Source organism: Aythya marila (genome assembly GCF_965140915.1).
Source record: "Aythya marila genome assembly, chromosome: 11".
NCBI lineage: Eukaryota > Metazoa > Chordata > Aves > Anseriformes > Anatidae > Aythya > Aythya marila.
Window position 1 is genome coordinate 11,261,946 of NC_139052.1, and position 243,793 is coordinate 11,505,738.

Sequence of the window (243,793 nt, forward strand, 5' to 3'; positions counted from 1 at the left end):
CGAGAGACTACGGGCAGTGGGGCCCAGGGTAGGAGGAGGGGCACTGATACCGGTGGGATTGGTAACACAGGGTAGGGAGGAAGGCAAGAACTTGGAAGATTGGAATAAAAGTCAGAGTAGAGGTCCCACTGAGATTTGAACTCAGATCGCTGGATTCAGAGTCCAGAGTGCTCACCATTACACCATGGGACCTCCTGGACATGTGCTGTGGCCCTGCCCTGAGCAAGGGATGGGGCATAGCACGAGGTTCAACAAAACAAAGAGCTGCCACGATGACACAACACACAACACACCTTCCTATGCGTTGCACAACGTGCAATGCCTTCTTCCTCTCATGGCACTCAGGTGTCCTCTCTCCTCACATCCTAACTCTTTCCACTGGAAACACAGCAGGCAAAACCTGCCCTCTCCCATGCCTGCCAGTCATTCCCCACGCTTGGTGCACTGCCACGGCTATATGGACTTCCCTGACCTCATTCCACAGCAACTAGCATAAACAGGTGTGCAACAGAAAGGTGGAACGTCTTAGACAAACGGAGTACGACTCTCCATCCTGGTGATCACAGGATGGACGTGAGGTTGGAGCCCTCCTACTGAAGGGAATTGATCACACAACTCCAGGCTGGTGTGCAACCGAAGCATTTATTGAGTATACATTCTTACATTTATACCCTTAGCATCTTTACACATGCTGCTTATGCTACCAGGTAAGCTCGCTCTTTGGTGGCTATAGTAGTGTTCACGCGACTATCACGCTCTTATTCTGCTCGTTGATTTATTGTCATGAGGACCTCTCGTGCTGGTTGTTTTCTCAACTCATCAATTGTTACTTCTTCTTCGACCTTGTGCTACTTGTCTTGTACCTTATCTTGCATTTTTCTGCTAGCTACTTTATTTCTGTGTCTAAGAGATTCCACAGGCTTCAAAAATGAGCTCCCATATCCTACCGCTGACACGTACACATGGCTTCTGCTCTTTGCTGTAATCTTGTGGAAGGGAAAGGACAGGGACAGGTTGGGGATCTGGATTCAAAGGAATGTGCCTGGAAAGGTGGCAGAGTAGTGTCTCCAGAGAGCAGAGTGTGTACCTCACTTCCTTCTTCCCAGGAACTTTGTGGCATCCACTTCCAGTTATATTCAGAAGGTCTCCAAAATGACCGAGGCTCTGTATAGTATGGCAGTGGCTCTGCACGCAGCCTGGGGACACAGGGATGCCGAGATGTGCAGTCCTGGCTACGGTTGTGCAAAAGAGCATTTCAAAGCCAACCTCAGAGGAAAGAACGCTGTGCTCCGAACACTGGCGTTGTACACACCAGCATACCCTCTGAAGCTGAGGAAACCCCACCTTAGATCATCCAGCACCACGGAGATACCAAATATAGAGGAGGACGAAGAGAGCAAATACACTCGAGTTGGTGTGACTTCAGAACACCCGGGCAGGCCTATGAGTCTTTGAAGCATAAAGGACAGCCATCCACCTGCTGCAGCACCAAACTGCTTCAGCAGTTCTCAGCACCCTTGTCATGGGGGTGCTCGTCCCTGGGAGAGAAACCACGCAGCACCATGCTCTGGGGAGGCGGTCAGAGGGGTTGGAGTGGCTCACATCCAAAGGTCCTTTCAAGTCTAGGTCTCACAAGTCATATGAGCCATGGACCAGCCGCACAAAGGTAATTCCTTGGAAGTCAGCAGCTCAAGAATGTGCAAAAGCACCCGTTGTTTCAGGAATGGTACAACGACCCTTGGAAATGCCTTTGGTGAAGAAAGAAGCACTTTGGGTGGAATGGGGTAGGAGCTCTCCTGTTCCCGGCATGACTGAGGTCAGAACACCGAGTCCACTCTGTCTGCAGCTTGGTGACTCATGTTTGCCTGCAGTTCTGGGATTTTCCCAGCTCTTCCTCATCAGGATGACTGCCAGGTGCGCTGGGAGGCTGATTTGCCCTCATGCCATGAGCCTGTCCTCAAAAGCAGCCCAGCCAGACCTCTGGCCAATGGGATGAAGCTGCTGAGCAGCACACGGACATTTGATTGTGGGTCACCTTTAGGGAAGAACGTGGGCATTGCTTTGATCACACTGCTTCAAAACCAAAACTAAACACAACAACAACCAAGAACATACCCCAGAAGACAAAACAAGCAAATGCTGTACGGAAGCAAAGAGAGAGAAAACAATTATACACTACTTCCCATCGGGAAGTTATGTTGGGCCACATCTTGGGAAGCGGGGTCTCAAAATGCATAGTGGTCGCGTGGGTGGACAGATGTGTTCCTAATGAGAGCACCGCCTTCTCCTTTCCTGCGCAGCTTTTCTTGCCGAGTCTGATATCATATGGTAGGGAATATCCCTTTGGTCACTTCAGATTGGCTGTTCTGCCAAGGCCGCCTCCCCAGCTCTTGCCGACCCCCTGCCTACTGGCCTTAGGGTGGATTGGAGAGAGTTCTGATGGCATGGAAGCACTGCTCAGCAGTAGACAAAACACTGGTGCCATATCAGTGCTGTTCTAGCTACAAGTGCAGAACACAATGCTATATGGGCTGCTGTGGGGAAAGTTAACTCCTGCACAGCCAGACACCTTACACACACACATCTCTAGCTCATCTTGTTTATTCCCCATCCTGCGTGCATCAGTATTTTGGTCCTCTAAAAGAAGCACCCCATCCTTTCTGGAAAGGATATGTGCAATTTCTTCATAATGCTGCCTTGTAGGCACTTCCTTGCCTATTTGCAAGTGCTCAAAGTGCCTTAAGCCCCAGCTGGGTGATTTTCCTGTCCCTCCCTCTCACATCCTGATCCCTTCCTGTCTCATCACATGGGCAAAGAGAGAAGCAATGCTCACAAGCTGCCACAAGGAAATTGCCAGCTGTCCTTTGGAGAAAACAGGTCACAGTGGGCATGGTGGAGCCCTGGAAGAGCTACCAAGAGCCTGCGACCTGAGGGGGATGCAGTGTTCAGATGGCAACCAGATAAGGCCCAGAACCCCCTGAGATAAATGGGATATTTGGCCAGCTGAGGCCGGAACTTCAGCCCAAAGGATCTCCAGAGGGTCCTTCAGACCCTGAGTACTCTGGCGTGCACTGTATCAGATGGGCCCCAGACCAGCCACACAAAGGGAATGCCTTGGGAGGCAGCAGCACAAGAATGCGTAAAAGCACCTGGTGTTTCAGGAAGGGTACAGAGCCCCTTGGAAACTCCCTTGGTAAGGAAAGCAGCACGTAGGTAGGAGTGAAGCTAAGAGCTCTGCTATTCCTGGCACGCCTAAGGCCGAAAAGCCATGTCCACTGCTGTCCACAGCTGGGTGACTCATGTTTGCCTGCAGCTCAGGGATTTTCCCAGCTCTTCCACATCGGGATGACTGTCAGGTGTGCTGGGAGGCAGATCCCCACTCACTTTATACGTGGAAATGCATGGAAGGGGCTGCTCCATCCCTGGCCCCGAACAAAGACAATTCCAGTTTAGGCTCCTTGCTGCAAGCCTCGCCTCAAAAGCAGGCCAGGCAGACCTCTGGCCAGTGGGACAAATGTGTTGAGGAAATCAGGTCAATTGGAGAGTGCGTCAGCTTCGGGGAAGGACGCGGGCATCTCTTGCATCGCGTTCCTATGCCTTGACCTGCTGCATTTCTGTGAAGGCACAGAGAAAGGTCTCACTGCTTCAGAGAGATGACTTGAGAGAGAACTGCATTGGCCTCAGGTGTACCCTTCCTCCCTTTGACTCTGCTTTCATTGAACTTTGTGTTTGGGCTCTGTCAGAGCATGACAAGTGTCAACAATGACCTTGATGTCCTCTCCTCTGCCTTCAGGAGACATCCCCTAGTTCAGAACACTCCATCCTTGCTGAAACATCTTAGAAACATGGCCCATGTCTCCTCCACGTGTGCTGTCTTGATCATCTACCTAAGCTTACTCAATGGTCTCCTGCCTATCTGTGATAAACCACAGGGAGAAATGTCTCACAGAATTAGCTCGAATCTCGGCACTGAATGCCCTTGTGTGGTGACTTCTCCTGTCCTCTGTGGCTGGGTATCACCGTGACTGGTGGCCATGCTCACCACAAAGTGGATGATACTCCAAAGGACATTTGTATGACGGAAACACACAATCCCACACAGGCAGCCTAAGACCTCTGTCACAATTGGTCTTAGGAGCCTGGGACACAGATATATCATTTCAGTGTTAGGTGGTATGAGGCAGGAACAAAAGCTGGCAGATGAAAGAAGCAAGCTCTTAACCACCACCAAGGCCTCTGAAGGAAGCAACTATGAGGTGTTTTGATGCTTCATGAGCAAGGAATGTTTCTGTTCCCGTGGGGCTCTGGGATGCAGCATAAAAGACCATGCTGCTGCAGGCTCTGCATCCACTTCTCTTCTCTCTCCCTTTCCTTGAGGAACGAGGTAAGCCTGCGCTCGCTCCAGCTCTCCCTGAGGGCCCCATTGCTGTCACGCTGGCGACTCCGTTTGGTACTTGGGCTGCCTCAGATTGGCACTGCAATACAGATGGTTCGGGCCTGTGACTTCTTTCCCTTTTGAAGGGGTGGATTTGGAGAGCTGGGGACTGTGGGGACCTCTCTAGCAGGGTTAGATTGATGGGGCTCAGCTGCAGGGATGTCTCTCTGCAAGAATTAAGTGCCTGAAAAGAGAGGGACCCTTACCAAATAGCCCGGTGCTTCCTGCCCAATCTTCAGTGCAGCCACTTCTGTTTTGGAGATGACAAAGGCTGACCTTGGGGTGTGTATCCCCTCCCTGCTACTCTGTGTTTCAGCTTCGCCTCCCTCGACGAGAGATGTCTTGCTGCAGACCCTGTGTCCCATCGTCCTGCGGTGCCTCTGGCCCAACCCCACTTGCCAGCAGCTGCAGTGAGCCATGTGTCGCCCGGTGCGCTGACTCGACGGTTGCCATCCAGCCCTCCCCGGTCGTGGTGACTCTGCCGGGCCCCATCCTCACCTCCTTCCCTCAGAGCACCGCCGTGGGATCCTCTCTGTCAGCTGCTGTTGGCAGCTCCCTCAGCACTGGGGGGGTTCCCATCTCTTCTGGGGGCTCCCTTGGTCTGGGGGGGTCAGGGCTGTGTCTGCCTTCCCCACTCTGCCGCTTCAACTGCTGAAGCGCGTGGATCATCCCATTTGGGACAGACATCCCTGAGATGGATGGGCCGTTCTCTCTGCCTCCCTGAACCCTGCAAACGATCTTCTTGGTCTCTGTACTGCTCCACTGCATTTTCTCGTTCTCATTAAAGACCTTGTGCAGCACAGCTGGAGACGTGTGGTGGTCTGTTCTCTTCCTGCCTCCATTAGCTCCTCACTCCTCGAGGAAAGCATTGCACAGTAACCCTCTACTACTGATCTGAGAGTGGTCAAAGATGGCAATGTACCGTTCTTGGATGTTGTGAAGTCTCTGGAGATGACCAAGTTGCCACTGGCCATGGGTTTCGAGAGTCTCCTCTACCCGAGCACGTGACAGGTTTCCATAAGCGAGAGACTACGGGCAGTGGGGCCCAGGGTAGGAGGAGGGGCACTGATACCGGTGGGATTGGTAACACAGGGTAGGGAGGAAGGCAAGAACTTGGAAGATTGGAATAAAAGTCAGAGTAGAGGTCCCACTGAGATTTGAACTCAGATCGCTGGATTCAGAGTCCAGAGTGCTCACCATTACACCATGGGACCTCCTGGATGTGTGCTGTGGCCCTGCCCTGAGCAAGGGATGGGGCATAGCACGAGGTTCAACAAAACAAAGAGCTGCCACGATGACACAACACACAACACACCTTCCTATGCGTTGCACAACGTGCAATGCCTTCTTCCTCTCATGGCACTCAGGTGCCCTCTCTCCTCACATCCTAACTCTTTCCACTGGAAACACAGCAGGCAAAACCTGCCCTCTCCCATGCCTGCCAGTCATTCCCCACGCTTGGTGCACTGCCACGGCTATATGGACTTCCCTGACCTCATTCCACAGCAACTAGCATAAACAGGTGTGCAACAGAAAGGTGGAACGTCTTAGACAAACGGAGTACGACTCTCCATCCTGGTGATCACAGGATGGACGTGAGGTTGGAGCCCTCCTACTGAAGGGAATTGATCACACAACTCCAGGCTGGTGTGCAACCGAAGCATTTATTGAGTATACATTCTTACATTTATACCCTTAGCATCTTTACACATGCTGCTTATGCTACCAGGTAAGCTCGCTCTTTGGTGGCTATAGTAGTGTTCACGCGACTATCACGCTCTTATTCTGCTCGTTGATTTATTGTCATGAGGACCTCTCGTGCTGGTTGTTTTCTCAACTCATCAATTGTTACTTCTTCTTCGACCTTGTGCTACTTGTCTTGTACCTTATCTTGCATTTTTCTGCTAGCTACTTTATTTCTGTGTCTAAGAGATTCCACAGGCTTCAAAAATGAGCTCCCATATCCTACCGCTGACACGTACACATGGCTTCTGCTCTTTGCTGTAATCTTGTGGAAGGGAAAGGACAGGGACAGGTTGGGGATCTGGATTCAAAGGAATGTGCCTGGAAAGGTGGCAGAGTAGTGTCTCCAGAGAGCAGAGTGTGTACCTCACTTCCTTCTTCCCAGGAACTTTGTGGCATCCACTTCCAGTTATATTCAGAAGGTCTCCAAAATGACCGAGGCTCTGTATAGTATGGCAGTGGCTCTGCACGCAGCCTGGGGACACAGGGATGCCGAGATGTGCAGTCCTGGCTACGGTTGTGCAAAAGAGCATTTCAAAGCCAACCTCAGAGGAAAGAACGCTGTGCTCCGAACACTGGCGTTGTACACACCAGCATACCCTCTGAAGCTGAGGAAACCCCACCTTAGATCATCCAGCACCACGGAGATACCAAATATAGAGGAGGACGAAGAGAGCAAATACACTCGAGTTGGTGTGACTTCAGAACACCCGGGCAGGCCTATGAGTCTTTGAAGCATAAAGGACAGCCATCCACCTGCTGCAGCACCAAACTGCTTCAGCAGTTCTCAGCACCCTCGTCATGGGGCTGCTCGTCCCTGGGAGAGAAACCACGCAGCACCATGCTCTGGGGAGGCGGTCAGAGGGGTTGGAGTGGCTCACATCCAAAGGTCCTTTCAAGTCTAGGTCTCACAAGTCATATGAGCCATGGACCAGCCGCACAAAGGTAATTCCTTGGAAGTCAGCAGCTCAAGAATGTGCAAAAGCACCCGTTGTTTCAGGAATGGTACAACGACCCTTGGAAATGCCTTTGGTGAAGAAAGAAGCACTTTGGGTGGAATGGGGTAGGAGCTCTCCTGTTCCCGGCATGACTGAGGTCAGAACACCGAGTCCACTCTGTCTGCAGCTTGGTGACTCATGTTTGCCTGCAGTTCTGGGATTTTCCCAGCTCTTCCTCATCAGGATGACTGCCAGGTGCGCTGGGAGGCTGATTTGCCCTCATGCCATGAGCCTGTCCTCAAAAGCAGCCCAGCCAGACCTCTGGCCAATGGGATGAAGCTGCTGAGCAGCACACGGACATTTGATTGTGGGTCACCTTTAGGGAAGAACGTGGGCATTGCTTTGATCACACTGCTTCAAAACCAAAACTAAACACAACAACAACCAAGAACATACCCCAGAAGACAAAACAAGCAAATGCTGTACGGAAGCAAAGAGAGAGAAAACAATTATACACTACTTCCCATCGGGAAGTTATGTTGGGCCACATCTTGGGAAGCGGGGTCTCAAAATGCATAGTGGTCGCGTGGGTGGACAGATGTGTTCCTAATGAGAGCACCGCCTTCTCCTTTCCTGCGCAGCTTTTCTTGCCGAGTCTGATATCATATGGTAGGGAATATCCCTTTGGTCACTTCAGATTGGCTGTTCTGCCAAGGCCGCCTCCCCAGCTCTTGCCGACCCCCTGCCTACTGGCCTTAGGGTGGATTGGAGAGAGTTCTGATGGCATGGAAGCACTGCTCAGCAGTAGACAAAACACTGGTGCCATATCAGTGCTGTTCTAGCTACAAGTGCAGAACACAATGCTATATGGGCTGCTGTGGGGAAAGTTAACTCCTGCACAGCCAGACACCTTACACACACACATCTCTAGCTCATCTTGTTTATTCCCCATCCTGCGTGCATCAGTATTTTGGTCCTCTAAAAGAAGCACCCCATCCTTTCTGGAAAGGATATGTGCAATTTCTTCATAATGCTGCCTTGTAGGCACTTCCTTGCCTATTTGCAAGTGCTCAAAGTGCCTTAAGCCCCAGCTGGGTGATTTTCCTGTCCCTCCCTCTCACATCCTGATCCCTTCCTGTCTCATCACATGGGCAAAGAGAGAAGCAATGCTCACAAGCTGCCACAAGGAAATTGCCAGCTGTCCTTTGGAGAAAACAGGTCACAGTGGGCATGGTGGAGCCCTGGAAGAGCTACCAAGAGCCTGCGACCTGAGGGGGATGCAGTGTTCAGATGGCAACCAGATAAGGCCCAGAACCCCCTGAGATAAATGGGATATTTGGCCAGCTGAGGCCGGAACTTCAGCCCAAAGGATCTCCAGAGGGTCCTTCAGACCCTGAGTACTCTGGCGTGCACTGTATCAGATGGGCCCCAGACCAGCCACACAAAGGGAATGCCTTGGGAGGCAGCAGCACAAGAATGCGTAAAAGCACCTGGTGTTTCAGGAAGGGTACAGAGCCCCTTGGAAACTCCCTTGGTAAGGAAAGCAGCACGTAGGTAGGAGTGAAGCTAAGAGCTCTGCTATTCCTGGCACGCCTAAGGCCGAAAAGCCATGTCCACTGCTGTCCACAGCTGGGTGACTCATGTTTGCCTGCAGCTCAGGGATTTTCCCAGCTCTTCCACATCGGGATGACTGTCAGGTGTGCTGGGAGGCAGATCCCCACTCACTTTATACGTGGAAATGCATGGAAGGGGCTGCTCCATCCCTGGCCCCGAACAAAGACAATTCCAGTTTAGGCTCCTTGCTGCAAGCCTCGCCTCAAAAGCAGGCCAGGCAGACCTCTGGCCAGTGGGACAAATGTGTTGAGGAAATCAGGTCAATTGGAGAGTGCGTCAGCTTCGGGGAAGGACGCGGGCATCTCTTGCATCGCGTTCCTATGCCTTGACCTGCTGCATTTCTGTGAAGGCACAGAGAAAGGTCTCACTGCTTCAGAGAGATGACTTGAGAGAGAACTGCATTGGCCTCAGGTGTACCCTTCCTCCCTTTGACTCTGCTTTCATTGAACTTTGTGTTTGGGCTCTGTCAGAGCATGACAAGTGTCAACAATGACCTTGATGTCCTCTCCTCTGCCTTCAGGAGACATCCCCTAGTTCAGAACACTCCATCCTTGCTGAAACATCTTAGAAACATGGCCCATGTCTCCTCCACGTGTGCTGTCTTGATCATCTACCTAAGCTTACTCAATGGTCTCCTGCCTATCTGTGATAAACCACAGGGAGAAATGTCTCACAGAATTAGCTCGAATCTCGGCACTGAATGCCCTTGTGTGGTGACTTCTCCTGTCCTCTGTGGCTGGGTATCACCGTGACTGGTGGCCATGCTCACCACAAAGTGGATGATACTCCAAAGGACATTTGTATGACGGAAACACACAATCCCACACAGGCAGCCTAAGACCTCTGTCACAATTGGTCTTAGGAGCCTGGGACACAGATATATCATTTCAGTGTTAGGTGGTATGAGGCAGGAACAAAAGCTGGCAGATGAAAGAAGCAAGCTCTTAACCACCACCAAGGCCTCTGAAGGAAGCAACTATGAGGTGTTTTGATGCTTCATGAGCAAGGAATGTTTCTGTTCCCGTGGGGCTCTGGGATGCAGCATAAAAGACCATGCTGCTGCAGGCTCTGCATCCACTTCTCTTCTCTCTCCCTTTCCTTGAGGAACGAGGTAAGCCTGCGCTCGCTCCAGCTCTCCCTGAGGGCCCCATTGCTGTCACGCTGGCGACTCCGTTTGGTACTTGGGCTGCCTCAGATTGGCACTGCAATACAGATGGTTCGGGCCTGTGACTTCTTTCCCTTTTGAAGGGGTGGATTTGGAGAGCTGGGGACTGTGGGGACCTCTCTAGCAGGGTTAGATTGATGGGGCTCAGCTGCAGGGATGTCCCTCTGCAAGAATTAAGTGCCTGAAAAGAGAGGGACCCTTACCAAATAGCCCGGTGCTTCCTGCCCAATCTTCAGTGCAGCCACTTCTGTTTTGGAGATGACAAAGGCTGACCTTGGGGTGTGTATCCCCTCCCTGCTACTCTGTGTTTCAGCTTCGCCTCCCTCGACGAGAGATGTCTTGCTGCAGACCCTGTGTCCCATCGTCCTGCGGTGCCTCTGGCCCAACCCCACTTGCCAGCAGCTGCAGTGAGCCATGTGTCGCCCGGTGCGCTGACTCGACGGTTGCCATCCAGCCCTCCCCGGTCGTGGTGACTCTGCCGGGCCCCATCCTCACCTCCTTCCCTCAGAGCACCGCCGTGGGATCCTCTCTGTCAGCTGCTGTTGGCAGCTCCCTCAGCACTGGGGGGGTTCCCATCTCTTCTGGGGGCTCCCTTGGTCTGGGGGGGTCAGGGCTGTGTCTGCCTTCCCCACTCTGCCGCTTCAACTGCTGAAGCGCGTGGATCATCCCATTTGGGACAGACATCCCTGAGATGGATGGGCCGTTCTCTCTGCCTCCCTGAACCCTGCAAACGATCTTCTTGGTCTCTGTACTGCTCCACTGCATTTTCTCGTTCTCATTAAAGACCTTGTGCAGCACAGCTGGAGACGTGTGGTGGTCTGTTCTCTTCCTGCCTCCATTAGCTCCTCACTCCTCAAGGAAAGCATTGCACAGTAACCCTCTACTACTGATCTGAGAGTGGTCAAAGATGGCAATGTACCGTTCTTGGATGTTGTGAAGTCTCTGGAGATGACCAAGTTGCCACTGGCCATGGGTTTCGAGAGTCTCCTCTACCCGAGCACGTGACAGGTTTCCATAAGCGAGAGACTACGGGCAGTGGGGCCCAGGGTAGGAGGAGGGGCACTGATACCGGTGGGATTGGTAACACAGGGTAGGGAGGAAGGCAAGAACTTGGAAGATTGGAATAAAAGTCAGAGTAGAGGTCCCACTGAGATTTGAACTCAGATCGCTGGATTCAGAGTCCAGAGTGCTCACCATTACACCATGGGACCTCCTGGATGTGTGCTGTGGCCCTGCCCTGAGCAAGGGATGGGGCATAGCACGAGGTTCAACAAAACAAAGAGCTGCCACGATGACACAACACACAACACACCTTCCTATGCGTTGCACAACGTGCAATGCCTTCTTCCTCTCATGGCACTCAGGTGCCCTCTCTCCTCACATCCTAACTCTTTCCACTGGAAACACAGCAGGCAAAACCTGCCCTCTCCCATGCCTGCCAGTCATTCCCCACGCTTGGTGCACTGCCACGGCTATATGGACTTCCCTGACCTCATTCCACAGCAACTAGCATAAACAGGTGTGCAACAGAAAGGTGGAACGTCTTAGACAAACGGAGTACGACTCTCCATCCTGGTGATCACAGGATGGACGTGAGGTTGGAGCCCTCCTACTGAAGGGAATTGATCACACAACTCCAGGCTGGTGTGCAACCGAAGCATTTATTGAGTATACATTCTTACATTTATACCCTTAGCATCTTTACACATGCTGCTTATGCTACCAGGTAAGCTCGCTCTTTGGTGGCTATAGTAGTGTTCACGCGACTATCACGCTCTTATTCTGCTCGTTGATTTATTGTCATGAGGACCTCTCGTGCTGGTTGTTTTCTCAACTCATCAATTGTTACTTCTTCTTCGACCTTGTGCTACTTGTCTTGTACCTTATCTTGCATTTTTCTGCTAGCTACTTTATTTCTGTGTCTAAGAGATTCCACAGGCTTCAAAAATGAGCTCCCATATCCTACCGCTGACACGTACACATGGCTTCTGCTCTTTGCTGTAATCTTGTGGAAGGGAAAGGACAGGGACAGGTTGGGGATCTGGATTCAAAGGAATGTGCCTGGAAAGGTGGCAGAGTAGTGTCTCCAGAGAGCAGAGTGTGTACCTCACTTCCTTCTTCCCAGGAACTTTGTGGCATCCACTTCCAGTTATATTCAGAAGGTCTCCAAAATGACCGAGGCTCTGTATAGTATGGCAGTGGCTCTGCACGCAGCCTGGGGACACAGGGATGCCGAGATGTGCAGTCCTGGCTACGGTTGTGCAAAAGAGCATTTCAAAGCCAACCTCAGAGGAAAGAACGCTGTGCTCCGAACACTGGCGTTGTACACACCAGCATACCCTCTGAAGCTGAGGAAACCCCACCTTAGATCATCCAGCACCACGGAGATACCAAATATAGAGGAGGACGAAGAGAGCAAATACACTCGAGTTGGTGTGACTTCAGAACACCCGGGCAGGCCTATGAGTCTTTGAGGCATAAAGGACAGCCATCCACCTGCTGCAGCACCAAACTGCTTCAGCAGTTCTCAGCACCCTCGTCATGGGGGTGCTCGTCCCTGGGAGAGAAACCACGCAGCACCATGCTCTGGGGAGGCGGTCAGAGGGGTTGGAGTGGCTCACATCCAAAGGTCCTTTCAAGTCTAGGTCTCACAAGTCATATGAGCCATGGACCAGCCGCACAAAGGTAATTCCTTGGAAGTCAGCAGCTCAAGAATGTGCAAAAGCACCCGTTGTTTCAGGAATGGTACAACGACCCTTGGAAATGCCTTTGGTGAAGAAAGAAGCACTTTGGGTGGAATGGGGTAGGAGCTCTCCTGTTCCCGGCATGACTGAGGTCAGAACACCGAGTCCACTCTGTCTGCAGCTTGGTGACTCATGTTTGCCTGCAGTTCTGGGATTTTCCCAGCTCTTCCTCATCAGGATGACTGCCAGGTGCGCTGGGAGGCTGATTTGCCCTCATGCCATGAGCCTGTCCTCAAAAGCAGCCCAGCCAGACCTCTGGCCAATGGGATGAAGCTGCTGAGCAGCACACGGACATTTGATTGTGGGTCACCTTTAGGGAAGAACGTGGGCATTGCTTTGATCACACTGCTTCAAAACCAAAACTAAACACAACAACAACCAAGAACATACCCCAGAAGACAAAACAAGCAAATGCTGTACGGAAGCAAAGAGAGAGAAAACAATTATACACTACTTCCCATCGGGAAGTTATGTTGGGCCACATCTTGGGAAGCGGGGTCTCAAAATGCATAGTGGTCGCGTGGGTGGACAGATGTGTTCCTAATGAGAGCACCGCCTTCTCCTTTCCTGCGCAGCTTTTCTTGCCGAGTCTGATATCATATGGTAGGGAATATCCCTTTGGTCACTTCAGATTGGCTGTTCTGCCAAGGCCGCCTCCCCAGCTCTTGCCGACCCCCTGCCTACTGGCCTTAGGGTGGATTGGAGAGAGTTCTGATGGCATGGAAGCACTGCTCAGCAGTAGACAAAACACTGGTGCCATATCAGTGCTGTTCTAGCTACAAGTGCAGAACACAATGCTATATGGGCTGCTGTGGGGAAAGTTAACTCCTGCACAGCCAGACACCTTACACACACACATCTCTAGCTCATCTTGTTTATTCCCCATCCTGCGTGCATCAGTATTTTGGTCCTCTAAAAGAAGCACCCCATCCTTTCTGGAAAGGATATGTGCAATTTCTTCATAATGCTGCCTTGTAGGCACTTCCTTGCCTATTTGCAAGTGCTCAAAGTGCCTTAAGCCCCAGCTGGGTGATTTTCCTGTCCCTCCCTCTCACATCCTGATCCCTTCCTGTCTCATCACATGGGCAAAGAGAGAAGCAATGCTCACAAGCTGCCACAAGGAAATTGCCAGCTGTCCTTTGGAGAAAACAGGTCACAGTGGGCATGGTGGAGCCCTGGAAGAGCTACCAAGAGCCTGCGACCTGAGGGGGATGCAGTGTTCAGATGGCAACCAGATAAGGCCCAGAACCCCCTGAGATAAATGGGATATTTGGCCAGCTGAGGCCGGAACTTCAGCCCAAAGGATCTCCAGAGGGTCCTTCAGACCCTGAGTACTCTGGCGTGCACTGTATCAGATGGGCCCCAGACCAGCCACACAAAGGGAATGCCTTGGGAGGCAGCAGCACAAGAATGCGTAAAAGCACCTGGTGTTTCAGGAAGGGTACAGAGCCCCTTGGAAACTCCCTTGGTAAGGAAAGCAGCACGTAGGTAGGAGTGAAGCTAAGAGCTCTGCTATTCCTGGCACGCCTAAGGCCGAAAAGCCATGTCCACTGCTGTCCACAGCTGGGTGACTCATGTTTGCCTGCAGCTCAGGGATTTTCCCAGCTCTTCCACATCGGGATGACTGTCAGGTGTGCTGGGAGGCAGATCCCCACTCACTTTATACGTGGAAATGCATGGAAGGGGCTGCTCCATCCCTGGCCCCGAACAAAGACAATTCCAGTTTAGGCTCCTTGCTGCAAGCCTCGCCTCAAAAGCAGGCCAGGCAGACCTCTGGCCAGTGGGACAAATGTGTTGAGGAAATCAGGTCAATTGGAGAGTGCGTCAGCTTCGGGGAAGGACGCGGGCATCTCTTGCATCGCGTTCCTATGCCTTGACCTGCTGCATTTCTGTGAAGGCACAGAGAAAGGTCTCACTGCTTCAGAGAGATGACTTGAGAGAGAACTGCATTGGCCTCAGGTGTACCCTTCCTCCCTTTGACTCTGCTTTCATTGAACTTTGTGTTTGGGCTCTGTCAGAGCATGACAAGTGTCAACAATGACCTTGATGTCCTCTCCTCTGCCTTCAGGAGACATCCCCTAGTTCAGAACACTCCATCCTTGCTGAAACATCTTAGAAACATGGCCCATGTCTCCTCCACGTGTGCTGTCTTGATCATCTACCTGAGCTTACTCAATGGTCTCCTGCCTATCTGTGATAAACCACAGGGAGAAATGTCTCACAGAATTAGCTCGAATCTCGGCACTGAATGCCCTTGTGTGGTGACTTCTCCTGTCCTCTGTGGCTGGGTATCACCGTGACTAGTGGCCATGCTCACCACAAAGTGGATGATACTCCAAAGGACATTTGTATGACGGAAACACACAATCCCACACAGGCAGCCTAAGACCTCTGTCACAATTGGTCTTAGGAGCCTGGGACACAGATATATCATTTCAGTGTTAGGTGGTATGAGGCAGGAACAAAAGCTGGCAGATGAAAGAAGCAAGCTCTTAACCACCACCAAGGCCTCTGAAGGAAGCAACTATGAGGTGTTTTGATGCTTCATGAGCAAGGAATGTTTCTGTTCCCGTGGGGCTCTGGGATGCAGCATAAAAGACCATGCTGCTGCAGGCTCTGCATCCACTTCTCTTCTCTCTCCCTTTCCTTGAGGAACGAGGTAAGCCTGCGCTCGCTCCAGCTCTCCCTGAGGGCCCCATTGCTGTCACGCTGGCGACTCCGTTTGGTACTTGGGCTGCCTCAGATTGGCACTGCAATACAGATGGTTCGGGCCTGTGACTTCTTTCCCTTTTGAAGGGGTGGATTTGGAGAGCTGGGGACTGTGGGGACCTCTCTAGCAGGGTTAGATTGATGGGGCTCAGCTGCAGGGATGTCTCTCTGCAAGAATTAAGTGCCTGAAAAGAGAGGGACCCTTACCAAATAGCCCGGTGCTTCCTGCCCAATCTTCAGTGCAGCCACTTCTGTTTTGGAGATGACAAAGGCTGACCTTGGGGTGTGTATCCCCTCCCTGCTACTCTGTGTTTCAGCTTCGCCTCCCTCGACGAGAGATGTCTTGCTGCAGACCCTGTGTCCCATCCCCCTGCGGTGCCTCTGGCCCAACCCCACTTGCCAGCAGCTGCAGTGAGCCGTGTATCGCCCGGTGCGCTGACTCGACGGTGTTCATTGAGGCCTCCCCGGTCGTGGTGACCCTGCCAGGCCCCATCCTCTCCTCCTTCCCTCAGAGCACCGCCGTGGGATCCTCTCTGTCAGCTGCTGTTGGCAGCTCCCTCAGCACTGGGGGGGTTCCCATCTCTTCTGGGGGCTCCCTTGGTCTGGGGGGGTCAGGGCTGTGTCTGCCTTCCCCACTCTGCCGCTTCAACTGCTGAAGCGCGTGGATCATCCCATTTGGGACAGACATCCCTGAGATGGATGGGCCGTTCTCTCTGCCTCCCTGAACCCTGCAAACGATCTTCTTGGTCTCTGTACTGCTCCACTGCATTTTCTCGTTCTCATTAAAGACCTTGTGCAGCACAGCTGGAGACGTGTGGTGGTCTGTTCTCTTCCTGCCTCCATTAGCTCCTCACTCCTCAAGGAAAGCATTGCACAGTAACCCTCTACTACTGATCTGAGAGTGGTCAAAGATGGCAATGTACCGTTCTTGGATGTTGTGAAGTCTCTGGAGATGACCAAGTTGCCACTGGCCATGGGTTTCGAGAGTCTCCTCTACCCGAGCACGTGACAGGTTTCCATAAGCAAGAGACTGCGGGCAGTGGGGCCCAGGGTAGGAGGAGGGGCACTGATACCGGTGGGATTGGTAACACAGGGTAGGGAGGAAGGCAAGAACTTGGAAGATTGGAATAAAAGTCAGAGTAGAGGTCCCACTGAGATTTGAACTCAGATCGCTGGATTCAGAGTCCAGAGTGCTCACCATTACACCATGGGACCTCCTGGACATGTGCTGTGGCCCTGCCCTGAGCAAGGGATGGGGCATAGCACGAGGTTCAACAAAACAAAGAGCTGCCACGATGACACAACACACAACACACCTTCCTATGCGTTGCACAACGTGCAATGCCTTCTTCCTCTCATGGCACTCAGGTGCCCTCTCTCCTCACATCCTAACTCTTTCCACTGGAAACACAGCAGGCAAAACCTGCCCTCTCCCATGCCTGCCAGTCATTCCCCACGCTTGGTGCACTGCCACAGCTATATGGACTTCCCTGACCTCATTCCACAGCAACTAGCATAAACAGGTGCACAACAGAAAGATGGGAACTCTTAGAGAAATGGAGCACGAGCCATTCTGTCAATTTCAGTAAACATAGTTTCAGGAAAGCAGGAGTGCTGGCTGCAGGAAAAGAATGCCCACCATGGCTGTGAAGGCAATATACCATCTGGAATAGGGATAGTTCCACTACGATGTAACTGAAGGTAGAACAAACCTAAAGGAGCAGCTATCTATGCACTGAATTGGTTCTAGATTTCATCTGTCATCTTAGTTTTTTCCCTCTGGAAAGGTCCCAGTAGCAAGAGTAGGAATGCAGTAAAGGCAATATGTGAATAAATGCATGAAGTGAAAAAACAAGTGATCTGCTACTACAGACACAACTGATTTCTACAGTGTAATGGTATTGTGGAAACGGGATGCCTGCTCCTTTAAAGGGTATCAGTTGTAGGACCTGTTCAGTTCAAAAAGGGGTAATAAAATAAAAAAAAGGAAGCAGAAATAAATAAGAACATACAGACACAAATCTGGACAACAAATGATATCAGTGATAAGAATCAATGACAAGAACAAACATTGTAGGTCATGCTAATTCATAAAGATTTGTGGAAATGTAGAAATGCTACTTTCAGTGAGATGGTGTGATTGAGGACCTTGTCAAATGCAATATGAAGGAAAAGAGGGAAACGATAAATAAATTATACAGAGAAACAAACTTGAGAGGCAAACATTGCCTGCGGAAGTCTGTGTGACTGTGTCAATATTCTTTGAGATAAGCGGTTAGCTTTGCTACCAGTTACACTTGCAAACAGGAAAGCAACAGCTGTGTTCCTTGCCCTAAGTAGAGACCCCACATCCCAAGGGCACCAGACTGAGCTCCAGAAGCCGGGCTGGAAGGAGTCTTGGGTCCAAAGCTGTGGGAGGTGAAGGCTGCTCTTACCATCTTTTAACATATAGGACAGATTGTTTCCTTATAGCTCCATTTTAAAAAGTGCATTTATTTGGAATGTATAGCTTAAAGGTAGTTACAATGATTGTGAAACTTTAATTTTCCCTAACATTCTGCCCAAAGCTGTTTTCATATCATTATTTTTCAGGCTGTAGATTATGGGATTTAACATGGGAGTTAAAATGCTGTACTGGATGGAAAACAGTTGATCTAGAATGAGTGAAGAACTTGAGCTGGATTTTGTGTACTGGAACAGAGCAGTTGTGTATAGCAAAACCACTATGATGAGGTGGGAGCTGCAAGTGGAGAATGCTTTCTGCCTTCCCTTTGAAGACTGTATCTTCAGGACAGTAGAGATGATATAGATATAGGAGGTGAGGGTGAGCAGGAAGGAGCTTGACCCAAAGATCACCGCAGAAGACAAAAGAACAACTTTATTGAGGGTGGTTCTACAGCATGCTGCAGAGAGGAGAGGAGGCAACTCACAGCTGAAATGCTTAATTTCTGTGTAGTTGCAGAATTGTACATTTAACATTGGCAGTGTGTTTATAATGGAATGTAAGAATCCCATTGCCCATGCACTCCCCACCAGCTGGTTACAGAAAAGTTTGTTCATAGCCTCTTGGTAGTGCAGCGGGTTACAGACAGCAACAAATCGGTCATATGCCATTGCTGAGAGCATGAAAATTTCACTACCAGCTGAAAGAAGGATAAGGGACATCTGTGTAAGACAGGCACCGAATCCAATGCTTTTCTGCTTCGCTAGGAAATTCACCAGCATCTTAGGAACAGTGGTGGTGGCATAACAGATGTCTATGAAGGCTAAGTGAAAAAGGAAGAAGTACATAGGGCAGTGAAGGTGGGAATCAGTACTTATTACAATCATGATCAACATATTTCCAAAAAGAGTAATAAAATAAATAACAGAAAAGACAAAGAAGAAGAGGCTTTGAAGATGTGGGTCACTTGTAAGTCCCGATAGAACAAACTCACTTGCACTTGTTTGGTTTGCCATTCACAGTATGTGGCCTGTAAGAGCAGAAATAAATAATGACGTCAGCAAGCGGAATCAGGATTAAAGTTACACTAATTGACACTCAGGTAATAAAGAAAGGAAAAGAGACAACTCAGTGCAGTTTTGAGTGTTAGCAGCAGTGGGTGGGGTGCAGTCAGTTTCAGTCCTAGCTGAGAAATTTCCAACAGAGGTATGCAGACAGGTTTTGATGTAAGCTGTCCTGCCCACTGAGTCCAACAGGAATTTCCTGCTCAGAGTGCCTTTCAGATTCCACACAAGGGGAAGGCCTTAACAGCTAAACCTGGGAAAGAGGACATCCTTACAATGCACTCACTTCCTTACAGTATGTTTTCCTCTTGACAAACAGGTTTAAATCCCAGATTTGCCCAAGACCAAACACAGCAGCAATACCAGTTGCACCAGTCTGTTCTGCACAACTCATGACCTTAACTTTGAACTAGAGACTTTATGCAAGGTTGTTTCACTTCTTAGTTCTTTTTCACAGAATCACAGAATCATCTAGGTTGGAAGAGACCTCCAAGATCACCTAGTCCAACCTCTGACCTAACACTAACAAGTCCTCCACTAAACCACATCACTAAGCTCTAAATCTTTGGTAACTTGTAGAGTTCAGACTCAAGTTCTTAGAACCAAGTATCCTCATCCATTTTGCATCTTTAACATCTGAATAAGCAGAACTACTCTATGACTGAGTTCCCACTTCTTCCACCTCGGTCCTTTCCTTTAGTTTGTCTCTCTAAAGAGACAGATGGATTACTCCTGAGTTCAGGCAGAATTAAGCCGTACTTTTGGCACTCAGGGATATTATATCAAAGTGTGAGCTTTATCCCAGTGCTATCATGACACTTTGACATTTTGACATTTTCTGGAATGCCTGACAGTGTTTTTTTTAAACAAACATTGCTGTGTTGTAGAACATGTTATATACCATGAAGCTCTTTGAGCTCAAAGAGCTTCACAGTATGTCAAATTAAAACCATATTTTGCTCAACCATTCCTATTTTGAAAGCTAACATGAAAAAAAAAAAAAAAAAAAAACAAACAGAATGGTACAGTGAGAGAGAGTTAGGTCAGCAGAGTAAAATTGATTTTGCAATTTGATATCAATGGTCTATACCCTTTCAGTCTTCTGCAACATTGACAATACTAGTCAACACTTGCAGACTGTCATTTGAAACCCATTAGGAGAAATTTTGTAGTGTTATTCACTTGGGTTATATTGGATGCAATAGCGTTACTTTTACGTTTATATTATCTCCACATCTATGTAAGACTTGAACAAAAATCATAGTACCATGATAATTTATCTTTTTCTTTGTGAATTTTAAAAGAATACTGCAGTTTAGTTGTAGCAGACAGTAGGTAAGAAAGTGGACACTAGCACCTTTAATAGCAAATTAATTCTACCTGTCTCACATATACATTCTGAGTCACTCCTGGAATGGGAAGGCTGATTTCTTTGGCTACACAAAGAGTCTAAATGCTGAACATGAACAGATGACAAATAGAAAATTGATTCCATATCTACCTTCAAATTTTAGCAAAAGTTTCTGATTTTTTTTCTTTAACTATATTTTTAATAGATTGACGCTGTTATTCAATACAAAAGGCAATAAAACCAGTCCATTAAATCTAAAGAATCTAAAAATCTAAAAAAAACTATCCATAAACAAATAAAAACCTCTTAAGAATGAATATAAACTGCTGTTTTTTTATTCATTTTTCACTGGTGGCAATAACAGTAGTGGAATGCCGAGCTGCTTTGAATCACAAGCATGGTGTGCATCCTCATTCAAAACTTCTGCAAAGTTAAACTGAAAAGAGCTTTGCTAAGTGTACAGAGCCATATCAGGCTTACATTGGATTTTTTTTATATATATATATTTTTTTAACATACACATGCAGAGACATGATTATGTGTTGTTTTGTCCTTCCCAGAAGCCTTCACTGACTCATAGTACTGGGAAAAAAAGAAAAAATTGCACCTTTACTGAATTATTTCTTTTAGGATTTATGTACACACCAAAGGAATAACTTATTTTCTTAGGATTTCTTTACCTGTTTCAAATTCTTGTATCCTCTCCCTGTAAAGTATATTAAAATGTATAGAATGTCTAGGTTAGTACAAAATACCATAATGGAATAATAATAAAATTATGTCCATACGTGTATATTCCTAAATCCATAGAAAAGAGAAAAATAACAGTGAACTGACCTACCTCTGATATTAAAATCATGAACAAATTAAAACTGAGTAAACAGATTGACAAAGACACACACAACTGGGGAGATTGAACTAAAGAGTATACATTAAACTGATACAGTTCCTTCCTCTTTACTACTTTTTGTATTAATGAAACTGTTAGACAGAAATTATAAGTTAATGTTTCCAAAAAGACAACATAAAAAAAATCTTGAAGTTCTCTCTCTTGTCTCTGATCTACTTATCTAGTCTTCAACCTCCCTGTCAATCTCTGTGTCTTTAAGTCTAACATTGTACTTAAAAACATGCAATACAGTTTACCGCAGGAAAATAAATGCTTCTCCTGGCTCCTGGTTATGTACTGTGGAAGAATCTGTTACACACTTCTTCTTTTATAGCTCCTCTCTTTTCATATGCCTGACTCTGAATTCTTAGCCTTACTTTGGGAAGCCTAAATATTTCCTGACTTCCGCAGGGAAGATTATCTCTAGTGTATGAAACTGTTAATATTTCAGGCCAGGAGCTAATGAGTTTTTTTCAAGACAGGAAAAATAATAACAACAGGCTATTAGTTAGTTTCTTATATTCCCAGTGTTGCATATTATAATGCCTTTCATCAGACATTCTGTTTTGAAGACTGCTGTGATGTCTGTATGATAACAGAAAAATTAATTTACTGATACTGGAAACACAAACTGCCTAGTAAGTAATTCTGAGACCAAGAGAAATCATCATATGTTGGATGTTTTGGCTGAAACAAAAAAAGTCAATTAAAAGCAGTGATAATTAAGATTACAAGCATCCCTCCCAAATAATCTGAAACTACACATTGTACATCCTTTTATTGATGATCTCTTGTACGGTGGACTCTCATAATCTTTGATGCCTACAACACAAACAGCTGAGACAGCTACTTAAGGCCCCCGTATCTTAATGTCCATATACAGTTCATATAGAAATATGTAATCATATATAGTGATTGCTCATCTTTATGTCAGGTGTTTACCTGAGAGTGAAGTGAACCATGTCCTGGTAATTCATTTTTACTTTGTATTTGTAAGAACTAAAGAAGTTGCTTAGGTATTAGTGCCCATAATCTGGATATCTAAGTATGAACATCCCATCTGAAAGAAATACTATATCTCAGCAGTAAAAAAGAGGTGACATAGCTTTTCTTTTCTTTTTTTTTTTTTTTTTCTAAAAATCCTCTTTTTGCTTTATATAAGAAGACTTTTAGCCTGTGCTTGACTTTCTGTAATTGTGTATATTTTGCTTTGAGTGCCCTAGAAAAGAGTTATTGATTTCTATCCCCTTTTAGCACCTTTGCAACTGTGGTCTGAGAGTCGTTCATGAGTCTACCACAATTTATGCAACTGAGATAACATGTTTGTGGTGGAATGACTTTCAGGACAAGTGGTGTTTTTCATTAGTCTCTGTTTCCTATTAAGTATGATGCAAGGAAGAATTATAACATCCCATGCATGAGAATAAAAGTTTGCATTATTGGAACCTCGGATAGAAAGGGAAAGGGAAAGGGAAAGGGAAAGGGAAAGGGAAAGGGAAAGGGAAAGGGAAAGGGAAAGGGAAAGGAAAAGGAAAAGGAAAAGGAAAAGGAAAAGGAAAAGGAAAAGGAAAAGGAAAAGGAAAAGGAAAAGGAAAAGGAAAAGGAAGAAAAAAAAGACATGGCAATGAGCACCTATTCAGCCATGCTTTCCTCCAAAATTTCCTGGTTTTGTGGAGAACCTGTGATACTACTACTGCACGACAAATAAATCAAGAAGATTCTCCATATATCTTTTCTCTTTATTGTCAATTTTAACTTTTCACAAAGCTTTCATTAATCTCTATTTTAAAATAATGTACTGTAATTAAAACTTCTTAACTAAACAGAAGAATTCTTTATTCCTAAATCTGAAATCAAATACTTAAATATTAATTCATTGAATTCTGAATTACTTCTAGGTAGATGGGTAGATGAATATTCATGTATGTAGGTGGGTAGACATAAAAAGGAAATGGCAGATGATTTTTTTTCCTTTAGTGTGTTTAAAATCTCTCTTATACAACACTATCTCCCCCTGAATCTACTTCATTCATGCAGGCACACACAAATTTCCCACCCCTAGAAGCCCCCAAACTCTACAGTCTCTTTGGCAGCTGGGCCTCCAGCAGTCATTGTCTCCCATAGTCTGACACTTAGATGTGCACACACATAAAGGCATGCTTGTTAACCTATGAAGATCTTTTTGGATAAGTTATCACACTTAAAAAAGTCACTTAAGTAATAAAATAATAATAAAAAAAAAATAACAAAACAAAACAGAACACTTTTGTGCTATCTAAGACCTATGGAACCAACCTTTATTTTGTTTCCCATCTCAAGCCAAGCCAGACTTCTGTCCCTGTATTTTGGAATTGCCTGCTTCTGTGCTCTGAATTAAAAATGACCAGCGCTGATGAACCCCATCATGGTGTAGATTGCCTTTCTGGGCAATAAACAGAAGTGTCTGTCTCCAGGTCAGTTTCCTTTATATAAACCTCCAGCTATATGTCTTCCCCCAAAAGGCTTGGAAAGCTACGGTCTTCACCTCTGCCTTCTGTATGAGGCTCAGCTCTGTATTGTAATGCGTGGGCTGATCAGCTGGGAAAGTATCAGCCCCTAAATATGAGCATTCAAGTCCTTGTTCAGGAGAAAGCTTAGCTGATTCTTGGCCATGCAATACATTTGCAGACTTGAGAAAAGAAGTGCAATACCAAATACCATGCATGCACCAAACACTATCCAGTAGGATAGCTTGAAAAACTGGTTCTCCAAAAACAGGATTAACATTAGAGGATGAAGGGCTATCGATCACTGGATTTTTTTATTCTAGGAATTACCTGGAAAAGGTAATGGGAGGCAATACCAAACAATGTGGCCTTCACATCTGCCCTGGAAAATGATTCACTCCTGCCTTCCTTGGCCTACTAGCAAAGCCTATGTTTCTGTAGTCTCTTCTCAGGCACACAACAGTCTATCATGCCCTCAGCTGGAAGGAGCCATGCACACTTGGGAAGCTGTTGAAATGCTTGCTTTTGAAGGCTACTGAGTAGACCACAGACTCTGGAAACAGGACACTGCAACTAAAGATGGACTCAGAGGATATGGAGAGCCAAGGAGCTAGGCAGTGCTATACTATGCCTTTGTGAATGTGGTGGCTTATGCCTGAAGCAGAAAATGTCTTCCTTTCCCTTCTCCCCCTATGGAAAATTGCCTGAGGTGACTTACAAATTAAACTTATATTCACATCTTAAAGAAAAAGTACAACACTGAAGAAGCTTCCAGAGTGAAGTGTAGCTGCTCTACACAGAAGTTTTCTAGGCCTCCAACCTCAGATGTTGATCACACTGGGGGAACTTGTGTAACTCTAAGAGGAACATTATAGAGTGTGGAGCGGAGTGGAGACAACACAGCCAGGCTCTATGATAAGAACTTGATTGTTCTTGCTGTAGAATATTGTCAGGCTTGTTAGCGTTGAAATACCCAGTGACTGTAAATCAAGAGAGGATTGCTGAGACTGGGTTTGAGCAGGAATGTGATTTAATTAACATGCACGAATTTGTATTGATTAACATGCATATCTTGTTCATCTGGCCAAAGTATAGGATGGTTGTTGGAGATTTGCAATTGAACAATGGGCCTGGGAACATTCAACTGTTGACTGCCCCTCTTCGGAAATGGCCATCCAGACTATTCCTTATGCACAGACATGTACATCTAATCCATGTATCTAATTCAGATACAAGGATGTAGTGAGGGACTGTAACAAAGGCTGAATGAAGATGAAGTACATGTTTTCAGCTGATATGAGTGCATCTCCTTCTCTTACTGCACATACCTTCACTGGGCTGCTGAGTTAATAAGCAGGTTTTCAACTGACATGGAGTTAATTTTCTTATGCATGAGGTATCTTTCAAATTATTGAAAGTGGAGAAAAGAGGGTGCATCTGAGGCACAGCTTATTTCATCTGTCTCAGATATTGATTGTTGATTATAGTCTTACTCCTAATAGCTAGTAGTAGAGTCAATGTATGTTTTCTGTTCCTTGTTTTACTGCTGCATGCACCCCTTATTTTATCAGTGCATGAATGCTGAATCTCTTCATGGATCCCTTCTGGCATGTTCCCAAATTAAACTCAAATATATTTTAAAGGTGTCATAATTCCAGGGATATCCTGATTAACAAGGGTAGGACCATACCCTGTCTTTCCCATCTTGGTTTAGTCTTCTAGTATTACATATCAAAGCCCTATACCTTTATTCCACTTTTTTTCCTATCTAAACAGTAAGCATGGGGTGATACATTACAAGCTATGAATTTGAGTATGCACTCAAAGCATCACTGCTTGGAGCAGATCTCAAGTACAATGTAAAGAAAAGAACATAAGTTAGATTAGCTTCATCCTAATATTGTATCATATAACACTATATGCTTACAGTCACACCAATTCCAGTCCCAATACCTGGCTTGGGAACACACACTTCTTCCACTGCAGTGGCTTGGAGTAGGGAACTCCATTTGCTCCAGCAGCTGGCATTGAGACCCCCACTTGCTCCAGTAGATGGCACCAAAGGTCAAGGGTGCCTACACCACTGGGCTGACTCCAGTTGAGGCCAGCCAGTTCACTCATACCAATTCCCCCAGCAGCTGTCACTCTGGGCTCAAAGTCTGTAGGACCCTTTCAGATCCAGAGAGCTCTGCCCCCTCCAATTCCTGATGATAGGACCCCTACTCGCTCCTGTACCTGGCCCCAATTCCACTTCCACACACATAGGTCCCACCAGTGACTGTTTCTGAGACCCCTGCATTCATTCCAATAGCTAGCACCACAGGCTGGAGTGCCCTTTCCCAACCTGACTGCAGTATCTGACACTGAGGTTCACTCACCCATATCCAGGTCTTGGCAGTAGCTGGTTCTTAATCCTCACAGCTCATGTACATTTTGGAGAAAAAGTGCAAATATACAGAGAGATAACTAAGAAAAGATTTAGTGAGAGGAAGATGGAAGGTGATAGACAGACTGTGGTGATCAGGTGCAGTGCTTGGCCAGACAAGTATACTACAGACCCCATTTTACATACAACCAGCTCTTTTATATCCATTTGTTTTTACCTATCCAACCTTTTGTTCTCATGATCCTCCCTGGAAATGGCACCTGTAGCTTCTTAGCTCACCAATTAGTGACTGAGGGGTCTTTGTCTTATGATTGTCTTCCATCTTAGAAGTTATCTATCAGATAATCATTCTGGAATAAATATTCCTACACTGTCACATGCTCTCATAAATCAGGGTGACTGACCAGACTTGATTCCCATCATTGCCTCCCCTTCTTCTTCTCCCTTGTTGCCCTGGAAAAAAAGGCCCTTGACCAAATACCCTTAAAGAAGCAGACTCTCTTGTTCTACATATCCTTACACAAACAACTCCAGTGCTCTCAGCTGTTCCATGGTGTTCTTGTCTTCTTCATGAGCTTCATTGTTCTTCTCTGCATGCATTCCAGCAAATCAATGTCTTCCTTGTAGTGGATCTGCACCCATCTCTGTCCATCCTGCTCAGATTCTGAGGGACTGTTCCATGTATGGGAGCACTGATCATGTTTTCATGGCCAAAGAACAAGCATCCATTTCTGGAAAGCTAGGGGAATGGTCTGTGGCAAGTGGAAGTTTAGGGGTTGCAGGGTCAGTCTACAAAGCATCACTGAAATACTGGGGTCTGGTGGGGAGTGAAACTGGTCTGGGGCAAGCAAAGCTCTATGTGGAGAAGCTGGCTACCATCTCTGTGAGGCTGGACTGCTGGGGGCCTGCAGGTTAGGCTAGAGGTGTAGCAGGAAAACTGAGTCTGAGGGCTCTGTTTGAGGCTGAGGAGCATAGGGGAAGAGGGTAGTCCCACAGCTGGGATAGCAATGATGTGTAGGCCAGATGGATACCAGCTGTGTGGGTGTAGGAGATATGGGACAGGAGTCACAGTGATTGTAGTTGAAGAGGACTATCATTGGGCCATACTGTGACAGGGAGGTCTGTCCCTTTCACAGACCCTTGGCTACTTTTTCCTGCAGCAGCAGGGCAAGCAGGAAGAGACCTTTGCTCAGACACCTTTACTGTGCTGCCTTTGCACTCTCCAGGATCCTGGAAGTGCAGAGGCAATCTCCTCTTCATGCTCCATGCTGATCAGAAAGAAACCTCAGGCAGGCAAGGGCTGCAAAGGTTGAAAATCCTTGCTCCTTTCTTTGGCAGGATACCTCACAGGGGTTGCTTCATGAAAGCATTTTTTCCTTCCTTTCTTTGCCTGTAACCATGCTCTGTTTTTCTGCTCTAATCAGCTCCTCCCCGGAGGGCCATTAGGATTTCCCATAACAGCTCTATTTCTAATAGCCTCAGAAGGCCCCATTAAAACTTCAGGAAACTTTACTCCTGTGTTTGACCTTCTCACAGTAATTTTTTCACAAAGTCTTTGTAAAGTAAGGACGCTATAAGCTTACTCTTACTTCTGACTCTGCAAGTAGTCAGAAGGTGTCTAATAGGAGAAATCATCTTTGAGGAAGATTTTTGCTAGACTTTGCAATTTTCAATGAAAAAAAAATGTAACAAGGCTTCTCTTGTTTCTCATATTTAAGACTAACAAAGTTAAATTAATTCACTTCAAAAACTTTTCATCTTTCAGTATTTGTGGTCAAACATCTTGTGGACAGTCTCTGGTTACTTTTTTTCATTAGTAGCTCTTGTAACATCTTCCTTCTCACCAACTCTTCCCACAGCAGAAGTAAAACTGCATTGCAACTTCTGTGTTAGCTTCAATGTCCTCTGCTGCTTTTCTTGTAAAATTGGCTGAACATGCAATCAGCATGATTGATCTTTGCAGTTGCCAGAACTTATATAATTTAGAAAATGTTTAGGATTTTATAGTGTTTTGAAGATGACTTTTCAGTTATTTTCACATGACTGGAAAATGTACCAACATGGCAAACACTGGTCACATAGCTACAGATTGACAAATGATGACAAAGTGCACAGACAGATAGATGTGGGTACATTAAGATGAGCAGAAAGATGATTAGCAATTAAAGTTAATGACAACAGTCTTTGTCAATGTTTGTTCAAGAATTAAAATAAATATTTACATATATTGTGGTTGGAAAAAATATTGGTAAGTAGACAAGAAAACAAATGCATATATTATTTTACAAAAGGAAAATCTGACAGAAGTACACTTATTTGATTAAAACATTATGAATATCTCAATGCGATACTGAGACAAAGAAGTCATCAAGTACATCAGCCTCACCTCTTACCACTGTGTTTTCCCCCACATCCAATAAAAGATTGAAATTCTCCTTAGTCCTCCTTTCCTTTTTTATGTCTTTATAAACACATTTTTAATTGTCTTTAACAGCAATAAACAGATTGAACTCCAGTTTGGCTTTTTCCCTTCTAATTTTCTCCCTGCACAGCCTCACAACATCTTTGTATTCTGCCTGAGTGGCCCACCCCTTCTTCCAAAGATCCTAAACCCTCTTTTTTTTTTCTTGAACTCTAGCCAAATCTGTCTGAAAATAATGAAATGACTGCTCTAACATCTACTTTATTTGCATTTTTTGTAGTAGTACTATGATTCTGAGTCTCTACGCAAAATAAAATTGTATGGAAAATCATGGAATAATGTAGTTGAGAAGGGATCTCTTGTACAGGCACTGAAACAGACTGTTCACTCTCTGCCCTTGAGCATGTCAACACTTGATAAGAAACACTCCAGAACAACCTGGTCTGACTTCATAGCTGACTACTTTGGACAAAAGGTTGGGCTAGAGACTGCCCAAGATCTCTGCCTATCTGAATTATCCTATGAACCTACAATTTGTTAATTTCTGTGTCAGACCAGAGTAGTTAATCATTCAGGTGTTGCAGATAGGTGGCTGACAAACAGAAAAGAATGCAAAGAAAATTAGTTCCATAGTTTTGAATTGGAGAATGAAAGCATCTACTTGCTTGCATACTTTTGAGAGCTTTTGTGAAAACCTCCATTAAAGCAACATTAAATTAAATTAAATTTAATTTAAACATTAAAACATTAATTAAAACATTAAACATTAAAACATTAAATGCAAGCTCCTTTTTTATCCCGTTCCCTGTCTACCAGCCCCAGATGGATATCTTGATCATCTGAAGACATCTTAGACAGGAACTAAATTGAAATCCTAGTTAGTATCATCAGTCTTTATAGAGTGCCATTCATCTTATCTGAAGTGTATACCTGGGAAGAAAATTAACTGCCTAAAAACAGGCATTTATTGTCATTGTGAATGTCCTACAGTGCTCTCAATGGCCTCCACCCGTAACTTCAAAAAGGGGTAGTCTCTGACTGATCTAGTGTTGAATCTGCTAACCAAAAGATTTATTCTGCAGCATCTAATAAGTCACGAAGTTATTACTAATGGTTTCTCTTTATGCACCTGAGTTGCTATCCTCAGTTAAGTGTGATTCATCCTGACTTGATTAGGTTAATGCTCATAACTTCAGTAAGTTGAAGTCAAGCAAGGTTACTCTCACTGCTGTTTGTATTGAATATCTTGTGGCTATGGTGATAGTCTTGCTATCAAGACTCTTGTGCAATTCTGTCCTTGGCACCTAAGAACTCAATGGAGTGTTTGCTGTAGTGCCTTTCTTTAGCAGAACCATGGTAGTTGTATCTTTTAGGTTGTTCTGACTCTTTGCAATCCCTATCTCTAAGTACTAAGGACTTCTATGATTCTATGACTTCTAAACTTGTGGGTTCTCACACAGGTGTCCACATGCCAGGTAGATACCTAAGCTTTCATTTCTGTAAGTAGAGTTTCGGGGGACAAATCAAATGCATAAATATATGGGTCCAAGAATTTAACAGTCCATAGGTCATTCAGTGGAATAAAGCAGCTACTGTAGAAAGATGGCTTCTCCTATGGCTTCCGTGACATGACTCATAATCTCCTGCAGATGCCTTAAGTAGTCCGCACCTACTAATATAAGAGTATAATTTGATGTCTCATCACCTGAAATGTTCCTTCAAGGAGAAAGGAACGGAATAGTATCCTTCAGTTAAATCATATTAACTACTCATAGCATTAAATTATTGTAAAGCAACAAAAGAAAATGTACTTTTCAGATACCTTTTCCTCATAACAGGCGATTACACTGTTTCTATTTATGTCAAGATATTTGTTTCACATACCACACATGAAACACAGAAAAACTGCAGTGGCATTTATTCTGAATCAATAGACACACCAAAAATGACCAAGAGAAAAATGAGCTAGCATCTACAGGCAATGAAAAACATAAATAATACAGAAATTTTAACCTTTATTAACACATATGAAATTTGTGCTTTAGTGCCTGTGCAGTAACAAGAACATAAAATGCAATTCAAATAGTAATTATAAAATTAATAAAAAGTAAATTAAATGCTGGGTAAATACAGAGGGAGAAAGGAAAAAGAAAAAGAGGAAAGTAAAGCATGAGAATATGCCAGGAGTTATTTTGGTTAACAGTAATAACTGGCTTGAATTATTCTTTATAAAAAAAAGCAGAAACTGTTACTGTAATGTGTTATTGAGATAATAACCTGCACTGTAATCAGAATATAACAAAGAACCTGGATAACAAGAGTCAGAGTTGAACTCTCCCCATCTTACAAAGCACGAGGACGATGGTGTCTGATGACTATTTTTTCCAATGCCTCCTTGAATCCTTTGTTTCTCAAGCCATAGATGACTGGATTCAGAAGGGGTGTCACCACTGTGTAGAGCACAGATACAGCCTTGCTGAGCTCTGAGGATAGGCGGTAGGTGGGACGGACGTACATGGAAATCATTGTACCATAGTATATAGTCACAACCATGAGGTGTGAGCTACAGGTGGAGAAAGTCATTCTTTTTCCAGAAGTAGAGGGGATCTTTAGGATACTGAGGATTATAAGTAGGTATGAGAAAAGAATCAACAGAAAGCAGCTGGAAAGGACGAGGAGAGAGAGGATGAAGATGACAGCTTCTGTTACAGTGGTGTCTGAGCATGAGAGCTTCAACAGTGGAGAGATATCACAGAAGAAATGATCAATGAGGTTGCAACTGCAGAAGTGCAATCTGGAGACCATCAGACAGGGGAGAAAACCAGTGAAGACACCAGTGATCCAGGAGCCCACAGCCAGACGAGTATAAGACTCAGCAGTCATAGTCACAATATAGTGCAGGGGTTCACAGACTGCAAGGTATCGGTCATATGCCATTGCTGCCAAGAGGTAGCACTCAGTGGCTCCCAGGGTAATGAAGTAGAAAAGCTGTGCCATGCACCCTGAGAAAGAGATGCTCTTCCTCTCTGCCAGTAGATTGGCCAGCATCTTGGGTACAATTGTGCTGGTGTAACAGACCTCTAGGAAAGAGAGGTTCTTGAGAAATTTGTACATGGGTAAATGAAGTCGTGGCTCCAGTGTCACTACTGAAATAATAATGAAGTTTCCTAAAATGGTGAGAATATAAATAACCAAGAACACTATGAATAGTAGGATCTGGTACTGTGGGTTGCCACCGAAACCCAGTAGCCTGAATTCCAGTACTGCTGTGTCATTTACCATCTTTTGGAAAAAGACAGGATTTGTCTGTTAAGAAAGTAATCAATATCAGAATGTGATAATTTTAAGTAGTGAAGGTGTTCTTTTTAAAGATTGTGTTTCTCAAATAAATATTTTGGAGCAGCATCAAAGTCACTACTGATCTGACCTTCCATTCTACCTCCTTTCCTTACATCCTGCTCTCTATTTGTCCCAAGACAGATTTTTTAACATGTATTTCATGAACTTCACATAGACAGATACAGAATGAATTGCAAATGGTCATGTAGACAGCCACTCTTCACACTTTCACATAAGGATATGTATCTTTTCATAAGGATATGTGTAAAAAATTGCATAAGTAGATATAATAGGTATCATTCATACTAATGCATGCTAAAAAACAATACATAAACTTACACATATGAACTCAGACAGCAAAGATCTACTATTCACTGACAGAATTAATATGCACAATCAACAGTACTTATTGCACTCATGATTACTTTTTTTTAAATAATGATTTCAAACTACTCATATACATGGTCCTGTTCAAACACATCAAGATAATACATAACACTTTCAAAATGCTTTGCTATGGCAGGATACAAACTTCCACACAGATTCAACAGCAGTCATATAATTTCTTGTTAAATACTGTGCATAAAGATAAAATTCCTGCCTCATGAATGGAATTCATAGTGAATAAACTATTATTACAAGTTGATTAGGCACAATGCAATTCATAAGAATAATCTCATTTTTCCATACACATAATAAAGCAGATTCATATAGTATTTATCTACTCACTTACGTATGAACCACTACACATAATATTGAGTATGTGCTTCAGACCTTTTCCAAACTACAAACACATTAGGTACTGATGAGGTTTCAGTCTGTGCTCAGGTCCTTAGATTGGATACGTCCTTTACTCTGTAGTTAGAGCTTTATTAACAATCTCCTACATTGACTACAACATCTCATTAGATAGAAACCCTTCTAGATTCAACTACCTTTTGGTCAGTCTTGACTTTTATGAAGACAGGCTGACACAGACAAAGGTGGAACTGTACCAAACATTGATTTCAGTCTTTACTAAGCATCTCTAGGGAGTAATGCCATGGGTGGAGACACTCCGTAGAACACCCTAGCTACTACTGCAAGGCTGATGACACATCTACAGCCTGTCAGTAAGAGGAAAAATCCCTTTGAAAAAACTGCATCCAGAATTCACCAGAAACACTACAGACATTTCAGCTAACCAAACCATGCTTTCTGAAAAAAAGCTCAAATGTAGCAGCTCAGTAACTGTAAAATGAAATTCTATTGTTAAAAAGAAAATCATTTTGAAGTACATTAAAATAACTGAAGATTTTGCTCTGGGACATTTTCGCAGCACATTTCATCCAAGTTGTGTCTTTCTACTGCATCTTCTGAGTGACACTTTGGGAAAGCTCTCTAGGCAAAACGTACGTTTTGCTGCTTGTTGATCACTTACGGGCTTTCAAGGCTCATCTTCATAATTTCTGATTGTCTTCAAAATGTTAAAGGGGAAAACTAACTAAATAAATAAATAAGAAACAAAAAAGACTTTTTGCTACTTATTTCCTATTTATGTTTTTTGTTTGTTTGTTTGTTTGTTTTTCTTCAGTCAGAAGGTATCTGGAACGCGTAAAGCATCAAAACATATTTTCTTAGTTCTTCAAACATTTTTTCATTTTTTTGAAAATGGCAAGCTTACTGAGGAGGAAAACTTTAAAGAGACTTTTCTCTTGAGTTCTTCATTCCCAAGTTAACAGTACAAAAGAGATTCATTGGAAGGCTGCAATGAGGTTGTACTGGGTCTGGCTGGGCTGTTAACTTTCCCTGCAGCAACCCATACAGTGCTGTGCTCTGCACTTGTAGCCAGAACAGCAGTGGTATCACACCAGTGTTGTGTCTGCTGCTGAACAGTGCTGGCACAGCATCAGGACTCTCTCTAACTCTCCCAGGGGGTGGGCAAAAAAGTGAGAAAAGAAACATCACCAGGGCAGCTGACCTAAACCAACCAAAAGGATATTCCATACTGCATGGTGTCACACTCAGCAATAAAAGGTGGGAAGGGAGAAGGAGTGGAGTGGCTCTCATTATGAAGACGTCTGTCCTCCCAAACAACCACTACGCATATTGAGGCCCTGCTCCCCAGGATATAGCCAAACATTGCTTTTTGATGGGAAGTAGGAAATAATTATTTTCCTCTCTCTCTCTGCTTCCACACGGCCTTTGTTTGTTTTTTTCTTTCTTCCTAAATTCCCCTTATCTCAGCCCCTGGGTCTTTTTTTTCTTTCCAGCATACTTTCTACTTTCTTCTCCCCCTCTGCTTCTGAGGAAGGGGAGTGAGAGAGCAGTTGTGGTGGAGTTTAGCTGCCCAGCAGGGTATAACCACTATGATCACCTCACAGAGACAGGACATACCCCTTTTCCCAGGACCATCCCCAAAACTGTCCTGCAGTTCCTCCTTTTTCTTAGGGAATTTCTGGCTTGTGTAGGCTGGAGAAAAAAGAGAGGAAAGCAAGCAAATTGGTATTTGTCACTGAGCTCTAATGTTTGGTACCTATGGTACGCAGCAATTTCTGAAGCTCTTGCAAAGAAGCTAGTGCAAATGTTGAGCTGAATCCCCTCTGTAGGCACCTTTACAGGCTAGGACAAAGGGACAAAGTCTTACTCTTCACAGGTTCAATGGAAATTTCCTGCTCATCGATAGTATTTCCTCATCTCACATAACATTTTACCTACAATCTGTGTTCCTGATGGGTGGGAGGAGGAGGGGTATATCTGTTGTGTTGCATCCTCATGTCCATCCTTACATTGCCAGAGAAGAATTTTCTTTTTTGGCAAATCCATGCCAACATAGAGAAGCTTGTAAGGAATTTTCCCTTTGGCAGTCCTGCCTGCCACTCTTAAAAACAACATCTCTGGGCAGATGCTTCATCTTTCAGTCCCAAACCCTGTCAGTGTGCAGCTGTCCCACAGAAGTAAGAAGGATCACTGCTCACCCTTGTAAGAAAGAGCCATGAGGCGAAGATGTCTATAGGATGAGGTACATAACACCTGCAGCATGCAAAGATCCTACTGCAATCAGAGCAGAGTTGCTGGAGGCTCTACTGCTAGCTCAGGGATTCTGAAGTGTAGCTCTCTGTTTTAGCAGGGCCTTTGCCACATGGCCCTGTCTGGTCCTGGAGCTACTTCACTAGCAGAAGAATGTTAAAGAGCTGCTGAGGACAGCACCATGCTTGGGGAGGGAAGGGGACACAAATGCTTGGCACTACCTACAGGGAAATTAGCTCTTGCTCAGAAGCCAGAGAGGAAAGGAGGCAATACAGTAGAAACTGGGTGCTGTGAAAACAATCTAGCCTGATCTGTTTGGGTGGCTGAATCACTGAATACTGCACAAGTGTAGTATGTCTTGCTTGACTAGAAAAGAAAGGAGACTGCTTCAAGGGACACTTATAGCCTGTGTGGCTTCACTTGTGCTTCTGTTACTTGTGATGCCTAGGAAACACAAACATGACTGCTATTTTTCTCCAGATTTGTGTGTGTGCTTCTGGGACTCAACCACAGATATGTAGGACCTAGAAAAATCATAGAAAAGTCACATCTTCTGGATATGACTGCATGTGTGAACGACTGAACCTAACAAGATTGATTAAACAGATTTTGCCTTGCTGCTTTGGAGCCAACAGTACCTCAGTTGTGTACCCTTTCCCTTCAGGAAGTGGTTAATGTGCTTTTCGGTTAATGTGCTTTTCAAAACAAGGGGGAACTTTTCTTGCAAAGTGTGATTTAGTCATTCATTTTAACCACAGGATCCTGCTTCAAGCAGGCAGCAGCTTGAAGCTTATGAGACAAAAGTTAACTGGGACATGTGTGTGCAGTGTTTTTTTGTTGTTGTTGTTTGTTTGTGTGTGTGTGTTTTGACTGCTAACCAAACTTCTAGGTTATCTGTCAAACCAGCCCACAGTATTTCCTGTTGGCCCCTTCCCAGTACTGGTAAGTGGGAAGTCAGTATCCTGTTTTCTCACCTTCTGAGATCTGTACCTTCATTCCTTATTCTCATATTTACTATTTTTCTTTTTGTTACAATCAAAAATTTTGAGCCTGACTAATTTAAAAGGGCATGAATAATTAAAATTCATTTAAAAGCAAAGCCAAATTTCTTAGCCTTGCTGAAGTCTTTTAAATGTGTCAGACAGTCTTTCTCTTACCCTGTGGAAAACCCAAGAAAAACAGTTTTAATCGAAGGGAAATATATCATGTGGTAGGTGATTTCCTAGTTCTCAGTGGTGACTGGATATGACAGTTGAATTTTATCAATTTTTACTGAATTATCATAAGTAAGGACACTGTGCAAATCTTACAATACTTCAGCATAATAAAATTTTATTTTGATCTTCATTAAGAAACCTAAAATGTTGGCTCCATATACCTGACAAAGAGAAAAAAGTTTCTAGAGGAACAAAGAAAAACCTACTATATATCTGTCTAACATGAGTTCCTTCAGGTCCAGTGAAACTATGTTCACCTACACTAGAAAACTAGCACTAATAAAAGCATCTAAAAATTAAAACCATACTATGCTTCCTCTCTGCCTGGGATCCCTAAGCAGTATGGCATTACTTTTGTAGACAGTAATGTAATACAAATAGAGATGTTATTTTTAAAGCATAGTAAGTATGAAGCTCAGTTTTAAGCTTTGAAAACTATCTAAGCAACTTGGTACTTCAACACAGTGGATAGAGGAGTAGGAAATCTAAGTATTCCTGCTTAGCAGTAGGTTGAAGACAATTTCTGATATGAATCAAACATAACAAAAAATTGTTGTAACAATTAATGAAATTTAGCAAGACAAGAGTTCAACAATATTAACTGCTTAAGAAAGCTTTCTGATGATGTTAACTGAAGAGCACCTTGATGAAGTGATGGGACTCAAAGTTCTGCAGGAACTGGGAAGGGATATTGCTTCTTTGGTTCCTTAGATGTTTATTGGCAGCAAAGTTGAGCCACAGTGTTTAAATTACACTGTTACATTTTCTCCCTCTCTTCTTCAGCCCATTGCTGGCTCACTTAGTACCTGAAAGCAGTGTTTGTTTAATGAAGTTGTGCCTAGTTTCTGTGAAATCAGAATAAACTGGATAATCATTTTGGTCATTTTGTGTACTTGATCTTCAGAATTCTCCCACCTACTTTTTCCTTCCCCTTTTTCAAATTTGTTGTATTTGGGGATTCTCCCTTTGTAGTCCTCACATGTCTGGACTTCTCTCCAGACTTTCTCCACTCGAAGCTGCCAGCAGAAGATTTTTTATATAACCTGAGGTGATCTGGTCTAGCCTGGAGCAAAAACAAATTGCGGATGAGCAACCAATGAGTTAGTCACTGGAAACATTGACTCATTCTGTGGAAAACAGAAGAGCTGAGATGGTGTCACTCCTTGTGGGGTTACAGGAGGTTATAAACCCAAATTGTCTGCACTCCCTACACTTCCCTCCTATGTTCCCAGGGACTGAATTATTTATTTCCTACCTCAAAGATGAATAGCTTGATAGTCATGAGTGTACCGAAGGCAATGCTTTTAGCCAGCAAGACTCTCAAACACAAAACCACCATGAAGACCATATTCATTTTTTCCATTTTGACATCTGTTTTCAAAAGAAGAAAAAGATGGAAGAGATTTTGGCATGCACACATCATGGATGAGGGAAGGAGAAACAGAGGGGAAGATGGCAGAGAAATTCATCAAGTTCAGGGACGAGAGGAAGAAATGCCTGCCCAGTGAGAATTTACTTCCTATTACTGGTTTATCCCAGGGAAAATTCTCAGCTATTTAACCTGTTAACCCAAAATAGCAGCTTATTCCTCAATAAATATTTCCAATTCTGACATTTTTACACTAGAGAAAGTAATTTGTCATGTCTTTATACAGAATCCACAATCAGTGAAGCCTATTGTTTAATAAGTATCTACAATTCAGACATTTCTGTACCAAAGATAATACATTTTCATGTATTTTTACTGATTCACCAATAAAGTACATAAACTATACTAATGCTTTAGACAACTAACCTTTTGTAGAGGCATCTGTAATGTTGCAAACTTTCACTGTCACCAGTTCTTCAGCTTTCTCTTCTGTTGAATGATTGAGACACACTATAAACTGTATCTAAACTACATAAAATGAGAATTAAAGAAAGAACACCTATGCCCCTTTCCCCAGCAGTAGATAAGCATTATTGGAATATCAGATGGCAGGCAGACATTAATTCTGGTATTAATTTGAAGAGAAAGAATATCTTTCTACATGTGATTGCAGAAAAGTCCACCAAGATTGTTGAGGATTTTTCTATACTTTTTGAAATGCACTTTACCATAAAAAAATAATAATAATAAAAATAATAAAAAAAAAAAAAAAAAAAAACAGAAGTTTTGGGTAAAAAACATATTTTCCATTTCTTTTTGTTTTCGTAAGTTATTTCAAGCTTTCTGCTATCAGACATGTATACTCATGTGCCTTGAACGATTTTGCATCAGATAAAGGAAGACTCAGAAACATAAAGAGTTTTGGTTTTGGTTTGTTGTTGTTGTTTGGTTGTCCATGTCCCCCCTCCATCCCTCCTTCCCCCCCCTTTTTTTTTTAAAGAAGAAAATTCCAGTGCTTAAATGGTTGAATTAAGATCATCTACACCATGTACTTTTGAATATCTCACTTCCACATGTCTACGCACCTAAATATCTTTCTGACCGTACTTGTTCCTGTTAGATGCTCAAAGACTAAGAAAGTATCTTGGAAGAGGCATGTCCCAGAATCAGTCTGTGCTTGTACCACAAACATTGTACCTGGCAGGATTGTGCTGGCTGCAGTCTCATTCCTCTTGTGCACAGCCTTGCAGGTCCCCTCTGCATCTGGTTTTACTCCAATTACCTTCCATGTACTGTACATCCCCTCCAATGTGATAAGAGGTGCCTTCAGATCATATACAATGTGACCCTCAGGCCCATCAAGACTGATGTTCTTAGGGTAGAATGTCCTTGCCAAACAAGCTATATTCAATTTGCTGCCATATTGTTTGGGTACCTTTGATTTAAGTGCAATGACTTCTGGTGTAGAATATTCTTGTCTGTCTGAAAAAGAAGCATAACTTTAGAATAACTTTATTTCTGCATACTTTCTTGACAGCTAAATCACCTGCAATTCAAACATAGTCCACTCATGTTTGTCCCCTGACACCTAAGTGTCTTCTTCCTTCTCTTTTCCAAAGAGCAGATAAAATACAGAAAGGGAGCATAGTGGGATTTTAATGGAAGGTTTTAATCCCTTGGGGTCTTAAACTTGTTTTTATTAAAACTCATACCTATATGTGAATTAATTTAAATTAGGCACTTTGAAAAGAGGGAGTTCTTAAGAATACAACACAAATGATCGTATTCATTAATAATTCATAATAATTTACATCCTAAAAAGAACATTTATTTCAAGGGCAGTCATATATGTTTCTAACATGATACATGATAAAAGATCCTTTTTTAATTGTGCAAAAATCCTTTACTTGATGAGGTTAAAAAGCTTAACCATAAAATATACATGTAAGTGAGAGGACTCTGATACTCCACTCTACAGTACTGTTCCAATAAATGGCATTGGGTAGGATTACCTGCAGATACAAAATAATGTTGCTAAAACAGAAAATGATGTTAAATTTTTATTTACAAATGTTCAGGTCCAACAAGAGTTTCTTTCCAGATTCTGTTATTTCAACATTTCCATAATATTTCTTTGAAGAACCTGAGTCAGGCATAGAAATGTCTCTAAAATTAACAAGTGAATAGTGTTACATGAGCTCTGGAGTGATTTCCAAGTTATGAGACCGTTTCACTACATAATGCTGAGCCATCCTAAGGAATAAAACTAGGGCAACTAACAGAGGCTTTCAGTGCCATTCTGCATATCCCATTTACTCTGTCTTATCTCTGCTTATTCCTTCTGAAAGAAACAAGTCTCCTGTAGATCCTTAAGGCATCTTTGTACTAAGCATTTATGCTTTCGCTGAAACCTACCTGTCATTACTGTGACAAACTAGGAGAAAAAGAAGAGATCTCTGGAATGCTCATCCCCAGTTAAACGGTTATCCAGGATTTCCTGGTACGTTCATGTGTGTTGCCTGTCCTGGAAGTTCAGCTGCTGGGACTTGGAGCTGACTCTCTCTCATATCCTCGCATGGGAGCTGGTTTAAGATGAGGTTATAAGCGTTTTGTCTGCACCTATGTTATAGCTCCTTCAGCATCACAGCCTGTGCCTGGCCGTGGCAATCTCTCATGAGAACTCCCCAAGAGTACTGTGTTCAGCTCTGGGATCCCCAACATAATAATGACATAAACCTGTTGGAGCGAGTCCAGAGGTGGCTGCAAGGATGATCAGAGGGCTGGAACACCTCTCCTATGAAGACAGGCTGAGAGAGTTTGAGTTGAGGATTGGGGGAGACTTTATTGCTACACATTCCCACACAAAAGCTGGGGAAGGTAGACCATCCTTATAAAGATCACCTTTATGAGAGTGACATTTCTAAATATGAAGTGCTTTCTCACATTTCAAACAGTTGCTTGCTAAATCCTATATGCCATGATTTTCCCCAGGATTTTTCTTCTGAAACCCTTTATGTCTCCATTTTCCTTTCCATGCATCTTAGTGTTACACAAACGAAAGAAAAGAACTAACTTTACATCATACTAAAGCTGGGCCAAAATACCATCTCCTGTAGGTATAATCAATACAGTGTTAAATTTAGTAGTGCAGCTACTGGGGGGAAAAGGGTCGGGGAGAGGTAGTATTGAGGATATGTGGAGTAATGCTGATGCACACAGCTAGGAAAATAACTTTTTTGGTCTAGAAAAGTTTTGTTAACTAAATTGAGGACTTGAGCGCCTGGTTGGTGTATACATGTTCAAGAGATCCCTAGCAACAGAAAATTCTCATTCAACTGCAACATCATAAAACCCACCCCAACTCAGATTTATTCCACTTTGTCCACCCCACCTCAAACTTACATGTACAAAATATATTAGTAGTAATACAAACAGAACTTACTTGGTTCAACTGAGAAAGCAATCCCACTTCCAAATACAAGCTTGTCTGTTTCCACAGTGTTTCTGCATAGTCAGAAAACAGAAATGATTTCCTCACTACATATTAAAGGTGTATAAACTCAAAGAACAAAATGACAGGGGTTAGTCCAAAGGATCTGTGAATGAAATGCTATGAAAGCTCTCCAGAGAAACTTTTCTTTCCAAAACTGGGGGGAAAAATATTTTTGTAGTAGAGAGATTTCAAACAACGTGATGCAGGCCAAAGCTTTTAAAACTCTTTCCTCTTCTCTGTTGTTAACTCAATAAGCAATATACTTGCAGAATAAATAGTCACAGGAATACTGCAGTTTGCTCCTTCAGCACACTCCTTTCTTTCTTTCTTTCTTTCTTCCTTGAAATGTTCTTGAAATTTTCTTCTTGCAGTCTCAGGTTTTTGTATGAGGCCTTAGAGTGTTTGTGCCATTGTGCTACTCCAAGTTCTCAACACAGTGATATACTTAGTTACAAAAAGTGCCTCTTCCTTCCTTTTTACTTCACAGTGTATTCAGATGAGACAGGTATACCGATATACCATACAAAGAAATCACATAGACTTGTGAATAAGAATCCGATCATGGGTCAAAAGTGGAGATTTAAACCTACCTGGGATATATAGAATTGCAACATGGCTCTGAGAACACTTAGATTTTTGCCTAATGAAAAAACAAAAGTTGTGTGAGTGTGATTCTACAGAAATTAGCAAAACTCTTCAGAGTTGCAGAAGTGTTCTGCTTTTGTTTGTTTCTTTGTTTTTTCACTTTGGATTTTTTTTTAATTTTACTTTTTTTATATATATATATTTTTTTTTCCCAGGAAGAAGAGGAAAGTGCTCACTCTGGTCTTTTAGAGCTGTTACCTTTCTGGATGGCCCAGGGGTAAGGGTAATTCAGTACCTCAGGAAATCATGCTTTTGCCAACTGTTCTTTATTAGGTAGAGTTATATTGTACAACAGAGGCATTATTAAATAGGGATTTTGCTGTGGATGGTGCAAGTTGGATTGATCAAATGTTGCATGATGGTCAAATTCTGCACTCTTAGCATGAACAGCATCTAAAGATTTGTGTCAAGCATAACGTCCAGGGAAAAATAAAATTCACGTGAATACATTTGTTATGCATATGTGTGGCAAGATGTTCCCTTCCTCTGTTATGGCATGGGAGAATAAAAGAATAGAACACTTATATAACATACTTACATAACCAATTCACATTAAAAAAAAAAAAAATCTGTGATTTATCCGTTGGTGGTCTTTAACAATATTGATAGAGTATTTACAGGTGATACACAACAACTGTGTTGACTCACTCAGTTGCTCCTGAATGGACTAGACAATGCCCTTCTTGGGTATACGGACAAACCATTCACCAGATAATAGTATACTATCCACAGAGCATAAACCTTCTAGAAACACACCTGACACTCTTGCATCAGCTTGTTGGTCACAGCTGAAGGTCACAACCCTGTAAGAGTAGTTGGCTGGTCTTGTTGGTTGATCAAGGAGTGTTGCCTGGTGAAGATGTTTGTGAAAGACAATATGAGATGTTGACAATCAAATGCATGGCTTCACCAAGGGAAAATCATGCCTGACCAATCTGGTGGCCTTCTATGATGGAGTGACTATATCAATTGACAAAGGAAGACTGACTGGTGTCATCTACCTGGACTTCAGTAAGGTTTTTGACATGGTCCCACATGACATTCTGATTTCTAAATTGGAGAGATATGCATCTGATGGGTGGACCAGTCGGTGGATAAGGAATTGGCTTGATGGATGCACCCAGAGAGTAGTGGCCATTGGCTCTATGTCCAGGTAGAGGCTGGTGCTTTTCAATATCTTCATCAATGACATAGATGATGGGATTGAGTACACCTTCAGCAAGTTTGCAGATGACACCAAGCTGAATGGTGCAGTTTATACTACAGAAGGAAGGGATGCCATCCAAAGGGACTTGGATAAGCTGGAGAAGTGGGCTGAATGAGGTTCTATAAGTCCAAGTGCAGGGTGCTGCACCTGGGTCAGGGCAATCCCAGGCATATGTACAGACTGGGAGAAGAACCTATTGAAACCAGCCTTGAAGAGAGGGATTTGGGGCTTCTGGTAGATCAGAAGCTCAACATGAGGCCAGCAGTGTTTGCTTGCAGCCCAGAAGGCAGCTGTATCCTGGGCTGCATCAAGAGAAGCATGGCCAGCAGGTCAAGTGAGGTGATTGTCCCCCTTGGCTCTGCCCTTCTGAGGCCCCACTTGGAGTACTGCATCCAGGTCTGGGGCCCCCAGTACAAGAAAGCTGTGGACCTGTTAGAATGGGTCCAGAGGAGGGCCAAAGATGATCAAAGATGATCAGAGGGCTGGAGCACCTCTGCTACGAAGAAAGGCTGAAAGAGCTGGGGATGTTCAGCCTGGAGAAGAGGAGGCTCTGGGGAGGCCTCATTGGAGCATTTCAATACTTAAAGGGTTCTTATATAAAGGATGAAGAGGGACTCTTTACTCGTGTAGATAATGATAGAGGGGAGGAGGGTGGGGAGGGTGTTAAACTGAAAGAGAGGAGAAAGATTGGATGTTAGGAAGAAGTTTTTACTCAGAGGGTGGTGAGGCACTGAAACAGGTTGCCCAGAGAAGTTGTGGATGGCCCATCCCTGGAGGTGTTCAAAACCAGGCTGGATGGGGCCCTGGCAAACCTGATCTAGTGTGTGGCATCCCTGCCTATGGCAGGGGGGTTGAAACTAGATGATCTTTAAGGTTACTTCCAACCCAAGCCATTCTATGATTCTATGATTCTGTGATTCTGTGATTCTGTGATTCTATGACAACTTTCCTTATTGTTGCTCATCCATAGGTAACATTAGTGCCTTGACTATATGGTAAGTAGCTTCTCCATTTCAGTTTGCTTAACCTTATGCTTAGCTTGCTTGCATTCTGCTCAGGCTTAATTAATCAGTATGGGTACTTATATCAAACTTAGTCTGTGGTCTGTTGCCATGTTATCACTCAATATCCGAAAGACCCTGATTATCCTGTCACATTTTTGGCATGGTCAGTCCTGTCCCAAAATGGTGTTCTTTGCCCAGTGTGCAAGGAGCTGATTAGCACTCAGAATCAAGACATTTGCTTATTTCATGTCTGCATAGAGATGAATGCCAGGTAGTAACTCCACGAAGCTCGCATGCCAGCCTTACTGAGAACAGTTAATTATTTTATATATTACAAAATGCAAGATCATCACTTCCTCGGGTTCAATGATAGCATTCACTTACATGATTGGTCTTTTAACTTCTTGCTTTCGTTTAAAGATACAGTACATTACTTTTCTACTACGCATGCTTAGAGGGTAAGGGGTTTCTAGTGGTAGGGGGCTTCCCTAGCCTACAGCTGGCTACTTTACTATGTTAATGGGATAAGCTTCACCTAAAGTTTAAATGATTAATTCTTTCTACTTTCTTATCTACTTCTTGCTGTCACTGTTCAAGGTTGATAAATCCATTTGGGTTCCCACTATAACAGACTTATGTGAGTGAACTCCCACTCAACGGTTATGTTGACCTCCCCTTCTGCACGTGTTGACCTTCCTTCCTGCATCAGTTTGTGACACGGGAAGTTGCATCTTAAGATACACAATGGAAGCTTATAATGAATACACACTGATTTTTGATGGTTGGTAAAGGACCAGCTATCTTTACTGACAGAGGGTCAGAGCTGAGTGCACATGAAAACTCTTTTTGAGAAATATGGGTTTCTAGCCAATCCTTGACTGTTTCCCCTTGTTCCATTTTGGGGTGTATTTTAAAGAATTGGATTAAATTTGCTGGGGAACCAATGACCAAAGTAAGATGAAAAGGTATTGTAATCACTTCTGACCACACTATAAAATGAAGGATGGTGAGGTTTGGAACAAAAATGGATACTTGAATGTAATATATACTGCAATTAATGCAGTTTAAAAGGACAAAGAATACTTGTGACAGAAAGAAAAGAAATGATTTCCAGAATTTCAGTACCAAAAAACAAGAGACAGTTCAGAGGTTTCTTGTGAATGGCTGGGTTCTGCTGCATTTGGATTCCAAATTTTGGATTTATTCATAAACCATTATATGATGTTATCAAAGGGTCAGAAGAACTACTGGAATTGACTCCAGAGTACCAGAAAAGTTTTGATGAGATAAGAAGAAAATTAATGGAAGCTCTGGTCTTAGCCTTTCCAGATATGACTAAGCCCTTCCAATTGTATGTATATTGTGAGAAAAATCTCAATAATTTTCTTAGACAAGATCTTCTGTGAAGCTATTTTATTCGCAATTGCAATGGCAGGTGTCCAGCAAGCAGGAGCACACAGTGAAAGTATACCATGACCTTGTATTCCCTATTACTCAACAGCTGATTTCTCCCCTGTTTCCTCATTAGCTGAGTACTATAGGTTCACAAGCTAGTCGACGCCTTTCTATACCATACTATTCTATACTATACCATACTATTTTTTACCATACCATTCTATACTATTTTATTTGACCAACCATTATTTTATCCTTTTCCTTTTCTTCTTTCTTCTCTCCTAAATAGAGGGCTCATGATTTTTGGTTTTACTGATTTTGCACTGCTTCTCCTGTTTTTCTTAGCTATCCTCCTTATTTTGGGACAGTGGGACCTTCCTCTTCCTAATATACTTCCTGCTGCTATGCTACTGTCATGCCTGCACAATCGCTTTTCAATATGCAAGGCTAGTGGCATTTTCCACTGTAAAAACACCTTCTATTGCAAAAACACAACTTTGTTTCTCACAATATTAAAGGTAACATTGGGCCTTAAAAGTGATAACCCAAATGCTCAGGATCTTGAAAAGACCAGTGGCTTTCTTCTCAAAGCAACTTGATGAAATAAGTAAAGAGTGGCCTGCATGCTTATGGTCTGTAGAAGCAGCTGCTTTATTAATCCAGAAGACTTGGAATCTTCCCTTGAGACAACCTATAACTGCAATGGTCCTTCATGAACTTCTGACAATTATAAATGATAAATGACATTACTGGGTTTCTCTGAGTTAATTGGCCAAATATCAAGCTATTCTGATATAGTAAGAAGAAGAGACTCTGGGTATGGTATCTACATTGAACCTGTTGCCAATAACTAAGCAAGAGCCATTACAGCATCACTGCCTGGCTACTGTTGCATAAGTCTATACCAGCAGACCAGACTTAAAGGATGAATCATTAAAAGATGAAGATTTACAGTTACATACAAATGGCAGCAGTTTCATGCATGAGAGAGAGAGGAAAGCTGGATATGAGGCAGTAACCCTCGAGGAAGAAATAGGAACTAAACCATTACCTTGGAATACCTCAGCACAAAAGGCCAAGATTATTGTGTTGATTATAGCTCTTGAAATAGAGAAAGATCTGAAAGTTAACATATACGAAGTCTAAGTATATTTTTGGAGTCATACACGCCCATGTAGCCATGTGGAAAGAACAAGAATTACTGAATTCACATGGAAACAGTATAAAATATGGACAAGAAATATTTAAATTGTTGCTTGTGCTTTTAGAACAAAAGGAATTAGCAGTAAATCAATACATAGCCAATAAAAAAAGGACAAGGAGAAGTGACTCAAGGAAACAGAAAAGCCAATTTGGCAGTCAAAAAGATGCCTTACAGGAACATGTGGTTGAGGCCCTGATAAAAGGCAGAGAAATTAATATGCCAAATTTGCTGTGTAAGTAATCCCAAATACAAAGAAGACAAGAAGACTACCTGCACATGAAGTGAAATGAAGGATAATCCCTGGGGAACACTGGCAAAAAGATTTCTCTGCACTGCTGATATGTGGGCATTATAAATACCTACCTGTTTTAGCAGATACCTTTTCAGAGTGACTGGAAGCTTTCCCTTGCCACACCAATTGTCTGGAGAAGTTGTAAAAGCTCTTTGAAAATAAGTAATTCATAGATTTGGAATCCCTGAAGGGTTATCCTCAGATAATGGTCCTTATTTCGTTTCAGAAATAGTCCAAAAGCTATCAAAGTTTCTTCGATTCAGATGGGACCCCTTGGAGGCCCCAGTCTAATGGAAAGGTCAAAAGGATTAATCAAACCCTCAAAAGGCAGCTTTCAATGTTATGTCAAGAAACTCTTCTTAAATGGATAGATGTTCTGCCAATTGCTCTGATAAGAAATAGAATCTCCCATCAGGTAAGAGAAGGAATAAGTCCTTTCAAAATATTATAAGGAAAACCTTACCCTGTCAGTAGGACAGAATACCAGATTGATGGCATGTATATCAGGGATTATGAATTATGATTATGGATTATGATTACCTGGTGTATCTCTCATGGGTACTGCCTTCTTTACACAGGTATCTCAACCAGAGAGATCCACTTCCCTTGGATGTCCTAGCACACAGCTTATTCTATGATTCTAAGGTGGGAGACAGTGATCAGAAAACCTGGTCAGTTGTACTACTTGATAAAGAAAGAAATGCAGTATGAGAATGTTGATTCAATCAGGGTTGTCTGAATTAAGATCTGTTGATCAGGATGATAAGAAATAAAGAAAGGGGAACTGTAAGCAAAATGCTGAGACACAGACTTAACAAAGCAAAAATGAAGACAATAGCAAGGAACAAAACTCCCAGTCACAGTGGTTGAGTAGCTAGCAAGCTACAGGCATAATTTCCAAGAAGATCAACCTGAATTTTGGACCTGTGAACCAGAAAGAGGCTGGACTGGGAAGATGCAGAAACTGCAGACCTCTAAAAACCCATGTAGGTGTGCAGGGGGAAGGAGCTGCAAGAGGAACAAAGAGGGATAGGTAGAAAAGGATAGAAAAATCATGTCTAAAGTGAGGCCAGTCACTGTGCTTGTCTGACTGAGCCCTGCAGCTGAACACCACAGTCTGTTCTTTCTTCTCATCTTTTCTCTTGAAATCATCTCTTAACTCACTCTCTGTTTGTTCATACTGTCTCTCCTCTGTGTCTGTGCACTTCAAGACAGGCCTGGCATCCTGGCAGGGTTGATGGGCATACATTCCAGCCATGCTGGCACTTGAGGGATCCTGGCAGAAGTGCTGGACAGACATGGTTTTAAAGGACCCAAAAGGAACATCAAGCCCCGCTCCCGGGTTTTCTCTCTAATGGCTACAAAAGAGACACAAGGAGTAACTTAAATATAACCTTCTGAACTGTGGCAGGTAAAACCCCACCTGCTGACCAAGATCAGACAATTAGATGTTCAAAATCAAATTATCCTGAGCCCAACACTCATATTTGAGTGCAAGAAAAACTAGCATAGTATATAGTGATTGTCCCACAGCTTGCATCATGATCAGTATCAAATCTGTTCTCTGAGGTTGTGAGGAAGTGGAATATTATACACCTGCAGGCTCTTCAGGAAGTCAGTTTGTGTTGTGTAGTTCAGTCTCTTTCAACTACTGTGATACCTAGCCCACACAGTAATGAATAGTCATACAAAAACGTTTCTGATTTCATTTCAGTACCAGGTGACACACCTTCTTTGATGTCTTTTGAATGCTGCAGTTTGTCTTCCTCTCTGTTCTTTTACTGATGGAAAATCAAACCAAGTTCCTATGTGCCATATCTAGTTGAGTATTGAATATGGAGATTCTACAGCCTCTTTGGGCAACTTGTTCCAATGCTTAGTTACCTTCCAAGTGAAAAAGCTCTTCATTATGTTTAAGAGGAATTTCCTGTATTTTATTTTCTGCCCATTTCTTCTTGTCATGTCACTAAGTACCACTCAGAAAAGCCTGGCTCCATCCTTTTTACTCCCATGGGTACATTGCTGGCTCATTTTCACCAGAGTCCCTCACGATCCCCAGGTTGTTCTGCCAAGTTACCAATAAGACATTTTTAGACATTTTGTGAAGAAAAAAACTGTACTCTAGTTCAATTTCTACTATGGTGCCTGTCTAATTGGTGTATGAGGAGAAAAGGAGTGGGGGCTGATTTACTGTATTTACTGTGGCTACTTGTTGGATTCCCTAGAATCATGAAATTACCCTTCAGACATTTCAAATAAAACTTTCCTTGTGAAGAATGGGAAGAAAATGGTTTTGTACCCAACTCTCAAAACTCCAATAACATTTCAGTCTTCTCACTTTTTTTTTCTTTTTTTTTTTTTTTCTTTTGTCCTGCTCTTTCCATCAGTCATTATGTTTTGTTTTGTTTTGTTTTGTTTTTTTCTAAAGAAATTTTAATTTTTCATATAGAAACATGCAGCTTTGTCTGCAGCTGTTGCAGGGAGAGCTGGTCCTTAGAAGGATCTGCAGAGCTGATGACTTGGCTTTGAAAGGATGAAACATTACATTGGACTCTTGAGAAAGGATAGAGCAAAGCTAGGTTTTAGGTATTTCCCAGAGTGTGTTGGATCCAACTCCAAGCTCAGCTGCTATCAGTGACGGGTATGCCAGGGATGTTGTAGGTGACTGACTCTAAGATCTATTCTATTCCATATCTTTCTCTGCACATAAGAAAGCATATCTGGAAATGAGAGAGGCTTAACTGAGTAGGTGGTATATGGGTGGAGAGCTAGATCAATCAGAAGTTGAGTGTTGGGTGTTAACCCTGGCACATGCCAGCTAAGTACCAAAGTGCTGACTTGTGTTAATCCTGTAGTGGGATAGGGGAGACCACTGGAAGTGAGAAAACGCATGGATTGAGATAAAGACTTGAGGGAAAGCAAAAGCTACACATGCAAACAGAACGAAATAGGAATACATTCATTGTTTTCCACTGGAAAAGATTTTTAGCTATTTCTAGGAAAGCAGGGCTTCATCATGCATAGTGGCAACTTGGGAAGACAAATGCCATAACTCCAAACATTTCCCACTCCTCCTTCTTTCCCCACAGCTTTTATTGTTGAGCATGACATCATGTGGTATGGAATATCATTTTGGTCAGCTGGGGACTGTTGTTCTGGATGTGTCCCTTCCCAACTTCTTGTGCACCCCCACCCTATTTGCTGGTTTGTCAGTGAGGGTTTCTCATTTTTCAAACTGTGTCTCCCTCTTCCAGAAGTCACAAATCAGAAGCTTCCCAGATTCATATTTTTGCCTGGTCCAAGAAAGGGATTAAAAGACTGAATTCAACCTTGCAGTCCTTTTTTTGTTTGTTTGTTTGTTTGTTTTTTGTTGTTTGATTCTTTTTTTTTTCTTTTTTTCTTTTTGTTTCTTTTCTAACCCAGTAGTTACTGAATGTTTTTGCAGAATGGTTTAGGAAGTGGCGTCAGTAGATGCCAATGACAAACAACACTGGTTTCTACATATTGGTTTCTACATATTGGTTCTACACACTGGTTTCTTCAGGTACAGCAGTTTCATTTGGGAAGGGCAAGACATTGCCCATGTCTCAGTGCAGTGCAGGAGATAGATTCATTCCTCACCAGTGGGTAGATTCACTCTCAGTTATGGATTCTGGCATATTGTCAAACCACAGCTGTGTAAGACATGCAAGTAGCTTCTTTATTGCTGAGTAATATTTTCTTTAATATCTTGCTCTACTATTCTCTGTTAGAGTTCCATAAATCCAACACATAAAAGTACCTTAATTCATTTCAACCACAAGAATACAGCATCTTACTAAAATGCACTCTTTTGGCTCACTTTTCCAGACAAAATGGATCAGTTATTTACGTAACAGCATTGACATGATACAATCCTCTCTATGTCAGTGTGAGTGGCACAGAAAGTTGTAGACCATGATGAGGTCCCCCCTCAGCCTCCTCTTCTCCAGGCTGAACAGGTCCAGTGCCCTCAGCCGCTCCAGATATGTCTTCCCCTCTAGTCCCTTCACCATCTTCGTCACCCTCCTCTGGACACTCTCCAACAGTTTTACATCCTTTTTGTACTGTGGTTCTGGTGAGTAGGAGGTATCCAGAAAACATTCCCTCCCTGGAAAAAGACATCATCATCTCTGTCAGGGATGGAGCATCTGGAATGACATGCGACATCTTTGAGGATTAGAGGGAAGTCCAATCCTCCTATAGTGGCCATCATGCAGAGGTAGTGAGAGAGCCCTGGGCACTACCACCTCTGACCATCTGTCTTCCTGTAGAAAGGGAGAATAGACACAACTAGATATAATTTGAGCGTATGCGCTTCTATGTCAGAAGTACCTCTCATGCTCTTGCATTTCCCTCTTTACCAGACATCAGTGCACAAAGAAACACCATTATGACTTACCTGGACTGAGTGCCAACACAGCTAAGAAATCTTTCTGTATGGCTAGCAGTGCTGGTGCCCCAATGCTGGCAGAGGCCACCCACAGCACACTGGAGGAAGGTCTATCAAGAAGGATTGGGCAGTTCTGGGATGTGCTTCTGCTTGAGATTGTAAATACTCTGCAGCAGACAACAGCTGCTCAGGCCCAATCTCCAGATCCAGCATATAGAAAAGCAAACATCCACCTTTGCTGTTCCCAGAGCTATAAGGGTACCCAGCCTCTCCAACAAGGGTGCAATCCCCCTTTAGGAGATAGACAGGCAGCTTGGGGCAGATCTGTGCTGCACGCAGAAGGAGCCAAGTGCCATCTTGCAGCCCCAAAAGGCTTCACAGCAGCCCTGATATGGAGAGCTGAGGGTGCCCTGCTCCTTTTACTCTCTTGGGATTAAAGGAGCACCAGGGTAGATGTGGAGAAGAGGCAGTGATAGTAGCTTGTGGAGAAGTCTGTGAATTAGATGAAAGTCTATGTTGTGTGAAAGGTTTGGGGATTGAGCTGCCCATGGGACTTATTCATACATGAAATTTTGTTTCTGACTTCTGTTATAAATGTCAAACTTCTCTGCAAATTCAGTTGCCATGGATAGGTTGGGAGATCCAACATCTTTTAGTCCTAATCTTCACTGTTATTTCAGAGAACATGTACAAGCAACTGTAACTTTGAGGAAGGGCTCTGTCACCACAGTAGTCCTCCCACTTTTTGTGCTGCCTCTGCCTCCATTGATTTTATGGTGTGCTGTCTGGCACAGAAGTAGGTGGCTGTGTCTATGGCTGTAAGGGCATGCAGCTGCAGGGAAACCTTTTTTTTGGCTTTATCTGCAGAGATGGTGGCTCGGCTTTTGAAAGGTGGGGCATAGCCTGTGTTATTCCCAAAAGGATAGACCCACGCTAGAAATTGCAGTTCCCCTGTTGGAGCCAGACGGACGTAATTCCAGTCATAGAGAGGGCTATCCAAAGGTGCTCCTATTATAGTGCAGGTGAGTGGGAGTGATCCGAAGACTTTCCCTTCCTTGGGACCAGATGCCACCATTTTTATGTTGGAAAGGGTACCTGGAAAGACAGAGGGCAGGTATGAAGTTTGAGCTTTTGTGAGAAAGGTCATGGGTTCAGTAGTCAGTCCCAAGGCTGCAGGGTGCACAAAAATAGAGTCCTTTAGCTCTAGGAGTTATCCCTGGAAGCAGTGGTTTGCTCAGACACCACAGAACCATATTTCTTTGTACCACCCAAAGGACTTCTGAGGCAGGAGACCCACCAGAGTCTAGATAACTGCTGGTAAACATGACATATCACTAAATATGAATCCAGAGTCTTGAAAGAAGGAGCACATGGAGTCCCCAGCCCCTCTCAGTCCCACTGCTGCCTTCACCAGCTGCACCTGAGCACAGGGAACAGGATGGGTATGGATACATGGGGAGTTGGTTTGCCAGTTGCACATGATCCCCACAGGAGCAAGAAACATGGGGCTCTTGCTGTGTCCCCAGAAAATAGCCTGCCCCTGTAAAATTCTAAAGCTGCTCAAAATGGGATTCTACAAGGCTCCTTGGAGCAGTTATTGGTTGGATGCAGTGGATGGAGCCTGTGGCCCCTCTGGCCTCATGACATACCCCTAGCAGCACTGAGAACACCATCTCTGGAGATGGTCCCCACCTTGCATAGATAGAAGTGGGCTGAACACCACATGTTCATCGTTTGTCTCATCTTTTTGTGCTCATCTGCACCTTTTGTGGGTCCAGGGTCCAGCTATACCCTGAAATGCTGCAGGAGTGTAAGTCAGACCTGGGAACCTCCCAGGCCCTGCTAGGCTCTTTCAGCCCTGGCTTGGTACCCTTGCTGTCTCCATGGGCTTGAAGTCCCCGGTATGAGGAGAAGTGGGATTCCACAGAGAAGGAATGCATGGGGCAGGCATTACAGTTGGGCATGGAAATACCTGGGCATAGAAATGGCCTTGTGTTCCTGGGATCCTTCTTGGGACCCGCCTTTACCTCCTAGAGTTGCTGCAAAGAGGAGACACAACAGCATTACAGCCATTCTCCTTCTGCTCCTTCTTCTTCAGCCTGAGCTAAGCCCAGAGCCAGCCTGCCTCTCCCATACCTCAACATGAGAAGACAGTATGGGGCTGGGCAATGCTCTGGGCATCTGAAGAGAGTGGTCAGGGTACCACGGGAGTGCAGAGCCCAGATTTTCCTAAGTCAGGAAGAGTCAGCTTGGGCCCCAGCCCTTCCAGCCCTGGAGCTGGTGGACAGCTCTCCTATGCCATGAGGTGAAGTACAGAGGAACTGCAGAATTATGCCAGATCATCCTCCTTAGGTCCTTCAACATCTACACATCCTACAGAAGGGCAGGAAAGGGCAAAGAGTAGTTCTGAAATGCTACAAGTCCTGGGCAGAGGATCCACCCTGGTGAGGAGAGAGCACAAAACCCATGCCCTTGTCCTTGACCCAGGAAAAGTGGGGCTCTCACCTTCAGTGGCTGCAGCAAAGGTGATGACCAGCAGCCAGAGGAACATTGCAGGCTTCTCCAGAGGAATTTGCAGGGTGAGGTAGAGAGTTCAGGCCTTCCTCACTTTGGGTCAGCAGAGAAAAGCCCTGTCCTTTCAGCACTGAAGGCTGATTTCCTTCCAACTCTAGACAGATTTCTGACCAACCCCTTTGCAGCTGCAGGTACTTTGAGCACTGGGGAGTTGGATACCTCAGTCACTGCTGTCATGGGTGGGGAGAGCAAGTCACATTTCCTTTTGAGTACTGCTCAGCCTGCACAGGAAACCCAGGGACCTCGGTTGTCTCACCAGGGCCTCTCATAACCATTTCCCTGAACCCTTTTCTGTGTGGGTTGTTGCTCTGCAGATAGCTGGGGGCAGGGTGAGGGGGTAGATATTCGTGATAATGTGGAGAATGCTCTCTCTGGGAGTGAGATGGGGTCAAATCCTCCTTCCTCCAACCTGTTGCACCATCCCTCACCAAAGCCCATGGCTATCAGGTCTGGGAGGGAGAAGGAGGATTTTCACCTCTGGCTCCTCAACATCTGTATCACTGTGAGCTATGCCCAAAACAAAGAAATAGAGTAGGCAGTCCTGTTCTTGCATTGTGAAGACCAGGATCCCTTCCTGGAAGAATAATTTGCCCTGTGGTGGTTTTACCCTGCTGGGCAGCCAAATTCCACCACAACCACTCTCTCACTCCCCATCCTCAAAAGAAGAAAGTATGCTGCAAAGAAAAAAAAAAAAAAGTCTCATGGGTTGAGATGAGGATAATTGAATTAAAGGGAAAAGGAAGAGGGAAAAACAACAACAACCAAGCAAAAGCCATGTGGAAGCATAGGAGAAGAAAAATAAATTATCTACTTCCCATCAACGAGTGATATTTGGCCGCACCCTCGGAAGCAGGGCCTCAATACACATAGTGGTTGTTTGGGAGGACAGATGTCTTCATAATGAGAATGTGTGTGTGGCCCCCTTCCCACCACACCCCCTTTTTCCCCTTCCCCCCCTTTTATTGCTATTGAAGCATAAACAAAACTAAACAACTTCTACTTCATGTGAAATTTAGTTGTCTGTAGGAAAAACTACTGCATTTAACTTTTTTTCTAAACAAATTATTCAAGTGTGTTTTGGGGTTATGTGAGATAATCTGTGTGAGGGCAGCATAACAAACTATTAGTGAATACTGATGATAAATATTGTATGGAGGTTGATATCCATCTCTCTGAGTTTAATTACTTGCAGCACTCAGTGTGAATTCCCATTCAAAGGAACACACACCTGGTTTAGACTGGCAAAAAAGCTTTAAACTGTTTGGTCAAATAGTCTAACAAACTATTGTGCTGTGTCTGTTATTTTTAAGTAGTAATGTAAATGGCACGCTTTGAAGTAAGACGAAGGGTAGGCTGTGTGAAACTTTCTACAAAGCATGTATGGTAGGGCATCAGAGGGGTGGTTTTCTTCAGTTTTAGATGATTTACACGTTGTATACATGCCTAGACTCATAACTTTCTGAAGTCCTAATTTCCCACTGCTAATATTCATCTTTTTCTGTGAAAGACCTACTGTAACAAGTGGTCATTCAACATGAAGTCAACTGCAATGATGTTTTGGAGCAAGAACAAATTCCTTAAAGTAGTCTGAAGCAACACTGAAATGCTGTTACTGAAGTAGTAATAGATTAAAACTTTCCGCAGATGTATTTTCTTTAAGTTGATTTTGTCTTGTCTTAATTGCCAGTGGATTGTTGACCTGTGCTGTGGTTTATGTGTATTTCTAAAAGAAATGTAAAGAATTTCTGCAGTCCATTTTTGGAGCAGAATGTACATAAATACTGTTTAATTTTTTTTTATTATTATTTTGTAACGTAACTTCAAAACTAGAATCTAGGAATTTGAACTATTCTTATTAAAGTATAATATGGAATTAGATGCCTCCATGAAGTATACTAATCTGAATTAATTTCCTTTAATATTTCTTGTTTTCTGTTGCCTCATGTAGTATCCAATTTAGTGTTTCAAGCTGTAGTCTCTTGTTTTCTGTTTGTTTGTTTGTTTGTTTGTTTTCTTCTGTAGTTTGCTTGTTTGTTCTTTGAAGTTTTTTGTTTGTTTGTTTTCAAAAAAAAATCATGTCCACTGTTACTGAAAATGAGAATTCTAAGCACAGAAATTGATGCTTTTGCAATTGCATGTTACAGCATTTCTTTGGAATTCCTGAGCAAATGAAGCTTGCAGTGTTTGATTCCTCAGGCAAATACATGTGAAAATATAGTTGGTAGTTTTACCTTAAAATTGTAGAAAGTTCTGTTCTTGTATGAATAAAAAACTTTTAGATAGAGATTTTATTAAAATTAAATGGGGGAAAACAAATTGGGGAAAGTTTGAGCAGCTTATATAACATCTTTATTAATTCAATGAACTCTTAATTATGCCAGTTAAAACTATGATTTGTTATCTCCATTAGATACTAGTCTTTCAAATGATACTATTATGTTTTAATGCATAAAAAGTAAATGTTGGATTAATATAACTACAGTGTACTGGCATCTAATGCATTTACAGCTAAATTGAGTAATCTTATTGTTGTATGCATTTAGTCTTGTTTGGCTTTAGTAAAAACTGATTTATCAATTAGATAAACGTAGTGTTGGACACTTTCGTATTGATTTTTTTTTTTTTTTTTTTTAATCCAGGTGAAGAAGTATAGCTAAACGTATTGCTTAGAGAAACAGATAAAATCAGAGGTCTAAAACAATCTCATTGTACTGTTTCATACTTGGTATACGACTTACTTTTGAGTTATCAAGTCACTGTGGTGGAATTAATACTTGTATGTGCAGTATTGCTTTGAATTTCTGCTTTCCGAGTGGATTAATACGTGGATTATCAGTGCTGATTGGGGAATCTTGGTTTCCTGGGCTTCTCTCATTAGTATTGTTAACCTGGATACTTAATTCGGGTACCCCCTCCCATCACCGTTCAGGTTCACATTAGATAATTTTTTAATTCAGTGAAATCTGGCTTTTTCGCTGGCAGTGGTAACTCTGCCACGTTCATAAGACATATGCTTCCTTGTGGAAAATGGCAACAGAATACTTGATCTGTTTTTAGGCTGTGTGATAAGAGCATAAATAATATGAAGGTTGTTCCTCTAACTGTGCTGTTCGGATTCCTTCACGTCAGTTCCCTCGTTGATTTATCACCAACTGTGCTTTGGTAGATGCCTTCTGCCACCTGCTGTTTGCTTTGCAGCACCGCTCTTCCCCCTTTATTTTAATTTTGAGCTTGGCTTTCCAGCGCCCTGACCTGCAGGAGTAAGCATTTTTAAAATTCCATTAAATCCAAGTAGTCTAATTGTAATTTAATAAACTTCGTCCTGCTGGGAATGCTGTGCCCGCACCCCAACGTTCAGTTAAACCGCCCTCAAATTTAAACGGCCATTTCAGGCCGTTACTACCAGCCCCTGCGGCCCCTGGGTGGTGCTCGTGCACCACACGCCTCCCCCTCCCCCCTCCGCCCGCGCGCCCCTCGGGAGCGCGCGGCGCGGGGAGCCTCGCGCCCATTGGGCGGGGAGCGCCCGGCTCGCGCCCGATAGGGCCGCGGCTCGGCCGCTCGGCGGCGCTCATTGGAGGGGAGGCGGCCGCGCCTGGGGCTGCACCAACGCGCCCTGAAGGCGGGGGGGGGACAAGGAAATCCAGGGGGTGCTGCGCCACGGCCCCCCTCAGGCGCTGCGGTGGTTCGGCCCGCGGGGTGCCCTGCCGCTGCCTGTGCCCGGCCCTGCGCGTAATTACGGGCCTGCAATTAGCTGATGAGGGGCCTGCAATTAGCTGATGAGGGGCTGTCCCCGCGCAGCTCCGCGCCTCTAGAGCAGCGTTGTAACTGCGCGGCTCCGAGGGCCTTCCAAAGGGTTCTGGTGTGCTTGGTTGAAATCTTCACCTGTGGTGGAGCGAGGTGACTTGGAGGCACCTCGAGTTTCACACCATGCTCAAAGCTAATTAAACTAATTGTTATCTACAAGTTCCACTGTCTTTTTTTTTATTATTATTTCCATACCTTGCCATTCAGATGCATACCCATACAGCCATTTCAGGATTTTAGCACCATATCAGTAAAACAAGCAAAGCCAGCATAACACACACATTCCAGGCACAGAGCAGGGGGATCTCAGAGAGGCCAACATCCCTCAGAAAGGGATCTCATGACCAGACCTTGAGTCTGTAGGACAACTGTGGAGAACAGATATGTTTAGTCTGTTATTAAGCTGATGGTGCTCATCTCCTGTCAATGGAAAGGGGAGATCCTTTTGTTTTCATTCAGGAGAATGTTCTACACTTCCTATAGAATTAGTATAAGTAAAACACAGGGCTATTTTCAATACTTTTTAATGCATAGCAATGGTGGGACAAATTGCATGTTACACTCAGTAAAATATATCTAAATGTTCATAAAGCTCTGGGGTGCTTACACGCCACGGAGCGTGGCTGTGTATGCTGGCCATCGTATTCAACATCTGTGTCTGCGCGTGCTAGCTGTTTCCCTGGCCCTTTGTCTCTCTCTTCTTGATGCTGCTGCTGCTATGGGGAAAAACAGAGAGAAAGAACAACAGGATATTGTCCGGTTCTGGTCTGTGTGCCAACAGTGACAAAACGTTGTTTTCTCCTCGGTTTTGGGATTCTTGTTGGCTTTTATTAGTCTTGGGCGAGCCTGAGCACATTAAGATGTTTTTTAAATTCTTCCAGTTACTGTGGAAACCTTGAGTCTCCGGGAGGAAGGTGGTGTCCCGTGCCCTTGTGCAGACATTTCTGTTTGGGAGGATGACACCCTGACTCATGCAGAGGAAAAGAAGAGCCCCGTTGCAGAACACAACAGGAAGACGTTCAGCACTGCTCTTTGCCAGGATGACACCTGCAGGGCTGCCGCAGGAGTGGAAGTGAGCCACAGGCTGGATGGGTAGCGCTGAGAAAACTGCATTGCTGTACAAATCTCACGCCAAACCAGAGCACCATTTTGGCTTCCATTCTCCTTTTCTGACACCTGTAGGTAAGCATGAAGTGCACTGCCAGATAGACTTCTGCAGCAAGTTACCGAGCAAAGGAATCATCCTGGGGTGCGGATTCACACCACAGTGGTCTTGTTTAGCTGTCAGGATTATAATCAAGGAATATCAACTGCAAATGTGCTAGGGTTGCTGAGGCAGGAACTGGCTGCTTGCCAGTGCTTGAATGAGGAGGTGGCACCCGGCAGGACGCCTGGAGCTGTGGGTGACACACAGGTACGTGCTGCTGAGGCTGAAGGCTGTGGGGTACAGCAGGAGGAGAGCAGGTGTATGGCCACTATTTTGGGATGGGGATGTTCCTATGTCTAATTTGACTCTGGTAAACTCATTTGACCCCCCAGTAAGTCTGCTTTTGAAATAGGTTATTAGGGTACAGTGACACACTTTGTGATTTTTTAGAAAATCTTAGCTTTGATAATCTCCTTAACATGCACTAAACCCAAATAGTCTGCAGCTTCTGTGAAGTGTGGGCAAAAGCTTTGGTTTCTGCGTGTTCTTGCAGTTGTGGGGACCACTGTCCCTGCTTTGCTGCACCCATACAAGACACCAGTGGTGATAAAGGCCTTTGTGAGAGGATGAAGCAGGGTGAAAAATGATCATTTAGCCAGCTAATGAGTTGTATTAAAACCACACAGGATATAACGGAGGTTTTAATTTCTTCAATAATGCATCATATAGACCACCTAAAGCTAGGAAGCAAATGTCACAAACGCTTTGAAAGATAAATGGCAGAAATTTAAAAAATCTGCTTCAAGTGTGAGAAGTGACAAAGTGAAATAGAACTACAAAGGTGAAAGATATTAATGTGCTAATTACATAATTGTGGGACTACATAAGAAATGCCTGCAATAGGGGGAGTTTATGCAGTTTGTGAGGACTTCAGTATTGATTTAGAAAGACTGAATTTATGGTGTTGCAACTTCTGTTAAGCTGTAAGCTTTTTAAAGAGCTTCTTAATAAATTGACCTGTTATTACATTGTTTGAATGCTGTAGGATGTGAAAATATTGATGTGATGCCTGGGCTTGATTCGAAGGGGGATGTATCTTAAAAATAAAAATAAACAAGTCACTGACACTACACTATTGGGTTTTATCATAGCTTTAGGACTTGTATAGTCCATGAGTTTCCTGTTTATGATTCTGATTTGGGATTGCTGTGTTCATCGTTCTACGTGTTCTGGGAAGTTCTGGGCTCTGTCTGATGAACTGGTTCTGTTGCTGATTTAAAAAAAAAAAAAAAAAAAAAAAAAGCTTTCCTTTTTTTTCTGGTTTAATGGCTTTTTGGTGTTGTAGAGTTCTCTTTACTTTGAACTTCTCTGTGTCTGTGAAGAGCAACTATGTAAGATGTAAGAATACTTTTATTTTGCAAATATTTGTGAAGCTTAATCATTCAGTCTGTTGTGCTTCTAAGCTGTTCTTTCTGGAAATACTAAATAGTTGAGAAGCTTTGGCCAGCTCTAGTTACAACAGGGTTATTGACTGTTAAACAAGACTAAGTTTAATTCTTGTGTTGCTTTAATTACACTTCTGTAAAGACGCTAGAATATATTCTACTTTCTATCTGGGAATAAATGTGCATGCTTGTTCATGCTGTTTTCTGATGTGAACCTAGTGATTTTTAAATTGATACTGCTACTCGATGGAGGTATGTCTAAAACAGTTCTCTTACAGACTTGTTTCAGCTTGTTGAAATGTCTGTTGCTCAATAACTGTTACAAAACTTTAGATATTTTAGTATAAATTAAATAATTTCTTTCTAGGTATACTCATCAGATGCTTTCTGTGATCTTTATCTGTGAATCTGCTCAAGCAATTCCTTCCTAAACTCACTTTAGGAACCGCATCTTGGTCCTTGTACCGCTTTAACTCCCAGAGAAATTATTAAATAACAAGACCGTATAACCTACTGAAAACATAAAATGACTGAATTCCTGGTTTGTTTTAACTGGTGCAATGGTGAACAACCCCAGCCGGTAGGTAGATGCACAAATCCCATCTTTTATCATATTTGTAATTTTATCTTTTGGTTATAATGTGAAACGCTTTTACTATCATGTTGTTTTATTAAATTGGATTAATAGAAAAGCTAAGAATGGATATGGTTATGCTGTGTTTAAGCTTTATATGTTGTTTGTCAGAAACTTTGCCAGTATGATTGTTTGCAGTTCTCAGACCCTATATGTAGGGGATTGACTTTTTCCAAAATTCAAGAAAGCTTTTGCTAAAAATCAAGTAGCAGTAATAAAGGTGCGTTTGACCCTCTCATAGTGTGACGAGTGTAAAGCTTCAGCCTGGTTGCCACAAGGAGTCACTGGGGGGTCAGAACTGCCTGTTTTTCTTTGTTTGCCGCTCCTTGTTTCTGTCTGAAAGCTGCCCCATATTTTCTGAGTAGAAACATAAGATATCTTTCTTTTTATAGAAGAGGCGTCGGAGACTGGACCGGAACATGATAGGAGAACCAATGAACTTCGTCCACAATGCGCATGTTGGGACAAGAGAGATGAGTAGTGACTTTTCATCAGTAAGTGTGTGCTCCTGGATAAGCAGCAATCTCAGCTCAGTATCCTGTAGAGCCAGTAGATACTAAAATACTAGATAATATCATGGAAGGACAAAATATCTGTCTTTGTGTTCACCCTACACCCCTTTCACCCCTCCCCTTCCCCCCCCCCCCCCCCGAAATGCCCCTCAGTTTGTAAGTATAAGATACTGTAGAAGATACGTTCCACAGGATGATCTGACTTCCCCAGTGTCTCTGTGTGTGAAGTGAACCCTTTGGGGTAATGATTCTGTGGAAGCACTTGATACTAGGTCCAGATTTCACATCACCCAAAATCAAAGTTGTGCCATGTTGAGAGATGTAAGAACAGCTGGATGTTGGACAGTAATACCCATTTCGTGCACTGACTTAACACAGAACTTCTAGGTAGTTTTTCTAGTTTTTTTTGTTTGTTTGTTTGTTTGTTTTTTTAGTTACTATTTCTCCCCACTGCTACTGGGACCTAGCACTGTCTGCTTCTTCAAATTTATGCTTTTAGAAATTGTTCTGACAACCAGACTTTGTAAGATGAATGTTCTAATTCTAACTCAGTCTACCCCTTCTTCTTCTAGACTGCATCAATTCAGGACCACATGAAGTCTAAAGGTGGTTACACAAATGGCACTTCAGCAACTGCTGAGCTATAGGAAATTGAAAGAAGTCTGACATTTGCCCTGTCTTAAGAAGATCTCCTGGACTGTGATTTCATATTCTCTAAAGCCTCTTTATCATGAAGTAGAGAGAGTACTTGAATTATAATAGGTCAGTGCGAGCTTTTGCGTTCTTTGCACAATAGCTTCTGAAGGAGTTACTGGAAATTATCCTTAAAAACAGTCTGTCATGGTAGCAACAGTAATTTGTCACTGGATGACTTCCTGGCTGTATTCCAAAAACCTCAAAGTCGTCTTGTAGGATGGGACTGGAAGTTGGCATGAATTGTCTGGGGTTTTGTTATCTCTCTGTCTCTTCCCCTCAAGAAACAAGACTAATTTTTAATTGGAAGATAACATATTTGTACTTCCTATGTGGGCTAAATTGAATATCTAAGTAGGGTCTTGTAGCCTATAACATAACTTCTGACCTAATTTTTGGATGACTTACAATTTAAGGCATTAATTTACTGAGTTATGCTTTAGTATTTTTCTCCATGACTTTCAATAGCAAACCAACTCTAATGTGATGTAACTAGCTGAGTCTGCAAAACCCAGTGAAACTTCTGCCTTGCTGTGATAACGCTGTTGTAGCTTAAAAGGCAGGTTTTGCAGACCTACCCACTTAGAGAAAAACAACCATTTCTCTCAGTTACTGGCCTGCCTCCCCTCTATATGTGCACTAGTATAACTGACAGGTATTATTAATACAACAAAACTAATATCAGGTATCAGTTAATTTGAAGTGGTGCTACAGTATGCTCACAACTTTACGCTAATTTTGCATGAATACTATTGAATTTTAAGCTAAATACATTTAAGAGCTCCCTGTATTACCTATCTGTAACAATAACTGCACGGAACTGGAAGGGGTATCTCTTGCTTCTGTCTCTTTAATTTCGAAACTATTTTCTTAGATGAACTGAAGTCTTTCTTATATATGATTTTAAATGATATGGGTTAAATAAAGTATAATTTAAATGATAGTCAGGAGAATATTAAATGGAAACTGTCTTTTAGAGTTCCAGTGCTTTATAAATATGGATATTTAGCCATACGCAACCTACAGTTTATCTCTTATATCACTTAATAGAAAAACTAATAAGAACTGACAAAACTGCTTAAATAGAGATTTTCCTTTTATCACATCACTGACAACTGTTCTAACTTAAAATTATGAATGACTGTCAGTGCAGAAACTTGTGAAGTTTGCTGTTGTGGGATTAACTAAACACAACTTTTTAAATTACTGCCAAATCAGCACCAGTTATACCGAAAGTCAGTGCACCTCTCCCTTTCTTGCTCTAGGCATAAGATCATCCATTAAACTTTTTTCATGAAAAACAAGAAACCAAAAGATTTGCCAGCTAGATTTTTGGAAGGCAGATTTTTAACTTCAATGATTATGTTTGTGGCTTATGATACTTTTTTAAACTGGCTTTGCTTAAGTCTTAGGCTGCCTATTCTGAGTATATTAGGTAACTTAAAACGCGAAAGGTAGGTTTCTGTATGCATTATAAAAAGAAATATTTTCCCCATGCTTCCTTCCCATATTTCATCTTTAAGGGCCAAAGAGGAAGAGAATGCTACTTTCTGTAGTAGTCAACAGCTGATCATTGCATTCAGCAACCACATAAAAGAGTAAAAGAGAACTCTAATGCCCCACATCTTTCTAGGTCCTTGCTTTTGAATTAAATACATGCCATATTTTAATACCTTTTAAAATTAGCACATTAACTGTAAACTTAGCTTTTTAAACACTTTCATATTTTTGTCTTCTAACTTCAGACTTATTCCAGCAAGCTAGTTAGGATGCAGAGTTCAAAGAAGTTAAATCCTGTATACTGTTGAGGAAGCATAAAGTGGCCAAATTATTCTTTAAAAATACATTCTAATTCATCTGCTATTAAACTGAATTCATGTATTCATTAGTCCATACCTGCCAAGAAAAAATAAACATAGGACAGCTGTGATGAAGAAAATGGGTTATATTTTTCTTAACACTACAAGAAAACAAGCTAGAGAGTTAGTATTTCCTGAAGACTCATTCAGTATATTTAAGAACAGAGTGGTGTATGCATGACTACAAATAAAGAAGTTGGGGATCATGATAGTTCTTCTTGCTATAAATAAATCAACAGAGATAATTTTGTTATTCAGCTTTTTTGTAGAAAAAACCTACTCCTGATTCTGTAAACCAAACAGCATTACCTAGCGTCAAAGTGATATTCATCAGACTACACAGTATTATCTAGGACTACATTAAAATTAACGAAGTAGTCATATTATTTAAAAAAAAAAAAAAAAGAAATAAAAACATGTTTAGCTATTGCATTAAGTGCCACTACTTTTTAAATGTAAACAAGCATAAAAGAATGTCTCAGGTATTTTCTTTGTATAATTAGAAGCCTTATTTAGCTCTAGTCTGTCATGTAACTCAATATAAACCTATCTAGGTTATAATAAATCTGTTGAACAAGGCACTTGCACTCTTTTCATATTGTCAAAATCTTGATATTTTTCTCTGCACTGAAGATGTGTTGGTCTGGTGGACGAATCAGCATGGTTTGAAACCTTATTGTGCAAAATCACATTTCTCCACTAGAGAGCACAATTTTCCATCAAGCCTCTGTCAACTGCTCTATACAGGCTGTTCGGTGTGGGGTTGGTTTTTTGTTGTTGGGGTTTTTTGTTTATTTTATTCCAGTCAAGTTGAAAACAGAAAATGACACCAAAGGGTCAAACCTCTTAATCTACCTTGTAGGCTGTGACAACCTTACACCAACAACCCAATGTGGCAGTGAAATGTTACTGCTGTGACTTGATGGAATTTTTATGGTCTCTCTTCATAGTCAGAAATAAAGTAGCTTACAAGGGGTATAGGATTGTCTTCTGTATGTAGTCTGCCAGAGTCTCATCACTCTGTTTGCCTTTTTTACGTGTTTTTTTTTTTTTTTTTTTTAAGGTAAAGGGGCAGGGAGGAAGTAGGTCTTATTTAAAACATTGTCTTACCTTGTGATGTCCCTGCTAGGCTTTACTGACTGTACCATACTTTTGCTTAAACCTGTAGTCAGTATTGAGAAAAGGTATTTCGATTTTTCACAACCTAATATGTCCTTTAATCTCCTGGAATGGCTTTGTAAAGAATGTGGTGTCATGCTATGTTCTGAGTTATCCTGTAATATGGCAACCTGTGACTCAGGCATGTAGGGCTAGTTCTTTGTATGGTCTCGCCACTGTGGACTATCACCTGCTTCTGTAACTTCCACTCTGTGTAGACAGTAATTGTCTGAGATTAATAAATACTTCTAACCTTATTGTACCAGCAAGAATAAGCATGATTTAATAGTGCTAAATTCCATGGAGGAATGGTTATGAAATTTATTACAAGTTACTAAATATGGTAATTAATGTTGGAGGAAGAAATCAAAGCTGCCATTTAGAGATGATTGTTTGGCTGCTCTTGATCACCTTTGGATGTACTTTGCTATCATCACTGTGACAGTGCCATAAAAACTTAGCAGGGGCAGATAAGAATGCTCGTCTGCCTCTCATAATGCTGCGGGGAGAGAGGAGATAAATAAGGGGATGAAAACAGTGCCATGTTACAGGGATGTTAAAAAGATCTCCTCTGGTGAGTGGGTTTCTGCAAGGCTTTCAGGTAGTTTGTGGTTCTGCAAATGTGGTTAGTCCAGAATCTCATGTAGATTTTTTATTTAATGTACTGTCAAATCATCCAGATAAATTTAGGCAATTGGGGAATATGAGGTAGAAACTACATCTTCCTTCCTAGTTTTTCTTGGCATTTTCTTTTCCCAAGAGAGCACTCTTCAGTGGGACTAGTTAAAAAAGAGTAGTGGCAGTGCTCTGATTTGCACGGCTTACTGAATTATGATTCTGGTTTGAGTCCTGAAAGTAGACCTTCAATTCTAAAATCCATACGACAGATAAATCACATGCCACAGGTTTAATACTGAAGGTGTGGAGTCCTGAAATGAGAATTGATCTGGTTCATTACATTGCAGGTTAGCTGCTTCTGCTGCAGGCAGAAAATTAAGAGTAACCATAAATATAACAATGCTTTTAGAAAAGCAAGGCTGCTTGGAATGAATAATTTATATACATATGCGCACACATTTTTAAAAAAGGGGAGACTTTGCATTTTAACTCCCTACAATTGTAACTCCACCCTTAACTCTATACCTTTCTCTTTTAATACATGGGCTAGCTCAGCAGATTTTAGACGCAAAGTAGCAGTTAATTATTGAAATTCAAAATTGTAGATACTTTCCTCTGTACCTCAAGTCTCTGTGCACCTAAGGAGATGGTCTGCATGGTTGGTACTTGTGCTTCTGCAGGCAAACTACCGTGATTAGTCTGGCACACAAGGCCCAGGCTGCTTATGTCAGTGGTTTTCCTGTCATTATTCACATGTTTACAGTGTATATGTAAGAATACATATTTCCTAGTACTGTACAGAGCATGGCTTCTCTAGGGACTGGCCTGTTGGAGAGCTGTTTCTTCAACAGAGCCTTAAGGTATGGAGTAACTTTGACTTACTAGCACACGCAGCTCTAAGCCAATGTTACTACGTGAAATAATAAAATCTTTATTTCTAAATTCTTTATACTCTGGAGAAGGTAGTCAGAGAGGCTAACGGGTCTGTTGAGAGCTACAGAAAAGTTAGATATGCAAGGGAAGCAGATATGAAAGCCACAGATGCTGTGGTATTTGTTTATAAGGAAGAAGCAGGGGAGTAGAACATGTGCAAGTTAATGTTTGTTTCCCGTAATACACAGGACAGCTTTCTTAACATCAAAATATTGGTAAGGTGTGCATAATCGGTATATGGAGGAAATTGGGCACTTAAAAGCATGACTAAGCTGGGACTTTATACCCTTCCACTTGCACTGCCAAATGGATGTTGGTATCCTCTTCCTGCAGAGGCTTACAAAGCTGTATTCAGCACGTAGGGAGAACCCCAAAATGCTAGTGTTGCTTTCAGCATCTGCATGCTGATGATGGCATGTGTAGGTTTGGAAGGTGGCTTTTTCTTCTGATGAATGTGAGACTGAAGATGTTCTGAATGCTGAATCCTGCTGCACCCAATACCATTTCCTCTAAGCCAATTTAAAGTCGGTACAAATATTGGTGCTAAAGGGAATTTGACTTCAGCCCACAGTACTGCCCAAACTTCAGGAAAATTAACTAGATCCAGCTGACGCTCAGTTTCCAGGCATTGGGAGAGAGTGGATAGGTCAGAGCTGAACAATGATGAAGACTTCCTCCTGCTGGACTCACTGTGGGCTGGGGTTCCAGGAGTTGACCACAGCGACAAGAGCTTTCCATTAAGGCCTTTTCTCCTGATGCTATGCAAAGAAAAGAAGCATTAAAGAAACCAGTGAAAGCGCTTCTGAGCATGCAGGGGCATTACAAGGACGCACTCTTGTGCCAAAAGAGCCTGCAACTCGAGGCACTTGATCCAGACCTAGGACTTCTGCAAGCACAGCTGTGGCAGGGTATGCTTTGGACTCCATATCACCTAAACTCAGTCCTAATTAGCTTATCAAGCCTTGCAGTCTGGCTACTGAACACTTTGTTCTGTGTCTGTACATCCTGTAGCATGACCAAATTAAAAAATTATATGCATATGTAAATAAATACTATCCAAAAATGTAGTTCAAATTGGAGGAAGTTCTCTTAACCCAGTTTTAATCCTGTTTAAGAGAGAGTTGTCAAGATGGACAAGAACACCAACTTTGAGCTCCAGGTGATCAGTTGAGATCATTACAGTAAATCATTTGTGAAATCAGGGCCACAAAGTTGTACTGAAACTACTCAGTGAGCCTTCTTTTATGTTTTAAAACAAACTAAGTCTGAAGAAGATACTCTTTATAACACATTTTAAGTTTCCTCAGATACTTCCATATAAATCCAAGCTGGGCAAAACCAAAGTTATTACTAAGGGCCGACCCTTATTCAGGAAAAGTATTAAAGCTAAGTGTTCATTTTCTCAGATTTTGAAAAATTCAAATGGTACGATACTGGAATATTTAATTGCATATATAATACGTGGTTTAATATATATGTATATAGAGAGACCTTGCATCTTAAGTAATACAGGAGGAAATAATCCATTCTTTTAAACTGAAATTAGTATGATTGGTCTGGCTTACTGAAGGTTAAAAACTGGACTCAAATCTACATTTAAACTACTGAGACAGAATTTGGTGTGCTTTTAAAGATGACATTGGCCTGTACAAGCGGATGACTGACTAATTTCAGATTCTTCATCAAAGAACTAGAGAAAGTGTTTGATTATAGGAATTTTTAATAGTGTATTTACATGCATCTGATCTTGCTGGTGCTTAAGAAAGATGCATACCTTTTACATAACTTGAGCAGAGTCTAAAGGTAAATAGAGACTATAACGATAACCAGTAATTAACCTTCTCACAGTGAGCTCTCTGAAACTAAGGATTTGTAGATCAGGCCAAACAATCATACTTTCTCCAGATAGAAAGCCAATTTAAAAAGTTAATATCTATAAGCTTAAAAGCCCAGCCTTAACATGTGCTAAAGCTGCATACTAATAGTGGAAGGAGCATGTTTTTAACTGCAGTTATCCATGTTTACCCTTGCAGTCTCTACTATCAGGAAGTGTTAAAACCTGACTCAATACTTTTGAGGGCATGATACAAGTTTGAAAACATAATTCAAAAATAAGGTTACAGTCATTTATTAATGCATGCTAATGTGACCTTGCCACAAAATGGCATGTGAGGAAAGCTTTCACTAGTTTCTCTTAATTCCTTTAAACATTACCTTTGAAAACACATTTGAATCGGCTATTCTCTCTGCTGCATAATGTCCAGCAAACTAAGGCACCTCTTTATTGCTTATATTAACATTACCTGATGTTCAGATAAGGCTGGTAGGACATGGGGAGAAGTTTCTAGGCATGTGTTCACATGAATAAATAATTCTTAAATGCCAGCCTTACTATTTTTTTGGATCATTTTCTTGCCAGGAGATAGTCCCATCAGGCTGTTGCGTTATGTCCTCATTTTTGCCATGTGGGTATGCATCTCTGAGCTGGCATATTTCAGAAAAAATCTTCCTCATGGCATTCTTTAATCAAGAGGTTTCACAGTGAAGGAGACGAGTATAGGACAGAGTAAAATTTGCTCTGGTTAAGTCTGTCACTTGCTTTATTCTGTGCTACTACTTTACCTTCTAATAAATTTTCCTATAAATATATTTACATCCAGCATATGGGTTACTGTTCTATCTAAGTTCTCAGAACTAACACAACATATTTAAAATCCTTTCTTACTTTTGAAGCTTGTGTATTAATTAACTCCAAATCCCTTCATTACTGATTTTTGTATGAAATAACTGTTTAGCATGAAGAGTCTAGTCTCTTAATTACAATCTTAGCTCTTTAAAAATCATGCAATATATTTTCTCTTATATAACTAATGCTGATAGCTACCCTTCCAAATCTGCCTACCTAACAAGGCAACTATTTTCTGTGTATAGTATTTCATGCAAAATTAACAGATAGTAATTCAAAGTGAAGCTAACAGAAGAACAGATTGAACTGGATAAAGAGATACAGGAAAAGGAACAGAAAAGACAGGTTGTTTGAAATAAGTTAATTTAAAAGTTGAAAGGTGGATAAATATTGAAAAACAAAACAAAATAAATAAAAGTAGCACTTAATGCAATGGGAGAGACAGGAGAACGGCACTGGAATGGAAAATTTTGGGATGTTTCCTTATGAGTCAAATAAGTTGTGTTTGTAAGTGTGCACATATGCTGGAAAACAGGCAGGGGGAAGGAGATGATAATTCCATGATGCCTTCAAAAAGGATTTCGGAATTCCAAGCAATTTCTTCTCTGTGCTAATGATCACTTAGCTTCAGTTTCTATTTTCTCACTAGTGTGCTCAAAGCCTGCTTTAAACGTGTCTGTTCCTAACACTTTGAAATGCTTTAGTAATGCCTGAGTCATTACAGATTTTATTTCATGTTGATGCTTTGGTTAGGGAAGGGATTTTTCTGAGAGAGCCATTTCTCTTCTTTTCTCTGATGTAAATAATTATGGTAGTAGAGGAAGGATGCAATTTTTGGTGTAGACTTTTAGTATCTTAACTTAATTATAAGTAAAGCTATATTGTTTATTCTTCCCTCTCCCCTACCTGCAAAATAAGGAATTTCATGTTGAAAACCGGGGGAGGGGGAATAAATAAATAAATAAATCTTTTAGGCCTTGAAGTCCTTCTCAGCCTTTGAAACTCTTTATAACTTAATTATCTTTTGCCTGTGACTAAAAATAACAAAAATAAATAAAATCTAGTTTTTCTTATAGTGCAGAAATCTGACACTAGATCATTTGTTTTCGGTTGCACACTAAAGCTAACAGTAAAAATTAGGGAGTACTTAAGTTGTCAATAAAGATTACATAAGAAGTTTTTATGGATGTCCTGAATGTGAGCTGCCCAGGTCCTGAACTAGCATTAGGGTTTTTGACTGCACATATTTCTAACCTGCACAGTCCCTCTGGACTGTAGGGAATGTGTTTAATGTGAGAGAGATGTTTATGAAGCATCTTTATACATCTATCAAGGCAGGGAGAACAAACCAAACATACTGGAAATATGATTTCCAATTACTTACAGGAAATTGCTCTCCCAAAAAATGGTCTTTACTCAGCCTATTTATTTTCAGCCGCAGACAGAATATTTTCAGCTGCTGTGGTTTCCTGGGGAACACAAGGAGATGGATTTGTATCTGGTAGGGTGTCCTGATACTACCAGGAATCTGATCTTGTGAGCAGCTACATACTTGCAATTCAAATTAAGCACCTATTCCATGGCCTAAACACATCATCATACACATACCCTTAGCTCTTTACAGGATTTATTCAAGTAATCTGTATTCATCTGTATCAATCTCTTATCCAGATCTACTTAGATTTGGAAGAAGAGGCAGCAGACAGTGTAACATGTCATGGTTACTCTGACAACAGTACTGATATAGAAATACACAGATGGACAATGTACTAGCTGTCCTTTAAATACCAATTCTGTATGGAATATGAATTGTTAGCTGTGTCATGGTGTACCATTATCTTGCACTGTATAAGCACATGGAAATATTAGTCAGACTTTTGCAGCTTAGCAAATCTACAAGATGTACAAGTCTGTTTGTTTGTTGATACGTGAATGAATTGCAAATTGTCACTGGAAAAAAAAAAACAAAAAACAAAAAACAAAAAAAAAAAAAAAAAAAAAAAAAAAAACCACTTTACCTGTTACTGTCAGAGTAACTGTATCAATCAAAATACTGTTTATTTGTTTGTTTGTTTTTTACAGGTATGTAAATGTTATTCTGATGTTTACACCAACAGAACAGCTTACTGAAAATTAGCCGTAATGTGGTGGGAAGTGTTCCCTGGAGATGCTTTATGTGGCACTGTCCTTAAATTCACACAGAGGGAAATATATATGTGCAAAACTTCCTTCTCCAGTAGTTAAAACTAATAACCAGTGTTAGTTTGTGACTAACTCAAGAAAAATGGCTTACTCTCTTGAGGCTTTCCCTTACTACTGATGGATTGTAGCTCACCACTCCTCTTAGAGGCTTTGCCTCTTATTTTTCATTTCTCCCATGTCCTTTCTCTCATGGCCACATCTTCTCCTTTCTCCAATAATCTTTCTTATCTTTGTTCTGCTTTCTTGTGTGTGCTGGGCTCAAGACAGGCCCGGGCCCTTTGGGTAGGGGTGGGAGGGGGCTGCCCAACCAGTTCTTAAAAGCCCTCAGTGAAAGACATTGCACAACTTCCTTAGCTGGTAAATCACTGAGCTGCTTCAGCGTGCCTCCTTCCTGCGAATCACGCTGGTTCCTACATCTAGTGCATCACAGTCCTTCTAGCAGTCATGGCCTGGAAAACACTTTTTAGGGCAAAAGGTGCCATTCCCTCACCCATTTGTCATGGGTCATGCTTTGCAGCCCACCCTCCCCCTCGCACTGCTCTCCCATGGCTCTGTGTCTGTGCCCGCTCATGCCAAAAGACTGAAGGGAGGCGACACACGTTTGTCTCTGGAGACTTGGGGCAAGCCCGACCGTCTCCTTCAGATTATGATGGCCGCGGTAGGTAACCAAAGCCCAACACCTCGGAGCCGCTAGGCAGAAACCAGCTGCTGCGTGCCCTGAGGAGAGCAGAGCACCCAACCACGACCCAAAACGGGGGCGGGCAGCGCCGGCTCCTCACCACAGCCCCCTCCGAGCCCTCCCGGGCTGAGCGAGCCCGCGGGCAGCCGGGGACCTCCAGCGGCAGCGCCGCCCCGAGGCCGGGGCCAGCCGGCCTCACAGAGGGGCCGCGGCGTTCGGGCCGGCGGCTGCAGCCCCCAGCGGCCGCGGGGGACAGAAGAGGAAGTGAAGCCGCTCCGGGAGCCGGTGGCGCTGCGAGGCCCCGGCAGCGGCCGAGGAAGATGAGGGCTGCCGGGCTGCTGTGCGCCGCGCTGTGGGGCCTGCTGCTGCCGCCGGTAAGGGGCTGCGCCGGGCCGGGAGAGCTAGGGGAAGGCGGCGGGGCCGGGCCGGGCGCTGCCAACCGCCCCTTCCTCCGCACGGTGCTGAGGGGGCGGCCTCCGGCCCCGGCCCCGCAGCGCTGCGGGGCCGCTTTGGGTCGGGCCAAGGCGGTTGCAGCCCTCCCGAGCTGCCTGCCTGCGGCCGGGCCCTGCCCGGGTCGGCGCCCCGCCGCTCCCCTGCCCCGGCCCGGCCCAGTGAGGAGCGCTCCCTGGGCTCCCATTTTGGCAGGGGGGGTCTGAGTCAGGCTGTGGATGGCTGGGGGAGAGCTTGTGGTGTGCCTGTGTTCTGGTTTTGTGTTTGTTCGGCCGTCCTGCGGGACGGTTTGGTCGCTTTACGGGGCGCCCTGGCAGCCTTTCCCCCACATCCTGACGTGCGGTGCGCCGGGAGCCTGGTAGCTGCCCTGCTGCCTGCCTTCCCCTTCTGGCAGGGGAAATGGGGAAGTGAAAGCCTTCATAATCTGTTGAAGCCATGTATATAAAGGGTATGCCACCATTAAGTACTGCTCCACTCAGGTGTCTGTTTTCTTTGTTTCTTGTTTTTTTAACATAATTTGTGCTTGTTTTGATAAGGCAGGATCCAGAGTACTTCCCTGTGTAGGCAGTCACAGCTTGATATTCACAACAGCAGGCATGGAGCACAATGGTTGTGTGTGTGTGTGTTGTTGTTGTTGTTATTTTTTTGTTTTTTTGTTTTGTTTTTAAATCACCTTAAGAATGGCATTGGGCGAAGTAGCTTGTGTCCATCCTTGCAAAGTGCTCCCTTGGTCTTTGTGAGCCCTGTGCAGCTCTCATCAGCTGTATTAGGGTTTTCTCAGCAGTGCCATTACTCTCTGATCCTAACTCAATGGTTTGTTGCTGCTGACAGAGGAAAGGACTTTGCCTGCCTGCCTGTAAAACTCCAGGCCCTGTGTCCTGCCTTTTTTGCTCTACAAACGCTTCACTGGGCCGGTTCTGGCAGTGGTGAGCACTTAGGTCAGCTCCTTGAGCCTCAAGAGCAGTACCCTAAGAGTGACAAGGTGAGGAGATAGCGCTGATGTGCAGGGAAGGAGCGCTGCTGTCTGAGCACAGGCACTGGTTCCCCGGTCACAATGTCCCCAGGGAAGGAGTGTTTGTGTCACAGTGCCAATAGCAGAACTGCAAGATGCTGCTTGTGCTGTTCATGCTTCGTTTTTTCTACCTTTCTACATTTCTCTGAAGTTCATGTTGTTACTTGCTACATACAAAATACTTTGTTCCTGTTCTGCACATTTGAGTTTCTTGTGTCTTATCTAGATGCTAAACGTGATGGGTGTTGTAAATACAGGCTTGGCTTGATCACTCTGTCCCCTGGTTCCCGTAACTTCAGGTGTTCTACATGATGGGGTTACCACTACACCTGTAAGTGGAACAGTCAGCCCAAGCTTATACCCCTACTGTGACTGGGGAATGTATTAGGAATAATAAGGATTAAGAGACACTATAAGATTTTATTATTTTTTTTTCTGTGAAAGATGAGGAGTTACACAAGAACAGTTTAAAGGTGGTAAAGAAAGGAGGGAAATGAGAGAACCACTTGTCAAAAACAGGATGAAATCTGTTTGAAGGTGAAGGGCCATTGAGAATTGTCTGAACTTGAAAGTGAAAGTTGATGATATACCTTTACAGACAGCTGTTATGCCTTTATTTCAGGTGCAAACATTTTTATGCTGCAACAAGTCAGCCTATGGACAGGCCCTGTATCCCATCTAGTAGCCCTTATCCATTGTGAAACAAAGAAACTGTAGTAATTGTAAAACACTAAAAGTTCAGTAGGATGCAATATGACTTCAATAGGGATGTTCCAAATGAGGTGTAGCGTGTCATGTTTATCTCCCTGCCTGTGGCAGGGGGGTTGGAACTAGATGATCTTTAAGGCCCTTTCCAACCTGAGCCATTCTATTATTATTATTATTATTATTAACTTCTAAACACTCTTTAGAGCAGCACCAGGGTAAACATCATGCTCTGGTATTCCCTCCCCCATCTTGTGAGCAAGAATTGTATTCTTCAATTCATCCCTAGAGCAGGGAAGCTTGCCAAACAAAACATGCGTATCAAATAAGCAAGTAATCACTTCTTTTAGACAGACTTGTGCTTGTGTGGCATTAACACTTGATTTTCTGGAGCACAGAAAATTCTTATTTTCCTTTGTGGAACAGAAAGAGCTTTCAATGGGTGGAAATGTCTGAGAGGTTTTGCACCTGTTAGAAGATTTTTGCTTTTAATTTGCCATTGGTTTATACTTTCTGATGAGCACATTTGAGAGGAAAGCTCGATTAATTTTGTACTGGTCATAAATTATGGAACAATTTATTTTAGCTGACATCTGAATAACTGTTGTATGTTAAACAGTTAATGTGCTCAGGCCCTCTGACACAGTTCTCCCAGCAGATGTTCACGCACTGTGGCAAATATAATGGATTCCTCTGAAGAAGGTTTCTTGCTATTCAAACCAGGCAGGCATAAACCTCAGAAACAATATCATCACATGTTTTTCTTTTCTTAGTAGGTCTCACTTGCTGTAGAATACTGATATGTTAGCCTGAGCAGAAATACTTCTGTAGCATTCATTGATTAGCATCGTGCATCTGCCAAATATTTGGGATTTACCCCCCTAGCCATGCCTACTTTTAGCTTAGTATCTCAGTATTCTTTCAGACAAACCTGAAGTCTACAACAGGATTATTTTTTTTCTTTTTTTAATATATTGATACTTCCTGATGTTAAGGTCAGTCTTTCTCAAGAAAAAACAGTCAAAATGAGATCATCCAGCATTTTTCTTAGGGTGATGCTTGTTTGAGATACAAATGATGCTTATTGGTTTTCACTACTCTGCAGCTGTAACTACATCTAATCCTCAATCAGTTTGTTGATCCACATAGAAACCTGGCCTTTATTAATATATTAACACTAGGATAACTCATGTAATATACATTACTTTCATGTACTTACATATATAGTATACAAGTAGTACAGTGTTAGTGTATGTTAGTCACTAAAATTAACAGAGGTTTTAAAATGTATATGTATTTTATAGTAAATACTAGAAATTATGTTACATGAGGGACTTTGAGAGTAATCTAATGAGATTACTCTCAATGAGAGACCAGGATTTCTTTAGACAAATTCTTTTTAAAGTACAGTAATTAGTCTCTGTGCTTAAAATTGTTTGATTAGAAACTATTCTAGGTATTGCCATGTAATACCTTTACTAGTAGGGGATATTCTAAATTCTGCAAACAGGCAAGGACTTTAATCCATTTTTCTATATCCTGTTTTAATGCCTTTCTATGTAAAATCATACACTTCTCTTGGAAAGGATAGGGTTCTGAATCTGACTAGCTCCTCACTAGTTTTCCATCCTGCTCCCCAGCTACCTCTCTATCATGAAACTATATTGTACAAGTAAGTTAAATGTATGTATATCATCTCTAAAAGCTCTTTCTCTTTCCTAACAGCTTTTTAGGAGAAGACCTGTATACTCATGGTCTAAACTTTGTTTAATTTGGAACACCTTGGTTTATTTCAGATAAATGCAGATGAGGGAATCCTGCACGCTTCTGGAAATGGTGTACCTCCAGTAACAAAGGATTACTGCATAGTTTACAATTCTAATTGGATCTCTCTTCCAGACAGTCTGAACAATGCTGTAAGTAAAGAGTCGTATTTTCTAAGAGAACTACAACACGAGATAAGTGTGGGTCGGCTATAACTGGTCTTCACTTTTTTGGGTGTTAAATTGGTACTATACTGAATACTATTGCATCCTCCACCCACAGAAATGAAAGATCTCTGTGTACTAGTAGAAAGAGATCCATATAGTGAACGTTTCTGTACTGTAAAAAGTAAGTTTTTAAAGTTTATAAAGATGCTATTCTGTCTGTGCTTAAAACCAGATCTAAATATGATGTGTTTTTTTTTTCCTTTGGGTGTCAACAGTATATCCAAGTTTTAGATTTGAGAGTAAAATTCTTCTTTATTTGTTTATAAAAACACATAAAAACACAAAAACACCTAAAAATGTTGTAAACTTGTGAAAGATTTCTTTTATCAGTTTGTCAGTTTGCTCTCCCATTTAACTGTCTTGTAACTTTTCTTATGTGGTGAAAGAGGAGATATTTCAGATGATCTTGGGTGTGAGGCAGAAACAAATCTTTTCTTTAGGCATTCTTCCTATAAACAGGAAATACTTAATGTTTGGAAGTGATCAAGACAGCAGTATTTTTCTCATTTCTCCTCCTTCCCTTCTGTCATTCATTAGCAGGTTTACTCAATGCAAAACGGAATAATTTGTCAGTCCAAACATCTTTGCTGTTTTACTTTGGCCACTGGGATGTCATGCCTAACTAAAGAAAACTGACAAGTTTAAAATCATTGTCAATCTTGAACTGAAACTTTTTTTTTTTAAAGTAATACATTTTTAAGTTTGCCAACTGTTTCTGAACAGGTATTACACTTCAAAATTCTGGTTACATTATATCAGTTAGTGGTGGGTTGCTTTGTTTGTTTGTTGTTCCCCTGAAAAATCTGGAAATAACTTGAACTATATGCTGGATTCTCCAGAACTATAGGCAGTGATTTTTTCTACGTAGCCAGAGTTGTATGTTTGAATTACAACTGCTGGGAAACTGTACTTAGAACAGCCAGGTATTTTGGCTATATGATGTTCTAAACATCCTTCGGTATTGTCGGCTGTAGAAACTGCTGCCCTGATTTTATATTTCTGAATCCATTATTCCTTTCTGTTGTGCCTCTTCCTGGCAAACCTCCAATTAGGGATAGTCTTACAGATAAGTTTGCATTATCAGATTTGCTTCTTTGATGCTTTCTGCTCCTCTTCTCTTTGCAGACTTTTAGGACTCTGGAAAACCTGACTTCTACAGTACTCTGCAATTCTTCTGAAGTTCCTTCTGGCTTAATGAAGGACAAAGCAGTTGTAGTGATGAGAGGAAACTGCACTTTTCTGGAGAAAGCAAGAATTGCTCAAAGATCAGGTGCTAAAATGCTGTTGATTGCCAGTAAAGCTAGGCTGGTAAGTTACAAACTATGATTTTCTTTTGTAGTAAAATAATATCCTATCTATTTGGTCCAAGTCATTGCTGTGCAGAGATAGCTCAGAAGTCCCAGAAGCAGGGGACTACAGGAATGTGTGGGATTCCAGCATGAGGTAACCTTCCCCACCGAGCACAGTGCTAGTGCTGCTGCCCTTCAAGGGACCAAAGGGGTCATTCTGAATTAGCTCTGTGCAATGCTGTGTTGCATTATCTAAAAGTATCCACAGCTGAACTTCTATCAAGCATTATTCTATAATGCTTGTCATTGTCATCCCATAATTTCAGCAAACTCTGAACTCCTCATCTTCTTAGATAATATTTTGTTTTAAACACATGACAAACGTAAACTATTTCATCCGAAGCTGGAAATAAAGAAGGTATGGAGATGCTACAGATACTTCTGCTTTTGTTGTTTTCCGTTACAGCTGCAAAATATAAATACAAATATTTGCAATTTCAGAATTTGTGTGATTATCGTGAGGTTGTTTCCTATGCTTCTAAAACAAGTTTAAAAAACAAGTTTTGTTTATTCTTTATAATACTATAAAAGCACGGGACCTTAATGAATCCAGATGTGATGGTAACATCACCTGTTTTGACCAAAGTACATCTGTCTTCATTAATCCCTAGGAAAAGGAGATGAACTAGCTCAATTTTTCTTCCTACAAATTCACTGAAATTTAAAGGACAATCTGCACCTGTTTGGGCTCAATACACTCACCACTAATACTTTCTGTTTTAGGCTCCTCCTTCAGATAACAAGACTGATTTTGAAAATGTGACTCTACCAGTTGCTCTTATAAGATACAATGACATTGTGGATATGCAGCTGGTAAGTAATACAATTTCAGCATGTTATGGTTTGTATAGACTTAGGTTTTTGATGAAATAAATAAAAATTAATATCAAACATGAATGTCTTCCTGATTTGGATGGGCATAGATAAAGATTCACAGAAGGGGATGGGTATTAAATCATGGAAAGACTTCCTTCTTCAAGTCAATTTAAGAGAATATTTAATTAGAACACTAAGAATGGGACACAATAATGGTTGGAGGGTAATCTTAGAAATCTTCATCCTAAACAAGATAAGCACCCTTCCAGTAGACTTGTATAAAATTGCAGGTGCTTGGCAAATGTCAAGAACTATAGGCTGAGAGGGCTATTCCTTTTGCACAGAAACTAGAACAGCTGAACTTGTATCAAGCAGCATGATATTTTGCAAGCAAGCAGTACCTTATAAGGTTGGATCTTGAGGATATTGTATTTTTGTTGTCTTTATAAGATCATAGGCTCTGTTTCTATAGCATGACAGCATCTGTTATACACAGGTTAGGTGGTATAGTTTGGTTTTCTGCTGATGAGTTCATGACGAGATGCCAAGTTTATGTCTTTAAAATCTGGCAGTTGTGGTATCTCCTACACTTGCAGGGGGGTTTTGTTGTGGTTTGTTTTTTCTTCTTTTAGTTTCTTTTCCTTGATGCCTAATATTAGGATACAGAATGTTGCAGAAAGTTTTAAAGAAAACTGTTTTCTTGGGTGTGGAATTTTTGTTGGTGGTGGTTTGCTTTCTGTTGTTTTGTTTGTGTATTTAGTGTTAAATAGCTTTGCTAGGCAGGAGTTGCACTGCACATGTTTTCCTATGAATAGCAGAGGCTAGCAGTAACCTGTGTAGTTTTAGCTCCTTGGATTGAATTTGCAAGCTTGTTTCACCATTTCTGCTCTTAACCTTCAGAGCTGCCGTGGGAAGTTGGCTTAGGTAAGTATGTGAACTGAAAGTGTCCCGAGATATCTGGGACTTTGGTTGTTTTCTCCTTTTTTATTTTTCCATTAAAGTTTGGTTCTTATAGAGCATTGATGTGACTTGAAGGATTGTGGTAACACTCCTCAGTCTGCCATAATCACTGAAGAATACTGAGTTTCGGTTTAGGTTGTCCTCTTTCTTGAAACTTAATCATTCAAGGAAGCAAGCATTGTGTGTTTAGCTGAGTGATTTTTATACGTGCCCTGCTAACCTGGGGGGCAATTAGGGCAAGGTTAGATCCCTGATTTGTTCTAAAACTTCTCTGCATCACTTGATTGGCTAGTGTGGTTTAGAGTGGTATCACACGGAATCGCTTCTGTGCAGCTACAATAATTCAACAAATAACTTCGCTAGTATACAAGTATGCCAGGTGATGTCTCATGCTGCTGTTGAATTGAGGGGGAAAATAATTTTTGTCTTAAAGAAACTGTCTTCATAAAAGTAGTAAGAAACAAAGCCTTGCCTACAAGTGATCCTTTCCTAGTTCTGATGTATTTTTTGCCGTGGTTTTGTCATGTCACTGGCAGTAGCTGTTAGGAATGATATGTACTGCTTAAAAGCTGGCAACCGTAGTATTCTTCCTAGTACAGCTGCATATTACATTTTAATGCTCTTTATGGCTTCCAATTCTCTCTTTTTAATTAGAAGAGAGAGACAGCACAGTCTGAGGGGAGCCAGTTGGTGTAAGCATTCTTTTTACTGTTTCTTAGAATGTTTGAATTGGGTTTATGAGGAATCTTGTCAGTTTTAGAGGCCTTCAAGGAAGTGAGCTGCTCTCTTGCTGAGCTGTTACCTGATGGGCTGTATTTGGTTGTAGTGCTCTCTGTGGTAGCAGCTGAGATTTCAGAAGATTTCAGAAGTTTTCAGTGAAGAGCAGAACAAAATGAAATAACTGTTCTCCATTCTAATGTGAATTTTGCTTTATTAAATTCATGAAATTTAAAGGAAAAACTGGGATTAGATGTATTGGAGTTGAGTATGAAAAATATATAAGCCATTATTTTTTTTCCTTTTGTCTTCCACCTACAGGGTACTCTGATTTGTTTGTTTGTTTTGCCTTTATCTAATGTTATATATCACTTCATACAGTAGTAGTGTTTTACCAACACTTAAATTTTCTTTCATGTTTTCTAAAAATGTGATTATCTGAACTGCCATAACTTGAGGCAAATGAATGATTGACTTCTTTAGGCTGCAGTAAGGTTAATTCTGTAATTAGATAATTCAGATGCTGAAATGAATCTGCTGTCTTCACATATGGCCCATGTATTCCACTACACTACTCAGCTTCCTATTCAGTCTCACCACTGCCAATTTGATCTTCCTGTAGCCAAACTTGCCCGACGTGTTCATCTCTTCTTTTTTTATCCCACATCCCACTGTTAACAAATCTGTTCTACCACATCTCTGAAGTGTGTTTTCACTGCAGTGTTGCTTTAGGTGCCTTGACTTCAACAACAGCTAACCTTCCTCACTTTCTGTCAAATTGTCACCCTTTCTTTGTTTAAATCTCACCTTTCAGTCGCATCGAAGCATTTAAGTTACATGAAATTGCTTTCTTTTATTTTTGAATCCATCTCAAGTTGTGTTTGTGAAAAATTATTTTTGAATCTTTCTGTCACCATGAGTTTTTACTGTGTCCTGTCTGAAGCATCTTGTCTTTATCTGCGCTGTGAGTTTTGTGGCCTCAATAGCTAGAGGCAGACCTCTACTCATATCTCAGTGGACCTGTGAGTCTTTATTTCAAGGTAATTGACTCCAGATATGCCCTCCTGCAGAACCTAAGTCTTTGGTAGCACATGGTAAATTTGCGGGATAAAAAGCATTTGGATTAGGGGTAGGTACAACTTCTCAGAAGCATTGAAAGATTGCAAAGAAGTACCGTTTTGCCTTGTGGTATCCATATTTACCACAGCAGTAGTAATAAAGCTGCTTTCTAACCTGGTTATCTGGGAAGGTGGCATGGTAGACACTGCATCTTTACAATGACCAAGAAAAGAATATGGGATATGTTATGCAGTAAGTTGAAAATGTCCTTGTTACCATTGTGTAGGGTTAAGAGCAGGAAATCGTATTGTGTGCCTTGTTGGAAATTAAGCAGTATAATTTCGTTCTTGTCTTTATGAAGTAATTTGTATGTTCTTTTTCAGACTCTCGGAAATGACATTAATGTGACTCTATATTCACCGCCTTTGCCGGAGTTTGATTGCAGTATGGTTGTCATCTTCCTAATTGCTGTGTTCACTGTGGCACTAGGAGGCTACTGGAGTGGAGTAGCAGAACTGTAAGTCTGCACGACAGAACTGCGTATATTATGTGGACTACAAGTTTTGTGAAATCTCTAGTTATGATTAGTAAGACATGATTTATTTTTTTTTTTAGGTGATTGAGGTGCAATTAGATGCTTAAGCTTCTTGATCATCTATGTAACCTTTAAAAAATAACAAAACTGTTGTGACCTAAACTGCTTAGGGTTTTCCACTTAAAATCATGAGTCTTTGATAACAGTATTTCTGGATGAGAAGAGTCTGAAGACAGGTTTGACAGGCATGCAAGAAAACATAACATAATGTATACTTCCCTTTCTACTTTCCTGGTGTCTTCCTCTGCTCTATCTCTCAGTAGGTCTTCAGGGAACCCTAAGCAATAGGTTGTAAAAGTTCCTGAGTGATAATGCAGCTCTTGGCAGGATGAGTGAGAGTTAATGTTGTGACATCGGAATATTCCATTATCCGTGAAAAAATACGCATTTTAGTGACACCTTTAAAATCCAGTGATCTAGGAGGTACAACTGTAAACGTTGTCTGCACTGGGGACCTGTACAAGTGCCTTGTTCCAGCTGGCTGAGCACCACCCAAGAGGATGTCTCCATGCCACAGCCCTGTCACTGGCAGCACTGGGGAGCACAGCTTGGTTGTGTCTGGGTGGCTCCAGCCAAAGTCCACCTAGGCTTATCTGCCTCAGCTGTGTGTGTTATCTGGCAGCAGAGCTGGGGCAGTAGCAGCTCTGGGACTAGGCAGGGGAAATGAGACATAAGGGTGTGTGTGGTATAGCTTGTGGCAAATGCAAGGAAACAAGCTGGTAAGAGAGGTCTCTGCACAGTGTTGGGAGAGTGTGCAGCTTTGTTTAGTGAAGTGAAGCACACTGGGTTCACAGAACTGGTTTTACTTTGGGGTTGAACTGGTTGTAGCTGGTCTTTCAGAGCATGGTATTATCCTGTAGCATTTCTTGGATGTCTGTGCACACGCAATGTGCCAGTCAGTGTACTTTACAACAGAGAACAGGAGATTTAGGTAGTAGTGCTTTGTTCCCCACAACAGCAGGGAGTGGATTGTATGTGATAACTGCGCCTTCCTCTTTCCCACTAGTTGTTATGCAAATATTAAGTGATTTTTTTTTTTTATTTTAAGATTAAAGAAATAGAAGGGGGGATTCTTTTTTTAAAGGCTAGATGTGATTATGCTTCTTTTTTACCCTACAGTGCTTCAGGGTGTGGCTGCACTGAATGCTAAAATAACAAAATGTGATGCTGTTTCCCATATTGGGGAAAAAAGTCCTAATGTAATTACATTAAATCTGTTAGAAGTGTACTTTCATAAGTCTAGGGTGAGTTTTTTTTTAAGCTGCTTATTCAAAGCATGTTCTCTGAGAAGGTGATTCATCTAACAAAGTGTCTTGCTCCTATGGGCTTTTTTCTTTTGAAGGTAGTTGTTTCAGTGCTGAATTCAGCATTTTGTAGGTAGGCCCTGGGGTTTGTCAGGAACACGCTATCTGATGGGCAAGTTTCACTAGCACCTTTACTTAAAGAGTAGTAGGGCTGTCTGCTCAAAGAACAGAGTAAAACATAACAATTTGGCTCCTGATTTGGATGGTGTGGTATAAATACGGAGTATGTAAGCACAGAAATCTTACTTCCGGTGAACATGCAAAATGTCTCGTTTAACACACACACACACGTTCATTTACTCTGTAATTATGGGGTATAAAGGTAAAAGAATTAGTCATTAGCTAGTTTCATTCTGCTAACATGAGGTGTTTTTGCAGATGCTCAGTGTTATATAATTGAGGTTTTAAACACATGGATTTTAATTTTTCACAGAGATTGACTACATTTAGCCCAAGATACTTTGTAGTCAGAGGTGATGCGCTAACAAAGCTGAGTACGTGCATCCTGAAAAGAGGTTAAGAGTTTTTATATTGGACAGCTTTTCTTCACGCCGATCAGGATTTTGATTGGGAATTCTCATTAAAGTTGGCAATCCCAGTATTGTTGGAAAGGAGGGCAGTTAAGAATCTTGTGATCTATGCTAAGCTAGAAGTGCACATCTCCATCAAAAAAAATGGAGAGAAACTCAAACAAAAAGCATACCATTTTTTCTGAAAAGCTTGAATTCTGATAATAATAAGATTTAGACCTAAATGCCGTCAGTCAAAATGATTTGTAATAAAAAATTGTGTTTGTAGTAAAAGCTTTCCATAATCTCTCATCTGAAGTAAGTGTCATTTTCTTAATACAGTGAGAATTTGAAAGCAACAGTAAGTCCTGGGGAGAGAGAAACAAGACGGAAAAAGGAAGAAAATGTTACTTTCACTCCTCTAACTGTTATCTTGTTTGTCGTCATCTGTTGTGTAATGCTGGTCTTACTTTATTTCTTCTACAAGTGGCTAGGTAAGAAGGAAAGGATAATCTCCTTTGTCTTTTTTTTCTGCATAATTTTAAGTGTCTAAGTCTGAAAAGCTAGATTTCTAAACTAAAATTAATGTAACTTTGTTAATTGTACTGTACATCTATGAGTAGAGGGTTGAAAAGATGTAGCTGCTAATTAAAAAAGAACGAAGAAGCTTTCTTCTACTGCCTTAGAGTCTGCCTGGATGGTGCTTATTCTGAGTGAAGTAATGTGGAGGAGAGGTGACTGGTGACTGCCAACAAAAAATCAAAACCCACAAACAAAAGTAAATGATATATGTTGATGTTTTTAGGAGGATGACAATGACACTTTAATAGTCTTTAGAGTAAAAGATTTTTGGGGGTATCGCAACATTGACCTTGAGTTTGTGGTTGCAGTGCCCTAATTGAAGTATCAAGCTAAATGGCATTCATTCCCGTAATGGAATAAACTGAGGCATACTAGCAATAAGGCAATTTCTTGAATGATGCAATTCCAGTAAAACTTAGTTTCCAAACTGTTGACTTTTTTTTCCTCCTGCCCTCAAATTATGCAACCAGAAAGCATGTACTGTTTTAAATCACACTTTTTAGTGTGAACAATGTGTCTTTCATTCTGAAAGCTTCCTGAATTCACTGTTTCCAATAATTTGTTACCAGGTTACCATCCTTCTTCTGCAGAAGAAACTTCACCACGCTGACTTCTGATTTTGTTTATATTTGGTTAACTTGATTCTATGGTCATTGGTACCTTGGCTAAACATGTCACAAAAAAAAAAAAAGACTGATGAATCTTTTAATTTTATTAAAAGGTTTAGCTTAAAAACTTCCTGTTTACTCCTAGTTTCAGGTGAATTTTTGGAAGAAGTGATGAAAAAGGTCTCTTAAAGGAGAAAGGGAGAGGGGACTGGAGTGAAGAATGAGGCCTCTTAAAGGAGGGGAAATGAAAAGGATAAGTTAGTTGGGGACAGGAAGAAATGTGAAGGGTTCAAAGCAAATATGTAACAGATTTTTGTGAAGAAGCCTTAGTGTCTGCACTTTGAAGCAGACACAAGCCGTTTCCATGGTATGGTAAGCTGTCCTATGGGAAAATTCTGCGTATAATTACATGTAAAACCAAACAACGATAAAACCCCACTGTGTTGTTGTGATCACGATAGTGTGTGAACGTGAGTCCTAACATCAATACCTGGAGACAACATCGAGTAGTCAGTAAAGCTAGAAAAATTCACTTGCTGCCAGCTTCTCTGTGTAGACTAAATCCCAGGTCTTTATAGGTTTCTAGGGTTCCTTGCATATTTTATGTCTAAACTTAAATAACAACTTAAGGTTTGGGCTGTTTTCTTGTTTTTATTTTGTTGTTGCTGGTATGATGCCTTTCTGGCGCTGGAATGAATTCTGAGCAGGTCTGTGTTAACATAAAACTCAAAATCTGAAGGTACTACTCATATTAAACCAGAGGGTGTGGAGGAAAAGCAAATAGTTTTTAAAAAAAATCCAGACACTCCCTCAGGTTTTCTTGCTTTTATTGGTTCTGTTGCTATCTTGGGTTCACTTACAAAAGTGCTCAGCCTTTTATAACTTTACAGATGGAAAAGTATTAAAAGGGTATGATCTTTAAAGAAATCACAATGGCATAGTGCTTTAACACCTTGCAGTACTACAACAGAACTATCTTGAATGTACAAACCAGAATTTCCACAAGTACGGATAAACTTTTGTTACAAATATACCATAATCATGGTCTTTAAAGCAGAACACCACTACTGACACAATTGTGCATTTTTTGTTGCTGTACTAGAGGTGCTAAGTGCATTTGCTTAAAGCAGTAAATTTAAATTTACTTCACCACCTGTAGCTTAATTCTGTAACTGAAGCACCAGAGGGGGTGTTACCAGCAAAAAGCTGCTGCTTTGCTCCCCTGCAGTGGTGTGGGGGAGAGCATCAGAAGGGCAAAAGAGAGTAAACTCATGGGTTGAGATGGGGACACTTTAGTAGGTAAAGTAAAAGCTGTGTACACAAGCAAAGCAAAATGAGGAATTGGAACAACGCTTCCCATCAGAAGGGCAAGTATTTGGCTACTTACAGAAAAGCAGGGCTTCATCATGTATAATGGTTATTTGGAAAGACAGACAACATTACTCCAAATGTCCTGGGGACTTTCTGTACACCCTCAGCGTATTTGCAGGTTTGCAGCGGTGTGTTATCAATGCTGCCTTGGTCACCAATCCAAAACATAGCACTGTAGGAGATGCTATGGAGAAAATTAACTCTATGCCAGCCAAAACCAGTACGCCTGTCTTGCCTATTTTTCAGTAAATTCCCTATAGATGTTAGAGTCAATTTCTAGCCAGACCTTTGTTACAATAAAACAAAAACAAAAAAAAACATGTAAAAAACTGTTTTTATTGTCCACCTGTATTTCAGGGTGCTTAGAATAGGCAGTATACCCTAAGTTGGAACACAGTGTATGAAGTCTCTTCCCAAGGAGGTGGTTCCTAGCTAATCAGAAATTTTGGAAGGTGTATAGTATCTTAAAATGCTATTTAAATCATCAGTCAGAGCTAGAGATTGCTGAAATTTTTATACATTAGCAGACAAGATGACTACAGATATAAATTTGAAGTGAGGAGTAAGTATTATCAGTAATTGAGAAAGCTGGCAGTTGTAAAAGAGCACTTCAGTTTTAAACATAAACAAAGAAAAGTATGTGAAGGCAGTATCAGACCACTTTTCCCCTTAAATAAAGGAAAAAAGAGTGCTTTTTTTAAAAAATAAAAATATTAAAAATTCAGGTCTTGAAGAGAACTCTTTTCATGGAAGAGACATTTCAGAATCTAGCACTATGCGGTGATCTGTAACTGGGGTCTCCAATGACAGTGTACCAAGTAGCACTATAGCTGTAAACAGTTTAAATCATATGTACATCCTTGTGTTTGATACCTGTTTGCTGTATTTGCTCCCATTGTATTTTGTCACTGATTCCTACCACCCATTCTTTTTATCTAGTATATGTTATAATATCAGTCTTCTGCTTGGCATCTGCAACGAGCCTGTACAACTGTCTTGCTGCACTAATCGGAGAAATACCATTTGGACAGTGCAGGTATTGGACACCTTTCAATTCTTACAAGGTTTCTTTTGTTGTTTTTTTTTTTCTTGTTGCTACTAGAGGTGGTGTGAAAACATGAGTGTAGTTTGATAAAGTCTGCAGTTGGAAGAATAATGCCACCCACTTGAGCGCTGATGAAACAAAGGGGCGGGAGAGGGGGGTCTCTGGATGAGAACACTTTGTCAGCTTAAGGACCTGTGACAGCACAGGCAGGTATTTTGGCTGTTTTAAGCTTTCTTTTTAATTTAATTATTTTTCTTTTAGAATTACGTGTTGCAACAAAAATATTGAAGTGAGGCTTATCTTTCTCGCTGCATTCTGCATAGCAGCAGCTGTTGTTTGGGCAGTGTTTCGAAATGAAGATAGGTAAGTGGTGCATTCTAACTTGAAAGGGTAATATGAATAAATGTCCTCAAAAACCCTTCTCATCTCATAACACTTTCTGGCACATGGCGTCCTTCTAAACTACGATGCCTATTTAAAAAAAAAAAAGTCATAAGTATTTATGAAGCTTAATAAGTATGGGAGTAATAGAGAACAAAGCTATACAAATGAACTGTGTGGCAATTTGGAGTTGCAAAAAATTTTGAAGATGAGGAAGAACTAGCTTGATTGCTAATGATCACCATAGTGGAAAAAAGTGCAGAAATGGTAATATAAGCATGAGACCCTAAATAAATATTATAGTAGAATCCTAAGAAGCATCATGAGCCACACAGTAAGCAGGGCTTCCAGTCAACAACATGTGTTGAGCAAGTGAGCAGTCATACAAGGGAATGGCAAGACCCTGCTGTAGCCTCTGCTGTACTCATTTTCTCTGAGCCACACTGACAAAGAACAGTTACCAATTTATGATCAGAGGCTAGTGAAAATTGTTGATCTTGAAACTAGTGTTTTTGTGGTATTGGTAGCAATACTTTAAAAAAATAAATAAATAAATAAAAGGAAAAGAAAAACACCTTGTTTTCAGTTCCCTTTTGCAATTTTGCTACCTACAGAAAAATCTAAAAAAATCATTATACTTAAATACCAGCAGTAAGTTGGACAACGTGTGAAAGTGTGTTCTTATATTTAGGTGGGCTTGGATTTTGCAAGATATTTTGGGAGTTGCTTTCTGCCTAAACTTCATCAAAACACTGAAAATGCCCAACTTTAAGGTACTGTAAATTGCATATTTTAAAGTATTTTAATGCCACATGTATAAGTTTAGCATCAAGAAGTAAGTTTTTAATGCTCAAGAAGTATTGGAAAACAATAAATTTGCACAAATTTTAATTATAATAGTTATTTTAAAAAATATTCTAATGTTATGCTGGAGTAGAAACCTTGGTGTAGTGTGGGTTTTTTGTTTGTGGTTTTTTTTTTTTTTTCCTTCTGATTCTTTCTTTATTTTTTAATGTGGTGATACAGTAAGGGTACCAAAATGTAATTATGCAGTCTTTGAAAACCCGTGGTATTTTTTTCTCTCTCCTTTCCAGTCCTGTGTGATACTACTAGGCCTTCTCCTTCTCTACGATGTGTTTTTTGTCTTCATAACACCATTTATCACGAAGGTATGTCCATGAATTTCTCTTGAAAATCAAAATGATTGTGGCAGCATTTTTGTCAGATGACTGGTTTTTTCAGTATTCTCGATGCAGAAATGCTGTCTTCCTTTTCTTTTTTCCTGTTCAAGGCAGCAGTGGTTTAAATTTCTGCCTTGCAAGGACCATAGATCATAATGCTTGCATAGGTATGATAAATTTTGTTAAATGAACAATTCTCCAGCAGTCTTGTGGCCAGAAATATCCTGTCCCCATTTGTGTGACAGGGTGATGACTAGCAGTGACTGTTCCCCAGTTTTCTTCCTCCTTTTGCTTTCGACATCCTTTTATGGAACACTCTCTAGTACTTTCTTGCAGTGCTGATTTGCAGTGTAGTATGAACTATATGCAAACATACTTTCTTCTATTTGGAAGCAGAAAGGTCACGTCAGAAAAAGCTAACACAATTTTATCTAAACACCCAGCTACACCTGGTGGGTTTGTGTTGGTTTTTTGTTTGTTTGTTTTTGTGTATGTGTGTTTTGTTTTTGTTAATCATTTTAGACTGGACTACGTGTTTTAAATGTAAAACAATACTGTATAACACTATTATATTAATGTATTCCTTTTGACATTTGTGATTTTTCCAATCCTGAATTGTAAGATGAGGTGCAAGAAGTTTTTTGTAAATGTAGTATGAATGTTTTGATATATTAAACCACTAACTTTAGAAAAATAAACTGAATTTCAGAATGGGGCAAGTATAATGGTTGAAGTTGCAGCTGGTCCCTTTGGAAACAGCGAAAAGGTATGAATAGCTGTTTTAATATGTGTAACATACCAATACTGACATTTTGTAGCTAATTCATAGCGTGCTTTTCAGCATAACTTTCTCACAAAATATAGCCAGCTTTTGCTATTTTCTTTTAAGTATTAAATACCTGTTGACTTGGGTTTGATCCTAGAATGATGGAAACTTGGTGGAAGTCCCTACTGAACGCTCAGCTCCCCATGAGAAAGTAAGGATTGTATTTCAGATACTGGATTTTTAAATCATTCCCTCTGAAAAGATTATTCTTTTGGGGAAAACCTGACTATCCAAATTTCTCTTCAGGGCCTGGATATCAATACTGTATAGTTAGGATAATAATCCAGACTTGCTATTCTCATTGTATGGTTAAAAATAACTTAAGACAACATGTGGCGTGTACATATTATTTGTAAATCTGAAATTCTAATTTACATATTGCCTTAAGCTTTATCCACTCTCTGTGATGGTTTCTGGTTTTTACTTTAGGTCCTACCTATTTCGAAGTCATGAGTTATGATAAATTAATGATATTTAAACTGTTTATTCATTAAAAAAATATCCAAAGTACCAGGATGCTTTATATTAGATTTATGTGGGCTTGTGAAATACTGTTTTACAGTTACCTGTGGTTATTAGAGTGCCTAGACTTGAATACTCTGCAGCGACATTGTGTGACATGCCATTTTCTTTGTTGGGTTTTGGAGACATTATTGTCCCAGGTGAGCAGATGTCTTTGGCAATTGTAATTTAGGATTAAATATTTATTGGTTTTGATTCTCAACTGACTTATGAGAGGGATTATTCTGCAAAGCATTTTCTAAATCAAATACAGCAGTTTGTATTGATTTGTTAGTGTGGAATACAAGAAAAGCCAGAGTATAAGAAAGGTTGGTGTGCTACAGTCTACTTAAATAATGAATGTTGTTTTGCTTTTCTTTAGTGTTGTGTTTTGTGAAAATACAAGTCCCACAGATAAATCCAGTTGTCGGTGTTAATGAAATCTTATTAAAATCTCACCGAAAGCAAGTATTTTGTGACTCATAGCATTATTGCGTCATAAACTATGAAATTAGAGGTGAGGTCATGGAAAATGTTTTGTCAAATTTTTCTACCTTAGAAAAGCTGAATTTTGCCATAGCTGAATAGCTGAGTGTTGGGCAAATTACTTAAGTGCAAAGCTCCGTCTCGTGACAAGACTGCTCTTCCTTTTATTGTGATCTGTACTGAGGCAAAATTACTGACTGTTACGAGTGAGCATTAAAATCCTATTGAAGATAAGTATTAAAAATAGGTGTTACTCTTCTGTATTAGTGCCTTCAAAATTAAAAGTAGCACAAAATTCTTAGCTTGCTTAAAACAAACAAACAGAACCTTCTAATACCACCCTTTTTAGCATATTTGCATTGTGGTTTTGATTTTCAGTACTTAATGCAGGATTTCTGAAACTGGTTCTTGGCTTTACAGAAAAGAATTGAGAAGAAGATAATGCACAGTAATGGGAAGTCTTAGTATAATTTCTTCTTATGCTGCTTTGATTTGGAAGACTGGGTAGAAAAGAATTCATGGCTACATGTTTCATTAAACCATTCTTTTTCTTTGTTCAAGGGCTTCTGGTTGCCTATTGTCGAAGATTTGATGTTCAAACAAGTTCTTCTTCTGTATACTACATTTCCTGTACAATAGGTAAATCATGATTTTTCAGCTATTTTAATCTTCATCCCATTTTTTTTTTTTAATGGCAGAACTAGATAGCTTTCTCCAGGTAAATGTTCAGTGTCGTCAAGAATCTCTTTATAATCTTCTTAATGTGCCTGCTCATACTTCAAGTGAGTGTTCTTCATGATAGTTAGTTGCTTTGAGAAAGCTTGCAAAAATACATAGCAACCTATTGTCCCTCCTTACTGCAATTAGATCAGCAAGGTACATACTAATTAAAGAAAAGTTTTTTTCGCTTACTACAATAGTTATTTCATTTAAAAATATACTTGCTCTTGATCGTGTTTTATAGCTTATGCCGTTGGTATGGTGCTGACTTTCATTGTTCTGGCATTAATGAAGATGGGACAACCTGCCCTTCTCTACCTTGTACCATGTACACTCATTACTAGCTCTCTTGTTGCTTGGAGACGCAAAGAGATGAAGAAGTTTTGGAAAGGAAGCAGTTACCAGGTAGGTTGGATGTCCTGAATATTTTATTGTTAGTAATTACTTTCTGTATTTGTTTCTGTAAGTACTTGGTAATACAAGCACTCCATTTTTTCCTCTAGTTTTAATGTTGATTAGTCTCAGAAAGAATAATCAGAAAGTCGTGACTCTTAGAAAATCTTAGCCTAGTAGTTGACGTGACAAAATGAAGCTTAAGGCCTGAAATATCTGGTTCAGTAATCATGGAAGAAGGTAATTTATTCAGTTGTTTTTTTCTTTCTTTTAAATGTATTTTGTGTGTGTTTTAACAGTGCTTATCTATCATCTTATGTGGTATATAATATCTGAATTGCAGATGTGATTTCAATCCGCAATAGTAGTCCTGTGTTAAGAGTCAGTTCAAAAGTTAGTGATGGACTAGAATTTTAGAGACTAGTTTCTGTGCATCGTTGGTGTCTTACATTGTCAGGATGATATGGAGCATTCAGCAAAAAGATTTTGTGTGCTTATGTAACTGTATCCCAGCATGCACATACACACCATGTTCAGGTATACTGCAGTTCACCTTTGGTCATCTCTAGCACTACCCAGAGGAGCAGTAGTACTTAAAATCCCGCCAGCCATCTGCCTCCACCTGTTGAGATGAGTACTTTCCTCCTGATCTTGCCATAGCTGTGGTAACTGTATGAGTTAGCCCCTGAGAGCTGGCATTTATTGTAAGATAGTCAAACTTCAACATTACTCTATATTTATTATTAGAGACCTGAAGTCCTTAATAGTTAGTTCAGAAATTATCTCCTGTATCTCTCTGTGTTGAACTCGGCTCAGAGAATGGATAGGGTTTGTTGTCAAAGTTGATGGTGAAAAGGAGCAGCTTTTGCTTTTGTTCAACTTCTGGATTGCAAAGCTGAGGCAAACAGTGGAAGCCAGGTGGTGGTAATTTCTGTAAATGTAAAACTGCAGTTCTGCAATTCCTAACGCATTACAAATTAAGCATTGCCTTTTGTTGGTGTAACTGATATTCTGCACCTGCATAAGCTGAAGTCTAAGTCTCAAATTGCTTTGGAGAAGATCTTTAACTAATACCTTGTTTCTTTGTCAACAAAAAGAAGTCTTCTCCTTTCATAGAAGCAAATAGATGTGTTTCTCTGTAGGTCAGAATTATTCTGGTTTACCATGCATTTGTATATAAATCAATGATTGCTATTCTGAAATAAATTGTTACATGTCAAAGTTCAGTAACTCTGGGACTGTTGGAGAAATAAGCTTCACTATTTATTTTCCTCACGAGTTCTGAGTAAGATTGGCCTAAGTAAACCTGGCAAATCTCATAAGCAACAAAAATTTCTTGCACTTCTCATAGTAAAACTCATACTTGGAAGAATTATGTTGCCATAGTAGTTATTTCATGTCCTTTCAACTGGTTTCTTGAAGGATTAAAACTGTTCTGAATTTGAGCTTGTTTTGAGGTCAGATGATCACATTCCTGGCACAATTTATTATGTTGATTTCCACCCCCTCTACACCACCTCTGAGTTAGACTTGTCTGTGATTGGACACCTTAGTAAAACTCCTGTTTTTCTATAAGTTACACAAAAACTTTCTGATGAGCTCTTTTTTTTGTTTTCTTTTCTTGAGAATGTTACTCTCAAGAAATTGCACTCTCAAAATGCTGTAGTGTTGGTCTTTTCTCATGTTGTCCTCCCAGTGTCAGGCTGCATTTCAAACTGCCCTTATTGACATGAACAAAAAAAAGCAACACAACCCTGATGTCCAAATCTTCAGGTTGCCACACTCATTCTGAGGAGAAAAATTATAGAAAGGCAACAGAAGACTAACTTTTGCTAACTTTTGCCTGCTGAAGCAACGGTAATTTGTACTGGACTAGACATTCTCCATTGACAAGGGGTGACCAGACTTCTGTAGAAATTTGCTTCATCATGGGAACAGAGAAACCTTGCAGGTTAGGGCAAAACATCCCTAAGATAGGGGTACAGCAGGATATGCAAGGTATCAGATGACTAAACTTCATATTCACTGCTATTTGCTTGTAATTCATTAGTTAGCTTTCTTTATTTGCGTTTTCTGATTTTTTTTTTTTCTTTTTTATATGATTTTAATAATGGAATGAATTTTATTTAGGTGTTGGACTCCACCAGGACGCCTTTGCTACAAGGTGTGATTATAGCCTTCTTTTAATGCAATTTTAATAATTTTTTTTGCTCTTTCCCCTCTGCTGCTGCTTTTCATTCTTCTTTTTGTCTGTTTTCTTTTTCATTTTTCTGAGTAATTCATAAGAAAAAGGTAGCAGTGAAGACAAGCTGTGAAAGTAAACCTGCAGTTACCCTTAGTTGTCTTTTCCTGTCAAGAAATTATGGAAAACTTAATATAAGGTACCTATGGAGCCATGATTCGTAAGATTGAATGTAGGCTTTGTTTTCTTTTTTACTCTATAGTTTCCCAAATCCCTTGGAGTATCTTCAGCTACTTAGAATTGATGGTAGTTGTGCTTTTGTTAACTACATGGAAGTTCCCCTGCTAATTTTTCTGTGCCACTGCATTGATATGAAAACCTGCTTAGAGCTAAACAACAATTTTATTGTCCTCTGTCTGTTATAATGTTAAGCATTTTAATTAATCTTTATTAGCTACCTCTGTAGTCTATGATCTTACTGCTCAACAGTACAATTTATCCCTTACTGTATGTAGTTCTTGCAGTGGGGTAAGGAGCAAGGATTCAGACCAGCTTTTGTGGTCTTGCTGCTGTACGGCTTCTAGACAGCAGTGAGAAAGCAAGAAAGAACCTTAATAGGCTATAGCTCATGACTGCTAACACTGATACAATACATATTTTTCACTGTCTACTGTCTCATGCACAGCATGTAGAGAGCAATACAGTCTTTTAAATTTAAACTTCTTGCAGAATTTAAGTATTGATATATAACTTGAATTACAGTCAGCAGGCTAGATTTTCAAATGTATTTATAAAGCGTAAGCTGTCTGCTGTATGCACTGAAGAAAATTTGAGGTAGTGAATTCTGGCTGACTGTATCTTAAATTCTGGATTAAAAACTACTTTTCTCTTTAGCTTCTTTCTTCTCTTCTAATAAAGAGTATTTTAAATCTAATTAGAAAGTCTTTAGTAATTAAGAAATTATAGATACAAACACAGGAGGAGGCTAGCAAGTGGGAAGAGTAGAATGCAAATTAAAATCAGATGGCCAGACTGTATTTTTATAACTTAAGTCTTCTGTCCTTCTGTGTGCACTCAAATTCTTGCATAGGATTACTAAAATCAATTTTCAAGTTTCTACTTTATATATTTATACATATATAAATATATTTACTCCCTAAGATAGTTCTGAGATCCCATAATTCTTATTTGAGAGCATTTCTCTTATTGCATAATGATAGTCTTAAATTCTAGTCCTGCCATGTGTGTGTTTTTGTTGGTTTTTTTTTTTTTTTTTTTTATGAAGTAGTCTTGAATTGTAAAGAGTCCCTGCATAAGAAAATATCTTAACAACGGACTGAAAGAAAGGGATTTCTTACGAGAAGAACGTACCTACTTCCCTACCACCAAGTGGGCAGTATTGCTGCTGTGAAGTGTATAGTAAAGATTTTTTTAGGTTTTCTAGACAGCTTATACTCCTCAAATATGTCTGCATTATATACTAATGCTTGTTACTTACTTCCCAGTTATCAACTTAGAAAAAAACAGTATTTTAAAAATCTCAGTACAGTCTATGAAATCACTTCGGTAATGTCATGAAAAATCCTGCAGAGTAGTAGAACTTTGAAGTCTTCTAGATGTACAAATTGTGTTGCAGCTTTTTTAGAATTTGTCATTTGGAAGTGTTTAGGTATTTATTACCTGTTCTCAAAATAATAAATCAACGTATTTGTCATTGGCATGTTAGGCAGTAAGCACCTGCTATTTAGTACTGTAAGTTTAAACCATGTTTTTGAGATACTTGCACATTAATCAAAGTTAGAAAGTTTTAAGAATTATGTGAGTGTAACACCATCAGAGTCGATCTTGTTTTCAAATGTGTACATAGGTATTATTCTTTTATAGGTAGAAGTTGGGATTACCATTTCTAGTTTGGCTGTGTGCGTGTGTAGCATTTATGTTTTTTTAATAGTTCACCATGTTAGGATCTACTTTAGTTCCAGAGTTTTTTATCTGTCTTGACACTACCTACCATACCAAATAAATAAATAAATAAATAATGTTAGGAATTCAGATGTGGGGAAAAAAGCTGATGAATTTCTTCCACTTAAAAAATGCTTGTCAGCTCTCCACAATGTTCTGTCTGATTCCTTTGGCTCTTCCAAGGCTTGAGATGACAATTTTGTCCAGGATTTTAGCACTGTGCCTTAATCTTGATGCTCATTGTCATAAAGATACCTGCCTCTTCTGCAGAGATTTTGAGAACATGGTTGTCCTGAGAGAACCTACAAGTGGGATACTCTTATGGAAGAAGCTACTTAAGGCAGGTCTACATGTTTAGAAAGGTATCTGTTGTCCCTGACTTGAAGTTGTGGGCTATTCTTGTGAAGACAAGAATGTATTTCTTCATATATAGTGAAGAGATAAGAAATAGCAGGTCTATTTTGGTCTAAAGACCTTTTTCTTTTTTTTTTTTTTTATCTTGTGAAATTTATGTGTATCAAAAAGCCCCAAACACCTTTAGAATCAAAATGGCTAGTAGAACATAAACTGAACTTAAATATCTAATACATCAGACTTCAAAATTTAAATACATGCGATATCTTCAGTTTAAGCACATTTTGTGCTATTTACCTAGTTGCAGGATTAAGAGAAGAATGCTTGACTTTGGGATACAGTCAATTGTTGCAAATAGTATCAACTCTTTCTTCTGGAAGCATTCCATCTATTTAATAGGGAAATATTTTACAATAACACTTACCAAAAGTACCCTCTCTCTATGCCAGCTGTTGGATGATCCTCCTCTAGGATAAAGGAAGCCATATATTACTTGGTGTGATTTTGTACTGCTAGTGCTGGGTGGTTTTGTTTGTTTATTTGTTTGCCTAATTTGTTGTGTTTTGCTTTTCCTGGAAACAGATAATTGAATCCTCATTCAAAACAACTGTTTAGTTTCTGTAACTGTAGGGAGTGTTTTGCTTTGGTTGACTTTTGATGTGGGTTTTTGGTCATAGTTCAGAGGCAAGATTCTAGGTATACTGAAGTGAATGTAAGACTGTCATTGGCAGAAGAGTTTGATATTGCCGGGCTGACTGTGTGTTACAGTTGAGTTCTTGGGTGTATCAGCAAATGCATGCCTAAATTGTTCTTGATTCTGACAACATGAAGGTAGTCGTGTGAACAAACGTCTCCTGGTTTTAGTCTGATCTATACTGTGCCCACAAGGATCTCCTAAGCCTTTCTTCAAGTCCCAATGACTTGTTTTGGCCTTCATCTGAGCTTACTGTATGGCATGCTGGTGCATCCAGATTTGGAAATATCTTGTTTAAGTAAACCTAATTTTAAAAAGGTACGTTTGTATACCTTGTGATGACTCGGTTGTGCCGGTGTAAAAGAGGATATGGCACGGATGGGTCACACCTAGAAAAGGAGGGTAAGGTTTCTACCTTTTGATACTAAAAGTGTTATGCCCTTGGCCTAATAACCCTGCCACACTGAACATCAGAGCTCCTTGACGTGTTCTGTTTTCAGCATTGGTTTTACTACTTTCATATCTTCTGTTTTTCACATATCTGTTTTTCAGCTGTTAAAACTATCCAAAACTGCCCAATCCTTGGCCTCTTGCTAATTATGAAGTCCTTGAACTGGTCAATCTTAGTTTGTCATGCTAACCAATACATGTGCTTACCTCTGATTCTTTTCAATGTTTTGTCCTAGGGATGAAACCAGAGCCTTCACTGTTGTCTCACAATACAGCAATGGATAGGGAAACAAGCTTCTGTTTAGTCAGGGAAAGTACAAAATTGTCCAGTGAAATATATTTGTAATACAGCTAGCTCTTACTGTCATAAAAAGAGAAAGATAGTCTTTTCTATTCAAGCCATTGCTTGCTAACTGTAAATGTTAAGTAGGATCTTAGGCTCTCTTTCCAGTTTTTCCAAACTACCTTTGAAAAACTTGCTTAACCCCATATTTTTTTCCCTCCACATTCAATAATCGAGACACTTTTGATACGTAAGTTTAATTTCTTGAAGAGGACTCGAATCCTTGGATGGCAAGTGCTTTTGTAGTCAAAAGCGTTAACTAAGAGCTTTTTGATTAACTAAAAGCTATTTGGCTTGAATACTTTTCTGATTTATAGAGGACTTCCTATCTGTATGCTGCTAAAATGCACTGTAATACATGTTTAATTGTATTTCTCTTAGCTAACAAATACTTTGTACCAATGGGGGGAAAAAAGCAATATTTCTATATAAAGAACTGTCCTTTTTATTTTTTTTTACATTTAGATGATGGAACATCTGGATTACCCAGGAAATGAAGAAGGCACAGCATCAGCCAGTGAACAGCCTGGAGGACAATAGCAGTTAGGATTCTGGCTTAAAATAGTATTCAAATTTCCTACAGATGAATTACAGTAAACTTGGTGAAGATTTACAATAAGAGTATTTCACACTCTGTGTAAAAGGTTTTTTTACTCCACCTATATTTTTATGAAAAATATTGTTATTAACATAAAAGTAATCAAAATAGATTTGCATTTTTACAGCCAAACCATAGCTAGTAAAACCGTGCCTTATTTTGATTTAAATAAAAGGTATTTTCTATGCAATTTTCCAAACGTGCTTCTATACAGTATATTTTTATAAAAAAAAAAAAAAAATCTTGCCCGTATCACTTTGCATGAAATATTTTCTTAGTTTTGATTAAGGCTAGTCAAATTTCATTTAAAAAATAATAATAAAAGCAGTACTCTTCACAGGATTTCTATCCAGATCTTGAATGCGAAGACTAACAGTAATGTAACTACAGCAACTACAGAATGAAACTATAATTCCATTACTATACATAATGGAATAAACTGTTTGTATGCTAATCTGTGTAGATTGTAAGCCATAAAATAGATAGCAGGTCAAATTTTAATTTGTGGTTGTGGGGTTTTTTTTTGTTTGTTTTTTGTTTGTTTGTTTGTTTTTCTTTGTAGTTTCACTGTCTTATGCCTTAATCATGAAAATTGTTAAACTTTGATGCAAGTCTTTGGATTATATGCATTGCCAACCATTAGAAAAACTAAAAGTGTGTGGTGGAGGTACTTACACAGTGGCCCTGGAAACTTAGATGCAGCTCCTGGAGTAGTTGGCAAAGATGGTGTGAAAGGCAAGAGGTTGTTTTTGCTCAACAAGTGTGATTTAAATCTTGGGGGTGGGGGAGGAAGACCAAAAATTTTTAAGTTTGGACTAGTTCTTCTCATACTTGTTTGGACTTGGTCTATATACATATACGTGGTCTTCATTTGGCTTTGCCTTCATTCATAGGGATGAGGGATGAAAGGACAGATTTTTCTAGCTTTTGCATCTATACCATACTTTTTTTTTTTTTCGAAACTGTTTTTGAAACTTCTTTGTGATTGATAGACAAATAACGGGTTTGAATAGTGCTAGTATTGCCTGTGTTAGTTAAGGCCAGTGCCTGTGTTTAACTTGATTAATTACAATTTGTTTTAGCTTTTAAATACTCTAAAGACTTGGAAAAGGAAAATTAGTTTAAATCATTAATTTGCATTTAGAAGAGTTTGAGTTTGTGTGCTTGTTTGATGCTTTTTTCATTTTTGGGGGGGGAACTGCAAATTGAGGGGTATTAGGCATAGGAAATTTGTAAAGCTGTATTGCTAACACTTTACACCAAAGAAAATTGGAGAAGGCAACAACAGGAAACCACTGAGTTCACTTAATCATCAGGTAGTCATTAAAACATTTTTCTTATCTTTGGAGTGGATGTCGTTCTTATAGTCAGTGCAAGTCAAAGAACGCTGGAGAAAACCAAATAAGTGTAAGCTGAGCAATGGCAATGCAGCCTTTCCTGCAGTGCCTCACGCAAGTGCCTCGCTGTTGGTCTGAAGGTCACCTCTAGACACGATTGGTTAAGGGCATGTCGGCTCAGGAAAACTTACACAGATGAAATCTAGTTTAGCTAGATTTGCTTTGAAAGTATGCTAATTAAGACAATTGTAAAACTATATTGGCAGTTAACAAAGGCTTACTGCAAATTTACTGCTTTACATAACTTATATCAAGTTTCAACCTTTTTGTTCTCAAGAGTCCTGATGTAGATAAACTTACGGACTGAGTATCAGTTGTTGCTATTCGCACAGATTTACCGTGGTACCAGTTGATACGGGTAAGATAACCACCTTGTTTATAGCTCTGCAACTTCTCTAAGAAAACAAATTGTAAACAATTTTTGTATGTTAGTAGGTGCCCATCATGACTTTCTTGATCTAAGCTTGAACTGACAGCTTCAGAATACAATGATTTTGTGCATTGTCTTCAATTTTTATTTATCTGAGGCAGCCAGGCTGACTGGCACTTAATAACAAATTACAGTATACCTCAGTGTTTTGATAGCAGACTGAAAGCTTCTGCTCTGATGTGTTGTCGTGCTCTTTGACAAGCCCAATATCTGCCAAAGTTAAATGGTTGTGAAGAAGTGGATGAAAATTCCTGAATGACGTAACATCATAATGTGTTCAAAGTCCTGGAATACTCAGAGCTCTCAGAAGCTTCACAAACCTACATAATGACTCCTTTTTCTTTGAAATCTTCTGTGTACAGGATTTATTAAATTTTTACCTATAATTGTGAGTGGTATTGATGATGGACTAGTATAAATAAAGAAAACCTTTGGCAACATAAGTGTATTCAGCAGTTGGCTGTGGAAACTGTTGTGTTCTGTGCCTAATTATGCTCTATGCCTGATAATGCCTGAGGTTTCACACGTGCTGCAGTTTAATCGGATGTAAACTAACTATTTCTCTTTCAAATGTTTAGGTGCTTTGTTTACAAAAAGTAAGAATGGCATTTAAAATTTTACATAAATAACAGGTTAGTAGTGACTACTGAAATGAGATTTTTATAAGCTCAGTAGAATTGATTGCAACACTTCTAGCAGTTTTGAATGTTTTTTTAATATTAAACTTGTTTGTACTAAACACTATGTTAAAATCGTTTTTAGTTATATGAAAATCTTACTACTTTTCATTGTATGTTTACTGACAACAACCCACTTTCTCATGACTCTTAATTTATCACTTTAAGAATGTTATTAATAAATGTTACTTGTGTTTAAAAAAAAAGAAAAGCTGAGCGATTGCTTTGAGTCATCTTATTGTGAATGTTCTTGGGAAAACAATAACAATCCGTAATTGCAAATTTCTTGATGGTAACAAGGTTATTTGCACTGAGCCTAGGAAACAATTCTGGAAAAGTATTGTTCAACTAAATGTATTTAGCCTGAGATGGGAAGGGGGAAAAAAAAAAAAAAAAAAAGCTTAGGTCTTGAAAACTGGGCTGGGTTGGAAATGTGGGCAGAGGAAGAAAATAAAATCACTAAACAGGAATGAATATATTTGATATGTCATCTTTGAGGCATTCTTAGAATCCTGTGATACTGTTTGTATTAAAAGTTGGACACATTTTTAACTATTCTAGCCTCTTCTGTTCATATACTGGAGCCTCCAGTAGCACTGAGTCACACTAATTGAGTACTTAAATGGGAAAGAAAACTCCTATATACTGTCCCTCTTTAAAGAGAAGATAGTTACCTTGTGATACTTTAATTTGGCATTGGAAGCTGTCTTGCATAACTTGTTCAGAAAATCTCTCTTCCCACTCAATCAAGTCTGCAGGTGGAGGAGAAACCTAGCTGTTATGTTGGAGTCATGATTAACAGCATCTTAACTTGCCCTTCTATAACTTTTTTTTTCTATTGGAGCTTGGACTGTGAAATAACTGAAGTGATCACTGAGTTAGGCTGAGAGAAAACAAAGACTTCTTACAGTTTGTTAGTAATTTTAGAATAACTCATGAGCACAGATGCTGTCAGTCAAGGATAAGAGTGAATGTTAGAGTAGTTTTTATAGTTGATTTTTTTTGTTTGTTTACAATAAAGTGAATATATAGGTAAATATGTGAACAGCTCTTCTGTTTAAGAGGTTAGCCACACCATAGAGTACTCAGGGAAACAGCTTCTAACTCTAATTGGTCTTCCTATTGCAAAGTTCAGTCTCAGCTGCTGTATGAAGTCTTGTACTTGCATACGTTGTGTATGTGCTGGCTCAAACTCTAATAGAGTTACAAAGCCAAATTAGATAGGAAGTGAATTTAAACTATATTGAGGTATCTTTGACTAGAATTTCACCAATTGCATGTCAGTCAAGCCATAGTTGACTATTTTTTAATTTGAATTGCAGCATGATTGGATCTTGCTGCTCAACCTTGGTAAGCCCTACCTGTTCCATAAGTATTCTGCTTGCCAGTAGAGTATATAGATTACATTTATGTGTGGGAATATACTGATTGTTTTGTTTTGTTTTTTTAAAACTTATCACATGGAAACTATTGGCAAGCCCTGCTGCACAATGACCTATCCAAATGTTTGACTCTTTGACTTTGAGAATAGGAACAAACTACTAAAACTAACCTTCATAAGCTCGTATATATTTTTCCTTAGATTTACGTGGTTCTTTTTTAAAAATTAGAGTAGCTAGGGATAACAGATGTAAATGCAATTAACAAGTTGTTTTTTGCACTGACTATCTCCAGTGCATTCTGCTGTTATGGTTGGTGCATTTGACGCTTCTGTAAAACTGCACATCCCATGGGCTTGAAAATTGTGAGGAGAAGGAAGAAATTATCTTCTAAGGAAGTGAGTTACCATTGCTAGATAACAGGTGCTTGCCTCCTTAGATGCATTCAGTCTTATTTCCCCGTTTGTCAGCAGTTTAATTCATGCTGTTTGAAGTGTAAACTCTATCTGACGAACACTAATTGTATTTTGCTTTGTGGGAGACCAAGTCAGGCCTCTAAACTAACAATTCTCAATGAAGTCAGTTTGTTCCCCAAAGTACAGATTACTGAGATTATTAAGATTATCTTAAATTTTGTGTACCTGAAAATATTCCATCCAGCAGTACGTATTGGGAGCCAAAGAGCTGGCAAGCAGCTTTGGAGGAAAAGACCCTGGGGTCCTTCCAGATACCCCGCTGACAATGTGTGGTGGTTTTACTGTGCTAGGCGAAGTGTCCTTGTGGCAAAGAAGGCCATCAGCATCCTGGGCTGCACTGACACAGCACAGCCAACTGGCCAAGGAAGGTAGTCCCTGGTCCTTCCCCTCTGCTTAACGCTGGTGAGACCACATCCACAGTGCTGGGCTGGACTCCCCAGTACGGAGACACGGACATAGTGGAGTGGGTTCAGTTAAGGGCTCGGAGCACCCCTCAGGTGAGAGCTGGAATTGTTCAGCCTGGAGAACAGAAGGCTCAGGTGGGCCTTATCAGTGTTTATAGTACCACGGGTGTGTGGAGCCAAACTGCAAAGAAAACAGAGCTTTTTTTTTCCCCTGTGAGGTTGGTCAAACACTGGAACAGTTGCCCAAACTGTGGAGTCTGTCCTTGGGTATATTCAAAACCCAGCTCGACACAGGCCTGGCAGCCTGCTCGGAGAAGGCAGGTGGATTAGGCAATCTGTAGAGGAGAGGGGTCTTCCAGTTCTCACTGTTCAGTGATTCAGCGATTATTAAGATACTTTTTCTGCTCATTTTCCAACCCAAATAATCTGTAACATTTTTTTTTCCGTCATTAAAAAAGTCAAATTTTATCACCACAACTTGGATTTGATTTTTGAACTGGAATTATTTAATTATTTTAAATTGTTGGATTTAAGTATATTTAAAAGTTGCCTTGGGATTTGTAATGCTTTCAGAAGCTAAAACACTACCTTTTATTTTCAAATAGTATAACATGTTTATTTTACTGTGTGAATGGTTTACCTTTTTGTTTTTTATTGAGGAAAGAGGGAGGAGACCAACGCAGACTGGTATCCCTTTTGTCAGGAGTGATTGATCAAAGTTCAAGGTTTTGCATTCTTGACAGAGGTTGATGATGGAGACTCAGGTATCTCTGGAATTCCTTTTATTTATAAAGAATGTGCAAGATCCTGTTTCCCTGAACACAGAGGGCATCAAATAGCTGAGAAGTCTTTTACTTGCAGCTGAAAGACCTTTTAATCAAGACTGTATGTAGATCAAAGAGCTTCCTTTCAGTTTTTTCTTAGGAGTGTGCTCACAGGTATTCTGCTGTCAGGCTTTATGTTCCCTCCCCTTGCTCACGCATATGCTCTCCTCCTTTCTTTCCTCTTCGTTTTTATTCAGGGCTATATCAGCACATTTTTGAAGTGTTTTTGCAGGTTACTTTTTGTCTTGGACAATAATGTGTGCCTCTGCTCTAATATGAAATTTAGTGTTTATGAGGAAGCTTAACCTTTTGGACTCTGTTAAAACAAATGCAGCACTCATACCCAGCAGCTTAATCCATCCTGGAACATTAATTTAAAACGATAGCTTCCTTCCGTTCATCCTTATCTGTGTTATTGTCCCCACTGACTTCTGGGGTTGCACTAATGTTGGTGCAGTAGCTTTGTTTAGATTTGAAAAACAAAAAATTAATTTTTTTTACAGGTTTGTCACTAGCTGAAATGTGCTCTTGCTGGCTCAATGACTTCTGCAGAAAGGTTACAGAATATATCAACTTCTATATTGTACATGCTCAGGAATACAAGGAAATACATTAAATATTGTATTTATTGTATTTCCTTAAATATTCAGTAGTATCTCAAATTAAATTTTGAGCTTAGTTATGAATGTATTTCTAGCAAGGCTACAAGAAAACTGAAATCATTTTAATTAATGTTACAAGTAGGTATTTCTCTGGTAGCTGATTTTAGAAATAAATTTTAGCAGTAAATTTAAACTATAGCAACAATGGGAAAAAAAAAAAAAAAAGCAAATGCATGCCTGTTTGTACTTTCCTCCTCTAAGAAATGGAATGACAAGCATTGCAGAATGATGGTGTAAGCTCTGGGCCCTGGAAAAGTGTGTTCAGCAACTCTACACACAGCAGTTTGCCATTGGCACCTCGAAGAGGGTCACTGTCAAATAAGAGTTCAAAGTTGGAAGACTAAAGGCAGTCTTGTATCTCACCTAAAACTTTACCTTTTGATTATGAGGTAGCTGTCCCTAGATTTCAAAGAACGCTAAGAAACAGTGCTCCGTAGGGATACCTGTGAACTTGTAAACATCTTCAATTTCTAAAATTCAATGAGCAGTTGGTTTGTCTGGCCATCTGTTTCTGCAAAAACAGTTGTTTAGACTTATATTATGCCGTCATTGTGTACTGCTGCTGCCCAACCTCACAGAGAAGCAGCACCTCTGGCTGCGGCTGCTGCTGCTTTCCCCTGCTGGGTTGGGCAGCACAAGCATGGAAGGAGCTGCTGCACTTTTGCTTCTTGCTCAGCTGGAGCATCTCTACACAAAGACTATCTCACTGCATATCCTCCATGCTCCATCTCAGCTGCTAACAAGTTAAAACTCAAGATAAGAATTTGAGAGCCAGAAGATTGTATCAGAAACGATTTTTCATGGAGAAGCTTTGCAAATCCGATAGAAGTTATGGAGGGGGGAGGGAGTTTACAAGGAGCAAAACTGACATAAACTTGCTTCAGTTATTTTTTTAAAGGTTAGGCACTGATAAAAATCTTTCAAAGGGTCAGCCATTGTGGTGCAATTGTCCCCATACTGTTCCTGGCAGCTACTGATTTTACACATGTAAATAGAGATGTTTGGAGGCACACCCTTGGCAGTTCTGTGCAAGACTTCAGCCTGTGTTGGTTAAACTCCGAGTGTATTTGAAGCGGTAAGTAATATATCCATAAATACAGGGTATGCCTGTATTGTACTTGGGATGATGGGTTGGGTAATGTATCTTTCTTTACACTTCTGGAACGTGTATACGGAAGAATCACTTGCTCAGAACTGCAATATGTACTCAACCTTAATTAGCTAATCAGTGTGAATATGTCTTCCTATTAATATGGAATATCTTTAATGCAGATTTCTAAACTGGATAACCCACACCCTCATTTGCCTAATTTGGATGTGACAAGCCATGAAGCTGAAGTTGAGTTACTGGTTCTGCACTCTGAGCTTGGAGTGGTAGGTCATGGGGCCCTCTGCATTGCCATCAGAAAAACCACTCTGCAATCCTTTCCTAGTGTTGGCGATACTTTGCCAGTCCCAGAAAAAATGGGGAGGCACTGTAAAACTAAATAGCCTCACATAGCTTTGCTTGCATCTGCATTGCAAAGTAAATGGCTGACTTTGAAAGTGAAATAATGCTCTGGAGTTAACACACTAGATATGTGGAAAACACCCTCATGCTTTTGTGATGGGTGATCTCTTAAAATGTAAGAGAACTGCACAGGTGGCCTTTGGGTGATACCCTGTCAGAGCTCTTTACTGTCTAAAGACATGCTATCTCCGTGCTCCTTATAATTACTCCCTTTGCACAGAAAGATCTCAACACTGTTTTGCCATTTTTTAATACATGAGCAGTTCTGTTACTGTGACTTAAATCATACATAAATTGCTTGTGAAATTGGAACCTAAATCAGTTACAGGGGATAATTTGTTTTTTGATTTTGTAAAAAGTTAATTTTGCATACTAATTTTTTTCCAGATGCGTCTTGAAATTTCAGTAGATTTTTATGACCTGTTTCTTGAATGTTTGCAGCTAAAGTACTTGTTCCTTTGAGGAAATACATATCTTCTCAGATGTAAAAGCTTACACGTTGTTCAAACTCATTACTTTTAAAACAGGATTTTAGGATCTTTGGTATACTGCAAAAAGATTAATGAAACTATGGAACCTCCTGAGAAGATGTTGTGTAACTCTTGAGTATAACACACACCAACAAAGTGATTACAATTTCTAAACAGTTTTAAGACTGTGCAGTTACATGCTTTTAGAGTTTTATCTTCTCTGTCTTCAACAGAAACAATGTTCTTTCTGTTAGGTTATATTTCCGAAGTCGTATGATTAATAATGATAACTTACTTCTCATTCATCCCATTTTGAATCCCCAAGAAGTTCGACGTTTGCAATGTTATTTGGTGAATTATCTGAGATGTATTGGGCAAAATGTTTTCACAAAAACATCAGTAACTCTGGTACTAGAAAACTCCTTCACAGATAACAGGGAGGACTTGCAGATCCCATTATTCTGGGTCATCATACACTTTTTTTTTTGCCTTACTTGACAATCTTTAATGTTGATAAAGGAAGTGTCTTCATGCTCACAGAAGAAGAACGGTCAGAATATAAACTGGTGTGTTGTCACCTTAGCTATACGTAGACAGTTGGTTTACCTAGATGTATGAGAAGCAGACAAACCTGGGGGGGAAAGACTAAATATGGGTTTGGGGAGATTCACCGTTCTTAAAGAAAAGTGGAACAATAATACTGCTTTTCTGCCATAGGTGACTTCAGTATGGGGGGAATAATGTTTCTGCACAGAATCTGTTTGACCATGAGTAGGATATTAACTAGATCTCCTTATCAGTTGGCATTTACATCTGATTTAACTATATGAATCCCAGTGCATATTTAAAAGAGCAGCTGCAGAGTAGTAGGTTGCATCTCTGGGAAACCTTATGAGTCAAAAAAAAAAAATCAAAACCAATTTCTTTTATTTCATGGTTACTCATAGCATTCCTCTCTGTGAGAAAAGAAGTATTTTAATCTTTTTCTTTCTGTGCACAACTCAGTTCATCTACCTGAGGGTGAAAGAGCTTTCAAACAGCTTCTTCTGGCTACTGGATATTGCAATATTGAGATAAGGGTTTCCTTAAAGAAATTTTCTTATCCTTTAGCGCTTATTGCAGTGAGATCAAGTTACAGCTGGTTTAATGCAAATTTTACTAGTTCTGGTGATGATTACTTAACAGATAATTGCCGAACGTAAAGTGTCAGTGACAGATTAATACTTTGCTTAGAGGTATACAAAGTAGATACAGGAACCACATAGCAAAACCACAGTTTTGTTTAGACCAGTTATATGCTATTTTAGATAACAGAAGATAGTTTCAGGTTAAATGTCTTTGAATATGATTAATTTGAAATAATGCTTCATTGTTGCCTTCTAATTCATAGCTGTCAACTCTTCATTTGGAAGAGGATATTAGGGGGATTCTAGGCTGACTATTAGTGTGGTTGGAAGGTAACACTTAGGATCACAAGTATATATCAAATATTTAGCCTATTGCTTAGCCCTCTGAGGTTGAGGTTCAGTGATGAAAACAAGACTGAACATCTGAATGTGCCATAATTCACTCCTCCCGGATGACTAACGCTGCTAGCTTAGGGTCAAATCACGTCATGTTCAGTATGATTGAACAACGTAATACAAGGATGTAAGGTGACTTCCTTATGCCATGTGCCATCAGTTCCAGGTCACAGAGATTTATTTCACTGTAGTGCTATGTCCTGCCCCCCTTCACAACGTTCTTTCTGAAGGCTGACACTCTTTGCCAGACAGTGAGGCAGAGAGGATGTTGATGACTCATTTTCCCTTTTTCTTCATGAACTGTTCCAGTGAAACAATGTGCTGTCTCTCCATCTGAGCTTATCACAAGCAGTTTAACTCTCAAACAATTTTATGTCAATCTCTTTTCAGTTTTGCAGGATCAACAGGAAAAAAAGGCATGGAAAATTCCTCACTTCAAGCATGTTCTCCTAAAACAACAGCTTGTACAAGAGAAGTCTCACATTGTGTCTAGGCTGGCCTCCAGATACTTTTTCTGAATTTCCTTGCTCCTTCTAGCTCTTGAATTTACAAATATTAAACCTAGAGGCCAATGTGATAACCATGGAAAGCAAGTCAGTATAGTCCAGTATGTCTGTAGGGAGGACCTAGTCATTAAAGAACTTGCTCATAAATTGCATTTGAGTTACAAAGAGGTTTAAATTAATTAGGAAAAAAGAGGAAGGGAAGAAGCAGGATTGTGGCAGATTATCAGAAGAGCTTCACAGTGTTAGCTGAAGAACTCATAAGTCCCCCATTTGCTTTCCTTTGGAAAGTTTTTGAACCACCTCCAGCAAATCTTGCTGGGCTTTCACTGCTGCTCCTGTTGCAGCTTGGTAAGGAGGACAAGCACTGGCACATGGGAATCTGGGTGGGAACAAGTGGCTGCAGATCAGCAGGCTTTGGATTTCTTCTCCAGTAAGAGTAAATTTAACCTGTTTTTGTGAAAATTTGTATTCAGAACTAAGTTAAGTGTCCTGAATTTTCCTATTCCAGGAAAATTAAGAGTACTAGGAGCCTAATCTTCATACCTGTGTAAGATACCACGAATTCTTCTGAAGTTAACTAAAAGCAAGCATTAGGAACTCCCCTGCAGCAACACCGTAAGGTGGAGCTGAATGCCTCTGGTTGTGAGGGTTTTCTCAAATTTGCACCTATTGTTTGCAGCAAATGGGTTCTGCTGATGGAATTTACTGCCAGACTTACCCTGTTAAATGGCTGATAATGCAAGGATGTTTAATTTCTTTATATCTTCAGTTTAGATTAATTTCATTATTATATATTAAAACTTGTATTTCATAGTATTTGGTTCATATCAGGTTAAATTTTGTTATTCAGTTTCATGTGTGTATGTGTAAAAAGTTTGGCACGGTTGCTCCATTGTTGTTGATGTTGAATTGCATTGATAGGAATGTACCTGTATGGGTGCATCCATCAAACAGACCACAAGTAAAGCTGACAACAGCTGCCATCTAGCTTCCAGTTCTGCTGCTTTTGTTAATGCTTGGTTTGATTTAGGTCGTCCTCCTCTAATCATTTGAGCTGGTCTAGTAAATCTGCAGGGTGCTGAAGCTGAGACTCTCAGCGACAGTTTCTGTCACGCTGAGGCTGACTGGTTTTGGGCTGTGAGCGTGGGCAGAGCTTGGTGACCCGTGACGACAACCGATGGCTCAGGTGTGAGCGCAGGCTTGCACTTCTATCCCCTTAACCAAATGCTATGCAGAGTTAATGCCGACTTTTTGCCAGCAAGAGGAGATGAGGAAGGCCAGATTCAGCATAAAATCACCACAGCAGGGGCAAGTAAGTTCTGACACTGAAAATCCAAGTGCCATGGTACTTTAAACAAATTTGTGCCTTCTGCTTGAGCGTGTATGAAATGAACTCTTAGGTGAGGCTACAGTATTGCAGAAATGGTGTCAGGACCTTTGACCCAGGTTTAAGTGTGAAAGAAAACAGCATTAAATAACTATGTCCTAAATAAAGTAAATGGTGGTGAAAGGTGGTATCAGACATGATTTCAGAAGAGAGATTTGTGGTGAAAGATCAATGATGAAATGGCTCTGGGGAATTATTGTAGATTTTTTTTTTTTTCAGTAACCTGGGCTGGGCCCGGCGCAGCCTGCCTCTTCCCGCCAAAAGGCGCCCTCCTCAGCCTGAGTCACAAGAGGCGTTGAAGTTTAAAAGACAGATTCTAACGCGGGCAGGTTTGCATTTATTTATTTATTTATTTTAAAATAAAATAAAAAAAAAAAAGGCTTAAAAAGGTGCCTGGCTTTCTGGAGCAGCACTCCTCCTCCCTTGGAAGCGCGCCTCCGGTCAGCCTGGTTGGTTCCTAACGTGGCGCTGGCGATGCCTCGCGAGCGGCCCCCGCCGCCGTTCCGGCCTCCCCTTACCCTCAGCACACCGGGGAGGCCCGGGCGCCCCCACCAGTCCCGTCCCGTCCCGTCCCGCCCCGAGGGCGGCCGTGAGCAGGGGCAGCGCCCCGGCGGCCCCCTCCTCCCGGGGGCGGTGCGCGCTGACGCGGCAGCGCCGCGGCTCTCCGCCGGCCGAGTCGCACAATTATGAGAAAGAGCCGCCGGGCCAAGGCCGCCGCCAGCGCTGGGTCCCGGTGCGGAGCCGAGGCAGCGCCGTCCCCCTCGCCCCCCTCTCCCCTCCGGCTCGGGAGCGTCGTCCTCGCCCGGCTCCTCTCCGCTCAGCCCCCCGCAGCCGCCGAGCTCAGCCCCGATAGATGGAGACAGGCCCCGCCACCGCCGACGCCGAACCACGAGCGGGAGCCGCCCGGCGCGAGGGGAGCCAGAGTCGGCGCCGAGACCCAGCCCGGCCCTGAGGAGAATGGTGAGGGTCCTGCCCCGGCCCCGGCCCCAGCTCCCCCGGCCCCTCGCTGGGCCGGCACCTCCCGGCCTCGCCCTCCCTCGGGGTCCCCCGTTCGCCGGGCCGAGGCTCCCTCCGCCGCCTCCGGGGCTCCTCGTGAGGTGCCCGCGGGGCGAGGCAGCGCCGCCCTGCTGCTGCCCTCAGCCCGGCCCGGCCTCCCCCCCTCGCCCCTTTTCCTCCACACAGCCGGCACCGCGGCTGCCCTTTCCGCTGGGACACCGCCTTTCGTTCCTCCCCTCAGCGTTGTCTCGACCCTTCACGGCGTTTTTAGCGAAGGGAATCTGTATAGCAGACCTGCCACTTCTCTGGGGGTGCAGCCATTCCTCCGTTTCAGTCTTCCCGAGCATTTAATTTTTAAAATTTCTCCCCGTTGTCGTGTACGGCGGGGAGTGTAAACCCTTACAAAGAAGCATATGAACCTTTGCAAAGGAAACGGTTTTAATTCCAGCTCTTTTCCTGTTTGCTAATCGGTTCTTTGTCCCTATAAGTTTATTTCTTAATCGAAAGATTAATTCTTTACAGACTTTAGAGTGAACCAATGCGCTTTCAAATCATTTTGAGAATCTCAGCATGGAGTGTGAAGCCCTGGATTTCTGCAGGCTGCTCCAACTTCTAGTCAGGCGCTTTATTTAGCTTTACATAAAGTGATGTTTTATTTTGCAGTGTATTGTTCAAAACCACATGGATTCACACCTATGAATCATTTTTTTATTACATTTGTCAACTGTACAGAAATGTGTTTTTTTGGTTTTTTTTTTTTTTTCTTTCTAGAATCTGCAGATCCAAAACTCTTAGGAAGAAGCTGAAAGAGCAGCCTTCCATTTTTACTTGGAACAGTACTTGGTGTCTTCCACTTGATTGGTACTTGCTCTTCTCAGCAGAGGGATTTTTTATTTTTGAGTTTGGTTCTGCTGTTGTGTTAGTGCTCATGACCTAGAAATGTTCAAATCTGTCATAACAGATACCGCGTGGTATTTTGTAATTACTCTTTATTCAGCTCAGGCACACGACCTGTTGTAGAACATTCTATGCAAGTCCATTTTACTAAATTTCCCTGCTGCTCCATGACATTTCACAGTTTTTAAGAACTGCTGGATAGTGTCCAACATTAAATCAGGATTTTTTCTAAAGAGAGGGTTGTTCAGTGTGGCAGTTCTGAGAGTTCAGTCTTTTTTTTTTTTTTTTTTTTAATGCGTGTGGTGATAAGTGTCTGCTAGATCATCCTTCATACCTTCTGGTATGATGCCATTCTTGACTTTGCTATTTAAAGTGGGGGAAAAACCATTTGCACATGTGAAACGGTTTAGGCTGTTCTTGGACAATTTCTACCTAAGTTTCCTGGTATTTTACTTCGATTTTTGTTTGTGTTCTTGGAAGGGTAATTTTCACTTGCCATACAAATAGAAGCATCTGAAGGTACATCGAAATGAAACCTTACTTTTAACAGTTATCACTTATTTTTACATATATTCTGTCAGGTCATCCTCCAAGTTATCTGTTGGATGGAGGTACTCTATTGTATCTTAACCTTCTGTTCCTTTTCATGTCCCTCAATGATTTTTGTAGCTATTGTCTTGCTGCCTTCACCTTTCTGTGTTATCATGTCAGCCCTGCTTTCTCTGCTGCGCTGATGATAGACTTCAGCATCCAAACTCCTCTCCTTTTTTCATGGTTATCTTCACCGTTTGCTGTGCCTCCCTTTCCTGGAAGTTTTGCTTTGAGCCTAGAACTTTTCCTGCTTCTCTTTTATGTCCCTCCATGAGATCCGTTTCTATTAATGGTTTGCTTCTTGTGGACAGTCATGGCAGTGGAGTATTTTCTAAACAAACCAATGTTATTTTGAATTTACATAACTTAGGCTGGGTTTGACCATATTGGTTTGCCAATTTTACACCTGTAATGATGTAAATAAATCTGGAAGACGACTCGTCAAAAGGTTTGTGTGAAGGGAAGGGAGATGCTTTTATGGTCTACAACTTCTGTGCTTGACAGAATTTTGCATAGTAAGTTGATTTTTTTTTCCCCAGAAAGACCCTGATTAGCCTAATTAGGAGCTTAATACCTAGTTATACTAGCAGTGACACTTCGAAACTTCTGATAATGTCAGCATCTTGTCAAAACAAGCCCAAAGTTCCAGACTTTAAAGGCTTGGGGTTGGATTTTGAAATTGTGGCTTGGCTCTTAAAAATCAAGAGAATGAAATTATATACTTAACCTGAAAAATGTATCTTCAACTTCTTTTTTTAACAAGACATTTATTTCCTTTGGAATCTCTTTTCTTTTAACTGTGTCTACTTTGGCTGTGATAGTGTGTGCCATATTAATTTGCTGAAAGAGGTAACATAAGTTCTATTTTTTGTTCCACTTCTTGAAAGGCAACCAGGCAGTAAAATAACGTGTACATTTTCCAGAATTGTTACCTTTGAGGTCATGTTTCTTGTTTCTAATCTGAATAATTCGTTCTCAAGGAGACTGAGTAGGTGAACTGCTTGACATTTTAAATAATTGATTTCCAAACCTCTCTTAAAAAGGTTCAATTTCTGTCATCTGATGAGTCAGTCCTTGATTGTCTCATTTGGTTTATTAGAAACCACTTTAGCCTTCTTGCATTTTTTCCCCCTAAGCAGTCAAAATATTCAGCATTGTGTAAACTTCACAAATACTGATGCCAGGAGTTTTTAAACCATCAAGTAAAAGAGCTACTTGGTGCGTTTTTGCCTCGCTGGTTGAAATCCCAGCTGGCTTTTCAACAAATAGATTATTGAATAATCTCCTGCCACGTGTGTATTTGGATAAGACAGGTTTATGGTCAGTAAAGATAACGTTGCTTCTTACCTCCGATGCTGTCAAGTAGTGGTGGCCCTTGACAAACGGATTTGTATGCTCCACAATTAGCCCAGAAACTAGTGGGTGGGACTGCCTGACCTGTGCACAAACTCTAAAGGAGTTTGTTACTTTCTTCACATTCCCTGGCCCCACATTCTTTCTCCTCCATTGTATGCTCTGCGATCTTGTTACTCTGCTTTTTCCTGGTCAGTTGCTTTTGCAGTCTTTAAAGGAGCATGATTTCTATGCAGAATTTAGCAATTGGATTGTGCTGTTCATTTGTGCTTAGGAGAGATCTCTGGACTTGTTCAATTGATTTAGGGTTAGGGAAAGAAGGGGAAAAATTACTTGCTGAGCTTCATCCTCCAGCTAACATAACAGATTACATTAAGGTGGATTTTTTGTTTCTTCTTTTGCTAAACCAGTTGGAGAGCAGAGGAATAGAAATAGCAGCTCTTTATTACAGGATTCTGAAGATTCTTTTCTACTGACATTCAAATTTCAAACACTGGCAGAGAAAACGCTCTTGGTGTTTTGTCTTGAAGTTGTTTCTTCATTTAAGGTTGTCTCTGTTTGGAAGCAACTATAGTACCATTGATCTTGTAATATCGCTTTTTTCTGAATTTGTGTGTTTAAGTAAAGGCATGCTTTTTTAATAGCTTGACTGATCATCAGAAAGTAATAACGAAGTCAGAGTAAATGTTAGTCTCTTGATTAAAGGTCATTTTCCCTTTTCCCCTCTAATGAAAGTTAAAAGGGAAGAGTTCACTTGGCTTAATCCTATCTTTTTTGCTCAGGTAATTAGAGTGTGCAGGTAATGGCGTCATGTTAATATGTCATGATCCAACCTATCTTGACATTGATCTATCTAATTCTTGGATTCTGTTATTTTTATTACACTAAGCTCAGCTTTTCTTTCACTTAAATTGTAGATGTATTTGTATTTAAAACAATACGAAGTTTACCTGACAAAAGAGCAAAAAAAAAAAAGTAATTCCCCCCATACCTGTGTATCAGCCATCCTGGCTCCCTGATGTGGCTCACCATGGGATTAGGTGGGAATCGGAGCTGTGGTGCGGGACAAGAGGCAGGCTGCAACCTCCTGGTAGCTCCTCCTGGAACTTCAAACCTCTCATCTCTCTGGATGGGGCCACAGGCCTGGCAGTGGCGGTTCGGAGACTGAACTTCATCCCAGCTGTTGCACTGATTGAGGGTAGCCTGTTTGTTTGTTTGACGAATGGTAGGGTTATGGGTTTGGTTTGTTTGTTTCCCAGCCTTCTTTACACCTATATTTTGACTAATGTGTAAAGTGGATGCAAGCTGTTTGAAGCAGGGGTGCAAGCTACTTTCTTTAATTAGCAGCTTTGCTGGAGCCACGGTGCTGCTCGAATTTTTGTTTGTTTTCCCCAGCTGCTCTAATTCATGCACAGCAGTAGGAGATGCAGGTTGTCTAATAGCTGTTAGGCAAGCAGAGGAAATTTCTTGCCTCTCTGTTCTTTCCAAGGAGAGGGCAGTGCACGCCTGATGGGATAATGAAAAAGAGAATCAAGACAGAAACTGATCAGTAAGCACTGTTCAGTTACCTGTAACAGTATCCTTTTCTTGCTTCCCAAGACATGGGGGGAAAAAGTGTTTTAAATGTATGGGAGATCCAGGTAGAACGCTAGCTGTGTTGCTGACTGTGGTGCTGATATTTCCAAAAAGCTGTCATATTCAAGGACTAGAATACTTAAATGTGAAAAGTGCTTTGACAACATATGATATGAGGACGTTGCAGGAAAAGTCTGTAAGACAAATGAAGTCGTTGATTGCTGAGGAGAATGGAAAGTATGGTAACAACCAGATAGCACGTTAGAACTGATTGCACCTATAAACCAAGTTAGGCATTTTCCCCCTTACCTAGAAGAAAATTCAGATGTTGCTGAGGTGGTGGGTTTGGATTAAACCTTAATTCTGGGATTTTTTTTTTTTTTTTCCAAAACAAATACTGAAATAATGCACATCATTTCCTTAAAAATTGTTTCAGTAAAGTCAGATCAAAGTTACGGGTTATTTAACATTATTAACAGTATTTATTTTGTTCAAATGCACATAATATGTTTTGCAAAGAGTGATTTGGCAATTGACTAATATATACAAAGAGTACGGGTAGATGTATGCATGTACTTTGTCTACGTCTGAAAATTACACTTGTGAATTTTATCAATGTCTAGACTCACTGCTAACACGTATAATAGCAACTCAGGACTTCACACTTTGAAGCAAACTATAAAAGTAACAGACCTAGAAAAGATATGCTCAGTGGCATGTTTGGTTTAGAGGGGAAATATGGAATCGTTTTTGAAGCTCTTCCTCAAGAGCCATTTCTTATCTCTAAGCCAGCACTACTGCTTGTCTTCTTTTGAAGTTGTCTCCCTTCTTTTGAGAGTGACATTTGAACCCGATGTAAAACATGCTCAGATGTGGGATTAACAGTTCTAAAATGTATTCTTAACAGTTCTTGGATGTATTTTCTGAAAGATCTGAACTCAGTTAAAACATGCTGGCCAACTAAACAAGAATTGACTATTCTGAACGCTGAACTTTGGAAATGACAAAGGAGCTCCCAGCTACCCTGCAGCTGCTGAGTGACATTGAAGCTCCTTTTAATCTCTTCCAACAGCTGGATGAGTTCCCAGATATGTGACTTTGATGCATCCTCCATCATATGGGTTACCTCCTCTTTTCTTGCTTTCTTACTTTTCTTCCTCCCTAAAGGAAAAACACCTTGCACCCGAGCTTGTCTTGCAGCAGGGGTGACTGGGGTCCTGATGGCAGCTGGCAGGGCCTTGGGGCTGCGGGTCCCAGAGCTCCGAAGTCATCGTTAACCCGGCGCTGGTGCCGCAGGCTGCAGAAGCCCTGGGTTGCAGAAACCCCTTGATGTGGCTGGCACTCGTGGATGTGAGTGTGTGTGTAAGGCAGGGGAGGCCCCTCTCTGGATTTGACATCTTTGGAGTTGTTTCAAGGTCTTCGGCAGCCTGGGCAGTGGTACTACAATATACATACTCCCTTGTGCACCAGTACATTCCTGATTGAGAATACTTTCTCAGTTACAGCTATAAATTAATTTAATCTAATTCTGTCTTTCACCATAACATAACTCTGTAAGCTTCAAGGCTTGGGAAAGTGTGGGTTACAGCTTAGTCAGTCGTAACACAATGGCTGTTGCAATTGGATACTAGCCTTTGTTTCATGCATCGTTCCCACTTCTCTCTCTGTAGACAGGTGCTTATTTTCTTAATCTTATCTACTTGATTCTTGTCACCTTTGCTAAGAACAGAAACAGTGTTTTCACTTCATAGTCCACTGTGTTGGATGTCCATGTTTGACAGTTCTTAATCCTAGTATCTGCTGAATTTTCCTCCTCCTAATCTTAATACTGCAAAAATGCTAACCAATTTTTATGAAATGCAGACATGACAGACTAAATTTTTAACATTTAAACTTATCCCTTCTGTAAATGAGTTTTTAGTTGATCTGTTTTATTTCAGAAGCTTCAGATGCTTTATTTCAGAAGCACTTAACTGCCTAAGAATTTATAGACTCAGGGCACCTTTAGAAGTAGTATAAGTTAACAGTCCAGGTCTTTCCATGATTACTCACTTCATTGACAGTTTATTTCCCAAGGCTGACTTAGAGTACCCGAGGTGTGGACGTGTGTTACAGGGTAATAACTTCAGATACGAGCAAAGTTGATGGTCAGGACCATAACATCTTTAATAGCCACTCCCAGATCTGTCAAAAGTCATCTGAAAGGTGTGGTTGTAGCCCAGTATAACCCCATCTAAGCCTAGGCTGTCACCCTTGCACCCCTCCCTTTGTGCTTCACTCCGCTCAGTTGCTCAGCTGTTTCAAGGATCTGAATGAATAAAAATGTAATCTAATCACTTCCTTTTTTTTTTCTTCCTTTGAGGATTAATTGTTTTGCTGGTCATTTCCCTGAATCGGCTCTCCACGTGACTGCATAAATGTTAGTGTTGGTATGAGACAGTTGGATCGTGTTCAGAGTCTTAGAAAAATGGGACGTGACACCCCAAACTTGACATCAGCTGTGAATTTGCTGTGGAAGCTTGCTCTGAGATGTTTGAGAGTTGATCTGTGCCATCATATTAGTAAGTGTCCGATTAGTCAGTGTGTCACTTACTCTTCATGAGTGTTTTCTAAATGTTACAGCCTTGTGTGCTGCCATGGATGGAGCTGTGCCATCACGAGTCAGGTTCTGTAGCCTCTTCAAAATACAAACCAAATTGCACTGCAGACCTTGTCTAATTGTACTGTAGGCATGTGGTAGCTATGCTGGCATAGTTATGTATCTACATTCTGGTTTAGAGAGGACGTTTTTCTTTACCTTGCTTTTTGAACGCATTCTACCAAATATGAGTAAAGTAACCTTTTTTCACAGATCCACTGTGCTGTAGTTTTTCTTTGTGAACTGAGCCCCCATCGAGATGGGTATGACTCCTCCTCCCCCTCCCATCAAGTTTATTCTATTGGCAAATGATCCACTGCTGGTAACCTGTCTCATAAAACAAAATATTTCTAGATTTTTTTTTTCTTCATGATCTTAACATGCTATTTACTTGTTTTTCTTAGGGCTATTCCCATTCCTGTTTAACTTTCTGAAAAAGTTGAACCAATTCATTTGGGGTAGGAGAGAGCGGAGCTGCATTCTGCTGTGTTCGATAAAGCTCAGCACGGCAGCCGTGTGACCAAGTTCAAAGGCGGTCATGTTGATGTACCGCGTAATTAAAACTGCATGTCTAATTAGCTTTGTGTAGTAAGCTCAATCCAGTATAGTAGTTTGTGGCTAGAGCCGGTCTGAAAATGCTCAGCTTCCTTTCAAAGCCTGTCCCAGTGGCTGCTGTGATCATGCAAATGCGTAGTTGGGCATAACTTCAATCACCTGAGTAGGTTGTTATGTGCTTAAGTGAGACATGATTGGAGCCTAAAAATACCAGTTGTGTAATTGCAGAACTGTTAATCAACTTTCTCTTCAATTATAAAAATTAGTTAATCTACAAAAGAGGATGCAGTTAACGAGGTTTTAAATTACAGAGTATTGCCAGTTTGTCGTTGGTTCCCTGACTGCAGTGCTGTCCAAATGGTAGCTTCCACAGCAAATTTAAAAAAAAAAAAAAAAAAACAACATGTAACTGAAAGCACTGGAAACCTTTCTGGCTGGGGGTGAGTCTCAGACAAAAAGCTTGTGATTTATTTTGGAGGAATTCCTGCTCATAGTAGTAATCTCATGCTAGGGAAGGAGTAAATCACTGATACCAAAGCTGACAAATATCCTAGACAACTTTCAAGGAACTTAGACTTGTCTGGTGTTGTGATGCCTCTGGATGGATGTTCAACGAGTTGGAAGAGGTTTGTTCCCAATTTCACAAGCTGTAGTTTACTGGCTTCTTAACTGTGCTGCTGACAATGTTTGTGGGGTTACGCTGTGCACTAGTCCATGTGGCAGCCCTTCTGGCACGTACCTTGGCCTGTGTGAGAGGCACTAAGCAAAGTTGTGCAGCCTGGGATGGACATTAACCTCCTAAACTGGCCTTGCAGCCAGAGGCATTGAAAAGTGAAGTATCCCCTAACTAACCTTTGTCCTTTTAATTTGTTCCAACTTCAGAAATGCTTTTGATGAGGATTTATGCCTTTGCTTCATTGAGCAATTTGCCTGACTTTTTCTTTCTTTTATGAAACTCTTATGCAGAAAAATCCTTTGGAGTTTTCAAGCCATAGGAAAAACAGTTTGTCTGCATGCAGTTTTCTTCATCATTTCTACCTCTGTGTGTAGAACCTGGGGACTCTTCACTGCGAAATTCTTTGTAATTGTTTCAGATGCACTAATAGAACGATGTGGTGTTGTTAGGTTGGTTATATAGGGAAATAGGACAGAAAACACTAATCATTCTTGTCCCAGTTTCGGCCCCAAGCTAGTGTTACAGGTGACTGTTCTGCTGCTAACAAACGAGTTGTTGTTTGGATGCGTCAGTGTGGTTGTGCTTGCTGTTGTGTGGACTATGAGAAGTGTTTGGTGTGAATATAGTCATAGCACCTTGCTGGACTACACGATACAAACAGCTGGGCTTCCTTCCTGGTGTAGGAAATATACAAGACAACTTGTGCCTTCAAGAAAAATCCTGTTTTCATTTGTAGAAAAATGTTTTTGGATCACATTCAGACAGGCAATCTGCAGGAGGATACAGGTAGACTTTGAAGAGAGGGGGAGGATTATTCACAGAAGCTGATGAGGCACTGAGTCTCCCTGGGCTTGCTGAGCTGAGACTGAGGGGGATTCAGAGCAGCTCTTTGCTTCTTTTTGCAGAGAGAACCTACAAAAATTAACATTGCTAAGTTAAAGTTAGTCTTTTTGACTATTCTCCTGGGTGTCATTACTGGATTTTTCACAGTTTTTCTGACACATATAAAGAGCTTGTATGTAGGACAAGAAAAATCTTTTGTGATTAATTAATGTATTAGTTAGTTGGGTTTTAATTATACAATGAGTTAAGAAAAGAAAGTCTTCAGTGCCAGATCAGAATGAAAGCTATTCTCAAACGCGGGATATCTGCTCACCTAACGCGTGACCTTAGGCAATACGTTCTTGCTTTGTTGGCAGCTCTCCAAGAAGTAAACACCATCTTAGCTACCTTTCCTTCCTGAACATCAGCATGCCGTTGCTTAAAAAGAAAGCCTTTTTGAATGACAGGTTTGTGATCTTTTCTTGGATGCCTCGAGTACGTGTGCTTTGGGGGATTATTTTGTTTTATCTTGACAGTACGCTTAGATCAGCTCGTGCTGTTTGCTAGCCCAGTAGTTTACTGCTGCCAAAGGGGCTGTCCTAATTCCCTTGTTCCCACCCTGATCATGGCTATGTGGTCCTTTCCCCTGCTTTAGTTTTTGCATCTGAATCATTTCATTCTGATGTCAAAGCTACTCGCTGTTTTCCTGGAAATAACATTGCTGGTTTAGGAGACAAATCAGTTCTCCGAAGGACCAGTATGTGACTGCTGGTGTGAGGGGCAGTGGCACGTGTCTGGGGAAAGGGTGGGAGAGCAGAGTGGTGACTTGCTCTGCTTGTCCTCTCTGACCGAGCCTTTGCTGTATAATTTTAGGAATTGCATCTGTTAAAACAAAGATTTTTTCCTATGTATCTTGGTTTTGCTGTTGCCAGGACTTCCACTTACTTACTCTTGCTTCTGTTTTTCTAGAATTCTGGTCTGCCTTCACTCCTTTCCCTCAGTCAGCCAGCAAGGAGCTCAGTGTAGTATGTGACAGCATAGGTATGGCTTTGTGCCACGTGCCCCTCAACATTGGTGAGTTTTACTGGAAGCCAGTATGTTGGAAAAAAAAGAAACTAAACAGAAAACATTTATGAAGTGGAAGTGGTATTCTGATCTTTTCCATATCACTTATTTTCCTTCCCCCTACCACCTGAAAAAAAAAAAAAAAAAAAAGGCTACTTGCTTTTCAGAATATACTCTAAAAATCATATTTGTAATTTGTGTGTGATTATTTAGATTTGCAATGCTTAACATAGTTACGTTGCAGGTAGCTTGGTTCTTTGGGTAGCCTGCTCTTCTGCATCAACATTTGGTGGGAGAGCTGGAAAAACTGTAGTTTCTTCCATCTGCTCAAGTAGAGGATAACTTTATCGCTGTGCCTCTAACAAAAAACAAGTGAGAGGGTTAAGATGGTAAACTACATCCTGGGGAGCTACCTGCACTGCTTCAGTGTCCCTTCAGTTAGTGAGCAGTCATTTGGAATGGATGTCTGTCTACATTCCAAATTCTTCTTGGGATGCATTTAGTTTTCCCTACTGGAGGAAAAAAGTTTTTTTGTCCCCACAGGTGATTCTGCTTTTTAGTTGACACAGTCTAACTTGGTGAATCAGCATTTCAAGTCCATACAAGTGCTCAATTAGAGTTTTGTATTTTTGGGTTGAGTGCTCGGCTTGGGGACTCAGGCTTGCTGAGGCAGCCCGGTAAGAGCAGGATTAGAGAGAAACTTTTTGCATTAGAGCTGACCAGAGCTAGATTAAGCCTGTGCTTAAGAACTACAAAAAAGCACAGATATCCTAATTACTACTGCAATGTGCATGTGAAGGGTTGTGTGATTGGAAGTGGTGTAGTGGTTTTGGTAATTTTTGCAGTGAAATGGAGCACTTCAGCAGCCTGAGTATTGACTTGAAGATAAGATGAATGATTTTAAGCTCTCACACAGTACATTGCATTGTGTAGGTTTTACAGCTCCAGCTATGATTTTTAAAATAAGTACCCAGGGAGAAGGATGTAAAACTGTAGTTGAGACTTTTAAAACCCGCTAGTAATAAAATGGCTGAATGCTAATGGGAGAGTTGGTTTAAAAGAGTATTTCAGCAGTCAGCATCAGGTTGTGATGGAGAGCTTGATTTTCATGTAAGACTTCCTTTGTGAGAAGTCAACAAAATAAGACTGGGTAGCTCAAACAACTGATTGTTCCTCTCAGAAGCAGAGGGTGGAAATTTTTGAAGTTCCTAAATGAGCATTATGTATTATTTCAGGCAGTAACTAGCTGCTTTAACATTTGCCTAAATAAACCCCGTTAAATTTTTTTTTGTTTGCACTTTTCTAGAATAAACAGAAACTACCCACATAGTTTTAGTGGGGAACTTTATCTTCTGATAAGGATTTCGGCCCGTGGATGTCTCTAGAATGCTGTCACGCTGCTTAGGCCCAGAGATGAGGGCTGCAGTCAGTGCGCACTCTTGAGCAATTGCCCGCTTATCTAGCTCTGTTATGATAGTGCTTTGTCCTGACAGGCAATGAAAGCGTAACTGAACCTGTAGCTCTTTGTTAATGAGCTGAATTTAAGAATAGTGAAATTTTCATAATTCTATAGTAGGTGAGCTATTCTGTGGCAAATTCTTGTTTTCTTTCTCCCCAGTCAATCTACTTTCTCCGTTCTATTTTAATCTCTAACAACTCTGTTTGCCATAGAGAGTTGACTGAAATGGTTGCTTCCCCTAGTGTAGCTAGCAAATTTTGGCATATTTTGCATGCACACATGTACAGGCAGGTACAATATAGAGAACAGGGGTAAAGACAATTTACCCTGTCACACCTGCGTGGTCCTATCCATGAGTAATGCATCTGTTCCACTTCCCAAGAAAGCAAAGTGGTTCAGAGATTGTATGACTAATTCCTGTCTCCCTCAGACATCATGTTGAATGCTACCATTTTAATACTAAGCTAGTATTAATGATTTTTCTGCTCTGAGATGACTTGTGTAACTTCTATAAAGTGCCTTTTAAATAGTACTTGCCAGTAAAGCAAACAAAATTCCTGATCTATTTCAGGTGGTTCTTTGCATTCTTGCTGATAGGCCTCCTTCCTAATGCTGGTAGTTTTCATTATGAACATAAATTGGTTCTCCTTCTTAACTCTGTCTAAAGGCAAGTTATGTTAAATTTCATCATCCCTAGCAGTGATCTGATGCTGTCACCTATTTTGCATGTAGGCTAATGTGTTATTTTGCTCTTCCCTCTCACCTATGCTACTCAGAGAAATAATGATCTGTAGTAATTTAAAGTATAAGGCTTCCTGTTCTCCTGTTCTGTGTGTTTTTTTTTTTGTTTGTTTTTTTTTTAAGGAATTCAGAGGGTTGTCCGAGGCCAGCTATGTCAACCATCCCTTAGTGATAAGATGTTTCCATTGCTCTAGTGAGTTAATAATAGCCTACATAGGTCAGCAGGCACCAAAATCCATACTGTGATGACAGAGAAGTACCTTTCTTCATATGACATTAAAAATATGTCAGATATGTCAATGGAACAGGCTAAGAAGTTGTAGAGCAAGACCAACAACATGTACAATTCCAGTTTGCTTTCGTAGCTCTTACATGCTTTAGCATAAAATGCATTAATCAGACGTTCATGTACTTCATGAACCAGAAAGGGAGGACCTCCTTTGAATCTGCAGCTCAAATAAAGTTGAAATGTATCTTTGCATTAGGTGAGGTGAACTCACAGCCTGTATGCTGTCTATGAATAGCGGCAGCCAGAGCTGAGCTTTTTTTTTTTTTTTTTCATCTGGGAGCAATTAAGAAGAAAATTGAAGGTAGGATTAATTATTTGGCTGGTGGCAGGAACCTTTTCCTAGCACTGTATTTCCTGAGGTGACCACTGTTCACTCCTTTTTCAAGTCTGTGATTTGTACTCCCCGCGTGATGGGGAAGGAACTGGAAATCGCTCGGGGAGGACAGCCAACAGATCCAGGCTGTGCTGATTGTTTTACCTGTGATAACTTGCTCTAAGCCTTATTCCTGGAAAAAAAAAAAAAAAAAAAAAAAAAGAGTTCATAGGATTGCCTGTTCATACATCCTGTGTGACATATGCGAGGTAAGTAAGCCCAGCACTTGCCAGAAAGGTGAAGTATGAACTGAGCTAAGCAGTAAATCTCATGCAGTAAATTTGGTGAGCCAGGATACGCAAGGATCTCAGCAGACATGCCCAGTATTGCCCACTGGGCCCTGCAGGAAGAATGGCCATCCTTGATGAAATGAGTTGACCCACTTGGCATCACTTCTTTGCCATGTTGTGAAGTAGGCTGACTTAACTTTACCTTCCTACTGGTCTTATTTAAGAGTGTGTGTAGGCTTGCAATCTGCAAGCAGTAAGATAGATTAGAACAGCAATAAGCTTCAGATAAATCTGTGCTGAGAGAAGTGAAGACGATGCAAAGTATGCCATTTTATCGCTGTAGGTGAGGAAGGAAAAGTAGGCTGTGTCTTTAAAAATGTAAGACATTTGGGGTTGGTTTATATTAGTGACTGGAAATCCTTAAAAATAGGTTTTGAAGAAGGTATGTACTTTGACTCTGTGTATTTTGGAATCTCTCATTTGAACAAAGTGAAGTGACTATTAAAGTTAAAAATGCTGGGTGAAAAGCTGTATCTATATTTCAGTGTGGTTATTACCACGTGCTCTCTTTCTATCCTTCTGTTTCAAGACTCTCATCAGAAATGAAGGTTTTAAATTTTGGGGAGTGAAGAATTCCTTTTATCTCCTTTGAAAACTCAGTGGGCTAATTCCTGGTTTGTTGCTTCTACATCATAGCTTTGATATAAACTTTTGATTTTTTTTGTGGAATACATTGAAATGTGTTTGGTCTGGAAGTCTATAGAAAACCAATTTTAGATTCTTCAGTAGAGCTGATTTTTTTTTCTTGATATTTCATTAGTATTGAGGATTCAAAATGTAAACTACATTGAAATCAATTTACTTACTCTGGTTTACAACAGCGAAACTGTTTTACCTTCTTCTGTTTTCTTAACAAAATTCCAAATTTCTGTTGATTAAAGCTGGGACACAAAAAGCAATATAGAGCATCTGCCCCTTCCCTCTTCTCCTCCCACGTATAGGATACTTTGGTTTGCATTTGCTCTGAGTTGCCCATTGCAAGATCTCTTCTGCAGGTAGAAAATATCTTCCCCCCATAATGTGGATAAAATGAATCAAGTCTGAACTTCGTAAAAATGTCCCAAGAATACAAGATCTGTGGGTTTTATTCTGGTGTATCAGGATTAAAAATAAGAGCTTCAGAGTGTTAAGTTCTGTGTATGAACTTATGGTTGCCTGACTTGAATGAGTCTACCAAGTATAACCAACTCTATTTTATGCTGTGTGATTTGCTTGGTGGAGAAACTCCCACAGGAGCTGCCCATTCTCTAAATAGTACATCGGAATCATTTTCATCAAGTTTGAGGGAGTGCTGAAAAAATCCCTTTTGACAAAGTATTCTTTGCATCCAAAACTGCAGACGGATTTGGTGAGTTAAGTGGTGACCGTGTTACGTCAGAGAAGAACTTGGCAAAACAATAGCCACTCTGTTAGAGACCTGGATTGCTGTGAAAACTGTTCAGAGCAAATCTCCTGAACTGTTTAATAAAGAATAGGATTGTTGAAGATCTGTTTTCAGCACTAAGGGAGCCATTGATACGAAGATTCCTATCTGTGCTTGCTGGCTCAGTTGAGGTCTGTTTCTGAATGTGCTGTGCAGTAGGATCGGCAGATGATGTTCTTTGAGTGCCCTTTTTCCTCCTTGCTTCCTCAACTTTTTTTTTTTCTTAAGTAAAAATATTGTGTGTTTTTGTTTTTACTGTTGAGCACAGTATTTTCTAGTGATATCTTCACTGGAGAAACATTTCAACCTAGAAAACTAGAGGTGTTCAGTTTCTTAGGAGTGGAGTTCAGCCAGGTGAACTGTTCTGCTCAGAACAGGATCTTCAGCACAGCCGAGACACTGTGTGCGCGATGGGATCTGTCTGTGTCTGGGCCATTCAGGTTTGCTGGCAGAAGGTGTCCCAGCATGTGTGTGTGTGAGGAAGATAAATAACTTTTTCTTGTAGATGAGGCTAGTAGTTGTTTCAAAGTGATAATAAAATAACCCTGGACTGCAGGTAAAATGCCCTTGCAAAAAAAAAAAAAAAAAATCATTTCTACAGTATTAAACAACAGTTTTAGGTTAATACATTATCCTTCATTGTTCAGGGTGACATTTTGTATTTCATTTTCCATGGGGATATACCAAAGCACTCTGTATAAATATGACTGGCATTATGACGCTCTTTAGGTGTATTATTTTTCTGGTACTGCACATATCCCCCAGTTACTAGAACAATTGGTAAGACTTAGTGATATTCTAATAATTGATTCAACAAATTTTGAAGCATTTTTGCATGCATTGCATATTCTGTGGAGAGGCAGTGCTGTTATTCTTCAGCAGTCTTTATATATAGTTTTTAATGCTAGCTCACTAAATGTTTTGTATTCTTCCCCCCTCCTTTAAAAAAGGCAAAACAAAGCAAACAGTAATTACAGAGGTATATAATTTTAAATTGAAAGGAAAGCAAGTGAATTAAATGTCTGGTTTGCTGGAGCCAAGAGTTTAAAATGAATGCTAGCAAATACATGGCATCAAGTTGCCTATCTTTTTTCTTTTCTCCTCTCATCTGCTTACACACTTAATGTTAGCTAAAGGAGTTCTGAAGACTGCAGGCGGTTAAACGTTTCCTTGAGGAAATGAGTTGTACTCTCTTAGGATTTTTCAATACAAAACGTTAGATATTTTCTTTGGGATATGTATGCATAACTGCCTTTCCGATATCTCCACCCCATATGCGGGCTTTGTTCCTGGCTTATCCTGGACTGCGCGTTTTCAGTATTGTTCAGTTAACCTGTGGTGAGAACAAGTCCAGTGCTCTTCTCACTGCTGTAAGGGCTGGAAGCCCTTGCTGGAAATCTTTGCAGTGAGATCAAGCACAGATTTTGTTTGCATCACTTCTTCCCACAAGAAGTTTTATGAATTCTAAACTATTTGATATGCATTAACTTATTTTGATACCATGTTTGTCCTAGTTGCTTGGCTTTCTTTGTTTTTATTCAGCCATGGAGCACAAAAGTGGTAAGACAAAGGTTTGTATGGATTTTCTGCCTTTAAGCTGTAGCTACAGGAGCTGAGTGCTCTAGTAGGTGTTAGCTGGGCAGGGATCACAGCTCAGTCCCATGACACACCACGCTTGACCAACGGAGTGGGTTTCTTAGATAAGAGATTCTCTTGTAAATCATACAGTGTGTGTGCAGTGTAAGTAGTTACATAAAAAGTAGCAACTTATTTGTGGATGTTTCCTTGAATAGACAAGCTAAGGGATGTTCTTGAGTACAAAATGTCTTTATGCAGATGTTTTAAAATTTATTTTCTTGGTTGTAAGAGGCCTAGACTGATAGGACTGCTCTATGGTAGCACTAGCATGAGTATTCATGCTGCAGAGGCTTTCCGTTGTATTTTCTTGTTTTCAGGCTTGCTGAGACTTTCCATTATTGTTCCTTGCCCAAATAGAAAACTCAACCTTTTGGAAAATTGGAGACAGTAAGGAAAGTCTTTTATTTTTAAATAAAGGAAAAATAAAATTGGGAGATCTTTTCCTTTAAAAACTATTGCATTTATTGAACTCTAACATGGTATAAGCAAAGATTTGAAAGTTGGAATACGAGATGCCATAGAAGTGGATGTAACTTCTCAATTTGAAAACAAGGTTTATGCAATCAGTAGATGAAATCTGTATTATCAACCGTCCACAAAAGTAATAGTCTGTAACACGACTTCTGTTTTAAATCCAGGTCAGCTGTTTTGCTTTATTTAAAAAAAAAAAAAAAAAAAAGTAGTCAGCAGCACTTCTAGGTTGGTATGTAGTATTGCAGATTCAACAGTATTTAACAAGTATTACAGATTTAACAAGTATTCTATAATTTAGGATCCTTCAACAGTATGAAATGCTATAAATGAGGAGAAAGAATAAGTTGGAATCCTTCTGTATGTCAACAAGTTTGTGATTGTCAGCCATACTAGTACATTTAGGTCTGTCAAATTTGTGTTTGTTGAATCATGCAAGTTTTTTTTAAGATCTGTATAGATCTTTTGTGTTCGTCAGGAAAATAATTCAGGCCAAAGTTGTTGGATAAACTTGGAGAATTTCAGAATAGCTTGATAAGGCATTGCAGTATGTGGTGGTTTTTTTTTTTTTGAGACCTGATCTCATGCTGTACTTTGCTTCTTTTCATTTGTAACCTGTTATATAAAAACAAACATAAACTTAGTTAACTTTGTGTTAAATGTTTCATTCTACAAAGAGACTTACTAGAAGTATCCATCACGAATTTCACTAAAGATAACATAAAGAGTTCCACAAATCTTAGGCAGGGATACTTAAATTATTTATATTATTGATACTTTGGAGTGCTAATGCTATTGTTGAAGCAAAAATAACTAATGCCTAAGAAGGTCCTGGGAAAATTTCTACCTGCTTTGAAAGGCTGTGGGGTTATTTTGGCATTCAGATCCTTCCAGAAGTTGGAAGTCCAGTAGTCAGGTATGTTCTCTGTAGTTAGTAGTTCAGCAAATACTTGTATGCATTTTGTTTCAAATGTCAATTATAATTGTTTCAGCACTTACGAAACTTTTGAAAGGACTTATTTATTGGAAGTAGTTTAAAGTACTTCCTTTAACCATGACCCCAGGGTTAATATATCTCTTCTAGCTTACTGAATCAGATCCGTGTGTTCTGTTTGTTGAAGTTCTTTCAGAAATATGGAAATACACTGTGAATTTTGTCTAGTGAGAAATCAGTGCAACCAGAGTTAAGGTACTTTGCTTCTCCCTCTACAGCTAAAATGTCATCAGGCACTTCAGGGCCAAGAATGGGTAGTTTCTGTGGTATATCTTCCAAAAAGTGAAAGACAAGTTTTGTTTCTTGTGCAGATGAGATCCTGCCAACATTGATTGCTACAAGTCTTAATCGGGTAAAACTTCAAAGGTAACTTTTATCTGTAGGAAAAGATAGTGAAGGTTGTTCTGGGGTAATACTAATTGTATTAACATTTTTCTTGCAAGACTTAAATTTTGTTAAGTTGGAGAGGTTTTAAAGGCATGGGAGAGAATATGGAAAGCTAAGTTGTTTTTTCGAGATGCAAGGTTAAAAGTAGAGAAAGTGAAGAGATGAAAAGCAATGCATTGGTTTATACCACTTAGACTTTCTGCTAATACCTGACCTTTACGTTTTGAGGGGGTGTGGGGGTTATAGTTCCCTACAAACTAGTTTATACATTGTTTTTTTTTTGTTTGTTTGTTTGATTTTTTTTTTTTTTTTGAACAGCAGTGCTACAAAGCTCCCTGTATGAGAGCTGACCCATGTTGCCTGTAGCCATCATGAAGGTCCCCCTTCTAAAACACACTGGCAAAACAGACTAACATCACTGTGATTAACAGAAGTTGTCCAGTTGCTATAAGCAGAGGTTAAAAGGTGTGGTTGTGTTCCGTAGAGAGAATTAAAAAGCTTTAATAAGAGCGAGGATTTTTTTATAATAGATTAATTCTATGTAGTTTTTTCTTACCATTGACTACAGACTTGATCTCTTATTTTAACTTAATCTTTAGCTGACAAATTAGTTGCAGTAATTACCCTTAAGAATTACTTCCTTATCTTAGCGGTGTCCTCACATCATCTTCCTTCTCCTTTTGGTCATTACAGGAGTGTTAGCTAATAGTTGATAGTACATTCCCTGTAAATAAAGTGCGTCAGTTCTCCCAGGTTTTTTCATGTGATCTTCACCCGTCTATGGGAAATCTCTCTCGATTTCTCTGTTCTTTTTGTTTTTTCCTCTGCCTGCCCTGCCCCTTGGCTGAAAACAAGACTCTGTAATTAGCAGGTTCTGTATAAAATCTCTTGTGATAAGTATTAATTAGAGTACAGGAGTGCTTCTGGAGAAGATCTAGTTTTACCAGATGAAAAGTTCCAAGTATGTTTTAATAATATAGATCCTCCTTTGTGCAAGTAGTATAGATGTACCTGTGCTTTACTGAGGACACTTTCACTGCTGAAGAGTAAACAGAAATCCTTAGAGTGAAACTACGTACTTTAAGATCAAAAAAAAATAATCAGTATTTCTCTTAAAATTTTGAGAACTGGTGTTGTGTTACGAATTAGTGTTCCTTGTCCTCAGCTTTGATCATTACTTATTAATAATAATATTGCGTGGAGCAATTGACATAATTACATGTGGTTTATATACCTCAGATTTCAATAACTAGCTTCTTATGCCTGTGAAAGCTTGCTTCAAGGTGTGGTTTTAGCCCGCATTTGGCATTAAATTGCTCTTCTCTATATTCTGGAGGATCTGCAGAGCTCCTATTCAAGTTTAAACTATTGCAGCGTTAAAATAATGTCCGTACAAAGACCTCAGTTTTAAGAAATGCAGTACAGAAATACTTACTCATAAACAGTGGGAACTCTTGACAAAGCAGAAAGCAACTTCCAGAACTGGGATTCATATCACAAAGTCCAAGGTGAGAGCTTAATAATGTTTAAAAATACTGAGAGAAGAAAGATAAAAACCCTAGGCGTTCCTAATACGCATTTATTTTTCCATATAAAATAGATATACTTATAAATTTATATATATCAAATCTACTTTTATAACACTGCTAATCTTCTGATAAAAAACAGAGAAGAGCTAAAGCTGTTTTGAGCCCAGCTGCATGTAAGGCCACAGGTGTCTTGGACTGCTAAGAGTCACTCCCTTCAATCTTTATCTCCTCCTACAAAGACGTAAGAAATTTAAGAAGAAAGGAAAAAAAGAAAAGCTGCTTAAGTATGGAATCTTTTTTAACACCATGATTGCATGTAATATTTAATGTTCTGCAGTTCTGCATCTTCCCTGCTAGGCCTTTTTTTTTTTTTTTCCTACATCACGACAGCATCCTTTTCTCTGTATAGGAAAAGAAGGTAGGACAGTAGCAAATGATAGCCATGGTTACTTATCCCAGATGTCTAAAATATTAATTTAAATGTAAAATATATGGTGTGGATTCTCATTCTGTTGGGTGCAAATCCTCTTCCCACCTGTGATTTTTCCCTAGGGATTATACTTCTCCTGTTCTTCTCCCCTTCCTCTTTCTCTCTTGAGAAGTGTCAGTACCCCTGCACCTTTCCATCCTTGGAAGAGGCTGGTGGCCCTCGCAGTGTGAAGGCAGAAGTTGGAGCAGGAGCTTGTTGCTGTCTCAACAGATTCATTGTCAAAGTTCGCTAAACAAAATATTGGAGGGAAACGATAATGAGTAATGTGGGAAAGATCTGCTGAGTCTGGGAAAGGTTTTGAAAGAGGGTAGACGGTTGAGGAACAATTTTCCAGGGGCCTATTTTAAAATTAGCTGCTACGGTCCTACTTGCAATAATTCCTCTGTTATCTTAAATTGATCTTGAAATGGCAGTGAGTGGAAAAACAGTACATCTTTACTGAATCCTGTGCTACAACAGAAGAAAAAAATAAAACATTGATTTCTTCATACCACAGAACTCTCATACCTTTGAATAACATACGCTAGTCTTTTTTTCCCTCCTCATTATAGAATAGTTCAGGTATGAAATTTCTCAAAGCTTTCTGAAGGTAAAATGTAAGTGTAAAACAGGTGTCAGCAATGAAGAAACCTTAATATAATCTTAATAAGATTTTAAAGTAATATTGCATAAGGTGAAGATTGGCATTCCAGAGCTGCTTCTTGTTTTTAGTTGATAAAAATCCATCCGAGTTCCTTTCCCAGTGAATTGCTGAAACCTGACGTAGGCATAGAGCATTACGGATAATGTTTAGTGTGTAATCTTGAGGTTATCGTGTAAGATAGTGTTACGTGGTTGTTTAAACAAATGAAATCAGGTCCACCTATTAGAATAGGTAAGCATTTGAGGAAGTGTGTATTGTTCATTTCATGGTTGAAACATGTTTCAAGTTTAAGCTGAAAATACTCAACAACAAGAAAAAAACTCCTCACACCCTAATACCTATTTTTTTAGAAAGTATTTTTCAGTGTAAAGTTTTATTATTTGTATTTTATAATACTGTTTTTTTTTTTTTTTTTTTTCTCCAGTCCCAGAAATCCTGGATAGAAAATACTTTCACCAAGAGGGAGTGTGTGTATATTATACCAAGTTCAAAAGACCCCCACAGGTAAACTAGAAATGCTGCAAGAAAGCTGTTACTGTAAGACTGTGTAATAGATATTTGGACTAACTACTCGATTTGTATAAAGTACTGTTTTTAGTTCAGTCTTTTTTTTGTCTGGGCATTGTCACTCTTTCTTTAGCTTGGTTTTTTTTTTTCTTGAACCTATTTGGCATTGCAGAAATCTCCAATAGATGTTCCCCTGTTCTCTTTACTTAGCAGTCCTTCTAGTGATGTCTGTGGTGTGTCTACAGCGTGGATTTTTTTTTTTTTTTTGTGGCAAATTTTTGGAAAGTCACAGTCTCAGAGAGATACTTTACTTGAATTTAAAGAACTGTGTGAATATATGGTAAAGTGGAAAAATAGACCTGTCAGTGAAGTAAGAAGAGATTAAGTATTTGTAGAAAGTAGAATAAAGAAAATGAGAATCATGATGTTACTTGCAAAACAGAGGTTGGAGAAAGCATCAATTCCAGGGAAGGTAAACAAAACAATAGGTCAGTTATCAAAAGATTCCATGTCATTTCTAATCATTTTTCATTCTGTAAGATCTGTAAGGAATAAAATGAGATTGAAAAATGGGGGAATATGTTTTTAGAGGGGAAACTGAGACTAGATGAAGGATACTTTGTATATCTCGTGTGCTGTTTTACCTTCTACTAAGTCCCAAATGTGGAAGGAATCAAGTTAGGGATAGCTCTAACATTAGATACGTAAGCATTTACTTTCACAAAGTGCCATAGGGATAATTTAAGAGTTCCTACAATGCTTGAAACTTGATAGGCAAGGTCATGGCATCTGTGTCATACATCAAAGTAAAATAGAATCTAAATTGGTATTTTAAGGCAATTATGTCTAACCAAAATGATAACTGATGCCCTAGTAGATTTCAGATCAGCTTTCTTTAGCTTCATATATTTGAGATCTGTTTAAAAACCTTCTTCCGAGCTTTGGAAAACTTCCATTTCAGTCTTTTCCATGAAAAGAAGTTATAAATCACTTGGTTTTTTTAGGAGTAAGGTATTATTTTACCTCTAAGAATTTGTTTTTAGGCAGAAAAAGAACAAAGGAAAAGCATTACAATTTTTCAGTTATTGTAAATAATTCACCACATTCCTTGAAACCATGTGACATGAGAAGCTTTTAGAATTTATAGCCATGATTATAGCACATGGAAAATTTACAAATGCAAACAAAGTAATTAGGAAGCTGTTAAAATTCCCAAAGCATTTCCCAAGGAACAAAATGATCTTCAACAGTTGCCCTTTTGGGTTAACCTATTGGAGTATGTAAGGGACTTTACAACTTTCCCATCGGACGGTGTCCTTCAGTTTAGACAAATTGCTTGCTGTTCATGAGCTGTGCATAAAAGAATCAAATGCAGACTGTATAAAACATGTAATTTTATGCTGTTGCATACCAGCTCTTACTGTGGTTTTGTGGCAAATACTTATGAAAATTACAGAAAACAGTGATAGAAATTTTTATCTGCTATGCTATCTTTAGTTATTAATAAAATTATTAGCAGGAAAACAAAATATTGATACCCTGTCGGTTGATGCATATACAGCAGTCACGTAAAATAGAGAAGTTACCATGATGAAAATATTCACTTTTGCAGCATTTTCCATTTACTGTAGTGCAGTAATCTTTCTGTAATCATGTGAAGTGGTAGGAGGGTTTTTGTTTTTTTTTTTTTTTAATTTTCCCATTTTTTGTTTGGTTTCCCCTCCCCCTCCCCCCCCCCCCCCCCCCCTTAACATTTAAGCTGAAGTTTACTCATATAGTTAAATATTTCTTATAGATGCCTTCCAGGATGTCAGATTTGTCAGCAACTTGTCAGGTAAGAGTTCTTTTAATTACAATATTTATTAATACTCTTTTTCCATTCAATAATCACTTTCATAATAATGTTTTTTAAAATTCTTGATCGGTATTACAGATGACAAGTCAGTGAAAGGTTAGATATAAAACAAATATAACTAACGAGTGGAGAACCGTCTGCATTACGTAGATCATCGGTTTATAGAAGTTATATAAATTACTTGGCTAAAGTAATCAATTTTTAATTTTTAATTTTAATTTAATTTTTATTTTTAAAGTAATCAGTTTTTAGTGTCCTGACTAATTCTAAGGTTAGAATATATATATATTTAGAATCTTTGCTTTTGAAAGTTAACTGGTATCTGTTCTAGGTAAAAGATGTGTTCTCTCATTTTCTAATGAAGTATTTATTCAAGTATTCTAAATTATATGTTTGGGTGCAGATGCTGTTGCGGCCGCTTGGTCAGACAACATGCTTGCTTTACCGCAAGTCTTGCTATGAAATACTCTGATGTGAAGCTAGGTGAAAACTATAATCAGGAAATAGAAGAATGGTCAGTGGAAAAACATACAGAACAGACCTCTACTGATGCTTATGGTGTCATCAACTTTCAAGGTGGCTCTCATTCTTACAGGGCTAAGGTATGTATGATGCTTACTTCTAAACTAGGACTTCTTACTTTAAACATGTTGATACAGATGGTGGATCCTTCATTTAGTTTTTGAAATTTAAGCCTGAAGGATGAAATTGTGATGACACTTGCATTGTGACAAACCAGTGCCCTCTATTATCATAGTTATTTTATTGTGGTCTGAATTGTGTCTATTTTCCTTTTTTTAATTTCTTTTTCATAACAAAAATTGTTTATATCTATCAGAACTAGTTGCATTCATGTACGGTTTACCTTTGTATTGCAAATGGTGATAAGAATTCCTAATCCCTTCGGCAGAACATTCCATTAAGAATTCAGTGTTATTGTTTCAGACATTGTTAAAATACAGCTTACTCATCAGTGCTGCTGCTTACTCATTACTGTTAAATTTTTATAGGAACTGTTGAATAACACCTGCTATCTTAGCCTTCTATTCTTAATTCTCAAACTCTGAAAAATCATTTGCAATTATGGACGGATGCAGAATATGCTTTTTTAGCAGATCTGTTCAAAATGATTAAAGCATAATCAGACCAATCAGAACAACCAAGTTTTTCGGGGGAGCGGCTGGTTAAAAACAAGTATGCCTGTAAATTGAAACTCTGGAATAGAACACTTAATTCACTAATGCACGTGCACTGGAAAGGCTGGAGAACTGGAAATTCTGATGTAGGCTCCACAACCATTTTGTGAAGGGTTTCTAGTTGTGGTAGAAATTGCTTAATGGTCACGTGGTTTTAGCTTGCAATGAGTTTTGATTCAGTGTAGTTTCTATTGCCAAAATTAAGCGCTTTAATGATGAAGCTGATCCCCCAAGGACAGCCTGGTGCTCTAGATTAGATCATCTCTGCCATGTTTTAGGAAAAGTAATTGCATTTTCCATAGCCAGGAATCGGAGAGAATATCCTGAAATACATCCTGTGGGTGTTTTTTTTTTTTTTTTTTTTTTTTTTTTTTTTTTATCCCCTCATTGATTCTGTGATTATTTCTTTTAAGAATCTTTTATTTCTCTTCTTGTGTCTGCAGTATGTGCGGTTGTCATATGACACTAAGCCTGAAGCTATTCTGCAACTTATGCTTAAAGAATGGCAGATGGAGTTGCCAAAGCTTGTTATATCTGTACATGGGGGCATGCAGAAATTTGAACTTCACCCACGCATCAAACAGTTACTTGGCAAGGGTCTTATTAAAGCTGCAGTAACAACAGGAGCCTGGATTATAACTGGAGGAGTGAACACAGGTAAAGTACCAATGAATGTGCATAATTAACTAGATTATAGTTTATCAAAGCCAAAAGATTTAATGAATAAATAACTGCATCTTAAAGTAAATGTTGTTTGGTCAAATGAAATTAAAACAATTCATTTTGAACATGTGTAGTTGGAAGTGCATTGCTGTGTTGTCCTGCAAGGAGAAAAAACATGAAGGTGGTGGTGTTGACTTGGGTCTGTTCGTTTCAGTTTTTGAACCTGCAAGAAGGAAAACTTGATGCAATTAACATAAGCACAGTATTGTACTGGAGACTCTTTAGTTCTCACTAGGCTAATATTTGTTTTGTCAAATTACTAGTACACAGTACTTTGTCCCATTCTGATAGTTGTAGTATGGGTCCCTGCCAGAGCTCAAGACGCATTTGGACAGCACTCTCAGACATACGGTTTGATTTTTGGGTGGTCCTGTGTGGAGCCAGGAGTTGGACTTGATGATCCTTATGGGTCCCTTCCAACTCACGTTATTCTGTGTAAAATAAGTTCCCAGATCTTTACAGGCCCAATTAGCTAATGAAACTGTGGTATTTCTTAATAAGATGTGGTATTCAGTATATCTTTTTTGTGCACAAACAGGTGTTGCAAAACATGTTGGTGATGCTCTAAGAGAACATGCTTCCAGATCATCTCGAAAGATTTGCACTATTGGGATTGCTCCATGGGGAGTGATTGAAAACAGAAATGACCTTGTTGGAAGAGATGTAAGGATAAATAATCTAACTGAAATAATAATTTACCTACTTTATTTTGACAAATCTGCTCAAGCATGTTTTTTCACTTGCTTTACATCACTGAAGTATTTGCTTTACCATAAAGATGCATTGACATATGTGACTTATGCAAGATCATTAGCGTAAACACGTTGCAAAATGCAAATGCACTAGACACTGCTTGCATACTGTGTCTAGAAAAATATTTAAGTTTCACAGAGATGAATTTGAATTTCTACGAGTCAAATACATTCTTGTGTGCTTATACTTAGGTGGTTGCTCCATATCAAACCTTGTTAAACCCATTGAGTAAACTAAATGTCCTAAATAATCTCCATTCCCATTTCATTCTGGTGGATGATGGAACAGTTGGGAAGTATGGAGCGGAAGTTAAATTGCGGAGAGAACTGGAAAAAACTATTAATTTGCAACGGATACATGCAAGTAAGTAATTCTGGGCTGAGTTACTATGCTTTAATGAATAAGGTACTTGCATCAGACTTTTAAATAAGAAAACACAAAAATCAATCTTTTGTATATGTTTCAAGTGTGAATGATTGTTTTGCAAATTCCACCTGAAGCTTTGGTCAGAGCTGAAAAAGAAGACAGTGCAGATGGCTGATGACAAAATAGTTGTGCTGTAGCTGTGGCTAGCCATTGTGTCTTAATTTCTTTTTTTTTTTTTTTTTTTTTTTTTAAGCATGGGAATGACTTTGAAACTAATATATTTTTGCACACTTACATGTATGTCAGCACTACTGTAATGTCTACCTTGGTTATATGAATGCAAATAAAAGTGACAACTTAGTTAACATTTGTGTGTGGATATACATGTATAACAATCTCTGTTAGTATATCTCTCCTGCAGCTCTGGCACTGAAACTTCTTTTGCTAGACCTGATAAAGTACTTTGTTTTATGCCTACATATCCATTGATACTGACAATGGTGAAAACATATGACTTAATCAAAAAGTTTTAAAAAAATAATTTATTTACAACTTTACAGGAATTGGACAAGGTGTGCCTGTGGTGGCACTTGTATTCGAAGGTGGGCCCAACGTCATACTTACAGTTTTAGACTTCCTACAAGAAAGTCCTCCTGTGCCAGTGGTAGTATGTGAAGGAACAGGTAGAGCTGCAGACATATTGGCATATGTTCACAAGCAAACGGAGGAGGGAGGGTAAGTTCTAGTACTGCTAGCCAAACTGTCAGTTATATGTAGATGGGTCTGAGAGTATTCCTTTAATGAATTGGGCCAAGAGTTTTATCTATGGAAAGATGAAAGCTTAAAGCAGAGAGAGTAATCTTGCATGTGATGCAGCTTTCCAGGTCGGCTGCAATAGCTTTGGCTGAAGACCAAGACCTCTTTTCTAGTTCTAGGCTCCTTGCATACCTTGTACAAGTTGCTCCAAATTCTTGAAAATATGCTTGCTTTAGCATGCTTATATAAGGATGGGAAAGGTGTATGTGCCTATATACTAAACTAGGAGAAATGTGTAACTTAACCATGATAATTTTGTTACACCAGTGTGACTAGAAGACCTAGCTCTCTGTTTAAATGCTTTGTATTTTTTAATCCAGATTTTAAGTAACTAAGCCACAGTACCTTAAATTACAAGTGTGACTGTTTTGAAGTGTACACAATAAACTTTTGCTCACAAGAAGTCAGAGCTGACCCGGCCTTCCAGAAATATAAGAATAACCCATAGAATAGTATGTTACCAAACTGCTTGAAAATATCACTCAACTACAATGAAATGGAATTTATGCAGTTAGCTGTTGCTTAGTAGCAACTTTTCTGAAAATGGATTAGAAGGAGTTCATATACTATTCCTTCTGAAGAGTCTTTAAACTTTTAACACACTTGTGTTTAGCGTAGAAAACATTTATATGTTTTTAGTGTAGCGTCAACTGATAAAAAGGATGTGCTTGTGTTCCACAACACTTAGTGTCTTCTAGTTGGTTGTCAGACTTGCATTAATCCTTAAATGTAGTTGGATCTCAGTCTCAGGGACTGCCTCAGAACCAGGAGCATAGAGATCAAATGTAGCATTGAACCAAAGCTTTGTCCATAGCGAGCAAAATCACAAGCCTACCAGTCCTATTCAGAGGGGTGAGTGTGTAGTGTTTTGTGTCAAAATATTTTAGTTGAGATTATTTCAGAAGTGGCTATGCAAAGGAAAGGGAGAGGGGTTGAGTTACTTTTAGGAGGTCATATTAGAAAGTTGTAGGTTAAGCAACCTATGCTTCTTTCTAAAGGTTGTCCAAAGTTTTGCCACTGAAACAATAAGAAGCTTGAAAGTGTTAAGTGTAACATCATTCTTACTATTCGTGTATAGCAATGTGTTTTCATGTTTATTTTCAATTTCAGAAATGTTCCTGAGGGTGCTGAGCCTGAAATCATTTCTACTATTAAAAAGACATTTAACTTTGGTCAAAGTGAAGCGGTTCATCTGTTTCAGACACTGCTGGAATGCATGAAAAAAAAAGAACTTGTAAGTAGATCTTGCTATAGAAAATTTTTATGTAGGGTATGTGCATATGTGTTGTGTACAATCAAGTGTCATTCAAAATTGTTCCTGGACATAGTGCATCTTACCAACTGTAGAAGATAATCTGTGGGTACTTTATCTCATCACCAAGGGAGACTACAGTCTTACATTATTTCTGGTAATTTCAGGTTTGTTGTTGCTTCCAAGTCTGCTTGCTTTCATCTGACAGGATTCTGTTTTGTTCATAGTGTCTACCTATTTTATATGTGGGTTGTTTTCATTTCTTGTTTTGATTTTTGAGAGCCTCTGGATTTTTTTTTTTTGTCTTTTAATTATTACTGTACTGATGAAGTACCTATATAATTGGATGCTTAAAGCAAAAACACTTAATAGAGCTTTATGTATGGGCTATATTCAGATACTGATGTCTCATTTGGAAATCATATTGTACTGTTCTAAGATTTAAAATTGTCATATTCAGCTAAACACATTTGCTGACAGATTAATCTTGTAATACAGATTGAACTGGAGAAGTACATAGAATGCTATGTGATGTTTATAACCAATAGGGAATTGTAATCATAGTGGAAAAAGAAGTTAAGATTGGTTGAAGAGTGTAAAGGGTTATCCTTTTTCTCATCAAAGATTGCTTTGTGTGATCCCTAGTTAGGGAAACACTGCAGAGTGTACACTAGAGATAAGTTTTCTTAGAGTATAGACTTAAATTGCACAGAAGATAAAGTGACTGTTAAATGTATTTAAATTCCTGACATAAATGTCTGGAGCTAATCACCTTTGCCTGAAAATAAATTATAAGCTTATTTTCCCTATTTTATTGTTTTGAACAGATTACTGTTTTTCATATTGGGTCAGATGAACATCAGGACATTGATGTTGCAATACTTACAGCATTGTTAAAAGGTGAGACTTAAGTGCATTTGGAACCCCCAGCTATTGTGTAGTGATTATATGATGGATTACTTATAAAAATCTGTAGAAATATTTAAGTTTCAAGAAAATAATTATGCGCTATATTTTCTCATCTTATACTACCCTAATCTATGTTATAACTGATGAAATGTACCATACAATGTTGAGGTGGATTACATGATTTTGCAGGATAAACAACTGCTTATTATATTGTAATTATTTTTTTCTCATTGTTTTTGCTTAAGGCACAAATGCATCTGCATTTGACCAGCTTGTTCTTACACTTGCGTGGGATAGAGTTGACATTGCCAAAAATCATGTTTTTGTTTATGGGCAACAATGGCTGGTATGTATATGGCCTAGATTAAGCAGAATGGTATTTTCTAAGAGAAAAAACTCAACTTACTGTAAAGAAATAATGTTTTTTATAGAGACAGACTGTAGAATACTGACACATTTATTTTTAGGACAGTAATTTTTGTATACTTTGTAGTTGTAGAGCTGTTTTATTATTGTGTAATTGAAGAAGGTGCAACAATTGTAGAAATGTTAGGCATTCTGAATAACTAGGGGAGAAGAGACACTGCAAAAAGTGAAAGCTGAATTGATGCTAGTGAGATGCAATAACAGTTCTGAGTATTTGTCTATTGAAGCAAATTGTGGTTTCAAATGTTTGATGTCTTCATGTGTTTGATCCAATAGCAATATATGAAAACATCTTAACTATGCTAAACCAAATGTGTATTTAGTCCAGAATACTACTTCTGAGTGTGTCAGTAAGAGATGTCTGTGGAAGAGTGTAAGATCAGAGAAAATACTTGATTAAGTTGTTATAATATTCCCTCATCATGTAATTGTGTGAAGCTCAGGGGATTTTCTGAACCAAAGGTAGCCGTGGTATTTGTAGATATGTAAGGTTTCTCTGTTCCAGCCCTGTGAATGAATGAGGTTGATTTGTAAACCAAGTACACTTAATTCTGTGATACTCCATTTTACTGGTTCTCTCTAGGCTCTACCTTGTACTTACTTGTTGCAGGTTGGCTCTCTGGAACAGGCTATGTTAGATGCCCTTGTGATGGATAGAGTTGCATTTGTGAAACTTCTAATTGAAAATGGAGTAAGCATGCACAAATTTCTTACAATTCCGAGGCTGGAAGAACTTTATAACACAGTAAGTGAATGGTTGCTTACTCTTTCTTTCTTTCTTTCTTTCTTTCTTTCTTTCTTTCTTTCTTTCTTTCTTTCTTTCTTTCTTTCTTTCTTTCTTTCTTTCTTTCTTTCTTTCTTTCTTTCTTTCTTTCTTTCTTTCTTTCTTTCTTTCTTTTTTTGTTTAATGTCAACATGTCAAAATATTCTGCTTATACTGTAATATTCTCATGTTTTCATTGCACTCTGATTTCTCATTCTAATTTTTTCCTTCCCTTCTTTTTATAAAGAAACAAGGCCCAACTAACCCAACACTCTTCCATCTTGTTCGGGATGTCAAACAGGTATGCTGTAAATGTAAAAATCTACTGAAGTAGCAACATCAGTCTTTTTATGATTTCTTATGTTTGATTGTCAATTTAATCTTGAATTTATTAATTTGGTTTTACTGAAGCAGTAAACTACATCTGCAGTTACTCTGTTGTTTCCAATATTTGCAATTGTGTGCTTAATAGTACCTTATTGCCGCAAAGATATTTGTTAAACCTGATAAGTGATGTATTTTTTTCATATTAGCTCTGACTGTTTAGCTTTTTGAGAGTTTGAGAGATGATCAAAGGCAAAAAACAATGTGATGACAACTGCCTCCTCTCCCCCTGCCCATGCCCCGCTTTCCCCTTCCTCCCTCTGACAAACATCTAACCTACTGGGGGAGATAATATAGAAGATGAACTATAACCTGGTATTTTTTGAAACTCATAAATAACCATGTAGATGCATTGTGTTCCTTTTAAATCATGAACAGCTTAATTTGTTTTAATTTGTTTTTATTTAGAGTTGTACGTGTAAAAACATTCTAAGCAAATTTAAATTAAGATTATAATTTGCAAAACTGAAAATGTCTTTTATATTCTTAGGGAAATCTTCCTCCAGGATATAAAATCAACCTGATTGATGTGGGGCTGGTTATTGAATACTTGATGGGAGGAACCTATAGATGCACCTACACAAGAAAACGCTTTAGAGCTATATACAATAGTCTCAGTGGGAACAATCGGGTATGTAGCAGTTGGATAATGGAACATGCGAATTTCTATGTTAACAATTAAAATAAAATTGGAGCCATAGTGTTTTGTTCTTTTTGTCAAGGGATTGATTCTTTTAAAGGCAGTGTTACAGCCTAGGAGGGCAACTGGTAGCTGTTTGAGATTGATCACAAACAATTTCTTGTTCTTCCTTACTCTAGCATATCCAAATTTCTTCTGTTACTGTCTCCTCATAGAGGGGAAGAATGGGTATTAAGCATACGGATTCACTGGGTCTTGGGATGCAGATACTGTAGCTTCTTGGTCGTCATTGCTTTACTATTTTGTGACTTTATTTAATTTAAAGAAAAATTAATCCTTCTTAAATATCAGTGAAAACTCTTAATCGTTACCATTGTATAAATTCATCACTGTTTCAGTGGCAAAGTAACTGTTTAATTGCTTAACTAAGTATCCAGCTGTAAACAGCTGATTATACAGTAGTTAGTAAGTGGGTGTAAAGAAAGCTAGCCAAACCTCTTTCTATTATTCTTGTCAGAGATCTGGGCGAAATACTTCAAATACTACTCCTCAGATGTGTAAAAGCCATGAGTCTTTTGGTAACAGAGCAGACAAGAGAGAAAAAATGCGACATAATCACTTCATCAAAACAGCGCAGCCATACAAACCAAAGGTACAGATGTTTGAGGGGAGAGTGGTGGTGGGTTTTATTTTAAGCAGTTAAGAGTGGAGAACCTGGTTAACTCCGTGTCCAAGTGCAGCTGAAGTGAGTAGCAGCAGTTTTACTGACTTCAGTAAAGCTGGGATTTCATCTTTTTGTACTTGTTTATAAACCATCTATCACACTTGTGGGATTCTGTGAAGAATGTTCATCTCAACATTAGTCTTCCAGATAATTTCTGATGGTTAGTGAGTAAAAAGCTTATCTTTGGTACAGTTCTACCAATGTGGGAACAGGAGGGGAAATCTGCATGATTTTTTAGATGAAGCAAGATGTGGCTGTGTTACTTTAAGGAATTTCTGTGAGTTTCATCATATTGTAGGTATATTAATTACTGCATTTCTTATGATCTGTAAATCAAAGTAATTAATTCTATCTGTTACTAGAAATGAATTGTGCTTAACTGAAGTTTTTGAACAAAAATTCCAGCTGCTTTTGAAATATTCAGAAATCCATTTTTGTTTGTAGAAATACATATCAGTTGACATTAGATCACCCAGCATTTTGCTTCAAATTATGTAATGATTAACTTTAGAAATTAAAATGTAACTTTCTGATTTTATTTTTAAAGATTGACACTGGTGCAGAAGAGGGAAAAAAGAAAAGAACCAAAGATGAAATAGTAGACATAGATGATCCTGAAACACGACGTTTTCCATATCCTCTCAACGAGCTGTTACTTTGGGCAGTGTTAATGAAGAGGCAGAAGATGGCCCTTTTCTTCTGGCAGCATGGGGAGGAGTCCATGGCAAAAGCCTTAGTTGCTTGCAAAGTGTATCGTTCGATGGCATATGAGGCAAAACAAAGTGACCTTGTTGATGATACTTCAGAAGAACTGAAACAGTATTCCAAGTAAATTATATTTATATCATTAAAGATCTGTTCTTGAAATTTCCAATAAAAATAGCAGGCTATAGTATCAACAGGCGAAGATTATTGCATTAGCAGGCTCAACGAAAGTTCATTTTTGAAGAAAGGATTTGATGGCACTCTAGTAAAAGTTGTGTATTAAACGTTGCTCACTTTGAGAGCTGTTACAAATCTTGACTTGTAGTTAAATCAAAATGTCTCTGAATGTATCAGTTGAAACCATCTGACTTTCTTGCATTATGCTTTAATAGCTGTTTGTAGTATGCATATGTTTTTAACAGAAGTCCCAGTTTCACATCTTGTATTTGCAAGTTGCTATATAATAGAAATGTATCTACCAGAAGTGACAGGCAATAGTCGATTCAAGTTGTGTTACTGGGAACTTGTTTGGACAAGAAAATTTGACTTAAACTTTATGGATACTAAGTTATGTTTGTTTTGATACTTTTTTTTCCTTTTTTCTAGTGAGTTTGGTCAGCTGGCAGTTGAACTGTTAGAACAGTCCTTCCGACAAGATGAAACTATGGCAATGAAGTTACTAACTTATGAGCTTAAAAACTGGAGCAACTCAACTTGTCTGAAGCTAGCAGTGTCATCAAGACTTCGTCCATTTGTAGCTCATACTTGTACGCAAATGTTGTTGTCAGATATGTGGATGGGAAGGCTGAATATGAGGAAGAATTCATGGTACAAAGTAAGCTTTGTCGCAGTTTATTATTGGTATAAAAAGGATCAATGGAATGTATTTCTAATTGGAAGGGAAAGTACGTGTTTAAATAATATTAGTATAAAGCTTTCATCGCTATAGCTTGTGTTAATAAACCCTGTAAAACTGTCTCCTATAACATAATCAAAACTGGAATTATTTATTGTTAACTCTTCTTTTGACACTCTATTATCTTTTCAAATAAGGTACAGAAATATAGAAGGCAAAAACCAGGCAAGTAGCCTTTCATCAGAGGCTTAAAGAGATCATGTGAATACTAATCCACTACTAAAAATATAGTGGTTAAAAAAAAATTAACAGACAGAAAACACACTTGTAAGAATATTGTTTCATGCATTTTGGCTTTTTACAGGCAATACATGAAACTTGATGTAGAAAAGCTTTGTATATATTCTATTTTGGAGGAAGAAGCTGAGCAAAAGGAGGGCACAGAATGAAACAAGGGTAGGCAAATCGGGAATAGGTTTTCTGATGGTGCCCTTTGGTACAAATCAATTGAACCAACATGGGAGTTGCATATTTCTTTGAAACAGTGTACCAGAAACTTACTGCTGCTAGGAATATAGTGAAAGACCACTTCCCTACAAAATATCTACAAGCATTGCTTAACTTGTGACCTACTAAAATCCTCTTTGATAACTGATTAACCGTTTTCCTGCTTGCTCTGTAACAAGCTAATGACAAAAAATAGCTTTTATTTATTCCCTTCATCCGTATTTTAGCTTTCATTTTTCTACCATGATTTGAAAAAAAGACCCACTCATATGCTTCTAAAATATGCCTCGATAGTACGCAGTTACAGGGTTTCTGGGAATGGATTAAAGAAAAGAGTGTAAACAGAATCTGTCTGTATCTTTGGGCTCAGAGTTCATTCTTTCTTGTGGTTTTTAGTTCTGGAATTTGTTGGTTCCTCCCCTTTCCTATATCTTTTAAGTAAAGGAAAGCTCTATATATTGTCATCTTAGCCTTCTAAGTGTGTATATAAGTAATAATAGCTAATTATTTCCTACATTTTTTCCTCACTAACAGGCAAGGGAAATATGGGTAATATATTTTCAGGGAATATTTTATGTATTCGTATGTTCTGATATTTTGTAGCTGTGAACAAATTTAACTAAATCTTCATTTTTTCTAGGTGATACTGAGTATTTTGCTCCCTCCTGCTATACTTCTGTTGGAATATAAGACCAAGGCTGAAATGTCGCATATTCCTCAATCTCAAGATGCACATCAAATGGCAATGGATGACAGTGAAAACAACTTCCAGGCTGCAGCAGATGAAATACCTATGGTAATGGGGTGGCAGCGATTAAAGACCAGTATTTCTAATTTAAAATCAATAATTACATTTTAAAAGTAAAGTAAGAGCTAAAGTGGATCTCCAAAAACATGCAGTTCTGTAAGTAAAGTTAACAGTCCTTTCATTTTAGGAGGTGTTTAAAGAAGTAAGGATCTTGGACAGTACTTCAGAGAAGCATGATATGGAGACTCCAGCAAAACCTAAAAGACTTCCAATTACACAGAAGTTTTATGCATTTTATCATGCACCAATTGTGAAGTTTTGGTTTAATACGGTGAGTTTTCTTTTATGTAGTATGTTTTTTTATTTGGAAATGCAGTGCAGATCTTTGGGTTCTTTTTCTAACACACGTCTCTGCGACTTGCATCAAAGCTTAAGCACTCTTTAAAAAAACAAGAAAAAAAACATGCTCTACTAAGCTGGAAATGAAAAGTACTTGATTCTGAAAGAAAAGCATGTGCAGTGCTCAGTGCTTTTTTTCTTTTTAACGTTCATGATGTTGGTTTTGAAAAATACCTATTTTCTAGTCTAAGACTAATTGGTGTGAAAATATTTATTCTGATCTGAGTAGTTAATTTCATCAGTTTTTCAGTAGTTAATTAGTAGTTAATTTCATCAGTAATTAATTCCATCAGCAGGAATTCTGCCATCATTTACTAGGTTAAGAAGTGTTCATGCACAATATTGTTTAAATTATTGCAATAGAAACTCAAAAATTAGTGTTCTAAGAAAATTTTTGAATCCCCTTTATAAATATTAACCTGTCTGCTTAAAGGGGTAAAAGATAGTACTGCTATCCTATATGAAGGTTTTATCATATATCACGTGGAAAAAAAAATAAAATACATCTATAAGGAACCTTTTTGTAATTATATAGAATTATGTATTACATAGAACCCTTCTGTGTGTGTGTGTGTGTGTGTGTATATATATATATATATATATATATATATATATATATATAAAATTTCCATTGCTCTTTTTAGCTGGCATACTTAGGATTCCTCATGCTTTACACATTTGTGGTTCTTGTAAAAATGGAAGAATTACCGTCTGTTCAAGAGTGGATTGTTATTGCTTACATTTTCACATCAGCAATTGAGAAAATTCGTGAGGTATGTCTCTAACAGTCTGAGTTTTGTTTTTTTTTTTTTTTTTTCGTTTTTTTGGTTTTTTTTTTTAGTTACAACAGTATGCTTTAAACTGTGTTTATAATAAACAAGACAGCCTAAGAAACTTTGAACATTGAAACATTTTGAACATTTGAGCACATGATGCTACCACAAACATAATGTAGCTGATCAGCAAGAGTTTTTTGAGTAGTTCTGTAAGAATTTTTAAATGGGAGAGAAAAGCCAGTTCACTAACTGGGTACTGCAGGTCCAACTGAAACAGAAATAAAGACTAATTTTTATTATAGTAACTTCCTAGAGAAGAAGGTGGGGAAAAAAAGCAATCAAACTGAAAACAATTCCTTCACAACTTGTTCAGGAAGAAGGAAATATCATTTCTTTGTCATAGTCGTGAAGCAGGCGTAGTTAAACACTACTTTTTGGGTTCCTCTGTGCAAAACAGTTACCCATTTAAATACTTTTTTTTTTTTTTTTTTTGCAAGTGTAAGAATTTTACTGATTCATATGTTTCAGTGTTATTTTATGTGGAGTAAACATGAGCAGACCTGAATATTTTATTTTTGTTATTGCAGATTTTTATGTCAGAGGCTGGGAAGATTAATCAGAAGATTAAAGTGTGGTTCAGTGATTACTTCAATATCAGTGACACAGTTGCTATTGTCACTTTCTTCATTGGGTTTGCATTAAGATTTGGAGCAAAGGGGAATTTTGGTGAAAATACTTACAGAGAAAATTATGTTTTTGTTGCTGGAAGAATAACGTACTGTCTCAATATAATTTTTTGGTATGTGCGATTACTGGATTTTTTAGCTGTAAACCAGCAGGCTGGCCCTTATGTTATGATGATTGGGAAAATGGTAAGTACTATTTTTTATTTTTCTTTCAGTTGAAATACCTTTGTTTTGCTGTATCTATTTATAATTTCTCAAAGCTTTATTTAGTAAAAGGTTGCTTATCCTGTGCTGGTGTGTCAGCAACTTTGTGCAGAAGTAGCTAGCTGGAATATAACTTAATGTGTTTCAAAACAAGCACTGAGTAGAAGTGTTCTTTATTATGGAGCTTTCTCTGTTACATCTGTAAAAAGATGGAAGATCTTCCTTCTGTGCTGTGTTAAATGTGTGAGACTTGAAGGAATATGATAATGCCTTTTGGGTTTGAGATTTATTTATAGTCCTGAGGTTTTCTTGCCTTTGTGCTAGCTACTGCAAGGTTTTCACTTTTAGCAAGATTTTCACTTTTACAAGTAAGATAAGGTACTTATAGTGAGCTGTGCTAAATGTTTCTAGGTAGCTTTCTACAATTGTTCTTAAAATTGTGTGCTGAGAGTACACTCCCCACAGGCTGCCTTCTCATATGCTTTGTTTTGTGCATGCTCTTGTACACTCCAGCTTCCCCTGCATGACAATGTGGCCTTCAAATTTTATTTCCTTCAACCTGGTAGAATGTTTTTTGACACGTAATATGGTATCCAGTGTCGAGGTGTACTCCAACTGTGTTCAAAAGTAGTCATGCAGTGCAGTTGTGTTCTGTAAAAAGGAGGGCATCAAGTTGCTTACATTTCTCACTTTGATTTCTTGCCATTAGAATAAATTGTTTTTCACACTATTCAGTCCTTGGAACACTACATCTGTACTTTGTACAGCTATTCAGTGAATTTGGGAAGGAATGTTTCTCTATCAGCTGCTACTCTTCCACGTAACGGGTATTTCAGTTAAAAAGAAACTACCTTTTGGCCTAGAGTAGCAAACATTCTGTAAGAAAGGAGAGGGAAAAAATAGAATTTTTTAAAATGGTTTGTTATTTGACTACATCTTCTGACTGAAGTACAAGGGTCTTGGACTCTTCTGCTGATATAACATAAAGAATTCATCAAGCTTATGCTGTCCCTGTAAAAGCATTTGAAGTTGTGAAACCATAATTATAACCTTGTGAGTTAACTGACCTTTTTTGTGTTTGTAGGTGGCCAACATGTTTTACATTGTGGTGATTATGGCACTTGTACTGCTTAGCTTTGGTGTTCCCAGGAAGGCTATATTGTACCCTAATGAGGCACCGTCTTGGACTCTAGCAAGAGATATTGTGTTTCATCCATACTGGATGATTTTTGGTGAGGTGTATGCCTATGAAATTGATGGTAAGACACTACAATTTTTGAAGCAAGTAAGGAGAAGGCTTATTCTCATGAGATCTTTTTAAGGTCTTACAAAGTTTTCATTTTATGAAACGAAATATCCAGAATTATTCATTCCATTCACTAGATTTTTTTGTGACTTGTAGATATATAACTTCTTGATTTGACTGTTCCATTATCCTTTATTAAGAATGAATGGCTTAGAGTTAAAACTCTCCTTAATTGGGGGTTTTCTTCAAGCTCTTCTTAGCAATACTTCAGATTTTTTCCACACAGATATCATGCCTTTTTTTTTCTGTGGAGGTAGTATACTTTCTTTTTTATTTTAATCCAGTAATGTGATTATACGTTAATATAAACTGAAATCTTTGTCTCTTATATCTTTCTACCATATTCCTGCATGTTACTTGGTGGTTGTACACTCTTTGAGTGATCTTTTTTCTTGTCTATATCTGCTCTGAGTTCTAAAATTTGCTTTACATATTTTGTTTTTTTTCTTCCTTCCCGCCCCCCCCCCAACACAGTATGTGCAAATAATTCTGAGTCACAAGTTGCTCATCTCTGTGGGCCAGGAACGTGGTTGACCCCATTTCTTCAAGCTGTCTACCTCTTTGTACAGTACATAATTATGGTTAATCTCCTTATTGCATTTTTCAAGTAAGTATATGAACAATTGCTAATTTTTGCTACTCCTTTAAGTTTTTATATTTCACCTTAGTAAGAGGAAAAGATAAGAATATCTGATAACAGTTCAAAGCAATCCTATTTGGTGGAAGCATTTTCAGGTTCAAAGGCTGGTCTTCCTCACTGCAAACCCCCTGACAAGGAAGGGAAATTTGTGATGTGTCTGGTATATGTCAAATCCGTGAGGCTGAAGGACCCAGATTTCTAAAGAGAATTTGAATGCCTTTTGTAACTTCTTTTCTTTGTAATAAAACGAACAAGGTTGTTTCTGGATCTTGACTGTTATATTGACTGTTCCTAAATTCATTTAAGGATCTCTTCAGTTGAGTTCAATTGTAGAGTAATTTAAGTCCATAAGGAGTTCTCTGCAAGTGTTTTATATACGGGAATAAACGGCTCACTAATACTGGGGAATGGTAGACTAGAGAATTAGTGTGGTCTGATTTAAAAGTAATAATAATAGTTTAAAAAATGGGTTTATTTGGAAATACTTTTTTGACAAATTTGAAATGTCTTTCATGTCTGAGGAAAGGTACTGAAATAATAGCAGATGAGAGAATGATTTAATCCTCTCCCTGCTTTAGGGCATAGCCTTTTCTTGAATGTTTCCAACTTACACTGTTATTTATACAGTAAAAGACAAGTATGTGATTTTTTTTTAACACATAATAAACACAAACAACAGCAACAGAAGAAAAAAATAACTTGATGTGTTTAATTCTTTTTTTCTTCCTTTTCAGCAATGTATATTTACAGGTAAAGGCGATTTCAAACATTGTGTGGAAGTATCAACGCTATCATTTCATTATGGCCTATCATGAAAAACCTGTTCTGCCTCCACCACTCATTATTCTTAGCCACATGGCTTCCCTGTTCTGTTGTATATGTAAAAGAAGAAAGACAGACAAGACTTCAGATGGGCCAAGTATGAACAGTTATTATCCAAAAAATTATTATACTTTTTTGATATGATTAAAGCAAACTGTCAGGAAAATGCAAACTTCTTGGTTTTAATGTGTGTTCTCAACAAAGTTGAAGTTGGACTTGATGATCCTGGTGGGTCCCTTCTAACTGGGGATATTCTGTGATTTTAAGTAGGTCTTAATTTTTTGTATCCTCAATATTGAATAATCCTCTCATCCTGTTCGAAGTTCCCATGTTTTTTACAAAGGATGTAATATAATGCACAGCCCCTGGAAAATCCCCGGTTAGACTAAGTTATATAAAATCAAACAGAACGCTACAAAATTAGATTTTCCGTTAGTGTTTATGAACGATTTTTTTTTTCCTGGAAAACTAGTCTTATTTGAAACCCTTTGAAAATTTAAAAATAAAAATAAAAAATGTTTCACAGATGATGAGAAATACAGCTGAGGAATCTAGCCTCTGTCTAGATGTAGTGTATGGGGGTGTGTAGTGTGTAGTATCTTGATTTTTATTTTAGGCAAAGTCTTTGACATTTAACTTTTTTTTTTGTTTGCGAGGAGAGAAAAGGTCCTAGATGGCACTGTTTTTTTATTTTTGTATATGTTTTAATTTTAACACCCTTTGTATGTTTGTTGCTATAAATTTCTAGTGCCTGAAAAACTTTACTACACATGCATCTTCTGAACTGTTTAATCTCTTTTTAGAACTCTTCCTAACAGAAGAAGATCAAAAGAAACTTCATGATTTTGAAGAACTGTGTGTTGAGATGTATTTCAATGAAAAAGATGATAAATTTCATTCTGGAAGCGAGGAGAGGATTCGAGTCACATTTGAACGGTAAAATTTTTACAAGTAAATTTTTTACAAATAAAACTTCTGAATAGAGAAGCTTAAAACTTCTGTGTTTTTTTTAATTGCTTTAAGGGGGCAAAATACAGTTCAAGAAAATACTCAATAATCATGAAATTTTAGAGTTCTTTTTCCTTAAGTGGGCAAAAAGAATTGCAAAGATGTTTTGTTTGCATATAGAAAATAGTATCTTTCATAGCTACTTTGTAATTTGATTTTTTTTCCTTAGGGTGGAGCAAATGTGCATTCAGATAAAGGAAGTTGGTGATCGTGTCAACTACATAAAACGGTCACTACAGTCTTTAGATTCACAGATTGGCCACCTACAGGATCTCTCTGCTCTAACTGTGGATACTTTGAAAACACTGACTGCACAGAAAGCTTCAGAAGCTAGCAAGGTTCATAATGAAATTACGCGGGAATTGAGTATTTCAAAACACTTGGCACAAAACCTCATTGATGATGGCTCTCTAAGATCATCTGTGTGGAAAAAGCACAGCATTGGAAACGTCTTTGGTTCTTTTCCACAAGGAGGCCTTGAAAATAATAATGCTTTACTCTGTAACATTTCTATACGTGATGACAAAGAAGTCCAACATAAGACTATTGGTCAGGAGTTAGCTCTAGTTCCTCGAAAAGAAGAAATAAACTTTCAAGAGGCAGGTTCCTCAGGCAGTGCCTTATTTTCCAATGTTGTTCCTCCTCCAGAACTTCGCCAACGAATACAGGCTGCAGAGATCTCAAAATCCATTAGTAGAAGTAAAAAATTAGGCAATTCATCCAACAGCATGCCACATGTAACATCCCCAACAGCTAAGTTTTTTGTTAGCACTCCATCTCGTCCCAGTTGCAAAAGTCAGCTGGATTCTTCAGCAAAGCATGAAGAGACTGTTTGCTCTAAGGCTACAGAAGGAGATAATAATGTAGAATTTGGTGCATTTGTGGGTAAGTATAACAAAGTAGATTCTGAATGTCCTGAAGTCATAATTAGCTGCTCTTATCCTCTTGCTTCTGGCTCTGCTTGCCTTGCTTTCACCCAACCTTGTGTTGAAAATGGAGGATACATTAATTGTGGTTTTATTCATGATGAGAGTGACACTAATGATAACTACAGCTGCAGAGTTGACAAATGTGATCACCAGTCCTCTGTCAACTTATCGAAGAACAAACCCCAAATGAAGTTGTCTTTGTCAACTGGCGACTTGACGTCAACAGTCAACTGTGGCGGCTCACATGGAAAATTGAATATTAAAGATGAACTTTGCAAAAGTCAGCATGTCCATGCAATGGAACTCCAAAACCAAGATTTATGTTCTAACATCCTTATGGGACTACTTCATAAACTGTGGACCAAATCTAAACCACAAGGTTTGACTTATCAAGAATTGTATGGTATTTTGGGTGTATTCCGGTTGCAGGTGACTTTATTCTACCATTTTGCTCTGCTTTTTTTGCTTTTAACATCTCTAATTTCCCTATGTTGCCTGAATTTATTTATTTTTACTCAAAAATTATCATTTCTTTATAATTCTGTCACATAGACAATATTTTTCTGAAAAACAGTAGCCAGTTGTTGAGTATAGCAGTTCTATGCAATTAGCAGCTCTACAACTTGGTATGGACATCGTAGATAAACTTTTTGCAACTCATTATGAAGCTCTTATCTTTTCATTTTGTACATTTAAAAATATTGTCTATTTCTTGACGTAATTACAGAAGACTTCTTAGGCTGATGGAATCCTGGACAAATATCTTTGTGGTATCTGTATCAAACTGAGGGATCCTCCTATACTGTGTTTCTGAACACTGTTATAATTGGGATCTTCCACTGTTGCCTATGTACTTCTTAGCAGTCCTTTTGGCAGCTTCCAAAATCCTTAAATTAAATAACAGCATTATGCCTTCCCTCAAGTTTTGCTTAACCGTAAAAAGTTGCATGCTTTCGGTTACAGTTACCTACCTATTTGAATGGTAAAACAGTGGCAGATTCATTGCAAAATACAGGTGTGGGTTTACTAACCGATCTCTGTGAAATAGATAACGCTTTAAATAGTTTTAGTGTATAGTAGATCACAATCTGGAGTTGACAGGTTGCCTGCAGAAGCGTTGTCTTGCCCCAGTTCAGGGATGCCTCAGTGTTTTTCAAAGGTTTGTTGAGAATGTAAAGATTTGAATCTTTAGACAAGAGTTTATTGCTGTGAAACTTGGAGTTTTAAGAAGATACCTATATACACTATTTATATATTTATGTGTAGAAAGAGTATCTACACGCTTGTGTACACTAGTTACTTGTTTATAATGTTCTCATGATATTAAAAAAAAAAAAAGACATCCCCCTTTTTCTTTTGATTCAGAAAGCCAGACTAAACAGAAATAATGGACTCAGTGATTGTATAACTCTAGCTAATCTGTGAATGTTCTTTACCACTAATAACTTTGAATACTAACTATACTTATTTTACCGGAGTGAAATTTTGAGTGTGTGGTCGTCTGACATCTAGCATTTAGAACATACTCTTCATTCTTACTGTCTGGGTTGTACAAAACTTCAGATGAAGGGCAGCTTTCCATTGCCAATCCCAGTAGGTTTTAATTCATTACAAACCCACATGCTTGGGAGGATGAAGAGTATATTCTAAAAGCTACCTCAGAAAACTCTGCTTTTCCTTCATTTGTTATGCTCACTTAAAAATACTATAATTCAGACTATCTAGTTCCTTTCTTGTGGGAAGCATACACTTAACATTTTAAAATGTTAATTTCACATTTTGAATTGTGGTAGCCCACACAATGCGGGAAAAGCAATAGTTTCATATTAATATTTTGTTACACCAATTTTATTGTGTTTGGAAAGTCTTCTCTGGTGCAGTCAGGCACACAGAATTTAGATGGTTTGTAACCCTTTGTTCTTATGATAAAACTATTGGCATGGTCAGAACATGTCAGTCTACCTTTGATTTTGAATACTCTTTTTCAATTCACTGTGTCAAAGGTCACAGAGACAGCATGGAGTTGCAGCGGTTTAAAGAAGCAGCAAGCAAAATTAAAGAAAGAAGTGCTGATATTGAGGTAATGTGTTTTTCAGAAAGTCATTCCATGATTAATGAGGACAGTGGTTTTTGGTGGTTGTGGATTTTTTCAATTGTAACTTCACCATATGTCTTGAAAAAGTCTAACAGCAAATAAAATCAAAGAACTTCCAAAATGCAGTCTGGAGGGAATGCAACTCTTCTGATTAGCAGTGGAGTGAAAACTTGTGCAACCTTAACTGCACATCAAGTACTCTTGTTTCATAATGTGATATTAATGAAATATTAAAGAAGACCTGAGGTTATGAAAGCTGAAATGAATATAACTGTAAATTAAAATTAAGATAAAATTATATATCCCACAGTTAAATAAGAATCATTTGACACTTGTAAATTTCAAGATTGGTGTTTCGGAAGATTTAAGTGATTTACAGTGATATTATATAGACCAAGATCATAGTGTATATGATTGAAAGTGACTGCAGTTGTTTGATGTGCTTCCAAGAAGAAAAGGCCTTTCTACTAAACTTTGCCAATTAAAATGATGTATAATTTCAGTTTTCATAAAAGAATATTACAAATAACTACTGGGAAGTTATTAATTATGACATAGCTGTCCTCTAAGTGTTATACAAATATAAATAAATAAATATATATGTATATATACATATATAAAAGATTCCATTTGCAGTTACCCCTCACTGGGGGGAGAATCTGACTTGTGAATTGCATGATGACCATTTGCAATGTCAAAACCTGCTGCGTTGTTACTAGTGCGCCTTCTGATAAGTATCATGTGTGACCAAAAAGCTTTGTGTGTGTGTATTCCAGTGCTACTTTTAATAATGTTTACAATTTGCCTTTTTTTTTTTTTTTTTTTTTTTTTCCTAATAGGAGCAACAGGAAGACTTCAAAAAAGCTATATTGGAGGGAATAGAGACAACCAGACTTCAAGTAAGTGCAGAAGCTTTCCATTTTATTCTAGAAAGACCATTTTCACCAGATGGTAGAATTTATTCTTTACAGTGAAGATAAGAAACTGTTTTCATAGATCACTATTTGCAGGGGAAAGATATAATGAACCCTTGTTTGTTTTTTTTTTAAATAATTAAAGAACACACTTTGGGAAGTTTGCCAGTTGTACAAGGGGTAGTTGTAGTCTATTCTTCCACAAAAAAAATGACAGAATTTGCCTTCAAATGTCTTCACAAAGTATAACATTAAAGTTACGATATCCAAACACAGTACATACAGAGTGATAAAATTTATAAAGACACAGAAGGGTGGAGGGGGATGTATGTACCTTCTGGCAGCCAAGCATTGTTATCTTGGCTTAGCATTCTCTGGTACACTTAAATGAAGTATTTCTGTCTAGGGATGTAAAGAAATAGTCTTTCTCATAGGTATCCAAACACCAATAGTATATGTATACACTCACACACTTGGTACACATACATACACACACCTGTACACATACCTGTGGGTGTGTGCATTTGAAGGGTGAAAAAGGCTGGAAACAACTTCCTAACTGGGGTAAGTCTTGAAATGAAAGCAAAGCATACCATTCTAAGTTCAAGTTGTTTTTTGTTCTACAGAATCTTGAATTTTAAAATTTAATTCAGGTAACCATTGGAATTATTAGGCTGATCGTGAGGAGTGTTCTGGTTCCATTGCAGTGTACATGAAGTTGCAGTTTGGGATGAAGTTGTCTTTCTGTATGTTTGCAAAATAAACATCTTGTTGTCTGAAGCTGACCATTTCAGTAGATACTCAAAGTATGTAATTATTACTAAGGAATGTGTCAGTGGGGAAATTCACTTCATAAACTGCAGGTATTTGTGGCAACACTTAGATTTTATTTTTAGTTTCAATGACTTTTTCAAAATGAAGTTTCTGCCTGAGCCAAGTTCTTAAATGAGAATTGATAGTTAATGAAGATACATGACAAAACAGCTGAACATGGTACTTGTAGAGATCTAGCATAATGTATATATCATATATCTTATTGTAACATTCTCTTTAAAATATTTTTTCCAAATAGATCAGTAGTCTTAATAAGCGACTGAAAATGTCAGAGCTGATACTTAACTGTAAAAAGTGTTTTAGCTGAATTAGCACTTGACATAAGCATTTATTTGCAGCAATGTATTTGAGGTACATCCACAAGTTTAAAAAACATATATTTCTAATGTAGCACTAAAAAAGTAGTAGTTGAGAACAATGATAATGATGATGTGTGTACTACTTTTGTAGGGTCTTCAAACTGACTGTGGTCTAAGACAGTCTAGTTCTTGCTGTGGGTTTACTGACCCTTTGGCAGTCCATTCAGAACAATGTAAGTATGTCATTGATTCAGATGGCCTAATTGTCTCTCTCGATTTTGTTGACAATGCATATTCCAAGAGGGTGCAAGGAAAACAGAAAAAGTTAAACCATCTTGAAATGTTTTCATGATTGGTGCTATTTGAATTGGCTCTCATGTTTCATTGTGATTCTTCTGGTCATGCCAACTAAATTCTGTTACATCTGTTTGCAACAGCAAATAGCTAAATAGCTAGATCATAAAAAGGTAAGTGATCCAGTTAGAACTGTGCTGGAAACTTGTAATAGTAGATAATTGTGGATCAGGCCTTTTTTTTTTTTTTATGTAGGAGACGAATTGAGCTGTCTAGTTGCTCACTCTGTTAGAAAATAGGTAACAAAGACATATGCCATTCTTTGTCCAGTTATGAATCTTTTTCATTTGTAGTGTACAACAAGAGTAGAAGAGCATCATGTGAAGATACTCAGCAAGTAGATTCTAAAGCAGCCTTGTTGACGGTTTGTATCCTTCTCTCTTTGTTGTTGTCAAGTAGAACTAGAAAGTGAACAAATAAAGGTGAAGAAAGACTGCATGAAGAATAATACTGATTTGTAGTCCTATTCATTCAAGGAGGCAACAGGAGGGGACCTGTTCTGACTGAGGGAAGAAGCTATACATATTATCTACTACATATTGTGCATGTTCTCACTATGAAAACATACACTGCTTCCTGTTTATGTAAAACAAGACTATTTGTTTAAGAACAAAAATGCTTATACGATCTATAAAACAAAGAACATAGACTTCTCTGTTCTTTTAATTTTATTTACCAATCCTCGGTTGTATTTGAGTCTTCCCGTTCGACTGCAGTTCAGTACAGTTTAGTGAAATCTTTCCAATAAGCAGTCTATACTGCAAGATCTTAAAACACGTAACTTCCCTGCCCCCCAAATTAAATATGCTATGTTCTTCTTACAAAATTGAAGCCTTTTTTTTTTCTTTCCCTTTGATTTAAAGGATTGGTTGCAAGGTAGACCTTCAAATAGCAATCAAATGTAAGTAAGCTTTCTAGTAATGGAGAAATTCCGTTTTATATTTTGATTTTTCGGTTGTTGTCTTTGGCTGCAGTGTTACTCAGCTGTGTTTAATGAAAAAACAAGGTTTAAGGACTTTTCTAATAAATAACTGAATGTGTTCACTGGAATGCTATGATGGGTTATATTTAAGTTAATTGAGTCACATATCAGAGGGCAGAACATGCTCTTACATGAAAATGTCTGTGTTGACACTTACTAATGAGCTAACTTCCTGGCAAAGGTCTTTACCCGACCTTCCAAATTGTAAACCTTCTCTGAAATTGTGCAGTCATTGCTCTTGTTAACAATTATCCCCTGAGTTAACTGTTAAAAGCATTACCTTATTAATCTGATAACAGAAGGGTAAGCTGTTGTGAACGCACTTTAATTAAGCACCTCTGTGGGAACGAGCTCTTGTGATGCAAACTTTACATAATGTTGTGCGTGACTTGGTGGTATTTAAAGTATAGCTCTAAAACCAGGAGATTACTTAACAGCCTTCCATTACCATTTTGTAATTAAGCAGCAGTTCTGCCCTTGAAAAATAAGATAAAAGCAGTACTGTGAGGTTAACAAGGTGACCTAGGATGATGTGTCAAAATCAGTAATTATAAAAACAAGTTTTTAAGAAGCAATAATAGTTGGTTTTGTGACATTTCACAGGCCATCTGAAGAAGATGCATTGAATGGTAAGTTTTTTGTTTCTGCTATAAACAAGCTGGGAGCTTTTTCATACAAGCAATTGTTTGGGTCATGTATGAGAATGCTGATAATTTGGAACTTAATGGAGAGGTAGCACTACGATTACTGTTTTAACAGCCTGCCTTCAAGTACTACAATTTCTTCTGAAGTACTGAAGATCTAAGCGAGATCCTAAATTTTCTGCATAGCAAATCTTTTTCAAGCCCTAGTCACTTGGGAAGTGGTCTTTGCACGTGGTTATTTTGATACACAATACTTGTAGCAGGCAGTGTCTCATTATTTCTGATCTCTCTCAGGCATCGCTTCTCCTTTCAAGCCTATCATGGATATCAATTACTATTATTCAGGTCAGTGCCTCTTATAACTATAGTTCATATCTCTAATGACACTTTTTAGAACCTTAAAATCTAATAATTGCTGTAATTTTTCTCTAGCTGTAGAAAGAAATAACTTGATGAGGTTATCACAGAGCATTCCCTTCACTCCTGTGCCTCCAAGAGGTAAAGACTGTAATTCTTGTTGGTGAGTGGAGGGGGAGGGTCAGAGTTCAAAGGGCTTGTTTAATATGGTCTTTTGGGGAAGAAAACAAAAGAAATCCCTGTACAAATTTCTTCTAATAGAAAATGATAAAGACAAATTTCAAGCTTGCTTGTAACTAGTGAACTAAAATAGTTCTCTATTAGTTCACTCTTGCAATACTCAAAAATTGAAATGTCTGACACCTTTTCTAGGGCAGCTCACTTGATTATGAAATTAAGATTAATTGTAGTTGTCCTCAGAATGGTGTTGATAGTATTGCACTAACAATTTTTGTAGCAAACTATTCTGCAAATATTCCTTTAAGTTAGGACTTGTTTTGACTCATTTAAAGTGCATGTAAGCATTTATTCAGTGTTCTTAATGCTGTTTGAATGGTGTCATTAATAGCTCTAATCAAGACGACAAAAACACTGTACTACTGTGCTGCTATATGAACGAAAAGAGGGGTCTTCCTACTGCTAGTTTCATTTTTTTACTGATTCAGAATGTGAGGGGCAACTTCATATGTGTTGAGATCTAAGAAACTGGAGATATTCAGTGCTTTAGTTTGAAAATTAAAAGTGGTAATTGCTTTTTGTATTGTAATATAGGTGAACCAGTCACAGTGTATCGCCTTGAAGAAAGTTCTCCCAACATCTTGAACAACAGCATGTCTTCCTGGTCACAACTAGGACTCTGTGCTAAAATTGAATTTTTAAGTAAAGAGGAGATGGGAGGAGGTTTACGCCGAGCTCTTAAAGTAGTATGCACATGGTCAGAATATGATATCCTCAAATCAGGTCATCTTTATATCATCAAGTCTTTTCTTCCTGAAGTTGTGAATACTTGGTCAAGCATTTATAAAGAGGATACTGTGTTACACTTGTGCTTGAGAGTAAGTTTTATTCTTGTCAATTATTAAGCATAGACAGGCGTTATTTTTTCCCACCTGAAAAATAGCATGTCTGTGGTGTGTGTGTGTGTATATATATTACAAAAGAAAAAAAAGTTAATTTTCTGTTCTCTATGAACTAAAGGGTTAAAAATCTGCTACAGTATGGTTTACTAAGTCAAAAAACTCAAAGTCTTAAAATGTAAATTTAAAAGCAAGCAATTTGTTACACTATCTTGGGGAAATCAGTAGCTACTGTTCTCGCTGTTTTGTTTTGTTTTTTTTTTTTTTTTGGCTCCGTAATGATTCCTTTCATATAATGCTGCTAATAGAATATTGGCTCTGAATTCTAGGAAATTCAGCAGCAGAGGGCAGCACAGAAGCTCACCTTTGCTTTCAATCAAATGAAGCCCAAATCCATACCATACTCTCCAAGGTGAGTGAGTTTAAACTTCTAGCATACTGCATGTCTTCTTCCAGAAGAATGCCTACAGGGCTGTGAACATACACCTCAAATATATTATGGTACTGATAGGTGAATATGTCTCTGAACATTAAAGAATGTGTCAGACAAATATTCTTGGTAGTGTTTTCACTGATACTTTCTTGCACTGCTTCTAGCCTAGAATGATAATATTAATGAATTTGTATAGCAGCTTCCAATGTTTTAAGTGATAACTAAATCAAAGAGTTGTCTAGTAGTAAATGACTAAATTGTCATTTGTTTGGAAATATATTCATTAAGAATGCTTTTTACTAGGTTCCTGGAAGTTTTCCTGTTATATTGCCACTCGGCTGGCCAGTGGTTTGCAGTTGAAGAGTGCATGACAGGAGAATTCAGAAAATATAACAACAACAATGGTGATGAAATAATTCCAACTAACATGCTAGAGGAGGTTATGCTAGCTTTCAGCCATTGGACCTATGAGTATACAAGAGGGGAATTGCTGGTACTAGATCTGCAAGGTAATGTCCCAATTTTGAAACTGGGGTCAACAGCCAAGGTTGTTCTGGGTCTTTCTCATAGAATCATAGAATGAGTTGAACGGGACCCATAAGGGTCATTGCTTCCAACTATTGGACTCTCTTGTGATAGCATTTTATTAAGAATTTATATTCAATAAGTAGTGTTTATATTCAATAAGCAGTATTTAGTGTGTCTTGCTCCAGTTCGTCTGAATCAATGGTGGGTGTATTAAATATGGCACAAAATGTTATAGCGCTACAGAGAATATAAATATATATGAGTTTTCTCACTTATATGTGCCATAAAAAAAATATGTATATATATTTGTTGACACATTTGTATAGTGCCAATATGGCAAGCCGTATTTATACTTAATTGTCTGTCTGATATTCTGGCTGTGAGAAGTTCTATATAGGAAACTTTTTTCTCTCAGGTGAAAACTAGTTAAGAATTGCAGGCAGATGTAAAATTAGGTGAAGGAAATCTGAGAGGTACAAAGCGCTTGCTGAGGAGCAATTCACGTATTCTATACCATTTTAATTCTTTCCGCCTTTATTCTTGGAAAAGCTGAGAAGTCATAGCTAAAAATGGCAAGGCTTTTCAATATTAGTGCATTTGTGTAATGTATCAGATTTAATTTTTTCTTCATGTGCTGTCTAAAGGTGTTGGTGAAAACTTGACAGATCCCTCTGTGATAAAAGCTGGAGAAAAAAGGTAAGGTCATAGAAGGATTTAAAGAAAACAGGTACTGTAAAAGTTTTGCCAGAGAACACATGCAATTCATGTTTACGCACTCTTTCTCAGGTCATATGATATGGTGTTTGGTCCAGCCAATCTGGGAGAGGATGCAATAAAAAACTTCAGAGCAAAGCATCACTGTAATTCCTGCTGCAGGAAACTTAAACTTCCTGGTAAGAGTGGTGCTGTATTTTTTTCTGAAGCTCTCGGGTATCACGATGTTTTGTGTAATACATAATGATCTAGTAATGTCATGCCATGAAAGTAGAGTAAGTAATAAACATCAGTTTCGTATTTTTACTTCAAAAAGATACGCCATTTTAAGATAAAAAATCCTAGTTGAAGGATTTGACAATGTATGTAATCTATATTTGTATGCACAGTACTTGAAGAAGGTAAACTAGATGGATCTTGACTTCAGAAGGTGCAGTAAAAAATAATAAGAGTTCCCAGAAAAAGTAGGAAAATGAGGTAAAGATACTGCAAAATCTGAGACTTCTTAGCCAAAAAATGGAATGTGTTTTTTTGGGGGGCTTTGCCCTTTTTTTATATGTGTCTAGGTCTGCATAAATTTGTTCTAGTAAAGCATTCAATTCTGAATATTTTTGTTGCATGGACTACACTGCACTCATATCAAACCTTGAAATTATTTCTCTGTATCAGGCTTTTAGACTGGCAGAATAACGTAAAGAACTTGCATGATCTTGCCTGTTCAATGCTACTCTTTTAGGTTGTTTCTCATATGAAGAGAGGTCTTTTATTTCAAATTTGAGTTGTAATTCCTGGTAGCATCAAAGGGTGTCATGAAAGGGTCTGATTTCCATTAGAAGTTGATTTGGTACTTGCTATATAGTATCTATAAATAAAATAATTAAGTTTCCATCACTTTTTAAAGTAGAACTATATGCTTCCTGTTACATATACAATAAAACATCCTTTTGTGGCATTGAATACATATTGAGGAATTCTTACTTATGAGTACATATGCCTAGCCAGTTATTTGAAATAACTTTGGTTCATTTTGTTTATTTAGATCTGAAGAGGAATGATTACACACCTGACAAGATTATATTTCCTCAGGATGATTCCCCTGAATTGACAATTCAGCCTGGAAGCTGCACCAAAGAATCAGATTCAGCTAATTCTATTCGTTTGATGCTCTAATGATGTGACCAAATCAGTGGCCTCATCCAAACTTCATGGAATGTCACAAAGTTGTCACTTATCTTTCCTCCACCATAATTAAAAGAAAGATGCATCAAAACAAGGATTACTGTGTTATAAGTGGAATTTTGGCTGGTCCATTATCTGAGGACCTAACAACTTGTGATAACCATCTACAGAGAACAGCTTGGCAGCTGATCGTTTTAGAGGTTGAATAATGATGAGTATTTATGGTATGTTTTTAAAGGGGGCTTTTTAGCAGAAAGTTTATTTTTGCTTTTGGTTTGGTTTAGTGGAGGATTTTCTCTCTGTAGTCCTGTGGTGTGCAATATGCCTTCAACCAAAAGGATCTTGGTAGTTGATGTTTTAAGGTAAAGCATTTGTCTCTTTGGCAGCTGTCTTACTGTCAATCGGCAAAAGATAGGAGAAAGCACCTACCTCTCTGATGCCAGAGTATTCTGTGAGCATTTTTGGAACTGTTCGCTAACATTTTCTAACCAGATGTCTTCTACTCTGGCTTTTTGAAGAAGACAGAGCCAAATGAGGGGTGTGTTTGTGATGCCAGTAGGCTGAGGTTGAAGGTAGGAACTTAATCTGTTCCAATAGAGAGAGAGTCTCCTGAATCAGGTTTCAGCTTTGTAGCTGTAAAGCTGTTATTTTTTGTGGAATAGAGCCCTAATTGTGCATAATGAGATTTCTTGTTTTATACATTTCAGTTTTATCATGTCACCATGAAATAGTAACAAACAAAGCCATGATAGACTGGTATAATTGTATTTAATAGAAGAAATAGTATGTACTGGTCCAAATAAGTTGCCTTGTGAGAACACAAGTTGGAAGTGCTTTTTGTTGTACGTAGTGACTGCTTCAGAAGTTATGCCTTCCAAAGATCTCATAAAACCAGTGTATCAAACCGAATGTACACATAACTTTTAAATGTATTTAAAATTGTGTAGAAAACATCTTTAATGTTATGTTATTTGTGGTACTTATTTAAGAGAGACTAGGGTTGGAATAGCGTTATGTAAAGTACGGGAGATTGCAATGCACCTTCATGCCAATAAAATGTAATTTAACTGTCCCAAATATTGTTGAGCATTCAGCAAGAAAAAACTGTTGTCCAACTGAAGTTTCATGCTGCGATTTTTTTGTTACATAGGTACTAATTTGTAATTTTTAATTAAAAGGGCAGTATATAGCTCTATAAATTTTTTTATTCAGTAGTGTATCTTATAGATACAGACTTAAGGCACGAACACAATAGCTGTTTAAATGGTGTTTTATGTTTGACGGGGAAAGGTAAAATGTTATAAGGATATAATACTGTATACATTTTGTATATCATTAAATCTTTAAAGAATCTAAAATAAATTTATTCTTGTTTACAGACTTCTGCTGTCTGTCTTAGTCTGAAAGGTTTTTTGGATGAATTTGAGTAGCTCTTCATGCAGAAAAGTAGAATTTGCTGTGCTGGACCAAAGCAGTTGTCCACCTTTGGAGTATCTCAACTGTGGTAACAACAGGAACCAGGGGAAAAAATGTGAAAACACCTCTAGTGGACAAACTTATGTGATAGGATTAATGAGTAAATGACACAAAATATTTTAAAGCTCTTTACAATGTTTATTTAAAATTTGTAGTTCCTTGTTGGATTCCTGCCAGCATCCCCTTCAGTTGTTGTCAGGTGATTTGGCATCTATTCAAGATAGTAATTATAACTTTTTAATGCTGTATTTTAGTCAAGTAAAAGCAATAGTCAATGTGTTAGTGAGGCTAGCTCTTAGAATTAAGAAGGATTCCTAAAGGAGCCTCAAGTGTTACAAACTAAATTTAGTATATAAAATAGGATAACCATTTTGGGAAAAATACACATTAAAATTAGGAAACATTGTTTCCTGACAATAAAATTTAACAATACACAGTTCACTTATACAACCATGATGACTGTTTTCAGTAGTTTTGCTTGTGACTAATTTCTTAAAAAATAAACAGATCTGAAGTTTGTGGTGGGTGTTTGATAGGGGGAAATGTTTCCCCTGGTCACTGTTGTAGTGCCTAGGGCCTGAAGCCTTTCAAAGACAAAAAGGGTCAAATAGGGTTGGGGAACATGTAGATAACTGGGCGTGATTATCAGTGGCTAAGTGTATGTATTTCTGTACATCTTCCTGTCATGAGTAGCATCTTACTCCTGGAGATTTACAGCTAGAATTACATGAGAGGCCTATATGTAAACTGAGGAGAAGACAATCTCTTTCAGACTGACAGAAAACAATCATAATTGTAAGTATTCTTCAAAGAAGGCATTGGAAAAATGTGGTGGCAAGTAAGAGTTGGTTTGAAGGAGTATCCTGACCCTTAGGGGGTCATAAATACCGTATCCTATTGATGCTGCACTTCTCTAAACTAGGTTGTGGGAACAAGTGCATTTGTCTGATAACATCGAATGCTGCTCCTCTTTTAAAGCCTTATCAATCTTGAAATGCATGCCCATTATTCTCTATGAATAGTTAAAAGAGTTGTGATCCATCAGCTTTTAAACTTCTTCAAGATTTCTGAGGAGGAAGAAAAAAAAAAAGCAGTACTGAACATCAGAACCTGTTAACTGCCTAAAACCAAAATACTGGCATGCATTGGTATCATTGTTTTAATATTTTAAGTACAAGAATACTAATTCAAACCTCTAATAGTTTTTAGTAGAAATTGTAAAGGCTTCAATGTCTTTCCTACTAAAAGGACATTTAGCTTAACCTATTTAAACAATGTCTTTCATATAAGTAAATAGGTAAGCTGCGTTCATTCCTTGTATAGCTTTGATTGCCTACCATGATCTTCAGGATATATTTGTTAGAAGAAAAACTGATTGAATAACAGATTAAACTGAGTATTATGTACTTGCATAGTAGTGTTGGTTACTTAGGTAACGTCTGCTTTAAAATGCACTTAATTTCCTACAACCATAGCATTTTATGCAAAAATTTCAAGTATATGAATACACTAATTTCATTGCTTAATGAATCCAGCAAACTCAGCATTGTTGAGTGTTTTACTGCAGTATTTTAGGTGCTGAAACGTTTCAGAGAAAAACAATTCCAAATATGTTGTGGTGAAATATATGAAGGTGAGTCTCCTGGGGAGCTGGTTTCCTAGCTACTGCTTGGTAGCTTTGTGATTAGGAAAAGGAGAGATTTGGTTTTTAAGCCTGTGACAATGATTTCCTACGCTTTTATTCTTCATGGTTGCATTTTGCTAAATGACATACCACTTAACACTACAAGAATTTGGAGATGAGAAAAGCCTACAGCTAAAAGCCTGGTAGTAACAATTCACATTGCATGCTGCTAACAGATCAATTGGAAAACAAAAATAAGTAACAATTCTTTTGAAAAGACTTTTGATTACTTTATAATTAATACTTTTTCTTGCAGGTAATCTGCTGAAAGTAACAGGAAATTAATTCTAAGCCCTGGAGCTTGCAGAAAGTAGCACAGATGTGGATTTCTATATTATGTGTAATGCCAAAAATAGTGTAATCAAGGTCTTGTTTCGGATCCACAAAAAGTAGCACTAAATATATTCTGTTGTCTTCTTGAATGATGCATAGTAGCATGGGAATAATAAAAATTAATACAAGTGTGAGCAAACATGAATAAACTTGGGTTAGGCTGAGATGCTGAGTGCAGTGGCATCAGCAGATGCCCACCTTATTGCTAACTATTTTGGGCAAAGTGCTGGAAGGAAACCAAGGCAGCCCAGGCTCTTCCTGCCTCTGCCAGAACTGGAACAGAGGCCATCAGAGCTGCACTGTACCAGTGTCTATTTTCTAAGTTTATTATGCTCCTGTTTGAAGGTAGAGCCACCCTCTTTTCCTTCTTTACCTGAAACTTTTACTTTTCTGAGGGAGTATGGTGAATCTGCCTTTGGCTATTTGATGTCTGGTATATGGCTTGGAGAGTCTGACTGTTTCCCCAGAGGTTTTGTGTTTAGTCCTTGAGGAGTGGTAGCCAACTTTTATCAAGAGGACTCAGCAGGATGCACAGGCGTTTCTGATCTGTGTGCCGAATGAGCTCCATGAGGCTCTTAAGAAGGTAAGAGTGCAGCTGGAATGTTTTCAGGGCTGTAGCTGTTTCCTCCTTACATTTTGTGGTTTAGCACTTCATGCAATAATAACCTATTCTCCTCTTACAAACTACAAGATGCAGTTGCTAAAATTGTCATATCCTTTGTTTCATACTCACATGCACACAATAATTCATTAACTTCATCTAATGCTATGTCAAATTGCAGCCCCTCATCTTATGCTAATGCTGTCTGTAGCATCATCGTACTCACCTCTTCCTCTCCTTGCCCTTCTGTGCTTTAGTTCTTCCCCCTTTTCATCTGCCTAAAACCTGTTTGCTATGCCCCTATGTCTGCTCAGTTCCTCTGATAAATGACTTTGCTAGCAATTAAATCGTTCCTACCCATATGTCCAGAATATTACACTTTTGTTTAATTTCTCTCGGAAAAGTAATTTAGTTTACTGCAGACATCAAGTAAAGTAATGGAATTTTAGAGCCAAGTTTGGGGACAAGACTAAATACTAGCCTACGTGGGCAGCAGCCAGCCAGTCTCTCGTAAAGCCCACCATTCCCTTTCACAGAAGTTAGTTTTAGCATTGCTTAAAAGAAGAGGTGGTAAACTGCAAGCAAAATCCTGTCACAGTGCGTCCTTTGTACCTGGCTTGGTGCTATGGAGGAAGTGAGCCAGAGGACAGAGACCTCCAAGCTGCTGCTAGCACGAGTTTTGTTGTAAAAGTGCGGGGAGGTTGGTTCCTATAACAAAGAGGGGGGAAGAGGATTTTTGTAGGTAAGGTAGGGTAGGAAGGGTTTTTGTGGGTAAAGATAACATTGAATCTGAAGATTTAGAAAAACAAAAGCTGTGCAGCCAAGAATGAATCAGAACTCTTCCTTCCAAGACAGACTTGTGTTTGATGTTATGTGCAAGTAGCTGCTGGGATGACAGGATAACTACTGTGAGTCACGTAAGCATGGGTGTGTGCCTGTCTGCCCAAGGCCTCCAAGTTAATCTGTAGCTGGAAGGAGGTGCTGATAAATTGCACCAGATTTAAAGCTATTCAAATATCGGTTACATTTAGATTCTCTCTTGAACAGTTATTTCTTTACAAATAAACCCGAGCTCTAAGTAGTTTTTTTTTTTTTTTTTTTTTTTTTTTTTAGGGAAAAACAAACAAACAAAAAACAAACACTATAAAACCACCAGGATTTTGCAATGGGTCCACCAAGACCTAATGCCCCCCTACTGCGTTGCAAATGAGTGTGTCTCCTTCCCTTGCATTGCAGTAATGGACAGGGAACAGCTGAAGTCTTAGCAATATATAAACCACTTAGCAAAATAGTATAGATACTATCGACACTATTTAAAAACAGCACTACTGCCTATACACTCTTTTCAAAGAACCGCCAAGTATATGGATAAAACTTCAAGGGTCCTAGCGTGCTGTAGATCATTCGTTCATTTTCAGTGTCTTTTGCAGGTTTGATTGTCAAGCCACGTTGAACATTTGCTTCCATTCTAACCATTGAAAGTGTTGAAGGCACTTCTGAAACAGTTGGCTACCTACTTTTTTTTTTTTTTTTTTTTTGAGTTGTAACGGGATGAGAGAAATTTACCCCTTGGAGGGGGGGATGAGGGTTCTGCTTGTCATGGCACTGTATTTTTGTTCACCCTTAACTAAATCATTTCTAAATAAGTGGGTATACCATACAAAGCTGCAATTCAGTATAAGAGCTGCTGCTTGGCATACTTTACTAGCCATCTGTGGCTGATACCAAATTTATTATCAAGAATTTCTTATAGTCAACTGCTCATATATTAAAAATAAAATTTTAAAAATGTGAACTTTATATAACAGTTCAAAGAAGTTCAACCATCCCAGAATAATTTTTCTTTAATTTCCCATTTAGCACATGCTTTTCTTGACATGCTGAAAAAGAACTTGTGGCTCCTAGTTATAGCCTTTGGCTATATAAATATGGCTAGGTGATGGCCAAGTTATGGAAGTTTTAAAGTATGGTGTAGTACCAGAAATTACAAAAGAAAGAAGGATAAAGCCTAGAAAGAAAGAAGAGTTGACAATGACAGTGTAGTCCAGAACATTTAGGACACATTGACAGCCATGCAGAGGCTTGGCTTTTGTCTGCTCTTAGCACCTGTGTCCATTTCTAATAGACAGAAGGATCAAGAAGCAAGGCCTTTCTTTTTCTTGCTCAGACAGCACTTGCAGGCATTGTATGTATGTTTTCTGTCAGTTGCCTGTAATACTCAACATTAACACAGATCTGTTTCAAGCCCAAGGTAGCCACTAGTCATTTTCCCTTCCCCTAGGAAAGCCAGTTAAGCAACCACCACAGTAAAAGAAAGAAGTTTAAAATAGTTCAAAATTTTATTTCAGGTTTGAAGGGCAAGGTAACTACAAAAGGAAACTCTTAGCTGACATCTGCTATCCACTCAGCAATTTGGATCTCTCTCCAGAGTTACCCACTCTTCCACAAGAACCCAGAGTACAGCTTGTGTGTTCTAGTGGTGAGCTTTGCCTTTCCAAACTTATTTGTCATGCCTTACCTAATGCAGACAAAGCAAGCCTGTGTTAGCTTGGACTTAATTACAGCAACAGTCTTCTCTGTTCCAGGCACTTAAAAATTCTGTGGTTTTAAAAAGCACACAAACATACATACAAAAAAACCAGCCAGCATCCCCCCACCCCTCCCGATCTATCCTTACTCTGTTCCGACTGCAAGTGCATCTCTTGAGCTGAAGTGCCTCCTGGACAAAGCCATCACTAATTGAACACAGTTTTCATCAGTAAGAAGCTGATACGTACACACCCTAATGAAAAAAGGGCATTTGGTTTCCTGCCTCAAACAGTTTAGAACATGTGAGAGAGGATGGTCCCTCTTTGCTTGACTAACAGTCTACCAGTAACATGTCTATATATACACATACATATATATAAAACTATATAGAGAGTTGATTTTAGAATTATAATTTAGCTTAACATGTATAAGTAATGTTAAACCTATCATACACTGCTTCTGCTATTGTGCATTTCTCTCAATGGATGCAAGTTTTTCATACAAATTTTAATTTTCTCCAGCCAGGGATATAATACAGTGACAGTACGTAACTGAACCAGAGAGGCGAAGTAACCACCTCTCTCTCTTCTCCCCTACTGCAGCCCAGTTTTAAAAAGCATGCATTCCTCATCACTAACACCTTGTTGCAGCCTTCAGCCTTTTCAGCAGATACTGCAAGGATCCTGGCCGTAAACAAGGACTCGGTGGACTCTTCCATTACTCTCTGCAAGTGTGGCCTGTATCAGAGCTAATAGCTAAGTTTAATATTGCAGAATACAGATGCATAATCATCATCTATGAAGTGTCTGTTTGCTCTATTCTAAAGTATTTATTTGAATTCATATTCTGTTCTGCAGGCCAAAGGGGGCTAGAATCTTCTCACTCTCTTTTTCCAAATGCAAACAGAAAATGATTGCCAATTCCTAACTTTCTCTATTAGGAGAGAGCAAGCCTTCTGTTCTAACAGACCGTGTTGTTCGTTACAGATCCACTCTGTTTTTCTGGATGGTGGCCACTACACAGCATTCTGCAAGCACTCAGTCACCAAAAACTGGTACTGGATGATTCACAGATCACCAAGATCCCAAATTCCTCAGTGCAGACTGACAGAGCTTATCTCCTGTTCTACACCTGTCAGGCCTTTTCTGCACCCAAAGGAAGCAACAAGTCATGAAAAAACAACAACAGTGAGTACATCTGCAATTAGAATTCATTGGCAGAATCAGCTAAATTCTGTTTCATCAATAAACCAGAGCATTCATGCTACCTGATCTGCTTGTGGTATTGCAGTCAGTAATTTCTAGAGAGAGGGCTGGAGTTAGAGCTTCCAAGCCTGTTATGAAATTCACATCCACTGTGTCTAATGTTTGTTTTTCATGACAAACTTCATAGATCCCTCAAAATATCAGAAATGCTGAGCATACAGATTTGCTTACCTGAAAATTCCTGTTTCTCTGTTGCTTATATATGCATGTAGACAGATAAAAACTCAGACTGATTCAAGATTTTTGAATGCCAACCCATTCAGGAAAGGAAAACTAACCCAAATCCAGACCAGGGAAATGCACAAAATTCAGCTAAAACAATTTCTAGACTAAGTAGTTCTAGACAAAACAGTATTCTTTTCATCTGAAGAGCCTTTAAACTGTGTGAATGTGATTTAGACTGTCGTTATGTAGAATTCTGACCATTACAGAACTAGTTGAGAATGAAAACAAACTCAAATATACACTTAATAGGATATATTTTTAAATCATTTCTTCATTAAGGTCTTTAATGCATGTATACATGAAAAATTTATATTAAAAAATTAAAAAGGAAAAATCTTGTTTGTTTAGAATAACTCTGATGTGCACAAATATTGACCAAAGCTAACAAAAAAAATACAGCTCTGCCTTTTTTATTAAATAGTGTTGCAATTACTTAGAGCTGGCAAATAAAAGCAATCCTCTGATTTTTAGAGTTTCTCACAAAAAGGACAACATTTTATTATATACATAGTTCTGATGTGCAAGTATGCAATCAATATGTACACTTACATTCCTAACTGTTTACATCATTCTAGAGTATTCACAGTAGAATCAAGCTTAAGGTTAGAAATGTGAAAAGGCCATAATAGTGAAAGAAAAAGATAAAAATAAAGATATGCCTTGGGATTTTAAGACATTTTAAACTACTTGTTAATAGATTTCAGATGACTAAGCTAGAATTCAATTTTGGAGCAGACTAAAAATATAGTTGTTTGTTAAATAAATGGTAACGCAAGTATGCTTTTAAATGGTTTCACAGATGGCAGTATTACCACAGGCATTATTAATCAGTCTGATTTAAGCAAGAGTACTGACCAGAAAGAGCTTGCTTGCAGAGAAGCTGCTGCAACCATCCCCATAACTTTAAGTGACTACATTTGTCATAGTTTTGCATATTTATGCGCCTTCCAATACCTACTTTGCTCTTATAAAAAGAAAACCAGTTTTCTTAACCCATGCTACTTTATGTGGCCATGTCCACTGCTCGCTGTTCATAAGAACTGTAAAAGAGAATATATGCAGCTGAGGATTTCACAGATGATGATGAGATCTCAGACACTTCATGGTCATCAAACTTAAACCAGCGCTGTTTTGAGGCATTTTTGCAGTAGGCGGTATAGTGCCCTCCATCCAACCCACCATAATGATTCTGTGAACAGAAGAAAAGAATTAATGACCTTGAAAGTTGCCACTTCTTACCTGGTTAAGGAAAATAACCTAGAATGTGAGATTTTTAAATAAACACTGAGCGTTCTTTTTAGAACACAGATCATCTGCAACCAGGTAGGCAGCCTGGAAACCCAGATGAATTCCACAGACTGCCGCAAGTCTTAGCATAAAGATCAGCTAGCTTTGAAATGTGACATGGTTACTTACTGATACTGAAAATAGATTGTATCTCTTCAAGTTATTCTTTGGACCAATAACATACTGTGAGAGGTCAAGAGTTTCCAATGGGAAATCTACAGAGGTCTGAAGTTTTTGCTTCCATCTTCCATCATAGGAAAATCTAGAGATGAAAAAGCATTGTTTTAAGTTACAAGCCATTTGTATGCTATTTAAGAATATTAAGCCATGTTTGGTTTCTCTGTTTCTAACCCATACGTGGTCTCAACTAAAGACTGAACTGTTTCAAAAACAGCATGTGGCTCCAACTCTCTTAATGCTTGCACACATGCTTCTTAGCACGGATGAAGAGAAGCTGCTTGTAGAAGTGCTTTGTAAACTACAGCCTAGTAAAGCAGACATCAGGTGAAAATGAAATTTTTGCAACATTACAACTGGACTCACATCTGGAACTTTCTCTAATTAAAAATTGTTAGTTACTGCACTAGAACAATCAATCTGCATGAATGCCTGGTCACCCTAATTAATTTTCATAGATTATTATTTCACTTACCGTTTCAAGTGCACCAGAAGAACAGGTGGTAATTTCCAAATTTCTATTTTTTTCAAAGAATCCCTTCGAGTTTTGCAATGGCTACAGTAAAATCTATTATTGTCAGTGAGCTTTTCTTCTTTGGAGAACAATCTAAGGCATTCCTTAAAACAAAACATAAATACAGATTGTGAACGGCAGATGTTTAGGGTAGTGTACCAAAAATGTTTATTTCTTATTTGCTTGTTAACTTGCAACAATAATCTACATGCCATGTTTCACAAATATAGGGAAAACTGAGTTGCATCCAAGTGTAGAAGTAAATTGTAATTTTTACTGCATATATTAGTTATCTGCAAGTATTTCAAACTGTACTGACAACATTTTTTTAAAAACACAACAGAACTGTGGCATACAGAAACAAATACTAGACATGTCTTTTCTGTCACTGTGGCTTCAATATTCCATCCTGCTTGTATTTTAAAACTGTTAAGAAGGGATCTAATTTTTTAAATTCTGGAAGAATTAAAAAAAATAGCAGGCTTGGGTCTGTTCATGTTTCAGGTTAGTGTAAGCTGGAACACTGATGAACCCCTTCAACAAGAGGCTGAACAAAGAAACCCAGAATGGCTGAGGTTGGAAGGGTCTGCTGGAGGGCATCAGGTCCAAACCCACACCAGTTGTCCAGGACAGTGTCCTGGAACCACAGCCACTCTGGACAGCCTGTTTCAGCAGAAGTAGCATCATAAGTCACAAAGATAAATGTTTTTACTGTTTCAAAAATTGTTTTTCTCTAGGGCCACCTTACCTGCAGTGTACATTTACTAGTGGATGCAAGTGGTAGCGACAAATACATGAAAGCCTCAAAGGTCCGGGACTTCTTGTGGCATGTGAGACACTGCACTGTAGATTTGAACTGGCCTTGAAAGAGTGCCACGATGATGGATTCGTTGAGCTGTTTGTGTTTCTGCCAGGCTAGTTCTGCTGCTCTGAGGTCATCAAGATGATCATTGTTTTCTTCCTTGTATCTTTTCCTGTTGTCAGCCTGTATAACAGAAGTTTGAATACTTTAGCTGTATATTAACATATGTATAAATAGGAAGTTTAATCTATACACAACTATACTACTGAATATTGGCAAGTATATCTGAACACGCCAGCATAGCCATTCATTTCCTAGCTGTTTAGTTGTCTTCCACCATTCCCTTCAGTACCTTATAGAGGCTGATTTTGTAACAGTAGAATTCTGAATACTTGGATTTCCTTCTATCCTTTCAGTAACACAAGCAGCACTACATGGCCACTGTAAACTAATTTAGATTATAAACAACTCCTGCTTCGGGACTGATTTCTTGCAAAAGTCATGTGCTATACCAATAATAGTTCTGGAACTTGTCTAAAGTACCTACCCTGCCCCTGAAGACTCCCACTAGTTTAATATGTCCCCCACCACCCACAAGTTGTCCACAGTGATGAAAAGTACAAGGCAATGACAGCATTTTCCCAAAAGTTATTACTACTTGAACAACTCTCCCCATTCTGAAAGAGAAGATATACACACAGTAACTGAGATTTGAGGTTTAAAAGCAGTAAGGTAAAGAGTACTTAAGAAAACCTGCTTCACCGCAGAGTTTCTTTCATGCTGTCGCAATCTTGAGGTGGAAAAATGTGTAAGGTTACAGCACAAAACTCGCTTCTCCTAGCAAGCTTCTCTTACTCTTAGCAGACTCTTGAGGAACAAAAAAAAAAGTCTGCAGACACCAACAGTTCAGCAGTCTCCAGGCTGAAAACATTTAGCAGACATCCTCCAGATACAAGGCACATGTTTCAGTCCTTGCTGGAGCCTGAATTCCTACAGGTGAATAGGCTGAGGTACCAGTACGTGAGTATCATTAAAAAAAAAAATCATTAACGGCTGTCTCCACCTCAGCCCAGATAACTGAAAGTAAATTTTTACTTTCTCTTTGCCTATTTGTGTCTTTATTCCCTAAACCACAGAATCTTTGGGCACAGACTCTCCAACTACACGGCCTGAAGTAGCTACAAAAGCTAGACTCTGCAAGGGATGTTTGAAGATACATGGGAGGTGTTGAATTATATAGACCTCGGGATCTTCTACTCAACAAGAATATAAGAAAAGCAAGCCATTTTGGTAATTCTAGGGCTTCCCAAACAGAGGGATATCACAGAAATGTGACTTTGTCTCCACACAGCAGTGGGGAGCTGAATTCAGCACAAATGCTTACTCAACCCTACCCAGAAGCTGTTTTAAATAAAAGTTTGTCCATTTGCCTTGGCACAAAGCTTTGTTACTTAAATCTTCTTAAGAACTATGAGATATGAGAAAAATTATTTCTCTTGATCATTTAACAGATGTGTATTTTGTAACATGTATTGCTTACTTTATTTAAATCTTCGTGCAAGCCATCCATTAGAAAGAGAAGCAATTCTTGGGAGTCTTGCTGGCTATATCCTGCAAATTGGTCATTAATCTTCCCAATTGTAATTTTGAAGTCTTTTGGACTGATATATTTATACTGCCCTGTCCATAAAGCTTTCATTATTACTCCAAACTCTTCAGCCACTTCACCTTTATGCCCCAGGAAATTTGACCTATACAATTAAACAGACAAAATATATGTTTTTATATATACACAAATATATGCTATATAGATATAAATGTATTTTATATATATAGTGAGCTATCCAATTAAGATTTATTATTAATTCAAGACTTTCTCCCAATTCTGAAGTAATTTCTTTAGACCAAGCAAAAATGGTTGCGAGTTTAAGTTAAAACTTTTGTATACTTTGGCATTATAATTTGGTTCCACAATCAAAATTGGTCTGATGGAAGGTACAGTTATTTCCAGCTTGTTTTGCAAACTGCTACTTAAATATTGTTTTTAAGAGATAGTAGTACACTTATTTATGAACGTGCTAAAGCACAATTCAAGATTGTCTGGTAATGCTTATTTCGTCCCGTATCTACACTCTGTAAAATCTCAAAAGATTTAGAGGTTAATATTTCTCTTATTTAAAAGAACTAAAACAACAAAGAATCTTTAGCTCTATTAAGTGATTTTTTTAATTAACAAATGTAAAGTCAGATTTTTTTTTTTTTTACTTTCACTTGAAAGCAAAGGATAAGTATAAGATATTGTTACCTGTTAATATCATCTTGATACAAGTTTCTGTTAAAATACTCAGCCAGGTGAGGTGCATTGCACAGACACTGTAATATGGAATTCATATAGCAAGTGTTCCCTAGATTACGAAGTCCTGTAAGAGCTGGTCCCGATCCCCCAAACACAGGATTAAGATTCCTAATTTGTGATGCAGAGAGTCTTGAAATTTCTGCTTTAGTGTAATAGATTGGTCTGTAAGGAAGAAATTATTTTATTTCTTTTTAAGCAGTCTCAGCCTTGACAAGTCTGTGCACATAACTTAAGAAAATCACCTTCCCACCCCCCTCCAGGAAATGAAATATCCTGGCACAAGAGGCTACCAAATACAAATCATTTAATGTATTCAAGATCAGTGGAATAGTGAAAAATCTCTATATACTGGCCTATAATCAGACTGATTTATAGGCTAAATCAGTATTTATTTTTTTAATTTACAGATGAGGAATTAGTTGTTTATTTACCTCAGTTTAAAAATTAAAAACTGTATTTCAGAAGCTACAAGACAATTAGTGTCTTCCATGTTAACACAAATAATACCAACACTTAAAAAGCAACTGTTGTCCAATTACACTGACCTCTGAAATTTCTATTAATACTTAATTATCACATTAATTCTCAAAAACATAACTGCCAATACATTAGATGTGTAGCAATGAAATTTTGGTCTACCAGAAAAACCCTCTTGCATCCTTTGAAAATACTTATAAAATATTAATGAATTTCAGTTGGATAAGGACAAATGAAGTCCTATATGCTATCATATTGCGTAAATTGTGATATAACTTATCAAACATACTTATTTTCACGATTGACTGCAGGAGTTACGGGAATTCTTTTCTTCTCTTCCTCCTGAATGGCTTGGGTTATATCTGGGGAAGAGTAGGAGCGCTTCAGTTTGGAGTGTTCCCGTTCTCGTTCAATAGTCACCTGCGGCTTGGGTTTATGCGTTGGTGGGGTAGCTGGAGGAGTGGATGAAGGAGCCATTTCTGGTGGGTACATATGAACAGTGTTTGTTGGCGAGTGATAGTAACGAAAGGTTCCAGTGATTGGATCCAGAAACTTACGGAGGAAAAAAGAAGTGTTTTAGAGTCAGGTAAAAATCATCATTAGCCTTAACTACTCTAGCAATACATGAGTTTCTCAAGTAATGAGTTGTTAACGGTAGTTATTGACCTAAATATGTAATGGATTAAGTTTAGTGGAAGGTACCACCTTCACCAAAATGCATATAAAGCAGCTGGTTAGCACCAGAAGCAGATGAGCTCCCCTAGTTTCATTACAAATAATATTAAAATTCAGGAAGTACCTGTGTGTGCAAGTTGGGAGAGACAAAAATAAAACGAGATCTGACTTAGCAATATGACAGAACTGAAATGCACTGTGAAACTGCCCAAGAAACTCGATTATAACATCAGAAATAGAAAATAATATCAGAAACACAAGATTACCTTTACCCAACCCAGAGGCAGTCCTGGTATTATCCTTCCCATTTCTTCACTTCGTGCTCTCATCAATGGCTCCCGCTGAGACTAATAAATACAGTGGAAATGTGAGGTATGTATGGTTACTTATGAAGAGCAGCAAGCTGTCTGTGACTTCCCTATGCAGTTACATGTTTTAATGCAAAACAGTTCAATAAGAAATCCTTGATTATAGCTGGAAATGGAACTTACTGGAGGACGCAAAAATGGTAACATAGTAATACTATTTTGTATTACTCTAAACAAAATTAATTTGTCAACATGCTCCGGGGAAAAAAAAAAAAAAAAAAGGACAATTCAGTCTCACTAGTCTGACTACTCCATTCTTTCCCTAAAGAAGCCACTTTATTAAAAAAAAAAAAATGACACATAGGGATGATCTTTTTTCCCTTCCAAAGTAGTATGCAATGGAGTACACAAGATGATGACCAAGAATGGAAGACTTGTTAATGCCATCAGACTTGTTAACGCATTAAGAGTGAAAAAATTCTAGTGAAACTTTCAAGTATTTATTTGCAGATGAATGGGACAAATGGAAAAAGCACACAAACAGCTATAAAAATGGCACAGTCTTTTCTTAGGATTATGACTTTAAAAAATAAAGTTAGGTGGAATTTAACATGAGATAATCATAAAGCATCTGTGCTTGATTGATTTTAGCTACATACAACACATTGTATTTACTTTAAGTCTTTCAGTATCTTGATCAGAATCCTCTCTAAGGGGTCCTGGCTTTTGAGCTCCACTGTCTGGTTGTCCTTTAACCCCAGTTTGCTGTAAAAGATTTTGAGAGAAGGCTTTGAATTTTCATCTGTAACGTTAGTAAAGATAGCTGATAAAGAATAGTAGGGAAGGAGGTTTGTTTTTTTTTTTTTTTTTGTCATTGAATGCAAGTGCCTTGAAGTCACTACTGCAGCTATTTACACATGACTTTTTTCAGCTATGCAGCAATTTGTTGGAATAGCCTTTGTAACTGAATGTTGTGTTGTACAGGATGGACTTAATAATTTCAAGATCTCAGAAATCAGAAATAAAGTCTCAAAATAATAGATTAGGGTATTGCTTTGCTTCTTACACTAGTCAACAAAACCCTGTTATATCAGTGTTCATGCAGCTGGGGACGTGCTACAGAGTTTATTATGATACTGTGATTCTGTCCGTAGTGTTTGTTACAACAGTACAGCATATATTTTGGGCTGGTATGAGAGATAGAGGCATGGCAGCATTTTATAGTTGAAACTGAAGATGGCAGACCATGAACCATCCAACTCTGCCTTCACGCCAATGGTGATTTTTATTATCTTATGGGAACTACATGTTCCCTACCTGCAAACAAGAATCAAGCCAGTCTATATATAGCTGCCCTATAACACCACACATATCTTGGTTTTAACTTTCTCCCCTACATCTATGTAAAAACAGCAGGTCTAAACAAGATTCCAGTGAAGTACATATTTAGAAATTAGACTGATACCATCTCACTTCAGGAGGCACCCAAATGATCCTGAATACCCCATGCACCCGTTTTCACTAACCTTGCCTGGAACAGACACAGAAGTCTGAGATGCATCACCCAGCACACGTCTCTGCATATCTGGTGTTCGAGCTCCCTTTTCTCTTTCTTCCACAGATACTTTGTCGATCTCCATCCTTTTTGCACCAATGTTTTCTGGTTCATTTTTATTTTGCTTTTTTGCTTCTATTGTCTCTTTGCGCACTCTTTCTTTTTCCTTTTCCTCCTGTTCTCTTTTTATTTGGTCATCTCTCTCCTTCTGTTCTCTCTCCTCTTTGGATTGCTGCAGCTTTTCTTTGTGTTCCTTTTCTCTCTGTTCTTCCTTTGCTTTCTGCTCTTGTTCTTCTTTTTCTCGCTTGACTCTTTCTTTTTGTTCTTCTTGTTGTCTCTCCCGCAATTCTTTTTCTCTTTTGTTTTTCTCTAACAGGGCAGCAGTTTCTGCATGTATATGACTTTTTTCTTCTTCTGTCAGGGTGCTTTTTACATCACGTACAGGTTTTGTGGACCGATCTGGAACTATTTGTCCATTCTCAATAGGCTGGCTGTCACTGAGTGTGCTTTCAGATTTTGGTCTGTTATCATCAGGAATCTTCATTGAAGGCTTTTTAGTACGATCAACCTGTAACAGAAAGCACAGAACAACTCACTAAAGCTACTAGCACTCTGCTAGCTAAAATTCTTCTAAGAAAGATTTATAAAAGCATGAAAATCATATAAAATTGATTTTTATCACAGATAGCCAATTTTCCATTTCAGTAAATCTGGTAATTCAAATTGGTCATTAACTAAATATTCATTTAACTTCCAGATGTGAGATAACAATCAACAACCCTTACAGAACCATAAGGACAGCATTAAACACACATTACTACAACTTGGGTCTTTATTTTCAAGCTTTCAAAGGTGAACATGTTAAAGTAATCAGGCAGCCAAATTTGGGCTTGGCTCTCAATCACATGCTCTGTCATCTGATTAAGGCAGATCTGCTTGATGGGAAGAGGTATTTAAGAATGATTTCTGCTCAGACCTAGGAGAGCAGGTTGGTTTTGATGCTGAAATAGAAGTTCTAAAAAAACAAAGGGAAGAAAATAAGTACGGTCTTTTTCATAGCTTAGGGTCCATTAGATGAAAATCTGTATTAAAGGAAGTATCTTAAAAGGTAAGAAATAAAGAGCTGTACATTTTTAGCCTTATCTTCCAAAGAAAACAAGTCATTTTAGTGCACGGACTCTACAAAGGTGTTCTAGAAAATTTTTTCCTCTGAAGAAGAAACAAGACCCCATACTTTCACTACTGGACCACAAGTGAAAAGCCTCCAAAGTGTATTTTTTTTATTTGAAGGAAGATACAGTGGCTGGAAAGCAGAGCTTTGGAAGAGCAAAGGTAAGTCATAACTTAATTGCCCTCACTATTTCATCATATGTATGTACTGATCAGAAAAGGTTGCTAATAGACTTTCTGAATTAATGAGCAATTGCTGACCTTCAACTTCTCTGACACTCCCATCAAAATCCTCAATGAAAACTCAGCAATTATGTCAAGTGTATTCAGTTTCATAAAGTTCTGTGGATTATTTACCATGGCTTCACAGACCACCAATAGTCTCTGTACCAATGTAGTTGTGTACAGGGCTTAAACAAATACTGAGAACATACCTCTGTGGAAGTCTGCATGTGGTGGGTCTCTAGTACGTTAACCCTATGCTAAATCTGAAACAAAGAAAACACAACTTACCTCAGGGATACTTCTTGTACTAGATACGGGATTGACTACAAATGAACTGTCATGTTTTGGAACAGCAGCACCCTCTACGCTTGGTCTGTTAAGTGATTTTAGTCTCTCTTCCAAATTAGCTTCTGTTTCTTCATTTTCAATCCCTTCTGTTGGAGAAGGCTTTATAGTGGCAACAGGTGGAACAGGAGCTGGTTCTTCCAAAGATGGATATGTAAAATCCACTGGGGGTAGGAGAGGAAAAAAACATAGGAAAGCTCTTACAACAAAACCAAAATGACCCTCAAGTTCCACCAGACCCCAAAATTTAGCCTTGTTCTGAGCTACATCTCCATCTCTCTCACATGTACTTGAATGAAGTTACGTCCAGTAATTAGAAACACTAGGGAGAAAGAATCTCCATTATACTTACAGGAAACAGTTACTGCTTCAATCTTGCTATGCTGAGGTGGAGTTACTTTAGCATTTGTTGTGTACTGGGGAAAACAAAGGAGCCAGTTTTCATAACCTCCTTCTAGAACTAAAGGTTCATTCTTCAGTAGAGTTTTGCTTTCCCACTAGAAAAAAAAAGGAAAAAAAAAGTTAAGTGACTTAAACACAGTGAGGAAATGTTTCAGTCTTAACCTTGTTGAAATTTCTGTGTCTGGTCATTATACTAAGAGGTTATTTTTGAGATTTTAAAATAAGAATTAAACAGGCTGTAAAAACACTTCAGGGAACAGGGTTTGGAGAATGCCAAACACATGAGGAGGTTCCTACCTGTAACTACAGCAGGGTCTGAATATTTCCAGTACAGAAAGAACCACTTACTACTTGTTCAGGTAACAATCCTCCATGCAGAAAAATACTTTATTTGGTTTCTTATCAGGTAAATTTACTGAGCAATTATCATAAAATCATAGAATGGGTTGGGTTGGAAGGGACCTAAAGACCATCTAGTTCCAATTCCCCTGCTTCAGGCCACTAGATCAGGTTGCCCACGGCCTCGTCCAACCTGGTCTCAAACACATCCAGGGATGGGGCATCCACAACTCCTCTGGGAAACCTATTCCAGTGCCTCACCGCCCTCTGAGTGAAGAATTTCCTCCTAAACTCTGATCTAAATCTTCCCTCTTTTAGTTTAAAACCATTCCCCCTTGTCCTATCATTATCTGCCCAAGCAAAAAGTTCTCTCTGTCTTTTGTAAGTCCCCTTATAGTATTGAAAACTTGCAATGACATCACCCCAGAGCCTTCAGGCTGAGCATCCCCAGCCCTCTCAGCCTGTCTTCATAGGAGAGGTGCTCCAGCCCTCTGATCATCTTTGTAACTAGGGGTGTTGGCTTTGGAAAGTATAGTAACATTAACTAGAACATGAACAGAAGTTCAGAGACTATTCTGTAACGCAATAAATGGAGAGAACTGCCTGAACTAGTCTCTGAACCCCAGTATTGAATAGTTATGTACACGTGCAGTCTCTCACAAGAGCCACCTTTATAAAGAGTAGGGACAACACAGCTATAGCCAGAATTCTGACTTTTAAATGTTACGCAACTCAATATTGAGTCTATTAGCTCCTTCCAAAGATGAGGCTCAAACTTAAATTCATGTTTTTCCAGAACTGATATTTAATAAAGTACAAAACTTAACAGTTTTCAAGTTATTTCTGGTGTCTCTTTTACCTTGATTCTTCCATTCTAGAAAGCATTGGCTTGATAGGACTGCAGAGAAGTTAGCTTTTTTCAACCTGCCTATGCAGGTGGCTGGCCAGTTCCCATAGATGTGGACTTAGTTGTCTCATGCTTTCATGTATTAGCAATGACTCTGGCAAACAATACTAAGTACTTTCTCAAACAACTCTGTCAGCCAAGAACTTAAAGTTTACAAGCTAGCTGTTGAGGATGGCAGTTGAATCATTCTACTATTTACTTATTTAATGAGTTACTTTCCACTACTACAGCACAAGCAGGGGAAAGTGAAGCTTCAGACTATATTTCTGCTATCAAAATAAGCAGTCTTTGAAAACTAAACCAAAATGTTTATCCAGCATATCATTGTCTTCCATATACTTTGTAATTATACATACTTTAAGACCACCTTACTTATTGAGATGAAATAATATAAAATGTGGAACTTGCCAACCTTAAAAAGCGCGTCTTTCAGGCTCTGAAGAGTTGTTCCTAGCTTTACATCTTCTGCAGAACTAAACCAGTCCAGGAGTATAACGTAATCAAAGTGTCCTCTCTTCTTCCATTGATCTCTAGAATCTTCCGGGAGTCTAGCTTCAATCCAGCTAGCAGTAACTCTGAAATATATTAACATGCACTTAAATGTACAAGTAACACTTAGTCCAACAATATATGGTCCAACCTATACATGCTTACATGCTTGGATAAAATACACAAGCTCTGACTTGAAGGCAGTACATACCAAAACAGAGCTGTCCAGATGCATTTCACAAATTTGTATGTACCGGAGACTCTAAAACTAAATGTACAAGTTGTAAAAGCATATGACCCTTCTAATGCATTCTTTTTTTCAGTCACTTTATAGAGGGAATGCCAGTAAGACAGTACTTCAAAGAAATCAAACATTTCACTATCATTTAACATTATTCCATACCCAGCACTGATAGCTTCTTCTGGGACACTGATAGATCTTGGAATACAGGATTCCTGATAATCCTTTGAGCTTCGAGCATCCATTATAATTAATTCAATGCTTTTGTCCGTCATCATTGCAAACAGTTTCTCAGCTGTGACTGCTCCTTGAAATAAAAAAGCTATTAGATGCTAAAAGCTACATTATAAATGGAGATAACTATGATCGTGTCTGACTGGAGTAATCAAGACTGCAAACAGATGACAGAACAGAAAAGTGTACAGAATACATTCGTATATATATATATATCCTTCCCACAAAGTCATGGAGCTGTGGAACAGATTGGCTCTTTTGCTCCTGCTACTATAATGATTAGCAGCTGATCTGCTAAATTAGACAATACTGGATACTTCAGTGATAAATTAGTTGATTTTTCATGGTCTCATTTAACTTAAGCTATATAGGCAAGCACTCGTGAACTACATGCTGCAGATGTTCTCTAGAGTTCTCAGCTGAAGAGGAACATTTTCATGTTTATTACAAGAACAAAAAACAAGGCTGGGGTGGCAAGGGGAAATTTCTTATTTAATTGAGAAAGTCGACACATTTCAGCCTTGTCTAGACATTTTTCTTAGCAGTTGAGGAGACATTTTTCTTTCTATTTAACCACTCTGGGGTTAGTACAGCTTTAGTAACTAAAGTTTTGAAAAACTTAGAACAGCTTTCTAAGTTCAAGGGACATGATGAAGGCTTAAATACAGAGCTTTACTACTAAGTTGCTATTGTTGAAAGAACACATACCAAAAGTTTCACTGAAATACTCTGACTGTGAAGTAACTGTTAAAGAACTGCAGCTGCCAAAATGATAGGTGCATAAGCATATAGAGACTTTTTTCACACCTGTGTGAACATTGCATCTCTTACCGCTCAGACTTTCAGACTGATCCCTTCTTTCCAGTGAATGCTTGCTCTCACCATTAATCTGTGTTGCAGGAAGGGGAAAAAGAAAAAGCTAGTTAATTTAGGAAGACACCAAGGTTGCTGCTCTACCTAGACAGAAAGCAGTTAAAAAGGCAATACAACCTGCAGCATCATCTGCTGGGTGAAATTCATGAAGCACTTGTGGAAAAAATTTCTTTTCCCCCCACACTATTGCTAACTAGTCAGCTCTCTCCTAAAAAGGAGTCATGTAACAAATACATTATCATGATTCTTATCCGATAGTTCCAGCAATGGTGAAAAGCACAGTTGTAATATAGAGTTTGACTTTACAAAACACTAGTGTATCTTAAGCAAGAATTGGAGGTTGGTAGGGTTTTACCTTTTCCAAAGAAGACTCAAAAGGCTATGGGGAATATAAAGTAATTTCAAAAACAAAACAAGCCAACAAAAAAAGATTCTGAACTGGAAACAGCTACTAATAAATACCACATGCAGGATTAAAACTATACCTTTAGACTGAATTGAGAATTCAAAAACATCTTCAATTACCTTTTGGCTTTTTCCTTTGGAATCTGCTGTACTTTCTGATGAGCTTTTGGCTGAACTCTTTCCATCATCTTTTGGTTCTTGCTTTTTCTGCAGCTCCTGTCTGTCCCTCTCTTCGAGTCTTTTCCGAACTTCAGCTTCTTCGTATCTACGGAAAACATTTCCCCACAACCAATATTATATGATCAGCTAGCCTTGGACAATTAGCACCAGAACTATCAAGTCAAGGGAAGGGTGGGGGTGGCCATGAAACAGGAAGTATTTAAAGAAAATCCTCCCCAACATCCCCTCACTGCATCAAAGCCCACTTTCCTCCCTGACTTCTTGATACAATTTATTTCATTCTTAAATCCTGCTTTGGCTCTTATTTCATAGCCACTGCTCTTAAGGGTTTATTATTTTTTTTCCTCTTTAAACCTGAGGTCACGCTTAGCTATGATGTCACTAAAGATAATTGGTTTTTCATTTCACAGAAACTAAGTACTGGTCTTACAGTCTTACTTAAGTCTTGCAGATAAACTTCAACTTACTATAACAATCACCCAGGGTATTTTATTTGGTTTTGCAACAGTCTTAATAACAGTCTTAATAATAGTTAAAAATGAGTTACCTCAGTTCTCTTAAGTGCCTTTTTCTGAGAAGTTGGGTCACAACTACCAATACAGTAGCAGTCACCTTTGGGATGTAAGCTGACTTTATAACACTGTTACATCCTCACCACTGCCCCTGCTGCTTATTTCACAGTGCAACTACAGCGAAGTCAATGCAAGAACCCTGTGTACTCAAAACTTTTTGTGCATGTAAGTCTTGCATACAGATGTCCCTTTCATAATGCCTCAGCCTTTAAAGTTAACCTTCCAGCCCTCTGCCATTTTAAGGACAAGCACGATATTGTAAACCAGTAGCCTCCAAACTACAGCTTTTAGATCACCAGCTGTAGGGTTGCACATTGCTGCCACATTGCACTCTAGTTAATAGAACTGAGAAGATAACAGTTATTAGTGATCCACAAAGCAAAAACTTATGTAAAAAAAAAAGTTATATTAAAAAAAAATGTTTTGAATTAACAATATTGATGACTGAGCCAAGTAGTGAGGCTTGGACACTGAATTGAATTAGTAATTGTCATTTTAATTATATGTTGACTAATCAGGACTAAAATGACAACTACTATGCAATTTTATTTCATACTAAGAGCACTATGTTACTGAACTATATCATAGCATTGGATTCTGCCTCAAACTCCACTCCACCAATAGGAAGCATGCAGCGAGTGTAATTCTATTTCTTAAATAGGCTTCTTGATTTGGCAAAGACATAAATTAGAACAGAGCATTCTGTTCTTATTTGGAGTTAATGGTACAAAAATATATTTAAGATTTTCATTGAATTTGGTCAATATGGAATATTTACCCAGCAATTTCCCATTTACCTACTGGTATGCCTTTGAAGCACATACTAGCTCATTCATTTAAGTATTCCTAAGCCTATACAAATGATGTTTCAGCAGCTCCACTTTTGGTTAATTATTAACTGTTAAACTATTTGCTGGCCTATTGCCTAGAAGAGGAGTTGTACAATAACAATTTCTATAAAACCACTTCTGTAGTTACACAGGAGTCATGTTTCATTTATTCTCCCTTTAAATACACATACATTTTGTGCAGAGTAGTTGAAAATTATTTTGTCAAATTTCAAAACTCAGTTCATTTCACGATAAACCATAAGTTACTAAACAATAAGTCTCTAAATAACTTTGGTTTTCTATAGCTCTATCAAAGTTTACCCTTAAAGTGAATTTGTAGCTCTGCTGAATTGTAAGACAATTAAAAACAAGGAAGATTTAAAGACTGTTTAATGTATAGTATCATCAAGCATCCTTAGTATGTCTCTTTTCATATACATGTAGCTATTTTCTTCTCTGTTCACCTAAACTGACTTTTTAGATTAAGCACTACAAAAGGCATAGAAGAAGCTTTTACAGTAATTCTGGTGGGGCCTGGGGAAGGGAAATGTGCATAACAGACAGAGTTGAAAGGGTGGGAAGGGAGAGACAGGCAGTTGCTGAGGATATGAAAAGCAAAAAAGGCTGCTAGAAGCAAGACAAACTGTACTAACTACCATGTAAAGATAGAGCCTATCTTACAACATACTGACACGATTTCATGGCTTATGGCACAAAGACTTGTGCCATACAACTCAGCAACTGTAAATGAGCTAACGAAAGCCCCTTAGCCCATACTAGCAAAACTGCATTTCCATAAATGTGCCTGCAAGTGGTAGAGGTGAAGAAAAGGTGTAGCAGCTAGCTAAAGAATAAAAAAACGTCTTTAGAAATGTGTTTTGTTAGTGTAAACCAAGTCCCAATTAGGAGGGCTTGTTAACATGGAAATATTAGTAATGCGCATTAGTACATTTGGCCTCAGGTGACCTTATGATGAAAAGCGTGGGGAGGAAATGGCTCCTGATCACTTCTGGAGTACATATAGCTTATATTGTCTGGTGGTTTCTTCCTATCAGTCGATGAACAAACCAACAAATCATAGTCTCAAAGAATTGAGAAAATGAACAGTGCCAAGCTACTGGAATAAATGATGACAAAAATAAGCTACAAAAGCAGGCTCTTGTGGGTACACATTTTAAGTTTAAGAATTTCAGCTATCTAGATGGTACTGCAAGCACAATCCTTTACTGCTATACAGCATGAAAACCTGCAACTGCACGCATACTGGCTTCACGTATAACTAACCATATTATATGTTCATTGTATTCACATACCTGAGTTTAAGGCTGTCTGAGAGTCTTTCAGCTTCTTCAACAGCTTTTTTTAAATTTGTAGGTCCAAGAATTGAATGGAAATAATCCTAAAATTACAAGCATCAGCCCACATATTAATGGTACAGCTTAATACTGCTGATTTCTATGCATATAAAGAACAGCTGCCCTACAGAAAATTGGTATTATAGTGGTAATAATGCAAAAAAAAAAAAAAAAAAAAAAAAAAGACTGTTTTGAGTTGTTTTCCACTCAAACATGAATTTGTAAGTAAAATTGTTCTACGGCCTTAACAAATAGGCAAGGCAACTCTGTTTGTTACCAGATGGTTCTAGTTGCAAGACTGAAGCTAAAAGCACATTTGTCCATTTTCAGTAAAGTAGGCTTGAATTGAATAAAAGGAACACTCTCCCTCAATCCCCAAGCTCCTTAGCACTGCACCAAAAGAAGTCAGAAGCGGAAAGACGACAGGATTACCCTTCCATGAAAAATATTCACATGTCTATTTATATATCTTAAGTATAATTAATAAGAGCAAACTGTAAGAGCAATTAACAATAGACTTGTCAAAAATAGGAAGTAAAAATGTCAGCACAAGTGAGACAGTTTACTTCATATCAGTGAAATTCTTTGAATGTGCCGTAGTGCAAATTTCTGTGCTTCTCATGCTTCTACGAAAAAGCAAAATGGTCAGAAAGCTTTTTATACCTGCTGCTGCTTAAAATCAGGTCTCTTTTTAATAAAATTATAAACAGTCACATATTTCATATATAGGATATAAGCTTTTTCTTCATCTCGGTCCAATCTGCTTTCTTCTGCTGCTTTGAAAATCTTAAGGGCACTCTGCACATAACTGAAATCAAGAAAAGAAGAGTAAATCCCACAATTGTTGACTTGTCCCCAAACATCTTTTAATTAAAAGATGCCATTTTAAATGTTTGCAGCCCCTGCCCGTATATTAAGCATTTGATTTTTACCATCTTAATAAGGCTTTTACTAACATGAATTGCAATTATGCTCCTCCAAATGAAGTTTCTCCTTGCTATTTTGTTTTTCTGATCTTATTTAAAATCTTCCATATCTAAATAGCATACTGAGACATAGAAAAAAGTACTTTTCTGAAAATATTTTTGAGGAAAAACTAATAGTAAAATGAAATGACTGATAGTCTAGAAGTGCTAGAGGCAAAATATTTTCTATTCATGCATCTGCAGAGCTTTTAATTTTTAAGAACTTGTATTTATGTAGCCTTTTCTCAAAGTACTCAAGCTGTCATGGGCACCATGCTCAAGAAGTTACTTTCTGCAGGCAGTAAGCATATCTGATGTGATAGCTTGTCATACATAAGGCTATCAAAGATTTGATAGTTAACTAATAACTGAGAAAACTTAGATCTAAAACATAATCATCTGAGCTGGAATCTGCTCAGAAGAGTAACAATAACACTTCTAATACTAGGAGTTTCTCTAGAGGGAAACTCATTAATATTTAGTACATAAGGAAACAATTTAACTTACACAGGTATCAAAATTCTATTTACTATATGCTACTAAGACTTGTATTTTGAATAGTTGATCCCAAATCAATGAAAATATGCACCTCTTTGTACTGGTCTTTTCAGGTTTTATTTCTGTCTTCTTGTTGAGATCTTTCAATGAAGTACAGAGATAGAGCTCCTTAGGTACAGACGCCACAGCAGGCATGTTAATGTTGTTACTTATGTCCCTTCTAGGATGGTACAGCTTCTCAGAAGTCTCTATCAATATTGTTCTGAAAACAAAACAAAAACACATCAGGTAGGAAGAGCCCAAGTACAGTCCATCAATGGCTTTTAAAACAGTTACTATCTTTACCAGTACGGTGTTATGACCTAACCTGTCTCATGTTACATGAATCAACACTAATATAAAGCAATTTGGAACTGACACAGTTAAAGATTACCTTTAGAATTGTTCATTATAGTTTAAATTAAGTGCACGTAATCAGTCAGAGCTCTAGTAACTGATCTGGTCCGCTACAGTCTGGTGAAGCATTACTCAATGCTACAGCATCAGCACCTGTCCTTGGTGTTAAGCTATGTCACAACCATTAAAAACAGGATTACTTACATAATAGGCAGCTATTTAAAAGGAAAAAAAAAAAAATCACTCTGGGCAATTATATGTAGCATAGAGCATACATAGGAAAATTATTCCAGGAGTCAAAAACAAACAAACAAAAACTTCTTTGCCAAAAGAGAAATAATGCTTGAACTGCAACTATTTAAGTGTTAATCATCTGTAAGAGTCTTCTTTTATCAGTTGTATGTATTATTGATGCAAGCAGATTAGGAAGATTAATTTATACAGTTAATTATTCAGTCAAAGTGATAGTTATTAGAAACAACTCTGGGTAATTTGTCAAGAACGTGAGCATTATGTTTCAAATACCAGAATAATAAGGAAAACAAGGAGAAAAGAAATGTTGACTTAATGATGATCAAATGAATCTATCCAGAAAATACTCAACTTTATAGTTGAAAAAATATTACCAAAAATCAACTGACCTATTTGCACTGTGAAATCAGTGCTGGATAATTATTTTACAACTAGCTTAGCACCAGCCTCTGCAAATAGATGCTATGCCCGTGGAAAGGTGGCTTGTTATGTCTTGGTAAGACACGAGCTGAGGAAAGGAACATTGAAGCAGAATATTAAAAAAGGCCATAAAGAGAATGTTAAAGGAACTGTTAAAAGCTGCTTGAAAATGTCTTTGAAGTGCTGCAGGTCCTAAGCTCCCAGGTACAGTTGTCTTTCTGCTGCCACCTGGAAGCATTCCCCACCAAGCTGTTACGTGGTTAAGTAGAGTTTGGCCAGAAAGGACTGTTACATCATCTCATCTGACATTCTGCATGCAGCAGTCCATTAAGTCTCATACAGATAGTCTAACTAAAACCTTTGCATATATTATACAGTGAGCTATTTTAGCCCTTGGGGATGGCAGGGGAAGAGCTCTGCTTAACCAGTGAGACGTTCAGGTCCTAGCAAACCCAAATAAATTCAGGGCAACTAATTAGAAGAAAGATGCTCAAATAATCCTAACAAATACATTTCCTAGGTGCCAGAAGGAAGCGAAAATCCACATAGCCTTTGACATGATGAAGGCAGGGCTCTTCCCTCACACCCCAAGGTGAGAATCAGCACAACAGTGTGACCAAAACCACCATCAGCCAGTAACCTCAGTGTGAAGTTTTGCACAACTGAACTGATCTGTAGCTGACTGTTACTGAACGAGAAGGTTCTGATTTTCCTCTGTCTTTCTCATACTGGCCTGGAACTTATGCAGTCTCTTCTTGAGCCAGTGCAGCTTGCTGAAGAGGCAGAAAAGCTCTGCAGCTTGTGCAAGGACAGCAGTCAGCATGCACAGCCAGGAATGAGCAGCTGAGATGAGAATGGGATGCCTTCCTGCGGCTCAGTGCTGGTACCAGCCAGCTAACTTACTGCCTTAACACAGATGCTATGCTTGCTAATTTTCTAATTACATAGTGTCTGTGCAAACTTGGTAAACTTGAAAAAAAAAAAAAATCCTTCCTATGAGATTGCATTCCAGATAATTCTAGAAAGTATACCATAAATTCCTCAAATACTAATTTTAGTACATAAAATTAAGAATTTATCCCATACCTCAGGCATCTTAAGAACATTTTCCCCTCCCTATAAAGTGCCTTATCACAGAATCACAGAATTTCTAGGTTGGAAGAGACCTCAAGATCGTCGAGTCCAACCTCTGACCTAACACTAACAAGTCCTCCACTAAACCATATCACTAAGAAATGTTCAACTTCAACTTTCAGGAGATATTTAGTTGCTGAAAACAAGGCAGAAAACTAATGAAAGCTTTCCATTCAGTAGAAACAAAACAAAACAGACACGCATCCCTCCACAAAGTAAAGGCCCTTCCCAATTTAAAAGCTTTTTTGCCTTAGACATACTTTTTTTTTTTTTTTTAAGTAGTCTTACAGAATTACAGGAAAAGGCCTCAATCTTACGAAGACTTTAACATTGCTTGTCTAATCATACCTTCAGAACACGTCTTTAACTGGCTCTTTATTTCTCCTTAGAACTGTAAATAGACTTTTTCTTTGAAGCTTTAAGTCCTTTCTAAATTTATCTTCAATGTTTGCTCTGTTATGTAATCAGTATTCTCTTAATCTTAAGTGGCAGCATTTGGTTGAGTTCAGACAGAATATTGTAACTAAATATGTATTATGAAAAAGATGCAAATATAACATCACTGCGTCTGTGTATGAGGAAAAAAATAAGATGATGTGGAAGAGCAGCCATGTAAGGAAAGGCAGAAGATGCTAGTAAACTTTCATGTGCTGCTGACACACCTTGATAAGGGCAGTTCTGGGACCTCATCTCTACAAATGGGGAACTATTGGATAAAAGACAAATCTCAGATCTGGCTAAGAACAGAAATGGACTTTCCATGTTTTTCTGCTACAGTTAGTAAGAGCCATAACTAAGTGATTTTAAATTGCCAAACACAACACTAAACTTACTTTTATTTTCTGATCTGAAGAAATTTCTACGCCCTTTCCAAAACATGAGCTGCTAACCACGGTAGCTGATGAATGAGGCATTACTGTTTGACCTCCCAGAGCACTGCAATCCATACAACATGCTGCAGTAAAATGAGTAAGGATAGATTAGAAATAACATTTTCTGGAAAAAAAAAAATAAAATCAAATTCTCAATAGCCTACTTAATGGAATTACATGTAGCATATATCAAAAGGTTTCATTTGAGGTCCCTAATGACCAAACCTAAATGAACACAGCTCTGTGTCACCAAAACAGAGGCAGCCAGAGTTAGTGGCTAACAAAGGCTTTCCTACTCACAATAACGCTGTTCCAAATGAAAGTTTGTGCTAGTCAGTCTAAAAAATCAAGCAGCAATAAGAAAACATCAATCAACTGTTTCTAGGAACATCTGTGTCTCTTATTGTTTTAGAACTGGGAAAAATGATGAACAGAGCTAGTGGAAGAGCCCTCTTGATTACATTCGACTTACAAATGGTAACGTATGTTAAAACTCGGAATGTGACGTACAGTAACAACTTCCAAGTCTCTCCCTGTCAGCTAGTAAAAGGGGAAGAAGGAAACAAGCTCTTAGCAGTTTTCTGAAGCAGAAATAACATGCAAGTTTCCTGCATTTTGGGTACAGTATTTCTAAAATATTGAGTGATAAAAACTTTAGTTTGAGGTGAAGTGCTGGGTATTCAACCCATTCTCGGGCAGACTCTGCTTCCTTTGGTGGCATGCTAGAAAGGCTTGGCTTGCTGAGCAGTTACTAGGTGAAGTATTGCTACCCGCATAGAGAGAAGCTGATCTATGACCAGACACTTATAAGTTATACAATACACAAATTAAAATACAGATATACAGACAATGGGTACCATACTTCTTTGTTAGTCTTCTTCTCTTCCACAAACAAAAAGCAAGGAAGGGACAAGAACATCTGAAAACAGTAATGGACGTCAGCTTATCCAAGAGCAGCACAACTTCCCTCTCATGCCCCCAAGTTCTCCTACCTACTCTCCTCCTAAAAAGCAGTAAATCGTTGTGTCACTGCATGTTCTGAGCCAGTCTATGTGCACAGATTGTTTGCTGCCCTGTGGCATGCATCCACACCATTTTCACCAAGTCTCCTAGTGCTGGTTTGGAATCCCCCCTCCTCCTCCTCCTCACCTCCTATCTCATCTCCAGACATTTCTTAAAGAACTGCAGCTTGCTGCCTTTTTACTGCTGGTAGTCTTACAGAAACAGAGGCAAGAGAACCAGTTCATGAAACAACCTGTATTTGAGACAAGAAATGCTTGAGAAGAAATGGCCAGAGAATACAATTATCTTCCTAAATCCAAACAAATTGCTCACTTTTTGTACATGGGCATGTTTCCTCTCTTTTATTGCATTTATTCCTCCTTGAGTATAGGATTCCATAGCAACCTAGCCCTAACTGCTTTTACTTCTTAGACTTTCCAAAAAAAAATCTCCAACTATTCTGCTTTATCAATTCCTTTTACCCCCTATGGTTCTCATTTTTTTTAGCATACTATCATCAGATGCTCTATTCAAATTATTGTTTTGAAGTGAAATGCTGCTGTTCTTCACTAAAAACTCATTTCCATTTACAAACAAATTTCTCTTGGCCTGATATTTTGCATTTGCTGTCTCAGTTGAATGAGGTTCTTACTTTTTTTTTCCTCCTTTGAGAGGGCGTTGGGAAGAATTTATGATTTCACAACCATAATCTGCTCTGATATACATAAATAACCAGATGATTCTGAACCTAACTTTTTGCAGATACTGAATTCCTAACTGACCTGGCCTCTGTACTTCCTCCAGCAAAAGAAGTTGCACAAATAAAGACATTCGGGAGGAGTTAGCATACAGCAGTGCAACACATGGAGATAGACCAGCTGCTGCAAGTCTGTTCTAGGTCTCTATTTGTTTCCACCAGAAGAGCTGCAATGAACTGCACTTTCTTATCAGGATTGCATCAATTTTACCAAAATACACTCTTGCTGGTCCAGCCTGCACTGATTAGATTATGCTCGTTTTTGCCCAGTATTTCCTTTCCCTCCAGACTTAAAATCACCACAATGGCAATACTGAGTTATCGGTAAACCCTTCAGATTATGTGTGCCTTCCTCACATCTGTAAGGAGGACAGAATGTCTCCTTCCCCAACAAGAGAATGAAACTGGATCATGAAACCGTTAAAAAAGCAAGAGATTGCAGAAGCTACGATACCTTATTAGTCAACTCTGTGAGGAAGAGTAAACAACCTATGTTCCTTAAAACTGAAGATCAGATACACAAATTCACCCTGCCAGTTGAAACATTGTCTCAGCATTCAGGAAAGCTGAAAACAAGGACAACATCCTAAAAACACATGGGAAATCATGTTCAGGTATCTATGGACATTTAAAATACTTAAAAGGAATAGTTTTACACTGACAGGGAAGCATACCTGTTGGTAACAGGTTTTTCTACATCTAATTGCCGTGCCTGTTTCGCTGAGGATGTGAGTAAGCTCTAAGTGGAATGACAACAGCAAGAACGACGCGCAGAAGCAGTTATATTGCAAGCAGCATACCCTAACACGGGCTGAAAAAAGTTACCATGCTAAGTGCAGCGCATCATCAATTCAGGTGCGTAATAAAGTATTATTCACCTATTTATTTTTCTCTCTGAGATTTGAGCAAACGAGCAATGGGTTTCTCACGAGCATCATTTATCAGTGAGTTTTACCGCTTGCACTTCGTGCGCTAGAATTGCTTTTGTTAAGATTGTCAGTATTAAACTGGAAACGTGGTATTTTCACGGGGCTGAAACACCCAACTCAGTACATTTCGCTGTGAGGCCTCCAGCTCTGCCAGGCTCTGTTAATACCACAGGCCTCGGTGCTGCAACCTGCTGTGCAGAGGCAGCCCGTGCCCATCAGGGCCTGGCCAGGCAGGACGCTGCGCTCCCCCCGGGCACGCCGAGTTCTGTCATTTTTGGGTATCAGGGGGCCAGGCACCCAGGGTCCACCCAGGGTCTGCCCGGCCACGTACCACGCTCAGACCCCGCGCAGGAGCCTCTCCTTTCACCTCAATCAATCCCTCCTGACAGCTCCCTCACCCGGCAGTGTCGCTGACGGTGATGGCGTTCGGGGGCAAGACGCTATAAAGTTAACTTAAAACCTAAGTTTTGGGGGGTTTTTACGCAGTTAGCTCGGCCGCCATTCGGCCTAAGCAAAAAGCCAACCAGCTTCACCTCTTAATTAGACAATTAACGCCCTCCAAGCGCACGGGCACGGCCGAGGGGGCGCCAGGCAGAGCCCCCGGCCCGGCGGTGCCGCTCCCCGGCCATTTTCCTGCGGCCGTCCCCGGGCTCCGGCCGGGCTTCCCTCAGCCCCGTCCCCGCCTCGCCCGGCCCGGCCCGGCCGCCCAAGGTCACGGCGGCGGGGCGGGGAGCTGCCGGTACCCTCCGGGCCGAGCCCGGGCCCTTTGCCCTCAGCGCGGCCCCGCTCCCCCCCCCCCCGCAGCCCCTCGGGGGCCGCCTCCCAGCCGGGTTCCGAGCGGCGGGGCCGGGCCCGGGGCTTCCCGTCCAAGGGCGCCCGCCCCCCTCCCACCGCGTCCGGGGCAGGGCGTGAGGCGAGCCCGGGGCAGGCCTCGCTCCGCCGCCGGTCCCCACTCACCGCCGCGGGGTCTCGCTGCCTCAGCCCGCCGGCCCGGGGCAGGCCCATGTCCGAGCGGGGCTGCCGCGGAGACCTCGCTATGCTGCCATGGCTGCTGGGGCGGAACTCGGCGGCCCTGCCCGGCTCAGCTCCCTCCCCGCCGGGCCTCTCCGCTCCCCCGCGGGGGCGGGGACTCTCGGCGCTCCTATCGGGGCCGCGGGGCCGGGCCCGGTGCGGGGGAAGCTGTGGGAGAGCCGGGCCCGGCTGCGGGGGGCTCCGCACCCGGCTGGCCTCGCTTCGCCTTGCCCAGGGCAAAGCACTGGGCTTGGGAGGTTCTCAGATTCTGTGGGGCATTCAGCGTCTCTGAGGGGTGTAAAACCGGCCCTCCTGCTGCTGTGTGGGGAGGCGAGATGCCTTGCCTTACAAAAATAACTTTATTTATTTATTTATTCCCCCCCCCCTAAAGAAAACTGCATCGACTGGGGATGTTGTAAGTTCAGCTCTATTTTTTTTTTCTGTTGTCGGTAGTGTTTGTGCAGCTTGTGGTGTTGCTTCAAGCGTACCTCAGGGGTGGCAGGCACATGCAGACGTGCTGGTACAGTCACGCTGGGATTTAAAACGCGAGGAGAGGGTGGTGCTGAGCTGTTTCCGAGCAGTCGTGTTACTAGGACATTGCACAAACAGATGCTCCGTCCTGCCACAGTCCCTTTCCCCTGATTCAAGGTGGGGGAATGCAGCGATACTTTGATCTACAGCACCATTTTGCCAATGGAATTGTGAACCGGAACTGTTTTGCCTGGCCATTTTTTAGTCCACCTTGTAGACTGGAGAAACTGGTCCTTAACCAGCATTTTGCACCATGAAGTTTCGTGCCTCAGTATGCCTTTTAAATCCGGGTGCTTGAAGTGTACTTAGGTTCAGGTCAGTTGACTCCCGCAGAGACTGACAATGTAATTGTATGAAGTGTGTGTCTATGTTACCTACAACAACCAGGCTTGTAAGCACTGTAAGTGTGATTTTAAGCATCCACGATAACTAATTAGGATCTGATACTATGGCGACATCTGTGCACCCGCTCAGCACTGCTGCCACGCCCAGAGCAGCGCTACCCACCCAGGCTGTTTCTTCCCTTCAGCAGCAGAGGCGGTTAGAGCGACTGGAGGTGAGCTGTACTCTTCCCTGCAATGTGCTTGAGTAGAACAGGGCCAGGCGAGGGTTGAGTTTGTCTTGGAGATTTTGTACTTCTAGAGACGGCAAAGGAAGAAAGTCCTAACACCATTTCATGCTGTAGGATCCTCTGTAGAATGAAGCCTGCAAAAGACAGATCCTCTTCTTCAGGAAAATCAGGTGGCTGTGACACAGGGAGGTCATGAGGGTGCAAAGAATGGGAAGGACGCCTGTTGAGTGTCACACTAGCTGTTGTGCAAAATGGACTCCCAGTCTGTTTTGTCCAAAGGGACCTTCTACTGCTTCTCTTACACAGAGAAATAGTTAGAAAATCCTTTGGTCTTACTTGCACATAACCATACATATAAGCTGTATATAACCAACCATATATAGAAATGGGAGGACCTGCCTGTACAATTAGTTTTACCATATTCAAAAACTTGTTAAAACATGCTAATGTGTTGATTGGGTTATAACATGCTGTGGTGTTGCCTTAAGTTAAAACACTTTTTCCTATCGTCATATGTTACCGTACGGAAGTATTGAATAAATGAAAAAAAAAAATAATTTAAACACTAGAAATCTGTGCTTTTTAATAAGAAGTATTAAGAGTATTTACTTACACGCTAATGATTACTATCTTGTACAGCTGGGTAAAACAAAGTGGAAGAAACGACATACTTTACAGATGTGAACTGTGTTTTGACTTGCTTATATGAGACCTCTCTCTTAAGTGCAGCTTTGGTGAATTCTGTCCAACTAAAAATTAGAACTATTTTAAAGACTGAAGTGTGATCACACTACTGAAAACTCATACACAGTGCTAATAGAACCCTGACTAAATGAAGACTGGATTTTTCACCTCTGTAAACGATTGTCAGTAGTACATTACACTTTTTGTAGTACTGCAGCTAATATCACTGAGAATTCCCACTCCTTGGTGCAGGCCTGTAAGGACATTTTCTGCACAATCTACTGCTACTGTGTAAATGACAACCAATGATATGGCAAGATAAATGCTTCCTGAGACACAAAACACTTATCAACACTGGAAAAGAAATGTGATGAAAGCTGGATTTCAGGTTTCTGCACCGATGACAAATACGACAGCCCGCCAAAATGTCTCAGCTCGTTCTCTAGTGCCCCCTTTTGGCTGCCCATCCCAGGAAAATAACTAAACTGGCCCGGATGACATTGTCAACAGGTCCTTGAGTGAGGTGACAACATTTAAAGAAGGATTAACTGAGTTTCCAGAAAGTACGTGGAGAATTCGTGCCTGCAGCCTAACTCTAAAAGAGCTGCAAAAAGCAGGCAGAGCCCGGCCGACTGTGACAGTGCAAGCCCTGCCAATGCGCTGGCCAGGTGGGTTGCTGCCTCCTCCTATAGGAAAGGGGTTTTCTCTCTTGTACCGAGCAGATCTGCTTTGGTAGCGCCTTGAGGATCCAGGGCTGGGGTACCTATGAGGCGATGTTTGCTCTTCGGAAGCTGATTTGTGCTTTCTCCAAAGCTGTGCTAGATAACTCAAGAGCAGAAAATAATGGGTTTGTAAAGACTGATACAAATATGCATCTGAGGAAGAGTATCTAGAAGGTATAGTTAGCTCCAAAAATAATAAGCAGAGTTTTATGACTAATATCCTTTGACTGAAGGATATAGATTATGGGACCTCCACTTTACCATGGACCCCCATTTTTACACTGTAATAGCTTTGGTGAGAACCTGAGTGTGGGAAATTTCCAACAGGGTTACAACCAACCAGCCTAGGAGAAGCGTTTCAGGGCCCACAACACCACCTCCACAGCGAGCCTGGGGCTCCAGCCCAGATCAGCCTGACAGAACAGCGAGGCCTCAGGCTTACTCCAGAACTACCACTCTCACCATGCCCACCCTCCCCGACCCCCACACCTCCACAAAGCCCCCCTTTCGCCCCAAGGAGGGGCCGCGAGGCGGTGCACCCCCCCCGCCCCCTTCACGCCCGCGGCGGGCCGGGAACATGGCGGCTCCGTCCCGCCGCCCGCTTCCCCCCGCCTTTCCCCGCGCCGCCGCGCATGCGCGGCAGGCGGCACCGAGGCCGTATCCCTCCGCCGCTTCCCCCCCACCCCCCCCGCTCCGGCCGGGGCGGCGGTGCCGGTGTCAAAGCCCCCTGCCCGCCGCAGGGTAAGTGCCGCGCGCCCCTCCCGCCGCTGCCCGCTCGGTCGCCTCACGGTGAGGCGCGGCCCGGCGGCGGCGGCGGAGAAAGAAGAACGGGGGGGGGGGGCGCAGCGCGGCGAGCCGCAGCGCCCCTCCCCGCCCCTCAGCCGCCGTGTCCTTCCGCCGGGCAGCAGCGGGGACTTTTGTGTGGGGCTTTTGGGCGCCGATGAGCGGCGGCCTCCGGCGGCCCCGGGTGTTGCGGCGGCGGCGGCGGGCGGGCCGGCGGCACGGTAAGGCTCCCGGGCCCCGCGGCCCGTTTGATCCCCAACACCCTTCTCCCGGGCCGGCTCAAGCTTTTCCAGGTCAGTCAGCGCCTTTGTATAGGGCCCCGTTACCGGATGTGGAAGTCGATCTCTTCGCTGGTAAAAAATAATTCCACTTCCCCCGGAACCCGGCGCCGCGGCTCCCTCCGCAGCGCCCAGCCCAGCCAGGATTTCCTGTCGGGGAGAGCGGGCGGGCCGGCCGGCCTTCCGGGGACCCCGCCGCGAGGGGGGCGCGGGCGGCGGCCGGGCCCCGGGACCGGGCCTCGGCCTCGGCCTCGGCGGGCCGCGGCCTGCTGCGGGGCAGGGGCCGCCGTGGGGCCGGGGCCGCCCGCTCTGAGGCTGTGCGGGGGGCTCGGCTCGGCCCCGTGGGCCCGGGTCTCGCGTGGGGCTCGGGCCCGGCCTGGCGGGGGGCCCCCGAGCTGCGTGGGAGGGCTGGGAGCTGGAGGGGGGCGCGGGGGGAGCTGCTCCGCCAGCCCCTCGGGAAGGTGGTGGGGGGGGAGCGTGGGGTGAGGCTCGCTGCTGTGGGGGCTCGCTGCTCTCCCCGCTGATCCCAATGCTTTCCATGGAGCAGCCTGTCCGATAGGACGCTGCGGGAAGGTGCCGTAGGAAGGCTTCCTCATTCGCAGCCCTTAACTACAAGCGGTTGCGTGGCGGCCTTCAGCCTGTTTGCTAAGGTGGATTTTATTTAACGGCGAGCGCCGCATGGTAAATGTGCTGATAGTTACGAGCGCAGCCATTGGAGGCCTTTGGCGTAGTGGTTTTTTTGAACTGTCGGTGGGTTTTGAAGCGCTTATAAGGTTAAAAGCTGTTTGGATGAGGTGCCTGTAGGGGTGCAGAAATCTGCTACGAGTAAGGTTAAGAACATACGTGGCAGACCCTAATGATCGCTGTACACCAGGTTTTGACTCTCCCCCCCGCCCCCCGACTGACATTCTTTCCTAAAAGTGGTTTATTTACAAGCCCTCTTTTTCAGCCCATTTGTAAGAAATTGTCAAGGAAGACTCCTCACAATAAAAATGTTGTTTTAATTAAAAAGACTGGTGATTTTTGTTTCAAAGTATTTTTTTTCCAGTTTTGATGAATGAGGCAGATCCTGAGGTTGTGTTTTGGTTCACAGGCAACATCACAACCCCGTACGTTCTGCATGTCAGTCATACCTGCTGTAATGTAACCTCCTTGTTATCCAGTGCCAAATCTATCTGTGAAAGCTTTGTAGTTTGTTGGCAGTGCCAACCCAAATCTTGGTGCGAGTGGTTCACCCTTGTTGCATAATAATCTTTTTTTGATGCTGCAGATGTTGCGTTTTGCCAATAGGGGCCAAATCTTTGCTCTTCCTTTTAAGAGCAGGACTTTTTAAAAAAACATTTGCATTGTTTAATGGAATTACATTGATTATTGGGTACTAATTTAATTTATGAATGTAATTGGAATATGGCCCTGCATAAATACAGGCTTGAATACATTCACCACTAAGTTATCCAGCTACATGTTTGCTTTTCTGATCTGTTCTCTTAAATATTTTTCATCTCATGCTGACGTGGTCCAACATGAAGGGGATGTTTCTGTTTAAACAAGTGAGGGAGAATTTAATGAGCACAGCACAATCTAGAGGAAAGCTGAAAGTATTGAAATTAAAACATTTTTCTATTAATGCATACTTTCTTGGAATTAGGTGATCTTTAAGGTCCCTTCCAACCCAAAGCATTATTTGATTCTTCAATTAGGTTTAATGCACGCCTTTCAGTTCCTTTAAAAGTTACAAAACTAGTTGAAGTGAAAAGTTGTGTTAGAAGAGTTGTTCCGAGTTCACTCGGGTTGTTGGTGTAAAAATAGAGAAGAAAACAAGTTGGACCTGTTAGTTCAATTCCAATAGTGATCAAAACTGAATGCTTGATTAAAGATTTAAATAGTTACTGCTAACTGTTTAAACTTCGTATTCTAAAAATATCTTTTTTTTGTGTGGGTAGGTGCATAAAATTAGAAATTGCTGTTCTCAGTTCTGAGGTGCTGTGCAATGTTGAAATGAGTAGGGTAAAAACATATCTGAAGGTCAGGTCTGGGGAAGGAGGTTGAATTTTTTTGAAATAAGAGAAGGAAAAAGGCTTATTGAAAAGGACTTTCTTTCTCTGGATGTAAATGGATGTCCGAGATGATGGGTTTCAAGCAATCTTCTGTGTATAATCCTGCTGTGTGCCACTTGAGTAGGGGGGGCCTCTCACCATTTTGTAGATCTTCGCTTATCCTGGGGTTTGTAGAGGTGATTACAGATCCTCATCGTAGATGCGTTGTATATTGATTCACTTGACTCTGGTAAATTGCACTGCTGCACTCATGCTGTTCTGGTGTATGCACATCTCTCTGAGGAGCATGCCTTGCCAGAAGTGCACCAGCAGCTGGGATATCTCCACGTTAGCAGGTGTTCTGCAACAACTATTTGTTTTGTGCCTGTTGATTTTGATTGACTGATGCTCAGTGCCACAGTGGCAGAAGGGGAGCAAAGGCCAGATCCGGCACCCACTGGACAGGACGCTGGTCCGAAAGATGCTGCAGTGTTTTATCCAACCTTAATAACCTTCCTTCGGACTGCAAGCTCCACTACTCTGTTGTCTGCAGGCTGTGGTGTGGACCCCAGGCTGTGTGTTTTTTCAGCTCCTTTCCCTCCCCACAGAGTCCAATCCGTGTGCCCTTCTGCAGTTCCACATAAGCCCAGGCCAGGTGCTGTTGTGTACCCTTCTGAAATGACATGGCATCAGAGCTTTAGAGAATGTATAAAGCTCACCTCTAAGTTAAGTTTTAAGATACTGAAGAGCAGTATGGTTTCCTTTTGAACCAAAGTGAAATTGCAATAGTAACTCGATGTACATTTAATAACCAGTTAACTGGCATCTGGCTAACGGCACTCAGCAGAATGCACTGCAGTAACGCGGTGTGCAAGTTCAGGACGTGGTGAATGCTGAGAAGCCCCAACCCAGCAGAGGCTCCTTAACCCGTGGTAGGCAACCCCCTCTGTTCACAAGTGCGTGAGAGCTGTTACCAGCCTGAAAACATACTCGGATTGCCATAAGAATAAATCCAGTAGTCTCAAGACTATTTCAGAGCCGCTGATGCTTCTGATGCCTGAAAGATCGCTCTTACAAAGCGTTCCCCAGGCTGGCTGGAGATGCCGGTTGCAGAAGAGCTCCCTCCGACGCTGTGCAGCGGAGCTGATTTGTATTGCTGCAGGGAGCAGCAGTGCTGCTTACCTGAGAGTGCTGCTTTGAAGTGGAAAGCTCATTTTGATTTAAAATATATTTTATTGTGCTGTACACAGAACCTTGATAGTATCGCTGTGCTGTTGTAGTGCCACAAAGTGGTCTCAAGGGGGCAGCCGAAGGATTCTTCTGGCAGGAGGGAATTGTGATACTGCAGCCCCTTGGCATGTCCCAGCACTAGCACTGAAAGAGCTTCGGGGAAAGTGTGTGGGGGGGGGGGGTTATGGCTTAACGGGTTGCTGACCTTATGGTATGGGTCCCTGGAGTGGTCTGCCAAGAACAAGTCAGCTTGGGGTTGTCCCGAGAAATGTCATGAATGCTGGTATTGCTTGGTTAATAGTGGCTGAAGGTGCCCAAGTAGTTTGTCAGAGAGGTATTGCTTACTGCTGCAGCGTGCTATTGCTGCACAATGGGATTTTAATTTTTGAGTCCAACCGTGCAGCTCTGCTAGTTCTGTCATTTTCTTCCACTAGATGGCCCAAGCGTGCATTCAAGCTCTCTAACTTCATTTCTGAAATAAATTTTGTCATCGTAACTGAAGTTAAAGTTCTACATCACAAATATGTGTGAACTGATGTGATGTTTTGTGCTAGTTTAAAACACAAACACTTTATATCAACTGAAGAGTGTTAGTTAATGTAAAAAATATGTGGTAGTGGAGGTAATATCACGTATGATCTTCTAGGTGCCTCTTTTTCCTTTCCTTAGTTTGAACGCTTTGTTTCTTTCTTTTGCAGGCCAATGTAATTGATTTTTTTTTTCTGCTTGCTTTTGCTGTATAGAGCTTTGATAACAGCTTTGCAGCTTATTTTACCAGTATAGATGGGTCAGTGGGTTCTCAATAGGTGTAGCTGTTAAATGTACATGCAGTAATTTAATTCATCTATGTCTAAAAGACATCAAGCATAAGCTGATAAGGCTGAAGGCACCTTGAGATTGTTCTGTGTTTCCCATAGGAGACTTTACTAGTTCCTCTTCTCTACTGAGATTTAAAAACAAAATGAAATTGTATTTCCGAATTAGTTCCCAACTTCAGTAATTTGGGTTAAGTTACAGCTTTTCTTTCACTTCTGAGGCTCTTGACATGGTATTAGACCATCAGAAAAGTCTATGTGCGCGCTTTTTTTCCCCTTCCTAAATTGCAATCCCTCCCACCCCTGGAAAAAAAAAAAAAAAAGGTTGCCATATAGAGGGAGGACTTTGCTCTTTTACTTCACTGCTGCACTTGATAAACATCCTCTCTGCCCTGCCGTTTTGTATCATTACCCTTAGTGTCTCCCTTTAACAGGACAGTAGGTTTCTGTCCTATTCCCGTTTCTCTTTTCCTTTTTCTCTTCGTGGCAGAGGTCCAGCTGCTGTCCCTTCCTCTGCACCTGATCACGTGCTGCTCCTTTCCTTCCTTTTCCCAATGTCTGTATTTGGCCTGCCCTTGCCACCTTCCTGCTCCTCTCTCCTTTTCTGGCTGGCTAAGTCAAAATGTGCTTGCATGCTAGAAGGATGAATATAAATGGAGTATTATCTTGGTGGAAGGGATGTTGGTGCCAGCAGTCAGTTGTACTCCCCTTTGTGGCTCTACTGATACATGCTGGAGTTCTGCGTTTGCAGTATTTCCCCCCCTTCCTGCTTTCTTGTTCCTTCTAAAATCAGTAACTTTCAGCTCAGTTAGCAACACACCACACAGAGTTTGCCAGTTGACCCAGATGCAGAGAACTTTCTAAATAAGGTGGTTTTGTGATAGAAGTATAGGCTTAAAAAAAGAGATTAAAAATGATCCTGTTGGGGTTTCTTTCTGAACTGGCACTCTGCACAGGAGATGGGCTGCATGGCCTTGTGACTGCCATTATTAGTCATCCAGGCTTAACTCTTAGTTGTGACTGGAAAGCAAATTGATGAAAGTAATTCTGTTCTTGACATCCTGGTAGTGGAAAGCATAGATACAGGACTGAACATTTAGTAATATATTTTGGTTAGTAGCATGAGTTACGATTTAGTTCCAAATTTTATTATTGAGCATATTTAATAGCAAGTGTGAAGCAGAGTGGGTTTAAATCTTTGATGCAATAGGAATGTAGATAGGTGTCTTGTTTACATATAATTTTACATGCTCTAAATTACACATCTTTTACTTTTTTTTTTTTTTTTAAAAAAAAAAAAAAAGGGAGATTACCTAAAAACGACATGAAGGTTTTCCAGCCAGTATCTGAAGTCTACAAATTTAGCACTTCGCATGTTTTTAGTAGCTGTAGACATCTGATGGAGGTAGTAATGTTTGAACGTTTGTTTTCAGGGAGATATCTTAGTCTGTGTGCCTCATGCAGATAGCACAAAAATACGTGCCTGTTGCTTTGTACTCTATCTAGGAATACAGAAATTATCTTAGGTTGAACAAAATGAATGGTAGTTGTGGGCAAGGTGCCAGAAAGGTGCTGTATTCTTATCCATCTAAATACATTTGCATAGTTCTATTTCTTAGATGTATATAGGCTTTTTGGGTACGTGAAGGTAGTGTCTTTGGACATGTGACGTTGTGTCTCTGACTCGGTACCTTTTGAAAGCTCAACAAAGCTACAGAAGGCTGCAGTATTAGGTGAGAGCTTCTGAAAGACATTTTCTTTTAAGAAATATTCATCTAGTCCAGTTTAACTTTACTTTGATGTAACTTTGAGGCCACTATGGTCATAGCATTGTAATATGGAAGTCTTCACTCCAGTGTCAGTTCTGTTTGACTGACAACAGTAATTCTAGAATCAGTCTGCTTCTTGCAGTCAAGCAAGTTCATTGTCATGGCTAGAATACCAACTTTTAAGTTTGAACTTTAAAGTTCTTGAACTTTCAGAGTAGTTCAGAAATAGTCATTAAAAACATTGCAGCCATATTTGTGTGCTTAAAACAGTATTAATGTTATGTATATATTTTTTTCTTTGTGTTCCTTTATGTCCTTCACTAGATGTCACTAGTAGATTTGGGAAAGAAACTTCTAGAAGCTGCACGAGCAGGACAAGATGATGAAGTTCGCATTTTGATGGCAAATGGAGCGCCTTTTACCACAGATTGGGTAATGAAAGCTTTTGCATTGTTCAGTAAATTCTGTTACTTCCCTTACCTGAAAAAGAAAACAGGATTATTATAGATAAGCATTTATAGTGCTGGCCTTGGGAGTTTTCTTTTTGAAATCATGCGGTCACATCATCTGATGTCTAATTCAAAATTAAACTTTGTTGTTTCTTCATATGGTTTGATCTTCTCCAAAATTTTGTAACAGTCTGTGAAAAAGTTCCTTTTGATGGCTGTTAAAATGAACTTTGGAGTGGTTAATGAGGGAAGTAGCAAACATCCTCCTAGTTACAGTGTTTGTATGCTTAGTATAGCAAGAGTTCTGAATTAAGAGAGCAGCCCCAGTGCCTAATACATGCACTTGAGAGTTTCCTGATACAGGTGCTCTGAGGTGCCTATGTGTTAAGTAGGTTGTGTAGGGAGACTAAGTTAGGTATCTAAAATTTCAGGGTATTTGCAACCCCTTAAGAACTTTAATCTACATTGTCACCTAACTGACGAGTCTGTTTTGAGCAGGAGATTGGAGTTAGATGACTTCCAGAGGTCCCTTTGAACGTTACGGTGTGTTGATCAACACTAAAAACAGGGTTAGGCCCTTTGAAACCTCACACCTTAAAAAGACAGGAACAAATTTAAAATAGTGATCTGTTTCTAGTGTGTTGTGATTACTGAAAAAAAGTTAAACTTTTTTTTCTTCTTTATACTCCGTGAAAGCCCCGATAGCTTCTTTCCTTGTGGCTGCAAGGGAAGGTAATTTGAAGAGGTGGCCTAACACCCGAGTTTGATAGCTCCAGAATAAGAAGAAATACTTCATACTGGCATCTGTTAAAAGTCCACTTTTTCTGTTAAATTACAGTTGGGAACATCTCCACTTCATCTAGCAGCACAGTATGGACACTACTCAACAACAGAAGTGTTGCTGCGAGCAGGTGTAAGTCGTGATGCCAGAACAAAAGTGGACAGAACTCCATTACATATGGCAGCATCAGAAGGCCATGCAAGCATAGTAGAAGTCTTACTTAAGGTAAAAACTGCAGAAACAATGTCCGAGCCAGAGATATTACAGTGGTTTATGATAAAATGTGTGATTTCCTTTTAGTTGTGAAACTAACATCAAAACATTGTGAGTATTTACACTGTATGTATTGGGAGCTTTGTTTTCCTATCCAGTTGTAATTTATTTCAATATTAATTAAAATATCACGATTTCAGTTGAATTATTTATTGCTATTCCAAAAAAAGACTCCTTGCTAACTTGGTACTGTGTGAGTAACAGCTTTTAGAACCAAGGAAGGTTATGTTTTGGGGAGTCTTCAGTCCTTTGAGGTAAATAACTTGTGGCACTTAAATTGAAGACCTTATACATTTTCCTGTTTTCTTGAAAGGCAACAGGACACTACTGCTAGGGAGAGACAATTTTGGGCTTTGTTTCATGAGTAGCATTATTTAATTCATGTACTTCTGGTGACATAGCTTACACAATGTTCTTGTTTGTAGCACGGTGCCGATGTCAATGCAAAGGACATGCTCAAAATGACTGCACTTCACTGGGCTACTGAACATAACCACCAAGAAGTTGTAGAGCTCTTAATAAAGTATGGAGCGGATGTTCATGCTCAGAGTAAATTTTGCAAAACTGCATTAGACATTGCAATAGACAATGGAAATGAAGACCTTGCTGAAATATTACAGGTAACTTTTAATTCATGATGGTAAGGGAATTTACAGCAAAGTACTTGTTCACGTGTGATCAGCAAAGCTTTTAATATAGCTGTAAAATTTAACTTATTGCCATATTGCCAATATTAACATACTTAACAACATGCTTCTTGTCTTTAGATTTCAGCCAAAAAATGTTTCTCATGTGCTTTTAGCAGAGCACAGGATGCGACTCTGTATGTGTTTACTGCATGGATGTAACTAGGGAGATCCTCCCTTTTTGTGTGCAATATTCAATTATTCTAGTTCTTAAAAGGTAAATAATTCTTTGTATCTGCAGTTGGAATGATATTACTACCTCTGTCTCCTAGATTGCAATGCAGAACCAAATCAATACGAATCCAGAGAGTCCGGATACTGTGACAATACATGCAGCAACACCGCAGTTCATCATTGGACCTGGAGGGGTGGTGAACCTAACAGGTCTGGTATCTTCTGCAAATACATCAGGTGGAACGGGTATTTAGTTGCCTGTAGGATAACTAGGATTTTACATTTAGTGAAAAGGCTTTAGGAAAATTAATGGTAATTATAGAGTACTTCATATTCCTTTTCTGCGTTTCTTATGTGTTGTAAATACCTAAGTACTTAGTTTATCTCTGTAGAGACAGTTCTTCTATCAGTTGTACTTATTTCACAAACATGCTTTCAGAATAGCACTGTGGTTAGCAGAAAGTTGTTGAGAACAGTGTGTATTAGAAACTTGAGTACAATAAAAATGTAAAAGGGATTTCATTGGCTGTTTAAAATAAATATCAACTAACTTTTTTTTCCTCCTTCTAGATGAGACAGGAGTGTCTGCTGTGCAGTTTGGAAATTCATCAACGTCGGTGTTAGCCACGTTAGCAGCTTTAGCGGAAGCATCAGCACCGTTGTCTAATTCTTCAGAAACACCAGGTTAGAAAGCCATGTTGCTATCAACTTAACTTCCTTAATAAACTAAAACAAAGTACATAACTGGGGATTTTTGAGATATAGTTCATGCAGAAGTGAGAGGACTTTTTTTTTTTTTTTTTTCCAATGTTAACAAAAGCTTTCCTTTTCTTTCACTCAACAGATTGGTAGATACATGTGTACAGCTATTGCTTAATAAGACTTCTGACCACAACTGGTCAGAAATTTGTTGGCCTAATACTACTAACGTTCATTCTTGCTGAAAGCGAGCGTGATTCAGGAGATTGAAGTCACATCTTTGTCTATGTGTGGTCTAGTTACATTTGGTTTGAGATTGCTTCCTTTGGATGCTTCTTTCTGCTGCGTTATGGGAAATGGCCCCCAATGAGATGCTTTGTGAGGCCAAAATCTTTGGTTCTTAATTCTCAGAGAATTCAGCTCTGCGGTAGATGTCGTTCTTAAGGACAAAGCTTTTACTGGAGGGGGAAGGACTCCCAGACTTGCTGGCATGACAGCTGCATCCCAACATGTATCTGAGTTGTCACTTCCAAGTATTTTGAAGTCCTGCAGAATTTCTGCTTAGTCCAGCTCTACTAACTCTTAGAGCAGTGTCTAAGTGCAGCTATACTATTCTATGACATTTATATATTGCAAGTGAAGTGGATGATTCAAAACCAAAATGTGATGTCTTTCATTACAGAAAAAGCTGACGATGTTTTCAATCTATTCATATATTTCAATGAAACTCAGATGCAATTGTAGGAGAGAGAAACTTGAGAGAAGGGATTGCATAGGATTACACAGTATTAGATGTGTACTCAGAACTTGGTAGCAGATAGACTTTGGTAGCTGAGTGTTCTCATGTTTCATGGCCCTACCCTTGCAGTTGCCTAGTGTAACTGACATTACATGTCAGCAAACCACTGAAGATAAAACATTGTTAGAGTGTAGGCAGGAGATGACAGGCAGGAAGAAATACGCTTCAAACTTGAATGCAGTAGCTTCTCACCTTCAGTAATGCGACATCTGTCATACCTAACCCTCCTGTGTATTTCAGTTCTTCTACTTTGATTTTTATGCAGATGTATGGGCAGTCTTGCAGCATCTCACAGTCAGTAAATGGTTTCCTGGAATCTTACCTCTTTAACAGCTTATAAAGCATAAAGAATACAAAAGCAGCTTTTTATTACTGTGCATCAAGAGTAAGTGTGTTCAAGTGAAAAAAAGAAACCCAACATACATGTACACACACAAAAAACAAACCTCAAAGCCCATGTACCCTCTTTGTTGTGGTCATCTTGTTAAAAAAATAAATAAATAAAAAAATCCACTTATACTGCCTAAAATTGTAGAGGTGAAAATTCTGGTTTTGGCTTGTAATTAGCCTCCTGTATTTAAGGTTGTATAAGCTTAGATAGAGCATTTAGGTTCTACCTTTTGTGTTGTTTCTTTCTAGATTTTTTTCTCTCCCTTCCAGGTGAACTGTACTCTGATCTCTTCCCTCTAGTTCCTCATGGCTTACAGTTAAAAACACTGATTTTGTAAAATCAAAGAAAGAAATATGCTTCTCATTGTAGCTGAGTAGAACCATGCTTGTTTTAGTTTTTACTCATGTGAAGTGCATACGAGAAGTTGAATGTTATGTGCTAGTATGATTCATAATGTGTGTATGGAGATCTCAGTGGAGAAAATTCAGGGAAGTGCCTGGCTTAAGTTGTATATTTGGAATGCAGTATTTGGTGTGCTGTAGTGGAATGAGGCGTATCTCGTCATGTGTGCAGGAGTTCTCCACTGTGCATGCTGCAGAAGAAGAAAACAGACGTTAATTTAGAAATTTTTGAATATATCAGTGCTTCTGTTTTAAATTACTTAAACTTTCCTTTATCTTATGAAATTGTGTGACAACTAGAGTTTATAGGGATTTAAATAAAAAGGAGAGCGAGGAAAGAATAAGGACTTTATTTATGTGAAAGAAAAATACTCCCATAAATACGTTTTCAGACAATCTCAAAGGTTTTTATTCCAAGGCCTCATGCAGAAGTCCTAATGTTTCCTTCCAGAACTGAAAGCCCAGTGTTGAGTTCGAAACTGAAAGATCAGAGCTGTTCGCCACAGCGGCTAGTATTGGCAGTTGCAACTTGGAATTTTTTGTCACAGTAGTCTCTTTGGTGTCCTTACTTGGAAACCAAATCAGGTTCAGTACAGTACCACTTGTACATGTACAGCTTACTGTTTTGGTTTATGGAACAAACACACTGGATATTTAAGCAGTGCTATAGGACAGTAATCTCTGAACATAAAGATCTTCAGAGGGCAATGACTGCAGTCATTTGAACTACAGAGTGACTGTGTGTATGTTGTATTGTAATTAATTCAAAAGATGAAAGCTTCAGGGTTTTATCTACCTTCTCTCATCTCAAGCATCACAACACAGCCTATAGGGGTTTAATTCCATCTCTGTAGATAGGAAGCCCTCTAATGTCTATTATTTAAATCAAAGGCTTTGCTTTTACCTCACAAATTGAAAATAAAATACAGAATTAATGTGCTTGAGATTCTTTGATTGTGCTCCTAGTGATCTTGCTCTTTGTCTCAGTATCATGTTGCTTTAAAAAATAAGGGTGGTAGTGTAAGGCCTCAGTTACGGTGTGTAGTGCGAGCTGTGGTATGTGCCATTGTTCTGAATGCAGTCTTTATCTTAATTTATAGATGTAAGGTAAAAGAACCATGAGAGTTCACTGCCATATACTCATTATTGGGTCAGAATTTGAAATACTTGAGCTGGGATTTTTTTTTCTTTATAGATAAAGTTACTTACATAGAATGTTTATTTTACATTTTAGTTTTATTGTTTTCCTAAGGTATAAAAATGTCAGCTCTCTGGAACTTTTCCTTTAGTCCTGTTTCACACTTTGTATAATAATTAAAGTAATAGTCATGGTTGAAGGACCCATGTTGTACAAACTAAACTTTAAGGTTGTCTAGAAGTCAGTCAGCATGTTATGTCCTGAAGACCCTTTTGGTAGGTACAGAAGTCAGGTCTGAGTCCTGAGACACACCTAGCAAGACACTGGTTGAGGATTAGTTGTGCTTTTCAGTGGTGTTTTTTTTTTTTTTTTTTTTTTAATTTTGCTGTCATTATAACGTAGTCCAACTTGTGTACATTGCAAAAAATATTTGTGTTCTTAAAACAACTCTTGATGCCATGTTAACACTGGGCCCAAGTAGTCTTTTTTGAGTGGGATGTGTATATTAAGAAACATACCAAATACAAATAGATTATTCTGATCAAGGTAAAACAGAACAGAATTGCATATGTATTTCAAAATGTTAATGCTTTATGTGGGCCTGGTGAAAGTTTTACATTAATGACATAATATGGAGTCATGCTTTAATTGTCGGGAGGATCACCTTTGAAATGACATGGAAGAAATTCTTCCTTGGCTTTAGCAAAATGCATTTGAAATCATAAAGCTTAACTTATAAATTGACCTAGTTCCTTTGCTAATCTGTTGATAGTTGTGGCGACAGAAGAAGTTGTGACTGCAGAATCTGTGGATGGTGCTATTCAGCAAGTTGTCAGTTCTGGAGGTCAGCAAGTTATTACTATAGTTACAGATGGCATTCAGCTTGGTAATCTGCATTCAATTCCAACCAGTGGAATAGGGCAGCCAATCATTGTGACCATGCCAGATGGACAGCAAGGTAGGTGAAAACTTGCACAGTTTGAACTTGAGAATCCATTTTACTTATAGTAATAAGTTGTTACATGCAAATTGCTTGGAAATTTTTATGTCGTAATTAATTTGAATACATTTTTGAATTATTTCACTGCAAAAGGCTCAGACACATGAGCTATAGCAGTTCAGTGAGTTGCCATGTGTCAGCTGAGCTTCCGCATTAAGAGAAAGAACAAAAGAATTACTAAACTGTATGGATAAGAAATGAGATATACAGGGGCAAAGTGGTAACTGCTTGCTTTGCCCTCAGTAAGTTTGAGGTTTTGGAAGGGCAGTCTCAGAACCAGTGAAGCCAGGATGGCAAAAATTGTCCCTCTTAGGCGGTATCAACTTTGTTTGTGGAAGCTGTTAGTGTAACAAGTGATATTTTGTGGCAAGTGTGTGTTCTGGATGGTTTTTTTTTTTTTTTTTTCAAGATGCTCTGCCAGTGAGTGCTATTTAGGCAAAAATGATTGCTCTTTTTTTTTTTTTATTTTTTTTTTTATGAGGATTCCAAGTACAACGCTTGAAGAGTTGTACATTGGAGACAAATGATTTGGTCCACCATGTATATGAACAAGTACACCTAGTTGTGAGAAAGCGTTCTTCAGCAGCATATGAATAGCTAAAGCTGTTAATATGTTTTCTCTGCACTGGCTTTGTAAGTCACTTTTGTAGAGCTGGCCATATAATGCACTTGTATAGAGTTGCATTTTTTTAAGGGAAACACTTTGCATTTTACTGCTGTTAATAAAATTATCTGAGTTTTATATTGCGCAAATATTGTTTGAAGTAAAGTGTATTTATATGTACAAATATGTTTTCAGTATTAACAGTTCCAGCAACAGATATTGCTGAAGAAACTGTGATAAGTGAAGAACCGCCAGTCAAGAGACAGTGCATTGAGATTGTTGAAAATCGTGTGGAGTCTGCAGAAATAGAAGTAAGGAGTCTCTTACGTGATGTGTATTAACCAGAGTGTGCAGCACTGAATATGTGGTTGTGCTTTTTGGTGTTGTTTTAAAGCTATGTTTCTGTGTAACAGAAGAATGAAGAGTGTGATACAATAACTTGTTCAGTCTGCCCTGTTACTGGAATTTATCTGTTACAAGGTTGTTGTAAAAAGAATATAGGAGTGCCCTTTGCTTCATCCTCTGGCCCAGCACATGAAAATGACATTCGTTGAAGTTTTTGGTAGCTTAACAGTTTTTTCCCCTCTAAGATCACTAGCTAGTTTTTAAAACTAGATAATGATAATATATTATCACGTAACTTGACATGATAGCAGTGAATGAGAATACTGTCCCCTCATCTGTGTTTTATGACCATATGCTTGTCCTGATTGTGAGATCATTCTTAGCAACGTTTCCTTTCCATTCATGATAACTAGATAACTGTTAATGGCAATATGAAACAGTAAGATTCTGGGTTTGTCAATTTTTATCTATCTTTTTTTTTTTTTTTTTCCTTTTTAATTCTGGAGCAGTTTTCTATTACATATCTTTGCATCATAATGTTTTTTGAAATTACAACACAGATGACCTATCAACATTAAGAGGGCTTTTCATATATGACAAATAGATATAGCTGCTCAATTTAAAACCATAGCTTTTTTTTAATATTACAACAGTAGGTCAACCATCTAATCCCCTTTTCTGTTAATTCTAACTGTGCTGACTAGTTTTGGTCAAAAGTTTATGAAAATTGCTGTCAGGCTTGACAAGGCTGTGAGTTCTTATTTTGTCAATTCCATGCTACTTCATTTATCAAAGGTTGTATTCTCTGACTTCTGTTCACATTATTGGATAACAATTTGTGCGCAACTGAATATTATTTATTGTACAGCGTGTGCTATGCCTTGTCCATGTCTAGTAACAATAATTACCACCTTTCATCATTGACTTTCTCTGTCCTTAAGTTGTCATATCAAATACTTACGGCCTTTGCAGCTTTGTGGTCATTACAGATTATCATGACAGTTAAAATTTTCTTGCTGCATTTTTTAAAATTGTATGACTGTTACAATAAAAACTTTTTTTTTGTTCACACTTTTAAATATCTGCCTGAATTATTGCTACAGGAAATTACCTTTCCTTAAATAATAATTGTTAGGTAAAGGGGAAAAAAACATCCAGATTGGTTAAGGAATAAATTGACCTGTTCCTAGTTACAGGTAATGGGTATAATGATACAAATAATTCTTTAAGGGGACTGCCAACTTCAATTAGATATTTAAAATACTTTTATAGAATTTTAAAACTCATTGGTGAAAATGAAGGACTCTACTTGTTTCCTTTAAGTGCTAGTTTTGATGACTGACCTCCTCCCTGATTATACAACTGGAAGTATACATACAGACCTCTGTCCCTGTATAGAGGCCAGTTCACTTCCAGAGCCTTGGTGTGGTGCTCCCTATCTTTGGTAACTGAGGCATTAAGGAAGTACATGGGAAGTCAGTTCGCTTCCAAGTTTATCATAGTAGAAGTCCATATCTGGATATGGAGGGAGTGGGATCCCCTCCCACTTCAAAATATTTTTTTTTTGAAGTGGAAAACCTTTATTACTGTAGGTTTCTCTGCCTCATCGGTGATTCCTTTATTTCATTATAAAGACTTGATTCGAGGCAAAGAGTGCTGTCTTTAGATGCTTTAAACTCAGTGTATGAACAGTTAATTGTAGTTTGAAAATCTAAGTTGAACTCCCACTCATGTGAGGTGACAAACCTTCTTGTGAAAGTATTGTGAATAATTAATACCGTAGTGATGTTTTTTGACTGTCTCATTTGTCTGTTAAATTCAATCATTGCAGCTCGTTTTCAAGAGGGATAGCAGTCTTTCTAAGCTTTGTGATGTTTAATTAAACATATGATGGCAGCAAAAAAACACTGTCATGCAGATGGTCTGTTTTTCATTTTCATGCATAATTCATTAACATACAGTGAATTGTATTTTCATTCTTGCATGTTACTGTCTTGTTGCATGTTGGAAAGGTGACATGCTTTAGAAACAACCAGGACAATTAGACTAAAAAAAAAAAAAAATAATGATTGCAAATGAATTATATTAATGAATTCATATTCCTGTTTTTTCCTGCTTAGCTTAGTTATTTTAATTATATTTTAATTATGGGTGCCTCTATCTTCAATATGTAGACTGTTGAGGAAAGTTGTATGTAATAAAGAAAATTCCCTTATAAAATGGAAGATTCCTTAAGAGCACTCAAACTTCTCTAACCTGATTTTCATCTGTATAAGCTTTTATATGGTAGAAAAGGATTTTAGAGAATTGAAACATTTTCTCTTGTGTTCTGAAGAGCGCCCTAAGAACGTTTTCTAGTTTTGTTGAAATTAAGACCCCAGTTATAGTCCTCCTTAATCTTAGATAACAAAGTTAAGGAACCAGTTTTCACTGTTCAGTCCACAGTAGGTCTGTAATGTTCCTCCAGAATTGTTGGTCCACTGCCTAGTTAGTGTATTTGGCCCCAGTTCTTCAGCTTATTCTGCTTACATAAAGACTAGGTCTGTATGAAAACTACATGTGTTAGTTCTCAGACAAATCTACATGCTTTGAGTTGCTAGTCTGCCTGATGGTTACCAGTTTTATCTTACCGTCTCTGCCACTGAGACTTATTTTTTTCTCCTTTTGTCCATTCTTTTCTTAATGTGCTTACACCCAGTGTGGCTGTACATCTCTATTTCTCCCTTCTGTGGAAAGTGCTCACAAGAGTTGTTCTGAGTTTGATCTCCGCCCATGAGTGCTTGCAGTCTGCATGTGCTCTGCAGTAGTGATAGTGTCTTATTTTTTGTAATGTGCTGCAGAGCCTCTGGCCAATGAGCTGCTGCTGGTTCTCACCCTTCTGCAGCCCAATAGACCAGCTCTGCTTCTCGACAGTAGGACGTTTAATTGCATGACAAATTTGTGAGATAGATAACGCTCAGCTCAGATTATGCCAGAGCTCAGTGCCCACACGGGGGAAGGCCCACTTTGCATGTGTAGCAGGATCCACTGTTTTGACTGCTACTTTAAGAACTGTCTGTAGCAATTTTTCCCCAACTTAGTACTCCACAAGGCTGTATTATGTAAGCTTTGTTGGCTCTGCTTAAATTACATTGATAATTACAGAAATAGCAATATATTTTGGTTTGACTGGTGTTGGAACAACACTGGTGTATTTCAGATCCTTTGTTAGATGTAGGCTCCGCTGTTCATTTTGCCTTAGCACTTGGCACTGGTCAGTCTAGTAGCTACATGGATTGGCCATTTATAATGTTACTTAAAAAGCAGAATCCAAATTCTCAGAGATGGAGGCTGAACATCCTTTTCAAATAAGCAACAAGATCAGATGAACTCTCATTTTGAGCATATGCTTCAAATGAAGCAAACCCATGAACGCTAGTGTCTTTTAGCTCTTAAAACCTTGTGTAAAGTATAAAATCAGGTTTCATTTATGGAGTTAGCACTGTTCTGTTTTATAGCTAGTCGTTCTAAACTCGTTAATAACACTGCTCCTTCACCTGTTGTTTTTGATATACAGATGCTGCTGTTAGCAATGATCAGATCATCTATTTCAGTGTATTTCAGCACATTCAGCACAGCATGTGACTGCTAAATGTGGCTGTGACAAGTACTGAGAACAGTAGCAAGTAGAAGGGAGGCAGAGTATTTTGTATTTTCAGGCTCTGATCATGAAAATACGTGAGTGTATCAAAGAGGTGAAGAATAGGGATGATGTTCTGGGGGTGGGGGGAGAAATGTTGAACAACTGTTTGAGGTATTAAGTGGGAATGTGATGCTGAACTGCTGAGATGGGGATAAGGTGAAAAGGCAACTTTTGCTGGGTCTCAGTTTTTGATAGTTTTGTTTTTCTGGGAAATAGATTCCTTCTCTGACAGCCTCCCTCCTGTCGCTACTTCAGCTACAGTGGAAAAAATGATGTGAAATCAAATATTACCTTACTCATAAAATATGATACACTTACTTTAATAAAGTAGTATTTGGTTGAAGATCAAAACAAAACTGTTTTTCCAAGCAAATTGCTTTTCCAATTAGGCTCAGTACAGCATCAAACAAAATTATAGTATCAGCGTCACTGCAGATAGAAATACATTCTCCTTAGTTCCTGTGGAAGCTTCATAGGAAGTGGCATTTTCCATATTATTTTGCTTGGAAGCTATGTTATAGCCATCCCCATATAATTTGTACGCAGAATGATGCATAAGTTAGTCCTCTTGGGTTCAAAAATCTTACCTCACTAAATACCTGTTAATTCATAAATCTGCAGTGTCCTTGGGGGTGTTGTTATACCTCTGCATTGTATGGTATCAATCACTTAAATCACTTCATTTAAGAAACCAAGTATGTACATATTCCAGTTAGTGAGTAGCTGTCACTTTCCAGTGCACACTGCTGGTAGTTATCAGTTTTCGTAACAGACAGTACTATCTGATCAGAAATACAATGGAAATTGACAGTCCTGTTAGACTGGATTCCATTCTTATTAGAAGTCGATTTAAAAAAAAATCACAGGGAATTGAATCATTGGGAAAATGTCATGTTAGTATTTGATCACTATCTGTTTTTGTGCTGCACCATTTTTCTTTGAAGACTTGCTTGTTATCTCTGCAGCTAAAGAAACTTAGTTGTACTATATTTAGACTTCAAGTCTTACTGTGAGAAATTGTCAAGATTCATGCCTGATTAACTGAGCAGTATTCATACAGGTTTGACCAAATACGAACTGAACAATTTCGATATGATGCCCTAACACTTAACCTGCATGTAAAGAAAAAGTATTTGCCATTTTAACTTGCATTTAATAAATATTTGACAAAATATTGCTGGTTCTGTTTTTAATAGGAAAGAGAAACTCTTCAGAAGCAGCTGGATGAGGCAAACAGAGAAGCACAAAAATATCGTCAGCAGCTTCTAAAGAAAGAGCAAGAAGCAGAGGCCTATCGGCAGAAGTTAGAGGCAATGAACCGCCTCCAGACTAATAAAGAAGCTGTTTAATAAAAGAGAACATACTGCAAAGCCTGTTACTTTCAAAAACCTGCAGTACAATCTTGAACTGTACACTGTATAGGTACAGACACAGGATTACATGATAGAGAAGATGCTACAAGTTGATAACTGGACTTAAGCCGTGAGCTCTGATGAATTTCTTGTAACATAAAAATTCTGAATTTAGAAATTGTGAAAAGTATTTAAAATGAAATACTGTAAATAGTTGTTTTTTTTACAGTTTCAAAATAAGTTGATAAATCTTTTTGAAGGGATCCAGAAACATGAGAAGCCAATGTTTTTGTGAAATTTTTGATTTTAGTATGAATCTAACTTCTGAAAAACAGAACAGTTTTAAGGGTGATGTTGATTTAAGCTGACAACTTGAAAATGAATTATGTGACAAAATGAATTAACAGTTATTTCTACATGGTAACAACTTAAACTTCTCTGAATAAGTCATTTCCAGGTGGAAATCTTTGTACAGCTTTAAGTAGTTGTCTCAGATTCTCTGAAAACCGTTTTTTGGGTTTTTTTTTTAGGCGGTGAAATTTTTATATTTAATTTCAAATATATCCAAGTAGATTTACATGTATATGAAGCTAATATTTTTTAAACTTTTCAGTTTGTACATATGCTGCATGTTTTTATAATTTCTACACATACATCTAGCATAAGTATTTTTCAGCAAAGATGAGGAAAAATTATGAGAAAAATGTTTAGCCTATAGGTCATTTGAAGTAAGCTAGCAGCCAGTTTTATTGTGGATGGTATATTTCTTGAAAGAATGTAATTTGTAATCAAAACAAAACGGAAAATCCCAATTTATATAACAGGCAAAATTTGATAGTGGAGGCATTGAAACTTGTGTCTTACAGTTTTCACATACAAACATTTTAAAGTTCAGTAAATGAGTAGAAAAGAATGTCTCCACTGGAACACAAAGAGTATAGTTCTTTTAGAATATTCTATTGATCTGTTTTCCCCAATAGCCTTGAAATTATTTCATTGATGCATTTTCTAAACAGACTCTTCCATTTTAATTATGCAATTGGACAAGGAATTTTTTGTTGTAGTGATGCTGCTCTTACCTGGCATCATTGTTCTTCACTGTGATACTGTGTTTGTGTGTGTCTGTGCAGTGATATATTATACTTAAGATTTATATAAAATATAACATCTTCAGAGCATTGTAAAATCTTTTAAAGAACCCTTACTATACTGCCTGAGGCAGGTAAGTGAGTGTTGTTGTCTCAATTTTATAACTGGTATAAGCGCAACACAGGGAGTGTTAAACAATTGGCCCAAGACCACATGAATCTGTGGTAGACCTGGGAATGGGTCTCAGGAGTTCCTGGCTTCTAGTCCTGTGCTTAGACTGAGCTGCCTTAAGATTGTTCAGTGCTGTGTTACATACATTTTGAACTACTGTGCAGATTCCTTTTTTGTAAGATAAAACTATTTGTGCTTTGCTTTGTTGTTCCATGTTTCACTGCTTTTATGGAATTGTTTATATAAACTTAAGCAAAAAGTCTAGTTTATCTATACTGTATACAGAAGAATTACCCTTAAAACTGTACTCTGGCCTACTTTTTCTATTTTACAATTAAATATCTTTTCCACATATATATAGTGTAGAATCGATTCCATTTCAATTGTTTTTATCTGCACTGGAAGGTCAAAACTGATGTGTGAGGCAGATGTGTCAGAAGAATATGAAAAAACAGTGTTAGGCTGAGAAAATCCCACAAAGGTAAGAGGGAAGAATGGACACAGAATCACATTATACAAAACAACATCAATCTTCCTCCTTCAAACTTGGATGTGAGCTTGTAGAATTGTTAGTTAGGAAAAAATCCTAATATTGATATAAAGTTGGCAAATATGATCCAAACTGGTAAAGTAGGACCTGAAAATAATCAAAAGATGATAGTAATGAAAATCTATGGTGCTGATTTTTAGATTATTTTCCGAGTATACAGTAGTACTCAGTTTGTCCTAGAACTTGAAGCAAGCCTTCTGCAGTGACTAATTGGAAACTTAGTGTATTTTAGGGTTTTCTTAAAAATCATCCATTATGTCACTAGCAAAAGCAGGAAAAAAATAGTCAAGTTAAATGTGCTGGTTAGGCATTTCTCCAACTGAATTATTCTGTGATCGAAATAACATTTGTGTCTTCACATCCCGCAAACTTAACAACACTTTAATCTGTGTGAACTCTTAATAACGATAAGAACTTCAGCGTTAGACTGAGTGGTGATAGTGGTAATGGTCATGTCCAAATGGAGAATTTCCCACGGACCTTTGTAGCAAACAATGAAGAGAACCTTTTCTGTTCGTTCTGCTTCCTGTGAGCAAATATTCTATTCCTCATGGTCTGTAACAAAATCATTCCAAGCGCAGGGTAGCTAAAACAAAAATACATTTATCTCTAGTAATATTTACCCTACCTGTAATGCGTTATTACCTATTTTGTTCTATTTCCAAACAGGACCTGCTGTTTGTTCTCTTCTGTACAGAACGAAAGACCAACCTGGTCAAACTATCAGCTTTGAGCAAAAGACGTAAGATATATGTCATGTGGTATATTTATTGTGCAGTTCAGCTCTGAAAGCATTGTTGAAATTATTGCTTCTTATTTGCTGTTCCAAACTGAAATCAAAAATGTAATTAGCTGCCAGCTTTCTTTGAACAGGCATGCTTCCTATTTAAAATAATGTATTAGTTGCTTGTAATGAGCTATAGTCAGAGTTTTTGAGAACTGAGTTCTTTTTGACTTGGTCAGGCCAGCCCCTTCTCACTTTATTTGTTCCCGTCTGATAGCATTTACAGTAAAGTCAAGAGAGGTTCCTAAATTCATAATAAGTACTGGGGGAATCTTGTTAACTTTTTCTTGATGTTTCCAGGGAAATGTGAGATAAAGCAAATGAATATGCATATGATATGTTGCTGTGTGCTCTTCTTGCACTCTTCTTTCACTGCCTTTTTTATCAATTTATTTTTTTATTTCATATATTAATCTGTGTGTGTATCAGAGTATCTTTGTATCTCTGAAACAGTTCTTTCTCAAATATCTAATCGCAGCAGAAACTAGGAATGGTTTTCACACTGTTCTGTAGAAAGTACACTGTGGAGGAAACAGTAGCTACTTTATTAGAATAATGTAAGAGTTCCAAATGCATTGTAGTACACGAGGCAGAAAGTCAAAGCTTCTCTGACAGCCAGTTTCCTTTTGTATCATGAGAACAGAGAAACTGCTGCAATGTACCAGACTAAGGGGCTGCCTAGCCTGGTATCCTGTTCCAACAGTGGCCTGCTGTGAGCAGGAGCTCCAGGAATAGCAAAAATAAAGCAAGCATATGTTATCTTACGTAACAATTTCTATTTCTGGTGTTTGGTCCATTTAGACCATTAAGATCTTTAAGTTCTACTTCTCTTTTCTCCCAGGACTGCTTGGTATCAGTGTAGAGTGAGTTCCTTCTTATGAAGACGGCTAGTGCTCAACATTGAATAGTATCAAAAGTTGTGCTGCCAACACAGGTCAGGATGTGTTTTCAGTCCCTAAAACTGGAACAAGGGGGGACTCTGTGGCCATTCTTCCAAACTGAGAACAATCCAGGTGGAGGACTTGGAGGAATTCTGGAAATATAAGGTCATATCCCAGTGCTTATGCGTATCATATGTGAGAGAAGCAAGCACAATGTGCAAAGGTGATGTGTTTTCCCAGCTCAGCAGTCTAAGGTGATACCAGTGGAGGAGTGTAACTGTGCAGTATAACCTGGTCTGATCTGGAAGGACAGAATTTCCATAAAGAGCATCACTGCTTTGTATTGCAGCTCTGGAACTGGTAACAACTGTATTGCCTTTCCTTCCATCAATGAGGGACTGATGAATTGGGTAAAACTCATTTCTAGATCTTTATTTTTTAAAAGTCCCCACTTAGAACTGCAATGTCAAATTTGTTACATACTGATCCCTTTGTTACAATGACTACTGCTAGTAATTTCAGTGTGCAAAAGTAATACAGCTGCTTTTATTTGTTTTTGGAAACTCTTGAGCTTCCTCTCCCGTGAGTCCCATGATAATACGTCTTGTATTTATGATGGATTAATGTGAGACTCCTGAAAGGTCCTTTCAAGATGGGAAAGACAGCCTCATTTTGGGGCAGAGCAGAGGCAGCTCATCTCAGAGATGTACTGTCTTACACATCAAAAGAGCAGAGATGAGAACATACAAGAGACTAAAAGCCCTCAACTGGGAGGAGTTAGATAAACACTCACCAATAACCTGCCTACGTTAAACCTTTTCCAGAATGCCTGAGTCTGAGATAACAAGAGCTATAAAGCGTGAGCAGCTAGCAGGGCACCAGACTGAACTGTCCACAGCTCACTGAAGGGTTGCGGGCCAAGTCTGAAGAGGTGCTTTTAGAAGGAATCAGTATGGAGCCTGAGGAGTACAGACGGAGAGGTGAGTGGTCCTCTGCTCTTGGAAGTAGGTAGCGTTTGCCCATGGTGAAGAACTGTTGGAGGGCTGTGAATGGTACCTAGAAATGATGGTGGGCTCTGTACTTTTTAACGGCACATGTCCTTGAGGCTTTAGATCTGCTGGGGTTGAGACAATAATATATCCCTGGGCTGAGTTTGATTTAATGGAGTTAGACTAAGTGGATGAGTTAGGCTTTTTGATCTCTCATTTAAAATACTGTGGGAAAGCTCCAAAGCTGATGCTGAATAAACATGTGAAGGGGCTATGTACCATGTCTCTTTCCTGGCTGATACCATGAAACTTTACTGGTGCAATTCTGGAGACAGGGAGCAAACTTTGGTCCCATGGCTGGAGAAAATTGCCTATTAAGTGGAGATTAGGCGTGGAGCTGTGTAGTTGTTTTCAGAGGACGTAAAAGGAGTTACATCTTAATACCAGGGAAGAATGAGGCATTATGACAATTCTTGTGAATGCAATTTCACTTCATCTGTAGGTAAGAAAATCTCTATGACCCCAGTAATCAAACAGACTGTAACTGTACCCATGATCATATTTTAAAGATATATTTGAGCTGTTGAGTAATGACAATGAAGTAACCCCAGGAATCTGTTTTGTCCCTATGAAACCTACTCTAGAAGCTGCGTCAGGCAGGTAAGGTGTAAAGGTTGACTAACTTTTCCTAGGTCATCTCGTCACAGAGACGGAGATTAATTCAGGTCTCCTGATTGCTGCCCAGTCTCTTCTGTAGAAGGATGTTCACTGAATAATCAGAAACCTTCAGAAGGTCATACAGTTCCCATGTGTGTGGGGTGTTATGTGTGTGTTCCCAGATAAGCAGGAGCATTAATTTGTGAGACTGGTTCATGATACAGTGAATTGTGACTAGTGCTATGGAATATGGCTGTATTTTCTTAAATGAGCGAAGTGATGAGTTTATTCTCAGGGAATGCTGACAAGTATTATTTTCGCTGATGATTCATATAGCCTTAAGCTAAGACTCAGAGGACTAGTCTGAATCAAATGTTGAACAGAAATTCATATTTATTTTTTGTAAATTCTGTATCTATTTTAAAATTGTTAATGGATGTGGTAAAATGGACTTTTTAATTCGGACTTCTCTGTAGCTGCCAGCTAGCAACATGAGATTTACATGAATTTCTTGTATGTTCCTGCTCCATTCTGATGTTCAGGTATGATAAGAACTAGAAGCAATGAGACTGATTAGTGTCTCATTGCTTCTGAATCTCCTGAAGTATTTGTGCATAGGATAAGTGGGGCTATGGGCCATTTGGTGTTTTAGTTCCCATGGCTATCCTGGGATCAGTATTTCAAGCCCTGCCAAATGCTAATGATGGATTGCATGAAGTGCTAGTCGTGCTAATTGGTTTACCTGCAGTCTAAACTCAAAGCAAAGCATTGGTTTGCTTCTTCCAGGGAAAGAGATGGTGGATTACATTTGCCAGTACCTGAGCAATGTGAGAGAGAGACGGGTGATTCCTGATGTACAGCCAGGTTACATGAGAGCTCAGTTGCCGGATTCTGCACCGATGGACCCAGACAGCTGGGACAACATCTTTGGAGATATAGAGAAGATTATTATGCCTGGGGTAAGAAATAAATTACAATTGTGACAGGAAAAAGTCACTAATACCTGAGGTAAACATCCACATCTGGGAATGCACAAGTTCTGCTGAACGTTTGTTTAGATACATGCTTACATTAGTGTCCAGCATACAAGTTCCTTCAGGAGCGGAGGGCTATATAATTATGAATTGCTGTGTATAGCTAAAGACAAGCTAATGAAACGAGCAAGAGCAACTAACACAGTTGATTTGGGGATTCCCCATATATGGATAAGTCTTTCAGACTTCGTGCAATAATTTTCAAAAGACCATTCTTTCCTGTTCAAAATCTTTGTCTGCCTGTTAAATTCAGATAAATGCTTTTGCTATAATTTGGAATTTATCTAGTAACGACACAGTGTTATCATTTGCTACTGCTGCACTCCTGTTGATATTATCTCTGTAGCTTTCTGCTAGCTGTTCTAGAATTGCACATATTATGCTGCTGTGATCCTTTCCCATCACTTAAAACAGATGCTAATCACTACATCTTGTACAGAATTTTGCCACATTTTCAGACTTAACTTCCAGATAATTTTGTTCTAGGTTGTCCATTGGCAAAGTCCGCACATGCATGCCTACTTTCCAGCTCTTACTTCTTGGCCTTCACTCCTCGGAGATATGTTGGCTGATGCAATTAACTGCTTGGGATTCACATGGGTAAACTACTCTTATTTTATTTTGTTACTTTAGATATCCTTCTTCTGTGTATGTTATGGAGGAATAGGTCATAGTCATTCTTTCTAGTTCTGTGCATCAATACAACTTTTTACTGTAAACCACTGTATTGTAAGCTGTTTGCATAATTGAAGAATGTCACCTGTAAAAGTATATAAATCATGTCTATAAAACCAAACATTACCTAGTAATCAGAGTTGAATGAAGAAAATACACCGCTAGAAAGGTATGTTTTCTAATTATTTGCATATCCAAACAGTTGGCGTTGCTTCCTGATGGTTTGTTTACTCCCGGTGCTAAAAATGTTGCACAAGCACTGCAGGCAGTAGAGAAGCAAGCACCCGTGACTGCAAGTTAGGCTGGGCTTCATTTCATTTCTCCTGATCATTTGAGAGAACACATTTACTATTCTTCTTTTAAAATAGATTGTTTGGCAGCTTGTCTCAGAATGTCTGAGTATTTTGTGTCCTCCTGCCACTACCTAACGTTACTTGGCTATGACTCTACAGACCTCAGTGGGATTCTGAAGCCAATGTCTTCTCCATTGGTGAAGGTTCCCAAATCTTTAGATGTACGTCTCCATGTTAAGAAGCAGTAGAAACTTGTAAACCTATAAGAATTTGTTTACAGTCTCCACATACATGTATCTGATTAGCTCATTGCATATACAGGATAGGAAGCTGAAGAGAACATTTTAAGGAGGTTGGTGAGAGTCTCTGTATTTCATATTGCAAGAAAGCAACTGGTAATAAGAGAATGAGCAAGGTACCTAAACTGCAATCTCATCATCAATGTCTGTATTAGAGAACTCACCAAACATAATTTTTATTATAATAGTGTTGCACTCTGCCAGTTATGAACCATAGCCTTATAGGGTTAGCTGTTTATATATGTAATGCTACAAAGTTTGTAATCTGCACCTTTGTTGGGTCTAGGTGAGATTTCTCCCAAGGCAAACGAGTGTTAATAGCTATTAATTAAAATGTGATATGTGGCATGCTCTCAAAGGGTTAAACTCCTATTGTATTTGCTAGGTGAATTTAGAATATCGTTCTCTTTGTTTGATTTTCTAGGCCTCCAGTCCAGCCTGTACAGAACTGGAAATGAATGTGATGGATTGGTTGGCTAAAATGCTGGGCCTTCCAGATAAATTCCTGCACCACCATCCTGACAGTGTGGGTGGAGGAGTATTACAGGTAAGGCAGATCAGAGGTGACCTCATCAACATTTCTGTGATCACTGGAGTAAATCTCCCTATATAGGTGATCATTTTCCTTGGGGCAAAATCCGCAAGATTTGCCATATAAGTCTTTATGGGGACAAATCTAGTCTTGATGTTTCCTTCCCAGATTTTAGGATTAAATTTAGATGGTTATGGAATAGGAATTACTATTGCTTTTAGTCCTTATTGCATTATGGACTAGGAGCAGGTACTTCTGTGGACTTACTAAAGGATAAATGAGATAATCAGATCTGGTTTCTTCAGTCTGTTTCACATCACTAGAGTATCCACCAAAGTTATTCTTGCACAGTTAGAGTAAGGGAAGACTTGTCACTGTCTTGCCAGCAAATAAAGACTGCTGGCAGAAGCACATAAATTGTTTTTCCTTCTTCTGATGTTGACTTTGTGCTTCTGGGAGTTGCAAGATCCAAGGTCTGAACCTTCTTTCATACAGCCTAAGCAAGTATTCCCTGGAATTAATGCTAAGGCTCTGTGTTGTTATAAGGAGCTTTGCTCAGGTTTGTAGTTTTTGTGGTAGATAGTACATTTTATCTATAGAAGAACAGAAGTAATTTATTTACTCAGTCCTGCACTGCAGTCCTCTACACTAAAAATATACAAAAATTTAAAAACTTTTTGTGTTGCTGGCCCAGAGAGCTGTTCATTAGCTAGTGAGTTCCTATTCCATCTGAGAAAAGCAGATGTGGAAATTTAAAAATAAAAAAAAAAAGGGTGGGGGGAGAGGTAGTTGAGAGCATTTCAGTGACTTCAGTAAACCCTTGACAAAACAGCAATAAAATACTGAAATGTTGCAGTAAATTAGCAATGTCTTTTCAGAGCACTGTGAGTGAATCAACGTTGGTTGCACTGCTGGCAGCAAGGAAAAACAAAATTCTGGAGATGAAGCTTTCTGAGCCAGACGCTGATGAGTCCTTGCTCAATTCTCGTCTCATCGCATATGCATCTGATCAAGTAGGTTACCAAAAAAAAAAAACAAAAAAACACAAACAAACAAACAACAAAACCAAACAAACCTCTTTTACTTTCATCTCACCCAGACCATACAGATGACAACGTGAACTTGCATTACTGTACCAAGAGAAACATACAAGTATGAACAAATCCCTCTAATGCTTTAACATTGTTTTCTGCAGATGGGGAAATGAAACTGGTGTGAGATGAGATTTTGCAGGGTCCTAGCAGTCCATAAGAGTCTTCTTTCCCGTTTCTCACAAATCCTTACTCCAGTAACGAAGTGTTGATCTTATGCTGCTACAGAGATTGTTTCTTAACAGCCTTCTTGGATTTGGAGACAGGCCCATTCAGATCCTCAGTGTTGCTCTTGATTGTTGTCTCTGCTCCAGGAGGCCTATCAACTTGTCCTTGGAGAAAATGCCTACACAGTGATGTGACTCTGCCTGCAAACCTGTTCTGTCCTTTGGCTCCTGAACTGAACAATCATACTCCCCTGTGAAAACAGCAGCAGGAGACATGCTCATGCTGGTTCTCCCTTCATATAACTAGAAAGGTTTTTGATTGTGAGGTGTTTAGGTCTATGCCAGCCCCAAACTAGGCACGCTTCAGGACTTTTGTCGTCAGATAGTAAGGAGGGAACATGTTAAGGTTGCATCATTTCTAGAAAGTCCTTTAAGATTTGAGTTTTGATAAATGGCCCTCCAAACACAAGTATGCCTCATTAGATTTTTAGAGACCAGAACCCTAATAAACAGATCATACATGTTCCTTAAAATTACAATGTATTATTTCATTTTGTTATTGACAAGGAAGAAACTTTCAGACTTAGACTTAGATTAGTCTGAATTATAACAAAAACTTTATCTATGCTTTTATTGTCTTTTAAAAAGCCATAATTTATCACAGTTTCTCAGCTTCAGAGCTTGCTTTCTTACTTTTTTTTTTTTTTTTTTTTTTTTTTTTAATAAAGGCACATTCTTCTGTAGAAAAGGCTGGCTTGATTTCTCTTGTGAAGATGAAATTTCTGCCTGTGGATGAGAACTTTTCCCTTAGAGGTGAAACTCTGAAAAAAGCCATTGCAGAAGACAGAAAGAAAGGCCTAGTGCCCATCTTTGTACGTTCAGCTTTCTGTTTGGGAGTATTAATATTCTTAAATGTCATCATAAGAAATGTCTTAGATATAAGTGTACTGTGTTAAAATACTTCAGTTGAAGATGAAAATGTATATGAGAATTTTGCATTTTATTGAACTCTCATTTTTACTACATTAATAGCCTCCCCGGTTTTAAAATGCTGCATCCATTTATTTTTAAAAAAATGTCATCTGAACAGTTTTGTTCTCTTCTAGGTTTGTGCAACTTTGGGTACAACTGGTGTCTGTGCTTTTGACAATCTCTCAGAACTGGGCCCAATTTGTAAGTGTCCTTTTCCCCCTGATTTTAAACTATGATAGCACAGAGAAGATAGTATGGCAATTTTTCACGTGAGAACCAAGGAGGGTAGAAACACTAACACGCTGAGTTTTTCAAATGTGTTTCAAAGATGAGTGGAGTCAGTACAAGTCTCTGAAGTGATTTCTATAAGATTTAGATTCAGATGCTAAAATACATTCCATTCCACTCTGATTCATTAGATGCCTTACCTAAGAACGATTTGATTTCTATCAGGTGATGCTGAGGGACTCTGGCTTCACATTGATGCTGCATATGCAGGAACAGCATTTGTGTGTCCTGAATTTCGATTATTCTTGGATGGAATTGAGTACGCAGATTCCTTTACTTTTAACCCTTCAAAATGGATGATGGTTCATTTTGACTGCACTGGATTTTGGTGAGTAAAGACAACACCAGAAGGATAACATGCAAATTGTAAAGTCTTTCTTTGCATGTTTTTTTTTTTTGCTAAATACAGTTCATTCTACAATTGATAGGGTTAAAGATAAATACAAGTTACATCAAACCTTCAGTGTTAACCCTGTCTACCTCAGACATCCCAATTCAGGAGCTGCTGTTGATTTTATGGTAAGTTGTTATTTGAGTTGATACTTTAAATTGCCTATAAAATGTTTAAATGTAGACTGTCAAATTACTGTGGAGTTAGTTTTAGGTGGCCTTTCTACTTAACAGCATAAAAACAATCATTCTGAGGTCTTAATGTAGCTTAGGTATTAAAACTTTGAAGTGGTTATGATAATTGGTTGTAAAATTGTTTTCATTTATAGAGATTGAAGTATTCAAGATTTTTACACAGATGGGGATCTAACCTAGCCCTTTTTTTTTTTCTTTTGTTAGAAGAGATTTTTATGTGCATTGTATTGTTAAAATAATTCTTACTGATGACATTTTGGGTGGTTTTCTTGTGTCTTTGATATGTGATAAAATAGAGAAACAATTAAGCAATTGAAACACCATGCTCTGAAACAACAGTAACATGAATTACATTTTTCTTCAGATTTATGTATTGATAGGAGAGCTGAGGCATTTCAATTCATAACCATTTTATAGCAGATTTCAGTACAGTAAAACAAAAGAATATTCAACTGCCAATTGTTTCAGCTATGATCTCAACCAAGCCCTGAAAAGATGATTGTTTTCTTGAAATCAATGATGCTTTTCACTAGAGGGAGTATGTGTAGAGAGGGAAAAAAAAAATCACCGAGTCCCTCTTGTGGTTGAATAGGATCCTGCATGTTACTGTGTAGCGCCTTATAAATGTACTCTTAAGGTTTGTCACCCTTCTCCATACAGTAGGTGTTGTTTTCTCTGGAAAGGTTTACTCTTATATGAATTCTTGTTGGCTTGGGAAAATGTTCAGCATGGCACTTCAATGTTCAGATTGCAGGAACCAAAGTCAGCACTCAATCCTGAAGTGTTAATGGACACATCTTAAGTTGATAACGCTCTGTAAGTGCAAACAGGAGTTGTTATATGCTGGTAACTAACTAAAATCCTAAACAACACCCCTCTGTTCCCTGGAACAGACAAAATCTTGTTTTTGCAAATAATTGAGAAATATGTAGACATAGCGTTTCCTTGATTGCTATTCGCTAGGCTTAGTTGGGTTTCAGTAACATGCAATTTGTTGTCTTGATGAAGATTTCTGACTTGAGTACAAGTCTGAAACAACAGACCTTGTAGTGTAAGGGTTCAGTCCTTTCTGTCGTTTTTGCCCTTATTGATATGCTGTTGTGTTTTCACAGCACTGGCAAATTCCATTGAGTCGTCGATTTCGTTCTTTGAAGCTGTGGTTTGTGATTCGTTCATTTGGGGTGAAAAAGCTTCAAGATCACATCCGGCATGTATGTACATTAACAGCGTGAGCATAAGTGTATTATGTTGATTTATCAGTAGCGGAGTTTATTAAATTCAGTCATGCAAAGTTGAGTAACAAACCCTCTGATGTACAAAGTTTGCCTGTGAACGCTAAACAAGTACTGATTTTACTCTTTAACTAATTTGTAAAGATTGACTGTGTGGACAAAACATTTCCTGTACCCTTCTTGGAAGCAATAGGCAACGGAAAGCAACTTGATAAGTCAATACCTTCTGCACATCATTGAGTAAGTTTGTAGAGGCTTTCCTTGAGGTAAAGTGGCAGCTGTTTTGGAGGCAGGCTGTGAAGGATGGCTGAACCCATTGCAGTGAAACTTCATAGGCTTAAGTCTTTGGAGTGTGTGTATCATATTGTGGATCAACGGTTGCTGCAAAAGGAATTTAATCTGAGAAAAGTAACGCTCAGTCTTCAAATCTCAAATGTCCTATATATAGCCCAGCTACTCTTGTACATTGTCAAGGGTTTGGACAAATAGACAGTCCTAAAAATTCTTAGCTTTGTTGTTGTTCTTAGCTTTGCTGCCACACATGGAAATGAATGGAGTGATCTGTTTTAATGAGGAGGGGTGTTTTTGTTTTTTTAACTACTTAGTTTAGTGTCTTACACTGTGTTTGTGACAAACCAATACATAACTATTTTTTTCTTAATTACAGGGTACTGAAACAGCCAAATTCTTTGAATCTTTGGTTGAAAGTGATCCACTCTTTGAAATTCCTGCCAAGAGACATCTTGGATTGGTTGTATTTCGTTTAAAGGTAAAAAAAAAAAATAATATCTATCTATCTATCTATCTATATATATATATACACACACACACATATATATATATGTGTGTGTATATATATATATATAAATATTTATTAATATATTAATATATATATATATTTTTTTTTCTTCACATATTTTTAGACTATTTCCATGTGTTATTTGACTACAGATGATTTCTCCAGAGGCATTAAGGACTACAAATAAACTTTACCAATTCTTATATGAATGCTGGAATTCTTACAAAGATGTTTGGATGTCACTGGAAATTGTAACAGTTGTACATTTTTCTTTTCCCTATGCATATTTAAAACAGGGTCCCAACTGGCTGACAGAAAAACTCCTGAAAGACCTAAGCAGTTCTGGCAAGCTCTTCCTTGTTCCAGCAACCATTCGTGACAAGTTCATCATTCGCTTTACTGTAACATCTCAGTTCACAACTAGGGAAGATATTCTGCAAGACTGGAACATCATTCAACATACCGCAGCCCAAATCATTAGTCAGCATTACGGGTTACACCACATCAGTTCTGGTGATGAGGCAAGAATCCCTAATATGGTAATGGAGCATAATTCTGATGTTATCAGTAATGCTTCTCAGCTGTATGTAGAGGAAGAAAAATATAAAACTCCTTCCAGAAAAATAGTAGTTCAACCTAAGAAAGTAGCAGTGAGTTACAATACATGTGTGATCAGTCAGCAAGTGAAAGGTCAAGGTGACCCTCTAGATGACTGTTTTCCAGAAGATGCGCAAGATGTTACCAAACATAAGTTAACCTCTTTCTTATTCAGTTATTTATCTGTTCAAGGCAAGAAAAAGACAGCACGTTCCCTTAGCTGCAACAGTGTCCCGGTGACTGATCTTCTTGAACAATGTAACCCCAAAGCAGCAGCCACTGACAAGAAAGAGTCTCATGCAAATGCTAGAATCCTTTCCAGGCTACCTGAAGAGGTGATGATGCTCAAAAAAAGTGCCTTCAAAAAATTAATTAAGTTCTACAGTGTCCCAAACTTTCCAGAGTGTAGCATCCAGTGTGGCCTTCAGCTGCCTTGTTGTCCTCTGCAAGCCATTGTTTAACAAGTAAAAGATTGGTGCTTAAGAGCTCCCCAGGTAGAAGGAGAACCAAAGTTTGCTTATTCATATGCAATACTACGTGTTATTTTGTTCAATATGTAAGCAGTGGTAATGACCACCAAGAAAATTCTTGTGCTTTTACTGGAGTAAAACCTTGTGTATTTATAGATTAAAATGTCAAATAAATCTTGTAGACATGTAACATTAAACTCTCTGGTTTGTAGACTATAGTAAAGAAAACACAAAATTCTGCTTTGTAAATTGTCCTTTACCAGGACTGAGAGCTGGTAAGCTAGAAACATTTTGACAGTGTATGTTGGCCTCAACAGGGTGTTAACAATTTAGTTCTCCTTGCACCATTGATTATTTTTTTAATGCATTAACTTGAACTCTGTAGGCTGCTGTGAGGATGTGTGTGTGCAGACAATGCCAACATCACTTCTGAATTGTGTAAAGAAGAGGATGTAACCTTTCTGAGAGATTTTACTCTACTAGAGCAATTTTCAGCTTTTGAGTTTAAAAACAGAGCAGCCCTGCCATTCCATCTGTGCTAATCAGTTAACAATGCATGTGAGGCTTTATGTAAACATGTTTCAAGAAAACAAGAATGGAATTGCCCTAAAACTGTGTTTGTGTCCATCTGATTAACTCTGAATTGTCCTAGTGCAGTCCATTTGAGAAACTAATTCAGGAAGGGGAGCACCTGCTTATATGTTTTTCCTAGTGTGAGTGTGTAACAGTCAATTGAGACTGAAGTACAGAAGTGGATAGGTCAGCAAAGTCACTTTTGTGAAGAGTGGAGATGTGGAGGATGGAAGGACCCTCAGAGCAGGCAGCTTAGAAAATATAAAACTCAAGAGGAAGGGAGCACAAAAATGGTAGCTAAGAAATGCAAAGGAGAGGAAAAGCCAGGCATGTGTAGTTGGAAAAGTTCTGCTTTATTAAGTCAATCTCATATTCATGTTTATTTCAAATACTGATATTTGCTAATATTTATAAATGAGATTTCTCAACACAGTTAGAATAACAGATCCTTCAAAACTTGATTATTATAAAACACGTATTTTTTGACATGCTCACAATTTGAAGTTACTTTTTTTTTTTTTTTTTTACTGAGTTATAAATGTCCTGAGTCATTTGTACTTAAAGATTGTCTTTGTCATCCAGAAAATACAGGCGATCTTTAATGATTGCTGGATTGAAACCCTCCTTCACTAGTCCTGCCTTATTCACTAGTTTCTGCAAGTTCAATGGCACTCTGCAAAACAAAATTACACTTCTACTTACCAACATCATTATATAATATGGAATTAGATTAAATTTTCTAGGTATAAAGAGAATCATATTAAAAAAAATAAATATACATGTAGAAATTGAAGCCTTACTAACCTTATGCAAAAAGGGAGCTTTCTGTTCCACTGCCTAGCCTAGGATGCTTGCTCAGAGATCTCCCTCACATGTCATGATCCAACAAAATCAAAATTACCACAAGTATCTGGTTTAAACCATGTTTTGCCTGTAAAATGTTTTCACGTGTGATTTCATCTATTGCCAATTAAAAGCAATTTGAACTACTGATGGAAGGTAATAAGGTTGTCATCCAAAGGGATGAGGTGGGCACAGAGATACATAGCTGGGCCAGCAGTGTCTCCAGCGATAACAGGGAGTAGACATCTGGTGATTGTACTGGTATAAATAGCAAAGCACCTCAGCTCAACTCCTGTGCCTTGTATGCGATCTGACAAGCACAAACACGGCTCCAATTATTCGTCAAGCCTCCCGGCCCCGCGCTGAGGGGAGGGCAGAAGGGCGCCAAACCGCGCCGGGCGCTGAGGAGAGGGCGGCCCAACGGCCGCGCCCGCCTCATGCCGCGCCTCCTGGCGGCCGTCGGTCCTCTCTCGGTCCCTGTGTGAGGCCGGGCGGGGCGTCTGTCCTCAGCGAGGGGGCTCCCTCAGCTCTGGGTGCCGCCTGCCTCAAGGCACAGCCCGGCAGCCTGTCCCCGTCGCACTGTGGTACCAGCAGGTGCTGACTGACCTGCACCGTCAGTCCTTCTCCTCAGGCTTCAGTGCCCTCGGATGAGGCTGGCATCTTCCCTTGCGAGTGAGACCAGTGCTGGTTCTGACGGCGGAATGCAGCCTGAGGGGGCTCAGACCAGCTGGAGCTTCAGCCTCCAGCCATCAGGGACACAGGCAGCCAAGCCTAGTCAGGGGTCCCAGCGAGAGAAATTCAGGATGAGGCAGACAAGCGGTGAGCTGCCTTGGAGAGCGGGTACCTCACGCTCCCTGCCTCTCGGGACGTACCAGCCCTCGTGCTCTTCCTCACTGGGGAGTAAATAGACTAAATAGGAGCTGAATCGGCTGAAAATGTGGGGGGTGATTTGTTTTATGTATTTTTTTTTTATTGTGTTGAAACAAATAAAAATGTTTATACATGTTTTAGATGCACAAAAGGGATTTACAGCTCCAGTCTTTCAGTCTTGCTCCTGCCCAAGGCTTGGAGAGACACTGGTTACTCTGACAGCCCTGAAGCAAGATTTTTGCCCTTCTGACAAGCCTGCAACCACGGCTTTTCTCAGTGAAGTTTAAGCAACTGTTGCTGTGAAGAAAGATTAATTCCTTCCTTCCTTCACCACCAAGTTTATTGCCTTCGCAGTCACAGTTTTCTGCTTTTCTGTGTAAAATCTGGTACTTCTTTACCCACAAGGCAGTAAATACGTCAGCATTACTAGGCACTATACTTCTTCAGTTCCTGTTATTTTCTCTGTTTACCAAGCCCTAGCTACCTATGTTTATACTGTTCCTTCTGTTACTTTTGATTTAATGCTAAGATTTGTTTTGCTCTCTAAAATTATGAGGCAAAGTCCTCTTAGGAATGAGTCTGTGCTGCACACACTGGGATGATCTGTTTTTTTCCAGCAATCCCAAGGGGTTGAGGTGTGTTAGTCCACTGTTAGATACAGTTTTGTGTGTTCAAGTATTTCTTATTAGCATAGCAATTTTAATAGGTAATTAACTGCTATTTCATATGTAATTTGAGGCTAATATATCATGAAATGTGCCACACACATGACTTGGGTTTTAAGTGTTTGGTGTTTTCCTGGTTTTTAAATATTTTTTGTGGGGGAATTGCTGTTCCAGGAATCTTAGTTTACCAGTCCAAGTATCAGTTTAGATACTGTTAGCCTAAAGACAAGAAGTGCTTTTTTGTTGACTTGTTTGCTAGTTTCATAGGTCAGTAAACCCTATTTAATAACCTCCCCACCCTTTTTTTTTCCAATTAGCTACTGCAAATCTAGACTTATTCTAGAAAGCTGATAGAGTCTCCTGTGACTAGTTAACACGTGTTTAGTGTTACAAGAAGCATGTGTGCCTGAGGCTGTGCCAGAAAGTGGTCAAGGGCCTCACCCACTGCAGGCAGTCAGCGGTGCTGGCTGTGCTGCCTGTTGCCCCTGGGTCAGGCGCTGCAGAAGGCCTCTTGGCAGTGTTTGATGCTGCCCAGGCACCTCTGCAGAGACCCCTCAGTCAGTCTGTGTGGAGACAAGAGGCTGCTTGCAGCTGATCACTGCAGCTTCAATGGGTGCTCTGTTAATGAGTTTTTGATTTCCCGTGTATGCTTCCCTCTGCAGTCTTGTTCTTTCCAGCTTTCATTCTTCTAATGTTTTGTGGAAGCCCTTGAAACACAGATATCCTTTCACAATATCTCCATGACGGCTGATTTTCATGGAACTTTCTTTTCTCTGCAACAATAGCCTCTATGGAATGGCATTTCAAGGTGCCAGCATAATTCAAAAGGAAATGTATTTCTTGTTATATAGTTATAATATTGTTCCAACATTATGAGTCTAATTAATCTACTTTTACCTAAATCTACCTAATCTACCTAATCTACTTTTGTTTTCAGCATAACATCCACTTACACTGGTGAATGTAGGTGTCCAGAGGTAGCAGATTAAAAAGGCAGGATGGCAGATTACTACCTATTGGTAAGTTGCTGTTTTTAATAAAAATAATAATAATGCTTAGTGATTACCAATGTTAGAGGACACTGGCTCGATTGTTTCCTTTGAAGTTACTGTCAAAATGCTCATCATCTTCGCTGAGGGTAATCATGTATCAGAACTTCTAAGGAGAAGATTATTCTATTTTCTATTGGATAGGTGGTTATTCTTGATGAGGTATGATTTTTTTGACTAGGAAGATATGAAATTGTTTTTCCTTCCAAGTACACGGGTGTTACATCTTTGGTATGTATTATTGTGATATAAGATAGGGGGTGACTTTACAGGGCTACAGATATTTTGGAATAAATCTTTGTTTAGAAATTAATGTTCTGAAATAAGTATATCTCGATGGAAAGTTGTTCTGGAATAGTTTTTTAGAAAGTAATTTCGGAGTAAATGTAAGAAATAAGCTGGGAAAGCCACAAACGTCAGCTGATCGCTTGCATTCAATTATTTAAAAATATACTAAGGTAGAGAAATAGATTGTTGATAAGTTTAAATATTAAGTTTCCTAGAATGAATCACAGAATCACAGAATTTTCTAGGTTGGAAGAGACCTCAAGGTCATCGAGTCCAACCTCCAACCTAACGCTAACAGCCCTCCACTAAACCATATCCCTAAGCTCTACATCTAAGCGAATGGCTGCAGAAATTAAGGGCTTTGAAGTTAAGAGCAGTGAATAATCTTTCATACAAAGTTTTCATGCTAGATTAATAAAAATTACACCTCTGCAGGTGACATACACAGTTAATGAAATATGAGAAAATAATTTTATATTGTTCATAAAGAATGTGCAAATATTTCAAAATGGAGGTTCCAAAATAATAATTTTATGAAGTATTACTAACCTGTTCCATTTCTTAGTGTCTGAACTTAATCTTGAGCTGGGTTCTTCCTTCTAGCCTCTGTCAATGACACACAAGCATACTGGAAGGGTTAGCCACTTAGTATTTTGGGGTGTACAAAGATCTTTGCTTATGTGGTGCTTTCTCCTGCTACTGTCGCAAGCAGTTTGTAGGTTCCCTTTGACTTTAACTATCAAACCTTAATTGCTCAACAGTTGATTATCCTCAGCTTTAGAAAATAGAAATGATATGTTTATTAGTAGAAAACATAGCTCAAGGAATTAGTTCATTACTCTCCTAATTTCTCAGTTTCTGTGCTCTACTCTCGTATTTGTTTTTTTAATACCTCTGTATTCAGTTCTTTGTACAGGGTTTGTTGATACAGTGCTTGTTTGCACTATCCATAGAACACTAAGGGAAAAAAAAGAAAGAAACAACAACAACAACAAAAAACCGTAGAGAATGCTACAGAGGTCCTGGGACTTGGGAAAGAGACTTCCACTCTGCAGGTTCAGGAACTCGTGGCTTTGGCGGGTTAGGCAGCAGGCAGGGGTATCTTGGTTTTGTCCACAAGATGTCACCAGATGGTAAAAAGTAGCTGGAACACTGTATTAAATTGGGATTCAAGATCACTGCCCTGCTAATTAAGGGACAGGAATCATGGGAAAGCCCAGCACGCTGTATGCACCAGGCTGCAGCTTTCCTTTATTTATTTATTTATTTATTTATTTATTTATTTATTTGGAGATGGGTTCGGAGTGGAAAACTTGTGGTTTGAGTGAGTCCGTGTAATAGGATAGCTGGGGTTTGTTCTTTTGTCTGCTTCACCTGACCCTCCCAATGGGATATTTTTCAGGACTGCTAAGCTGAAATCTATCTCAGTTTCCAAAATGCCTACCTGATACATGTTCAAATTCTCAGTTGCTTTTAAGGGTTTATTTGCAGTATTAGCTCAGTGTTTCTTTGAGGCTGCAATTCGATGAGACAGCTTGACCTGATCTAATTCATTGGTGCGGCTAAAAGGGGTGATTCTGTTTCCCTCTCATCCTTATGTGGCCTTCTACCTCTCCCTCCCTTATTGCAGTTCCAGTGCTCCTCTGACCCTTCAGTAACCAATTCAGCTCAGTAAACCAGCAGAATATATTTTGCTGGGTGAGTTCCCTGCTGACTCACAGAGTAGAATTGGCTCATCAAGGGTCATATTAGTACTAGGAACAATGAAAAGGAGGTAACGAGGAGACGATAAGCGGCAGCTTGATCTCCTTCCCTACATGCAGTGTCTCAAATTCTCCTTCTGTTCCCTTCCCTCTTCTATATGAGTTGCAAGGTGCAACTGATCCTATTAACCAGGAAAAAAAAATAAATAAATGCAACAACCAAGCTCATAGTATATGGAGAGATAAATCAGTGAACCTATCCATGGCAAAGTTCGAGCCATTCCGTTTTTGGCCTCGCAGCCTGGCAGAAGTTCAGGAGATGAGGGTCAGTGAAATACATGCGCTGGCACCACTTAAACTGTGCTAACATCAGCAGTTTATTGGTATTTTTCCAGATCTTTCCCCACTTCTGATGGATGATGCTTACAAATTTGTAATGCATCAGGATTTCTAGTAGATCAGCTAGGTGAGCTGAGTTGCTGGTCAGCACTGCAGCTAATTTGGTGCCTCTGTTCACTGAAATACTTTGCAATCACCAGTTTCCAAAAAGCTTTTCCAAGTGAGTGTATGTTGCAGGGTACCTTTGCTTTGTTGCACTGTCCCAAGTTTTTTTATGTTCCTTTGTGTTAACAAAATTACTATTAAAAGGTAAAGAAGGTGCAACCTGGCTGTGAATAAACATGGAATGACTCATTAGACAAAACCATATAGAGTGTCCAGATTTATGTGCCACACATAGATTTCTAACAGTATAAGCACAGCAGCTCTTGTTGGAGATGATCCTGCAGCAAAGCCAGAAGGCTTGTAGCACACATGTAGCACTCATGGCAGGCTATGAGTATCTGTCTTCCCAGAGGCCTGCATGGAAAACTGGAGCAGGAAGTGGAAGAAGAGAAAGGAACCTTTCATATGTTTTACCTCTCAGTCGGTAGAGCATGGGACTCTTAATCCCAGGGTCGTGGATTCGAGCCCCACGTTGGGCGCCAAAAAGACTGTCGTGGTTTAACCCGGCTGGCAGCTAAACACCACGCAGCCGTTCGCTCACCCTCCCCCCTCCCTCTCTGGGACGGGGGAGAGAAATGGAAAGTGAAGCTCGTGAGTTGAGATAAAGACAGTTTAATAAGACAGGAAAATAATAATAATAATAATAATAATAATACAACGATGATAATAGTACTACTACTAATAATATGTACAAACAAGTGATGCACAATGCAATTGCTCACCACCCGCTGACCGATGCCCAGCCTAACCCCGAGCAGTCCGGCCCCCTCCCCCCGGCTAGCCACCCCTATATATTGTTTAGCATGACGTCAGATGGTATGGAATACCCCTTTGGCTAGTTCGGGTCACCTGTCCTGGGTCTGTCCCCTCCCAGCTCTTACTGTACCCCCAGCCTGCCTGTTGGCAGGACAGAGCAAAAGTCTGAGGTGTCCTTGGCTTGGTATAAGCACTGCTCTGCAACAATTAAAACATCGGGGTGTTATCAGCACTCTTCTCATCCTAAGCCAAAACACAGCATTCCACCAGCTACTAGGAAGAAAATTAATTCTGTTCTAACTGAAACCAGGACACCTAGGTATATTGGATCTAAAAACTCTTAATGAAACTATCATTTCAAGAAATAGTCATTTCGCAACTAAGAACTTATTTTGGTAAGAAACTTTCCACCAAATCTTCTTACAGTGCCATGTTTACTTCTAAGCTATGAACTATTTACTGAACAGAGAACTATTTTCTGTTGAGATACCAGCTCACACACAGCTCTCTGCTCAGTTACAGCTGGCTGAAGGTGAAGCTCTCTGATTCATAGTGCAACTCATCTTTCTGTTGTAGATGTGTTAAAAGCAACTGGTATGAAATTCTAGGAATCAAATTGTAATGTTCTACGATGACATGTGAGAGATTCCTGGCACTGGATGGTAGCTGAATTCTTGGTACTGAGCCCATCCTTATCCTCCCTGGACAGAGATGGTTAGAATTCAGCAGAGCAGATGTGCTCTTTAAGATCAGGGAAGGGAGCTGTCAAAGCTCAGGAATTATCTTGTCTCCTAATACAGAAACCCCAAAGGGAGTCTTGCTCAATGCTCTTTTGTGGAGTTGAGGAAACGTTTCCATCCCATAAATAGATTTAGGATTCTCTTAGTTCATTACAGATGCAAAGCCAAGCTCCTTCGAGAGCTCAGTCAGCAGAAATTGGTTCAGAGTTCAGATAGTGATGTTAGTAGGGGTATACGAGTGATGGTGTGCATGCTACCTGCTCCCTCCTCTTTGCTGCTGAGAGCTTATCAGCTGTCAAAAACTGAAGTGGGCAAGAGGAGATGAAAGGGTAAGGATTAAGCAGATAACTTAGCTGAGCCTTGTCCTCAGAAGAATTTAAAATTACCCCTTTTCAACAAATTTTGCCTTTACTTTTTTTTTTTTTTCTTTTATGATAGAAGGGTAGATAGCAGCCATGTGTCCAAATCCAGTGTTGTTTTTGAACCACAAAATTTAGGCTTGAATCAGATTCAGTGCATAAATCATAATGAATTTATGAAATCACTATTCAAGATTATACTTGACAGACTTTTAAGGGGCATTACAGTTTGAGCATTAGTCACGGCTGCTGCCAAAAAAGAGCATTGAGTGATGGAATATACTTATCAAAGAAATGTGTTTTCTTTGAAAAGGGATGGGGTGAAAAGAAGCTTTATTCTCACAGCCTTAGTTACTGAGCTATGGCAAACTGAACAGATGAGATCCATGGTCTTGTTTAGTCCGGGGATTCTTCAGCCTCTTTCACAGGAATGAACTGCATGCATACACTATAACATAATGCTTGAGTCAGTACACATCTGTCAAAGAGAATATTTAAAGCTCAAAAAAATGCTGAGGTTCTGTGGCTTAATAAACCACTCTCTTTTGTCAGAGAGTCTCTTCAAGGCATTCTCTGTTTCAGTGTGGAAAGGTGAAGAGGAGGAAAGATGTTTTTTGTAGCAGTCTTCCTAAAATAAATAGAAGTCTAACAACTTTGATGCATGAAGCTGTTCTCTCCTTGAAGCTTCAGATGGATGAGGTTGCTGGAGGGCTGATGCTTTCTGACTGATCCAAGAAATAAAACAGGTGGAGCAAACGCTAGGTATTGACACAAAAACCATGCAAACCTTCTTTGCATTAAGAGACCAAGTAGTTTACTTGCAGTTGCCACTCACACAGTGGTTGAAGGAACCAGAATTTTTGAAATTGTTATTCAGAGGTACAATGTGACATGGCTACAATTTTAACTCCACGGGGAGGGAAAAGAAAACTGGCTGCAGTTGTTATTTTAGGGGCATTGCAAAGTTCTACTAGTAATTTCTATAAATATTCTTCAAGACAAAATGTAAAGCAGTCTTGAAACTTTACATGCTAATGCAACACAGGGTATGTCAAAGACCATATGACTGAGATTAATGAGATTTCAAATGTTGTAGAGCCATGTGGTTCAATTGGCAGCCTGGACAGAAAGTATTGTCACAGTACTGATCCTAGAACATGTTGGCAGATCGTGTTACTGTAGTCATGGCAATAGTGGTCTGAACGAAATCTATCTGACCAAGCGATGTGCCTTTTGCTGCATGAACCTTCTGCATTTTTCAGTAGTCAGCACTGCAATATCTCTGGAAATGACAGAGAGTAAAATGTCATGGATTATGATCGCTAAATCCCTTGCCTTCATAGAACTTTCTTTAGCACTGTCACCTTCCTATAATAGAAACGTGACCTCTAAAATTAAAACAGATATTTACATATGTATATTTGTACTCATGTTTACGTGCACATACAGTGTAGTTAGTCAGAATGTGCATTTCTGTAGGCTCTACTAGGAAACTAATCGAACTAGTAAGGCAATCATTTCTGTGATGTATCACAACTTGTGAGTAGCTGGTAGGACAGTAGAAAGTCCTATCTTGAACTCAGCTGGATTCAGTGAACAAGGACTATTTTATTTGCTCAAATTTCAAAACTTCTTTTGGACTAGCTCTAAGCCAAAAATTTGTCTAATGATTATCTCACCCGAACTCTGTCATTGTTTGCTATTTAATTGCAACTTCTATCTCCTTGTTGGCTGGTGTCCTGCCCTTCACATATATGTGCCTCTACTACCTCTGCTGTTTCCTTTGTGAAGTTGCTGGGCTTTGTTCTGGGTGTTTCTTCACAGCCCTCCAGTATTACAGTACTATCTTGTTTCCCCTAAAAAAGAGTTAAATGATTTCCTAAAGTATCAGACATGATTGAGATTTAGTGCAATATGTATTTATATTGATATGTTCTTCTGATGCACATATGTTGATATACATTTTGATTGTATATGTGATTTAATAGTATTTTGGAATGCAACTTGAGGCATTTTAACACAAAGAAATACAAGGAGCAATGTTTGCATAAATAGAAAAATACACTAAGAACTGAATCATGCCAGTGTGCTAGGAATCTTAGAAAAGCGTGATTTATTACTACCTAAATTTCTAACATGAAACATCTACATAGTGCACTCATTTTCAAGCAAGAGATTTTTTCCCCCTTTTGATATCTTAAAGATAATGAAATTTTCAGTCTTGCTGCCTAAGAACTCAAGGTTATATGACTATTTGAGTGTGTGCATAGGGTTTGGGTGTACACATAGAATTATTTCAGTTGGAAGGAACCATTAAAAACTAAATACTCAACCCCCTGCTATTGGCAGGGACAATTTTCACTAGATCAGGTTGCTCAAAACCCTATCCAATCTGGCCTTGAACACTTCCAGGGGATGAAGTACCAAAGCTTCTCTGGACATACTGTTACAGTGTCTCACCATCCTCTGAGTGAAGAATTTCTTCCTTATATCTAATCTGATTTAGACTCTTTTGGTTTAAAACCATTACTCCTTGTCTTATTGCCCTAGTAAAAAGTCGTCTCCATCCTTCTTATAAGCTCCCTTTGAGTATTGAAAGGCTGCAATAAGGTGTCCCTGGAGCCTTCTCTTTCCCAGGCTAAACCACCCCAGCTCTCAGCATTTCTTTGTAGACCAGGTGCTCCTCTGATAATTTTTGTGACCCTCTTCTGGACCCACTCTAACAGGTCCCTGTCTTTCTTGTGCTGGGTGCCTCAGAGCTGAAGGCAGTGCTCCAGGTGGGGGTCTCACCAGGGCAGAGTAGAAGGGGAAAAATCACCTCCCTTGACCTGCTGGTCATGCTGCTTTTTATGCAGCCCAGGATTTGATTGGTTTTCCGGTCTGCAAGCATGTACTGCTGGCTCATGTCCAGCTTCTCATCCACCAGTGCCCTCAAGTCCTTCTCTACATGGCTGCTCTCAATCTGTTCATCCCCGAGTCTGTGCTGCTATTTGGGATTGCCCCAGCACAGGTGCAGGACCTTGTACTTGGCCTCGCTGAACTTGAGGAGGTTCACGTGGGCCCACTTCTCAAGCCTGAGCAGGTGCCTCTGGATGGCCTCCCTTCCTCCTCTTGTAT

General features: G+C 39.5%; 9 protein-coding genes and 1 pseudogene across 21 annotated transcripts; 6 read left to right on the forward strand and 4 right to left on the reverse strand.

The window, feature by feature from the left end:
• Positions 1 to 17,868: 17,868 nt before the first annotated feature.
• LOC309882256 (olfactory receptor 5V1-like) lies at positions 17,869 to 18,807 on the reverse strand (the record flags this gene model as incomplete). Its single annotated transcript, XM_082769159.1, has 1 exon — positions 17,869 to 18,807. One exon carries the CDS (start codon positions 18,805 to 18,807, stop codon positions 17,869 to 17,871), a length of 939 nt encoding a protein of 312 aa, XP_082625285.1.
• An 11,627-nt stretch (positions 18,808 to 30,434) lies between these two features.
• LOC309882468 (olfactory receptor 11L1-like) lies at positions 30,435 to 32,027 on the reverse strand. Its single transcript, XM_082769602.1, has one exon. The coding sequence runs from the start codon at positions 31,669 to 31,671 to the stop codon at positions 30,733 to 30,735; it is 939 nt and encodes a 312-aa protein (XP_082625728.1). The 5' UTR covers positions 31,672 to 32,027; the 3' UTR covers positions 30,435 to 30,732.
• A 4,129-nt stretch (positions 32,028 to 36,156) lies between these two features.
• Positions 36,157 to 53,614, reverse strand: LOC309882116 (annotated as a pseudogene). Its single transcript, XR_014319586.1, has 7 exons — positions 53,480 to 53,614; positions 51,700 to 52,069; positions 40,766 to 40,827; positions 38,521 to 38,805; positions 37,750 to 37,812; positions 37,210 to 37,325; positions 36,157 to 37,017 (listed from the first exon to the last, which is right to left on the reverse strand). The product of XR_014319586.1 is annotated as an uncharacterized misc_RNA (transcript).
• A 4,849-nt stretch (positions 53,615 to 58,463) lies between these two features.
• LOC309882418 (CDC42 small effector protein 2-B-like) lies at positions 58,464 to 61,737 on the forward strand (the record flags this gene model as incomplete). The annotated part of the gene is made up of 4 exons (XM_082769504.1): positions 58,464 to 58,534; positions 60,312 to 60,524; positions 60,971 to 61,072; positions 61,663 to 61,737. Exons 2-4 carry the CDS (start codon positions 60,471 to 60,473, stop codon positions 61,735 to 61,737), a joined length of 231 nt encoding a protein of 76 aa, XP_082625630.1. The 5' UTR covers positions 58,464 to 58,534; positions 60,312 to 60,470.
• Positions 61,738 to 71,978: 10,241 nt separating this feature from the next.
• On the forward strand, positions 71,979 to 101,014 carry SPPL2A (signal peptide peptidase like 2A). Of its 5 annotated transcripts, XM_082769299.1 has the most exons (17): positions 71,979 to 72,292; positions 75,882 to 76,001; positions 77,202 to 77,384; positions 78,149 to 78,238; positions 81,361 to 81,494; positions 83,728 to 83,879; positions 86,886 to 86,982; positions 87,253 to 87,354; positions 88,064 to 88,145; positions 88,467 to 88,541; positions 89,263 to 89,319; positions 89,477 to 89,530; positions 89,942 to 90,041; positions 90,928 to 91,005; positions 91,331 to 91,491; positions 93,610 to 93,643; positions 97,930 to 101,012. In XM_082769299.1, the coding sequence occupies exons 1-17, from the start codon at positions 72,239 to 72,241 to the stop codon at positions 97,959 to 97,961; spliced, it is 1,605 nt and encodes a 534-aa protein (XP_082625425.1). In that variant the 5' UTR covers positions 71,979 to 72,238; the 3' UTR covers positions 97,962 to 101,012. The 5 variants fall into 5 exon arrangements, with proteins under 5 accessions (XP_082625425.1, XP_082625424.1, XP_082625427.1 ...); XM_082769298.1 differs by lacking the exon at positions 93,610 to 93,643 and having other exon boundaries at positions 71,980 to 72,292; positions 97,930 to 100,909; XM_082769301.1 differs by lacking the exon at positions 89,477 to 89,530 and having other exon boundaries at positions 71,981 to 72,292; positions 97,930 to 100,910.
• A 9,519-nt stretch (positions 101,015 to 110,533) lies between these two features.
• TRPM7 (transient receptor potential cation channel subfamily M member 7) lies at positions 110,534 to 164,285 on the forward strand. 2 transcript variants are annotated; one of them, XM_082768920.1, is made up of 40 exons: positions 110,534 to 110,667; positions 132,027 to 132,106; positions 133,905 to 133,943; positions 134,368 to 134,566; positions 135,604 to 135,817; positions 136,422 to 136,546; positions 136,828 to 136,999; positions 137,563 to 137,737; positions 138,929 to 139,052; positions 139,898 to 139,970; positions 140,225 to 140,325; positions 141,016 to 141,150; positions 141,416 to 141,469; positions 142,043 to 142,183; positions 142,710 to 142,844; positions 143,464 to 143,744; positions 144,228 to 144,456; positions 145,625 to 145,780; positions 145,920 to 146,063; positions 146,776 to 146,904; positions 147,495 to 147,779; positions 148,882 to 149,056; positions 149,578 to 149,710; positions 150,478 to 150,662; positions 151,369 to 151,501; positions 151,743 to 152,881; positions 154,506 to 154,582; positions 155,437 to 155,496; positions 156,796 to 156,877; positions 157,292 to 157,362; positions 157,862 to 157,899; positions 158,584 to 158,609; positions 158,919 to 158,969; positions 159,057 to 159,122; positions 159,753 to 160,036; positions 160,387 to 160,469; positions 160,794 to 160,999; positions 161,663 to 161,714; positions 161,805 to 161,911; positions 162,772 to 164,285. In XM_082768920.1, exons 1-40 carry the CDS (start codon positions 110,665 to 110,667, stop codon positions 162,900 to 162,902), a joined length of 6,093 nt encoding a protein of 2,030 aa, XP_082625046.1. In that variant the 5' UTR covers positions 110,534 to 110,664; the 3' UTR covers positions 162,903 to 164,285. The 2 variants fall into 2 exon arrangements, with proteins under 2 accessions (XP_082625046.1, XP_082625047.1); XM_082768921.1 differs by having other exon boundaries at positions 151,743 to 152,458.
• Positions 164,286 to 165,213: 928 nt separating this feature from the next.
• Positions 165,214 to 170,728, forward strand: USP50 (ubiquitin specific peptidase 50; the record flags this gene model as incomplete). Its single annotated transcript, XM_082769160.1, is given in 9 exon segments — positions 165,214 to 165,225; positions 166,750 to 166,862; positions 166,864 to 166,900; positions 166,904 to 166,987; positions 167,604 to 167,689; positions 169,354 to 169,431; positions 169,433 to 169,484; positions 170,521 to 170,590; positions 170,593 to 170,728. Coding segments are annotated over 9 exon segments (648 nt in total). The 3' UTR covers positions 170,709 to 170,728.
• Positions 170,729 to 171,281: 553 nt separating this feature from the next.
• On the reverse strand, positions 171,282 to 196,084 carry USP8 (ubiquitin specific peptidase 8). 4 transcript variants are annotated; one of them, XM_082768981.1, is made up of 21 exons: positions 195,925 to 196,065; positions 192,241 to 192,362; positions 189,297 to 189,467; positions 188,406 to 188,550; positions 187,701 to 187,786; positions 184,926 to 185,070; positions 184,359 to 184,416; positions 183,456 to 183,600; positions 182,976 to 183,138; positions 181,268 to 181,412; positions 180,859 to 181,079; positions 179,147 to 179,743; positions 178,296 to 178,385; positions 177,579 to 177,659; positions 176,927 to 177,189; positions 176,110 to 176,322; positions 175,345 to 175,555; positions 173,751 to 173,987; positions 172,964 to 173,106; positions 172,441 to 172,573; positions 171,283 to 172,213 (listed from the first exon to the last, which is right to left on the reverse strand). In XM_082768981.1, exons 3-21 carry the CDS (start codon positions 189,398 to 189,400, stop codon positions 172,028 to 172,030), a joined length of 3,366 nt encoding a protein of 1,121 aa, XP_082625107.1. In that variant the 5' UTR covers positions 189,401 to 189,467; positions 192,241 to 192,362; positions 195,925 to 196,065; the 3' UTR covers positions 171,283 to 172,027. The 4 variants fall into 4 exon arrangements, with proteins under 4 accessions (XP_082625108.1, XP_082625107.1, XP_082625106.1 ...); XM_082768982.1 differs by lacking the exon at positions 192,241 to 192,362 and having other exon boundaries at positions 171,282 to 172,213; positions 183,456 to 183,597; positions 195,925 to 196,084; XM_082768980.1 differs by lacking the exon at positions 192,241 to 192,362 and having other exon boundaries at positions 171,284 to 172,213; positions 195,925 to 196,083.
• A 3,106-nt stretch (positions 196,085 to 199,190) lies between these two features.
• On the forward strand, positions 199,191 to 218,178 carry GABPB1 (GA binding protein transcription factor subunit beta 1). Of its 4 annotated transcripts, none has more exons than XM_082769045.1 (9): positions 199,191 to 199,227; positions 205,722 to 205,829; positions 206,685 to 206,852; positions 207,326 to 207,520; positions 207,859 to 207,970; positions 208,331 to 208,444; positions 211,961 to 212,146; positions 212,988 to 213,103; positions 218,016 to 218,178. In XM_082769045.1, exons 2-9 carry the CDS (start codon positions 205,722 to 205,724, stop codon positions 218,166 to 218,168), a joined length of 1,152 nt encoding a protein of 383 aa, XP_082625171.1. In that variant the 5' UTR covers positions 199,191 to 199,227; the 3' UTR covers positions 218,169 to 218,178. The 4 variants fall into 4 exon arrangements, with proteins under 4 accessions (XP_082625171.1, XP_082625173.1, XP_082625170.1 ...); XM_082769047.1 differs by lacking the exon at positions 199,191 to 199,227 and adding an exon at positions 199,242 to 199,562; XM_082769044.1 differs by lacking the exon at positions 199,191 to 199,227 and adding an exon at positions 199,242 to 199,490.
• A 3,738-nt stretch (positions 218,179 to 221,916) lies between these two features.
• HDC (histidine decarboxylase) lies at positions 221,917 to 233,883 on the forward strand. Its single transcript, XM_082769042.1, has 13 exons — positions 221,917 to 222,056; positions 222,471 to 222,626; positions 224,079 to 224,251; positions 224,813 to 224,926; positions 226,018 to 226,140; positions 227,004 to 227,138; positions 228,112 to 228,255; positions 228,490 to 228,556; positions 228,809 to 228,971; positions 229,072 to 229,162; positions 230,341 to 230,439; positions 231,128 to 231,229; positions 231,556 to 233,883. The coding sequence occupies exons 2-13, from the start codon at positions 222,599 to 222,601 to the stop codon at positions 232,315 to 232,317; spliced, it is 2,001 nt and encodes a 666-aa protein (XP_082625168.1). The 5' UTR covers positions 221,917 to 222,056; positions 222,471 to 222,598; the 3' UTR covers positions 232,318 to 233,883.
• The last annotated feature ends 9,910 nt before the right edge of the window (positions 233,884 to 243,793 follow it).

Excerpts from the sequence above, each read along its gene's own strand:
- LOC309882468 (XM_082769602.1), bottom strand. The coding sequence starts at position 31,671 with ATGGTAAATGACACAGCAGTACTGGAATTCAGGCTACTGGGTTTCGGT.
- SPPL2A (XM_082769298.1), top strand. The coding sequence starts at position 72,239 with ATGAGGGCTGCCGGGCTGCTGTGCGCCGCGCTGTGGGGCCTGCTGCTG. Across the intron at positions 72,293-75,881 it reads GGGGCCTGCTGCTGCCGCCG|ATAAATGCAGATGAGGGAAT; the intron begins GTAAGGGGCTGC and ends GGTTTATTTCAG. Across the intron at positions 78,239-81,360 it reads ACATTGTGGATATGCAGCTG|ACTCTCGGAAATGACATTAA; the intron begins GTAAGTAATACA and ends GTTCTTTTTCAG.
- TRPM7 (XM_082768920.1), top strand. Across the intron at positions 140,326-141,015 it reads TTTATGGGCAACAATGGCTG|GTTGGCTCTCTGGAACAGGC; the intron begins GTATGTATATGG and ends TACTTGTTGCAG. Across the intron at positions 146,905-147,494 it reads CAATTGAGAAAATTCGTGAG|ATTTTTATGTCAGAGGCTGG; the intron begins GTATGTCTCTAA and ends TTGTTATTGCAG.
- USP8 (XM_082768981.1), bottom strand. The coding sequence starts at position 189,400 with ATGCCTGCTGTGGCGTCTGTACCTAAGGAGCTCTATCTCTGTACTTCA. Across the intron at positions 184,417-184,925 it reads CCAAAGGAAAAAGCCAAAAG|ATTAATGGTGAGAGCAAGCA; the intron begins GTAATTGAAGAT and ends CCTGCAACACAG. Across the intron at positions 178,386-179,146 it reads CTGTGTCTGTTCCAGGCAAG|CAAACTGGGGTTAAAGGACA; the intron begins GTTAGTGAAAAC and ends AATCTTTTACAG.
- GABPB1 (XM_082769045.1), top strand. The coding sequence starts at position 205,722 with ATGTCACTAGTAGATTTGGGAAAGAAACTTCTAGAAGCTGCACGAGCA. Across the intron at positions 206,853-207,325 it reads TAGTAGAAGTCTTACTTAAG|CACGGTGCCGATGTCAATGC; the intron begins GTAAAAACTGCA and ends TCTTGTTTGTAG. Across the intron at positions 207,521-207,858 it reads ACCTTGCTGAAATATTACAG|ATTGCAATGCAGAACCAAAT; the intron begins GTAACTTTTAAT and ends TCTGTCTCCTAG.
- HDC (XM_082769042.1), top strand. The coding sequence starts at position 222,599 with ATGGAGCCTGAGGAGTACAGACGGAGAG. Across the intron at positions 224,927-226,017 it reads ACTGCTTGGGATTCACATGG|GCCTCCAGTCCAGCCTGTAC; the intron begins GTAAACTACTCT and ends TTGATTTTCTAG. Across the intron at positions 228,256-228,489 it reads AAGGCCTAGTGCCCATCTTT|GTTTGTGCAACTTTGGGTAC; the intron begins GTACGTTCAGCT and ends GTTCTCTTCTAG.